Raw genomic sequence first — 278,651 nt, 5'->3', positions numbered from 1 at the left:
GGACATACACAGCCAGGAACTGAGAGACAGACCCTTGCTTGCTGCCTGGCAGCATAGGCTCAGCTAGATTCCTTACTCTTAACTGTTCAGGGCCCAGCTTAGGGAATGGTGCCACCCACATTTGTAGGGGGCCTTCCCACTTTAATTAACAGTCAAGGCGCTGCCCCCCAGACATGCCCAACATGAACATGATCTAGAAAATTCCTCGTCGCGCTCTCTTCCCAGGTGATAGTGAAGACTAGCATGCTGACCGTACTGTCGTTTGAACTCCTGAGTGTCTGGGGTGGCACCGTGGGTCCTGAGGTCTCTAGCTGGGTTATGAGCTCTGTACCTTCCCTTAGATGGTCCACCGGTTCTATTTTCACGAGTCCTAACCGAGTGCCTAACAAGCAAGGGCAGCTCTGAGAATGCCCTTGTGACCAACGTCTGAGTCCCTGTTCCCACCCTCTGGGGCCTTCAGCAGAGTCAGGCGGGGGAAAAGGACACACACAGGTCAGCTGCGGTTTCCTCTTTGATTCCCACTCGCAAAGCTGTCCCAAGGAATACAAACCTCATGACAGCAACCTGTTACTCTTGAATGGTGTCACATCCCGTGTGAGTGCCCCTGCCCTGTCATTTTATTGCTGGGGAACTTGGGCTTGGTTTATAGCCTTCTCTAAACCCCAGGTTCTTTATCTACATCCTTGTCCCTGTCCTTCCTCCCTCTGTATCGGGGAGACGCCTGGGAGAAATGATCCTGGTGTGCCTTTGAGGTTGTGGGGTGGTGGAGGCCGGTCTTTGTCGGGGGGGGGTGTCCCTGCAGGTAGCTGGGGACAGCGGGTATCTGTTGTTGAGGTGAGCGGTTCTGCCCTGGCCTGGGATTTTCAGGGCTGGCCCTCCCTTACAGTGTGGGGGTCCCTCAGGCAGCTGGGGACAGTGGGGATCCGTTGAGGTGAGCGGTTGTGCCCTGGCCTGGGATTTTCAGGGCTGGCCCTCCCTTACAGTGTGGGGGTCCCTCAGGCAGCTGGGGACAGTGGGGATCCATTGAGGTGAGCGGTTGTGCCCTGGCCTGGGATTTTCAGGGCTGGCCCTTCCTTACAGTGTGGGGGTCCCTGCAGGCAGCTGGGGACAGCGGGGATCTGTTGAGGTGAGCGGTTGTGCCCTGGCCTGGGATTTTCAGGGCTGGCCCTCCCTTACAGTGTCACCCTACCTCAAGAGCCTGTCCATGGTGACTGCCAACAAGTTGCTGCACCTGCTGGAGGCCTTCTCTACCACCTGGTTCCTCTTTTCGGCATCCCAGAACCACCACTTGGTCTTCTTTCTCTTGGAGGTCTTCAACAACATTATCCAGTACCAGTTTGATGGTGAGGCCTGACCTGAGCCCCTGGCTTGGCTTAGGGGAAGTCCTGGTCCAGGGATCTTGCCTGTTAGCTTAACATCTGTCCCAGGGATCCGTCAGTGCGCGCTTACTGAGTGCCTGCAGTGCACCTGGGCACAGGGAGCACAGCAGGGAATCAAAGCATGTGTTCCTCATCCCTCCTAGAGCTTAGAGCTGGGGCATGGAGTCACAGAGGAGGGCCTTAGGCTGACAACCCGACCCCAAAGAGTTCATTTAGCTTTGGGTACCTGGAAAACTCAGAGCGTCAAGAGCCTGCCGGCTGCCACAACAGATGTCTTACTGGGGTCACCGGTGCAAGCCAGACCTTGCCACCCACGTGCTCTGTGACCGTCTCTGAGCCTTGGTCCCCATTTGTGGGATGCTCATAATGATACCGCTGTGAGTCCCTCTCGCAGGGTGCACACCTTTAGTCCCAGCGCTTGGGAGGCAGAGGCAGGGGGACCTCTGAGTTTGAGGCCAGCCTGGGCTACAGAGTGAGTTCCAGGACAGCTAGGGCTACACAGAGAAACCCTGTCTTAAAAAACAAAACCAAGCAAAACTAAACAACCAAAAAGGCCCTTTCTTAGAGATTATTGGGGGGAAATTAGTAACTCAAAAAAAAAAGCACTTGGCACAGCATCTAGCAACTCAAATATTTGCAATATACATATATATATGTGTATATATATGAATATATATATACACATATATACGTATATATACATACATATGTGTATATATATATGTGAATGATGGATGAACGTGAGGTGGGCAGAAAAGCACTGCATGGCAAGGGAATGTCCAAAGGCCCTGGGGTGGGTGCTAAACTGAAAGCAGTATGGTACGACACAGGACTGGAGAGGTAGACGGGGCCATCGAGGGTTCTGGGAAGCCCTCACACCTCCCCCTGATAGCTGTGGGAATGTAGGTAGATGACGGAGGACGGGCACATGCAGCAGCGTCCTCCTGGACTTCTCCGTGATGCTGAGAGGGTGACAGATTTAATTCTGGGTTGATGAGGACACGGTAGGGCTCAGGTTGCCCCCCCCCATGCCAGAATATACCCCCTTAGCGCTGGGCTGCAAGGGGATTTCAAGATATACCAAGATACTGAGAGAACTCGGAGCTTAGCTGTTTCCCACAGCCTAACGTCTGGGCACCCCAACAACCTAATTTATTCCCTCCAAAAAAAAATCTTCCTTCCTCCTCCTCCTCCTCCTCCTCCTTCTTCTTCTTCTTTCTCTTCCTCTTCCTCCTCCTCATCTTCTTCTTTTTCCTCCCTTTTTGGCTCCCTAATACCTAACTCCTTGGTATGTCCTACAGCCTGATTTCTTGACATCCCATAGCCTAACAACAGGCACCCCACAACCTAACTTTTGGGGATCTTCCATATCTACGATGACCACTGACACCCATACAGCCAGGCCTGTCCTGCTCTGGATACCCTGTACCGGTTCTTATCCCTGGGGAAGAGACCCTGCTGTCTCACAGACTGCCCTCTGGTCCTGGAAGCCATCCCAGAGGCAGAGTGGGAAGCAAAGCGAGGCCAGACGTGTTCCTCCCACAGGCAATTCCAACCTGGTCTATGCCATCATTCGTAAGCGTGGCGTCTTCCACCAGCTGGCCAACCTGCCCACGGACCCACCCTCCATCCACAAGGCACTTCAGCGGCGGAGGAAGACGCCGGAGCCCCTGTCCCGTGCTGGTTCCCAGGAGGGCGCTTCCATGGAGGGTTCCCGCCCTGCTGCCCCTGCAGAACCGGGGACCCTTAAGACTAGCCTGGTGGCCACTCCAGGTCTGGATGCTTTTAGTGTGGGAGAGTGTGTGACTTGGCTAGAGATGTCATTGTTAGGGAGTGGGTGTGATCTCTGGGGTGTCATTCCTGTCTAGGAAGCTGAGGAAAAGGAATTCAATAGCCTGTGGGGGTGGCAGTATTGGGTGGGCCTGGAAAGGTAGCTTGACAGGGCTCAGAGCTGAAGGCAGCTGTAGGAGGAAAGGACACACACAACCTCTGGGGCCAGAAGGGGCACTATAGCGTGTTCCTCTCCCCTTCCTGTGTCCCACCCAGGCATTGACAAGCTGACAGAGAAATCTCAGGTCTCAGAGGATGGTACCTTGCGGTCCCTAGAGCCCGAATCCCAGCCAAGCTCAGTAGAAGGCAGCCCGTCTGAGGGGGTAGGTATTGGGGATGCCTGGGGCACAGTTCGGAGCATAACTTCATTGCCTTTTTCTCTGAACTCTGAAGTGTAGGAGTGGGCAAGGCCAGGACATTCTGAAGTTGCTGTATTGGAGCAAGGGAATCAGGGCTGCCATCGCTGAACCAGGGAGAGGGAGCCCTTTACGACCTTCCCTGTTTACTGGTCACAGCAAAGCCCTGTGACCTTCGGGTTCCTCATCCATCAGCCTTATCTGAGTCCGGCCTTTACCCTGCCCTCTCTGTGAGCCCCTGGCCCTAAACCTGTCACTGGGCTGGGCTGGGCCGGGCCAGGCCTTGGGCTCAGGGCAAAGGGTACAGGACTAGACCTATCTCTCAGACGCAGTCAACCTCCCTGTAGCCCTGTAGTGGGGTCAGCGGGGGACACATTGTTGCTCTATGACCGCACCCTGTACTCATTCCTTCCCTGGTCACTTCCATTCCTTCCGGGGAACCAGGAGCCTAGCCAAACATGGAGAGAGCAGCGGCGATTGTCCAACACATCAACTGGTGGTCAGTGGAACCCGACATCAGATTGGGTGAGGGACATAGCCAGGGGATCTGGAAACTGGGGTTTGGGTAGATGGCATGGAGCAGGGTCTGTCCAAGCTCCAGCTCTGGAAAGACTGGGGTGAGAAGACCAAAGACGTTTGGTCTAGAAGCCAGGCTGAGGGACATCCCTTCCAGCTGTCCTTCCTTCCTCCGTCTGACCTTTTAGTAGTTGCCCAGAGGACTGATTCTTTCATCAGTCACCCTTACTAGTTCCTCCCCAAATTGCTTCCGCTCCCTGTGTGTTTCCTGTGAGCCCTACTGATGGCTGTGGACGGGGATAATAACCATCCCTATGATCGCGCCATCCAGCCACTGCGAGGATTAAAGGGGAAGGTCTTCCGGAAGGCAGGAGGCACAGCAGCTGGCCTGTGGGCACTGCTCAGCACGGCCTGGGCTCTTCCCGTTAGCAACAGTTCCCCTTCACAGGCCCTGCTTGAGACAGGCCATTGATCACAGCGTCACACTCCCTGTCCTGGGGAGCCCGTGGCTCTGGGTCAGGGTCAAGCCTGTCTCTTAGCTTTGGGCATGGCTCTCACAGATCCTGTCCTGGAAGTCGAAGTTGCCGCTCCAGACCATCATGCGCCTGCTGCAGGTGCTGGTGCCCCAGGTAGAGAAGATTTGCATTGACAAGTGAGTCTGGAAACTGGGTACCAACCTAGGTGGCCCTGGAGAGGGGCCAGCCCAGGCTTGGGGCAGAGGTGACGGGAGCACACGCCCCAGGGTTCCAGGTTCAGTCTCCAGGAACATTCTAGTGGTCCCACCTTTTTCTCTAGGGGCCTGACAGATGAATCAGAGATCCTGAGGTTCCTGCAACACGGCACCCTAGTGGGGCTTCTGCCTGTACCCCACCCCATCCTCATCCGAAAGTACCAGGCGAACTCAGGCACTGCCATGTGGTTCCGCACCTACATGTGGGGTGTCATCTATTTGAGGTGGGCCTTGCGAGGGGTCGGGAAGTTACACCCTGGGGTGGAGATGGTTGTCTCCTTGAGGAGTACCCACCGGGGGATTTAGCTCTGGGTTCCTCTCATCCACAGTGGGGCCAATGTTGAGGGTGGGCACTCTTCATCCAGACTGGGGGCATCAGGATGGGTGGGGGCCTTGTAGCTACCTAGCTCTTTCTCCAAGGTACCCCCCTTCTAGAAGGTGATAGCCCACTCCCTCTATAGGAACGTGGACCCGCCCATCTGGTACGATACGGACGTGAAGCTGTTTGAGATCCAGCGGGTGTGAGGATGGGGACCTGAGGGAACAGGGCCAGGAGGGCTGGTCCTAGACCCCAGTGCTCCCCAACCTAAAGGACCGTGATCAGGGCGAGGGGCAAGTAGGTTGGTCAGTCCTGGCTGGCAGGTCCCAGGTGCCCATTGTGGCTGGAGACAACAGGGTGAAGAAAGCCTGTCCTCTAGGCTGTTCTCCTAGGAGCCTTTTGCCTCCGGAGATACAAGCCCCACCAGAGCCCTTGCCCACCTTGGCTCCTCCTCCAAGACCTGCCCTTGTGCCGTCTGCTCCTGGAAGCTGCCAGCTCACTGTGCCCTAATAGGTTTTCCCAAAAAAGCCATGTGCTGTCCCTTGGGGCACCTGGTCATGGTGAAGGAAGTCCTGGCTACCTAGCTGGAGACTACTGGTCCAGGCCCACTCCTTGCCAGGGCTCCTGGAGAAAGGGTGGCTGAGCTGCTGGCCGAGGAGGCTGGGGCTGACAGCCTAGAGAGCAAATCTGATGAGTATGTTTTAGGAGTGGGGTGTCGAGGGCCCCCTGTTCCTGTCTTTGGGTCGGCGGATGTTGCCTGACCGGTGGGGCCTGAAGAATGTCAGTGTCCCTGCCCTACCTACTGCCTGGGTGGTGGGGGAAGCAGGACTCCGCCAGCCAGCTCTGGCCTCTGGGTCTCCCTGCCTCCCCTGTGTCATGCACTCTTTGTTCTGCACAATCAGCCACCTTACACAATAAAAATGTCCCTCTCTCTGTGCCTCTCTCTGTGCCTGGGGTTGGGGGAAGTACCTGACTGGGGCTCTTATTTCAGCACAGTTGGGGACTCTGCAGCCCAGAGCCCATCCCCTGAGGTCTCTTGCTCTCTGACTGAGCTGGTCATCTGTCATTGTGGGGAGGAGGACATAGGGCTGCAGGATCTGTCACCCAGTGTTTGGCTATGGCAACCCAGAGTAAAGTTCACACAGGAGAGACCAAAGGCCTGCCTAAGTTCTTTGCATGACCTCAGGTAGTCAGAACAAGTGTTGAGGGGCCTGGAGCCTGGGGCCTGGTTTGACAGTGTATGACTTAATAGTGTGTGGCTTCATGGGAGCAGGGGAGTTTCAGAAAGGGCAGAGCTTTGGCTGCAGGGCCAGGGCCACACGCTTTGGGCCCTGGACATATTTGTTCTGAGCTCAGAGAAATGGGTGGGGTGCTGGTGTTGCCAGCTTGCTCACCTTCTTCCTGGCCACCAGTGGCTCAGGGGACCAGGCCTGGGCACTGGGCAAGCAGAGGCCACAGTGACCATCCATAGTGAGCAAGTTGCAGAAATGTCCTGGAGACTGTTCCAAGACAGTGCAGGCCAAGGGTGGAGGTCGGGGCTCTGCAATCCTAGACTCATCTCTTCCTGCCTCTGTCCGTGGACCAGACGGAGAGTACCTGGTGTCCACCGCTCCTGGCTGAGGAACGGGACTGCCTTGCTTGAGTCCTCTCAAGGACCATTCTGTTGGCCACACCTGGAGTGGCAGGTCTGTCTCCAGGAACAAATGCCGCAGAGGCTGAATGGAATCAATCAAACAAACAGGGTTTATGGAAGCAGGAAAGAGCTGTTGAGCCCTGCCCGGCAGCTAATTAAGGAGCTCGTTAGAAGATGGGGGAGAGGGGCGGGGCCGCTGCCAAGCTCAGAGGGCCGGGTTCTCAGTTCCCAGTAGGAGTTTTGAGCTTCCAGGATGTCCAGGAGCCCCTTCCACAGGACCAATCATCCCCTTTCCAGCCGCTAGATGCCATGATTTCACACTGACCCTCACAGACAGTAACCTTTGCCTGTCACCTGCGTACTCCGTACCACATGGGCTCTTGCGAAGGGCTGTGGTCAGGCTCCACGTCCAAGCCCTACCCTTGGTTTTGAGCTCCAGGTGGTACCTCCCCTCTCAGTCAGGCTGAGGAAAGATCACTTTGGGAACTCCGGGCAGGTGTCCGCACCCCTTCATGTGATGTGTCTGCCCAGAGAGGCCACGCTTCCTCTTCTGCCTTGGTATTCCGGGGCTTCTGCTGTGGCTGATTTGGCTGGGCACTCAGGCCCCCAGGTAGACTTCCACCAGTCCCCCAACAGAATGCATGCGATAGAAGACCCCCAGAGGCAGGCCGAAGTTGACAATGGTGAACCAGGTCCTGTAGCCGTAAAAATCCTTTTCCAGCCCGTTCTCAAACTCAGGGTGTATGCCAAACGCGGGCATCATCCACAGCTGGGGAGAGAGAGGAGGCTGCTGGGTGAGGGAGGGGCTCTCCCAAACCTTAAGATGCTCAGCTCATGTGAGGCTGACCTGGACCCTGCAGTTGGCCCAGCATTCATCCTGGGGTTTTCAGAGCAAGGTCCCCAGCCCTGATGTCTTTCTTACCCCCGACACGGAAAGTCATGGCCATGTTGGTTGGCTTGCTTGAGGCCTGGTTGAGCCCCAGAGGGTTCCTTATACATAGCATTTGGCAGGATCTCTCAGCCAGCAATCTACACTGCCAGGTTGGACTGTTTGTGCCCTAAGCCCCGAGCACAGGTTTTACTACTTCTAGTTACAGCCACCTGCATCCTTCCTGCTCTTCTGTGAGAATTTTACCCGTTTGCCAAAGCCCAGATCAACATCGTCCACTTTCCAGAAACACATGTTGGCTCTTGGGACGCGGGCTTCCGTCACTGAACTTACGACACAGTTTAAAGCTAATTTATCACTTCTTCTTGGCCTAGCCCAGCTGCTTCACATCTGGGGTGTGTTTCAAGCTAAACAACCCTGAGCTGTCCCATATCTGCCAGTTACAGGCGGTGAGAGCCAGGACTGAACAGACAACATACACTCCAGTTGGTCCAAAGGGGAGGGGGACAGACAGCAACACCGCCTGTCATTCGGAGGTGTGTTGATGACTAGAGGAGGTGTGGAGAGAGCGCATGGACCTTTGGGCCGGCTACTCAGCAGCCAGCAGATGCTAAGAGACCAGTGCTGACCTCTGACTCCACTAGGGTCTGCTCTTCCAGCCGAATTTAACATATGACGAGTTCAGTGGTCATTTTCTAACAGGCCCCCTGGCACCTTCCCCATCAAGACTGGAAGCTTCTGGGGGTCAGAGTCGTGCACATTTGTAAAGAGGGCTTTGCTGTGTGCTGAGCACATGAATTCACGCCAGGCAGCTTGCAGGGAGCCGCTGGAGATATTCCTGGCTCTCAGGCAGCATCAAGCGCTGCGCTAGAGACGAGTGACCACCCCCACACGCCAGGAGTTTCTGCCCAGATACTCACCGTGATGTTGCAGAGGATGAGGAAGAGCGAGATTTCCTTGAGCACCCTTCGTTTCCAATTGAGGTGGCTGTAGGAGTGAATGTAGGCCCGTGAGGCTCTCCGTAGATCCTGGCCCAGCTCCCTCAGGGAGCCTCTGCGGGGCAGCTCAGCATCCTGCTTCCCCATCACATCCGCATCCGGGAGCACAGGCTCCCAGAGCGGGCGGCGGTGCAGGCCCTCAATGATGAAGAGGTTCTGAGTGATGTGTTGTAGGATAAGCAGCAGGGAGTAGGCCAGGATGAGCTGGTTGAGCAGCTCGTGTGGCCGGGTGGCCACGATAGCCACGATGGAGAAGTAGGCGATGCCCATCTGGCCCAGGGCGGCGCCCATCAGCAGCACCACATCCAGGCTGCGGGTGGGGTTCTTGAGTGTGTCCAGTTCTCGCTCCTCCAGCCCATGAATGGCTGTGCCTGCCAGGCACGCCAGGCTCATGGTAGGCAGTACGACCACATAGTACGCATAGTAGAGGGTGAAGTACTGGCGGCCTATTTCAGGGCCGCTTGCCTCGATCTGGAAGAGCACAAAGACGCATACACCAGCCACCAGCGCCAAAAGGCCCAGCAGGGGCCCAAAGATGACCCCGTGCAGGCGGAAGGGTGGTCTGTTGGGATGGGCACCTGAGTGGGCTGCCAGGCGGCGGCCCACGTTCTTCCACATGACGAAGAGTACGGCACAGCAGATGAGGCAGTACTCCGTGCTGAATGGGTAGAGCATCAGGTAGCCCTTCCGGAAGACCTCGCACACCGTGGCGTTGAGACACATGCAAGTGTTCGTCTCGTTACCTGAGAGGGGGTAGGGAAGGAGGAGACAGCATCTCAGGCAGGCCCTGCACTGGAAACCCTAGTGCCAACGATCACTGGATTCGGACGGGACCCAGCCAGATGTTTGTTTTACAGATGTGGAAACATCTGAGGCTGGAGCATAGAGATTGGAAATCACAAAATGATCACTGTTTTACAAAGAGATTCGAGACTCCAGGTCCAAACTTTCACAAAGCATTTCAGGCACGCTCTCCCTGACTCCAAGCATCACCTCCACATATCGCTCCGTTGGCAGAGCAAACCCGTCATCTGCATAAGAAACCGGGCTGCCACACCTGAATGCGGTGACCGGCCTCAGCATGACACACTGGGGTAACTAGAAGTCAATGCCCCTGGGTGAATGCACCGTCTCACTGCACTCATGGGTGCCAAAATGCTTGAGCTGAAACCAAGTCAGACTTTGGGCTGCACATCTAGGAAAAGCAGAGGAGAGGGAAGGAGCCAAATGCCACCACTGGGAAGCAACTAGAAAACCTCAAGGTCATTTCAAAAAAGAATCTTTATTTCTTCAGAGATCACGCAGTGGGCTGTCCCTGCAGGATCCAAGTTCGGTTCTCAGCACCCACATCAGGGGCTTACGACCACCATAACTCAGGTTCCTCGGGATCTGAAGCCCTGCTGCCTCTGTGGACACCCACACTCTTGTGCACAGACTCTCACACACAAATAGCCACACGCAACAAATTATTTAAAAAAAAATAGAGTGTTAACCGAAGTGCCAGGTGTGGTGACACACCCCTGCAATTCCAGAGCTTGGGAGACCAAGGCCGAAGGATCTCAAGTTTGAGGCCAGCCTGGGCTACAGAGTTAACCTCTGTTTCAGAAAGTCAAGGATTAGGAATGTGGCTTTGTAGTTGAGCTCTTGCCAGTGTATTTTGAACCCCTATACTGCAAAAACAACAAACAAACAAACAAACAAGAATTTAAACTTGTAATAGTAGCTCACACCTGTAATCCCAGCACTTGGGAAACTGAGGCAGAAGGATCAGGAATTTGGGTTAGCCTTGGCTAACCTACCTCAGAAAAACGTAATCACTATGTCGTATATTTGGTGTGTGTGTGTGTGTGTAGGCTTGATGTTGATTTGTCTTCCTTACTTGCTTCTCCACCTAATGTTCTGAGATAGGGTCTCTCACTGAACCTGGTGTTTTGGCTAAACTGACTGGCCACTGAGCTCCAGAAATTGCCCAATAATAATGAATTGAAACTCTGGGTGTGGCTCAGTGGTAGAGCACTTGCCCTGCCTGAATGAGGCTCTGTTGCAACCTGTAGCCGCAGACATACAAACACACATCCATGACGTCACTGGACCCAAGCTTCCTCTTTGCACTTTTTGTGCAAAGTGCAAACAGAACGTAAGGGAAGGCCACAACATACAGACATGCCATGATTCACGCGCTGGGTGTGTGAATGCGTGAGAGCTGGTGCACACAGGCCATGATGCCGCCTGTGGGTGGGGCGGACACATAGGTGTGGCTGAATCCCACAGACTGCATGCTCCCATGTGGATTTATGGGATGTTGCTTCAAAGGGCGGACTATCCACACTCAGGATTAGCCAGATCGGATGATTTGGAGAGAGCTGTCTATCCACAAGTCTCCTTTCCCTCCTGGTATGTTTAGATATTAAGATTGCATCAGGACAGCATTCCTTTCAGCCCCAAAGAGGAGTTTTAGTCTCTTACAAAGAAAATGCAAATGGCATGGGTGGGCGTGTGCCTGAAGGCTTCTCAGTGATCCACTCAGCCAGGATCAGTAGCTGGTTTGCTGCGGGCAATGTGACTGCAGTGATTAGGACACCAAGTGCCAGGCCCTGATGGAGCATGAAGGGGACCATGGACACAATGAAGTGCGCGCGTGTGTGGTGTGTGTGCGTTGACACAATGAACTGTGTGTGTGTGCATGTGTGTGCGCATGTAAATGTGTGCACATGCACATACAAACCAGAAGACACTCAAGGGGATGTAGTCCCTTAGGAAGTATCTGCTTTTTTTTTTTTTTTTTTGGCAGTATCTCATTAGCTGTCAGTTCTAGAATGCCTGGCCAGTGAGCCCTAGGGGACTAATCTGTCTGCATGGTCTTTTTTTTTTCTTTTTCTTTCTTCTTCTTCTTTTTTTTTTTTTAGATAGGTTCTCACTGTGTAGCCCTAGCTGGCTTGGAACTCACTACGAAGCTCCTGAACTCACAGAGATCTGTCTGCCTCTACCTCCCAAATACTATGGGAACTAAAGGACTGTGCCACAGTGCCTGGCTATGCCTAGATTTTTACACGTGAGCTACCAGGGAATAAACACAGGTCCCTCTACTTGTGTGAGAAACAATTTATAGACTGAGCCATCTCTACAGCCCACACTTCTGTTTAACAATGACCTGGCCTCAGTGTGCTCCCAACTTCATAACTGTGTTGCCTCCCTAGTTGACGTGTGTGTGTATGTGTGTGTGTGTGTGTGTGTGTGTGTGTGTGCATGCACACACATGAATGTGATGGGTGGAACCTCTGGTCCCCTTGTACCTGAGAATTTTTCCATGAGGGCGTCGAGCTCGGCCTCAATCTCACGGTGCATGGAGTCATTGGTCACAGCCAGAACCCACAGCAGCAGGTTCGTGGCCAGGGTCAGCATGAGGCCACACCTGGAGGAAGGGCCACATTCTGCTCACACACGTGGCTTACACAGCCTGGATAGCTCCCAGAGTCCCATCCTCACCGTTCTCTGCTGTTGGGGTGACCGCTCAGTCTCAGAAGCAGATCACAGAGGTGGTAGGATTTTAGGAGCCCTTAGGGGTCACTTGGAATGCAGCCTATGCTAACCCGCAGCTTCAGGTCCCTCCTGTCTCGGGAAGCTGGAGAGTGGTGGAAACAGAGCCCCAGAAGACTCACCTGGGAAGATGTCTCACCTGGTGAGGTTGGTCTGCACCTGAACACAGTCTTTGCAGCGCCTCCACAGTACCCATGTCTGGAAGAGACAGGGGTCTTGAGCACAGGTGCTAGTGACCTCAGTTGTGTGTGTGTGTGTGTGTATGTGTGTGTGGTGTGGTGGTATATAGGGTGAGCACCTCAGTTGTGTGTGTGTGTGTATGTGTGTGGTGTGATGGTACACAGGGTGAGCACCTCAGTTGTGTGTGTGTGTGTATGTGTGTGGTGTGGTGGTATATAGGGTGAGCACCTCAGTTGTGTGTGTGTGTATGTGTGTGGTGTGATGGTACACAGGGTGAGCACCTCAGTTGTGTGTGTGTGTATATGGTGTGGTGGTACATAGGTGAGTACGTCAGCTGTGTGTGTGTGTGTGTGTGTTTGTGTGTGTGTGTGTGTGCAATGGAGGGAAGGCAGCTTCCATAAGGAAGCCTAGGTTGGAATCCTGGCTCTGCCATTTCCTTTTTTTGTGCAGTACTGAGCCAGTGGTAAGCATCCCGGGACTGTGGCTCGCTCGGCTGTGAAAAGGGCCTCCGTCTCCGCTGCTTGGGGAAGGGGAGACACCTACCTCGTGGGGAAAATAAGGGTGATGTAAGCACAGCATAGTAGAGACTCAACAGATGGAGAAGCCGGGGTATCTGGGAGCTGGGTAGAAGAACATGCAGGCACATCTAGACGAAGGTGTTTGTAGGTGTCGACAGGTATGTGTGGAGGCACACACCTGCAGGGGAGTGCTGCGTGGGTGTGGGCGCACAGAGGTGAGCTATGACTGGTGTATGTCTCTACCCTGGAGCATGGAGACGTTGCCTCTGTGGCTGGTTTTAGGTGGAGTGGTCTGTGTCCCTGCAGGTATGGGGGTGTGGGAGACCCGTCACCTGGACACTCATGAAGATGATCTCAATGATCGGAAAGATGAGCTCCACTTCTGACTTGCAGTGAATGTGACTCACATCGTAGCCCATGCGGAACGCATTCAGGCAGATAGTGCAGCTGCCGAAGAGCACCAGGGAGCCTGGCAGGAGAGGATGGGCGGGCAGTGGGCACAGGCAGCTGCTCCCAAACAGGTTCTCCTTCTCCAGCCCTCTCCACCCTCCTAGCACCAAGCGCTTACCCCTCACCCAAATGGGTCCTGCATGAGGGTCACGGTACAGCACTGCGTGGGGTTTCCGTGTGGTGCCCACTACGTAGTAGAGGAGCCATGACAGGGAGAGGACCTTCAGCGCGGCCAGCAGGATCCACACGTCGCCCAGAGTGACAGCCACGTTGTTGAAGATCATGCTACAGATGAATGCCCCACCCAGAAATACCACATTGAGGGCCAGGAGCCCCGAGAAGAGCTGTCCAGCCTTCTGGGCCTGTCGGTCTCTCCTCAACAGCAGGGAGAAATGCCGTGCTAGCCAGGACTTCTGCTTTGGAGGGCATGGGAGCCCTGTGTGATTGGTCGGCATGTCTGCTTGGTCATAGGTAGATGCTGCTTCGGTGGTCTCTGCTTCTGGAGGTGACACGGGTGTGACCTGGGCAGGGGCTGGAGAGAGAGAGAGAGAGAAAGAGAGAGAGAGAGAGAGAGAGAGAAGATCGGCTCACAAGAAGACCTGTGGTGGAGCCCACCCCAGCTCCTAACGTCTGTGCGGTAAGAGCATACTATGAAGCCCTTCTAGCTAGGACACTGGAGCTGCCCCATATCCCTTATGGGACTCAAGGTTGAGACAGACCAAGGTATATATACAGAAGTCCTTCATGCTGCACATGAGTATAAAGATCGAGAGCTGTCTTTCCCTCCCCACCCATGACTGGACCAGCTCACTTCTTTTTTTTTTTTTTAAGATTTTATTTACTTATTATGTATACAACACTCTGCCTCCATGTATGCCTGCATGCCAGAAGAGGGCACCAGATCTCATTACAGATGGTTTTGAGCCACCATGTGGTTGTTGGAAATTGAACTCAGGACCTCTGGAAGAGCAGACAGTGCTCTTAACCACTGAGCCATCTCTCCAGCCCCGCCAGCTCACTTCTTAACTCAATGCTTCGTCTTAAAGTGTGATAATAGCTTCGTCCAGTCACTAAGGGTTACTTGAGTGCTGTCCTTTCGTTGAGTATTTTTTTCAGAGCTGGATTTTTTTCCTCAGCAAAAGTCAATGTGAGCCTGCTTGTTTATAGAGAAATTCCACTCAAGAAATCAAGAGGGCAGGGGCTGGCTCCCTGATGGTGGGGTGTGATTGCCTACAGGGTTGTGTTGAGAAGGGTCCTGAGGTTGAGTTTTGGCTTGGTGGGAAGGAACGCAGTGGTCTGGAATAATACAGTGTAGTATCTGGAGATGCAGGCAAGGACTAGATGCCACCCACTGCGTTCACAATAGAGTTTCTTCTGCAGGAAGGATGAAGGAGCTGGAAGAGAGAGAGTCCCCTCTAGCTCCTAAGAACCTCGGTGCTCATAAATAAATAAGAAAAAAAGTGGTCAGGCAGTGGTGGCGCACGCCTTTAATCCCAGCACTCAGGAGGCAAAGGCAGGTTGATCTCTGTGAGTTTGAGGCCAGCATGGCCTACAGAGCCCCAGGATATCCAGGGATACACGGTGAAACCCTTTCTTAAAATACAAAAACAAAAAAATTATCACTATAACTAAAACGTATCTTTAAACTTAATGAAGGTTTGGAGGCAAAACTGTGATTCGCCAAGCTGCCGTGTGTACGGGATGGGTGAGGATCAATATGCATGTCATGCCCTTGACTTTAACTGCCCCAAATTCTGTCTGTTCTTAGTCTACTCTTGGCTGTCCTGTGAATGTGTTGCATAGCAAGAGGGCACAGCTTGGACCCTACTCTTTCCCTGAAAGTCTCTTGCTATTTCCTTGCTCATCTGAAGTTTTCTCTCAGGCCACCCACTGTCACCACTTGCTAGGGCCCAACCTTGGGCCACCCAATAGCTACAGTGCTGTCCCTTGAGGTCACTTAAGGCCCTGCTCCTCCCCAGTGGAACTGAGTTACAGCTGAGAAGGCATAGTTCTACAGCTTCTGCGTACTTCCCTGTTCCACGTCCTGGACGGCCCTCTGAGAGCTCCTGCCTCCAGGCATCCTGGCCTCAGGGCTCTGAGTTGGTGCCGACCCATCTCCTCCTTTTAATGTTCGTAATTCCAGGGTCCTTCTGGACTCACATGAGCTGGACTTTGTCTTTGCTTTTGTCCAGACCATGCATGCCATCAGATCCCAACCACGTCCGTCCCAGCTCGCACACTGCCTGCCTGCATCTTCCTCTTGTCCATCTCCTTCTCTCCTTCTTGGTTTCTCTCTTGTTAGCTTGCTTTCTTTATAGTCTGGCTCTGAAGCTCAAGCTACCATTTTTCCTGCCTCTGCCTCTCACGTGCTAGGAATAGACATACCTGCACACCCCTGGCTATTTAGATTAACCACTACCTTAGTCTGGAGCCCATCTGTTCTCTCCTGAACTAGCCTTCCTGCTAATGGTGCCTGTCTCCTGCTGAGAGTCCTGCAAAGACAGCCAGTAGCCCTCAGTATAAAGTCCAAGGCTTATGGGGCCTTACTGAGTGAAATGAGATAGTGTGTGCTAATGAAGACTTGGTGTACACAGAGCTCAAGGAAGAGCGGCTGCTGCTGCTGCTGCTGCTGCTTCCTGCTCCTGCCTTCAAGTACCTCCCCAGCCCCCACTGCTCTCCCCATGGGCTGCGGCATCCTGCTATAGTTTCCAGAATGCCGTCTGCTCTTGCTCACCTCCCTATCTTTCCCCATCTTTGTCTATGATCCCCACCTTCTTCCTCTTTGGGGACTCCAGTTGATCCTTCAGGACTCATTCAGGCTGGGTGAGGGCCCCTTCTTGCCACTCCCAGCATCCCTTGCTCATTGCTTTGCCCAGCATGCTCTATCTTCATTAAGGAACTTTGCTCTGTCTGTCCCTCTGTCAAGACCCTCCTAGGAAGCCCTCGCCTCAGTGGCCCTCACCACAGCTCCTCTGGGGCCCTGTTTTCCCACATACACCCTGAGCAATACCGAGGACTGGTAACTTCCAATGTTCTCTGTTGGACAGTGAAGTACTAAACTATGAACCCCTTTCAAGACTTTGTAAACAAGTTTCACTACTCCTCTAGTCCATCCGGTCATCCTTGGGAACAATTCTACCTCCTTCCTGTCAAGCCCCTGGCCACACCCAGGCTCCTCAAATCCATTCAGACCCAAGTAGAGGACTCCATGTTTTCCATGTGGTCTCTTGGCTCCCTCTTCTGGGGGCACTTTTTCTCTTGCCTGTCAACTCCCACCAATGCCGCTCACCCACCTCTTCATGTGGAAGCCTTCCCTCTGCCCAAGCAGACCTGTGGCTACTTTGTTGGGCCACTCCTCTGCTGAGCGTGGGTGTGAGTGTGCACCATTCAGGACTGGTTCCCTCAAGATCTGGGACTCCTCCAGGGCAGAGAAGGGGTCCTGTTCCACTTACCTCTTCAAATCTAGCACAGTCCTAAAAGCCAGCCTGACCACCCTGGACCCCATTGTTTCCTGGGGGGGGGGGGGCGCGGGATTTTAGAGCCAGAGCTGCGGGCAGAGACCCTGCCCCTTAACCCTTTCCATCCTGGGGCAGCAGAGGAGGCGGTCCAGATGCTTATCTTTCTACCTTCCCTACCCAGGTTGAGCAAGGTAAGGCTCCTAGGACACCTCCCTGCTCCTTTTCTGCCAGCTCTGGTGGCTCCACCTCATCGTCCCCACTCCCTACTGATGGAGAGCCCAGACGGCATTTAGCATCTCTGTGATCTTGGCCAAGCTACTTAGTTTCTATAGTCAGTGTCCTTGTTCATCCGTGAAATGAGCCAGCAACTACGGAACAGGAAAGCCCGGTACTCAATAAATCTGGCTCCGCTTGCTTGCATGGCCATCTAGCTCACAGCCTCCCTCTCCAGAGCCTCCTGCATGCTGGGCTGGTGTGGTACCACTGAGCTACATCCCCAGCGCAAAACATTCTTGAATGAATAAGCAAAGGAACGAATACATGATACTCCTCTCAGGAGTTTTGTCCGAATTTAGTAATTCAATTCATGGAGAGACATGATGATGAACCGCGCCTAATAGATGTTTGTGAACTTCCCTACAGATCCCAGAGAGACTGAAAGGTTGGACTTTTCCGCTTAGACTCCAGGCCTTGGAGTGGGGGTGTGTGGAGACCCTGGAGAACAAAGTTTCAGGTGCTCTCCCTTCAAAGGGTTGGAATTTTAAGGTTTCCCCCTGCTCCTATGCCCGTGGTTCAGTGCTCCACCAGCTGTTATCAAAGGGGCAAGAATAGTTCACAGACAGGCAAGGTATTAGGATGAACATCAAGGGGTCCAGGAAAAAAGTTAGAACTAATGCGCTTGGAACCAAGTAGAACTCAGCCATCCTTGGCATGCCTCTAGGCACGACGCCATTCCAAGGGAGGTCCTAGACACCAAACTGGTTTATGGATGGCATTCAGAGGCGAGCGACGAAAGAAGACGAACCGTCGGGGCCACGAAGCCAATAGTGCAGGGCCAGTTCCGTGGGAGGCTGAGGAGCACAGGCACGGAAGCTTCGGGATTTCGTTCCGAGCCAAGCCGGGGAGAGAGAGGTCTAGGCAGCCTCAACACCAACCATCCATCCAGGTTTCAGGATTCTTTCAGGTCCGGGCACCCTCTTTGGGCTGCGAGGACCCTTGAACCCGAAAGTGAAGTAGAGAGGAGAAGATGGGCACAGAGCCAGAGTTGGGGTGCGCGATACAGACGAGACAGTCTCGGGTCTCCCCCCCTCACTCTCCCCGTTCTTTCCAGTCCTTGTAGCTCCCGGCTCATGAACCCCACTTTGGAGCAGTGAATGTGAGGATGGGGTTCCAGGGAAGGTTTAGTCAACTATTCCCGAGCACTCGGGGGTCCCAGCTCGAGCTGGGGAGCCCTACCTGAGGTCTGCGAAGCCATTCTCGCGGGCTCCCCAACGCCTGAATTGCAGCGCGTATCTTCCGTCCAGGTGAGGTCCCAGGAGCCCTGGGACAGATGCCTCGACGCCCTTTCCTCCCCCCACCCCCCCGCGAGACTGCGCAGCCGCCGCTTGGGCTCCAAGGCCCATCGATTTTTCTGTTGACTTTGGGAACCTCATTAATCTCTCGTTAATTACTCCGCCGGGGGCTCGGGCACAAGACGGGCAGCCAATGGTGAGGCGGCTGCGCGGGAGGGCGTGGCAGGAGGCGGGGCGGACGTCGGGGGCAGGGTCTGAGTGGGGGCAGCTCCCAAGGTGTTTTGGGGTGCTTTGTTCTCAGCCTCGCACCGAGAACTTGCTGGCTTCAGGCTGTCCTTGCCTGTGGTGTCTGAGCTACGAATGGGACCCTCTTCTTTCCGGGTCTAAGTCGCCTCTTTTCCACACACTACCTAGCTGACCTAGCTCCAAAGCAGCCTCCTGGGATGATCTTTCTGCGTTACATGAAACCTGAAGTTGGGGTAGAAGAGACCCAAGGCTGAAGATGGGATTAGAAGGCAGCAGGGGAGGCAGTCTTTAGGGTCTTCTCTGGTCCTCCTCTTTTCCTCTCCCTCCCCTCTCCTTCTCACTGCCCCATCACCCCCACCCTCAGCCTCAAAGACCTGTGGACCTCACGGTGATGACAGCCAGGTATTTCCCCTCTGATGTCTCCAGTGCTCTAAGTGTCACTGTTCTCTTCCCCCAAATGCCACCATTCCCAGCCTAATCCAGGTATGGCCCTCCCTTCCTGCTGGCTGTGACATCTCCATTTCAATCTCTCACACACACAACCAAACGGACTGACGCTGGCGAGGTGGCTCAGTGGGTAATGGCTCAGGGGGATCTGGGTTCCAAACCTAGGACCTATAAGGTGGAGGGAGAAAACTGATTCTGCAACTTGTCCTCTGACCTCCACGGATATGCACCGCAGCAGGTGACCACCCACATGCATGCACACGCGCAGAGAAATTAAAATGTAATAAAATAGGAAAACAAATAAGCCCAGTGATACACACTTGTAATCACAGTACTTGGGTGGGGAAGTACGACCATCTGGAGTTAAAGGCCATCCTTAGCTACAGGAGGGAGTTAGAGGCCAGCTGGACTCCATGAGACCCTATCTCAAAAAACAAACAAAAACAAAACAAAACAAAAACCCCCAACGTAACATGATACAAACCCAGCTCTGTCCCTCTAGCTTTCCTGCCTCCACCTCTGTACACAGCTGGAGCAGAGCGGAAGTCTTGTGGCTTTGGAGGGGTTCCTGAAGACCCCAAGCAACTGTACTTACTCTGGGGGTAAAGACTCTCTTAAGCTGGAACCACCTCTTATGTCTATACTAAGAACTCATGCTCCCGGCGTTCCTGAGATGTTTGAAGGAAAAATGTCTGCCGCTTGGGGTTAATGGGTTCAGATGCGTGGGAGCATTGCCTCCTGTAGAGATCCATAGCATAGGAGAGTAACAATGACTGGCAACGATCCATTGCATATTTCACAACAGCAACTAAGGGGACTTTGAATGCTCCCAACACATGCGCTCCACGTTCTCGGTCTGAGGCAACCAATATGCTAGTACGTGGACTGGATCCTGACACATTGTACTCTGAAATGTACACTTACATTTACAATAACTATGTGTCAATTAAAAAAAATGTCAGTAGCCAAGCTGTGGTGGCGCACGCCTTTAATCCCAGCACTTGGGAGGCAGAGGGAGGCGGATCTCTGTGAGTTCGAGGTCAGCTCAGTCTACAAGAGCTAGTTCCAGGACAGCTAGGACTGTCTCAAAAAAAAAAAAGTTAGTAACAACAACAAAAACCTCTACTGCTGGGACTGGATAGATGGCTCAGTGGTTAAGAGCACTGACTGCTTCTTCCACAGGACCCAGGTTCAATTCCCAGCACCCACATGGCAGTTCACAACTGTCTGTAACTCCAGTTCCAGAGGATCTGACACCTTCATACCAATGCACATAAAATAAAGTTAAGTAAATAATATATGTTTAAAAAAAAAACCCTACTGCTCATAAGAAAGAAATCTGAGGGCCGGGGAGACAGCTCAGTCAGCAAAGTGTTTGCCACAGAAGCGAAGACCTGAATTGGCTCTCTGACACCACATAAAACATTGGGTGTAATTGCACACCTATAATAGAAGGGCCGGGAGGAGGGCAGGAGGGTCTCCGGAGCTCAATGGCTAGGCAGTTGTGCTGATTTGGTGAGCTCCCCATGAGAAAGCCTGTCTTCCATGATAGGGGCTGGAGAGATGGCTCAGCGGTTAAGAGCATTGGCTGCTCTTCCAGAAGACCCACACGCTGCACACAACTGTTTGTAGCTCCAGTCCCACAGGATCTGGTAGCACCCAGGCAGGCAAAAACAATGCAAGCACCGTGCAGAACCCCAGAATTCACGGAAATGGTAAATGCCCGGTGGCTGCGGTGGCTTGTTTGCCTTAGAAAGCAGAGCTGGAATCCCCAGGGTTAGTGGGCTACCAAGATTAGCCACAAGAAGTGAACTCTGAATCCGACTGAGGGACCCTTCCTCAAAGAATAGACGAAAGTGGAAAGGTAGGTGATTCCTGACACCAACCTCAGGCCTGCACGTGTCCTCACACACATGTATACACACACACACACACTCATACACACACACACACACACACTCATACACACACACACACATACACCCCCACACACCTGTATGGCACACCTTCACACATGCATGTATACACGTATACCCTCACACACATGTACACACATGGGGTTGGAAGAGTGCAATGTAGAGAGCTCCCTGAGGTTGACCTCTGGCCTCTACACTCACCCACACATGTGTACAGTACACATACACACATACACACAGTCGACAGACTGCTGTTGCCGATAGAAAGGCTCTGGGTCTCTGTATCCGTGAGCCTCAGTTTCCTTTTTGTAAAGCATGGGCATTAGATGAAATCAGTCCTCACTAACTTCCCCCATAGCATCAGAAAGGCGACTACATCCATGGGCCCTCCCCTGGCCCCTCCCAGTCATTCTGTCATCCACTGCTCAGAAAGTCTACCGCTTGGACTCAGCTCAGCTCACCCACGGAAAAGGCGGATTTCTGAAAACCTTGAACCTTTGCAGCTCAGATCTCCAGGTTCCTCTCCAGTGATCACCGCAGGCAAGGCAGCTGAGACAAGAATTGGCGACGGAAGTGCAGGTGCAGGTTTATTGGTTCCTAGCTCCAGACAGTGCACAGGCCACACGGCTGGGATTAGAGAGAGAGCCAGAGACAGTATTTCCAGATCCTGTCTGGTCCTAGGCAATGCTTCAGGGAATTATTTCCCTGCCTCAGTTTCCCTGGGCTCCAGGGTCATGAAGGAGTAGATGGGTGGGCATGTCTCGATTTTGATTTAAAAATTCATCCTGAAAAAATAAACTTTGGTGAAAATTCTAGTCTTGGGCAGACAGGGAGAGAGCGCCAGCCCTCTTCAGCCCCAGAGGTGCTGGGGCTCCTCTGCCCTGTCTCGGTGTGGAGCTGTGTGGAGCCATCAGGACAGCACGTAGACCTCCAGCAGGCTGGAGACAGCATGCATTCGGTAGAAGATGCCAAAAGGCAGGCAGATGTTGACGATGGCCGCCCAGAGGGAGTAACCGTAAAAGTCCACCTCCACGGTATTGCTGAAGTGTGGGCGGGCACCGAAGGCAGGCATGATCCACAGCTGTCGGGGGAGAGGGGCGCATCAGGAGCCTGCTGTGACGTCTCTGGGCTTTGTTGAGCATGGAAGGTTGGGATCCCAGCCTTCTAGCTGGGTGGCCCATCAGGGACTGTCACCCAGGGCTTATCTCCAGCATTGAGGACAGGGTTTGGATGAGGAGCTGAGGAAGTGTGTCTAACTAGACGGGTCCACTCTTAGCTGAGGACGGGCTCGAAGTCACTCCTCCCACCCCTGGCCTTCCTATGCAATGGAAGTTTCAATAGGTGACATAAGCCACTGACAGAAACAGCCAAAGGGGCAGCGGGGAGGAGTGTGCCTGAGGACTGGTGGAATCAATTAAGTCTAAGGTGATGGGGTGTGGGGAGGTTTCAAAACCCAGCCAGGAGGCCACCCCACTCCAACCCTCCACGAATCAATTAAGTCTAAGGTGATGGGGTGTGGGGAGGTTTCAAAACCCGGCCAGGAGGCCACCCCACTCCAACCCTCCACGACTGCTACTTCTGTTTCACACCTCCTCCTTGTCCCTTCCCTGTGTGGGAGAAACCAAAGGCTAGAGTCCTGCTTCACCTCCAAATAGGAACTCAGATCTTCCTTATGGGTGTGGGATATGGAACAAAGAAACAAGTCTTCAAGGCTAGCCTAACCCTTATGCCAATTACTCCATTCTCGGGGGACATCACAGTCTCTCCCAAGTCTGGTTCTGTTCTAGAAAATGACAGATGGGAGGAGGCTGCCAAGAGTGATTAGGATGCTGGGCAGTGGTGGCACACGCCTTTAATCCCAGCATTCGGGAGACAGAGGCAAGGTGGATCTCTGAGTTCGAGGCCAGCCTGGTCTACAGAGTGAGTTCCAAGACAGGCAGGACTGTTACATAGAGAAGCCCTGTTTCAGAAAAAAAAAATTAAAAAGAAAAATAATGAGAAAAAAAAGAAAAAGAAAAAAGTGGTTTGGACTCAGATACTTGAAGCAAGAACAGCCTCTTGAAAGGTAGCGCTCAACCTCAAGGCTAGGCTGAAGGTGGAGGTGGGGCAGAGGCAGATGTGCGGTCAGAGCTTGAAGACTGAGGTTTTTTTTCTTTAAAGCAAAATTGACTGTTGGAAGTCTGCATGGGGGCTCACAGTCCCAGCCTCAGGATCTGACTGCATTAGGATGTTTCTATGTTAGCAATCCTCTGTTGGAGGACATTGTCAAAACGGCTGCTTTTGGACTGAGTCGGATTTCATTAGAGATTTTTTTTTTGGCTTGAGATACACAGTTGTCATTTTGTGTAACTGGGGGACTGGTTAAAGAACTGGCCCTGGAAGCAACAGTTTATGGAACCAGCACACAAGCATGCTCAAGTCCCTTACATAAAATGATACATAAAATAACTTACGTATATCTTCTTGTACACTTCAAATTACTTACTCTGTTCAATATATATATATATATATATATATATATATATGTGTGTGTGTGTGTGTGTATGTGTGTGTGTGTGTGCTATGGAAATAGCTTGTACTTTGTTTTGTTTAGGGCATAATGACAAGGAAAAAATACATTCAATATGATCGGAATTTTTTTCACTAATATTTCCCTTCCAAGAGTTGCCCAAATCCTGGGGCATGGGACCTGCAGACCTAGAGGCTGGCTGTCCCCATAGAGGCATGTTCTGTATCAGCTATTTCCGTGTTGGGGACCGTGTCTACACTGGGGCACGACTATGCTGGTTGCAGCTATGCTAGGAACGTTTCTCTTGGGGGCACCATCTTACTATGAGGGTTTCTGCTTTGGGGTATTTCTTTCCAGAGAACATACTTGTAATAGAAGTCTCTCACTCTTTATAGGTGGCTTTGCCAAGTCACCTGGGAGGGGGCAGCTGTTGTACACACCGCTCTTCCCAGCCGGCCCTCTGCTCCATCCTGCCAACAGACTGCTCACACTTACGCTCTCTGCGACTTCCTGAGGCTGCTCCAATTATTCTGAGAAGCAAGCAGGTCACAAGATCCTGGGAGCAGTCACACCTCCCACCTGGAGGTGAGGGCCTTAGCCCTCCCGCTCTCTCTCTCAGCTCCCTCTCACTTCCACCCAGCCCCCATGCCAGCCTTCCTGGGACCCCTCCCTCAGGTGCCTACGTGACAGAGGGCTGGGACTGCATGCTCCCTGTTTGCCCTGAAATGTTATTTGCCTAAAGGCTGCAGTAGTTCCTCTATGAACCTGCTTCTGTATAAAATTCTAGAATGAGCCTTTGGCAAGACAGAGAAGGTTAAGTGATCAGCAGTCCTCCCCCAGTCTAGGGGCACTCCCACCCCATTTGCCCTCACCTCCCTCAACTACTCACAATGACATTGCAGAGCAGGAGAAACAGAGAGATGTCTTTGAGGCACCGCCGTCGCCAGTGGCACCTGGGAGCTGAGATGATAGCCATCGCTTCCTGAGGACTTTCTGGGTTGGGGCTGACCAGCCTGGGCGTGGGCGGGCAGGAGGGCAAGGTGTGAATGGCATCCAGGTTGGTAAAGGTGATGCCTTGGCAGGACTCCTTGGGGGGCATTTCGCAAGGCTCGGCCCCAGGCGGTCCCCGATGGAGGCTCTCAATGATGAACACATTCTGAAAGGTGTGCTGAGCAATCATAAGCAGAGCGTGTGACAGATTGAGCGCCCCCAGCAGGTCCCGGGGTGAGCCCACTACCACAGCCACGATAGAATAGTACGAGATGGCATACTGGCCCATCGCGGCGCCCATTAGCAGAGCTACATCCAGGGTGCGTGTCGGGTTCTTATGGTGGTCCATGGCCCGGCGATCAAAGCGATAGATGACTGAGCCACTCAGGCTGACCAAAGTCATGAGCCCCAGACAGGCGATATTGAAGCTGTAGTAAGTGACCAGGGCCTGCTGGGTATTGTCTCTCTCGCCGCTCACCTGGACCTCATAGAGGATGAAGACGGCCAGGCCCACAACGAAGAGTAGCAGGCCCAAGATTGGACCCGCAAAAAAGGTCTCCCGGAAGAGGCTGACCCTGGACGGCGTGTGGCCGTGGCCGTGGGTGGAGCCAATCAGCCTTCCCACGTTCTTCCACATGACGTAAAGCATGGTGGAAGCAAAGAGGCTGTACTCGATGTTGAAGGGGTACAGGTAGAAGTAGCCTTGCTGAAAGATCTGGCAGATGGCGGTGCTGCAGGGGCACGGGTCTCCTCCGGCTGTGCTGCCTGCACGTTCTGCTGTGGAGAGAAGGGCACAGGGCTGGGCTCTACCCTCCTCTTCCAGTCTGTGACAAGCGAGGGCATGGGTTCCCTCTGCCAGTTACCACTGCAGCCCAAAGGACTCCGTAGGGTCTGGCTTCTTCATTCCCTCTGTAATTATTTATTGTGCCCGATGCTACAAGACAAATCAGTGCTAAAAATAAAACAATAAAAATCTGGGGCTTGGGCTGGAGAGATGGCTCAGTGGTTAAGAGCATTGACTGCTCTCCCAGAGGACCCGGGTTCGATTCCCAGCACGCAACATTGTCCGTTACTCCAAAATCTGAAACCCTCACAGACATACATGCAAGCAAAACATTATTGCAAATAAAAATCAATAAATTTTAAAAGTCTGGGGCCTGGAGAAGTCTCAGTTTATAAAGTACGAGGAATGCGGGCATAAGAACCTGAGTTTGACTCCACAGTACCCATGTAAAAGGTGTGGCATGGTGGTATGTATGTGCCCAAAATCCTTGTGCTTGGTAGGCAGAGGCAGGGTGTCCCTGAGACTTGTTGGTCAGTCAGTTTAGCTGAAGCTGAGGTCCAGATTTAGTGAGATAACTTGCCTCAAAAAGTGAGGCGGAGGACCAGGCTGATGGCTCAGCAGGTAAGAAGGTGCTTGCTACCAATTACTACCAAGCCTGTGGACCTAAGTGTAATTCCCAGGACCCACATGGTGGAATGAGAGGCCCAACTTCTGAAAGCTGCTTTATGACTTCTGTGCACACACGTGCACACATACACACACGCATGCATACACACACACACACAGAGATTCTATAAATATATAAATACCTGTAAAAAAATTAAAAGAAAAGAAAGAATTGAGGAGCCACTTAACATTGTTCTCTGGCTTGTGCACACACCACACACACACACACACACACACACACACACACACACACACACTCAAACACAAAAAGAAAATGGGGACTGCAAGTCTGTGAACCTCCATTTCTCCAGTCCCTCCTGATTCGCGGGGACCCCTTGTTCCCTGAGTTAGGCAGGCTCTGGACCTCATAAAAGAAAGTGCTTTCCCCAAGGCCAGCCCCCTACAGCTCTCCCTGCATCTGACAGCTCAGAGCTCCAGCTGCTGTGTCCAGACCCCCACCACGATTCCCATCACTGCAGTTTGGGTCACATCGAGAAGGTTTAGAATGGGCTGTCCAGAATGCCTGGGGCCTCGGCTAATGGCTGCACCCCAGCTGGATCTGTGGATGAAGAAGCTGAGGCCCAGTGAGGTCTGAGAATTGTAATGGGCGAGCCAAGGAAAAATGCCTGACTCCCAACACTGTAGCCTCTCCTATGGTGACCTCCTCTCTGGGGCTGTGGTCTCCACCATCGAAATTCCCTGTATACACCAGGTGGTTCTTACCAGTCCTTCTACACTGGGGTCTCTTTGCAGGCCAGGGCTGTGCTTCCAATTTCTAAAGCCTCCCTTGTGCCAGCAGGGGTTGTGGGTATAAGTGGGAGTCTTAGCTATCTAGTTTGGTCTTGGATAGAGGAGAAGCCCAGAGATCTAGAACCAGTGGACTGTGAAGGATGCTCTTTTTCAGGGGAACTCACTGGCTAAAAGCAAAGGTGCATTTGAACACTTCCATTTTAGGCTCTATGACCTTGGGCAACTATTTACCTACCTGTGCTGAGTTTCTGCTTCTATAAGATGGGAACATTAATCATATTTATCTCCAAAGGGAAGTTGTTAGAACACTTCAGGCATTTTGCACCAAGCAAAGCTGCCATATGTTCAAGTGATGTCATCATGAGGTCACCACCCCCATGGGGTGGGGGTTGCCTTTCTTTCCTCCCCAGGCTGGAAGGCTGAACCACACTGTCTCCCTTCCCTTTCTGTAACGTCATCAGTCTCGCCCTCCCTGCTGGAAGCTTGGGCTCCTTCTTGATGGGACGGAGACCCAGAGAGTATGGCCAGGACCCTCAAGGGTGAGGAAACACGTCATACACTCTTGTTCCTTGTTGCCTCCACCCACACACAGGGAGCGTCTGGAGCAGGAGGAGGCTCCGGCTTCTACCTTTACCACCATGCCCTGGCAAAGACATGGTTGACTGACTGTAAATACGCCAAGCACCCATCCAGCGCCTGGCAGCCGCGGGACCAGTGCTTACAGGAAACTTACGGTCAGGGGTGAGGCGGGAGTGGCTGCTGTTGCCGTAAGAGCCGCTGTAGGAGTGGGCCTGGTGCACAGACTCATCCACGACGGCTGCCATCCAGACGGCTAGGTTGGTGGTGAGGGTGAACATGAGCCCACACCTGTTTCAGAGTGATGGACGAGGAGAATAAAAGGCTCGTGAGTCTTGGACTCACTATGGGTCCCTGGCAAAGCAAGGCAGCGTCAGGAGCCCTCCTTAGAGATGGAGTTATGAAACGAGAAGGGCAGATGGACGGACCCCCGTGAACATGGGAATTGAACTTGGAAGCCAGACTCGGCCTGGTGGGATCCCAGATAAGAGAGGGCCAGCAGGTGTCTGAGGCTCAGGCCCCACTAGGGGAAAAGGCACAGTTTAGGCAGTGGAAAGTAAGCGCAAAGAGGAAGGGGTGGCTGACACCCCACCCAAGACTGAGAGGGAAGAGCCGCCCCCAGGACGACAGGCTTCCTCTCTCATGTCAGGTGAGCCCTTGGCCCACAGACATTGAGCTGTGCTTCTTACCGGGTCAGGTCCAGGTGGGTGTGGATGCAGTCTTTAGCAGAGACCCAGAGGAAGTAAGTCTACAGAGAGAGAGAGGGGCCAGGCTCAGTACCATGTACACGGGCTGATCTCCGGAGCCCAGTGCCCACCCACACCTAATATAACATTTCCTCTATCCCAAGAACCCTTAGACTAATCGAGTTTATTTTAGCGTTACAAAAGGAGAAGGAATAATTTCTCTTTCTACTCTATACTTCAGCTTGTTTAAAAAAAAAAATAGTGGCTTTCTGTTCCTTAAAGCTTGGGGAAATGCCAGACATTTTCATCTTGATGAGATTTGAGAGGGGAGCCAGAGTGATAGAGGAGCAAGTGGAGTTTTGGCTACCAAGTGATGTTTTTCTGGGAGCAAGGTCAGGCTCAGACTAGATCTTGCTCAAGGTCTCAGGGTAGAAAAAGTCTCTGGGGTTTTATTGTTGTGATTGAGACAGGTTCTCTGTGCAGCTCTGGTTGACCTTGAACTCCATATGTAGAGTAAGCAGGTCTCAGACTCACAGTTATCTGTCTGCCCCGGCTTCCCAAGGGCTAGTCTTGAACTCATTATACATCAAGAAGTAACTTTGAACTCCTGACTGCCCTGTTGACACCTCTGGCGTCTTGGTTCACATCCCCTGTTGTCTTCTTCCTTTGTGGACTTGAAAGGCCTTGCCCTCATCTGAATGCCACTAAATCCCTGCCACGGGACTTACCTACACGGAGGTGTTTGTGTTTTCATTTTTCCTGAGCATTCTTCAAACTTATGAAATGTAAAAGGCTAAAGCTACAGTAAGTGTCTCAGCCACATGTGTGCAGAACTATGGACATCTGGGTGTCAGGGGGATGCTTCAAGGCGTGGCACCATCCCCCGGTCATCTTGCTAATGCTACAAGGTCCCATGCAAGAGCACTCCTGCCTCAACTCAGTCAGCTCTTTCAAAAGGATCTTTATGCAACACATTAAAACAAAAAAGCTAGCGAGCCAGGTGTGGCACACTCCTGAAATTCCCGATCTTGGGAGGTGGACGCGGGAATTCAAGGCTAGTCTGGGCTGTGTGAAGTGAGTCACAAGAGGACAAAGATAAGAAAGTGATTGGAACTTGTCTGAAAAATCATCATTACGGGATGTCCTGCCTCCTAAACAAACATCAAGCGTGGAGCTATGACCAAGGTCAAACAAGCCGTAGCCATGGTCATGGTCACAGCACAACCCTAGGCAGAGCGTCTGATGTCCTCCGTGGACACCCCAAGGTTCTACCAGACAGGGATGGCTGTCACAACTCACACCTCCTAGGTGTTAATTACTGGCACCATTTAGGTTGAAATAAAGTTGCAGCACCCCTAAGTAGGAACTCACATTTAGACTTCATGAGTCAGTGTTTCCTCGTTTATGGACTCATATGATCCCTACCACAGTCTGACTCGGTTTACCAAATTGCTCAGGGCTAGGGGGTGGTATGTGTGAAACTCAGATCTCCTGAGCTCCTGCCAAGCATCAGGCTCTTCCCCCTATGGGGACATTCCTTCAACCCACCTGGACAATGACAAACACAGCTTGGATGATGGGGTGCAGGATCTTGATGGCCGACTGGCACTCCAAGAAACTGGAGTAGTAACCAGTCTTGAAGACATCCATGACGAGTGTGCAAATCCCAAACAGCACGAGCCCACCTGAGAATCAGGGTTAGCAGGGGAGTAGTGTATCAGGGAGGCAGGAGAGAGGGCTTGTAGGGTGGAGGATAGGTTCTGAAGGTGAGCGGTTAGCTGGGTGTGTGTGTAGGGAATAGGTGGACAATTGGGTGGGAGAATGGATGAGTGGAGAGGTTGGGAGGGTGATGAATGGGTGGATGGATGGACAAGTGGATGGACTGAGAGGTTATTGGGTGGGTGGGTGAGGGCAGGAGCAGGCAGATGGATGGAGGAAGGAATGGAGAGTGTGAGGGACAGAGAAATAGAGCATGGATAGGAACATGGGCAAACTGAAGGACTGGGAGATGAAGAGGTGGGTGGGAGATGAGTGCACAATTGAGGGGGAAGAGGGAGGACATCCTGTGTCCCCTCCATTGCACAGACAAGGGAAAGCCTTGTCGGCTGCTATTGTCTTTTACTTTTTTTGGTCTGCATACAAAGGCTCTGCATGGCCATCCCTGTCCAATCTTTAGACAAGCCAAAGAAGCTTCCTCCACCTCTCCATATCCTCTAGGATCCGTTTCCCTCTCTCCACCCCCTCACTGCGTCCAACCCCAATAAGTTTTCAGCCACATCACCCTTCCCAGGGAACTTTAAGCAAACCTGTCTCCCCAAAGTCACACCCCGAGGTCCTCCAGGAGCCCCACAGACTGCAACCTCCCACCGTGCCCATCCCAGTCTTGTCCTCATATCCCAGGGCACCTCGGAGCCAGATGGGGCCGGCGTGTGCATCCCGGTAGGGTACCGCATCCGGACAGCGCGCAGTGCGGAGGAGGTAGAAGACTATCCACAGCGCGGCCAGCAGCATCATGGTGGTGAGCAGCGCGAACACGTCGGTGTCATACACGGCCACCTTGTTGAAGGCACCACCGCTGATGAGCGTGGAGGCGAGCAGCAGAACGTTGACAGCCAACAGCACCGACAGCAGGCGGCCGCCCTTTTTCCACACCTCACGGGGGCTGGCCTGTGGCCCTGGCAGGCTCTCCTTGGGGTGCTGGGCCAGTTCCTCCGACATGGTGGGGGCGACTGGAGGAGGTTGAAGGGATCACTGCGGGGGTCGAGGGGGAGGGGAAGGACGGGATTCCAGGTCAACCCAGGGGGCTCTCCTTTCCTCCTGGAATGGATTTGGGGACCCTGGAATGTGGGGACTAAGGGTGCTAGACCGAGCCCTGGGGAAGAAGAAGAGAAAAACTGAAGACTGAACCTCTCCCACCTGGACCGGAAATATTGTACTGAAAGAAGCAAGGGCACTAGGCCGGGTCCCGCACAAGATTCTGCTCCCCAAATCCTACGGTACCCTGGCCAGGGGCACGCACCTGGCTGCACTGGTAGCCGACAGCAAGTTGGGGGTCAAGGGGCAGCGAGCGTCTCCTCTCTCCCACGCCGGGCTGGACCAGTGCTTTATACCGGAGAGGGCAGAGTGATTTACAGCCACAAGAGCCCGGTTCCATAAACCTCTCAGTCCCACTCACATGATCCATCTTTTCTCCGAGCTGAATTTAGGGAAGTCAGATAAGGTGAGATTTATATTTACCTGTTAAGATCTCCTCACCCTGTCGCGCTGGCGCGGCCAGGGTTCAGGAGTGTCCCCATTATGCGGTACCTAGAGGGTCCTCCGCCCCCAACACCCACTGTAACCTGGTACTAAGAGATCGCACCCACCCAAAGCCTGCAGAGCGGACTCCCATCCCAGTGCCCGCCTGCACCTAGATGCCGTCGCAGCTCAGGAGTCACCTATATCTTGGATCTTGCTTGCTGTCCCTGGATCAGGACAACAGTTCTCCCTTTCCCCACCTGCCCTCAGAGTGATCCAAGTTCGGTCTTCCTGTATCCCTTACTACTGCTGCCCGGAGATGCTTGTTGGATGCTGCAAAGTCTGGTTCCCACGGGGTTTCCCCAGCCGTCTTGTAATCGTTTAGCTCCCCCTGCTGGAGAGCCGTTGTCCGACCCCGCGCGAGTAGGCTAACTCTGGAGTCACTGCTGCGCCCTGCTCCCGGATTGTCTTGCAGTGAGTGGGTCCTCCTGCTCCTCTAGGCCCTCTGTCCTCCGGATCAGGACTGCCTTTCCATCCCACCCTCAGACACCATTCTCCAGTCCTTGGAGCGTTCCTTTTGACGGGTGAAGAAATCAGGGAGTCCAGCGGCCGGAGCTCTGTCGAGGACATCCTAAATTGTCCTCAATACTGAGCCTCAAGAGCAACGCCAGAGTCGAAGCTTTTGACCCGAGAGAGCTGGACTTCGATTGAATCACCCCTGTGTGCTGAAAAGCAGGGCGTTTAGGACCCAGGGGAAGCTCCTGGGCGGCTCTTGGGCAGTGAGAGATTTCCCCCTCCCTCTCCTGGTGCGCGGCTCAGATGTCCCGGTAGTCTGTAGTCTTCTGTAGTCGTGGCTCTGGCGCCCCGCATCCTCCATCTGCGCCAGCAGGGGCTGGTGGCACAGGCTCCTGCCCAGCCCCTTCCTTTAAACCCATGTTTCAGTCCTAACCTGGCTGCCCTCCCCGTCGGGGGGACATTTCTTGGTGCCCCTTGCACGACCCGTCCACCTCGGGCGCCATGAATGACCAGTATCACCGGGCCGCCAGGGATGGCTACTTGGAGCTCCTCAAGGAGGCCACCCGGAAGGAGCTGAATGCCCCTGACGAGGATGGCATGACCCCCACCCTCTGGGCTGCCTATCATGGCAACCTGGAGTCTCTGCGCCTCATTGTGAGCCGAGGGTGAGTATACTCTGCCCAGCCAGCAGGGAACCGTAAGAACCCCATATCCCAAACCTTATGGCATTTCTTACCCTCTACCCTGAGGTGCCCTCTTCCCTCTTCCCGTATGGATAGCCCCTAAGGTGAGACCGTGCAGCCTGCCATACTTTGAGAGACACACGTGGAAAGGACATCAGCCGAGGCTGATGGCTCTTGTGAACTGTGTGTAGGGCTTAGAGCAGAGGAACTGCGATGTGTGTGTGTGTGTGGGGGGGAGCTGCAGAGTGATTCAAAACTTAAAGACAATTCTGAGTTGGGGCACCTGGATGCAAGAGTTAAGGGAAGGGGGAATCAGAGAGAAGGCTGAGAAGTCTCCAAGGCCCTAGAAGTGGGAGCCAGAAAGGAGAGACCTTCATGCCTACTATCCAAACTAGGAGTCAAAAGGCTGTCCCCACAGTACCAGATGCTCCCACAGGACGAGTCTCATACTGACCTGTGCCTTCTCACCACTCCTCTCCTGAGATTTATGGGCACTGTCCACACTACCAAATGTCACTGGTTCAGCTGTAATTAACTCTCTGTACCCCTCCCCCACAGCAGGACAGCGAAGTGGGAAGCCATATATATGCAAAGAGGGCAGCTGTCCCTCTCCTCCCTCTGGAGCTGTCCTGGGAGGGAGGGTCAGCACAGAGAACCTGGAGGGGTCAGGCAATGTAGGATCCAGGGTCACTGAAGTGAGTCGGGGGAAGGGCATTAAATCACATTACCGGAACTATCCTAACATCAACAGTTTAGTAGGGCTGGCCTCGATACTGGTATGATCTGGGCAGGAGAAGGATGCCCTCAGAGTGTTCAAGTCAATGTCTCAGGTTCTAGGGGTCAAGGGCAGGGGCAGGGATTGTGTTGACCCTGGTACTTGGAGTGCCTGGATATGTGGGGAAAGGTTTCAGTCTCGGCAGCCCCTTGGGTCTAAGCAGCAGGTGGAGACAGCCTGGGATCAGACAGCTTAGGCAGTGAGAGGCCAAGACTCTCCGGGACGGCACACAGAGGTACTATCCCCTCTGCACATCCGTCAGAGAGACTCATGGGAGTCTCACACAGGGGTCTGAAGGGAAAGAAGGCTTGCCATTGGCTCTCCAAAGCCCTCGAGTTCTACCGAAGCAAGGATTTGTGCTTGATGAGGGAGGGTCTGTTGCCGAGCAACGCTTCCCCACAGTAACCTACAGGACTTGGCAAGCAGAGGGGGAAGCTGAAGTGGGGATGGGAGCAGGGCGGGGTAGGGGGGGAGGGGGAGACTGGGAGGTGTTGAGACAAGGGAGTGATTCTTTCCCCAGCTCTGGGCTGGCCTTGTGGCCTCATTAGTGTTGGGCAGGACCCGGGGCTCAGACCAGAGAGAGAGTCAAGATTCCTAGAGAAGGCAGCAGGAGCTGGACTGTGGGCCGGAGTCAGACCCGGAGGGCATTAGAGAGGGCTTCTGGAGGGGGCCAGGCCACCTGCTTCAAAGGGCAACTTGAACAAGGGAGAGCAGCACAGCCAGGTCGCCGGCCCTCTTCCTCTCCAGTCCTGGCTGTCCCCACAGTCCCCTTCTGGCCCAGGCCAAGACCCGACACCTACTCTAACACTGGCGTTGCCAGGCCTGGCCCCGCTCCCTGCAGACATGGCGGTGCCCACTGCATGCCAGCGCGCACTCTCTCATGCTCTTCCAAGTTTAAGCCCGGCACACACCACCCTCTGGTTCTCTTATTCAGTCACCCTGTAACATGTGGCTTCACAAACCACCTCACCCGCTTAGAGACCCAGACTCAGCCCTGGCCCACCACCTCTCTGGACCCGCTCCCCGCAGGGTCCATGAATAATTCACTCCTTTCTTTCAGCGCATCAAATATTTATCCCCTGAGATTCCCAGCCCTCTGTTCTCTAGGGGAAGGCCCGCCCTACCCCGCCTCCTAGGTAGCCCCGCCCCTTTGTGGGTTGGGCCATTCCCCCATACTCCTGCTTTGTGCTCAGTCCCGAAACATCTGTTGGCTCATCTCCTGGGAGTCTAGGTCTCAGCCACATGCGTTTCTTTAGGGCAGTGGTTCTCAACCTTCCTAACGCTGTGACCCTTTAATACAGTTTTTCATATTCTGGTGACCCCTCCCATCATAAACTTCGTTGCTACTTCGTAACTGTAATTTTGCTACTGTTATGAATTGTAATGTAAATATCTGATATGCAGGATATCTAATATGTGACCCTGTTGGGATTGCGACTCACAGATTGGGAACCACCGCTTTAGGGGGTGCTGTGCTGCAGGAAGCTCACAATGTCTTTGGGCTTTCCTTTCTTTTTCTGATTTCCCCCAACCCAGATTCCTTATACCCCCAACCCGAGCCCACAGGCTGGCTTGCTAAAAGGACTCGTCCTTTCTTTCCCCTGCAGGGGTGACCCGGATAAGTGTGACATCTGGGGAAACACACCCTTGCATCTGGCAGCTTCTAATGGCCACCTGCACTGCCTGTCCTTCCTCGTATCCTTCGGGGCCAACATCTGGTGCCTGGACAATGACTACCACACGCCATTGGACATGGCCGCTATGAAAGGCCACATGGAGAGCGTGCGCTATCTGGACTCGATCGCAGCCAAACAGAGCAGCCTCAACCCCAAGCTGGTGGGCAAGCTGAAGGACAAGGCCTTTCGCGAGGCGGAGCGGCGTATCCGCGAGTGCGCCAAGATGCAGCGCAAACACCACGAGCGTATGGAGCGGCGCTACCGGCGAGAGCTGGCCGAACGCTCCGACACGCTCAGCTTCTCCAGCCTCACGTCCAGCACCCTGAGCCGCCGGCTGCAGCACCTGACGCTGGGCAGCCAGCTGCCCTACTCGCAGGCTACGCTGCACGGCACGGCCAAGGGCAAGGCCAAGATCCAGAAGAAGCTGGAGAGGCGCAAGCAGGGGGGCGAGGGCACCTTCAAGGTCTCCGAGGACGGGCGCAAAAGCGTCCGATCGCTCTCGGGCCTGCAGCTGGGCAGCGATGTGATGTTTGTGCGCCAGGGCACTTACGCCAACCCCAAAGAGTGGGGCCGTGCCCCACTCAGGGACATGTTCCTCTCAGATGAGGACAGCGTCTCCCGTGCCACACTGGCTGCCGAGCCTGCGCACTCGGAAGTCAGCACCGATTCAGGCCACGATTCCTTGTTTACTCGCCCCGGCTTGGGTACCATGGTATTTCGAAGGAACTATTTGAGCAGCGGGCTGCACGGGCTGGGCCGCGAGGACGGTGGCTTGGATGGGACAGGGACGCGGGGTCGGCTGCAGAGTTCCCCCAGCCTGGACGATGACAGCCTGGGCAGTGCCAACAGCTTGCAGGACCGCAGTTGCGGGGAGGAGTTGCCCTGGGATGAGCTAGACTTGGGCTTAGATGAGGACCTGGAGCCTGAGACTAGCCCCTTGGAGACCTTCCTGGCTTCCCTGTACTTGGAGGACTTTGCCTCCCTCCTGCGGCAGGAGAAGATTGACCTGGAGGCTCTGATGCTGTGCTCTGACCTCGACCTCCGCAGCATCAGCGTGCCCCTGGGGCCTCGGAAGAAGATTCTGGGGGCCGTGAGGAGGCGCAGGCAGGCTCTGGAGCGTCCCCCGGCGCTGGAGGACACAGAGTTGTGAGTGCCTGTATAGGGGAGAGGATCTACCTCTTCAATAATGGGAGGAGGCTTAGTATCGTATAGCATAAAAGCCAAAGCCAGCAATCAGCTGCAAGAGCTCCATTATCCATTATCACCAGCTCAAAAAAAAAAAAAAAAAAGGAAAGAAAGAAAAGAAAAGAAAACCAACCTGCCAGTTTAATAACCGGAGGCTTTGTTATCATAGTTGACACTCAGTTCTGGGATTACCCAAATGGGGGGAAAAGAGCATTTTAGTGGAATATACTTAGAGTAATCATGGCTAAGATTTTAAGAGCCTTTTAGACAGGGTCTCCTGTGGCCCAAGCTGGCCTTGAACTTGTTGTGTAGCTGAGAATGACCCTGAATTTCTGATCCACCTTCCAAGTGCTGGGGTCTGAACCCAGGACTTCATGCATGCCAGGCAGGCGCTCTCTACTGACTGAACTATATTCCCGGCCCTAAAGCTGAGGTGTTTTGGAACCCTGCCACTTCCCAGGTCCTTAAGTCAACGCTTTTGTCAAATCCTGAGCTCCATTCCCTGAGCGTGTGCCACAATGAGCCAGTGGACGATCGGGGATTAGAGTGTAGCTCACCCCGTGCCTCACGCTGGTTTCCTGCGGAGATGACCGAGCTTGGGCGGGGGTTTGGCTCTGGAGCCTGGGGAACAGCCAACTGCTCTGGGACTGAGGGCGTGGCATCAGCGGCTCACCTCAACTGCCCAAGCCCTCAAAGCAGATGTGTCTCCAAGCCCTGCTCCCAACAGGTCCAACAGCAGCCTTGGAGGCACCTTAGAAAAGTGATTATAGCAGCCCCAACCCTTGCCAGTCCCTCCTGTCCACTATAGCATCCCACAAGCTCGCTGCCTCCGTTTGATATCTGAGGGCTTTTGCCCCCAGTGCTGGGGAAAGGCTGGCTGTGGGAAGGCAGTCTGGCTCACGATTCAGGCAGCGGGGTAGTCAGTGTCCCCGTGAAAGGCCATCAGCCTGCGGAGAGGGGGTGGCTAAGTCTCAGAGTAGCTGGTCTCGGAAGGAAATGAGACCTTTGAAGGTTGTGTTCTGAACCCGGTTCTGTCTGTCTCTTTCTCCACAGATGAAAGGTGCTCCTCCTCGCCTCAGACCAAAATGAATTGCAAGTTGCCACAACCCATGGTGGGGCCCCAGAGGTCCTCACAATTGCCATCCCTGCCGCCCCTTCTCCAGGAGCAAGGGTCACATGGGTCACCTCCCTAGGAACACTGTCCACATTCTGAAGCAGAGGTGTCGCCTGGAGGTACCCAGAGGGACCACAGCATTCCAGAGCGCCACTTCTGAGGGGTGTTGGATCCCCTGAGCCACCCTCATTGAAAAGTCCTGAATTACAAGAGGATTGGTGGTTAGGGACTGATTGGCCCTGGGGATTAGATGACATCAGAGCTGAATTTGAGGTAGAGAGGGGGTGGGGTGTAGCGTGACCTGTCGCAGGTACATCACCTCCCCCACCGACCTTTTCCAGTCCTTCTTGGCAGTGGAAGTGGGGTCCTGTTCTTTTTCAGGCTGGAAACTTTTGCTTCTTACTCACTGTAATGGAAGAGTTTGGGTACCCCCTCTTCATACACCCCAAAAGGGAGGTTTTCCAACCAGACCCTTCAGCCAAATGCCTGGTCTTTCTCTCCCCAGCACACCCCGTCTCCCAGAAGGCCAGTCCCCTCTCTTTCACCCTTAGCTTTGCCCCACTCCACTGTGAAGTTGGATGTTTCCAGGGTCTCCAGAGGACCAGGGGGCCTAGAAGCAAGGTGCATCAGTATTGTGGCCCCCAGGCCTGGAAGTCAAGGCTGTAGAATCGCATCTGCTAACTGCCTCAGAGTCTCCCAGGCCTAGACAGGCAGGGGGCTGGATGCAATCTGTGTCAGGCCCAGTGTGGGAAGGCTCTGTGAGAGAGGAAGATCCTGGATAAGCAAAGAACTTGAGTTCCTGATTGTGCCCAGGCTCCCAGCGCTCTCTCTCTCTCTCTCTCTCTCTCTCTCTCTCTCTCTCTCTCTCTCTCTCGTGTGTGGGGCGATGTGTATATATAGGGTGTATGTATTGTGTGTGTGTGTGTATATATACAATGTACATATAGGGTGTGTGTGTGTGTGGTGTGCATATGTTATGTGTTGTGTGTGTATAGTGTGTATGTGTGGTATGGATATAGGATATGTGTGCTTGTGTGTTGTGGTTGATCAGAGGAAGTTTTCCCTCAGAGTCTGGAGGGGCCTGGGCTGCTCATGAGTCTGCATGGATCACGGAGAAATGAGAACTTACTATGTGTCCAGCCCTGTGATGGTATGGAGGTGAAAACCAGGGCAAAGGCTAGCCCAGAGGTCCTCAGACTCCTTATAGCGCCTCCATCCCAGCAAGGTTATAGATGTGGTTCAGTCCTCAGGAGCCATATGCATGCAGGTTCACATCCAGCCCCCCATGGCCATGCCCCTCCTCCTTGTCAGCAGTGAACCCCTGTCCCAGACTCTAGCTCAGAGAGCAGGGAGCAGGCACAGTCTCTAACACCTCCTTGAGCTCCCTGGGACAGAGGAAAGAACCCCAAAGACCTCTGCATTCTATCTGGAGGTGCACTACCTATGCACGCGCAGTTCTGAGTGTGAAGGAGGTGGCTTCTTTGCCACCATTACCCTGAGTCCACCCCCAGCCTTCTTGCTTTCTGGGCCCAAGCCTGGGGCCACCTCCAAGTGCCGACTCATTTTTCTCAGAGCCCCAGACACTGCTGTTTCTCACCTCTTCTGAGTGTTTACTGCCTCAGCCCCTCCTGGTTCTCCCTGCACTGGGGTTGCCAGATGCTGTGATCCCCACCATTGTACCCCAAACCCTTCCTTCGGGCTCATTATATTTTTGTACAGCACGTCCTACACTGTGGTGGTGCTTGTGTTCTGTTCTGTAGGCACTGGGGAGTGGGTGGGTGAGAGTGGGGTGCGAGGTGGGGTCTATTCATTGGAGGGGTCCTTGAGCACCCCCACCTCTGCACATGTCTGCAGGGATCATTCCCAGCATCCCTGGGCCATTGTCCTCTTATGCTCTGATCCCAAAATCGGTAGCAGCTGAAGGCAGGATGGCACCGTCCCTGCCCACCAGACCCACCAGGGCACTCTCAGAAGTGGGCAAGAAGTCAGTCTCCTGAGGTCCCTGCCTGTCACCTGGGGGGGGGGGGTGTCTCAATTTCCTTACCTATCTCTGCTAAGTCTTTCGGGGTGCCAGATTTAGTACTCTCTTCTCTCAAGTACGTTTTACCAAGTGGGTGGCCAGCATGCTGTCATTTCTTAGCCAAGTCTGAGGTTTCCTTGTTCCATCCCTAATGATGTGCCTGATGTAGGACCGATGAGAAAGGAACATAGGCTATAGATGCTATATATCAACCGTCCAGAGGTCCTAGGCTACCTGTCTCCACTTTACAGATGAGAACACCGTGGCCCTCAGAGGTAAAGAACACAGGTCTTCTTGGTCACACAGTCCTTACACTCAAGCCACCAAGAGGATCAAGAAGACATCCTTCTACCAGTCAGGGTTACACGGCGTGTACAATTGTGACCACTTTTGGCCATCTTAATTATTGCAGCTACCTCTGAAAAGGCACACTGGTCCTTGCCAAGACTGTCCTGGGAAGGACATAGCGGGTAAGAAAGACTGTGGAAGACAAGACAGCGTGGTAGGCGTGTCAATGTCCAGGCAGAGTGGGGAAAGTGGGGGCGTGGATCTCGAGGGGCCAGTGTGGCTCAGGGACGGGATCCTGGGACGGTAGTAGCTGGCAAAGATTCAAGAAGCAAGAGGAACTTCAAGTAAGATAAAGGGAAGAATACAACTGTTTTGTCTTTTTTTTTCCTCTAAAGATTAAATTGATCCATGCCCCATAGACCTACATTGAGCCATAGAGAGTATGTGCTATGATATCTGGGGGCCAGTGAGATGTCTTATTGAATAAAGGGGCTTTGCTGGCAAGGCTGGTGATCTAAGTTTTGTCCCCAGGACCCATGTAGTGGAAGGAGAGAACTCACTCCTGTAAGTTGTCCTCTGAACTGCTATAGTACACACACACACACACACACACACACACACTACATAATACATACATACATACATGCATGCATACATACATGTAATCCAAACAGAATATGCTTGTGATAGGTGAAAGCTGCTCAATACAACATTGGCTTTCTCGACCCGGAAACACACCACATTCTCAGGCTTCTCTGTGTTTTACACGGGGCCTGGGAAACTCCTTGTTCTGTTGTGCATGTAGCCTTTCATTGGAAAACAAGGAAGACCTACAAATTCAGAAAAACTGGGGTCTGGGGGCTGGAGAGATGGCTCAGCAGTGAAGAGCGCTGGCTGCTCTTCCAGAGGTACTGAGCTCAATTCCCAGTAGCCACATGGTGGCTCACAACCATCTGTAATGAGATCTGGTGCCCTCTCCTGGCCTGCAGGCATATATGCATGAGGAACATTGTATACATAATAAATAAATAAAATCGTAAAAAAAAAAAGAAAAGAAAAAAAGAGGCAGGTAGTGGTGGTGCACGCTATTAATCCCAGCACTCGAGAGGAAGGGGCAGGCAGATCTCTGTGAGTACAAGGCCAGCCTGGTCTACAGAGTGAGTTCCAGGACAGGCTCCAAAGCTACACAGTGAAACCCTGTCTCGAAACACACCCACCCCCCCTCAAAAAAAAAAGAAAGAAAAGAAAAACTAGAAAAACTAATGATTCTTAGTTTGAGGCTTAGAATCTGGAGATGTTTCCTGGAAAGCCTACACAAAACACACGTACACACACGCATGTACACGTGCTCTCGCTCTCTCTCTCTCTCTCTCTCTCTCTCTCTCTCTCTCTCACACACACACACACACACACACACACACACACACTCCCATACTCATATTTAATTTTGCTCATAGTTCTAGACAGTTTATATCCAGAATCTGAAGAGACTCAGAGACAGAGACCATGGATTAAAAAGCTTTGAGATGGGGTGGAGGGATGGCTCAGTGGTTAAGATCACTGGCTGCTCTTGCAGAGGATCTGGGTTTGGTACCCAGCATCCACACAGCAGCTCACAGCCATCTCTAATTCCAGTTCCAGGGGATCCAACATCCCCTTCTGGCCTCTGCAGGCACTGTGGTGCACAGATATACATGGAAACAAAACACTCACACACATAAAATAAAAATAATTTTTAGGAAAGCTTTGGGTTAGATGGCTGTAAGGTTAGTGTGTTACAATGAAAGTAGCAATGTAATGGAGGTGGGGGCGGGGCAAAGCCGTGTCAGAAGTGCTCCCTAGTCTGTGATTAGCGCTCTCATTACACAGGGACCCAGAGGGAAGGGGCTGGTCAAATGCCATCAACAGCCACAGGGCAACAGCTCAACTCCGATGCCAGACTCTCAGCCACCTGTCTCCATGTTATGACTGAACACAATACTGTGATTCCCCTGTGCAAGCTTGTATCAACTTCTTTTAAATAATCCAAGTGAGGAGATGGTTGGGCTCAGGGGATAACCAGACCTGCACAGCAGAACCTGTGACTTTGTGTGAGTGGCCGCTCTCTGTTTCCTTATGTATAAAATAGCCATTATAATCATAGTGGTCACCACAGGTTATTAGGATGAGTGTTAAAGCGTTCTCTACACACCTGATATTTAGTACACTCCAGTTACTAATGATCACAGTTATTGCTGGCCTGAGAATGGCCCAGGGGGTGCTATTCATATCTGTGATTCGTGCAGCTACCCAGTAGATGGGCCCTAGACAATCCCAGGGAGCAGCCTTCCCTCCAGGCTTGCTTCTGAGAACAGGGCTCCCTCCTATTCTCAACACCACCCCGACTCCCAACAGAAGGAACACTGGAGGTGTCTCTAGAACACCAGTAAGGGGTGTTGATGACCCAGCCTAGGGAACAGACGGCTGGACCTGCCCCATCCAGTGGGAGAAGGCTAGAGGTCTTCTTGGAGCGTCCAAGGAGCTAAGTAGCTTTTCTGGAGGAGGAATTCCCCCTCATTATGCCAGGACCTGAACTTGAAATTTTATCAGAAGAATCCCCTGGGAGGTGGGTAGATGAGAATAGGCATTAGCTTCAGTTCTTAGTTGAAGACATGGAATTTCATGGAAGCGATGATATATAAATATATTTTTCTGGAATATATGAACTATTACATATATGTTCGATATATATGAAATATGATATGATATATATAATATGAAAAAGTATATATATTCTTTTTCTGTGAGAGGGTCTCAATGTACTGCTGGCTGTCCTGGTGTTTGCTATATAGACCAGGCTGGCCTTGAACTCACAGAGACCTGCCTGCCTCTGTCCCCCAAGTACTGGTATTATAGGTTTGTGCCACCTCACCTGTTTTTTTTTTTTACCAATTGTTGAAATTTATAAAGTATCCCGAACATATGCTAAGTACTGTATGCCTATTTAATTCTAACAATAAAGCCTCAGCCCTCAGGCTGGAGAGATAGCTCAGGGGTTAAGAGCACTTCCAGAGGGCGGCTCTTCTAGAGGACTCAGGTTGGGTTCCTAGCACCCACATGGCCACTCACAACCCTTTATAATTTGAGTTCCAGAGGATTCCGTGTCCCCTTTTGGTCTCACTGGGCACTGCACACATGTGGCTCATGCACATAGATGGGGAAAATAAACATTTGTACACATAAAACACAAAAAACCCTGGCCCTTGTTTATGGAGCGAGGAACTACATTGCCATCGTCCCCACTTTACAGATGGGAGGGCAGAGGTTCAAAGTGGGATTTCCTAAATGCTGAACCATGCAGCCGGAGCCCAGGGCGTGCACCATGGTGAGGGATTCCTTTGATTTGAGTCTCCTTGATCTGAGCATCCTTGAGGTCCTGGGCAGGTGCCAGGCTCTGACACAGATGGGGCAAGGGACTCCAGTCACTTTAGCAACTCAGGTGTGTAGTCTAAGCCCGGTGCTCAGTTCTCTGGCAGGCGGGAGGGAGAGAAGGCAAGGCGGGTTGTGGGACCACAGGCAGGATGCTGGGAGTAGGCCTTTGGGGACACAAGAGCATCTCAAGTGTGCTGAGATGAGGGAGGAGGCTGGGGGAAGAATCTTGTCCTGACAGGGAGCCTACCTCTCTCCTTTGTCCCATTTACTTCGGGATACCAGGCCGCTGGTCTTTCTCTTTTCCTCCTCATCCCCAAATGTTTCTCTGTCTCTGTCTTAATGCCTGGCTCAGGCTAGCCTATGACCTCAAATTCATTGTATAACCCAGACTAGCATTGAGCACATCTTTCTGCCTCAGCTTCCTCTCAGGTTTCTGGGATTGCAGCCGGGCACCACCCCGGGCGCTCTTGTTTATCATGCTCTCCAGCTCCCATTCGCTCTGGTTCCCTGTTCTCTTTGCGCTGCCCCAATGTTTCTGGTTGATCAGGAACCACCCAGCCCCTCCTTCAGGCACCGTTTCCTTCCCCCACCCTGACCTCACACCTTGGAAGCTTGTGGGGACTGTCTGAGAGGACCCACTGTGCCCCCAGGATGTCCAGTGTGCAGGGCACTGAAGCTATGCCTGAGATCCATCAGAAACAGTCTGGGAGCTGATTGGTTACGGCACAGATCTGACACTGAATAACCTTGACCTGGTCCAGTCACCGATTTCTCAAAATGGATCTCAAGTTGTCTTCCCGGTGTGAGGTCATTGTGAGGCTCCTTGACACTGTGTGGAACCCAGTCTGGCCTCTTGTCACTAGTGAGAATCCCACCTATTGTGACCCAGCCGCATTAGTAGTGATGCTCACTTGGTCTATTGCTATAGAATGAATGAAAGGGCTCTTGTCATTTTCTTATTTTTTTTTCATATGAGGAAATCTAAGAGCAGAGATAAATGTAAAAGGCATTAAACCCACACCACTGGGAAAAGGAGTTGCTAGAAATCCAACTGAGGCATTGAGGCCCCACAAAACTTAGGCTCTAACTTTTCTCTGGTGACTGGCTTGCCGGGTGGGAGGTTCCCAGTCCTTGAGAGGGAGTGGGCAGTAGGAGAAGAAGCCACTGATGCAGCCCCGCCATCCTTGCACTTATAAAAACAAAGTTGGATGATTGAGAGTTTGAGGCCAGCCTGGGTTACATAAAGAGAGCCTGCTCAGCTGCCACACAAGCCTAGTGACCTGAACGGGGTCCCTGGAGTCCAGGTAAAGAGCAGCAACTCCACAGTTGTCTGGCCTCCTCACATGCTCCACCTCTGTGAGCCGAGGTGCCAGGGTGGCGAGATTTGAACCGCAAGCCCAGGCCTGGAGACATATGGTGGGGAGCATGCTCTCTCTCTCATCCTCGCTTCTCAGCAGCTGCCACCCAACAGACCCTGGAGGGAGCAGCCAGCTCTGGAGAGAGTGAGTCGGAAGCAGTGGGGGTGCTGTCAGGTTTCTATGTAGATAAGGCACGGGTTCGGAGCTGTCCTGGAAGGCTGTGTTTGTGAGATGAGCATGTGTGTGTCTATGATCTTTCTCATTCGTCTGTGCTTTAGTGTCTCCAACTTCCAGAAGGTGCGCTTGCGCATATGCGCGCATGCTCGCATGTGCATTCTCACAAAGCGCCGAATCGCATTACTTTGCTTGGAGTCTATTTTTAGATTCTTCCTCCTGTCTATTATCTATTTTTAGAGGCCCAGTTCCTTCCAACTGGAAGACCCAAATTCCCAGGCACTCCTGGCCCCACCCCTCATCCTGAGTCAGGGCCCCACAAAACTCCTGCCCTAACCTCACTCTGGGTGATGACTGGCTTGTGTGTGGGGAGGTCCCCCGTCATTGGGACGGTATGGACTGTAGGCAGAGAAAGACCAGTGTTCCAGAAGACAGGGGACCAATCAATTTGGGGGGGTACACAAATTACTGGAGTCCTGGAGAGGATTCCCCTGTTTAGGGTATCTAGCCAGGAGGCATAGCCTGTCCCTCGTTAGGATGGTGGGTCCTCTTTTCCAAGGTCTCATGTTCCCACCTGTGAATAGGGATTCCTGTACCCCCCCAATTACAGCCAGTTGTGAGGTTAACAAAGAGTGCTTAGCTCAGTCCTAACTCCTCTTGGGAGTCCGGGAAACAGCCAGACCTGGGCACCCCTGAGTCAACAACAGTAGGAGCTGGCATGTCGAATGGTCCCCAGCCCCCTCCCCCCCAATATGTTCTGTGTGGAATATTCAGTATTCCAGAACAGAACCGGGAGGGGGCATCATTTCCTGAGGCCCCAGCTTTCTCTATGCATACATGTGCACCTGTGTGCATGCGTGCGTGCACACACAGGGAGGCACGGGCAAGGAGAGCGGCCTGGAGGAGTACATAGTGTCTCCTTCTGAAACAGCCAACTAGGATCGGTATGGTCTAAGTTATTTCAACAATTCAATAGCACAACGCCATTATAACCACAGCAGCACGACAAACGTATCTGGATGAGCTCTACCTCAAGCGCATGCCCAGGGTGCACACTGGTGGCATGGTCATCTTACTCCTCTCCAGGAACCCAACTTCATCCCTTCCACCTAACTTCCTGAGGAACCTGAGACCCAGGGAGGGTAAATTGCTTACCTCGGGGGCTGGAGAGATGGCTCAGTGGTTAAGAGCGCTGCCTGCTCTTCCAAAGGTCCTGAATTCAATTCCGAGCAACCACATGGTGGGTCACAACCATCTGTAATGGGGTCTGGTGCCCTCTTATGGCCTGCAGGCATACACACAGACAGAATATTGTATACATAATAAATAAATAAATAAATAAAAATTGCTTACCTTGGGACACATAGCAAGTGCTAACCTTGCTCTAGAGGCTGCGCCCGCACAGCTCACAGCCCTTGACCCCCTCCCAGCCTGCCATCAGGCCCAACACACACTGGTTCACTCATCTGTGCCTCACAGGAGACGGTGGCGCTGCCCTGATGTGAGCGGAGGGAACCGGTGGTCCCTGGAAGATCTCACCAACAGGGAGCCTATGATGCCAGGAGGTCCAGCTCTGGGTTCTGCTTTTTTGTTTTTGTTTTTCAACACAGGGTTTCTCTGTAGCTTTGGAGCTTGTCCTGGAACTAGCTCTTGTAGCCCAGGCTGGCCTTGATGCACAGAGATCCACCTGCCTCTGCTCCCCCCCCCACCCAGTGCTGAGATTAAAGGTGTGCACCATCACCGCCTGGCTCAGCTCTGGGTTCTGAAGGGTCTAACTTGTCTACCTTTGAGGGGCATCCTGGGCTATAGATTCTTTTTCTGTAAGGTGCGGAGAGGCTGGGAGACCTTGGAGCATCAGCAGAATCCCTGCTGGCTCCAGGCCTGCTTTCTTCTCATCCTCCCTCCTCTCCTCTTCCCTGAGCCCTCACTCACCGGTCCTTGTCCCCACAGAGCAGCTGGCAGCCAGGACTGCTGGCTGGAAGCAGAGGGTCTGCTCAAGCCAGGAGCAGGGTCCTTGGAGGTGAGGCTGGTGCAGAGTCCTGTCCCTTTGGAGCTGGGGAAGCTGGGGGACCTTGGGGTGTTCGTCCCACTCTCAACTGGCTAGGATCTGAGCCATGAGCCCCACCACTTCTTTCCCAGCTTGTATAGCCCCACCCTGGTGAATAATGCCAGTTGCCTGGGGAGCTGGGCCTTGCTGGGTCTTTGATGAATTGGGGGAGGTATAAATGGGTGGGGACAAGGGAGGGACAAGGACTCAGCCAAGTAGGCTTAGGCAGTAGGAATAGTTAAATGCTAGCAACAGGTACCATCTCCAGCCCTCCAGGGCTCTACGTCCATCTGACTCTCAGGAGCCACGGCCAGGGCGGGACTCTGGCTCACCCCACCCCAGCCACAACAGTAATTAACCCCATGAACTCAGCACATAAAGATCCAAATCACAGACGGGAGGGGTAATCGATGCCCCAGGAGGGGGAACTCCAGAGGCCCCAAGAGGGGGAACTCCAGAGGCCCCAGGAGGGCATCCCTGGATTTCCAGCTTCACTGTCACTGCCTGGGTGGCACCTCCACTCCACTCGGGGACTTAGACAACATCTCCACTGTCTGATTTTGCTGTCGTTTTGTTTTCGTGTTTTTGTTTTTTCAAGACAGGGGTTCTCTGTGTAGCCCTGGCTGTCCTAGAACTCACTCTGTAGACAAAGCTGGCCTTGAACTCACAGAGATCCACCTGTCTCTGCCTCCCTAGTGCTGGGCTTAAGGGCGTGTGCCGCCATGCTCGGCTGATGTTTTATTCAATCTCCGATCTCCTACTTCATTTTCATGATCATATTTATCCGTGCCCTTCTCTTCTACTCTGTAAACCTCCCACGGACTGAGCACTGTGTGAGGAGCAAGGTCTCCCCTAGACAGGCAGGACTTGCTGTGTGCCTGGTTTCACAGACCCTCCTCTTCCTAGCTTTGCTTGTCTGTTTGGTGCCTCTGTGCAGTTGCTGCAGTGTGAAGACCCTGAAGGCGGAGGGTGTATCAGCTGGGGATGCCTGAGATGTCATGGAGGAAGTCAGGGAACAGTAGGAAGGCCTGGAGTGGGGGTCCTCAGCCTCGGGAGTGAGTCCACGGTGTGGTTGGCCACTGGGAAGAGACAGGACATAGTTTTCTTTCATTCATTTTGAAAGATTTTGTTTTAAAATCTGGGGCGGGGGGCGGGGAGGGTTGTGTAAATATTTGGAGATGAGAAGAGGGTGTTGGAGGAAGCAGGTGGTCACGAGCCTCCTGGTGTGGAGCTGGGAACCAAACTAGAGTCCTCTGCAATAGCAGAACACAAAGCTCTCTAGCCCCTTCCTTCTTCCTTCCTTCCTTCCTTCCTTCCTTCCTTCCTTCCTTCTTCCTCCTCCTCCTCCTTCCTTCCTTCTTCCTCCTCCTCCTCCTTCCTTCTTCCTCCTCCTCCTTCTTCCTTCCTTCTTCCTCCTCCTTCCTTCCTTCCTTCCTCCTCCTCCTTCCTTAGTTCTTCCTCCTCCTTCCTTCCTTCCTTCTTCCTCCTCCTTCTTCCTTCCTTCCTCCTCCTTCCTTCTTCTCCTTCCTTCCTTCTTCCCTCCCTCCCTCCCCTCTTCCCTCCCTCCCTTCCTTCCATCTGTCCTTTCTTCCTCCCTTTCCTTTTCTCTCTCTATTATGGTAAATTATTTTATTCTCATTTATTTATTAGACAGAACCTCACTATGTAGCCTTGGCTGACCTGAATTTGATATATAAACCAAGCTGGTCTTGAACGTACAGACATCTGTCTAACTGCCTTTGCCGCTGTCTCAAAGGGCTGAACTTAGCTTTTCTACCTTGACACAATGAGCTCCAGCTCCACCCATTGTCCTGCGAATGCAGCTTCATTCTTTGTGTGGCTGAAGAAAACTGTGCTGGGTTTCCGCACCCCACTGTCTTTATCCACTCGTCAGCTGGTGGACATCTAAGCTGCTTCAGCATCTCGGCTGGAGTCAACGGTGCAGCATCAACCTGGACAGGCAAGTATCTCTGCCCAAGGCTTCCAGCCCTTTGAGGAAGTACCCAGGAGTGATGTGGCTGGGTCTCAAACTAGTTCTGTTTTCAGCTTTTGGAGATTCTCCACACTGGCTTCCAAAACGGCTACACAGCTGATATGCCCTTCCTCTACCTGGGAACATGAGGCGGGGTGGTGGGGGTGGTGGGGTACAGCTCCGAGTCTACATGTGGCTGTCTGCCGGTGTTCTGACCAGTGGGTCATGGGTGGAAGAAGCTTGTGCCATTTCTAGGTTCAAAGTTCTCCCTTCTGCTGTGTGTCGATTGGAGTGGCCCAGAGTCAAGGCTCTAGTAACTGAAGGGGACTCTCCAAGCCAAACTACCGTTGACATGAGTTCAGCCAGGCCTCATTGTAAAAGATCACCACACCTGGGTTTGTTGAATATTTAGATTCCCCCATGGAAGGATGGGGCAGGAAGAGTCATGGACCCTCAGCGAGTCCACTCACCCTTCCCAGCCGTTAGGACACAACCCCTCAGCGACGGGTTGGAGAGTACAGACTCGGAAAGAGTAGAAGAGGGCTCTATGCACGCAGTTATCGGGCATGCTGCGAACACGCTTTCTAATGCAGCTGCTTAGGGTTGCCCAAACCTTCACCCTTGTACTCCACTTTGTACATAACCCTGATAGAGGCATTGATTTCTCGGGGTAAGCTTGGTGAAATTTACTTTTGATTTGTCATTGGAAGCTTAAAAGCAGGTAGACATTACAATATAGACAATCCCTCGACAAGGGAGAAAATTCCCCCGACAGGGCATAAATACCTGTCACTGCTTAGAGGAGGGCCACTTGACTCCCATCTTACTTGAGGGTAAAAAGAGATTACTTCGTATTGTCTTTAACCACCAAGATGAGGGGGGATGTTTGTTACGACTGTCTGTGTACTCACTGATACAGCCAGACCCATACACACACACACAAATGCTCACACACATGCATGCACACACACACATTCGCATGCATGCACCCACACCCACACACATATGTGCACACACTCACAAGCACACATGCACACACACACTTGCACACATGCACGCGCACACACGCACACACACACACACACACACACACACACACACACACACACACACTTGATTCCTACAGCTGCATCACAGAGGCTCATTTCCAGGTAGTGTGTGATCACTGAGTCCTAAAGCCAGAGGTAGATGGAATGAGGTCTGAGGAGAGCGATATGGAAGGCTACAATTCTTGACTTATAGTAAATATTCAATAAAATGGCACACACCTTTAATCCCAGCACTCAGGAGGCAGAGGCAGGCAGATCTCTGAGTTCAAGGCCATCTTAGTCTACAAAGTGAGTTCCAGGTCAGCCAGGGCTACACAGAGAACCCTGTCTTTAAAAAAAAAAAGTGGAATGAGCATGGGGAGCCACACTGAGCCAAGACTTTCTCAGAGGCCCTGAAAGGGAGAAACAAACGGTCCAGACCACGAGTTCTGTATTCTTACCCAGGAGTGAACTTGGCAAGACTCATCTGGCACTGGATTCAGTCAGTACCTTGAAGGTGTCAAGACTGAAGTTTCTGAGGACCTAAGTCTTTCCCCGGTCTGTGGTTGTCAGTCCTAAGGCAGCTGCATCTGATATGTCTTGTGGGTTTTTTTGCCCAAACTGATTTATCTCTCTGCTGCCCTTGGCCAGTTTCCCCTGCAGAGAGTAAATAAGACACAGTGCTTCTTAATAAACTCACTTGGCAGAAGTCGTCAGCTCTGCTCTTGTCTTTTTTATTTCTCATCTTCATCCCTCAATGCCTGGTCCTCCCACTTGACGCCTCCCAATCAGGACCCTTATTCCTGCGAGTTTGGGGGAAGAGCTGTGTGTACCGATGGTTGAAGTCTCAGAAGCCCAGAAGATGGGTGGATATGAGATAATTACCCTGAGAATAAACACCTAGAGGTGAGAGAGGATAGGCCCTGTCCGTGAGTCAGAGGTCAGTGAGTGGTCATCCTGACGCAAGGAAAACAGTGATCGGTGATGAAGCTAACCACTTAAAGGCCGGGCTGATTGCTACAGCCCAAGGTCCAAAAGACCTTATGTTTGTGAAAAGAGTCTACAGTCAAGGCTGGGGATGTAACTTAGTATAACTTGCCTAGCACGAGGGAGGCCTTGGGTTCAATTCCCAATACTTCAAGAAGAATCAAGAAGAATCTTAAAAAAGAGAAAACAAAGTGAATTGCAGGATCGATGCTAAATAATCCTCTACTATGCTGGGGTCCCTGGGCTTGAGTCTCAACATCACATAAAAGAAAAAGTTAGCTGGGTGGCGGTGGCGTATGCCTTTAATCCCAGCACTTGGGAGGCAGAGGCAGGCAGATCTCTGTGAGTTTGACCAGCCTGGTCTACAAAGTGAGTTCCAGGACAGCCAGAACTGTTACACAGAGAAACCCTGCCTAGAACAAACAAACAAACAAAAAATAAAGTATAGCATACATATAGCCTGCTGGTTTGATTTGTCTCACTGTGTTTTGGTCTTGCCCATTCCTACCCTTAGAACTTGAGTCTGGCTTCTTTCTTTTAACATAGACCTGTGAAGTTCAATCTGTCAGACCATCCATCTATACTGCTGCCTGGACCAGTTTTATTGCTCATGCTCTAGAAATGCATCATGGCTCACATGTCCATTCCCCTGGACATGTAGACTATTTCCAGTTAGCTATGATCAGCCAAGCACAAGACCACGTGGAGAAATGTTTTCATCCCGGTTGGGCAGATACCTGGGAGCTGAGCGGCTGGGTCATACAGTGGGTATATATTTAACCTTCTACAACACTGCCATTGGGTTAGTGGCACATGTTTGTAATTGCAGCACTTGAGAGGCTGACTCAGGAAGATTGTGAGTTCGAGGACAGCCTCAGCTACATGGTGAGACCCTGTTTAGTGACAGACTTACCCAGCAGGGGTAAGGCCCAGGTTTGGATCCTCAGACCAAACCAAACCAAACCAACATGGAAAGCCCTGGCAAACCAAACTGGTTTCTGAAGGGATTGTATCATTACATGCTTTGGTTGGTAGCCCAGTTGCTGTAGATCTTCTCCAGCACTGAGTTTTGTAGTTCATTTTAGGTATGTTTTCTGGGACTTTAATTTGTATTTCCCTAGACTACTGATCTAAAGCCCACTGTCCTGAATCTCCTGGCCATTTGTGTATTTTTGCTGTGGGATGTCTTTCTGTATGTTGTGAATATGTGTTGCTCTCATTTGTTGATAAATAAAGCTGCTTTGGCCGGTGGCAAGGTTGGATAGAGTCAGGCAGGAAATCCGAGCAGAGATAGAGGAGAAGAGAGGCAGAGTCTGGGCGGTGCCAGACAGAGGAAGCAAGACATGTAGAAAATGGGGTGACACCACAGCCACGTGGCAATGCATAGAGTAATAGAAATGGGTTGATTTAAATGTAAGAGCTAGCTAGTAAGAAGCCTGAGCCATTGGCCAAACATTTATAAGTAATATTAAGCCTCTTCGTGGTTATTCAGAAATTTACTGATTGTTCACATCTCCTTGTCTCCGTATATTCCACAGCCTCTGCCTCTGCTATCTACGTGCTCATGATACATTTTGATTTGGGTGTCTTGGAAAATTCGCTAGATTCTCTCCAGCTCTTTCTTGTATAGACAAGCCTCCCTAACACACACACACACACACACACACACACACACACACACACACACACACTTCTCCTCTGGTCTAAAGCCTATGGTGGCTCCTGTCGTCTGCAGGGATAAGCCCCAATGTCTCTGCCTGCTGTTCAAGGTCCCTCCAGTTCCTGCTTCCTGTCTTTCTCTTCTGCCTTCCATAGCTTCTCTCTGCTCTTGCCCCCTCACCTGAGAAAGCAGAATGTCTGGTTCCCTTTCCTGGGTCAAGGCTGCTTAAGCCAAGTCTGCCTGTTTCCAGGGAGCTATTGGCCAGTTCCTCCTTTCATGCTTTCTACCTCTTCTAGTATTCTTTTTCATTTTTTTAAAAATTATGTTTATGAATGTTTTGCATACATGTGATATGAGCATTGTATGTGTGCCTGGTGACCATAGCAACCAGAAGGAGATGTCAGGTCCCCTGGAACTGGAGTCACAGAGGATTGTGAGCTGTCGTGTAACTCTGGTCCTTTGCAAGAGCAGCAAGTGCTCTTAGCTGCTGGGCCATCTCTCCAGCCCTTCCCCCAAGCTCTCCTGACACCTGCTCAGCCCTTTCTACCTTTAGTTTACTATACCATACCAGGGTAACTTGGCTTGGCAGCAAGCTTGGCAATACCAGGAGCTTCCTCCTATGTATGATAAAGGTGGTGGGATCCCCCCCAATTAATTCAACATTGCTACTCCTACAGTTCTAAAACGCGTACATCAACCTCCCTGAAAATTCTAGTCTGGTGGTCGGGACTCCAAGTGGGGAGAGGGAGGGAAAAGGACAACACGTGTTTCTGTCTAAGGTCATCTGTTGACAAAAGAGAACTGGATTTGGGGGGACTTTGGATTTCTAACTCAGCTGTTCAGTAACTGTGGGGTTGGCACAAATCAGTTACTTAATTTCTCTGACTCTTCATTAATTTTTATTTTTTTGGTTTTTCAAGACGGGGTTTCTCTGTAGCTTTTTTTTTTTGGTTTTTCGAGGCAGGGTTTCTATGTGGTTTTGGAGCCTGTCCTGGAACTAGCTATTGTAGACCAGGCTGGTCTCGAACTCACAGAGATCTGCCTGCCTCTGCCTCCCAAGTGCTGGGATTAAAGGTGTGCGCCACCACCGCCCGGCTCTCTGTAGCTTTTTGGAGCCTGTTCTGGAACTATCTCTTGTAGATCAGGCTGGGCTCGAACTCATAGAGATCCACCTGACTCTGCCTTCCAAGTGCTGGGATTAAAGGCGTGCGCCACCACAGCTCTCTCGACCTTTTTTTTTTTTTTTTTGAGACAGAGTTTCTCTGGTTATCCTTGACTATACTAGAACTCATTCTGTAGACCTGGCTGTTCATAGAGATTTGCCTGCCTCTGTCTCCTGAGTGCTAGGATTAAAGGTCTACACCATCACTACCTGGCCCCTTCACATATTTTTTAAAGATTTATTCATGTATACAGTGTTCTGCCTGCATGTGTGCCTACGCACCAGAAGAGGGCACCAGATCTCATTACAGATGGTTGTGAGCCACCACGTGGTTGCTGGCAATTGAACTCAGAACCTCTGGAAGAGCAGCCAGAACCATCTCGCCAAACTTCCCTTCATAAATTTAATGATCAGCCGGGTGGTGGGGGCACATGCCTTTAATCCCAGCACTCAGGAGGCAGTGGCAGGCAGATCTCTGTGAGTTCGATGCCAGCCTGGTCTACAAGAGCTAGTTCCATCCAGGACAGGCTCCAAAGCTACAGAGAAACCCTGTCTCAAAAAAACCAAAAAAAAAAAAATCAGGATTCATTATTACTATTATTATTATTGTTATTTTAAAGTGGATCCAGTGACTTTCTCAGTGCTTAAGAGCACTTGCTCTTGCTGCGGAGGATCTGGGTTCAGTACCCGTCACCCACCTGGTGACTCCCAGCTGTCTATAATTCCAGGGGATCCAGTGCCCTCTTCTGGCCTCCTCAGGTGCCAGACAATCACCTAGTACACACACATACATGTAGGCAAAACACTCATACACATAAAATAAAAACAAATCTTGCAAATAAATAAATAAAGGCTGATGAAACAGCTCAGCAGATAAAGGGCTCACTGGTTGCCAAGCCTGATTGATGGCCTGAGTTTGACCCCCAGAACCAAACTGTTGGAAAGAAAGATCTGAACCACACGGGAGATTGTGGAATACACAAAGCCTCTTGAGTATGTGGAAGTCGAAGGAACAGTTTGGAGGACACTGGCCCAAGAGGAGATCTTGATCTTGATCCACAGATCCCAGTACCTGGGAAACTGGGGCAGGATTTAAGCGTGAGACCGGCGTGGACTGCACCATCTATTTAGAGAAACCTGACTGCAAGTCAGACCACACCTTCAAACACAAAATCGGAAGGACAGAGATGAATCCATGAAGGGCAGTTCCAGGAACAGAATTAAAGCCACGCCTTTCTCTCCCTGACGGTTCCCCTCCTGCCCAAGGGTCTCCTGGGAAAACGCTGCTGTCTCCTGCACACCAGACTCAGTTAGTTTTAAAAAAAAAAAAACGGTCTTAAAAAAAAGGTTTCGATATGAAATTTGGGGGGAGCACCGTGAAGATGAAAAGGGGGAGAGAGGGGAGTCAGGTCACTTCTGTTAAAACCACACACACACACACACACTGCCTATCTGCAAAGTGAGCCCCTGGGTTTTCCGCTTCAGCAACCCAGAAATGCTTATGTTCCAGATACCAAAGGCGAACGTGCACGCTGCGAGGAAGGTCCTGAGGTAGTCCCCGATGGCTCAAGCAGAGAAGGTGCGCGCTGCCAAGCTTTCTAGGGCCCACGTGGTAGAAGATGAGAACGGACTCCCATAAGTCCTCTGAACTCCACATGGACACCGTACACATCTTCACATACAGAATAATAATTAATAAAATAATTTTAAAAATGAGAAATACTTAAGTTTTGAGCCTAAGAACCCAGAACAAACCCAAGACGGAGACTGAGAGGAGAGGAAGAGGAGGTGGATGAACACCTAAGTCTTCTACTTTCCCCCAGTGCTGTTCCCTCTACCACAGGTTGGTCCTTATCTCAGGGTCACACCCTCCCCCCCCCCCCGCGCCTCCCCCCCTCCCTCCTTCCCCGTGCTTGGCTTTGGCTCCTCCCTCTCCAAGCGGTTCTGGTGCAGCAGGCTGGCAAGGAGGCTGCATTTAGGCCCCGCCTAGGTCACGGGTCACAGCTGCCCGTGTTGGCCGAAGGTACCGAGCCTCTCACGGTGACCTCGGGCTGGTGGTGTCCCAACTCAGTGCGTGCGTGACTCCGCGCTCCGCCCCCCGCGCGCTTGTCTTCTCTCCGGAGCACCCGCTCGCACCGCACCTGCGTCTTTGCTTGTCCCCAGCCCCGTGTGTCCAGGGATCCCATGGAGCCCGCGCACGGCGCGTCCCCGGGGGACGGCGCTGCTGAGTTGCTGCTGAGAGAGCTGGAGCGGCAGGTGCAGGATGTGGTGCGGGCGAGCTCCTGGTGGGAGCGCCGTGGTGTGGACTGCGCCATCCTCGCTCTCAGCCTGCTCGCCTTGCCCGCGGGTGAGACAAAGGCACGGGCTGCGGGCTGCGGTTGGGGGTGGCGCACGGCTGAAGGTGGTGCAGTTTGGAAGGGAACGTCAGGACTCTAGGATCCTGGATCCCACTTCAATTCCAAAATCTAGTTGGGGATGTCCATCCACCCCATGTCCCACCGGAGGTGGGAGAAAGTCCGATACTTGAAAGTGGTGGAGGGAAAAGTTGTACAAGGAGTCCGGAATGGATGGGGAAGGAGATGGTGACAGGCGGAGAAGGGAAGAGCATGTTCAGTGGGGGTGGGGGTCGCAGACGGACTGATGGACGGACGGCAGAGATGGGCAGAGTACGACTGAAGAAGCACTCTACACCTCTCGTGGTCTAATTCAGTGACATTCAGTCCCCATCTCTGCTCCGGCTGGGGCTCAGGAGGGTGACCTGGCAGAATGTGGACAGCAGAATATCCTTGCCAAGCCCTTGGGGGATCTTTTGTGTCCCAGATCCTACAGAGAGAGCCAACCCACCCCTCTCAGGCCCAGGAACTTGCCCGCCACAGACCCAGGGCTGGCCCTCTTTGGCTTGGGTTTGCAGATGTCTGTATAAATAGGTCTGGGCCCATATTCAAAAGATGGTCTAAGATCCTGACCCCGGGTCCCTTCTCTTGCAGGGTTCCTGTGCCTACGCTTCCATAATGTCCTGGCTTTCGCCACTGGCATCACAATCTTGGGCATGTGCCATTACACACTCACGGTCAAGGGCAGCCACCTGGCCACTCACGGTGCCCTCACAGAGTCCAAACGCTGGGGCAAGATCTTGATGATTTTCTTTGTGGAGGTGAGCCTGGCAGAGGTGGGGCAGGCAGTTGCTGGGCATCTCTGTGTGTCCATCCACATGGGCAGGCAGCTGCTGCAGTGGGTAGGTGGATCCAAGTGTGCAGTGTGTGCAATACAGCTCCTGTGTGTGTGCCCATGCATTTCTCCAAGCCCGTGAGAGGAAGCTGGCATTAGCGAGTCCTCTGCATCCTACATAGCCCTGTGTCTGCCTATGACAATGAGCTTGGCTTATTTTGTGATAATCTTTATCAGTTGAGAGGCAGAAACATTTCTCACCTCACATTCCCTGTCCCTGGACCCCTTTGGATCTCTCTGTAGCGGCAGGCTTAGGGTGGACAGACGGTCTTCTTCCATCCGGGATGCTTGCAGCTGGCCAGTCTTGCTCCCGGGTGTGTTGGCTCATGGAAACCTCTGGGTGCTGCAATCAGGGCTTATTGTTTGAAGGGCAGGCGGGGGCAGGGGGGGGGCTGTGGTCACAGTATTCCAGCTCTGTAGCCTGCTCTTTCACCTGCTGGTGGCTGAGCTGTCTTGAGAAACTCCTTATTCCTCTAACCTTCCAGAAGAGATCTGCGGTCTCTCTCTTTCCACCCCGCCCTGTTCTGCCTTCTCACCTGTGTGCCTACCAGGAAGGCAAAGGCCTCTGGACAGTTGTTTATCAGACTTCCCCAGAGTCTCTGCCAAACTTGTTCTCTCTTCTACTCCAGGGGGACCCTCACCTAGCCACCTAGGTTCCTTAGGAATAGCTGGGGAAGCTGCTACCAGGAGCAGGCATTACTGGAAAGGACCCATGATTGGGACCAACCAATCCAATGGCTATCTTTTTATAGTCATGTAACTGTTTTTTAAATTTTATACAATTTTTGTTTGATTATATTTGATTGTTTTGTACGTGTATGTGGGTCGCATTGCTATGACACACCAGTGAAGGTCATATGACAACATGCAGGAGTTAGCTCTCAGTGTTCTCTTGCCACCATATAGGTCCTGGGATGCAACTGCCTGTCTATGCGTGCATTGTATGCATACCGTGCCCATGAAACCCAGAAGAGGGCATCAGATTCCCAGAAATTAGAGTTAGAGGTGGTTGTGAGCCATCTAACAAAGGTGCTGGGAACGGAACCCAGGTCCTCTGCAAGAACAACAATTGCTTTCAACTGTTGAGCAATATTTTCTACCCCCTAAATCATGTAACTTTTTATACAACGTTATATTAACACCACAGACAGACAGACACAAACACACGAAATCGTTTCTTACCTGGCAGTCCCTGTTCTCTCCTTTCCCCTCATACCTTCTCACCAACCCAGGCTTCTGAAGGGCTAGGGACACGAGGAACCCACAGGGTGATGATTGCTAGGGTCAATTTTAAGATACTTCCCTCTCCAGAAAGCTCTTGGTCTCCCCAGACTCGGAGGCACAGTTAGAGCCCAAGGTCTGTAATCTACCAGGAGAGGCAGGGAGAAGAGAGGATGATGTCTGTATCCATCTGTATGGACAGAGTCCCAATGCTGAGACTCAGAGTGCAGCTTCTGCTTGGGTTTTCTTTTAAAATTTATTTATTATGTATATAGTGTTCTAGGCACCAGGTCTCATTATAGATGTGTGTGAGCCATCATGTGGTTGCTGGGAATTGAACTCAGGACCTCCGAAACAGCAGTCAGTTCTCTTAACCTCTGAGCCATCTCTCCAGCCCCTGCTTGGGTTTTCTAAAGTGGTGCCCAGTCCTAGGAGGACTGCGGCAACAACCAGGGGGTAGAAAGTGCTGTCAATCAGAGATGAACCAACTGCAAGGGGTTTATTGTGTGCAGGTTACTCTGAGGTATTCTTATCCATTCTCTAGAAGACCGATGCCTGATCAAGTTCGAGAACTTCTGATTTTGACTGTCAGGGGGTTGGGGGAGAGTCCTCCTATGTGCTGAGTGGAGGCAAGGAGCTGAGACACTGCTATTGAAATGTATTCTTAGCTTTCCCTGCTTGGTAGCTCCTTTAGAACCCTGGCAGTGACCTGTGGAACCAGACCACCTTAGGGCTGAGTTCTGTTTATTACACACAGCTCTGTTCCATGTGAACTCCAGTCCAATGGCCTCTTCTTTGCCTCTTTGTTTGACCCAAGCTCTTAGAAGTTCTTCCATCGGTATTTGTAGACCATGACCTTGCAGTCCACTTGAGGTGGGGGAGAAGCTGGCTAATGGTCTCTCTCTCTCTCTCTCTCTCTCTCTCTCTCTCTCTCTCTCTCTCTCTCTCTCTGTGTGTGTGTGTGTGTGTGTGTGTGTGTGTCTGTGTGTGATATTCTGCAGATGATGCCCTTTTGTGGCTGGGAAGGAAAGGCCTGGATTTCCCTCCCCACGTGGTGACACCGTTGGCTATGCTGCAGTGGGCTTTGGTGAGCCTTGAGCAATGCAGAGGTGGCTTTGTCAGTCAGGTCCTCCAAGTCACCTAGGCAGGGAGGGAGGCATCTCCATTTTCCAACCTTAGGGTGTGATTCTGGCTCCTTTCTAGGACTGGTTCCCAAGTCCTAGAAAGTGTGGCTCAGACTCTCCTAGCTGGCCTGTATGTATTTAGTTCTGTGCCTTTTTAAACACATGTAGAGATGCTCAAGATGCCCAGTCCCTACAAGTGACACCAACAGGCTGTGGACACAAGCATAGGATGGGACACTGGATCTGCAGAATCCCATAAATGATGGGTGGACTTGGTAGTCCACCTGTAAGTCCGGTGTCAGCAAGTAGAGACAATGGAATCTCCAGAGCTAGTCTAGCTGTCCTGGCAAGCTCTGGGTTGGACTGAGAGGCACCGCCTCGATGAATAAGGTGACATCAACTTTAGGTTACCACATGCGCACTTACCAATGTGCATATACATCCACATGCACCACACACACACACACACACACATGCACGCGCGCGCGCGAAAAATGGTTTGGGGTTGGGGAAGCGACCTGGTCTTTAATATCAGTGGTGTAGAGGCTGAGAAACCCTGGAAGAATTTTAGAAGGGCTGCCGGTGAGCTGTCTGGAAGCCACTAGATTATTACAGGGGCCCATCGGTGCCAAGAAAGGGGCCAAGAAGGTCCATGTGCCAGGAAGAGGAATTGGTACTTTGCCTTGTAGCCAAAGAGGTTTGCCATGGGATAGAGATTTTAGTCCAGGGGTAGCCAGGCATGGTACCATGTGCCTTTCACCTAGCACTTAGGAGACAGAGGCAGGTGGATATCTGTGAGTTTAAGGCAAGCCTGGGCTACATAGTGAGTTCCAGGCCAGACAGAGCTACATAGTGACATCTTGCCTCAAAAAGAAAGTTTGGGGCTAAGTTTTCCTCCTGGGACGTCATCCTATCCATGCCCTTCTTTAATCCTCCCCTCTTTGTCTCATTTTCTTCTGTTAAACAAACAGGAGCCGGGGCTGTAGCTCAGTTGGTAGAGTACTTGCCTAGCATGCACAGAGCCCCCAGGTTTGATCCTCAGTGTTGCATGGAAGCAGGCCTGGTGGTTCATACCTGTAACCAGCACTAGGCACGCAGAGGCTGGAGTATCAGGAGTTCAAGGTCATCCTCAGTTTATACAGGGAGTTTGAGACAAGCTAGACTAGAGACCTTGTCTAAAACCAAACCAAACAAACACAAACTACTTTGCAGGATTCAAAAAGAAACATGAAATTCCAGCACAACCTAAACTGACCTATGACACAAGCTCACTCTGCTAGTTTCATCTGTGGTAGATGAAGCAGGAAACTGGCCTGAGGCTGTCGGTTGAGAGGCCAGGAGGAAGGCACGAGGGATTGCAGGGCTAGGCTGGGGTGAGGGAAGCAAGGTGCAGGAGGATGTTGGCGGGTGCCATTTAGTGCAAGGAGGGGGGTGGAGGAGTGAGAAGGGTCAAGGGCAAAACAACTGAAAAAAAATGAGCTTCAAATAAGCCACCAGTATTTTTTTTATATATATAAATATACCCAAAACGTGACATGGGTGCTACGTGGGATTTCCCACGCTGCCCAGTTCTGGGAAATGCGAGCGCCTGCGTGTGAGCCCTGGGGATATTAGGAATGGACAGAGGTGTGACAGAGGTGTGACTTAACCACTCTTAGAACAAGAGCAGGACAATGGTGAGGGCCACAGAAGAGCCCTTTGAGCTTTGTCCTGACAGCAGTGGCCTGCCTGGGCCAGAATGAGCCGGATGATGCGGCTCGCTGCCCTTCGCTCCCGTCCCTGGTGTTCCCCTAGGCCTAGCATGGAGCTCAGGTGCCGCAGGACCCAAACAAACAACTGCATGGAAAATAAGAACAAGAGCTCTGAGTGCCCCGGAGCTTAAGCAAAGAGCTGCCGAGAGGAACCCACACCCATTCATACCGCTCCCCACATATTTTGGGTGTTCAGTGAACCCTGTAGAGATAGGGCACCCTTGACTCTTCCTGAAGCACCCGCCACAGATGTTGGTGAGTGATATTAAGAAGCCACACCAATCTTGAGGTTTCTGGAACTTTCTCTGGATCTGATAGAGGAAACGTCTTGGGTAAGACTTGGAAACAATCATTTATAGCTACAGTCTACACACTACAATATACATGCTACAATATACATGCTACAATATATACACTGCAGTCTACACACTGCAGTCTACACACTATAATCTATATACTACAATCTGCACGCTATAATCTACACACTACAATCTACACACTACAATCTACACACTACAATCTACACACTACAATCTACACACTACAATCTGCACGCTATAATCTACACACTACAATCTACACACTACAATCTGCACAATACAATCTACATACTATAATCTACATACTACAACCTACATACTACAATCTACACACTACAATCTACACACTACAGTCTACACACTACAGTCTACACACTACAATATACATGCTACAATATACATGCTACAATATATACACTGCAGTCTACACACTGCAGTCTACACACTATAATCTATATACTACAACCTACGTACTACAATCTACACACTACAATCCACACACTACAATCTACACACTACAATCTACACACTACAGTCTGCACACTACAGTCTGCACACTACAGTCTACACACTACAGTCTACACACTACAGTCTACACACTACAGTCTACACACTACAATCTGCACACTACAATCTGCACACTACAATCTACACACTACAATCTGCACACTACAATCTGCACACTACAATCTACACACTACTATCTACACACTACAATCTACACACTACAATCTGCACACTAAAATCTACACGTTACAATCTACACACTATAATTTACATACTACAACCTACATACTACAATCAACATATTACAATCTATACACTACAACCTGCACACTACAATCTACATGCTACACTCTACACAATACAATCTACACACTACAGTCTACACACTACAGTCTACACACTACAGTCTACACACTACAGTCTACACACTACAGTCTACACACTACAATCTACACACTACAATCTACACACTACAATCTACACACTACAGTCTGCACACTACAGTCTGCACACTACAGTCTACACACTACAGTCTACACACTACAATCTACACACTACAGTCTACACACTACAGTCTACACACTACAGTCTACACACTACAATCTGCACACTACAATCTGCACACTACAATCTACACACTACAATCTGCACACTACAATCTGCACACTACTATCTACACACTACAATCTACACACTACTATCTACACACTACAATCTACACACTACAATCTGCACACTAAAATCTACACGTTACAATCTACACACTATAATTTACATACTACAACCTACATACTACAATCAACATATTACAATCTATACACTACAACCTGCACACTACAATCTACATGCTACACTCTACACAATACAATCTACACACTACAGTCTACACACTACAGTCTACACACTGCAATCTACATACTGCAATCTACACTACAATCTACACATGACAATCTACATGCTACACTCTACATGTTATAATCTACACACTACAATCTACATATTATGATCTACATAGTACAATCAACATATTACAATCCACCCTCCTCTTCTCTCCCCCAAATCGCCCCCTTCTGTCTCTCAGGAGAGAGCATCTAAATGGGACTGAGGTGAAGGGGGCTGGATGGAGCTAGGAGCACTTGGTGCTCTTGCAGAGTTCCGTTCTCAGCACCCACACTGGGCAGCTTACAAGCCTTGCATCTCCAGCTCCAGGGCATCTGATGCCCCACTCAGGCCTCGGTGAGCACTTGCACATAAGTAAGTGTGCTTACACACATGCGGGCACACACATACAAAAAAGGGGACTTAGAAATCTAGTTATGAAATAACCTCAGATAAGTTCTTATTCATAGAGAAGGCAAAATCACCTATTGACTCTGCAAGTGGGTCCCGAGGGCCTGGGCTTGGGACCTGCCGAGAAGCCTCCAGGTACCCGTGGGTACCCATCTCTAGGTGCGCAGTCCTGGTTAGGCTCCAGGCTGGTTCTAGCACTGGCTCTCCAAGAACAGTTAGCTATTCGTCTGCAGGCAGCGGGAGCTGATGCCAAAAGCATTACAACTGTCCATGAGCAGGGAGCTTCACTCAGTAGGCAGCTCTTGATAAAAGAGCCCTGGCCTGGGGCAAGAGCAAGAAACTACTTCTGGGTGCCCCAAAGATGGCTCAGAAAGTCTAAGCAGCCACTATACAGTCCGCGTGACCTGAGCTTGATCCTGGAACCTGCATAAAGGTGGAAAGTGAGAACTGACTCCACAGAGCTGACCTCTGACCTCCCCACTTGCATCATGGCATTTGTATGCCCACACATAACATACACACACACACACACACACACACACACATACATATTAATTAATAAAACAAGCAAAGGGGCTGGAGAGATGGCTCAGAGGTTAAGAGCACTGCCTGCTCTTCCAGGGGTCCTGAGTTCGGTTCCCAGCGACCACATGGTGGCTCACAACCATCTGTAATGGGGTCTGGTCTGCAGGCATACACACAGACAGAATAGTGTATACATAATAAATAAATAAATAAATAAATATTAAAAAAAAAAGAAAAAAAAATAAAACAAGCAAAAGGAATTCGCTTCTTCTACCTGAGACAGTGCCCCAGGGGTATAAAACATACCCTGGCAGGCCAGAGGGTAAGGCAGGCCTGACTTTGAGACCTGGTGCTCAGCGCATGTGCCTGCCTTACAGCAGCTGGTATTGAGAAGCTTCCCCTTCTGGAAACAGGAAAGCATCTTCACTAAAGTCAGCCAAATCTTCTGACCTGGATAAAACCCTTGAAGCCTTCCTTACATCTTCATGCTCACCTGCATATATCTGCATAAGAAACAAACTAGCGCCTCTTTTGCATTCAGAATGATTGGTCTCCTTGCCAGAGTACGTGCTGCGCTTGGTGAGTGACGTTGAAGAATCCCATTACTGACCCATGCCAAAAAGAGTCACTCTAGGGAGACATTGGCTCTGTGCATACTAGTGTCCCCATGCCCCTCCAGCCTGCACTGTGGACGCTTCAGGAAGTGACCTCCATGCACCCTCAAACCACCGCTAGAAACTTTTCTTTGTTCCTCTGAGCTCAGGCTGAAGTAGTGTCACGAAGGTACAGCTGCTTGCCAGGCACACACAAAATAATTGTGGCAGGTTCCAGCTTTACCTCCACCAACAGCCTCTAAGGTTTGAGCAGTCGCCTAGCTGGTGCTAGTGGGAGAGTGGCAATCCAAGGATCCGACCTCCTTGTCTCTAGTAGATGGCAGTGTGTTGCCTGGCTGTCACATGGGGGTCACAGATGCTTGAGAGAGGATGGACAAGTTAGATTAGCTGTGGATGCAGAGGAGGAGGGCTTGGGAGTGATGGGTTCGGGAAGGATGGAAGTGTCCTTGAGGCTCCTTGGGTTCTGCTTCATTCGCTTGTGTCCCATATGGACCCGGTGCCCTTTGGCTCCCCTTCTAGGTATGCACAGCCTTTCCTGCGGAGTTCGGTAAGTTCAACCACGTCAACTTACACCATGGCTACACCAACGTGGTGGGCCTGGGAGACTCGAGCACATGGAAGATGCCGTGCCTCAACCGCTACATCTACATGTTCCTGGCACCTCTTCTCATCCCCATCTTGACTCCGTTGGTAGCTCTTGGTGAGTACTGGAATCGACGCCTCCTGAAGATGGGTCCCAGCCCTCTTTCCTTCCATCCTCGCTTTGTGGACCCTGCTTGTGGAGATAGCTGGGGGCCACGAGTCAAGACTGTCAGAGACGGCCAAGCTGGGTGGAAAGAAGCCCGGACCTGGTCCAGGTCTCGCCTTTACTTACTGGCTGGTGGCTGTGGGCAGGTAACTTGACCTGTCTGCCTCAGGTTCCTCACCTGCTCAAGAATGGTGTGCAAACATAAGGCATGCATGCACAGACTAAGGGAACTTTGTAAGGGCTGGAGAGATGGCTCAGAGGTTAAGAGGGCTTCCTGCTATTCCAGAGGACCAGACTTCAGTTCCTAGCATCTGTGCTGGGCTGCTCACAATCCCCTGTAACTCCAGCTTCAGAGGGGATCAATCAGTACTCTGGCTTCCATGGACACCAGCACTCACGCGCGAGCATGCGCGCGCGCGCGCACACACACACACACAATTATAATATAAAATCTTAGAGTGTGGGGGCCACTTTGTAGATGCTCCATACAAAGCACGCTGCAGGTTTTAATCATTGCTATCATGGGGCAATACCCAGGGGTAGGAGAACAGGGCTATAGAGCAGACCCTGACCTTGGCCAGGGTGAAAGGTCTGGTTCACTGGACACACCCAGAGCAGCCCTCTACCTTAACACTCATGGTCACCAGGGAGCCAGCTCATGATGGCTCCTACTTACATCACCTCTTGTCCCTCTGACAGAGCGTCTGAGGAAGGAAGAGCTGAGGGTGGCACTTCGGACATTGGGCTTCATGTCACTGGGCCTTTATTCTCAGTATTGGCTGTTCCTGAATGTGTCGGGCTTCAAGAGCCCCAGTTCAGCGCTGGCTTGCATGCTGCTTGCCAGATCCCTGCTGGCCCACCCCTATCTCCATGTCAACATCTTCCAGGTAAGCACTCAGCCCTGGATACAGGCAGCGAAGGGGAGCATCTGCAGGGTGTAGCCAAGGTTCAGATAGAGAGAGGTCACTGAAGGACACTTTCCCCAATTCCCGCCCCATCACTGTGGGTCATCACAGGAAGTCTGGGTTTCAGTGACACCTTTGCCTGGTCCTGGAGACACCCTCCCTGCTTTCTTCTCCAGGCCAAACCCTACTCATCATTCAAGGCCATGTTTACACATCCTCTTTTATTGTTCCTCCTGTTCCATTCAATCAGTGCATACAAATGCCTTCTCCGCTAGGCACCACCCTGGGTCTAGGGTGCTCGGAGGAACACAAACAAGTACTCCAGCTGAACTGAGACAAATAGATGGGACACTCTGAGAGGGTGGAGTGCTTAGCCGTGGGTGTGCTGAGTGCCAGGGGCTTGTGCAGAGAGATCGAACAGGTTTTCACCCACAGGGAAGCAGCGAGGTCTCCCTGGAAAAATGATGCCAACTTGAATGCTGAACTCCTGGCTGTCCTTCTGGCTGTCCCTCTCTCTCTCTTTCTCTCCCTCTCTCTCTCTCTCTCACACACACACACACACACCCACAGTCTCCTGCCCTGCCCTTGACCTACCTCATGGCATTGGTTGGGCTCTCACTTTGCTTGACTTGAGCTTTGACACACAGGTAGAAGCCACCAATGTGATGCCTATAGGGTCCCAAGACCAAGCAGTGAGTCACAGACCTTTGAATATCAGGGCTCTGGAAAAAAAACGCATAGGCAAAGCCCTTCATTGTCCAAGTGGGGAGAGGCCCGGATGTGGGAAAGAGTTTATTGCAGAATGGCTTAGCCCTGTAGCTAGGCTAGGGCTTGTCTCTCACACCTGTAGGGTTCCACTGGCCCCTGGATGCTTGGTGAAGATAGACCCAGGGTCGTCTAAGCCCTGCAGGGTGTGACCCATATGTCTATTGTAGCACATTGGATTGCCCATGTTCTCCCTGGACAAGAAGCCCCGGCGAATTCACATGATGAGCCTGGGGGTGCTGAACCTGCCACGGCAGCCGGTACTGGACTGGGCATTCGGCCACTCACTCATCAGCTGCCATGTGGAGCATCACCTCTTCCCTTGGCTCTCTGACCACATGTGCCTGAAGGTAGCCGAAGGCCGGGCAGAGGGGTGGGCGGTGGGAACCTCCAGGGACATCTGAACTCCGAGTCCCCTCATGGGCCTCTTCAAAGGTCCCCCAGGAAGGGCAGCCTGGAGTACAAATGACGTGGGTTTTACATCAGTCACCTGGGTTTCCTAGCAGCAATGTGACTCTGGGCAAGTTCACTGAGCCTCAGTTTCCCTGTCCGTAAGATGGGAGGGAACAGGGTTCATCTTGAGATTTTGAGGATGGCAATTAGATCTGAAATGTTTGACGCAAAGAAGATGTCTAGCAGAGAGATCCGTGTCTACCCCGTGGGCTGAGGAGGGTGGGCATGTAGTCGAGTCTTGTGGGGATGAGGGGGAGAGGCTATTCCTCCCCTCTAGGGTGGGATAGAAGCAAAAGCCCCTCCCTTTCCTGGCGTAGCATGGCTAGGGATGAACAAGGGAGAGCTCCTGAGGTGGGCGCCCTGCTGCCAGCCTGCCACTCAGAGGCCTCTCCCCTTTCGTGACTCTCAGGTGAAGCCCTTGGTGTCCAAGTTTCTTCATGACAAGCAGCTTCCCTACAATGAAGACTCCTACCTGGCGCGCCTCCAGCTCTTCCTCAGCCGCTATGAGGAGTTCATGGTGCATGCTCCCTCCATCACCGAGCTGGTGGGGCTGCAGTGAAGGCTGGGCCCCTCCCCAGCCCAGTCCTGGCCCTCAGCGCTGCTGGCCCTGGTAGGACAGGTGGCCCTGGGCAGACTGGAGCAGAGCAGACTGTGCCTGGTGTCCTGGGGGTCTCCTGCTCTGCTCGCTTTCCTGGGAGCTGAGTGGGCAAAGGACGGAGAGCAATCCAAGGGCTGTGTGTGCATCCTGATCACCTAGGCCTCGGCTGACCCCATGTCAGGATCCCTTTCTCAGCTGCATCTGAGCCAGGGTAGAGCTGAGGGGCTGGTGACAGGGGAGATGGGGTTCTGTGCCCGGGTGGAGGAGGTACAGAGAGAAGGGCCAGCCTCCTCAGCTCAGCCTCCTAAGCTCAGCCCTCCCTTAGTGCCTAGGACTCATACACTTCCCAGGCTGCTGCTTCCTCCTGTTCTTTCTGAGGTTCTAGTCCCCCAGGGCCAACAGGATGAGGTCACTTTGGCAGGCTCGCCCTAGCTCTTCAACCAAAGGAGCCTGAACCGGACCAGACTCAGCAGCTCCAGAACCCACAGTATCAGTGAGATAAAAAGGAGTGTATTTCCAGGGAGGTGCTCCAGAGGGGAGCAGATGCCTCTGGCACGAAATTAGAGAAAGCACCCCCAGTTTTGAGCATGACCTTGGCTATCTCTAGACAAGTCTGCTTTGTTCCATATTTAGAAGGATCCAACCTGGGTGAATTACTGGGAGGCAGCCGAGGATGGGGGAGGTGAACTGGTACCGGGCCAGGAGGGCAGAGGGGGGTGATCAAAGAGGGGCGGGTGGGATGGAACAGGAGAGTTGAGGACAAGGCTAGGCTTGGCTGTGGGAGGGAGGTTTGCAACCTTGGTGGGAGCTACTGTTGCCAGACCTAGGAGGAAGCCAAGCTGGGGGACATCACCGAGAGCCAGCCCGATGGACAACAGATAGAGGCTGGGAACTGCCCCAGCCCGGGATGGAGCAGAGGGTTCACAGAAGGGCCCAGGGGAGACTGGAGGAGGAGTGACGAGGTTAGACCTGCACCAGGAGGCCAGGGCAGTTAGTTCACACCTCAGCCCTACTGACATCTGGCTGGTTCTTGGCAGGCTGTGATTAGCACTGTATACACCCCTGGCTTCTACTAACTAGATGTTGGGAACCCAGACCACGATAATCAAAACTGTCTGCTGATACAGCCAAATGTCTCCTGAATGGCAAAACTGTCCCCGGTTGAGAACATACAGTCATTCTCCTGAGTGTATAACTGCAGTTAAATCATTGGATGGGAGGGTAGACTACCCTTTGATGGGAACCCATGGGACGGGCAGGCAGCTGGGAACACCAGCCTGGCTGAGCCCACCTTTGGGGTCTGAAGTGGCCTGGGCAGATGTAGCTGTCACTGGGATGGACACCATTTTCCTGCTTCCTTCACCTGGCCATCCTCCAGCAGAGACCACAGCTTCTCCCAGGACTCTTTCTTCCAGCTATGGCTCTTGGGCAGCCTCTCCTTTGGGCTCGTTCTGGGCAGGACCTGGTCTGGCAATGATTTCTAGCTGCTGCTGGCCCCTAGGTGCTTCTCTGCCTCCGTATCTGCTCAGAGGTCCTTTCTTACATGCCCTTCACTCTTCCTTTTGATTGTGTGTGTGTGTGTTGAGTGTGTTAGTGTGTGTTTTGAGTGTGTGTGCATTAGTGTATATGTTTTGAGTGTGTAGTGTGTTTTGAGTGTGTGTGTGCGTTAGTGTGTATGTTTTGAGTGTGTAGTGTGTTGTTTTGAGTGTGTGTGTGCGTTAGTGTGTATGTTTTGAGTGTGTGTGTTCCCTGCTGGGAGGCTCACAAACAGCAGTTTTGGCTCCACACCTCTTGGGATGGTGTGGGCTTGGCAGCCACCACCACCTCCTGCTCTGCTCTGTATCTTTGCTGCTCATTTGAAATGCATTATCAGTTCAGGAGGAGGCCTAAGGTCTGAGAGTGTGATTCATCAAACTGCAAATTCTTCCTATGAAAAAATGCAATGTCAGAAAAGGGTCCTGGCGGCATACCGAAAGCTAATAATTAAAACTACCCAAATATATGACTGGTGACTCATTGTCATTGATCTGGGCCTGAACGGGGTACATTCCAGGACAGCAGCTAGAGGCCCTGGTGACAGACCTGACTATTCTATGGGTACAGTAGGAGCAAATCACTTAGTTTCCTCGAAATGTGATTGTCTGTTACTCTAAGGATGTGGGCTGGGGATACAGAACTAAGAAAAAGCATCAGGAACGCACAAAGAACCCGCAGGGCTCGGGAGCGTCCCGTGGTCTCATATAGAGCAGTATATGGGAAGGGACGACACTGGTGACCACGATTATAGCTGATGTCTGCTCACTACGCATAGTCGGTTTCTTTTCTTTTGTCTTTGTTGTTTTGTTTTCTTAAGACAGGGTCTCACTATATAGCCCTGACTGGTCTGGAACTCGCCTTGAACTCACAGCTCCACCTGCCTCTACGTCTGTGGTTTTAAACTTTTCTAATGCTGTGACCCTCATGTTGTGGGGACCCCCCAACCATAAAGTTATTTTCGCTGCCACTTCCTAACTGTGATTTTGCTACTGTTATGAATTATTATGTAAACGTCCGATTGCAGGATGTCTAGTATTCAAACCCTGTGAAAGGGTTGTTCAACTCCCAAAAGTCCTGACCCACAGGTTGAGAACCACTGCTCTACCTTCAGTCCTGGGGTTAAAGGTGTGCTCCACCAGACCAGGCTAGATTTTTTTTTATCTGCATCTAATTTTAATCTTTACAGGTTAGAATAATTCTTTTCTCATGTTAGAAAAGGAGAACAAAAGAAGTCAAGATGAAACCTCTCCATATCATAACTGTTAAATTCAGACTTGGGATTTTAACTCAGTGATTCCAGAATCTATGCTATTGACTTTTCGAGCTTCTGCTTCAGAATGGGAAGCCCTGTAGAGATTCTGGGTGTTTGGGCCTGGATTTCTCTTTCTTCTACAAGCCAGAACAATTGGTGATTTTATCATTAAAATAAATTCTTTAGGGACTGAAGCTGACGCTCAATGGGTAGAGAGCTTGCCTAGCATGCAGTAGACTCTGGAGTCAGCCCCTATCACTGCATAGGCCAGTAATTCCGAGCACAGGTAGAGGCAGGAGGATCAGGAGTTCAAGGTCATCCTCAGCCACACAAGTCAAGGCTAGCTTGGGCTACCTGAGATCCTATCTAAAAGAAGAAAGGAGGGGGGGCTAAAGAGATGGCTCAACAGTTAAAGAGAACTGGCTGCTCTTCCAGAGGTCCTGAGTTCAATTCCCAGAAATCACGAGATGGCTCACAACCACCTATATAGTGGGATCTGATGCCCTCTTCTGGCATAAAGATGTACATGCAATTAGAGCACTCATACATTAAATAAATAAATAAATAACCAGAAAAAAATAACCCTGCAGGAATATCCATTGGATCCTAGGCACTGTGTGATGCTCTGGGAATGAATATGTATATGTGTGTGTATATATATATATTTTTTTCTCAAGACAGGGTTTCTCTGTGTATTCTTGGCTGTCTTGGAACTCATTCTGTAAACCAGGCTGCTGGCCTCAAACATAGAGATCCATTTGCCTCTGCCTCCCAGTGCTGGGATTAAAGGTGTGCGCTCCACCGCCTGGCTAAAAATAATCTTAAAATAGTGTAACAGGCCGGGCGGTGGTGGCGCACGCCTTTAATCCCAGCACTCGGGAGGCAGAGGCAGGCGGATCTCTGTGAGTTCGAGACCAGCCTGGTCTACAAGAGCTAGTTCCAGGACAGGCTCCAAAACCACAGAGAAACCCTGTCTCGAAAACCCCCCCCCAAAAAAAATAGTGTAACAATATGAAATATAAAACAGAGGAAGCTTCTGTTCTAGATTAAGATCCTGCACAAGGCTCCAACAGACCATAATAAAAATCAAAATAGAGTCACTCACAATGAAGTTCACCAAATTGAAATCTAGCCATTTATCTTGCCCAAGAAATCCCGATTACAGTCAGGCCGGACCAGCCAGTTTTTTTAACTAGTACGTTGACATTTCCACTGCTAGTTACCTTTCACAAAAGAAGGAGCATGTTGTTTTGTGAAACCAGGCATCACTCTGCAGCGCAGACTAGCCTCATTGCTGAATTATGAAATAGAAAATTAAGCCAGGAGCAAGGGGTTCAGTAAAAAGAGCAATTGCATAAGTCCCTGGGTTCAATCTTCAACAAAAATACACAAACAAAAGTTAGAGGCTGTGGGGATGACAGAATAGGTTAGTCTTCCAAGAAGGGGCAGAACTTTAGGGAAGTACTGGGCTTATCTGGTTAAAGGTGACGATGGATTCTGCCCTTATTTTAACTATACTTTTGTTGTTGCGGTTGAAACCACGGTCTTGTGTACATTGAGTAGACACTCTACCATCCTTAGCTCCTGTCCTTGTGTAGAAAATATCTGTGGGTCAGCAAGAGGGTAAAGAAGCTTGCCCTGGGACCAGACATGAGTTCAATACCCAAAAACTCATATAGTGGAAGGCGAGAACCAATTCCTAAAAGCTGTCCAATGATGACATACCAGGTGAGCGCTGTGGCACGTGTACACCGGCCCTCATAAATAATGTAATAAAATAGCTAAGTGTAATAAAGACTTCAAAATAGATACTGCTTACGGTTTGGAATCAATCTTCTTTTAAAACATTAATTAGAATGTGCATGAATCCCAGCACTCGGGAGGCAGAGGCAGGCGGATCTATGTGAGTTCGTGGCCAGCCTGGTCTACAAAGCAAGTTCCAGCTCAGCCAGGCCTATTACACAGCGAAATCCTGTTTTTTAAATAAAAAAAAAATGCACGATTTACCCTCATTACTGAGTTTTGGGTGCCCCCTTAAATTCTGCACCCAAGGTACTGTCTCACCCAGATCCCTGTGCTGCTGGACGGGATTGAAGGTTAATATTTTCCCTGGTCTGACACAAACAGGGCCACACCAGTTCAACACCTGACTTAAAAATAAGGGGTTAGAACCAGGATAACAGAGACTTAAGGATTCTGGGCTCCTGATTGGCTGGGACAAAAATCACTCAAGACAGAAGACACCCTATCAAAAGGCAACGGCAGCAGAACATTGCGTCATCAGCGAACGACAAGTTTTACGTAAAGTAAGCTCCTTTCTAATTGGCTCTCTTTTCCAAAAGAAACTGAAACGGCATTGAGGATTCGCTTTCCTTTAAATCCTAGACTTCCGGTATCTGCAGCGACAAGGAAGACTGGGGAGAAATGGGTTAAGTTTTCAAGTTCGGGGGCTCTGGAGGCGTGGCTTCGGGAGCTGGGGGGCGTGGTCCTCTTTGGGGGCGGGGCTCTATCGGAGTTCGAAGTGGAGTCTCGAAGTTGAGCTTACCTAGCGGCTGGAGGCGAGGTTTGGGGCGGGGCCACAGTGATGGGCGGGCCCAGAGGACCGCCCCCGGCGGGTTGTAGACCGGCGCTCAGCATTTGGAGTCCCTGCGAACCTTTCCGCCCGCCGGTTGCCGTTCTCAGCCATGGCTCTGCGCTGCTGGCGCTGGTGGCATTGGTCTGCGTGGCCTGGGGTCCGGTCGCCTCCTTCCAGGAGCATCCCGAGTAGGAGCAGGGCTCTTGGGGCTGCACCAGGGCGAGGGGAGGCCTGTGATCAAGAGTAGGGGTCCGAGGGGCGAAGCTGAAGGTGTTCTTGCGGGAGAAGTGGGAGTGGTGTACAGAGGAGTCTGTGCAGTGAGGTGGGAAGCGTCCTGGATAAAACACGGGTCAATAAAGACGAAAAGGCTAGATCATGAGGTCCGCATGTGTGAGACGAGGTGAATGGGGCGTGACAGGGAAGTGAGGATATGAGCGATAGAGTTCTGCAGAAAAAGAAAGGGTAGGAAAAAGCGAGATAGAGACGTGATGGAGATATGAAGACGTGGACTCATACAGGGAGCCCCACAAGAAAAATGAAGTGCTGTGTAGGACAGATTCCAGGGCCAAGGGGGTCTGGCGTAGGTTAGCGCAGGCTAGCGTGCTCATAGGTGAGGTGTGGGGTTCTGGATAATGACAGCCCCTGGCATTCAGATGAAGTGGTGAAGCTTTGAGGAACAGAAAGAGAAAGATGCAGGTGAGGGGCAAGCTGCGATTGGACAGAATTGGTGTGGTGGTTAGAGCGTGTTGGTTTAACCTTGCTGTCGCCTCCTCTGCCCAGCCCCAGGTTTCTGCCGGCAGTTCTCCACACAGGAGAAGACCCCTCAGATCTGCGTGGTTGGCAGTGGCCCAGCTGGCTTCTACACCGCCCAACACCTGTTAAAGGTAAGCTCTCTCTCCGGGCTCCTTTTTTACCTTTCACTCCTTGCCCCAGTTCTGTGGGTAGGCTACAGCCCTTTGGTTTGCCTGGGATAAGGAAAAACTAAATTTCCAGCTCACCTAAGCTGTGTCCTTTCTACCTGACTCCACCCGTCAATCTGGGGTTCCCATCCTAGGTTCTCAGCTGTGAGAGAAATGTGTTTGCCCCATGGTTGGTGGTTAGTGGCAGTGCTGACTGCTTCACCAAGCAGGGAAGATTTTGTTTTGTTTTCTTTAGTCTTGTGGCGTGGCTTTATCCTTCCCTTATCTTCTTCTGCATTTCTCCATCTCCAGCATTCTACTTCTCAAGGCTATCTCGTCCTAAGCATTTGCTATCCTCACCACAGCCCCAGCTTTCCCCCCACCCCCATGCCCATTTTCTCCCGTTAAAGGCCAAGGTCTCAAAGCTTTCAGTATTAGTCTTGTCAGACAGGGCTCCAAGGTCTGTCAGACCTTCAGCCAAAAGAGGAAGGGGGAGAGGCTGGAGAGAAGACTCCGTGGTTGTCCCACAGAGGATGGGAGTTGGGATCTCAGCACCCACATAGTGGCTCACAACTCCAGCTCCAGGGGATCTGATGTCCTCTTCTGGCCTCTGCTTGCACCTTTATGTATGTGCGTGTGCACACACACAGAACTAAAAATAATAAAAGTATACTTTAAAAAAAGAGTAGGGGATACTAGGATTGCCTGAGCAGAGACAGTGTCTGAGCTTTAGAAGGGTTGTAATATCTACAAGACAGGAGACAGAGCGATTATATTAATACATACAGATACTTGTGAGGTAGTGTGACCCGCTGGCCTGGTTTACCCAGGGCTGACACTAGGAAGGTCTCTTAGAGACCTCTACTGAGAAGTGACCTATACATGACTCTGTAGATGATTACCATGACGCATGCAGGACAGCGTGGCCAGAAGTTGCTCTCTAGAATGTACATGTGAGATGCACTGAAGACCGTGTGTGGGCTTTGGCGAGCTCCCTGATGTGAGGAGTCAGCCTGGAATGCAAGGCCACTGATGGAGGACAGCCTGGGCTCTGGGGTGGAGACTCAGCCACTGATGGAGGACAGCCTGGGCTCTGAGATGGAGACTCAGCCACTGATGGAGGACAGCCTGGGCTCTGAGATGGAGACTCAGCCACTGATGGAGGACAGCCTGGGCTCTGGGATGGAGACTCAGCCACTGATGGAGGACAGCCTGGGCTCTGAGATGGAGACTCAGCCACTGATGGAGGACAGCCTGGGCTCTGGGATGGAGACTCAGCCACTGATGGAGGACAGCCTGGGCTCTGGGGTGGAGACTCAGCCACTGATGGAGGACAGCCTGGGCTCTGAGGTGGAGACTCAGCCACTGATGGAGGACAGCCTGAGCTCTGGAATGGAGACTCATGGGTTTTTAGGGCCGGGGCGGCAGAGAGGGTAGGTGAGAGGTATGGTTGGTATCTGGAAGAGTTTCTTGTAAGGGGCACTGGCTGTGTTAGCTGAGGGTGAGGGAATAAACCTAGAAGGCGGGGTTCCTGGGGTCTTTTCAGTGGGCCAGATCTTGACCTATAGGCGTGTGGATGTATTTTCTTGTGCTCCTTGACCTGACATTCTAGTGTGAGGTGGCTGGTTTGCAAGGTATTTTCAAGCTTAAGCTAGGCGACCCCTAACCTAGTCTGAGCTGCATTTTGTGAAGGATGTGAGCACAGAAGAGCAGGAGTTGCCTCAGGCGTGGGGACTTGTGTGGGCAAAGGCCAGAGGAAGGAAACGTCCCTTTGGCATCATTTCAGAGCCTATTCCAGAAGGTCAGTGGGTGTCTGAGGGGTGACGAGGTGAGAGCTAGGGCTAAGGAGGCAGCTGGACCCCAGGTCACAAGGTTCCTAGAAACTGTGGACTACGGACCAACCACGTTGTAGACTTGGGTGGTTTTCTTTGAGCATTCTCTATATTCCCTGCTGGAGAGGTCTTGTTTAAAGGAGCATTTCTGGGCCCAGCACAGATTTAGTCAAACTCAATGACTAGGACCTTCAGAATCATCAATTTTAAGACCCCCCCCCCAGGGGAGTGGGGGATCCTAGTATCCACAGACACGTAAAACTGGTGAAAGCACCCTGGGGAGGGGTGGGGGATCCTGGCGTCCATAGACGCGGGCACTCTAGAGAGGGGTGGGGGATCCTGGCATCCACAGACGCGGGCACCCTGGGGAGGGGTGGGGGATCCTGGCATCCACAGACGCGGGAAACTGCTTTAGTCAAGCGTCTTAAGCAGAGGTTTTGAGTTTGGTTCCCAGAACCCATGTCAGGTGGCTCAGCCACCACTCCAGAGACTCCAAGCCCATCTTCTGTCCCTTCAGGCACCTGTACTTATATGCTTATACCCCTCCCCCCACATACACCTAATTTATAAAATATATATAAAATATATGTTTATATTTATAAAAATATATTTAAGAAAGGAAAAAGAAGGAGCCCTTCCTTGGGGGTTGAACACAGGGCCTTGTGAATGAGAGATAAGCATTCCCCCAGTGTGTTGCACCCCGGCCCGTTTTCCATTTGGAATAGTCTCCCTGAACGGTAGACTTAAGCAAAACTGTTTGCCCAGGAGCAAGAGAGTGGAGGTAACGATGGGGAACTGATAGGACAAGGTGAAAGGGGAACTCCAGGGGCTGAGATGGAAGTGGACACAGAAGTAGAGGGGAAAGGGTAGGGGACAAACAGTGTATGGTTCTGAGATCTCAGGATGAGGTAAAGAGATGGGTAAGACTGGGGAGGGGAGATAGAGAGGCTGTGACAGAGAAAGCTACAAGATTGGAAATCACAGGAGGCAGTGGGTAAGACGTCTCTAGGACATCCTGAGTGTATGTCCATGAAGAACAGAGGACCCCAGACCAGAAGTGCCCCAGAACCTGTCCTTTTTAGGAAAAGGGACAGAGAAGCAGCAGTTGGCAGGAGGAGAGAGGCTTCATGAAAGATGGCTTTGTGTGTGAGATTAGGGGCTACTGTGAGGTGGGCTGGGGAAGAACCTTGTGCCCTGAAGGAAGACTCCCTTTGTAGCAGGGTGGAGTGGAAGCTGGAGACAGTGAGGTCAGGTTGTGTCAGGGATGCCCAGCAGGCCCAGCAGTTTCAACTTTGCCTTATGGCAATGAGAGAAGCACGTGGAGGTGTTTGAACCAGAAATGACATGTTCCAGGGACAGTCAGAGTTTTAATGATCCCGAATGAGTCCATTGTGTCCTCCCACTGGGGGAACGTGGGTTGAGAGCCCTGACTCACTCAGCCTTGAGTGTGGCCCAGAGGGACAGGACATTCTACTGCACAGAAGTGTGCTGGAGCTTTCCCTGTGACGGCCAGTTAGCTTTGGAGCTGGGCCTAGCTCTGGCTGTTGACTTCATGGCCTGAACTCTTGTGGGTTCAGATTCCATGGAGTTTGAGAGAGCTGTTTTGGGAGGTCACCTCTGGGCTGGCCAAGGATAAAACAGGCAGCTGGGCTAGAAGGCTGGATTTAGGGCGGGTGGTGGAATAGAGGGGAGCAGAATTTGGGCAAAGGATGGCAGGTGTGTAGGCAGGAACTCAACTGCCTTGAGTCCTTTTGAACTGGGTGGGATAGGGCAGGGTGCAGGGCGTGTCACCTCAATTCCCCAACTCTGTCACTGTCCTTCCCCAGGGCCCAACCAGGCCCATGCTGTTGGTGGCAACAGAGCCACACCAAGCTTGTTTGGCCAATTCCAATCTCATACCGTCCCTACACCTTGCAAAGTGCCCTGGGAGGACAGGCTGCACGGGGCAGCTGGAAGCTGAGAGTGTAGGCCCCCTGCCACTCTCTCTGCCCCACATGCCCCAGCTGTGCCCCGACTCTGTGCCTTGCTGATCCCTGTCCCAATGGCATCATCTCAGAAACCAAGCTAAGGCAGGTCTCAAAGATGGCATCTCAGGTCACATGACCAGCATTTCTAGAAGGTGCAGGTCTCCATCTGACCCGAGGATTAAGCCATGATACTCACTTCCGGCTTCTCACATTCTCCATTGGACGTCCTTGAATCTGACCTCAGCTTGTCTCACTGCTTAGGCTCCTCCAGAGCCCTTGTCTGGGCAGAAGGAGAGCCAGCGCCTTCTGTCTGCTTGTGGATGGTGGGAGCCCGTCTCCTCGGCCATCTGAGCTGAGTTTTCTTGCTCTGTGTGGGGAAGGGAGGCCCTGTGGGACCCCAGCCTCACTCTAGAGCCCACCAGTTGTGATTTTTCTCCCAGCACCATACCCGGGCCCATGTTGACATCTATGAGAAGCAGCTCGTGCCCTTTGGCTTGGTGCGCTTTGGTGTGGCACCTGACCACCCTGAAGTCAAGGTGGGTGTCTTTTAGTGTGGGGGGTGGTGTTGGAAAGAGTGAAAATGAGGAGGACCGAGAGGCTCCCTGGAGCAGCAGAATGACCCTTGGCTCCATCCCACGGGTCATGGGGTGGTGGTGGGACATGCCCCAGGAGCTGTCCTGTCTTCTAATGTTCCTCTCGCCATGCCGCCTGGCAGAATGTCATCAACACGTTTACACAGACAGCCCGCTCAGATCGCTGTTCTTTCCGGGGCAATGTGGAGGTGGGCAGGGATGTGTCGGTGCCAGAGCTCCAGGAAGCCTACCATGCGGTGGTGCTGGTGAGTGTCTGTGTGGTGGGGGTGGATGTGAGGGGAGGGGAGGGGCTGATGGGAGATGAGACGGGACTGGAGGCCAGTACTGAGGCCTCCGGCCTGGGTGGGGGCTGCATCTTTCCTCAGAGTTACGGAGCAGAGGACCACCAGACCCTGGACATTCCTGGTGAGGAGCTGCCTGGCGTGGTCTCAGCCCGGGCCTTTGTGGGCTGGTACAATGGTCTTCCTGAGAACCAGGCTGTGAGTTTGGGGAGCGCCCTTGCTGCTTCTGGCTGGTGTCAGAAGCATCCCTGGGGTGTCAGAGTTTGAGGTCAAGGCAGGGAGGAGCTGTGAGCCGTGGATGACTGAGGCAGGTCAGCCGTGGAGACCTGTGGAGTGGGGGAGGGGACGCGGCATAGAGTGGACTGCCTCAGGGGAGGGCAGCCTGAGGGTACAGCTGGGCCTGGCCTAAGGCGTCTGCAGATGAGATAGCCTGACTGGAGCTGGGGACAGGGACACCCCATTAAGACCTTTCTCCTCCAGCTGGCACCGGATCTGAGCTGTGACACAGCTGTGATTCTGGGACAGGGGAATGTGGCTCTGGATGTGGCCCGGATCCTGCTGACCCCACCTCAGCACCTGGAGGTGAGGGGCAGGCAGCGGCTGGAGGGGCGGAGGTGGGAGCACAGGGAGCAAAGGCTGCTCCTGCCGGCGGGGTTCAGGTGTCATCCCTCCACACACCCAGCCTCTCTCCAGGAGCCCAGGCGGATGCCCTCACACTCCAGTGTGCTGCTGGACGTTCCACACACGTTCACCCTGTTTGGAACATCTGGACCCACCTCCTGCTAGTTCACAGCTAACATTCCTCCCTCTTTCCATTCTTGGCTCTCCTATTCCTTCTGTGAAGAGGTCTTCCAGGCTGTCCTATTAGGTGTTTCTTCTGTAATATGGTCTCATCCCTAATCTTGCCGCACTACAGGTTTACATTCTGTGATGAGATTCTATTATCTGTCTCCCCATGAAATGAAAACTCTGTGGGTTTCTGAACTAGCCTGTTTGACTCACACAAACCGCTCTTGCCCCCTTAAGTCCCTTGTCCTGTTCTGGACATGTTATCGATTGTGAGTGGGTAGAAGAATCAGTGGGAATCCTGTTGCATAGAAGCCATTTGCAGAGTTGGCGTCAATGCTCTATGTGGCCACCAGGGGGAGTAGTGGCATAGTTTTTGGGCCTTGACTTTTTCTGGATTGGAAAGGGAACAATACCAACTGGCCAGCGAGTCCCTTTCCCCAAGTCACGCCCCCCCCCCCTTTTTGAGTCAAGGTCTCATTATGTAGCCTTGTCTGGCTTGGAACTACTGTGTGGGTCAGGCTGGCCTTGAACTCACAGAGATCGCTGTGTCTCTGTCTCATGTTCCACGGTGCTTGGCCCTAAAAGCCTCATTTTTGTGCCAGAAAACAGACATCACAGAAGCTGCTATGGGGGTCCTGAGGCAGAGCCGGGTGAAGACTGTGTGGATAGTTGGCCGGCGTGGACCCCTGCAAGTGGCCTTCACCATTAAGGTACTGGGTCCAGCGCAGGAGGCGCCAGGGTCCCAAGAGGAGGCTTCCTTCCACTTCTGTGTGTTGGGGTTACCACACAGCCCTGGGAGGGAGTAGCTGCTTCCCTGGATGAACAGGAGGGTGGGCAGGGCCCCAGGTCTGTTGGTCTTTCCCCACGCTGCTGATAGTCTATCCCACTAGGCCTGAACTCTGGTGGGTTCAGGATTATTCCGAGGTCTGGACCTGACCTCTTCCCTTGCCCCTCCCCCACCCTTAAGGAACTTCGAGAGATGATTCAGTTGCCAGGAACCCGGCCCATTTTGGATTCTTCGGATTTCTTGGGCCTCCAGGAAAAAATTAAGGGTGAGGGGCCAAGTCCAGCCCTCTAGCTCACAGGCTTGGGGAAGGTGACCAGCAGGGACAGCCCTGAAGTGTTCCATGTTGCTGACAGATGTCCCCCGTCCAAGGAGACGGCTGACAGAGCTGCTGCTTCGAACAGCCACAGAGAAGCCAGGGGTGGAAGAAGCTGCCCGTCAGGCACTGGCCTCCCGGGCCTGGGGCCTCCGGTTTTTCCGAAGCCCCCAGCAGGTGCTGCCCACACCAGATGGGCAACGGGTAGCAGGCATCCGCCTGGCAGTCACCAGACTGGAGGTGAGTCTCATGTTACCCAAACTCCCCTTTCTTAGGCTTCCCCCATCCCAACCTGGTGTTACCCACATTCTCAACACAGGGTGTTGGTGAGTCCACTCGGGCGGTGCCCACGGGAGAAGTGGAGGACCTCCCTTGTGGACTGGTGCTGAGCAGCGTTGGGTATAAGAGCCGCCCCATTGACCCCAGTGTGCCCTTTGACCCCAAGCTTGGAGTCATTCCCAACATAGAAGGCCGGGTTGTGAATGTACCAGGTGAGAGAAAATGAGATGACTGGGCATCCAACTGTGATGGAGGCTGGGAGGCTGGGCATCCAACTACAATGGGAGGCTGGGAGGCTGGGCATCCAACTGTGATGGAGGCTGGGAGGCTGGGCATCCAACTGTGATGGAGGCTGGGAGGCTGGGCATCCAACTACAATGGGAGGCTGGGAGGCTGGGCATCCAACTGTGATGGAGGCTGGGAGGCTGGGCATCCAACTACAATGGGAGGCTGGGAGGCTGGGCATCCAACTACAATGGGAGGCTGGGAGGCTGGGCATCCAACTGTGATGGAGGCTGGGCATCCAACTGTGATGGGAGGCTGGGCATCTAACTACAATGGGAGGCTGGGAGGCTGGGCATCCAACTGTGATGGAGGCTGGGCATCCAACTGTGATGGAGGCTGGGAGGCTGGGCATCCAACTGTGATGGGGGCTGGGCATCCAACTGTGATGGAGGCTGGGCATCCAACTGTGATGGAGGCTGGGCATCCAACTGTGATGGAGGCTGGGAGGCTGGGCATCTAACTGTGATGGAGGCTTGGAGTCTGGGCATCCAACTGTGATGGAGGCTGGGCATCTAACTACAATGGGAGGCTGGGAGGCTGGGCATCTAACTACGATGGGGGGCTGGAAGGCTGGTATCCCAAGACCACTCACCCTACAGTGATGGAATGTGTCTTAAGACAGGCCCCATTCCAGAACTTAGCCCTCCCTCCTCCTGCCCTCCAGGGCAAGTTCTCAGACAAGCTGGGACATCATTTAAGAAAAGCTTACTGAGGCCTGCCGTGGGCCAGTGCTGACACTGGCGGGAGATAGCCCCTGTCCTTGGGAGCTTCTCTCTTCTTACCCACGTGCCCAACTTGTTGTTCACTGGTTCAGTAAATATTTCTAAGGGCCTGCTGAATTGTGATGAGCAAGTCTCAGCTCATGTCCTCAGCGAGCCTCTCATCCTCTGGAGACTGCGGAAAGGAGGATGCTTTGGGAAAACAAGAATCTATCGTGGGTCAAACATAATGGTGCACACCTTTAATCCCAGAATTTGGGAGGCAGAGGCAGGTGGATCTTTGAGTTTGAGGCCAGTCTGGTCTACAGAGTGAGTTCCAGGATAGCCAGGGCTACACAGAGAAACCCTGTCTTGAAAAACCACACACACACACACACACACACACACACACACACACACTCACACACACACTCTACCATGGTGAACCAGTGGCTATATTTGGCCCAGTCTGTAGATGAGAGACATGGGGGAATGTTTATGTGTGTGCATGCACACAATGCACGCGCATGAGTGTGTGTGTGTGTAGATTGGAATGCAGAACTGCCAGGCGGTCTCTTGTCCTCAGGCCTCTACTGCAGTGGCTGGGTGAAGAGGGGACCCACAGGTGTTATCACCACGACCATGACGGACAGCTTCCTCACCAGCCAGGTGCTGCTGCAGGACCTGAATGCGGGGCTGCTGCCCTCTGGCCCCAGACCTGGCTATACAGCCATTCAAGCCTTGCTCAGCAATCGAGGTCTGAGTCTTATGTTAAGGTCTGGGAGTGGGGAGGGGTGAGGGCGGCTTATCTCTGAAACTTTACCCCTTGGGAGGAGGGTCTTGAGAAGCCTTCGTTTGTCTTTTTATCTGCCTTAGGGGTCCGGCCAGTCTCTTTCTCAGACTGGGAGAAGCTGGATGCTGAGGAAGTATGTCGAGGCCAGGGCTCTGGGAAGCCGAGGGAGAAGCTGGTGGATCCGAGGGAGATGCTGCAGCTGCTGGGGCGCTGAGTCTGGACCCCAGCCCCTGCCACGAAGAAAAAGAGCCTTGTGCAAGGATGAGGGGCCCGAAGCAGTTGGAGTTAGACTCTCCTCCCAGATACAGTGCCGACTGCCCTGACTTGGAGGCCGAGGTGCAGCCCTTCCAGGGACCGCTGAACTCTGCCTTTTGCAAGCTGATGTTGCCAGTGTGGGTCTAGACCACCGAAGGAACCCCAAGTTAGGGACTGATGGACATACAGGCTGACTCTACTTCCTTCCTGGTGAATTGGAGGGCTCCCAGAATGGGGGCGCAGTGGAAATAAACAGCTGTACCAAAGAGCCTTGGTTGATGACTCCTTTTTTGGGGGGAGGGTGGGAGGGAGTCACTTCCTGGCCTGTTTGTCTGTGGCTGCCAGACTGAACTAAGGAAACAGAACCTTGCTCAAGAGCCTCTCAGGGACCAGGGGCCTTGGCAGTCAGGCCTGGCAATCACTTACCGTCCCCTTCCGGCCTATTCTCTGCTGCTGTAGCCTTCAGTTCACACTTCAGTCACTGGTGACAAGTCTCTTACTTGTCTGTGCTGCTGGCCTCACTGCCCGGTACCCCCAGGACAGAGAAACAGTGGCAGGAGAAAGAAGGGAGGACGAAGGGCCCTGGGCAGCAGCTTGTCCCTGGTATGCTCTGGTCTCTCCCGATTGCTGGCAGGCTTGGCCGGGCCCTCCAGTCTCCACTTGGTCTATGCCTTTCCATTTTCAAGCTTCTCAACAAACCCAGAAGCCTTTCCAAAACCTACCCCAGCCTATGGCACCTTACAGTCTCTTGTGGCAGCAAGATACTGGCCTTAACTTTATAAACTGAAGGAGCCTCGAAATGAACTGGCCCAAGGTCACACAGCTAGGGAACTAAGGGCTCAAACCCAGGGTTTCTGGCAAGCTGGTGTTTCCCCCTCTGTCCCCTGGAGGCTGCCCTTGCCTCTGAGCGTCGGGTCTGGGGACAGGGTCCCTGAGCAGGAGAGAGGAGAGGGGGACAGCTGGGAACACAGGCTGGCAGGGAGGGACCTAGAAGGACCTGGGGGGCGCCCGGTGGCCGGCTGGGGCGGGCCAGGGTGGGGCGGAGGCGACCGGCGACGAGCTCCATCACAGTCTGCTGATGAGCCCCGAGAGCCGGAGGCGCGCCTTTGCGCAGCCCGGGACACAGCCCCGCCGCGGGGGCCGGGCGCGGGGGCGGGCGACATCCAGGCCGCGCCAACCTCACTGGTCCCGCCGCGCCGGGCTCCGGTGCCCGCCGAGCGCACGGCCAACGTGCCAGCTCGCCGGGGCTGCTGACGCCGGACGAGCATCACACGGGAGGCGGCAACGGGCTCTGGGTGTAGGTGCAGAGCCCCTTCCCCGGGTGAGTGGGGCCGGGGGGCTGGCAAATATAGGACGCCAACTTCGCAGGCAACTTAAGGGGCTCTGGCGCCGCGCGGGCAAGGATGGTGGAGACAGAAGCGGGACGCCCGCGACTGTCCGGTCCGGCCAGTTCTGGGAGTCAGGGGCCCCGGGGACCACTACCCTCGAGAGCCAGACCGGTGTTGTGGACTCGGGCGCAGAGGAAGCGAGGAGAGACAGGTTTGGGAGATAGACAGACTAGCCGCGGGCGCGAGGGAAGGACACGGGCGGGAGGAGAGTCCAAGGCGTTTGTTCCTAGGGTCGTGGAGTCTCCTTTCCTTCTCCTGTCGCGGTGGCCGGCCAGGCTGGGGACAGTCCCCGGACGCGGGAATCTGGATTGCCGTGTCCAACTGTTGCGGGTGGAAGCCGCTGAGGCAAGAAACCAGTTAGGGACCAGGACCGAGGCTGGGTACGAGCAGAACGCGGGGAGCTGGAAAGGACACAGCTTGGAGCGCAGGCAGATAGGGGGCTGTGGCAGTTGCCGAGCTGGTTCCTGTTGGGCACCTGCTGCGCGCATCTGCCATCTACAGAACCCCTCACTAGGGTGAGTTCTCCAAGCCCTCTGCTTCCCACTTTCCTCCTGCCCCTTCCCTGGGAGCTCCTAACACTCCACCCTCTGACCTCCGAGATCAGTGGGTTTCTGGGGTTAACAGGATTTGCCCAAATGCTGATCCCCGCGCCCTGATGCCCCCCAGGTACTGAGGGCTCCAAAAGGAGGGTGGGCAGAAAAGGCCACGGGAGAGCCTGTGTCCTGGTGTCCTGGGCCCTGCAAGCACCAGTTGGAGGCTGGAAGTCTCCTGGGGCTTCTACAAGGATCCCCGACGGCTGGGAGGAGAGGCTGGGAGGAGAAACCTTAGTCTCCAGCTTGGAAGGCGATTTGTGCTTGGCCTAGGCGGGCTGGGGGAGAACTGCCAAAGGCCAAGGCACCTAGCAGGCTGCAAATCTCCCAAGGGCGTGTTTGGCGAACCTTCAAAGGTCCTGTTGGGCAAGAGGCAGAAATGCCTGCTGGGGAAGCTGACCCCATTTGCTTACTCCGTGTCCCAGCCCTCCCTTCCCAATGGGACATCTGGTATAGCACCCTCAGTCTTCAGATGGTGGCCTATTCCTGGCCCCATCAACAACCCCCTTCCCCCAGCTACAAGAAAATTTGCGGGGGGGGGGGCACGGCATATTTGAAGATGCGGTTCCCACTGGCTTTTAGGAGCAGGTCCAGTTCCTGCCTCTGAGCTAGTTTCTAAACTTGTTAAGAATAAAACGTAAAAGGAACAGGTCCGTAGGAAACGGAATGTCTGGGGGTTCTCTCTGGAGGGCCATCTGGGCTGGGTCCTGATCCACAGGCCGGCCTGCCAGGCTAACCTGGCCATCCCCTGCCCAAGAGCTTGAGATCCAAGAGCTTGAGTCAGCGGGCTGGGGGCATAGGACTTGGGGCTTAGAGCTAGGGCTGGGTTGGGGGAGAGAGTTCAAGGGGCAGTGGCCAGGTTGGGGGCGAGGAGTGCGTGGTGCTCAATTTGGCCGCCAGGAGGCGTGGCGCGGGTCCCCGCGCCCAGAGTCACCCGCCACTGCCGCCGCAACGCGAGTGTCCTTGAGCGGCGAGTGATGGTGGCCCTTCGGTGCTCGCGCCCCCTCCTCCCGCAGGGGCAGCCAGATGCCACGTTCCCTGTGAATTATTTATCGCCGGCCTAAAAATACCCCGAACTTCACAGCCCCAGAGTAAGATTCCTGCGAGGGGAGGGGGCGGGGCGCCCCCGGGGGCTGAGAAGAATCAGCCGGGAGGGGGCAGTCAGTATTGGAAGAGGCAGAAAGAACTCAGTGTCCCCACTAGTGTGGACAACATAGAGGCTGTCTCTTTCCAGGTGCCTGGGGTGTTCTGGGGCAAAAGCGAAGGAAGGAGACCACAGTAGAAGACGGTCAGATTTGGGAAGGTTCCCCACTGGCAAGAATCAGCAGCCTAGGTGGATGACACTAGCTTTGGGGACCAGAACTTCTGGGCTTTGGGAATGGGGGAGTCGTCAGAATCGTGTGTGTGTGTGTGTGTGTGTGTGTGTGTGTGTGTGTGTGTGTACAGCCTTGTCAAGGACCCTGGGTATGACTGGGGGTTGGTGGAAGCAGAAGAGAAGGGCCCTGAACATGTGGGGGTAACAGAATCTTTCAAGAGGTGCAGAGTGACCTAAAGGACTGGCTATTGCTAACCTCTCCTCTGTCCTTAGGGATCAGGTGTTCAGCAAACACTACTTTAAAGTCCCTTTGAGAGAGAAGCGTCATCAGAAATGTACAAAGGTTTAATAATGGTGGGGGATCTGAGAAGGACCAGCTCAGAGCTCCACACCCTGCACAGAAAGAGCAGCGGAACCCAAACCCTGTCTTTTTCTGGGGGTCCAGAGCTGATGCATTAAGATTAAGGGCAGAAGCCTATAGAAGGGGGTCTTAGGCTGGGCTCTGAAAGACAATGGAATTTTGTTTGGGAGAGATTTCTCTGACCTGAGGAACAGCAGGAAGCAAGGCCTGGGGAGAAAGACAGACCATCATCATCTAGCAGGGTTGAGAATCCAAGTAGGGGAAGACAGTGGGTTTGGGTTAGCTTGTTGGACATTGGGAATTCATTTGTGAGCACCAGAGAGAAGCTGCCCTGCTTGACACCTGTCACAGGAACCAGATGGAAGTTCCAGCAGCTAGGAGGGCAGGAAGCTGATGGGGAGGAGAGGCCGGGGGCCAGTGACATGGAATGGGATGCATCTTGTGAGGAGATGCCCTGTCACGTTGGTTTGTCAGCTCAGAGACCTGCCGGATTCTGGCCTTACAGCTCTTACAGTCGGCCTTCATGTCCCCCACCCCTACTCTGAATCCAGAAGGTTGTTTTCACACTGGTGGAAAGCTGGGACGGAACATCCCCCTTCAGAGTCGGGAGAGCACCTGGGCCCTTCCCCCAGATTCACATTGTTCTGGAGAAAACAAAACAGGAGCCTCAAGTGTGGTTTTAAAATTTCCAGTACCAGCTGGGTGGTGGTGGCTCATCCTTTTAATCCCAGCACTCAGGAGGCAGAGGCAGGTGGATCTCTGTGAGTTCGAGGTCTACAAGAGCGAGTTCCAGGACAGAGAAACCTTGTCTCAGCAAAAAAAACTTTCTAGTAGCATCAATAATAAAAGAGGCAAGTGCTGTGTGTAATGGGCACATGTCTTTCATTTCAGCACTGGGGTTGAAGAGGCAGGCAGAGCTCTGTGAATTCTAGGCCAGCAGGGGCTACATAGTGAAATCCTGCCTCAAAATAAACAAATAAATAGTCAAATAAAAGGGGAAATAAAATAACTGGTGGTGGCGGCAGCAGTGATCCTTGAGCCTATGCGAGCCCCTCGCCCAGCTGGGCTCTGCTCTGCCTGGGCCCTTGGCTGGACTCCTATGTAATTTATCTGACATTTTATTTTGGTTTTCCTCACCCCTTCAAACTGCTCCCTTGGCCAGGCATGAGGGAGCCATGGCCTTGGTGAAGTTACCTGTCTTTTCCTTCATAGTCCTGGTGGGGGAAGGGAGTTAGGTACTGCTTGTGGATTAGGTTCCCCCTCCCCCGCTTTTTTTTCTTTTTAATCAATCTGGAATCTGAAAAGTGTGGATTCTGGCAAATGTCTTGTGCACTTTATCCCACTTACCCCTGATCTGTTACCCCCGTTCTTACCACTTGTTGTCCATGGTCTTTCACCCCCAAGCACCACGTCTACAGACTGAGGACCAGCCCCCTTCCTAGCCTGTGTCTATCTATTCTCAAGCCCCTTTAGGGTGTTGAGAAGAGGAGATGGGGGCATGACCCCTCCTCGGGCATCTGGGACGGGAGGGTCTTGCCCCTGAGGACTTTACGCTTTGCTGTAGGCTCTTTCCCTGACACATTTGTTAAAAATCAAACCTGGATAAAACTACAGGTTAATATGAAAAAAAGAGAAGCAAATGAAAATTTAATAGTATGGTTTATTTATTTAGTTACTTAGTTACTGGTTTTTCAAGACAGCTTCTCTGTGCAGCTCTGTCCTGGAACACACTCCATAGGCCAGGTGGCTCCTAACTCAGATATTCTCCTATCTCTGCCTGCCAAATGCTGGAATTAAAGGTATGCACCACTATGCCTAGCTTCATAAGTATAGTTTAACTCAATATATCCAAAATAGCATTTTAACATGTAGGGAATATAAAAATATAAATGAGGAGACCTGGGAAGCTGGCTCAGTGGATAAAGAATTTTCCATATAAACACGAGAACCACAGTTCACATCCCCAGAGTTCATGTAAACACTGAGTGGACACTGTAGCTTACCTGTAATTCTAGTGTTCTGGGTTCAAAGGAAAGATTCTGCCTTAATGAACACAGTGGGGAGTAAGCCAGGCAGACTTCTGATGCCTCAGGCATCCACATGTGCATGTAGACTCACACACATTTGAACATCACACACATTTGAATATCACACACACACACACACACGAACAAACACATAATAAAGAATATTGTTGAGGCAGCTTGCATACTTCTTCACACCATCTCCAATATCCAGTGTGCCTTAGTGCTGACAGCACACCTCGCTTCAGCGAGAAGCATTTCAAGCTGTGTGTGCCTGGGACTACCGCTTTGCTCAGCACGGGTCAAGAGAGCCCATGACAGGGAGACAGAGATGCAGCTGCTTGTGGCTCCCCACTGGGAGGAACCTAAAAGAACAGGATGGGCGCACAGGCTTTCAAAAGAGCAGGGAGCATATGACCGTGCCCTTTGCTGCCATGCTTCGAAACGATGTGACGTGACTCAGGAGCCCCTCCCACACTCAGTCATGCCTCCGAGCTGCCACTCACAGGCAGGGGGAGATCTCCCGGCTTCTAGTGAATCTGCAGCGTTCCTTCCTCGGCCACCAACCCTCTCTTCTCAGCCTGAACTTCTACCGCCTGGCACTTTAAAGCCCCGACCTGTTAAACTTGATCCTGTTTGCCAATGATAACGCTGTAATTGTTATCAGTATCTAACTCCTAAGGGAGCAAGTGCTGGATCCTTAGCTGAAAGAAGGGATGATGGGAGGGGAGTAGGGGTGCCAGGGTCTGATGGAAAGAGAAGCAAGCTTAGACAGAGGAGATGGGAGGTGCCTATCGCACCCTGCTGGTTTAGCATCTTCTAGAGGGCAGGGACCATGTCTCCTGGATTAGCATCTCACCATGCAGCAACTCGTTCATGAAAGGTGATTTGTGCACATGTGTCCCAAGTCACACTTTGTAACTGAAGTTCATTTTTGTGGTCTCCATCGAAGCTAGAGACAAGACGTTCCCTGCACACTCCCTGGTGACCCTTGCATTTCACTGCCCCATGTCCTTAGAGAGACCTGGAGACTCTGGAGGGAACCCTAGTGGGGGGTCACATAAAAGGGGTGTCACGTAGGAAATCAGACTTGGAACAAAAGCAAGAGAGAGGTTTAGTGGCCTGCAAAGCAGAGAAAAGGTTTGGAAGAAGCCAGGGCTACCTTGTGAGTTCCCTAGCTCCAGCCTCTGTAGCTTTGGAGCCTGTCCTGGAACTGGCTCTTGTAGACCAGACTGGCCTTGAACTCACAGAGATCCGCCTGCCTCTGCCTCCCGAGTGCTGGGATTAAAGGCAGGTGCCACCACTGTCTGGCTCTGGCTCTTGGTCTTGATCCAGAATGAATCTCTGTAGCAGACAGACGTGGGCCCTTAGGTTAGATGTTTAAAAGATCCTACACACCAGCGGCGCGATGTGAAATAGCAGATGTAGGTTGAACCAAGCAAGTTGGCCTTGACCGCCCTGCTTAGGGGGCGTCCTAAGTGAGCTCACAGAGGGGAAGGTGACAATGACATCCAAGCTCTGGAGGAGTGGATCTGCCAGGCAAAGGCAGAGGGCCAGAGGCTGGCTCTGCAGCAAAGCGGAGGAGCCATTGTATTTGTTCTGATGAGGGATAGATGCCAGATTCAGTTCGGCTGTAGCATGGACTGGGCCAGGGCAGTGCTCGAAACTACTTTTGCTTCATCTGACAGAGGCACTGTCGCCAACAGGATAAGATTTGCTGATGGCGGTGACTAGCTGGATCTCTTATTCTGCAAGTTCAGAAAGGCTGAGTGACGTCTCAAAGGCAGCCCAGCTGAGGCCGGAGAGACGGCTCGGTGGCTGCAGAAGACTGTAGTTTTATTCCTAGCACACACACCTGGCCGCTCACAACAACCTGGAACTATAGCTCCGGGGGCTCTGACTCTACCGGCACTCACACACACGTACAGACCCCTACACAAACACATACAGCTTCACAAAAGTTCGTAATAAAGCTTTTCTGTTTGTTTTAAAGCTCACACCGCTGTGAGTGGCGTTCCTGATTTGAGCTCAGCTCTGTCCACCTCCGCTCGGGGCTCTTGAACACTAACGTTCCAGCGTCTTTGCTAGAGTGGAACCCAGGTAACTGGGTTGGGGACTGAGACCCTTCTAGCTATTTATAAATAAGGGTGACAAGCCTTGTCATGGCTTCTGCTTCTCCAAGGTGCCCTGGGGATGCTCAGCTAACCTATCTCTTTCTCTGTGTCTGTCTGTCTGTGTGTGTCTCCCCGTGGCGGGAGGCTCTCTCTTCTCTGTCCTCTGGCCGTGTGTTCTCTGGTCCTTACCTCCTGTCTGTCTATCTGCCTTTCTCTGTGCCTGCCCTGGTTTCTCTACAGGACCCTCCAGTGGACATGGGTGGGGCCCTAGGGCCGGCCCTGCTGCTCACTTCACTCCTTGGTGCCTGGGCAGGGCCTGGCCCAGGACAGAGAGAGCAGGCAGTGACGGTGGCGGTGGTGTTTGGCAGCTCCGGGCCACTGCAGGCCCAGGTCCCTACTCGTCTCACCCCCCAGAACTTCCTGGACCTGCCTCTGGCGATCCAGCCACTCACAGTTGGCGTCAACAACACCAACCCCAGCAGCATCCTTACCCAGATCTGCGGGCTTCTGGGCGCTGCCCGTGTCCACGGCATCGTCTTCGAGGACAACGTGGACACCGAGGCAGTGGCCCAGCTCCTGGACTTCGTCTCCTCCCAGACCCACGTGCCCATCCTCAGCATCAGTGGCGGCTCTGCTGTGGTCCTCAGCCCCAAGGTGCCTGTCTAAATTCTTGTCCCTTCCTTCTTGAGCCCAGGGCTAGGATGGAGCTAGGGTCCAGGGCTGAGTTTGGACTAGGAAGCAGCTTAGGTCTTCAGAAGCTGGGACTGGATGGGACTGAAGATGTCATGGAAGCGTGTGTGTGTGTGTGTGTGTGTGTGTGTGTGTTCCCTCACTCCAGAGTACCAGGGCTCTGAGCTGCTGTCGTATTTGTCTGGATGAGGTGGTCAGACAGCCTTCCAGCTGTGGTGGCCTGGCTACCTACTCTGCTTCTCCACTCATTGGTCAGGTCCTAGGCCCTTTGGACACTGAGAATTCATATGTAGGGTATAGCACGACAGGGCCAGATGACTGTTCCAGGCATGGGAGAGACAGGCACACTTGGTCCCCTGGGGAGAAAGTCCCCAGCACATATACAATTCCAAGTGACAGAGGCATTTTGAAGGACAGACAGACGCCACCAGGGATGGAGTCTTACGGGGCCTGTTTGGATAGGGTGATGGTCAAGTTTCAGCAAGTGATGTCTGCTCTGAGGCCAGAAGCGAAGCGGGAATTGGGAGGGATATAAGGATCTGGCGGGAGCCTTTGCTGACAGAGAGAAGCCTGGAGAAGGAGGTGGGACTCGCCACTCGGGAGGCATTTGGCTTTATTCTAAGTGAGGGTCAGCCAAGGAAGGCAATGTGGGAGAGCACTGGCTTGGTTTGCTTCTCTTTCATTGCTCCTTCATCACAGAGAGGTCTGAGAATATACAGAAAGAGAATAAAGACACATCACCCACTTCCGTCCACCTTGGCCCCCTCCCTCCCCACTTTCCTCCCTGCCCATCGCTTCCTCCACTGTGGTAAACGGACACAAAGTTCCAGACAGCTTCTTATCCCACCCATAAATATTTCAGTGTGTACCTCCAGCAGACGGGAGCTTAAGAAAAGTAAAACCACCATACATTCTCACATCTAAAATAAATAATAAAAGTTCCTCAGCCTCCTCAAATATCCAGCCAGTGGCCACACTTCCCCACCGCCTCATAAATGTCATACATGTTTACCTTTAAGTCTGTTTGCTTGGATCGGAAGCCAAATAAGGTTCACACATGGTGGCTGATGGCTTCAAAGTCTCCACCTTTGCACGGTCTCTCTTTGAGATAGGATGCCACCTGTATCCTGGGCTACAGTTTGGAACTTACTGTGTACATCAGGTTGGTCTTGAACTTGTTGCCCTCCTACCTCCCAAGTGCTGTGGTTACAGGCATGGGCCACCACAGCTTGCTTCTCTTTTAGTTAAAATGTGGCTATTGAAGAAACTGAGTTTGGGGCCTATAGTTCTCCCCTGCCCCACCTTTTTTGTTTTGATTTGTTTTTCGTGACAGGGTTTCTCTATATAACGGCCCTGGCTGTGCTGGAACTCTCTCTGTAGACCAGGCTGGCCTAGAACTCACAGAGATCCGCCTGCCTCTATTTCCCGAGTGCTGGGATTAAAAGCATACGCCACCACCACCAGGCTTATAGTTCCCTTTTTTAAAAGAATAAGATCGGAATAAAGACGAGGAGGCGTCTTGGGAGTAGCTGTAATGGCCCCAAGAAGACCTTAGGAGAACCGGGTCACTGAAGCTGGCAGTGCCTGTGGACTTTGGGGTGTAGAAGTGATGTGAAGGGGTAACTTTGTTGCTCCGGAGACTCTAGGCAGGGTGGTGCTTCCTGTTATCTATCTCTGGGTGGGGCAACAGCTTCCAGGACTTTGTTTCTCAGCTCTCACGGTACTTGGAGAGTTCGCATTGTAATTCCCAGGTTCAGATTAGTCTGGGCAATGCTTCTTAAACTCACAGTCTCAGGTGGAACCGGAAGAGCTTGCTCATAGGCAGATTTCAGGCATCACCCTGAAATTCTGTTGGATGCCGTAGGTGTCGGGGTGCATCCAGGGCTTCTGGGTTTCTAATAAGTTCACTGATGGTGCTGAGGCGTCTGGTTGGTGGTCCAGGAGGGTCAGGTTCGGGGGCGGGAATTTTAGTTCGTAACATTCCCCAGTAAATCCAGTGGGCCACAGGGCTAGAGTTCCCCGGAACACTGAGCCCTCCCCAACCCTGACTCCAGGGTTTCAGGAGCAGGGAAAGGTGGGGGCAGGGGCGCAGGGCGAGGCTCATTCCGCCCCGCCCCCCACTCAGGCCCGCCACACCCCGTCCCCAGGAGCCTGGCTCCGCCTTCCTGCAGCTGGGCGTGTCCCTGGAGCAGCAGCTGCAGGTGCTGTTCAAGGTGCTGGAGGAATACGACTGGAGCGCATTCGCGGTCATCACCAGCCTGCACCCGGGCCACGCGCTCTTCCTCGAGGGCGTGCGCGCCGTTGCCGACGCCAGCTACCTGAGCTGGCGGCTGCTGGACGTGCTCACCCTGGAGCTGGGCCCGGGCGGGCCCCGAGCGCGCACTCAGCGCCTGCTGCGCCAGGTGGACGCTCCCGTGCTGGTGGCCTACTGCTCCCGCGAGGAGGCCGAGGTGCTCTTCGCTGAGGCTGCACAGGCTGGCCTGGTGGGACCCGGCCACGTGTGGCTGGTGCCAAACCTGGCGTTGGGGAGCACCGACTCGCCCCCGGCAGCCTTCCCGGTGGGCCTCATCAGTGTGGTCACTGAGAGCTGGCGCCTGAGCCTGCGCCAGAAGGTCCGCGACGGTGTGGCCATCTTGGCCCTCGGTGCCCACAGTTACCGACGCCAGTACGGCACCCTGCCTGCTCCGGCTGGGGACTGCCGAAGCCACCCCGGACCTGTCAGCCCTGCTAGGCAGGCTTTCTATAGGTAAGTACCTACCCATCATGTGGGGCATTTCAGGGGACTTGAATGGCAGCGAGCTTGGGCTCCCGTTCTCTCTCCCTCTATCTCCATCTCCCACTAGCATATGCTAGGGTCAAGTTACTTTAGGACTCTGGGTCTTAGCATCCTTATCTGAAGAAGCAGTGGGTTTGGAACGGTCCATGGTGTCAACACAGGGAGACTTAAGATAATAAGCACACGCATGAGTGCCCTTTGATGGTGGTAGTATGGGGTGTCCTGGGCACATCCTGACCCCTCTTTGCCTCACCTCCCTAGGCACCTACTGAATGTCACCTGGGAGGGCCGAGACTTCTCCTTCAGCCCTGGTGGGTACCTGGTCCAGCCCACCATGGTTGTGATCGCCCTCAACCGGCACCGCCTCTGGGAGATGGTGAGATGGGGGTGAGCCCAGGGCTCTCTGTTTCCTGTTATTTCCCCCACAGCTGAGCAGAGTCCCCCTGTTCATGGCTCAGCCGAAACTTCCTTCACTAGAAAACCTTTGAGGCCTCCCAGATGCTTTAGGACACCCCTCCCCACCAACCCACAGGCTCCTAGAACACCCTGCTTTCCTTGTACTGCTGAACTTAAGCATTTCGGCTGCATAGTCCTGGCCCTAGAGGGGTGACCTATGTCTGAGCTGGCCAGCTGGACACGTAAATAATTGGAATAAGGAAAGATCCGTGCTTGAGTACAAATGCATGCAAAACAGCACCAGGCACGGGGTGATTATTCATGCCTGTAATCCTAGTACTCAAGGGGCAGAGGCAGGAGGATTGCTTCAAATCCAAGCCCAGCTTGGTCTATGTGATTTACATAGCAAGTTACAGGCCAGCAGGGCTACATGGTGAGAACTTGTTTTGCCCTCTGACAAAACAAAACAAAAACAAACCAAGACGGCGAGTAGAGAGGAAGACAATTTGTTTTGCTTTCAAAGGAAAAAAGTACAAAAGCCATTGCTAAAGTCGGGATGTCTAAGTTGGTCTGTAGAGCACTGAGCAGAGCCCAGTAGGACAGGGTGCTAACCTAGTGTAGACAAAAGGCTGTTAAATGATGCGGCGGATGGTGGGGGGGCTTAAGAACAATGAGGGAATGTTGGACATGAATATGGCTGAAGGCTTTGTGCTGAGGTCATGGGTAAGTGAGCATCGGAAGACAGCCTGAGCTTTAGGAAGGTGTTTTGGGTCAGCAATGATGTGGTGACAACCTTGGAGATCACAGGACCCCGAGGAGGCTTTGGGGAGCCTGCCCTGTGCATATGTTCAGCCCTTGGCCTGTCTGTCTGTCTATCTTCCACTGCCTCTGCCCAAGCCTCCCCAATCTGTCTTCCCTGGGTATTTCTAGGGTTGGTGGCTTTGGCAGATGGTCTGCAGAAGCCCTATCTGGAGAGTAGGGATGGGGAGCAGTACCGCGGGTTCTGGCTGAGGCGGGTTGTCCTCTGCAGGTGGGGCGCTGGGATCACGGAGTCCTGTACATGAAGTACCCAGTATGGCCTCGCTACAGCACATCTCTGCAGCCCGTGGTGGACAGCCGGCACCTGACGGTGGCCACCCTGGAAGAACGTCCCTTTGTCATTGTGGAGAGCCCTGACCCTGGCACAGGTGGCTGTGTACCCAATACTGTGCCCTGCCGTAGACAGAGCAACCACACCTTCAGGTCCGGTGTGAGCTGGGGGCTGCCCACGGGTGGGTCAGCTGCTGTGTGTGTGTCTCATGCTTGGGTAGGGGCGGGGTCCATATGCCAGGCTGGGAGGAACAGCTGGGGCTGAGAGCTGTGCTGGGTTCTGACTTATGGTGGTGGCTGCAGCAGCGGGGATATAACCCCCTACACCAAGCTCTGTTGCAAGGGCTTCTGCATCGACATCCTCAAAAAGCTGGCCAAGGTAGTCAAGTTCTCCTATGACCTGTACCTGGTGACCAACGGCAAGCATGGCAAGAGGGTGCGCGGCGTGTGGAATGGTATGATCGGGGAGGTAGGTTAACCCCAGGTTCAACCATAGGGTCAGCTGGGACCACCCTTCTTGCTGTGAGATTTCACGGTTCCCTTAGCCATGTGGTTGTGCAACTGGGCTGTCAGCTCTGCAGTGAAGTCCTGGGAACTGAGCTCTGAGGACCCAGGGAGGGAGTAGCCGGTTTACACTGTTGGCTGCTGGATGCACTTCCTGGATAAGGACTGGGGAGGATGCTGAAGTCCCTGGGAAACCTCTTCAATCCCCTCCTGACCCCTAGGTATACTACAAGCGGGCAGACATGGCCATTGGCTCACTCACCATCAACGAGGAGCGCTCTGAGATTATCGATTTCTCTGTGCCTTTCGTGGAGACGGGCATCAGCGTGATGGTGGCCAGAAGCAATGGCACTGTCTCCCCTTCGGCTTTCCTGGGTGAGCTTTGGGTGGCCAGTGAAGGCTCTGGCACATGGATCCAGGGGTGGGGGTGGGGTTGAATGGAAAGGTAAAGTTTGGGATGGACCCTCAAAGCCAAGCATGTTACCCTCGAGTGTCTTAGAGGGTGGTGGGAGGCTAGTGAAGGGGAAATGGAAGGAGCGATGCTAATGTCCGTGGGCTCTGAGCCAGGTCAGGGTGAAAAGAACCGGGCAGGCTAATGGAGCCACAGGGAAGGATGCAAAGACGGATTGGCAGGCTGGCTACAGGCTGTGCTATTGGGATAGGCCATGGGCCAAGGATGAAGCATGTGGGGAGTATGAGATAGACGCTAATGGTTTTCTTAATCCATTGGGAACTCTGAATTTGAGGGGTCAGCCCCATTGTGCCAGGCCCCCAGCCAGGTTACAGGGTTATAACAAACAACTAAGTTCCTTCCCTTTTCCAGAGTGCCCAGTGGGAGGTCAGGCAGGCTTGTAGCGTGAGAGCTGTGAGGACAGAGGAGGGGCTGAGAGCTGGCTTCGCTGGTGTGAGATCCCAGCTGGGCGGCTTTAAAAAAGTCACAGAGCTGAAGGTGTTGGCTCACGCCTTTAAATCCAGCATTTGGGAGGCAGAGTCAGGAGGGTGTGTGTGAGTTCCAGGCCAGTCAGGGTGAAACACACACACACACACACACACACACACACACACACACACACAGTCTCTGAGTGTGTGGGTGTCAGAGAAGAGACCCACCCCCACATCCTAGGGTGGCTTTCCCAGCAAAGAAGCAATTGCTCTTATCTTAATCCAGGAGACAAACTCTGAAGGGCTTGGGTTTTAAGTGCCCATGTCAATGGGATGTGGGATAAGACTTGCCCTCAGGGCCTCATATTCCAGGCCTAGAGTTCAAACCCTCCTCAGTAATGGACTCCGCTGGCCTACAGCAGCCCCCTCTTTGCACGCGTTACTGGTTGTTGCTGCCTAGTGCTATTGGAACAGGGTGGGGCCCAGATCTCTGAGCCACTTGCCTTGTCCCCAGAGCCCTACAGCCCTGCCGTGTGGGTGATGATGTTTGTAATGTGTCTCACGGTGGTCGCCATCACCGTCTTCATGTTCGAGTACTTCAGCCCGGTCAGCTACAACCAGAACCTCACCAAGGGCAAGAGTAAGCTACTCCATGGGCCCGGGTGGAGGGGCAGGGTGGAACCTCCAGGGAAGAGGCTCCCACCAGGCTATGAGCCCTTTCAGTGGGTCAGGGAGGTCCCAGCGCTCACCTCTCACCCCCAGAATCTGGAGGACCATCCTTCACCATCGGCAAGTCCGTGTGGTTGCTGTGGGCACTGGTCTTCAACAACTCTGTTCCCATCGAGAACCCCCGGGGCACCACCAGCAAGATCATGGTCCTGGTGTGGGCTTTCTTTGCCGTCATCTTCCTCGCCAGCTACACAGCCAATCTGGCAGCCTTCATGATCCAGGAGCAATACATCGACACTGTGTCGGGCCTGAGTGACAAGAAGGTTCCTGGGCCACAGCCAGGTGGAGGGTGGGGACACACCAAGGGTGGGGATAGACCTTGGATGGGCAGACACAGGACAGTCTGGGGAATTGGAACTAAGGCTGAAGCGGGAAGAATTTGGGGGCCTGAGGAGAAGGAACCATGACTGTTCAGGTCCACAGCCTGAGCGGCCTTGGCTGAGTCTCCCCTGACTCAGGCTTCTGTGTTTCCATTTGTAAAAGACAGGGGAGGCCTGGGCTGTGAAAGTCAGACTTGGGGACTGGGACTCTGCTACCCAGAAGGCTAGATGAAGAGGGTGGGAGTGGCTTGCTTTCTGCCTATAGTTTCAGCGGCCTCAAGATCAATACCCACCCTTCCGTTTTGGCACGGTGCCCAACGGCAGCACGGAGAGGAACATTCGGAGCAACTACCGTGACATGCACACCCACATGGTCAAGTTCAACCAGCGCTCGGTGGAGGACGCTCTTGCAAGCCTGAAGATGGGGTGGGTCCCCAGTCCCGTGCCCTCCTCTGCCTCTAGCTCCGTGTCTAAGCACCCTTGGGTGTCCCTTCCTTAGAGACCTAAGCTGGGGACAGTGGAGCTGGCATGCCTTGTGGGGCTCCTGAGGAGGGAAGAGGGGGTCTTGAGGCAGAGTGGAGAGGAAAATGAAAACAGGTATTTACCATATGGGCCAGAAATACAGGTGAAGGGTGGACCCTAGTTTGAGGTGATTATAAAGTTGCAGGCTCTTGAGGGCACAAGGGGATGAGCAGAGGGACTTATATTCTAGAGCAGAGTGTTCACTGTCCTCTCTGAAGAGCGAGGAAGGGGTCCTTGCAAGGGCACCTCTCTGGTGGTGCCTGTAGGCTCCTGTACTCAGACCCTTGTCTTGGGTTTGGTGCTTCCCATATGTGTCCCTGGCCCTGAGGGCTCAGCCTGTCTCTAGGAAGCTGGACGCCTTCATCTACGATGCTGCTGTCCTCAACTACATGGCGGGCAAGGATGAAGGCTGCAAGCTGGTCACCATTGGATCTGGCAAGGTCTTTGCCACCACTGGCTATGGCATTGCCATGCAGAAAGACTCCCACTGGAAGCGGTCCATAGACCTGGCACTCCTGCAGTTCCTGGGGGACGGTGAGTACCATCGCTTTTAGGGTCCAGGAAGGGAGCAGGGTGGACCACAGAGCCTGTGGTTATCCGCATCTCCATCATCATTTCTGTGTGTGCAGAGTCTCAAGGGGAAGGCTTCTGGGGGTGTGGATGGGGCAGTTGGGGTGCAAGTATATGAGCCCTCAGGAAGGGATGACTTGTAAGAGGGAGCAAGGATCAGAGCTGGGGGTTCCCCAAAGGGCAAGAAAGGCAAGAGAGTTACTTGGTGGGGGTTCTGAGTGACTGAGTTGCCCCAGGCACCTTCTGGTTTTCCTGGATGAGTACTTTTCTTCTCTCATCTTGAGATTACCTGTGGTGTGACCAAATTTCTGCCTACTACCAACCTAGAAGCAGACTAGCCTTGGCAGCAGGGCTCACTAGTTGGAATGGCCAGCCTCGCCTGCTCTAAACCTGAAGAAAGCTCTGAGTTTACAGTTCCAGGCTTAGCAGATAAAATGTTGTCTGAGTTTGGTATGGGGGTGTGGACATCTGTAATTGTAGCACTCAAAGGACCCAGGTAGAGAGATCATGAGTTTGAGGCCAGCCTGGACTATAAATCAAGAGCTTGTCTCAAAATAAAACAAAGCACACTCCATGCCTTGGGGCTGCAGAGATGGCTTAGTGGCTAAGAGTATGCACTGCTCGTGCAGAGAGCCCGAGTCTGGTTCTTAACACCCACATGAGGTGGCTCATAACTGACTGTAATTCCAGCTCCATGGGGACTGGATGCCTCTGGCCTTCATGAGCACCTGCACTCAAATAGTACCCATGCATAGACATAAATATACAATATTAAATTATTAATAAATCTATTGTTTATTACATTTATTATTTTTAATTAGAAATAAATTGACTAAATTTAATTAATACATAATTAAAAATAAATCTCAACAATCCCCCATAATCTTGAACTCAAAATGCTGTCAATACCATAAATTCTGTGTAATAATGAGAGCAAACAAGAGTGCTTGCAGTCACCCAGGGGCTCAGCGCGAGCTTGGCATGTCAGCGGTAGAGAGCATATGGTGAATGAATGAATGGCTGGACGGATGAATGAATGAATGCTAAAATTTAACCAATTGGCAAGCCTTTACTGGCAGGCATGGTGGTGTCAGCCTGCAATCCCAGCACTTGGGAGATGGAGGCAGGAGGATCAGTAGTTCAAGATCTTGCTTGCCTACTATCAAGTTCAGGGCCTGCCTGAGCTACATGAAACCCTGCCTCAAAACAAAACAAAACAACAAAAACAAGACTTTACGGGGCGGATAGGAGCGGGCGGGTAAAGGGCACAGGACTGGCATTGATTCTGCAACTAGCTTCCCTCTACCTTTTCTTCTTGCTTTACTGGCGGCCCCTGTTCCGCCTCTGCTGCACTGGTCCCCACTGTGAAACAAATATGTAGAACCGTCCTCTATCCGGGCGCAGGGAGAGTGTTGGTGGGCTTGTGGCGGTCCTGAGTCTCGTGTGTACCCTCTGCCAGGAGAGACGCAGAAGCTGGAGACCGTGTGGCTCTCGGGGATCTGCCAGAACGAGAAGAATGAGGTGATGAGCAGCAAGCTGGACATCGACAACATGGCGGGCGTCTTCTACATGCTGTTAGTGGCCATGGGGCTGGCCCTGCTGGTCTTTGCCTGGGAGCATCTTGTCTACTGGAAACTTCGCCACTCAGTGCCCAGCTCGCCCCAGCTGGACTTCTTGCTGGCTTTCAGCAGGGTAGGTGCCTGCCTCTTCCTACACAGGTCTCGGTGTTAGAGACAACAACCCAGCTGGCTGCGGACCCATTTACAGATGTCAAACTGAGATCTTGGCAAGAGGCGGGATTGCCAGCAAGGTGGGGCTTTGAGACCTCCGTGCCACTTGCTAGAAAGTGTGGAGAGAACGAATAAACCTGATACTTCATCCATCTGCCAAATAGCACATTGCCTGACACACCCGGAGCACACAGTAGGGGGTGTTTAAAAGATGTTTCTGAGAACATGGTGGGGGTCAGTGGTGGCTGGTCCCTGCGAGGAAGGCTCAGCTCATGGCCTATCTCTCCTCTATTGTAGGGCATCTACAGCTGCTTCAATGGGGTACAGAACCTCCCCAGCCCTGCACGGCCACCCAGCCCGGACCTCACAGCAGGCTCGGCCCAGGCCAGTGTGTTGAAGATGTTGCAGGCGGCTCGAGACATGGTGAACACCGCGGATATGAGCAGCTCCCTGGACCGCGCCACACGCACTATAGAAAACTGGGGCAGCAACCGCCGAGCACCTGCTCCCACCAGCTCGGGCCCACGGTCATCCACCCCGGGTCCTCCGGGACAACGGAGTCCCAGTGGCTGGGGGCCTCCCGGTGGGGGCCACACACCGCTAGTGCGCAGGGCTCCGCAGCCTCCCGGCAGTCCCGCTACGTGCGGGCCGCCTCTGCCTGAAGTGTCCCGAGCACCCTGCAGGCACGCTTGGGATGCGCGGTGGCCCGTGCGGGTCGGGCACCCTGGGCAGCACCTCTCGGCCTCCGAGCGGCGCGCGCTCCCGGAGCGCCCCCTGTTGCCAGCACACTGCCACTACAGCTCCTTCCCCCGAGCTGAGCGATCCGGGCGCCCCTACCTCCCGCTCTTCCCGGAGCCCCCGGAACCCGACGACCTGCCCCTCCTCGGGCCGGAACAGCTGGCTCGGCGGGAGGCTCTGTTGCGTGCGGCCTGGGCCCGGGGCCAGCGTCCTCGCCATGCTTCCCTACCTAGCTCGGTAGCAGAAGCCTTCACTCGATCCAGCCCGCTGCCTGCCAGGTGCATCGGTCACGCCTGTGCCTGTCCCTGTCCCCAGAGCCAGCCATCCTGCAGGCACTTGGTTCAGGCACAATCGATGCGGTTGCCGTCCTACCGGGAGACCTGTGTGGAGAGCGTACCAGCAGGGGTGGCCACCTGGCAGCCCAGACAGCACGTCTGCCTGCACACCCATACCCACCTGCCATTCTGTTGTGGGGCTGTCTGCCGTCATCCTCTACCCTGTGCCAGTCACAGTCCCTGGCTCGTTGGCACCTGGGAGCCTCCATTACACAGAGGCAGGACCCTGGGGCTAGGGTCAGGCTACAGGGACAGTGGGGTGCTGGAGGAGGTCAGTAGGGACGCTTGTGGAACACAAAGTTTTCCGAGGTCCTGCACCTGGAGGCGAATCTCCAGCCTGGAATCGGAAGTGTGAGGTACCCACAGGCCTGGTTCCTGCTGGATTGGATTTCGTGGCTGGGCTTGGCCATGTTTGGTGGGCAGGCAAGTGTGGGCTTCTCTGGCTTCTCCTTTGAAATCCTGGCCACAGGACCCCAGTGAAGGCGATGTCTGCCATGGCCAGCTTGTGATCGTAACCGGCTCAGGTCCTGGTGTGGGCTGGAATCTTGCTCAACACACAACTTTGCAGTCACAGGGAGTAAATGGGTCCCTATCCTGGTGCCAGCCAGTTCCTAGTTGTGAACTGCTGTACCTTTGGGTTGGGGACACAGAAAATGGAACCGGAGAAGGGGGTGGGGGCCATCCCACCCCTTGCTCCAGGAGGCTGGAATTTCTTCTCATTGGAGCATTAAAGCTATGTTTTACAGCCCACTTGGTCCAGGCTGCCTCATTCTACATCCCGGAGGGTGCCCAGTACAGCCTCAGGTGTGTTCTGGGCTGGACATTTGCTTATAGCACACAGACAGCTCCACCTTGGGAAGCCTTAGCTTCAGGGGTGTCCTAGAGCAAGGTAGGAATAGATGAGGCTGGGGGAGGGGGAGGCTCCCGGAAGCATAAGCCATTTGGTATTCAGGGCCAGTTCCACCTATTCTGAGACAATTCTGCTCAGTATGGGGGCTCTGGGGCTGATGGATTGAGTTCATCACTTGGTCTCCCTGCAAAGGGAGGCACTTGCTGGCAGGGAGAGCGGCTGTCTTGACTGGCTAAGGAGACCTCCCTGGGAGCCTGACAGTGTCACAGCGGTAAAGGCCACTGAAGGTCTGTTTGGGGAGTCTGCCAAGCTTGCCTGGGGCCTAGCCCATGGTCTCTGGAAGGTGGGCATAGGTACCATTCTGGGTCAGGCATGGTTCAGCCTCACTGTGTTGAAACTTCAGGTGGGACAATCTGCCCATCTGTCTAGCACCCCAGGTTCCCTCTGGGGTTCTCAGCAGAGGACCTTGCCTTGTCACATAACACTGGTCCTGGGGACCTCTGCAAGGACGGCTTTCGCAGTCTTTCAAATTTCCCCGTCAGGTCAGCAGTTACATCTATTCTCCAGCGACTGTGAAGGGAGCGAGCGTCGGTAACCGCTCCAAACGTGAAAAGCATTACTGGGCCAGGCAGACCCTTTTGTACTGCTATGATGTCAAGCTGGGGTCATGCTGTCCTCGATAGATTAGGTGGGCTGGACACTGGCAGATATTTCTTCCACGTGACAGAGGGAGGCAAAGTTCGGGAGGGGAGTGCTGGGTACAGCACCCCCTGGAGCCCAGTGTCCTCAGCCACAGTTGCTCATGCCGCCTCTTCAGCCTCCAACATCACTGCTTGGCTGGGGGCCACTATAACCGTGCCTTTTTTAGTTTTGTTTTATGGAAAATGGCAAGGTCAGATACATTTCTGTCATGGTCAGAGTCTGACCACCCTGAGAAGGGGTAGTGCCCCTTTATTATGGTTGCAATCACTTACTGCCTTAGGGCTGCTCACAAGGTGAAACCAGGAAGCAGCAACAGGTGGAGATGGTGAGTCTAGGTGAGGACAACGCTGCTGCTCGGGGGAAGGGAGCTTGACATTGGACCCTCCCACCCCCGCTCCCCAGACAGTAGTGGCAGGGCTAATTGACACCCTTCAGTTTCTGGATCTGGGTCCTTGGTTTCCCATCCTCCTGAGTCAGGTTCTGTGCGCACCTGCGGGAGAAGGTCGCGCCTGGTGAGTCTGGGAGGAGGCAGGAGGTCGAGGCTGCTCTGCTTGCTGCCCAAGATCATTAATAACCAAGAGCTGGAAAGATAATTAAGAGTCAAACGTGGAACTGAGCCTGCTGGTGGCTCCAAGGAGGGCTGGCCCAGGTGCCAGCAACCTGGTTCTTTTCTAGGAATGCACAGAGGGGCAAGAGGGTGTAAGGATAGATGTCTCAGCTTCTTGCTCCTGGTGGAAGTGTCCCTGGCTCTCTCGTGCCTCTAAGAGGAGGTAGAGAGCCCGTGGGGGGTGGGGGGAGAACTATGAGATCATAGGAGAGAAAGCGGCTAACACGATGCCCTAACAACCCCCACCTTCAATGCTGTTTTTTCCTTTTGATGCGACATGCAAAAGCAAGGCCCTGCCACTTGTCTCACAGTGGGACATGCTTACAGTCTGACCCAGTTCCCTCCTGTGGCTGCCCTAGCTGCTTCCCTCACTTGTTTTTAGCCAACAGCTCATATGCACATCAGCGAACGTTTTCCAGAGAGCCAGTGCTCAAAAACGGGGTGGGGGTGGGAGAGACATGACATTTCTAGCCACGACCCTCTGGTTTTACTTATCTTGCTCTTTACAAGTGGAGGGCCGCCCTCAAGGTTCCCCACAAACCCTCCTCCATTTGGACTCTGGGTCAGTACCCTGGTTCTGAAGTGTAACTGGCAGCGGCCACAGGACAACCATTTTTGGTAGGAGGTGATAAAGCTAGGCAGTATCTGGTAGACTCAAGAGAGTCCTCTCGGTCCTGGGTGAGCAGTACGGTAGCAGCTGATGAATGACTAAGGAGACAACTGTCAGTGGTAGCAGCTTTATTAAGGACTTTGGTGCTGGGCTAAGTTCAGTCCTTTCATTCCCATGACCTATGACCGGAGGTACCTACAAGAGGGACGGTTACAGATGCTTACTGCTCAGGGGCCACAGGGTCTGAGTTTGGTCCTCACCATGGACCCAACACTGTGCCAGGCATGTAGCATGCCCCCGGGAGGAAGGTTGGCAGGGCTTGCCTGCAGCCTGGCTATTAAAAGCCAGTCTCTCAGCGGCCCCTGGCAATAGTCGGTATGCAGGGCCCAGCTTTCTTCTGCTCCTGGGTCTGGAACCACCAGCTACTTCTCTTTGGGGCCCCAAGGCAAGCACTGCCTGTTGCTGAGGCCGCTCTTGGTCCCATGTGGAGAGGACAGCTGTGTGGCCTTGGGCCTGGCCTGGTGCCCACTGCCACTTTCTGTCCCTTAGCAGTGCCTCCCAGGCTGTCACCTGCCATCTGGCCCAGCTACCGGCCTCAGGTGAGGCGTAGCCAGAGCTCCTGGCACTGTGTTCCAGTGCTCATCTGGGTTTGGTGCTTTGGCGGAGCATGCTCACTCCTCCTTGACCTGGCCTGCCCCTGGGACTGGTCGGGAGCGATGCAGAGATGGCAGTGACGGCTGCTGAGTTGCAGGCTTCCTCCAGGGAGACTCGGATGTGGGGCCAGCCTAGGCTCCTCTGCTGTCCTCCCGGCCACTAACCTCAGGGCCTCTTAGCAAACAGATATCTTGGCCTGGCCTATCACCTTACCCGGGGGATACAAAAAACATTTAATGTGCTTGATGCCTGTGGGGGAACAGGTGACACCCACACCCAGGAATGGTAAGCCCTTCCCATCCTCTTTGTGCCCCGATATTCTCTGCCAGAGGCAGAGGCCTGGTGGGGTAAAGAAGGTGACCTCATGTGACTTCTAGTCGACCAGTCAATAAGTAGGTGGAGATGGAAGAGCAGAGAACCCAGACGGGCAGTGGGGAGGGCTTGGCGTCAGTGGTCGCTGGGTCCCTCCCCCCTCCTCGGCTGGGGCTTCCCTAACTTAACTTGGAGATGGAGGGGAACACTCCACTGCCGTGTGTGGCTCCAGATTGCCACATAAATCAACCTGGGCTTTATGATGCTAATAAATTTTCCACCAAAATTTGGTTTGGAGCCTGGGGGCGGGATGAGGTGTGTGTGTTGCAGGAAGATGATTTAATTTGCTTTGTCCTTAAGCAAGAGGGAGAAAGATGAGTACAGATGTTTTAATTGAGTTCTCCTCAAGCAGCCTGAGCACAGGAGGATGTGCAGTCTCCGCCCGGCCCTGCTTCTGCACCACTCTCCCCACCTGGCCCACCCTGGGGCAGGGTCTCCTAGGAAGATTCTGCAATGGCAGGTGGCTGTAGAGATGTCTGTTTTTCATGTGGGCGGGCAATGATGATGCTTAAGAAACTACTGACGTGGGACCGCGGTGAGAAAGCTGTGGGCAGGCCCATGGCGACCTAGAGAGTCTTAGAGGCAGGGATGCTGGGGCCAGAGGAGCAGGTGCTGCCAGTAGGTCCCCCATTCCTTGCAGGTTCTGCACAGACCCCTGGGGCCTGGGACATCCAACAGCACAGCTGAGCTCAAGCGCTGAATATGGCAGAATGTGGAAGGGAAGGGGGAGCTGGCGCAAGTTCCCTCATGAGGGTGGAGCAAGGCACTAAAATCAAGAGGGAAGGGGCAGTGGTCTGAGACCTTTTAACCCCAGAGGCGGGTCTGTCCAGGCAGGACTAGGCCCAGGGTTGGGGCAAGTCAGGGTCAGGAGGGATCCCTGGTGCCCGAAGCAGAAGGCACATCGAAAATGCAGTTCATTAAATCACTCCTCATTCCAAGGCATTGGGCCTAGTGGGTACATGCGTGACCAGCTAGGAAGCGGCTGGGGACCTGGCCTCCTTCATCTCCTCCAGCTCCATGATAGCCAGCCACCTGGAGCGTCTGGCCACGGCGCACCCATGACCAGGCTCCTAAGGGCACCACCTTAGTGTTGCAATGCAGCATGGGAGCAAGCTGGGCTGCAGAACACAGGCTTGACCTTTTGCAGAGGGGCACTCTGTTCTTTCCCTGCCGTAAGTCCAGGCCAGTTAGCCACTATGGTGTGGGTGGGTGGTGAGGGCAGCCTTGTACTCCAGGAGGTCCCTGGGCTCCGAAGGAGAAGCCGTGGAACAGAGGGTCCCTGAAAGGGTTTTACACCCCATGGAAGGGATGCTTCATCTGTCTGTCACACCAGAGCTGGCACCCACAGCAAAAGCTCTCACAGCTCTTGTCTAGGGACCCTGGTGCCAATTAGCACTTCCTGTCCTTGTCACCAGAACTGGCCAGGCCTCCCACAGGAGGAATACTTAGCAACTTTCAGGACCATCACAAGCAGGTCAGGCTTGGAGAGCCAGGGCCTGGGACTCGCCTTTGAAGAGGCAGCAGCTGCTGGTGGACGGCCGCGGATGCAGGAGGGGTCTGGGGTCTAGTATAAATAGCAGCAGTGCCCGCGCTGTCTCCCCCACAGCCTCCATGGGCAGGAGTGGAGGAACATGTGTGACAGACTGGGTCCATCCAAGAATCTGGGGACAGCCACGTTCCCAGGCAGGTGAGCTGTCCTGCAGGGAGAGGGCTGGGTCAGGAGAAGACACCAGCTGGAGATGTAGAAGGCCTTCTCCAAGAGCCCCAGGCTAGCATGCTCACGGAGACCTGGGTGGCAGCTAAATCCTGATGAGGCAAGGAGGCCGGGACTAGGCTGGCCCTGCCTCCTGTTGTCAGACACGTCCTGCTATCAGAGCTGGGTCTCGTTGAGGACAATGTTGGCTGTGACAAAGAAGAAGCAGAAGAAAGCCCACAGTAGCACAAAGGCCACCCAGAAGGTGTGGCGGAACGGGGACCTATGCTTGTTGACAGTTCCGTAGCCAAAGGACAGCTGGGTGTCCTTGCGGCAGAGGTACACCAGGAAGGCAGGGATGACATACTGGATGCCAGTGCCTGCGTAGGCTCCTGTGATGCCCACCAGGGACTCCAGGTCATGGGTGCAGAAGGCTACCAGAATGGGAGGCACCAGCGTGATGGTGGGAAACACTACACGGTCTACCACCCACGGGTACGTGCCGCCCTCACGGTGAAAGAGTGTCTTCCAGTTGTTGCGCAGGGTCACCGCAATGATAGGGAAGTTGGTGCTGATGGTGAACACGGGGAAGAGGCCCAGAAAGAATCGGACAGCAGTCAGGCCCACAACGTCGCACCTTGCAAAATTGAGGGTGTACATGTCCATGAGACTGTCGCCACGGAAGCAGAAGATGGCCGTGAAGGAGAGAAGTCCGTAGAAGGCCAGGATCAAGGCATAGTCCAGGAACACCAGGCGTGTGATGTGGCGCTTGGAGGAGATGGGGGTGATGAGGGATGGCAGGGAGTGCTGGCACATGAAGGAGTAGACACATACCCCAAACAAGTTCCGGACTCCCGAGAAGTTGGCCAGGGGTGGGTGCCCCTCTCCTTGCCTGTTCCCGATGCGCACCAGGGCCAGCACAATCATGATGGCGAAAGCTGCAAGACAAGGCAGGGGTCAGTCAGAGAGGATGAACCCCCTCACCCCTCAGTCTCTGCTCTGCAGGGCTGTGCCCTTAAGGACTGGCGCCCAGGGCAAGGAACCGCAAAACCCCCCACAGCTGTGCAGGAGCTGCCGAGCTTGTGAGGGTTCTAGGAACCCACGTTCGGTTCTCCCTCCTCTTCCTGGAAGCAGGGGCCTGGGCATGATCCAGAGACAGGAGAAACTGGCCTGACAGCAGGACAGTTCAGCCTGGTAAGGAGCTACCAGCTCCCTCCTCGTCCTTCAAGGACTCTCCCAGGGACTCTGGCAGCTTCCTGTCAGGGGCAGACTTAGCCAGCACTATCCCCTCTCTCTTCCTTGGTTTTAAGGTTCCGTGTCTGTGGAGCCAGGTGTGGGGAGCCCAGGAACGAAAGGCACAGCACATTTGTGGGGAGACGTACTCTTCAGCAGAGGTCCCCGACTTCGTGTGGGTCAGAGGGCAGGAAGGCTGGGAGCCGTGTGTAGGAAGTAGTGAGGGGTGGTCACTCCAAGGAAGAAAGGGCACCAGAGAGCCGTGCGGAGACAGGCGAGTCACAGGACTGGTCCCGAGGGTGGCAGCAAACACCATGTGGCTCAGTTCTGGGCTTGGTGTCACTTAGGGGACAGGAAATTGGCCGAGGAAGGGCGTCTATGACCTTACCTGCTCAGAGCAACCAGGTTAGAGGCAGCTTGGCTTTCCCGGGCAGCCTCTCAGGCCCTCCACCCGTGGACTGCCAACCAGCCTGGCTTCTAGAACCAGAGTCCCTGAAGATATCCAAGCAGAGGACTCACTACAGCACCCCCAATGGCCATGGAGGCCTGGCAAGCATCTTACCAACAAAGATGGTATTTCTAGATCTCTCTGGCTTCTGATATCTACCACTGACATCACCCAGACTTGCCACTGGTGACTACTCAACACACACAGAGACCCCTGTCTCTGTCTCCATTTTGAATTTATATATCCCTGTTGTCTCTATTCAGAACAGGTCTGACACATCCTGTCAGTTGGGGACAAGTCCACAGGGCACACGACACTTCTTTGTAAGTGGTAGGGGCTATAGAAAGGGCTGACACGTCCCGTCTGGGAGCTCCATCAGAGAATCGGGGTCTCTTCCTCAGTATGAACTTGGGGCACCAGTATTATCCCCCTTAGGACACCGGTGCACTCCTTGATTCTTGGGAGAGATTTTTCTGCAGGACCCACAAGAAGCCAGGCCAATGTCTCCTCCCATAACGACACCTGGGAGTGGGCTCAAGTCCTTTATTACTTTTAATCTGAGCTGGCTGACGTGGTAGTGCGGGGGTGGGGGAAGAGAAGCAGGAGGGGAGGAGGGAGCTCAGACGGTGAAAAATGCCAATAAAGAAGATGATTTGTTTCGGCTCACTCAGCCCGCTCGATTCCACCCGCCTCCTGCTCCAGGGCACCACAAATCTTTCCAGCCCTGGCCAGTCAAAGGGAAGCAGCAGTCCAGTTCCTCTCTTAGCCTCGCCCCATGGCCCCAGGAGCCACCCCTGGGGTGTAGGCAGCTCCAGAAAGTATACTGAGGCACAGGGTGGGGGGACTTCACCCTATAGGGGTGGCGCCTCGTGTGCTAGTGAGGGCCCAACCTCAGCAGAGCACAACAATGCTGCTCAGGGGCCTGGTAGCTGGCTATTCCGGAGCTGGGAGCAGGCAGCTGGGCCACTGTTGGGGGGGGGGGGCACTGGATGAGGGCCAAGGGAGTAGCTGCTGTTGCAAAGCAATATTTAAATTGTGTTTTGCCATCACCGTTTGGGATGCCACCTGTGACCTGGCCCTGGTCCAGGCCTTGGCCAGCCAGCATGAATCTGGAAAGGCGCCAGTGGAGAAATCCTGCAGCTGTCTGTTGCGTGACCTTGGCCTTGGGTCTTGCAAGTGGGCAAAGAGGCGGGAGGAGGCTGGCTGTTGAGGTAGATGCCAGCACTTCATGGCTGGGTTCCGCCTCAGGTGCTGGCTCCTCTTTTCTGTCCTCTGGGAGCAGCCGCAAGTCCCTAAGAGCTGTGAACAGGTTCCGGCTGCTTCTTCAGGGTGACCACCTGGACATCTCTGGCTGGGCTCCCCCCACCCCCTTACTGCAGAAAACCTAAGGCTGCTCCAAGCAGCAGGTTCCCAAGCGATGACCCTGACTTTGTAAGTGTGTGTCTACGTGCCTTCCACCTCTCCAGCATCGACTTCTGACCTGGTCTTCCAGGGGCTGCATCCTACGTCAGGCTTTTCTAGAACCTTCAGGATGGCCTATAAAGGTGTGGCTGTGGGTGATATGCCTTCACAACCCCCCCATAACTAGTCTCATCTGTTAATGTTATTCCAGAGACTTCACAACCTCCATAATTAGTCTCATCTGTTAATGTTATTCCAGAGACTAGTGGCCCACCTGGTTCTGTTAAAACCTCTTTATTCAAAATCTCTACTTCCCAGCTGGGTCTGACGGTGTAGGCCAGGAATTCCAGCTACACAGGAGGCTGAGGCAGGAGCTTGCATGGCAAGTTCAAGGCCAGCCTGGGAAAATAAGTGAGGTTCTGTCTGCAGATAAAAGTAAGCGGCTAGAAAAACGGCTCAGCAGCGGTTAGGAGCACCGGCTGCTCTTCCAGAGGATATGAGCTTGGGTCTCAGCACACAGCTGCCTGTAACACCAGTTAGGTGCCCATACGTGCCACACACTTACAGACATTTACATAGAAAGAAAAATTAAAGAGGGCTACAGTTGGAGCTCAGTGATAGACTGCTTGCTTAGTGTGCACAGGGACCTAGGTGTAAGCCCCAGTAAAACACACACACTTTCTCGAAACTAAATCTGTTCTAGAGGGCCATTTTGTGGAATGGTAGCTTCTTTATGTGTGTGTGTGTGTTTCGAGACAGGGTTTCTTTGTGTAGGCCTGGCTGTCCTGGAACTCACTTTGTAGACCAAGTTGGCCTCAAACTCAAAGATCTGCCTGCCTCTGCCTCCCAAATTCTGGGATTAAAGGTGTGTGCCACCACTGCCCAGCGAATGGCAGCTTCTCAATTATCACCCAAAGGGAGCAGGCTTGTTTGTGTTCCCTTTCTCCCTCCCTCAGCTATACTGGGTACTGTCTGCCAAAAGTGGGGACAGCGTAGAAAGGCCACTGGATCAGGCTGGGGAAGAGCCCAGCATCCACATCTAAGAGAGGAGGTCACTCGTGAGGGCTCAGTGAACCAAAGGAGACACACCTTCACACCAGGAGAAGGTACGGACCTCTACACACGTGTGCCCAAAGAATTCTCAGGGGTCACAGGTGGGCACCCTTGTTGGGGCAGAGGCCTGAGGGAGAGCCCTAGCCAAGCCCAAGGGACTCCCCATCACCTCGAGCACACTCACACAGCACTGATCCCTGGGAACAGGAAGGGGAGGGGAAGCGTGTTAATCTGGCTTCCAGGCAGTTAAGTTCAAAAAAATATGTACTAAACTGGACAGACACTGAGAAGGGAAGGAAGTCACAGGCTCCAACCTGCAGAGGTCCCAAGACAACCAGGGTGCAAGACTAAACTAAACCCCACTCTCCTGGGATCAGACTCCTTTGTCCCTGACGCTTCCTGCCTTCCTGGGTACCCAAGGAGCAGAGTTCACGGGCTATCTCCTAGATTGATCGCCCCGTCCCTGGAGAGATGGCTGCTCCAAAAACTCATTAGGTCTGCTAATAAATCAAGGTGAAATAAGATGACGGGCTGTGAGCGACAGACAGTGCAGGAGGCGCGGGGGAGACTGCTGTGCCACCCTGGCTTACGGCCGCTGCTCACTTCTAGCTGCCACAGAGGTACAGACGGACATGGAGGTGAGATGGCGAGGGGTCCCCAAACATCCAAGATGTCCCCATCAGAGACGCCCCAGGTGTGTCTGTCTCTACCCTATCCTGAGCTAAGCTCTGAGAAGCCATATCTGCATGCACCTGTTTTCCACACCGGAAGTCACACTCCACGGGGTGTCGAGAAGCAAGGAGGAGTCAGGGAGAACTCAGAAGGCTGATGAGAGCATCACACCAGGTCACATGGGGACAGTAGGCCTGGGCAGGTCATCTGTACAATGATGGGGGTGGGGGTGAGGGCGCAGGAGACTTTTATTATTTTGAGAAACAACTGTGCAGGTTTTGCATAACCTAAGACTTGGCCTTCACTGTCACTCACTCAACAGTCTCACTGAGTGTCTGTGGAGTGCCGGCACTATTCTGGTCACTCAGGGGTAAGTGCACAGGAGAGACATGGGTCCTGTCCTTGTGAGGTCCAGAGTGTGGGAGCACCACCAGGTTGAGGGTACCAAAGACAATAGAGAACTGGTTAGTGGTCGCCTTAGTGGCAGGGTGAATGATGACGTCCCTGTGCTAAGAACGGTCCAAGTTCAAGGGTAGAAGCCCACTGAGGAGAGGGGAGGAGAGGCAGGTGCCAGGTGCCAGAAGGGAATGTAGGGACCTTCCTGGCTGCTCTGTTCCCCAGGTCTGTGGCTGCTGCGCCTGCTCTTGGTTCGGAGAGGAGAGTTCATTGCAAGGCAATGATGAGGATGAGACGCCAGCTGCCCCTCCGGCTTCCAGACTCCCATCCCTGACTCTGCCTGAAGCCATGCACTGCTTTCAGGCAGACTTCTGACAGCTGATCTAAGTTCGACAAGCTGGCCTCGCCATATTGATTCACCTTGAGGCGCAGCTTGCTTCACAACACCTAACTCTTTGAAGGGAGGGAGGGAGAGGAAGGGAGGGAGGGAGGGAGAGGAAGGGAGGGAGGGAGGGAGAGGAAGGGAGGGAGGGAGGGAGAGGAAGGGAGGGAGGGAGGGAGAGGAAGGGAGGGAGGTACAGAAGGCAAGCCATTATCTGAGGAGCTGAGACAAAAAGAGGTGCTGCTCCTTAGCCCTGAGTGGCCAGCTGGGAGCAATGGTACATTTCCCTTCCCTGTGTGGGGAGGTCAGGGCAAAAGCCACATGGGCACCAGGCCACCCTACAGTACCAGCAGCCTCTGAATGGCTTTCTTCCCTCTTTTCTGCTGTTAAAAGCCAGATAAATCCCTATAGGAGCTGTCTGACCTGATGCTGTCTGTCTGTCTGACCTCAGAGCATTCCCTTGGCAGGCAGAAAGGGCAAGCCACACCCTCCTGGGTACCCGCCAAGGACAGAGGCACGCTGATCTCCGAGAACATCAGAACAGACAAACAGTGTCTCTCCTGAAGGGTCTTGCCAAGCAGGCCCTGCCTTCCTGGGTCTTGCTCAGGGCAGGGAAGGTGAGTAGTGTTTCACATTGACCGGGTGCAGCCACGGATGGAGTTGCCGACCTGTTGGGACCAGATGTGGGGTAAGCAGGAGTCTGACATTAGGGCATCCATAACAGATGTCCTAGGGCAATTGAGAGGACAAAGTAGATGGTTTTGATTTTTCTCCTAAGCACACACTCAGTTCTCTTAGCGAGAGGTTGGAGTTATTAGAGACCAGCTCCATTGTTCAGGTGCCGGAAATGCAGCCTGGGGCCACTGAGGAGCTAGCTTGCACTGGGGGTATGGGGAGGAGAGGGCTCTGACTGCAGGCGGCCTGGCTGGCATCCTGGGTCTCTGAGGCTCGGTCTGGAGCTTCCTGCTGCTCAGTGAGGTGTGAAGCAAGGCGGGACCTTGCCTTCCTTGCAGGATCCTGGCACGAACTGGGCCACCTGCCTAGATACCGCTGATGCCGGGGCACATGGACAGTGCTCTCCCAGTCCCTTTCCTGGGGACACTATGACTGTGAAGGTGGGACATGGAGCCCTTCTTAGTGCCTTTACTCTTTTCCTCTTCCCTGTGAAATGGGAAGATTTATTTTTATTACTTTATTTCTTTTTATTCATGGGGAAGCTCACGGTGCTGAAATGGCGCAGGGGACTTCAGAGCACACCGAAGGCTGCCCGAGTCTCTCCTAGAAGGTGGCAACAAAACCACAGAGCTTAGGTCAGCAAGATGGCTCAGTGGGAAAGAGCTTACAGCCAAGTCTGATGGCCTGAGTTCGACCCTTGGGACTCATGGTGGAGAAAATTAATTTTTTCGTACTGATTACATACTAAAAGATACTTTTATGTGTTTAACAGTAATTTTAAATTGAGTATGTTCTTAAAGGCCCATTTTTATTTTTATTCACACGTATGGTGAGGCCAGAAGAGGTCGTCAGATCCTCAGGTGCTGGAGTTACAGGCAGTTTTGAGCTGCCCAACACTGATGCTGGGAACTGAACTCAGGTCCTCTGGAAGAGCAGAAAGCTCTCTCTCCAGTCTTGAGCATTTCCCCCTGGGGTGGGGGAGGTTCACTGTGGCCAGTGTTCTTTGTGGGTAGCTGTGATGTACTGACTTGTTGGGAATTTGAAAGACCTCTGCCTCCTGCCAGTCCTCAACCATAAAGTTTAAGTAGGAGAAGAGCTGAGTGTCCTAACTCTAACCCTTGCCATGTCCCCTGATTTGCACAGGGGCTCTACAGGTCTGGGCTGGAGGCTGGTACTACCTCTGAAAAGCGATAGTAAGGATGGGGCAGTTCAGATGGGATAGCACTTGTCTGGCCTGTGCAAGATCCAGGTTCAATTGCTAGTATCTTGAATGAGAAAAAAAAAAAGGTAAAAGGCTAAACAGGCTTGAGTCGGTGTGTCCTACAGAGAGAGAACGTACTGACTTGGCCTAGGGGGCTAGGGAAATAACATGGAACCTAAGCCACTAAGCTAGCGGGGCTATCTGGATACAGGAGAAGCTAGAACACATTCCTGCCCTCAGCCTGTCTCCTACAGCAGGACCTACGAGGATAAGAGACATAACGGTGGTGGATGAGAACTGTGTCCATCAAGGCTAGACTACATGCCACTGTCTTTCCTTAACTCCTGAGTGCCCACGAGAGATACGGACACTTGAAACCACGGCTCTCAGACCCAAGGATGATCTAACAAATATCGTCCCAGCATGTCAAGGTCCCAGGCCCATGCATAAGCATTTTCTTTCATGTTCCCTGGAGGGCCCTGCTTCAACCCAGAGCTCTGTTCTGGTCCTAGATAACCGCTCTGGGATGGGCTCAAGCCTGCACTGCCCCGACCCTGTGCTGTTTCCTAAGTCTTGTTCGTGGTTCTGGCTCCAGCTTAGCACATGCAAGGAAGCAGCCCTCCATCGAGGCGGCCATCGTCACTGTGGCTGTCAGAAGGACAGCGCTGTCTTCTCCAAGCAGAGAATCAACACGCCAGAGCTAATGATAATGAATGGCCAGCTCATGCATCAGTGACTGGGCCCGGTGCTCCGGCAGGGAGCTGGGTCTGGTGGAGGACACGGCTACAGCTTTGTCCTTCAGCACCATGCTGCCACCCCCCCCCCCCCAGGACGCAGGGCCATGGGTCTGCTTCTGGTCATGGCGGGCGGGGCAGGAGACTGACAAGGCAACATGGGCCAGAGCTGAAAAAGTTTCCCAGTCCTAAGGCAGGTGCAAGTGACTGGGTGTTTGTTCTTCAACCACTGGGACTAACTGCCTGCAAAGGGGGTGCCGCATTCAGACACAAGAGCCGGGATGCGGGGTCAGTGCTGCCACGAGACACGGCTGCATCTGACAGACGGCTGAGGGGCAGAGCATGGTTTGGTTTTCAAAAAGTCCAACATTTCAAGTTACACTGGGTTCAACCTGAGTGCCACTTAACTGTTGCTCCTGGGGCAGGCTGCTGCACTGCTTTTAAAAACAGACAAGGAGAAGGCAGGGAAGACGGGTCAGTGGGCGAGTGCGAGCCCCAAGAGCTCGATTCCTTAGAACCCGCAGAAAGGTGGAAAGAGAGAAAGGACCTCAACAGGTCCCTACGGCACATGCCCTGCTTCCCGTCTCTTGCTCTCTGCCCCTCCTCCAGACACACACACACACACACACACACACACACACACACACACACACACACACACAACCATTAAGTGGAGGCGCTGGGAGGGGGTGAGCACTGAGGGGACGGAAGCGGCCAGCGTAGCACTGGCACAGGTAGGGACCGACTCAGGGTGGCCACAAGGAAGTAGCCCACTACCACCCCACAGCCTTACTTCCCATGTTGAAGTGTGGTCCTCAACACCAGCACTGTGGGCACGCGTCTCCTCGTGCTCTAAGGAGGAGATTGCTTCACTCTAGGGCTCCAGCTTCCGAGCTGGTCCAGGAGCTTCAGGAGCTGGCCCTGAACACCCAGCACTGGTACCAGCTCATCTGAGGGGCTTTGGAGGTCGGGGGAGAGGGACGAGGAGACAGCTCACACTTGTGCTACAAAGATCTCGGGCACCTCTTCTTGCCCCATCAAGGATAGTTAAAGCTACACAAGGTACATACATGTTCTTCCTCTGTGTGTATATGTCTATGCATGTGTACATGTGTGTTCCTCCTCCGTGTGTATGTTCATGTGTGTTCCTCCTCCGAGTGTGTATGTCCATACCTGTGTACATGTGTGTTCCTCCTCTGTGTGTATATGTTCATGCATGTATCTATGTGTGTTCCTCCTCCGTGTGTATGTTCATGTGTGTTCCTCCTCCGAGTGTATATGTCCATACCTGTGTACATGTGTGTTCCTCCTCCGTGTGTGTATGTTCATGCATGTTCCTCCTCCGAGTGTATATGTCCATACCTGTGTACATGTGTGTTCCTCCTCCGTGTGTGTATGTCCATACATGTTCCTCCTCCGAGTGTATATGTCCATACCTGTGTACATGTGTGTTCCTCCTCTGTGTGTATGTCCATGCATGTTCCTCCTCCGAGTGTATATGTTCATGTGTGTGTATATGTGTGTTCCTCCTCCGAGTGTGTATGTCCATACCTGTGTACATGTGTGTTCCTCCTCCGTGTGTGTATGTCCATGCATGTTCCTCCTCCGAGTGTGTATGTTCATGTGTGTGTATATGTGTGTTCCTCCTCTGTGTGTAAGTTCTCTCTTCACAGATTCTTGGATGCCTGAGTTGTTCTATCCCTCCGGGCTGTCACTCTTCTACCTGAGCAGGGGTCAGAGGTCTCCTGTGTGTTCCCAGGGAGGACAAGACAAGCTTGGGAGGAGTCTGATGTACTTTGGGGTTCCGGATGGGACTTTTCCTGAGACTTTATGGCCTGCCTCTGTTGCCTCTGCCAGTCAACAACTCACTCTCAATACCTTTTCTCCTGAAAGGAAGGAATTCAAGCTAGCCTGGCTCCTTCCAGTGCTGGGCAGGTCCCTGTGCCTTCCAAAAGACCAGACTCTGTTCACTTGCAGAACTAATTCTGTCCCATGGCTACAAGCTTCTCCTGGAAGGGCTTGGAGCAGAGCGCCCCCTCTCCACCTGAGGTAGCGTACAGGGCAGGCACTCAGACTCCAAAGCAGCCAAGTTCCTAGTAGGAAAGCAGGAATTCTAGTCTTATCATCCTTCAATGTCCCCCCCTCTGTGCACACAGGTGCTACCTGGGAAGCAGAGTCCCCATTTTTCATTGCTGAGTTGTCAGGGCAGCTTGGTTAGTGACCATGGGGACAGCAGAGTCAGGAGCCTGGCTGTAAGACAGCTAATCTCCTTTCTGGAGATTGAAACATACAGCTTCGGGTCCTGTCACCCTCCCCGCTGAAGACTGCCTGGCCTTCCTGGCAGAGCGACCAAGGAGGAGAGAGTCGACTGATAAGGACAAGGACAGGCGACAGACACCAGGGCCTGAAGGAGCATGCCTGGTGGAGCTGCTGTGGCTCTGTAGGTGGCAGCTACCCTGTGCAGAGCCCATCCTTATCACCACGGTGGTGCCAGACCCGCCCCTCTGCTGACCACAGGTGCTCCTCCCTTGCCTTGGGAGTGTTCAGGTAGCTGTCCCCCTAGCCTGGGGGTGGGGACGGCAGTTCTGATTGTTGTGGTTGGTGGGAAGAGCTGCATGTGATAGAGGTGCCTGCGGATCAGAGCTGACAGTAAGTGGAGCTGCTTAGATGGGAGACGGGAAGAGAATGGCCGCCTTCTCTTGGTACCCAGCACGGCATTCTGGTTGGTCTTGACTGATACTGGCCGAGGTGCAATTGTCAGCCTGTGGTTCTTCTCTAGGAAAGGCTAATGACCTATCTGCTTCACCTGATGGCCTGTCCACAGAAACCCAAGTTCCTCTCTTCACACTGTTCTTTTCATGTGCAGAGTGAATGCCTGGAAAACTCAGGGAACAATGAAGACCACCAGGGACTTGTTTGGGGTCCCTCTACTTGTAGAGCGGCCACTGGGCAGGACGGTTGGAGCACAGGAAGGCTGGCCACATGAGGTGGGGAATGGAGACGGGAGCTGGGGCACACAACTTTCATTTTCTGATACAAGGCTTTTCCTGGACTTCTGGGGAGCAGCACCTGAGGGCAGCACAGGAATTCAAAAGCCACTTGGCAAAAGTGGGCGACAGATGGCCCAGGCTTACAAGACCCCCGACTGCTGGTGGTGACAGATCAGAGCAGCCCCACTGGGAGACTCTCTGCTGGGGCCACCACAGACCTGGGGACAGTAGAAGCCAGAAAGCCCTCCTGTTCCCAGGTGAAGGTCTCTTCTTGGGGACCCGCAGCCTTGTTTGTCGCGGCTGCCTAGCTGCACCGCCTGCTGGCTTGGCAAACAAACCTGGGGCACTCATAGGGGGTGGGGTGGGAGAGCAGGTTGAGCAACTTCCCCAGGCAGAGCAGCCCTAGCTCCTCTGTGGATGCCTGGCGAGGACTCTGTCTGACCCACTTTGAGGGGAGTGCGGAGCTGGAGAGCTCTGAATACACAAACAGAGGCGGGGGTGGGGGTGGAGGGAGTCCCGTGGGTCCTCGACGCCCCGAGGAGTGCGGTGCTGCCCCAGAGCAGCCTTTATTAGAAGGAATGCGTTTTTAATAACACCGGTGGGGTGCCCCGAGCTGAGCCAGCTGTCTGCGAGCCAACGTGGAGGCATCTGTGTGCAAGCGAGCGGGGAGGGCTGGGTGGGTAATAGGATTGAAGTAATAATGCCATTGCGACCCCTTCTAGCCCAAGAGCTCCCATGGGGCAGCCAGCTGGGCATCCAGGGAGGGAGCCACCAACAGGTCTAAGTCTTGTTGCTTTGGGCTCAGGACGGAAGGCCCTGGTTGCTGCATCTGTGGGAATGAAGGACAGTGCCTTAGCTGACACGTGTCCCTGGGCCACCTGCTGCTGACAGAGGGCTAGGACTAAAGCTAATTCCCTATACCCCAACTACACGGATGAGTCTGCTCATTTCTCTCAGGTGTGTGTGTGGGGGGCAGGGCTGCGGTGCAGGGACCACAGCTGGGTGTGGGGATAGAGGGTAGACAGGCTGCCTGGAGTGTACTGGGAAGCATAGCTCTGTTTGGACATGGCTGAGGCCATGTCCCTGACCTCAAAGCCAGTCCACAGGGGAGGTTCATCCTGAGGCCACAGTCAGCTGACTTGTGGAGATGAGGACGATGTGGCTGTCTGGGTGCCGAGCAGGTGCCAGGCATGATTCTGACAGGCACCTCCTAGTCTGGCTCTCTGTGTCTTCACAGTCCTCAGCGAGGCAAGTCTTTCTTGCCACAGCCCAGAAGAGGGTCCCAGAGGACGGTAGCTTGTTCTGTGCACAGTGGGAGAGGAAGTCGTCGGGCTACATTAAAGGGAGCAAGGCTGGAGGGTGCAGCATCCAGGTGAGGCCCTGTGCTCACACAGCTGTGGACAGTCTGGAGCGGTAGCCTGGGAGAGCCAACTGGAAGAGCACGGGCTGGCAGTGAGGTCTGTGCTGGCCTGGAGGATAATCTCCCTGACTGGGGACAGCAGAGATTCTCCTTGGAATTCATTCCTCTTCAGAGGAATTTACCGTCCAAGTACCCTCAGGCCTGAAGTGTGGGCTCAGCAGTTAAGAGCCTTTATTGCTCTTTGCAGAGGACCTAGGTTCAAATCCCAGCATTCACATTGCAGTTAACTGTCTGTAACTCTAGTTCCAGAGGATCTGATGCCCTTTTCTGACCACCTGGCACCAGGCACTCATGTGGTACACAAATATACACATGCAGGCTAAACACACACACACACACACACACACACACACACACACACACACACACACACAGGCAGTTTGGAAGAAAATGGCCCCCAAAGGGAGTGGCAGTAGTAGAAGGTGTGGTCTTGTTGGAGGAAGTGTGCCACTGTGGGTATGGCTTTGAGGTCTCATTTGCTCAAGCTTCCCTCAGAGTGACAGTTGACATCGTGTTGCCTGCAAGATGTAGCACTCTCAGCTCCAGCACCACCTCTGCCTGTATGCCACCATGCTCCCCCATCCTGATAATGGTCTGAACCTCTGAAACTGTAAGCGAGCCACCCCAGTTAAATGTTTTCTTTATAAGAATTGCTGTGGTCATAGTGTCTCTTCACAGCAATAGAACCCCACCCCCCCCCCCCACACACAGATTGAAGGACCCCGAATCAGCCAGCCTGGCAGGCAAAATGAACCCACACTGGCATCTGTCACCTATATCCTGACATTTTCCCTGGACAGCTGGCTATTTGCAAAGGCCATTTTAAGCCTTCAAATCCCACTGTGGAAACACAAGGCGACTTGCAAAGTATGGGAAGGGCAGAGGAAGAGCCCTCAAAGGAATGAACCTGAGGCTCCTGGGCACAGCTCTTGGGGCCTGCATCGACCCCGGCTTCATTTCAACAGATGGCAGAACAAATTCCTCATCAAGCGCGAGAAACTTTCCGGCTCAGCACATTTATTCACCATTTTCCGGTCCCTTTGGTGCCTATTCTTCCTCCTCGTCTTCTGGAACCCGAGCCAGCTTACTGCCTCCCTGAGCTCCCTACTCAGCTCTTGAAAAGGCAGGGCCCTCATTTGGGGAGAAGGGAGAGAAAGAGTGTGCTGGCAAAGGGTGGGAAGGAGGGAAGTCAAAGGGGGAGGGGGCAGGGTGTGGGGAGGAGGTCTTGGGAGGGACGTGCCACACAGCTGCTTCTCAGAGGCAGAATGACAACTTGGCAAAGGCTCCTGAGGACAAATGGGGCCTCTGAGATCACTGCCCAAAGGGTGTTCTAGAAAAACTGCCTGGGGTGAGCTTGGCTCAGACAGGCACCCTTGCTGCGGCCCAGGGCAGGCTGAGGTCTGTTCCATGAACAGGGCTGTCTGGTGCAGCTTGGGTGCTTCTGGGGGATTCTCCTCTTTAGAGCGAGACCGGCGTTAGGTGGAAGAAAAAGCCTGTTCCTAGCCTAGCCGAGGAGAGAACTGCCCTGGTAGTTCCTCTGCCCCAGCTGGGAACTTAACCCGGCTCACTATGGTTGAGTTTACTTAACAGCAGCTCTCCTTTTCCTGGGCGGCTCTGTCACTAGGAGGCCCAGCTTTTTAAGTCCAAAGGTCTGAGTCTCTCACAGAGAAAAATGACGGCCTTGTGCTCCATCGCCCACAGCACTGCGCCCGGGAGACTCCTGGCATTTCATTATCTCTCGGCTCTAAGGGAAAGAGGGAAAATGGCGGTGCAGACAACGTGTCAAGACAGCAGCGTGGGGCCCAGAGACAAAGAGCCAAGGACCCTCACTAGCTCGCACTGACCAGGCTCGCACTGCTGCTTGGAGGCCAAGGAGTCCCAGGGTAGAACTGGGATTTGTCTGCCCTGTAAGAGGCAAGGTGGCAGTTCCATGGGAACAGAGCCTTTGAGTCAGGCATTTGCTTATGTATTTTCAACTTTCTTTTACTTTGCCTCTTTCCTTTTCTTTCTTTTATTTATTTATATATATATTTTGGAGATAGGGTTTCTCTTTGTAGCCCTGGCTATCCTGGAACTTACTCTGTAGACCAGGCTGACCTCAGAACTCACAGAGATCCACCTGCCTCTGTTTCCTGAGTGCTGGGATTAAAGACGTATGCCACCACCTCCTGGCCTTACTTTGTTTCTTTAAGATTTATTTTTGCAGTTTTGGTGGTGAGCCTTGGCCTTTAATAGCTAGGCTCTTTCTCCAGCCCTGTTTTTTATTAATTTAAATTGTGTGTGTGTCTGCATGTGGGTATATGCACATGCATGCCGGTGCCAGTGGGGGCAGAGGCATCAGATCCCCCTGGAGCTGGAGTTACATACAGGCAGTTGTAAGCCACCCATGGGTGCTGGGAACATGTACGTGCACTTACTCGGGTGAATGTTGTTGGCAGTGTGTGAACAAAGGTCAGAAGACAACCTTTGGGGTCAGTCTTGGTCTTGGACCTTGCTTTACGACAGTCTCTCTTGTTACGGCGGCATACAGCTTCGAGTTTCTGGAGATCCTGTCTCTACCCCACCTTCCTGTAAGACTGGGATCCCAGACCCCTGCACTACTGCGTCCAGCTTCTATGCGGGTTCTGGGGAGCCAAACTCTGGTTATTGGGCATGTATGATGAGTGCTTTTACCTACTGAGCCAGTTGGCTAACACAGCAGGTGTCTGGCCAGATCCAAGGGGAGGGAAGACCGGAAGGAAGCAAAGGCAGGCTGGAGGTAGCCTCCAAGGTCGGGGCTTGCTGGCCTCAGAGCTCTGCTGTAATTCTGACCTGGTCCTGGTGCTTACAAGAAATATTTACTATTAACCAATTCCTTCCCCTTTCACAAATCCTTCCTTCCACTTCCTCTCTTTCTGAGACAGGGTCTCATGTAGCTCAAGCTGGGTTTTCTACGTAGTCAAGGCTGGCCTTGAACTCCTGATCCTCCTGCTGCCTCCTCCTACGTGTGGGGATTATAAATGTGTGCCACTACACTGGGCCCAAGCTTCCCTCTTTAGATGGATACATCCTTCAAAAATATAGAAGTTAACTGTCATTATCAGGGTTGTTGTCCCCTTACGGGCTGACACAGGAATCCATCAAGCTAGTCAGAGCATGTACCCCTCCCCCCACATCCTTCAATGTCATCCCAGCCACAGGAAGAAACGAGAAAGAGTCAGCTTCAGACTGGAGCTTAGAGAGCCCGTCCTGGGCTGAGGACAGGCAAGCACCAGCAGGGCGGGGGCCAGCCTTGTCAACCTGCCCTCAGGGAGGGAAAGGAACTGGATAACAGACACAGGGAGATGCAGACAGAGAACATTCCTCTCCAAACCCTGCCTGCAAAAGACACCCTGGAACTCTCACACACGTCACATAAGCCAAGATAAAGAGAGGGGGACCAGCTCGGATCTGGCCCCTGCTGACCCTGAGTTTTAGGCACCAAGCCCTCTGGGGCTCCTGGATGAGATAGTGCCCCAAGCAGCAGCACCTGCTCTAGCTCAGGCAGGCCAGGCTGTTTGAAAGAATGACCCCACCCCTGCTTCCCACTGTGGAACCAGGACTCCCATGGCTCCTCCCACTGAGCTGGGGGAACCAGGGCTCAAAGGTGCAGCCCTTAACGGAATCATCATCCTGCTGGGGTACGGCATAAAATCAGAGGCAGTCTGCAGCTTTGGTCCTGATGGGAGTTGATCAGGCTCAGGATAGACAGGAGGAAGGAGCCCTGGAAGCTCTGTCAGGGGGTGGGATAGGGACTCCTGGATAAGTCCCAAGTAGCCAAGGCTAGCCTTGAATTAACTCACTTTGTTGTAGCTAAGTGTGACCTTGAACTTCTGATTCTTCCAGAGCTACAGCACAGGCACCTGCTACCATATCTGGTTTGATTTGGTGCCAGGGACCTAGGCAGGGTTTCATGCATACCAGACAAGCATTTACTAAGTTATGTCCCTACCCCAACCCATTTTAGCTTTTATACTGAGAAAGACAGACACATGGCAGCCAGTCAGAGGAGAGGCAACAGCAGCCCCACAGATGATCGTCCTCAACCCTGCTGTACCAGCTGCGGGCTCCTTTGCCAGGGTGGCCGGCTGGTACGGCAGAAGTGAACAGATACCCACTGCTAACCCAGTTTAAGGGGGGAAGATCCCCAACATCTACCTGAGAACAAGAGAGCTGCCACACAGGGGCATCAGTGAGTTAGAAGCCGCTATAGATGATGTGGGTACCTTTCCACACTCTGGTGGTCCAGAGCTCAGAGGCCGAGAGCAGCTACTACCATGGCCCACTGGGTTTTCTGGCTGTGGCACACACACACCACACTCCCGAGAAGGCAGAATGGTGCTGCTCCTGTCCCCTCCAGGGGGCACAGCCCGACCTAGCATGGTCATGTGAAGGAGCTGGACCAGAATTAGCAGCTCAGGTCCCAGCCCAGTCCCATCCATTCAGTGTGACCTGGAAAAAGTCACTCGCATTTTTTTGGTACTAAATTTCCCCAGCAGTAAAAGGCCGGTGGAGCACTTGCCTTCTCCGTGCCCTCTGGAAAGGTCAGAGGACCAGGCAGGCCGATTGGATGGAGCCGCTGCCACATCCCAGCTGGGAGTTTGCCTGGCTTCTCTGCAGAGGCGGAGGGAGGTGTGGGGAGAAGGGAGACAATGGGGAGATTTCTCAGACTCACCGATCCATCTCATCAGAGAGGTCAAGATCTGCAGGTACTTAGTCTTCTGGACGTCGAAGAAGGTGAAAGGTCCAAGGAGGAGGGTGAAGACAGTCTGGGGATGAAAAGAGCAATGAGGCGGTGTGCAGAGGTGACACGAAGCAGGCTGTGGGGACAGCAGCCTGGAGGCCTTGCGAAGGCCCGCAGTACCACAAGGGAATACCAGCACCCCTTGACAGAGCCCTCCTGGGGCCCATCAAGGTCACTGAAGATAAAGACCCAGGACTAGAGGATGGAGAGCCAGAGCCTCACTTCTCTGCTGCTCACATACCCTGTTCTGATGTCACTGCCGCTTCTCGGCAAGGCCCAGGCTTCACCCTGGGACCTCCACCCAAACCATCCTGCTGACTTCTTCGGCAGGCACTGATGAGGAAGCCTCAGACCCAGCAGTGTGCTGCTGAGTGTGGATTAGGGATGAAGTGCCAGTGAGATGCATCGTCCAGAAGGAAGGCCAGACAGACCCTCACCATCACGGGGAAGAGAGGACAGAGGGAACAGGGACACGAGGGCTCTGATTGGCAGGGGCAGCTAAAAGGATAGGGATGTCTTCTCCCAGCAAGAAGGGGAACAGAGGACAAGTCAGGGCTGTTGGGGCCACTTAGGGAAATGTCCTGGATTGACAGGGAAGACCCAGGGGTGGGGTTGGGAAGCTGTTCAGTGGTAGAGAGGTTGCCATGGGCTCAGGCCGAAGCATCACATAAACCAGGTGTGATGATGGCACATACCCATTATCCCAGGCCTGCTACTCCAGCCCTATGAGGGTGGAGCAGAAGGGCTGGGAGGCCAAGGTCATCCTATTTACACACAAGAGCTGGGAGTGGAGAAGTCAGGGGTGGAAGGTGAACTGCCTGTGGTGCTGCCCCCCCGAGTTCTTCTCTTTCCTTTGGAGACCAAGGCAAAAATGAACCCTGCCTTAGGCTACTGATCTGTGGGGTACGTAGACCCCATTATGAAAAGCAATTGGGGTAGATGTAGTGATGTCTCAGAGGGGAGGGAAGTTGGGTTTTCCATGCCAAATTGGCTGCTCAGGAAGCAGAGGGATTAAAAGCTGCTCCTTGGAGTTAAGATGGTACCATTTCCAATCTGCCACTCGGAAGCAGGCGAAACATCAGCCCCTATTAACATTTACACCGTGCCATTTCATCACGCTGATGCTAATGACACTCACCAGAGATGCGCATACGGTGGGGTGGGGCCTGAAGGACCTGGAGAGGCGTCTACCGTGGGGAGCTGGGCTCTGACCCTCTGAGCAGGGTGACGCCATCACAGCTTGCCAAGTGGGGTGGGAGGTGAGACAGTTTCTGTGACAGACAAGAGGGAGCTCCTGGGGGCCGAGAGCCCACTCCACCCCCTCCACAAGGAGGGCAGGAAGTGGGGAAAGCTGTGACCTCTTATCCAAGACCATTATCGCTGTGAGAATGAATGACAGAAGGTTCCAGAACCGCCTAAGAAAGGAGCTAATTAGCTGGGGAGGGTGAAGGCGCTGGCAACCTCCAGGCTGGGAGATTTCTGGAGAGAAGGACTTTCTGCTGGGGCCTCAGAACCAGCCTTGTTTCTATTCAGAAAAAGGGGGCTGGGCGAGAGAAGCATTTGCTTAGGCTGGGTGGACGGCAGGGAAGGGACTCTGTGAAGGTAAATGTAGCCCCGGCAGGAAAGCTGGACCACAGTAAGAGAATGCACATCACCAGGCCCTGCCCCCAGCCCAGCCTGTCTTCATGCAAGGCCACCAGAAAGTCATTTAGGAAAATCCCCACTTCAGGGAAACTTTCCACTGATGAATTTCTCTGTTGAGGCAGAGAGACGGGGCTGACAGGGAGAGGCATAAACACAAAATGTGTCCAAACGCCTTTGGTCTGCTGGGACCTGGGCTCTTGGTATGCCTTGGGTTTAGGCAATTTAGCTCTGACCTGTGATGTTCCCAGCTGCAAACATGGCGTCCAACTGTGAAAGTGGGAAATCTTGGGGTGGCTCACGAGGAAGGTCAGATGTCACATAGAACACGACGCCTGGTTTTTAGAATGTTCTAGTGCACTGAAACAGGGTGGTGGCAGTGTAAGCATTCTAGAGGGCACTACCCAGGGTCACCCTCCAGGGGCCCCTGCACAGAGGCCGATCTATCTTCCTCATCCTCAGCGCACCCTTGAAAAGACTCCAGGACATGAGATACCCATTTCATAAAACTCCATGGTAGACTCCTAGGTGCAGAGGGTCCCTGGGGCCAAGTGAGTGTGACAGAGAGTCAGAACGAGGGCCCACTGCTTAGCGGTCCATATTTAGCCCAGACGCCAGGTCTGCCCTGGCAACTGGACCTGGTGGGAGAGAGCTCTTTTAGGACTGAGCCCCAGCTGTGACCGGATGGCCGGATAGTGGCTGTGCTTCCTTCCAGTGCTCAGCTCCACAGCTGAGCAAATTCAGGGCCCACCAGGTCACAGGCAGCATAGACACCCTGCCACCCTGCAGCCCTCGCACGGGGCGCGAGCTCACACAGCAGAGGGAGCCCAGATGAAGCAGCCGACCCGGAGCTGAGGCTAATTAAGGAACAGGTGTCCATTGCAAATTAGCTCGAGGCAGAATGAAGCGTCTGCAGGCGCGGGCATCCAGAGTGAGAGAGGACGGGCGTGGAAGCGAGAAGAGAGCTGCTGGGGTCAGGCAGGGTAGAGTCCACCACGGAGTGACCCCCAGTCAGGTGAGGTACGCTCTTTCCCTTTTGCAGAGAGACGAGCGAGAAAGCCAAGAGACGGCCTGTCCCCTGGGTCTTCCAGTCTAGCCCACATGACATTAGGAATTCGCTGGCTCCTGAGCTAATTTCCCAACCCCCAAATGCCATTGATCAGCTCTAGCTCAGTCTCTGTTCAAGGACTCCTGTCGCCCCTCTCATCACAGGAAGCAGGGACACCCGTCACGGCAGCCAAGTATGTTTCTTTTAAAAAAGAAATGGGGAAAAAAAAAAGAACCAGCAATGCTTTGATTTCTAATGAAATCTTCAAGCTGGTTTCTGGGAATAAAGTCTGAGACAGACCGGGAGGGGGCAAACAGGGCCACTCAAATCTCTCTTTCTGGGTCAGTGAGTTTTGCTGCATACCAAAGGCCCCACAGCAACCTTGCTGGAGCCGTGATGGACGCGAGGCAGCACATGTTCCCAAGGCACTGCAGGCAGTGCGCAGCCGCTGCTTTTTTAGAATGTTCTGGAGTCTCCTGTTTGTCAGGGCTGTCTGCCTTCCTATGTCCCCTAGGCAGATGACATTCACCTCAGCTGCTCAGGCGGCAAGCGTCCGGCCATCTCCAGTCTTTCTTGACTCAAATATAGATTTCTGCGGTTACCGTAACAGGTCCTCCAAACCACAGATTCTCTCTAAACCCAGGAGTCCCAGGTATGGCTCAGAAAGGTGCCCAAAGGTGCCACATAGCACCCCCGGCAGGACAACACCACACCCAGCCCATGAACCAAACAACAGGACTGCCAGAAGCTGAATTTCTCCAACCGGCGATTGAAATGAGGCTCAATGGCAGAATGAAGACTAGGAAGCTCCTGTCTACACCCAGGCCGCTGTCCCCCAAAACAGACCAGGGACTAGATGACGTGGGGCAGGCGCTGGGGGCTCACACAGGCAGGATGGGCTGTGCGGACTCCCCCCCAGATAACACAGGGTTTTGGAGAAGTCAGGAAGTGCTGAGATTTCAGCTTCTAACTAACTCAGTGGTTCTTAACCTTCCTAATGCTGCGACCCTTTAAGACAGTTCCTCATGCTGCAGTGAACACCCCCCCCATTAAATTATTATTATTATTTTTTTTTTGGTTTTTCGAGACAGGGTTTCTCTGTAGCTTTGGTGCCTGTCCCAGAACTAGCTCTTGTAGACCAGGCTGGCCTCGAACTCCCAGAGATCCGCCTGCCTCTGCCTCTCGAGTGCTGGGATTAAAGGCGTGCGCCACCACCGCCCGGCTATAAAATTATTTTTGTTGCTACTTCCTAACTGTAACTTTGCTACTCTTATGAGTTGTAATGCAAACATCTGTGTTTTCTGGTGGTCTGAAGTGACCCCTGTGAAAGGGTAGTTCAGGTCCACAGGGGTCATGGCCCACAGGCAGAGAGCTGCTATTCTAACTGGAGCCTTCATTCCCGCAGGCTAGAGCAGGGGCCAGGAGGTGGATACTGTGTCATGGACAAGCAGATCTTTAAATCAAGAACGCTGCTGAGGCCGAGCCATGCTCACCCTTGGGCTGACCCCACCACACTCGGCATGCTCTGAAGAAAGGCTCTAATTCCACCCACTCTCGTTTTAGACAGGCGCGCGGTCTGCTGTTCAGAAGGTGGGAATACATGAGTGACAGTCACACCAAGTAGAACAGGGCGATGCCTGCTTTCCCTGTGCCCAAATCTTCCTGGTCAGAGAAACAGAAAAGTGCACATTTGGTGTCAACCATGCATTAACTGTCCAATAAGAGGCTCCAAAAGTTCAGTCCCACTGCCTGACAGGAATCTATCATGGTCTCAACCTCCTTGTTCCCCCCTTTCCCCACTCCACTTCTATCGAAATCACCCTGTAGTGGCCTCCCTGATCAAGGCCACAGGCCTCTTCACATCTGCACCCACATGCAAGGCTTCCCAATCATGTGCAAGGCCCTCAGGGCAGGTAGTGATCGCTGACTGAGGAGACGGAGAGGATGGAGAAGTTCAGGGGCGAAGGAAGAAAGTTGCAGGGTAAGTAATGACATTTCCTGCCACAGCCCGGCTGTTTCTGCAAGCCCAGCTCACTGCATCCACCTCCTCTGCCCTCAGCCCCACCCCGTCAAGCTAATTCCCACCCTCATGCCTCTGCCCTCTGGCCCCACCTCCAACGCTCATTCAAACGCCAGTCTCCTCTGCAGTTACTTCAGGCTTCTCCAGGGCTCGTGACTGAATCACCAGGGCATGGTGGCACCACGTGACTCCAGTCCTGTAGGGAACAGGGCTGCTCCTGCATCCCCAGCAGGGGAGTCAGCACACCGAAGGCAAGGACCACATCCTTGCTTGTTCCGACAGCCAGAGAAGACTTTGCACACAAGACAGGATGAGTATCCGTGGGCTATGTTGCACTTGATGAAGTGCCGGGGAGGAAGGTGTCATCATAGTGATGGGAAAGGCACCCCTCCCTAGCTTTGCTGCTTTGCTTTGTACCCCTTACTACCCTTCCTGTCACAGCCAAGCAGTTATGCAGCCGCACACCTGTTGAAACACGATCACCATGTTGGGGGGGGGAGGGGCGTCTCTTTCCAAAAACAGTTTGGAAGGCTGGGAGGTATGGCTCAATGAAGACCGTCTGCCTAGCACACGCAAGGCCCTTGGCTCCATCCTAGAGCTGAGGAAGGGGCGGGATATGCAGGAAAGGAGAGGAGCCTGGCACTCAGCTCCTGCCATCAGCAGTGCTGCCCAGCCCCCTGCCAAAGGAAGGGAGCCCTCTGCGCTGTAACCACATGGTGACTCTGATGGTCCCCACGAGAGGTGGCTTCTTAGAAGAATCCTAAAGAACTAAAGGCCTTCAAAGGGGTTGGTCTTTTGGAAGCATCTACCTCCTGGTAGGATTCCCAGTCACAACCCAGACATCAGCTCTTCCTGAGCAACAAGCAACGCCCTAACGCCTGCTTCTCATCTTTCCCTTGCCGAGTAGCCATGGAGTGGCCTGCAGCTTTTGATCAGAACTTCAACTCTGGCAATAAGATAGTGGGAAGGACTCAAGGAGGCACATCAGCTGTGAATCCAGCCGGGGGGAGGGGTATCCCTCCTACCTCTGTGGGTGCACATGACAGACAGAGGAAGATGTTCCAGGGCAGTCTGCTCACATGGCATCTTTCACTCCCAGAAGAGGCTTGGGACTGGAAGAGGGTGTGCTCGACCCTGCTGGCCACTATGTGCCCTTACATGGGCACTGATTAACTTCCTCACCAAGTGGGCAGTTCTCCAAGTGCCTATTTATTTACATCCTCTAAAGGTGAGGTTTCTGTTTATGGTACCCACAGAAGAATGGGATGGGGCTTTCAAGGATTCTGGCACTTTCCATCCCACTGATCAGCTTCTGGGGTCTCAACACAAAGGTCAACAAGTTCCAGTCCATGGCTTCCCACCCAGGGCTTCCCCTGTTAACTCAGCGTGGCAGAGAAAGGCACTTCTTAGAAACAGTAGCGTCGGGTGGACCGCTGCATGTCAGGGCTTCGCTAAACACACAGGATCCAGAAGGGCTCAGGGCAGAATTCACAGGCTTGGAGCCCGTCAGCCCCAGAGGAGTGGGTTCAAGTGGTGATGGCCAGATGCCAAATGCACAGCTGAGCTGTCTGGATTGATCCTGGAGGGTATTTCAAATGAGGAAGGGAGGGATGCCAAGCTTGCAGGGCTGTTCCTGTTGAGTGCTAGGGGTTAAAAGCTAATTGGGGTTAATAGCATCTCGGCACGAACCCATCCCTAATTGAACTTGCCACGCGTCCTTGAAGCGTAGTGAAGAAATGCTCAAGGATTCTATTTTTACTTCTCAAGTGGCTGTGAACATTCGGGAGATTTTATTTGCCTACCTGAATCACAACTTCTGGGGCTTCATCTACAACGGGCAGGTGAGCTCCGAGTGGGAGCATGAAGGGGCACTGAGTTCGGATTGCAGGGATCGGGTGGGGAGCGGGTACGAATGTCTTTGTTAAGCCTGCTCTGCTGAGTCACTCAATTTCTCAAAGTACATCATGTGTAGGGCATTTTCCCAATTAGTGATTGACAGGGGAGGGCCAGGCCCATTGGGTGGTGCCATCCCTGGGCTGGTGGTCCTGGGTTCTATGAGAAAGCAGCCTGAGTAAGCCACAGGGAACAAATCAGTAAGTAGCATTCCTCCATGGTCCCTGTATCAGCTCCTGCCTCCAGGTTTCTGCCCTGTTTGAGTTCCTGTCCTGACTTCCCTAAGTGATGGAAGCGTAAGCTGAAACAGCCCCTTCCTCCCCAAGTTGCCTTGGTCATGGTGTTTGATCAAAGCAACAGTGATCCTAACCAGGACAGAAGCTGGCACCAGGATGGTGGATACTGCGGTGACAGACCTGATCACGTCTTTTGTTGGGGGAAGATTATGGAAAACTCTTTGGAACTTTGGGCAAGAAAAGCCACAGAGTGTCTGAAGCCTGGCGAGCTGTTCCGTAGAGACCTGGAGGTAAGAATGTTGAGAAAAATGTGGAAGATGGGGGCCTGGCCTGTGAGGTTTCCGAGGGAAGCAGAGACTCTACCAGGCCTTTTTTGTGAAGAATCTGTGGTGACTGCTCAGCTGGGGCTGAAGAATCAGCTGTGATTAACAAGAGACCAACAGCCTTTAATCCCAGCACTCAGGAGGCAGAGGCAGGCGGATCTCTATGAGTTCAGAGCTAGCCTGATCTACAAAGCAAGTTCCAGGACAGCCAGGGCTACATACAGAGAAACCCTGTCTGGAAAAGCCAAGACAGACAGACAGAGTTTCCTTAGGGTCAGCACACAGAAGCCGTGTTCCAGAGGTGGTCAAGGTTGTATCTTGTGCTGGCAGCTGAACTTGGTAGTGTCAGTCATCCAGGTGGTGCTGGTTTTGAAAGCATGAAGGGTCACGGAGCGCAGCTGAGGTTTGTGCTGTGAGACAGGGCTGGAGTCCCTGAGAAGAGCCCGGAAGAGGTTATTGGCGAAAGCAAGGGATAGCAGGGGTTTGGAGATGCATCATGGGATGACCACCAAGGACAGCACAAGGAGTGAAGTGGGGCCGGCTGGACCCTAGAAGACAAGCTGTGTTTGCTGCAGGAGCAGAGCTGGAGGAGCCCCTCGGAGGAGCCCGAAGATGGTGAGCGAATCCCACACAATTGGGCACTGACTTACATTGTTGGAGGTTAGTTTCACTTTGTTCAGATTATGACTGTGCCCTGGTTCTTCCCTCTTGAAGTAAAAAAGTAATTTTTTTTTGATTTGACAAGAGCCCACAGTTGAGGGAGAGACTTTGAATTTTAAAGAGTCTGAATTTTTAAGAGTTTGATTTTTTTTTTTTTGAGACAGGGTTCACTGAGTAGCAATGGTTGTCCTGGAACTTGTTCTGTAGACCAGGCTGGCCTCAAACTCAGAGATCCACCTACCTCTGCCTCACACGCGGTGAGATTAAAGGAGTTTGCCACCACTGCCTGGCTGAGTGTTTTTTTTTTAAAGATTTATTATTTATGTATATGAGTGCTCTATCTGAATGTGCATCTTTATGTCAGAAGAGGGCATCAGATCCCACTATAGATGGTTGTGAGCCACCATGTGGTTGCTGGGAATTGAACTCAGGACCTCTGGAAGAGCAGCCATCTCTCCAGTTCCAAGTGTTTGAATTTTTAAAGACTGTGGGACTTTTTAAAATTTGGGATGTTTATATTGTAATGTTGATCTTAATCTTGGGGACGAATAATAAAGGAAAGGTTATGGCTCAACGATGATGTGCTTGTGTGTCAAGCTGACAAGCAGTCAGTTGCGCTGGCTGGTTCTATGTCTGCTTGACATAGGCTAGAGTTATCGGAAAGGTGGGAGCCTCAACTGAGAAAATGCTCCATAAGATCTGTCTGTAGGGGCTGATGATGTGTAATGCCACCCCTGGGCTGGTGGTTCTGAGTTCTATACGAAAGCAGGCTGCCAGACTGGACAGTAGTGCAAATGTCTTTAATCCCAGCACTTGGGAGGCAGAAACAGGCAGATTTCTGAGTTTGAGGCCAGCCTGACCTACAGAGTGAATTTCAGGACAGCCAGAGCTATAGGGAGAAACACTGTCTCAGAGAAACCAAAAAGGCAGAAAAGCAGGCTGCCGTGGCCACAGTGCTGCATCGCTGCAACAGTAACCCTGCAATCGACTCTGCAAACATCCCAGGTATGGGCCTACGGCACTGCCAAGACCTGCATGCAAAGGAGGCTCTGTCAGTGCTGTTCATTCTTGGCACTTTGAGAGCAGGTCTTGCTGTGCTCTGTCTGGGTGTAAACGATCTTCTTGCTTTGGCCTCTAGCTGCATGCACTACCCCTTACCACACACTATTTTATTTTTAATTCCCCAAATGAGTTTACTAATGGTTCAAATACTCACGAGAGTTAAGTAATTCTGATCATTTAGGAGAGGGCCATCACCATGCTGAAGATGACCAACAGAGGAACAGATGTTAAACTGGAAGCCGTGTCAACCACAGAATGTGCGCCAAGCCAAGACCAGTGAACTGCTGTCACGGCTCGCTGCCAGAATTCTAGGACAAGCACTGTTATGCTGTGGAGAGGAGGGCTTTTTCACACCAGACTATATGGTTTCAGAAGTGACTTGCCCTCAAACAGATGAACTGTGACCCTTATAAAAATCATCCCAGTGGTAGGCTGACCTAGAGAACGGGGTCTTGTGGGCAGAGAAACCACCTGTGCCGGGACAGGCTGCCGGGTCTCAGCACTAACCCGGGCACAATGGAGATGCCACCAAGCCCTTCCTCACTGATCTTCTAGCTCCCGTGGTACAGACGGAAATGAAGGCAGACGGAGGAGGTTGGGACATCTCTTTAGGGGCAATAATCCACTCCATAGCAGTGACTAGTGTCTTGCCCAACTCCTGGCAGAACACATCGTTTGATGGTGGTTACGTCTCAGTGTCTCTGGTTCTACCCTACCTTCTCCCAGCCAGCACCAAGAGGTACCTGGAGGACGAATGCAGAATGGACCCAGGACAAAAAGATTCAGGTGATGGCAGAAGATGCCCATCCCATCCCAAACAAGCACGTGCCTCTCGAGAGTAGGGGTTGACCCCACAAATCTTGCTCTTGTCACACCCTTGGGCAGAAACCTCCCCCATGGCTGCACTGTTCCGTCCACTCTGCACTGGAGAGTGGGGATGCAAGATGCCTGTGGCTTGCTGGAAGATGCTGACGCTTAAGAAGAGGCAACAATGGACTGAATGTGAAAATTCCAGGAAGAAGAGGAAGCAGCCACTGAGCTGCAGAACGGAGGTGCGGGTGCGGGTGGGCTGGGAGTGGGTAGGCTGGGGAGCTCAAAACCACCCAGCAGTAGTCTAACAACCAGGGCTAGCCATGAGGGTCCTGTGGCTTGGGCTGGTACCTAGAGTAAAGAAGGATGCTGGCAGCCTGAGGTGCCTGGAACAGATCCAGAATGGCCACATGCAGATGCCAGGGCAGCAATCGCTAAGCTGTTGGTGGAAATGCCGTTCTGTTCTGAACCTGGGGAGCCTGAGAAGATGATTCTAGAGGAAACCTAGACACGGGGGCTGCTTTGTCTTAGGAGCTGTTGACTATGAGCCTCAATGAGCAGCTCCTGCATGCAGCCAGCGCTAGCCCTGTAAGCCCAGAGCCTGCCCTCCCGCCAGTCCACAGTGACTGGGAAGGGACGACAGCCTCCTGCACAGAGCTGAGGGTCAGTGCATTCAGGGCAGCTGAGAAGACGGGGTCTCCTGGGCTCTTTCAGACTAGCTCTGAGAAGGGAGGAGGAAGCTAAGGGAAATCCAAGACTACAGGGCACTGCCTCAAGACTCAGTGCACTGGTTCCCAACCTTCCTAATGCTTTGACCCTTTATAACACAGCTCCTCATGTTGTGCTGACCCCTGACCATAAAGCCTTTCTCGTTGCTACTTCATAGCTGTAATTTCTCTACTGTTATAAATTGTAATGTAACTATCTGTGTCTTCTGATGGTCTTAGGTGACCCTGTGAAAGGGTCATTTGACCCCCTCAGAGGCTGTGACCCCCAGGTTGAGCAACGCTGCCTTAGAGCCTAGGGTACACCATTGCCTCTTTGGAGACTTGGACCTATACACAGGCGACTACCAGAGCAACTGAAAAGCAGTTTTGGGGTCATTTTTGTTATTTCCTGAAGACAGTGACTGCAAATCCACTTTTGAGTATTTGTCACACCCCCAGGCCCCTTCTCAAACTTTCTGCCCTCCTTTTATAATTGTGTTTATTATTTTTAATTGTGTGTGGGTATGTGCACAGGTGTGCAAATGCCCATGGAGGTCGGAGGTATCTACTCTCCCTGGATCTGGCTCACAGGTGGTTGTGAGCCACCGGATCTGAGTGCTGGGAACTGAACTCAGATCCTCTGCTAGAGCAGTGTGGATTCTTCTGTGGTTTTTTTTTTTCTCCCTGTTTTCTTTGAGACAGGATTTCCCTGTGTGTAGCCCTGGCTACCCTAGAACTTTGTAGACCAGGCTGACCTCGAACTTGGAGATCCACCTGTGTCTGCCTCCCAAGTGTTGGGATTAAGGCGTGCGTCACTAATGCCCCGCTGCGTTATGGGCTCTTAACTGCTAATACATCTCTCCAGCCCTCTGCTTCCCATCAAAAATTACTTATTTACTATGGTGGCGCATGTGTGCCATGTCACAGGTATAGAGGTCAGAGGAGAAAACCATGGGATTGGTTCTCTCCTTCTACCTTTATGTGGGTTCTGGGGACTAAGCTCAGACTGCAGACTTGCGCAGCAAGTATCTGGGCCTACTGAGCCCCACAGCCCTGCTTCCCTTTTGGAAGACAACTTTAAACAAAATAAACAGAAGGAGGAACCCACATAGTCCGCTTTCTGAGTCACCTTCATTTTGTGGCAGGTCTTTATGACGTCTTGGGATACAAATCAAAAACCACCTTTTCCCCTGACTGAGGAAAAAAGTCACCCTGAGTAGCCTGGGAGGACAGTGAGGCTCCTGCAACACCAGACCGATGGTCTGGAGGTTCAGCGTGCCATCTCCTGCCAAAGGGGCCCACGTCTGCCCAGAACACAAGCCATAGACCCTGTCACGTCCTCAGTCCCTCGGGCCCAGCACTTGGTCCAGGCAATGTCCCCAGTGGCCAGGACGCCTGCCGAGGTGGCTTTGGAGCTGCATTCCGAGGGATGCTGTTGGCAATCAACTCTCCTCGCCTAGAGCCTCCCGGAGCTCTCTGGGGTTTGTGAGACTGGATCATCTAGAGAGGCTTGGCCTTGGGGCAGGGAGAAAGGGCTCTGAGAGCTGGCAGGGGAACCAGCTCTTTGGACTGCCTCCCAGGTAGGACCGCTTTCTAATCCTGGCTTCTGGTTCCACTTCAGAAGACAGGTGTTGAGGGGGATTAAAAGCTTTTTCCAAAATCTCAATTACTTAGCTGTAGCTGGGATTAGAGCTGGGGTTACCTGTATCCAAAGCCTATATCCTGCTTAGTGCACTCAGCTGCCCGGGACTGCGCCTTCCACTCGTCTCTCCCCATCCCCTCCTCAGCCTGGCGCCCCTAGGGCAGGTGAGATGGCCTTAGTCTGGCACAGACATTGTTTCTCTGGCCCTGTCATTTGAGCCCATCCTGCATGCCTGTGTGGTCTTTCTCAGCTGACAAGCCAGATGGCACCCAGCGATGGGCAGAGTTCCAGGAATCTGATGCCAGAGCTACAACCTTTGTGGTTTGGGGGAAAAGATAAATATTGTGGAAAACCCACACAGTCATTCGCATAATGACTATGAGCCATCAGGGTTTATAATGGATGGTTGTCTCCTCACAAGCGAGATGGAGTGAGGTGGGAACCAGCAACACCAGGCCCAGCTGAGAGGTCATGTGGGGCAGGGAGGTGGGATAGTGTGCATGCGTGCATGCCTGCGTGTACACCAATGGGCTGTGTACAGTGGGCTGTGGCAGTGGAGAGCTAAGAACGCTGCCTGGAGGAATAGGCCTGACTGTGGAGGCAGCCCTGCTCTGGTAACTCCCTGTGCGCAGGTCAGGCACAAAGAGGAGCTGGCAGGGGAGCAGGTGTGGTGAGCCGGGGCCTGCAGCTTCCAAGCATGTGGATGGCTTTTAATTGCTCCCCTCCAATGCACCCCCCAAAGGTGCTCTGGCCTGTCCTGGTGGTGAGGACCAGAGGATGCTGTCCCTTGGGGACAAGAGGAGCCCTATGGAGTTGGATTTGTCGGGTTAGGGCAGTGGCTACCCAGCAGTAGTTGGCTCTAAGAAACCAGCAGACCCCAAGAATCCCTGAGCCCATGCAGGATGGGAGGGAAGCCAGAGCACGGCAAGGGCTCAGAATGTGAGCATCCTTTGAAGATGCGGATCAGGTGGGTAGGCAGTGACGGAAGGGAGGCAAGACAGGGAGTGTGCCCAGTGGAAGGCTTCAGGTCCCACCTCACGGAGTGCTTCCAGGGGTTTTAAGGAGCCATCAAATGCACCTACCTAGTTTGTACTTGGAGCCTTGGGTGGGGCTCCTCTCAGTTTTAATTTTTTTCCTTTTGAAACACAGGCTCTCTAGTTAGACGGACCAGGCTGGCCTGGAACTCACAGAGAACCCACCTGCCTCTCTCTGCCTCCCTGCATGCTAGGATTGCAGGTGTGTGCCAAGATGCCTGGCTCAAATGAGGTTACAGCGGGCTTTAATCATTTCTGCTAAGAAGGAGATAGGGAGAACAACAGGGCTATCCACTTGTTCCAGACAGACAGAGGAGGGAAAACTGTTCCAGGCTCAGCAGCCTACTAGAAGGGAGGGCAAGAATATACAACCTATGGAGCTGGAGACACAGCTCAGCAGCACTGACTGCTCTTCCAGAGGACCTGGGTTCAATTCCCAGCACTCATATGGCAGGCAGTTCACAACTGTAACTCCAAGATCTGACACCCTCACACAGACATACATGCAAGCAAAACACCAATGCACATAAAACAAAAATAAATAATAAAAGAAGAATACATAACATACACTTTCCTAGCATAGGCTCTGCAGAAATCCCCATGGCAAGAGAAGGACACATTGGGGGTATGATGGTAAATTTAAATGGTCAACTTCATCCACTCTAGAATTAACCTAAGATTGCAGCGAGGGATTGCCTAGACTAGTTTGGCTTGTGGGCATGTCTGTGGAGGGCTGTCTTCATCACGATGATGTGGAAAGACCTGCCCTACTGTGGGCAGCGCCATTTCCTAGGCAAGGGTTCTGGACTGTGACAGAGAAGAAAGGGAGCCAAACACTGATTGGCACACATGCATCCATCCCCTCTTTGCTCTTGAAGTGACCAGCTACTTCAAGTTCCTGCCTTGACCTCCCTGCAATAAGGGGCTGTAATCTGAAATTATAAGTTGAATAAACCCCTTTCCCCCTAAACTGCTTTTTAAAGTTTTGTTTTGTATTGGTTTTGTTTTTTTGAGGCAGGGTCTCTGTACATAGCCTGGGCTGTCCTGGAACTCACTCTGTAGACCAGGTTGGCTTCACAGACTTCACCTCTCGGATGCTGGGATTAAAGGTGTTTTATCACAGGAAAGAACTACAACTAGGGAGGATGGGTCTGCTGAAGGCTGGCAGGGATGTGGAAGCCATGGAGGAGAGCAGTGCGCCCACGTTCTGTTTCTTCAGGGCCACAGTGACAGGAACACAGCCCAGAACTCCTGGAGCTCTACAGATCTGGGTCCTCACTTTTAACTACAAGCCCCCAGCTCAGACTAGTTGATTCTGGATGTCAGGGCAAAGCAAGCAGGACTGCCACATTACATCACATGAGAAAACTGGCCACGTCCTTGGTCTCCAACCACTGGGGGCTGGGGAACCAGCAGGGGGCTGTGCTGAAGGTGGCCTTGGTCCTGACGGGTCCTGAGAACCAGAAACTCCAAAGGAAGGCAGGCTATGTCAGAGTGATTAGGGCACGGGGATCCTCTGTGCCATCTACCTAGCCCCTAGCTCCCTTGGGGAAAGCCCACACGTGCCAGCTACCTGATTCTGTCAGGATGCACCTGCTCAGGTACAGGGGCTGGTAGGCAATAAAGGCACGTGGCTGCCCAAATCTCCTGGCCGGCTGGAACTCCAGTGCTCTGAGGCTGGGCGCAGGCCCTTGCAGGCCCTTGATCTCCTTGCGCCAGGAACCACAGGAGGCAGGTCCACCACCTGCAGCTGTCTGGTGCTGATGCTGACATCACTCTCCACAGAGGTGTCAGGTGACCACCTGAGAGGCTCTCTGCATCCTCCCTTCCTAGTTATACTCTCCTCTGGGGAAGAGCGATGGAGGAGAGACTGCTCCATGCTGGAGCTGGAGGAGGGATGGAGGGAGTGGGGGAGGGAAGTATGAGAACCCTGCAGAGAGGAACACACAGGCCAAGCTGGACCCACCGCTTTTTCTTTGCTGATCTCTGACCTCAAAACAGACCAGGAACTGAGTAATCCAGGAGGAGGGAAGGACACATTACATCAAGCTGCCTGCTGAATGAGCTCTGTCAAACTAGGTACAAGACATCACGCTAGTAACCACAACTTCCTCCCCAGCTGCTGGTCAGTGGGAGGTGCCCTCCACAGGGAGCTGACAAGCCATGGGATCTGCAGTTCCCAAGCAGCAAGTCTGAAGGGAGCTCAGGGGACCATCTAGTAGGGACGGGAAAAGCATCTGCTGCTCTCAGGTAACACAGCAGCCCCCGTGGGCATGGGAGCACCATTAGTGACCCTAGGCAGAGGAACCTGTGGATGGTCTGGCCAACTTCCTTTTTCTGCAAGCCCCTGACCACACACCCCTTCCATGACAGTACTTGGAAAGTAGGTTGTTAAGAAGACCAGAATGGTCTCTTCTGGGACCGGGGAACCTTGTGCTGGAAAGGTTACCAATGTAAAAAGATGGATTCCTAGGCTTCTCCCATGAGACCTAGGCATCTCCCAGATCAGTTTGACGACCTGACTTAGGGCCTTCTGCAAGCAAGGCAAGTGCTCTCTCTGTTACTGGGCTGTGCTAGCCTGGAATCCCAGTCCACACTGATTAAAAAAAGTGTGTGCGCGCGTGTGTGTGCAGTGCATGGTACACACGTGTGCACCACAGCATGTATGTGAAGGTCAGAGGACAACTCTGGAGTCAGTTCTCCTTTAAACTCAGGTCACCAGACTTTCATGGCAAACACTTTTATCTACTGAGCCATCTTGCATCCCATCCCCCACCCATATTTTTGACCAAGGGCATCTTGGTCAGCAGTCCAGGATCCAGACACTGAGAAGCACCATGGAAGACCTCCTTCCTGGCTCGGGGGAAGGGCAGCTGGGAAGTCATCTTAGAGGGTGGCTCACCTGCTGCTGGAGCTGGGGCAGCACAGCTTCTCCGGGACAGTGGGGGGGGTGTGTGTGGCGGGGGTGGGGGCATGGGGTGTGTGGGGGGTGGGGGGGTGGAGCCACTTGGCTACAAAGTGTCAGCACCTCCCAGCCCTGCCCTCGGTCCCAAGGCTTCTCGGAACCATTTTTTGATCCATGCTGAGAAAGCTATTGCCACAGGCTGACTGAAACACCCTGGGTGGCTTGTGACCACACTCCCACAGTCTCCGCTCAGCGACACCCTAGGCAGCACTTCCCTGAGCCTGAGGCTTATTAAGATGTGTCTCCATCTTCTCGGCTCATCCACAAGACTTCCCGAGCTCGTGCTCATTAATCACACGGCGTCATTAATAGGCACCTAATTGTTTAGCTCTGCAGCGAGTCCTTCACACTTGTGCCTCACACTGCTTTCTGCTGCCTATAAACCCTCTAGGGCTCTGGGGCTCCGGGGCTCCTTCTGCCTTTGCAGGGTCAGCGTGCATTGGAGAATGCACACGCAGTTCTTATGTGCACATCTGGATTGCTTTGGCGCCAGTGTGCAGAGCCAGGGCTGGTACACAGCTACGTGAGGGAGCACGCTCGTTTAGAGTGATGCTTCATTTCATTAGGCAATTATTGCTGCCCCCAGGACCCCTATGCTGAACGCTTTTATGTCAACTTGACACACACTGGAGTCATCTGAGAGGAGGAAATGTCAATTGAGAAAATGTTTCCATAAGATCGGGCTATAGGCAAGTCTGCAGGGCATTTTCTTAACTAGGGAATGATCCATCCCACCATGTATGGTGCCACCGAAGTCATAGCAACCATAACTAAGACAGCCACTATTTAGAAGGGTTCTGCTAATAACATGAATTCCAGAGAGTGAACGGCTCTCAGAGGAACAGTCCTGCCTACCCAAACCCAGCAGGGTCACCAGGTGTCCCACCTGAAGTCAACAATCAGGACATCTCCTTAAAGAATATAAGGTAGGTATCATGGCACACGCTATACCAACACTTGGGAGGCGGAGGCAAGAAGATCGTGTGTCCACAGCTAACCTGGGCTACATAGTGAATTGAAAGCCAGCCTGGACTATAGCACAAGACCCTCTTAAACAACTAAACCAGGTTGGAGAGATGGCTTGGTGGTTAAGAATGTGTACTGGGGGCTGGAGAGATGGCTCAGAGGTTAAGAACATTGCCTGCTCTTCCAAAGGTCCTGAGTTCAATTCCCAGCAACCACATGGTGGCTCACAACCATCCGTAATGGGGTCTGGTGCCCTCTTCTAGCCTTCAGGCATACACACAGACAGAATATTGTGTACACAATAAATAAATAAATATTTAAAAAAAAAAAAAAGAATGTGTACTGTTTTTGTAGAGGATCTGAGCTGGGCTCCCAGCACCCACACCGGGCAGTTTACAACTGCTGTGACTCCAGCTCCAAGGTGTCCTGCACTGCCCTCTGGGATCCACAAACACTGGTCCTCACGTGAGCACACGCCCCCACCCCCAACATACACACATAACTAAAACTAAAACAAGTTAAAACAAACAAGCAAACAAAACACCCCAAACCTAAACCAACCAACCAACCAACCAACCAAAGTAGAAAGTCGTTTTTAGCCCTGTGCTCAGCCATGGGTGCGGAGGGCATACAGAGCAAGGGAGTGGCCTGGACTGCCGAGTTATGGGCACTTGCCCAGTGCCCAGCCCCTGCAGTAATGGCCGGAAACCCCGCACATGTGCCCATGAATGCAGATGCAGAGGTGAGGATTGGCCTGGTGGCTGGGGACGTACGGTACACCGCGTTCTTACCCCGGCCGTGCTGCTCACAAACAAGGAGGGCTCGTGAGTACAGCTTGGGGTCTGAGTGTGCACAGCGTGCACAGACACAGTCCGGAATAAGCACAGGGCAGAAGGTCCTCGGCAGGGATGAACGCACCCCACGGAGACCTACTTGGAAGCTCCCCAACCAAACTGGCGATGGCATGGGCGTGGGTGTATGCCATGGCTCTGGGATGCCTCTCTAGTGCAGGGGTCCCTGTGTGGGGCTGCCCCTGGAACTACTCTGGTGGGCTGCTTATGGAGACCACCCAATCTGGCATCTACCTGCTTCTCCAGCTACCTAAGCCAGGCGTTGAATTTCTGGACCCAGGTACACAAATACCAGTGCCTCTATTCACACAAGAGACGGGTCCTCAAGTTCCACTTTCAAGAGCTCAGTTTCTATAGGACAATACCATAGACACCCCAGGGACTGCGGCACACCTCCAGAGAGGCGGGGACAGCTCTAACAGTTACCCCAGCTGGTTTCAGTTTCCATAGGACAGCACCATAGACACACCGGGGACTGCGGCACACCTCCAGAGAGGCAGGGACAACTGTAACGGTGATCCCGGCTTGTTTTTTTTTTTAAATATGTTTGCATTTTTACATAATGAGAGTATGCTGGGGGCAGGGGCAAGATATCAGTATGCCTGCCTCCACTAGCATTCCTGAACTCGGGAGGAGAGAGAAGAAAGGGCCAGCCGCTAGGTAAGTCCAGCCACTATCTCCCCAGGTGCCCCAGAATGAAGTGGCTCACTTTGGGGACAGGCCGTCTGCAAAGCTGCACTAGTTTCTGGACAAAGGAGCCAGATCTGGGGCATGCGAGGCATGGCATTCTAACAGTGCCGGAGACCTGCGGGGTCTGAGCGGTGGCCCTTTTTACCTTGAGGGGCGGGGTGAGGAAGCAGTTGAGGCAGGAGACCTGCCTGCTGCTTCAGGACCCTGAGTCCCAGAAGTGGGCTCTTCACTGAGGTGGCACAGGGATTATACAATGTCCTCCAAGCTGGTGCATCAGGTACTGGCCATGGGAGCAGCAAGACATGGGGCATGATGGATGGTGGGCTTAATGCCGGCTGACAGAACCCATGTCCCCGAGAGTGCCATTAAAAATAAAAACAACTTTCTCACTGAGCAGGAGGAAGGAGCTCAGGCCCAACACCCAGAGGGCCATGTGGTGGAGGGGGAGAGGGAAGTTGTCATAGTGTGGTTCAGGGAGGTGACACCCTGGTATCCTCAGGAAGGAGGGGGTGGGCTCGTGGCCGTGAACAAACAAGAACAGAAAGGTCTGGAGGCCTGAGTGACCACAGGGGAATGACAGTGTCCTAGCAGGGTCCATGGGATTCCTGGACAGGGGTTGACAAAACAAGCCAGTGCTGGAGCAAGTGACAGGCAGTCTGAATGTCATTTAGAGAGCGGGTGGGGAGAGTACGCTCACACACACACACGCACAGCCACTCCTGTATGAGATGCAAGGATAGCTCTCCAAGAAAGAAAGCCACAGGCCTGTTCCTGTGTTATTGATTTCCTTGTAAAAGAAAGAGACAAGCTAATCCTTCCACGGCTGTCATTCCATCCTGAGCTTGGTCACTGCCAGATGCTGGGCTTCACTCCACATTAGGCCCAGACAGCAGGCACCTGAGTTTCCAGGGAGTAGGGGAAAATTCTCCCTTCCCGAAGTCCCTGACTCCCGGAATAAAGGAGAGGGCTCAGCAAGTGTGTGGATAAATTGGGTCTGGGGGCCACACCCTCCGAGTCGCAGGACTGGATTTGGTCATGATTGCTCTGCTCACACCTGTGGGGCCACCTGGGCTGTGACCAGCATCCTTTCAGGAGGGAGAATAGGGTGGGTGAGCAACAAAACAAACCCAAGTATGCAGGGCCTCCAGAACTGAAGGTGGTGCTGCCTAAAAGCATGCTGGGAGGCAGGAGAGGAGAGGAGATGGGCGTCCCTCATTGTGCCCATGAGACCTGTCTTTATAAAACATCACCTGGTACCCTCAACCCATAAGCACTGCCTGCCTCCCCCGCCCCCGACTTCAGACACCCAGAATCACCCCAACTGGCTCCAGTTTGATGTTGGGGTGAGTCCTAACTTGTGGGTGACAGGATGAAGGATACTCCCCAAAGACACCCCTCACCAGGTTGCTGGATTTTCTGGGCCCTTGGTTTCTAACAGAGACCAACCTTTTGGGATCCTCTGTAGATGGCCTCACCAGAGCTCTTACCCCCTCATCCTAAGTGAGAACCCCTTCCTTTTCCTGTCTCCCCTATTTCCACCCAGTGTCTGTGCTACACACACTATTTTTCTGGCAGCTTTGCGTGGTCTGAGTGTGTGATGGGCTGGGGGGCGCAGCACGGTGACCTGGAGAACAGTCGGGTCCTGTGACATTGCTGCTGCTCCCCAGACTTCCGCTCCTTGTTAATGTCCCTTTCTCACTGGTCCTGAAGGCCTCTAGGCCACCTCCTGCCCCAGAATGGGTAAGGATGAATATTCAAGCGATGGCGGCAGTGACCCACTTATTAGCAGATGCTAGACAGCCTCAGGGCACAATGGCTGATGTTCAAAGCACAGAGCAACTTTGGCAGCGGAAGGGAATGTCCTTGGGAAGATGCTCCCTTCCAACCTTACTTGAGGTGTTAGGAAAAGTCTACTTTGCTCCCTGGGAATGAGTGGCAACAAGAGAGAACACCTCAAAATCAACAGGAGGGTCAGACCAGTGCAGCCGGGTCATGAAGGTCATGCTGTGGGACTGGCAAGCTGGTATCCCCAAGCTATGCAGCATAGCTAGGGCTGCCCTGCAAACAGAGTGCTCTGTCCTGAGTCTGCGAGAGGACCTGAGGATAGCCCACTGAGCCAGGATGTCTGCCTCCATCCGGGGAGCCTGGGGAAGCCACTCTCCGGGAAGACAGCATGAACTTGACGGTGTGATTCGGAGGCCTAAACCAGGCACACAGAAGCCACTGCTAATACGCCATGCCAATGTCAGGTGTGGCGGAGCACTCCACGATCCCAGCACTGGGGAGGTGGAGGCAGGAGGATGATTTGGTAACACGATGAGTTCACAGGCAGCTGAGACTACAAGAGCCCCCAGCTATAAAACAAAACAGTGCCCTGAAGGCCAACGGCAAACAAGCCTCACCATGTTGAGGTGAACTGAACTGCGACAGAGAAGCTCTCAGAGCTTGGCTATGGGGTCTCACCCCTCATGAAGACACAATGCCCTTGCCTGTCTGTGCCTTCAATATTCTAGGAAGAAACATTTGGGTTGGAAAGAGGAACTAGCTGCTGTTTTAAATGTCACAGGCAAAGGGCTGCGGTACAGCATGGGGCAATCAAGTTGAGAAGGCTCAGGAGGAACCCCCTAATGTAACCTGGCAGGGTGACCTGCTTCTCTAGGAAGAGGCTGACAAGCAGCGCGGCTCTGAGCCCCACCTCTTCTTCAAGGATGACTCTAGATGGAGTCCGGGGAAGATGACCTCCACCCAGAGAGGCAGGGGCTCTGCCCGTTGTGAATCGGCTCCATCTCTTCTCCCAGTCAGCCATGCCCCAGAGGTGGATCTCACGACTCCTGCTGAGGGCAAACTGGGGTCACCTTGTCCTATCCCAAGCCCTCCTGCTCAACAGGGCCAGTTTGTGGCTGGGCTTCCCACAGGCTAAGCTCAGCTCTGCCATCTGTGCTCGGGCTCTGTTGGGCTGGTGCCTGTTGATGCCCGTGACCCTGCAGCATCTGCCCACCTGAAGTGGCGGATGCTGCCAGCTTCCAGCTCTTGGGCAGCCTCCACTGACCCGTGATGACCTCTGGGAGGATGGGAGCCAGCTGGAGATCCAGGACAAGAGGCAGAATGGCAGGCTGGAAGTGCCGCAGGAACCAGGAGCTGCAGACCAGAGCCACAGCAGGCCCCAGAGGAGAGGGCCCTAGGGCAGAGCTCCACCACATACACTCCCATCGCTTCCCTGGGCCCTGGCTCCTTGGCACTGTGGCACAGAATCAAAACGGCACGTGTTTCTTTCCTTAGGTGTGTACAATGTATGCGTGCGAGGGTGCACCCACTTGTATGTGAGCATGTGAGAGCCAGCGACATGCTCCTGCATCAGTCATATATCTCCAGTATCAACCCCCACCTTATTTTTTGAGGCAGGGTCTCTTGCCGAACTTGGAGTTCTCCATTTTGGCAAGACCAACTGGCCACGAGCCCTTGGGATCCTTTCGCTTTCCTTCTCATCCAATCCTGACCCTGCACTGGGGTTAGATACGCATGCCTCCGAGCCTGGTTTTCACATGGGCACTAGATATCCTAATTCAGGTGCTCACCTTACCTGTTGAGCCCTCTTCTCAACCTTGCCACTCAGTCTTCCTAGTCCCTGATACATTATGACTCTCGTCCCTCCCAAAACCAGCGCGAGGACAGGTGCCAGCGCAGAGGCAAGACTTCGACTCCTTAGAGTCAGGGCACCTCACACTTTCCCACTTTATCTTTCAGAGGAGCAGGAGAAGGGGGCCAAGGACCTAAAGTCACCTGAAGCAGATCCTGTTAACTCTCATGGGCCCAAATGACAGTCCCTAGGTCGCTGCTGACCTGAGAGTGTGCTCGAAGCAGTGGGTGATGCAGGGGACCCTCAGCACCCCCAGCACCCCGATCCAAGGCTAACTGGAGGATGAAGAAGGAGAAACTGGCTCAGCAGCTGCACTGGGAACCATGGGAAGTGGCTGGGGGGCAGCATGGGCACTGGGAAGGGAGGAGGAATTTCCCATGTCTTAAGGGAAGGGGCTTTGGGAGGCAACATGTAGCCGCTGGCGGAGAAAGCCACCTTCTTATGTCATCAGACACTACCCATAGGCTGGTCTCAGAGGAGTTAATATCCCACCTACTCTCATTCTCTGTGTGCTTCTCAGGGGCTTTCCTGAGCTGGGCTTCCAGAGGACTGTCCGCAAATTAAGCCACAATAGAGAAGCCTGCTTCTTTATCCCACAGAACATACTGTTCCAGAATAGCAATGAAGGCACGGTCATTACGGAGTCCCTCTGAAGATGCAGGCGGGCGGGAGAGGGCGCCATGTGCCTGGGATGATTTATGTGTGGGGTGGGAGGGTTCTTTCAGTCTACTCCTACCTGCTTGCTGACCTGCTAACATTGCGGGTGGACCCTGAAGAGCCACAAAAGCAGACCAGCTGGTGGTGAGAGGCATGCCAGAGCCTTGGGAAGGGATGGACCACTTGAACTTGGATGATTAGAGGTTAAAGGACGTTGGTCCCACCTCTGAGAGCCACAGAGGCTGCTTGCTAGGGTCTATAGTTCTCCTTAGTTGGGAGGGAAAGATGCCCTGAGCGTCTGCCAGAGACTCAAGCCTGAGGAAAGATGCTAACACCTTTGCTATCTTTTTCTCTAGCTCCTTGGGGGAGGGGAACATACAGACAGATACAAGCCCTAGCACTGCTTTTAGGAGGCTGTGTTCTTTCCTGGACCATAGACTTGGGAACCGCAGGTGAAGCTGAAAAGCAACTTCCAAGACGCTGCCCGTTCATCAGCCCTCTGAACTGGGTAGAAGAAGGCAGGCAAGGCGCAGGTTCTGGGGCTCAGGTACAACAGTGCCTACTACCCAGAGGCTCCGGGGGTTGGGGGGTACTAGTCTTCCTCTTCCTACTCTGAAGGCTGGGCCTCTCAGGCTGGAGGGCTGGCAGGCACCAGAACAATTAGCTCCCTGAGTTCTAAGTGCGGCATCTGGGAGACGAAGGCAGGGATTAATGCCTGTCTGCTTTCCTGAGGGGCTCCTTCTGTTCTGTCAGTTACTGGGACTCAGGGAGGGCGGCGTCCATCACGGGGAAGGCTTACAAAGAACACTGAGGGAACAATTTAACACGGCGATAACAAAGCTTCCGAGTAATTCACCCAGCAAATGGCAGTGGCCAGTATTCCCTATGCTCAGTACCTACTGTGCTGCAGGGTGGGGGTATACCGGCAGAGTCTGCACACTGTGGTGGCCTCCCCTGGTGGGGACCCAGTACCTGTCACTCCTCCCTGGAGCACCCAGACACCTTCCTCATTCTCCTCCTGTTCCCTACACCTGAGGAGGAAGTGATTTGGAGGGGCCTTAGTCATGGCACACTGAGATGCTAAGAGGCTAACAAAGCTTTGGCGGGACCTCTCTTGCCTTGGCGCCTAGCTGCCTGATGGGTTCCTGTGCCCACTCCCACAGCTGCAGAGGTGGCCCCAGACACCAGATGATTTAACTTGCTATCAAATACCTGCCGGACTTTCATCGGGAGGATCAAGGATGAAATTCTACCAGCACACAAAATCCTAGCCAGGGCTGCATGCTTCAGGGGGGAAACAGATCATGGAGTGACAGCTACAGAAACACCGACAAGGCACATCTCCGGAACCCTTGCCTGCAGGGTCCTTCAGGAACCTACTTGGCCAGAAAGATGAAACCCATTCAGTAGTCCTTGAGATTAGTAAATCCAGACCCCAGCAATATAGCTGACAGGGTCATGGAGCCCTTAGCTGGGCCAGGGATGACCCAAGTCACGAGGGTACTGGCAGAAAGACCCCACTCTCTCCTTGCCACGGCCAGGACTGAGTGGCATCCAGCACACCTGATCACGCCCAGGGCCAAGAGGAACCAAGCGGGGGCAGAAAGGACTAAGGGACGCTGCACAAGCAGGAGGGAAACACTCCTGAGCCCGTCTCTGAAGCAGGCAGAGACAAATGGCCTCTGGAACCTTGCCGTCCTATTATCTGAAGCCTGTCTGGAGTATTACTCAGCTCCACCCCCACCACGCCACAGCACAAAGCAATCAAGAGTGAGGCAGGCAATTCATCCTCTTCCCTCATCCATGGGAAGACAGGAAGAAGGCTGCGCTGAGCCCAACCTGTCTGGAGAGGCTGTCTGGTAAGATGGACCAGTCTTGTCTATTCTGTTCACGAGACCCAGAACCTGCTTATATGCACCTCGCTGGCCTGGAGTGAGGCCAACACCCAGAAAGTCTCTGGAACACAAGACCTTGCAGGTACCCCTCAAACTGTGCTAGTCCAGAGCATTCTGCTGGCCTGGACCTAGAGGCCCATTCCAAGCCAAATCTGACCCTGAGGCTAAGACCTCACTCTGGAGCCGGAGTGTGGCAGTGTGCACACTCTGTGGGAAGCCCTTCTCTGTAGGAAGGGCTGAGACAGAAAAGGAAGATGGTCCAAACACTTCTGCCACTCACACTGGCCTGGTGTGCCCCAGGTTGGGAGAGGACACTCACCAGATAGATCCGGTAGGCATCCACCCGGCGCAGGGGCCCCCAGCACAGATCAGTGTCGTTGTATTTGGTATCTGTATCCACGCCACAGGAGTCGTTTCCAGACACACTGCTAAAGAGAGCAATAGACAAACCTGGGCTCAGCACAAGCCCCTGCTTGGCTAGGAAGAGACCACGGGCCTGCACTTTTCATAAGCCACCTCTGAGGACAAGCCACGCGTGTTCGTTCATGCAGTACCATGACTTTGAGGCCCAGGAATCCAAGTTACCTTCTTGATGGACAGGAAAGGGGACAGCATGATATAGAACATGCCTTGTGAGGACAGAGGACACAGCTGGCCCCTGATGTGTGGAGAAGGGACTATGGGTCTGCAACAGTGTGGAAAATGAGGGGCTACTCACCAGGTCACCTGCATGAGGGACAAGGGCACAGCTGCAGCGTAGATGGCAAGGTCTCCGTACAGGTAAATAATGATGCAGAAATAGAACAAGTTGACCCCCACTGAAAGTAACAAAGCCACAGGTCAGGGAGCCAGAGACAGACACATTCGCGTTCTTTTCTGACGGCTGAGTCTGCTGCTTCCGCTGCCCTCAGTTCTTCAGGCCATTTGCCTTCTACAGAAGGTAGAAAAAAATGACCCCGAATTTCTGTTTCTTATTCTAGCTGGCTACACTGTGAGGCTGGCAGGAGATGCATCAGTTTGGGACTGGTGCCTGAGAGAGCTCGGCGAGGCCTGGAGATCAGAGAGAGAGAAATCGAATCTACACTGGCAGGGTGAAAGAGCCGGCTCGGGGGGCACTTGCCACCGCACCTGAGGGTCTGAGTTTGATCCTGGAGGGCACATGGTGGAAGGGAAGAGCCAATCTCAGCAGGCTGTCCTGTGCCCTACACACAGCCCCCCCCCCAAACAAAATAAATACATAAAAATGTAAAAAGGGAAATGGATTTGGGTCCAAAGATTCAGGTTGATGCCCTGGAGAAGCTCAGGCACTGGCACCTAAGGCTCATGACCCAGACACCCGGCTCCACCCTTGCATTTAGACTAAGTGTTCAAGTTCCCGATGTCACCAGTCTTAAGCGGCTGGCTTCTCTGAGGACAGGAAGAAAAATGAAGTGACAGTTCTCTTCTAATCCTGGTGGCTCAGGACAGTCCCCAGGTCCCCAGAGGAAAGCCTGAGACACGTCAGTCCTGGGCTATGTGAGGTCACTCTGTTCCTCAGAATCCTGACCAAAATGGCCAGGAAAACACACACACACACACACACACACACACACACACACACACACACAGAACCCATAAGGGCAATAGGCACAGCACCCGTTTTAAACATGACAGGCGTCATATCCTTACCTGACAAGTTAGAATTGCCCCGGACATGGCTTGAGACCCCTGGGGCTGTCTGTCATTCATGACCCCAGACTCTAGGTACATCCCACTCACTCTGCCTTTCCTCTCCAATGCCCGTGGTCCCCGTGAGAAGCCATCACCTCCTCCAAGGCCCTCTCGGGCACCTGCCGAAAGCTACAGTATCGGCTGTTTATGAACTGCCACCAGCCCTCCTTGATCAATAAAATTTCATTACCAGACACAAAGTCGGAGGATCAATGAACTTCCTGAGAGGACATTAATGTCTGGGCCTGGCATTTCTAATTACAAAAAATGAGCGTGGAACCCTGGGGAACCTTTTGTGGAGGGTGCAGCTCTGCCAAAGGTGATGAGAACAACCTGGTCTGCAGCCCACCCCTCACAGAGGACATGTGTCAGTGTCTGAGGAGCTTTGACGGTCACATCCAGGAGGCCAGAAACGCTGCCTCAGCATCTTACAATGCTAGGAACAGGCGCCACCACAAAGGGTGACCAGCCCCACGTCACCCGTGCCAAGCCTGAGAAGTCCTGCGGGAGGAACTGGGGAGGCTCTTCAACAGCTGGGGCTGCTCCCATACACATGTGCTACTTCATACGAGACATGGGCAGACAAGACGAAACAAACCTCTAGTGTGTAGAAACCTTAAAGAAATCAGGGCAGGAGCATGGGGACCTGAGTTCAGATCTCCAGTACCCCAGAAAAAAGCCAGACATGCTCCTATCACCCTAGCGCTGGGGATATGGAGGCAGGGGAGTTGCTAAGCCTGCTGGCCGGTCAGCCTAGATGAACAGGTGACCTCCAGGCTCACAGATTCAGTGTGAGACCCTGTCTAGAATCTAAGGAGGAAAGAGAGGGAGGGAGACACCTGATGTCAGCCTCTGGCCCCTCTACACATGCACACACGTGCACGCACACTCAGATACACATGCACACACACAAATAAAAAGAACAGTCGGGGCAGGCACAGGACATACTGACGAGCAGTGTGCACAGAACATACTGACGAGCAGTGTGCACAGAACATACTGACGAGCAGTGCGCTTGCCCACTAAGTATACTCGCTTTTCAAGCTTGCATCTGGAGATCTCCGAGTGGCTGCCTGGCAGGGGGACGGGACACTCACGTGCTCTCTCTTAGTGGATGGTGAGGGACAGAAACAAAACAAAGGAAAGGCACAGAAGTGGGCTTGAACCAGCCCAGCCGGCTTTGATGAACCGTGGCAATCCCCTAACAGGCTGGCCCAGTCAGTCCACGCCCATCCTGGACCAGTCACCAATCTGCACTTTTGAGGACAAACTCTGTGCTGAGTCCCAAGTCACGAAGATTCCTATTTCTGCAGTTCTCCTCTCTCTCCACAGCCAGACGCAAGACCAGAAGGAACTGGCAAAGATGCCCCACAAAGAGGCTTTGACTAAGGGGCAGAAGTATCTTCTAAGATAGCTTAGAGGCTGCTCCATGCCCTAGGAAGGAGGCCCAGGTTAGGTGTAGGCACTAAATATTAAACTCCAAAAACAGCCCATTTAAAAAAAAAAAAAGATTTACCACAGAGGCAGAAAAGGATTGGCAGATGCAGATTCTGCAGTCAGGTGGATACCTGCGGGTTGCAGCAAATGCGAGCCAGGAACAGGCAGAGCAGGAAGGAGCATGCTGCCTCACTGGGTAAAACTGGTGTGGGCTCCTAGTGCCCTCTGCTGGCTGACAGGGGACAGGGATGTGTAGCAAATCCTATGGCTTCTTTTCTGGAAAGTGACCTAAGACCTGTACTAGTAGGGTGGATAGCCCTTACTCTTCAGGCCAGGGGACAGCAGGGACTCCAGGAAGACAACGGAAGCGGGTCAGGCCTTGCAGGACAGCTCCTCCTGTGTTCTGCTACCCATGTGCCCTACCCTTCAACACGGAAGCCCCACGACCAAGGCCAGGACAGCAAAGGTCGAATGTGCCCCTGTCCCATGCACCATCCCCGAGTGACGGTTACCTTTATTGAAGAACATGGAAGCCATCTGCCCCATTTCCACCCGGTCTGTGATTTCAAAAAGGCTGGCTGATGAGCGTCTCTCTGTGGAGCCAGAACAGACAGGGACGTGGTTGTTCACCAGGAGAGCCCTGAGGGGGGCTGCTTGAACTCTGGGAATTCTCTAGAACAAGTAAGTCTCCAAGCCTCTCCAACTCTTCGAACTTTTTCTCCCTCACTGCTGGGTCCCCAGCGTACCTCTGCTGACCTGTATTTCCCACGCTGTTTTAATCTTCTAATATTTTTTGCTTCAAGAGTTTGAAGTCTTTTTATTTATTTAATTATTTCTGTGTGTGGTGCTGGGGATGAAGCTCAGAGCTCAGGGCACAATGGGGAAGTTTCTACCAACTCACTGCCCCTAGCTCTGAGCTTGAGTGTGTTGGGTGTGTGTGTGAGAGAAAGATGAATCCAGAGAGGCACGTGAATGCAGGCAGACCATATTCCAGCAACAGTAGAAGGGTGGGAAACTGAGGCACACAGCTCAGGTAATTGCCAAATTACACACAGGAGGCAGAGCCAGCAGAGGCCAGGCCCATGTCCAGCATCCCTGGGCCCGTGTTCTGTGTACTGAACCCCACAGCCCTTCTAAACTGACACCTGAGAGGATGCCGGCAGGGAAACTCCCCAGTAGCCTCTCTACAGAGACCAGGGGGAGATGTGGAGTTTGCCCGGCGGCCCAAGACTTACGCACAGACAGGATGGGCCGTTTCTCTGCCCGCTCATAGTTGTCTTGGGTGAGGATGTCACTGTCTGAGGCCGTGGAGGAGTCTTCTTCTTCCTCTTCCTGGGAGACAGGAGAATGGAGAGGAGGGAGGAAGAGACAAGGACACAGGTGAGCGCACAGCGCTAGAAACCCCAGTCCAGAGTGGCCCTTCCTCGGCTCATTCTCTTCAGAAGATGGAGACAAGGTTCACAATGACAGTGAACCCCAGGTGACTGCTGAGACAGCAGCTACTGTGTGTGCCCCTTGGGTTTTATCTACTTAGCTGTGGCCCTGGAGAGAAGCCTGCCGAGACTGCCTTAGAGACACCACCGAGGACGAGGGCAATGCACACACCTTGTGGATCTCCGTCCTCTTCCAGCGGAGCTGGGCGTTGGCTGCAGCCATGGCCTCCATCACAAAGGTGGTTGTCACAAAGCTGAGGAGGAAGCCACATGTTAGTGACACAGAGAAGGTCGCAGGAAATACAATCTGGCCCAAGCAACAAATCCACAGCACTCTCTCCTCTGAGAGCTGTTCCCTACAGAAATCCTGGGATGGTACTCCCTGGCCACAGGGCATGGCTTTGGGCCAGTGAGGTGGCTCAGTGAGCAAGGGTGTTTGCTGCTTGGTCTGAGTGGATCACAGGGGCCCACCTGATGGAAGGAGAAAACCCTTTCCTACAGGAACATGCGCGCTCACACACACTAAATAAACCCTTTCCTACAGGAACATGCACGCTCACACACTCTAAATAAACCCATTCCTACAGGAACATGCACGCTCACAAACACTAAATAAACCCATTCCTACAGGAACATGCGCGCTCACACACACTAAATAAACAGAAAAGAGAAACTAAAGTGTCATTGTGCACACCAAGTGATTCGTTTTTACTTAAGTCATCACCGACATCAGAACCCATCTCCAACACACGGGAGGGAGGCACGAATGGAGCCGGTGGGAGGTGTGCCGACTAGTTTTAGGTCGACTTGACACCAGCTACAGTTGACTGAAGGGAGGAAACCTCAATGAGAAAATGCCTCCGGAAGACCTGGCACAGTGCATTTTCTTTTTAAAAATAATTTATTTTTTATTTTATGTGCATTAGTGTTTTGCCTACATATATGCCTATGTGAGGGTCCCAGATTCCCCCGCAACTGAAGTTACAGACAGTTGTGAGCTGCCATGTGTGTGCTAGGAATTGCAACCGGGTCCTCTGGAGGAGCAGCCAGTGCTCTTAACCTCTGAGCCATCTCCCCAGCCCTCTGTAGGGCATTTAGTTAGTGACTGATGAAGAGGATCCAGCCCACTGAGGGCTGGTTCTGTAAGAAAGCAAGCCATAGGGAGCAAGCCAGCAAGCAGCTCCCCTCCAAGGCCTCTGTTTCAGCGCCTGCTTCCAGGTTCCTGCCCTGCTTGAGGTCCTGCCCTAACGTCCTTCAGTGATGGCCTGTGATGTGGAAGTGTAAGCCAAATGAACCCTTTTGTTCCCAACTTGCTTTGATTATAGTGTTTCATCACAGCAATAGTAACCCCAACTAAGACTGCCAGGGTGGGGGTGACGTGGGCAAAGCAGCACTACTCCCAGAAAGGGCCTGTTGGGGTGAACACTAGTGGTCTTCTGAGGTGGCAGGCTGACTCACAAGGGGGCCTCTTAGACCTTCTGGAAGGATGGCAGGCAACCTTCCCCGCTTGCCAGAACACAGAGCGTGGGCCAGCTTCCTATGGATGGCTGAGGCTGCATCTGACTCTAGAATCAAACCCCTTCCCTCTGACAGCACTTTCATTGCCTAAATAATATGACTCATCTTTAAATAAGCCTGTATTCCTGTTTCTCTAAATGGAGACTGGGAAATGGCACCAGACACAGCCCACAGCCTAGCGGGCAGTGAGAGGGTACTGTGCTCCCCTTCTTAGGCGATACAGGGTGCAGCCTTCATCTGCTGCAACCCTGGGCACAAATCTACTTGGGACACCTGTTTCCCGGTGTTTGAGGCCAGCACAGCCTTGTCCCCACACCCCCCTAATTCTGACATCAGTGAACAGCAAATGCTCAGCCATGCAGTCAGGTGGGAAAGGACTCGCTGAGCTGCTCAGAGCTCAGCCTGCATCATCTCTCCAGCAGAGGATAAAGGATGTGAGGTGGGGCAGCCAAACCTGAAGAAGCCCCCAGAAAGGGCTCTCATTATCTTGCCTAACTGAATCTTCTGCAGACTCCGCATTTCCACGTCTTACTGGAAGCAAACTGAAATCAATCTTAATTAAGGCATAAGAAAGCTTCTTATGGTTGCACAAAGCCAACTCATTGATCACACTCAAATGTAAATGAGCTTAGCGGGGGGGGGGGGCATGGCAGCCCCTATTGGAGGCCTCCAAGAACCACTTCCCTATCAATGGTTCCTGTTCTGAAGGACCTTTAGAGGGGACACAGTGACTAAGGACAAGGACCCTGAGAGCTCTTGGTCACCAGAGCACGAAGTACGCAATTAGCCAACAGTACTATGAGGTTCACCCCAAGGTTCCCCAAAATAAGAGCACAAAGAAACCCCAGACCTCGGGTGTGAGCCCCTCCCAGGACCCTGTTTCATTCTTTCTAGGGTGCCCTTCCCCTCAAACCTCTGATGTGGTGCACCCCTCCCCACACCCTTGGCTATTCAAATCCAGTCTCCCCACCTCCCTAGCCCCCCTCCGGTTATGCTTTATCCTTTTCTCTTATCAATTTGCTCTACAATTTATGGGTGACTTTCCCTACTCCGTCCCCACCCCCAATGTGATCAAGTCTACACGGGCAGAGATCTTGGCTTTATTGAACATTAGGTACCACACTGAGGATGATGTACGAGAACAGCTGTCTCTCAGGGGAGGTGCTCTTTAGAGATGTCTACACATTTCCCTCCCATTTTCTGGAGGGGGGGGCTGTATTTGCTCTGTAGTTGAGGATGACCTATTGATTGTCCTGCAGCTGGGCCCTCCAAGTGCTGGGATTACAGGTGTGCACACCCTGCCTGGCTTTCTTCTGTTTTGAAGATTTATTTCAATCTTTATTTTTATTTATTTATTTATTGCCTGCATGTATGCGTGCATACTGCATTGCCCGTGGAAGTGAGGGCATCGGATCCCCTCAGCTGGAACTGCAGATGGTTGTCAGCCGCTTTGCAGATGCTGGGAACCAAACCCAGGTCCTTAGCCAGAGCAACAAGTGCTCTAAACTGCTGAGCCATCTCTCCAGCCCCCACTTCCAGGTCTTTAGCATGGATTCCCACCTGGAGGACAGGGGTGGACTTGCCCCTGAAGTCCCACTGTGATGGGACTTCTGAGTGAAACTGGAATCCCTAAGAGGAGGCTCTGTCTGCTCGGAGGCACCAGCTGCTGATCCTTCTAACATCTGGTTGACAAAGCAAGTATTCCTGAAACTGATTGCCCCGTATGTGTGTGTACACATATGTGTATGTGTGTGCCTGGTGCTTTTCATTTACCTAGTGAATTATTTTAAGCAAATCCTGAACTGATTCTCCAGGCAGCCTTCAGGTCTGCTAAACTCCTCTTTAATGGTTAGCTGCTGTTTTCTCAGAGAGCAGGACTGATAGTTAAAGAGATAAAGCTCAGAACAGGGAAGCTGAGTCTGCCAGGACTGGCTGGTCAGCACCTCTGAATAGACCAAGGCCTCACTGCTGTCCTTGCTCAAGGCCCGGGTGACCCTTGGATCCATTTTCCTTACTCTGGGCCAACTAGCTTAGGACCTGCTTCCCTACATATACGGGAAACAGCAATCTTCCTACCGCCAAGAGCTCTCCGGTTACTCAGGAGACATTCGGGCTCCCTGGGTGTACCTACTCCAGTTCTGTCCCCAGCCCAAGGACGTGGCAGTTCACCCTCCACCCCCACAGCTCTTACCTCATGAAGCCCAGGAACACCAGCAGGATGAGGCTGACGAGCCATCCAGCGGTGGCAAAGGCCTTGGGCATGGTGAGTGCGCCTGTGCCCACAATAAGGTTAAACATGTACACCAGCCCGACCTGGAACCAACAGGAGCAAAGTTCAGTCAGGGGATTAATTGGCCTAAAGACAGCTTTTGGTGACATTACAACTGTGGAGGCCTTCCAAGATTCACCAAGGAGACGGGAGGGATGGCACCTGAGTCCTAAGGAGCCAGACTCTGTAGCCAGGTGTTGGGAAGCCAAGCACTGGCATGGACGCCCTGAGACTTCCATTCCTGTCAACTTAGGTCTGTTTCCGACCATCCAAAGCAATATCATAGCCATTTGCATTCTGCTCAACCTGGCTGAGGCTTCCTGAAGACAGACACCACAGGGAGGATACTGGCACAGGGCTGGACAAGACCACTGATCTCCAGAAAACATTCCCTCCTCCTCTGCACCAGGCCTTGCCACCACCCACTAGGCAGCAACATCCACACACTGCTGGACTGCATCCTTCTCCTACACCAACTTCAGGATTGTGCTGTTGTTTTGTTTGAGACAAAATCTTGTTATACAGTCCTGTCTGGCCGAGTGCTAAGTAGCCCAGATCAGCCTTAAACTCATGCAATCTTTCTGTCTCAGCCTTTCGAGCCTTGGGATCATAGCTATGTATCACCACAGTTGACTACCAAGTTCAGGATTTAAAACAACAGGGAAACCTTGAATCCTTATTCAAGGACAGAGATGGCTCAGAGGGCAAAGGTGCCTGCTGCCAAGCCTGCTGACCTGAGTTCAATCCCCAGGACCCACCTAGTAGGTGAGAACTGACTCCCGCAAGTTACCCCCTAGCTGCCTCCCATGTGAGTGCGTGCACACGCACACACATACACACTACATCAGTAAATTAAAAATGTACAATACTGACACATGACTCATATGCTACAAAATTTAACTCAAAAGACATCACCAGCCCCTGCTCAGGTTATGTAGGGTGTGCAGCACACCTCTGGCCTTCTGAACTGTAAGACAGTTTTTACAAGTGATTGTGCCTACAGCAAACACATTTTTACCTTGGCTGGGGTCAGCCAGTGTGTACCCAGCTAAAAGAAATTAGTTAGCTCAGTCCGCTCATCCCATTCAACTGTTACTGAGCCTCCAGAGGGTCTGATCCAGTACTTGGAGATGGGGATTCAATGGCCCTAGACGGACACGCCCCTTCACCTGACAATGCTATCTATGGAGACCCAGGGAGAGACAATGAGGATGAGGGGACGAGGACGGTGACAGCCACGCCGCTGTGAGAGAAACAAAATGAAGAGAGGAACCGTGGCTGTTCCGAGGTGTGATGCAAAGCCCTTTAAATAAGTGGTACTCAGCTGGCTCTGGGGACCCCGTCCTTGTAATCCCAGCATTGGGAGCCTAAGGGAGGAGGACATGGGTCTGGCCAGCCTAGGTTTCACAGTGAGCTACCGGAAAAGAAAAAAAGAAAACCACGAGCTGATGAGATGGCTCAGCAGGTTCGAGCGTGTATGAGAAAGGTGGAGTTTGATCCCCTGGACAGACTGGGTAACGGTGGAGAGGACCGACCCCCCAGAGCTGTCTTCCGACCTCCACACATGCACTCTGTCATGTGCACATCCCCCGCGTGTGCCTCCCTCCTTCACAAGGAAATGAAACAGACTACAAAAGGAACAAACAGGTCAAGGGAAGGGACTTCCAAGCACAAAAGTCGACAGCAGGAGAGGTGGAGGGGCTGAGGGGCCTCGAATGTGAGGGTCAAAGGGACACTGAGACAGATGGTGGGGTAAGGACTTTTGAGTATTACTGCCATGGACAGGCAGACAATAGCACGGTGAGGGCTCTGAAGAGAAGAATCAGGGCGTCTGTGGCACAAGTGGGGGTGTCTTAGAGCTTTTACGATGGGGATAACTTCCCAGTGTAGCCTGCAACCAGGCTCTCTGACTGCCATGTGGGGAGGTGTGGCCACCCATACTTCCAGTTTTGATGTAACTCATGCCCTGAGGTCGAGACCCTGGTACTTAGAACTCTGTTAGCTAGGGGTTCACAATGCCCAGATCTGTGCGAGAGGGAGGCCATTGCAGCAGCTGGAACCTAACATCACAGTTTTACAGGGGTTTGTGTGAATGGGAAGTCCACTGCAGGAGCTGCAGTCTGAGCAACAGCTTTAACCTGACATTGCAGTCTTACAAGGGTCTGTGTGAATGGGAAGGCCACTGCAAGAATTGCAGTCTGAGCAACAGCTGGAATCTAACATTGCCATCTTACAGGTGTTTGTGTGAATGGGAAGGCCACTGCAGGAATTGCAGCAGCTGGAACCTAACATCACAGTTTTACAGGGGTTTGTGTGAATGGGAAGGCCACTGCAGGAGCTGCAGTCTGAGCAACAGCTGTAACCTGACATTGCAGTCTTACAAGGGTCTGTGTGAATGGGAAGGCCACTGCAGGAGCTGCAGTCTGAGCAACAGCTGTAACCTGACATTGCAGTCTTACAAGGGTCTGTGTGAATGGGAAGGCCACTGCAAGAATTGCAGTCTGAGCAACAGCTGGAATCTAACATTGCCATCTTACAGGTGTTTGTGTGAATGGGAAGGCCACTTCAGGAATTGCAGCAGCTGGAACCTGACATCGCAGTCTTACAGATGTTTGTGTGAATGGGAAGGCCACTGCAGGGACTGTGGTCTGAGCAGCAGCTGGAATTTAACAGGTGTCTGTTGGGCTTTCTGAAAGCCATACAGTGGCTAAGGTAAGTGAACCAAGCCATGGAGGACACAGGAAGTGTCCTTCCTCATGGAAGTGATGGAGGTGCCATGGTTTGGGGGGTTTTAAGCAGGTGTGATGGGGCAAGACAAGACAGTGCAGCTGAGGATTCTTACTGAGGTGGTTTATCTAGAATCTTATCTCCTTGATGGAGAATCCTGTGGAAAACCACCCAACTCTGTTCTAGGAACCAAAGGTCAGGATGTCCTAACTAACTTATCTTAGCCTTTGTTAAACCTGCCTGTTTGTGCAGAACCTCCTCCAGATAACGGCTTATCTTACAGTCTGTTAAAACTGCTAAGGCTGTGAATACCCCCCTATCACCCCCCAACCCCGCTGAGTGACACATGTGGATGAGGTCCTGGCCTTAAAAACCCCATGTTCTGGACATGGGGCCACACCTAAAATCCCCTACCACTCCCAACACTTGGGTTTGGTCTCAGCTGGCTGGAATAAAAACATTTAATTCGCTATACACCATGTCTGAGTGGTCACTCTGGCGCCCCCTCCCCCCCGTAACAGGGACTAACAACAGCTCCCAGCTGACCCCTAACATCTGGATTCCTAGTCACCCTTTGCTCTCCGCCTACCACTATTACAAGAAGCACTAAGCAGGGGTAAGGACTTCATGGAAACAGTCTGGGTGAGGCTTCTCATGGTGGAACTAAGAAGGCAAAGGGTTTTAAGAAAGTGACACTAGGCAAAAACTTTATGGGAGAATTAAGTAGTCTAAGATGCATTTGTAGAAGCTGAGCTCCTATAATTCCAGCACATACATCTCTGAGTTTGAGGCCAGCCTGGTCTACAGAGCAAATTCCAGGTCAGCCAAGGCTACACAGACATACCCTGTCTTAAAAAACAAAAAAAACAAAAAAGAAACATTTGTATGGTTGGAGAGAAGGCTCAGTGGTTAAGAGCACTGATTGTTCTTCCAGAGGACATGGGTTCGATTCCCAGCACTACATGGTGGCTCACAACCATCTATAAATTCCATTCTGGGGATCTAATACCCTTTTCGGGCTTCTGTAGAAACCACAATCACATGATGAACACATATACATTCAGGAAAAATGCACAAAATTTTTAATTGAAAGAATAAACTAGGAAACAGAAAGACGTTGTCTTGCTTTGTTGCAATTTTTAGGTCCAGAGTAAACACTGTGTCTTCTGGGAGCTCAGAGAGCCATGCAGGGCAAGGCAGGACTTCTTTGCCATGGGTGGGCTTCAGAAGTCTAAAAACTGAAACTTTGAAATTTATGCCCTGGCAATGATAAGACATGCTTGGGCAGCCCATATATGGCGGTTCTGTTGAAGTTGTCCATATTGAGTTTCATGGTCTAAATTGATGAGGACGACTGACCAGGTCTCTTCCTCAAGAGGGCGCCAGATCTCATTACAGATGGCTGTGAGCCACCATGTGGTTGCTGGGAACTGAACTCAGGACCTTTGGAAGAGCGGGTGGTGCTCTTAACTGCTGAGCCATTTCTCTTAGAAGTCTGGTAATATATTAAATCCTCTTTACTTTTGGGAAAGGCACTCAGTGAATGGCAATCATAAGGAGCAGGCAAAAGGAAGCCATTCTCAACTCAGCCACAGGCCAGGGCAAAAGGAGCTTTGTGGGAAGGAAAAAAGAGGTCACATAGCAGTGGGGAAAACAACCTCATTGGAGCTGTGGCAGAGAGTGGAGGAGTAAGACCCTGCTGGGTTCTCTTTGGATAAGTTTACATATGCAGGCTCATTGGACTCCCCTGTGGCTGAACTAGGGGAGGCGCAGCCCCAGCAGCCCCATACCGTCATACGGTGTCTTATCTGCCTCTCTTCCATCCAGAAGACAATGAGACACCCAGCACCATCTTCCGAAGAGCCCCTCTGGTGCCAACCAAAGGAATCAGAAGGCAGCCATGGTGTGTGTGTGTGTGTGTGTGTGTGTGTGTGTGTGTGTGTGTGTGAGAGAGAGAGAGAGAGAGAGAGAGAGAGAGAGAGAGAGAGAGCGAGCGAGCCTGACCAGGATGTAAGACTGTAGGGCTGGGGAAATGGCACAGTCAGTAAAGTGCTTGCCATGCAAACACAGGGACCTGTGCTCAATCCTGAGCACACACATGGAAACCTGGGTGGTATGAGACAATTCTGTATTCTGTCAATTATGTTTTAAATAAATGCTTATTAGCCAGTAGCCAGGCAGGAAGTATAGGTGGGACAACCAGACAGAGTAGAGGCTGGTCAATGAGAATAGGAGAATTCTTGGAAGGAGGAACCCCATTCCTCCCAAGTCCTGTCCCAACCACAGAAGAAGGAAGATGTGATTGCCCCGCTGAAAAAGGTACTGAGCCATGTGGCTAATACAGATAAGAATAATGGGTTAATATAAGTTATGAGAGTTAATAAGAAGCCTGAGCTAATGGACCAATCAGTTTATGATTAATGTAGACCTCTGTGTGATTTCTTTGGGACTTAACGATTGTGGGAACCAGGCAGCACAGGAACCTAGCAGGACAGAAACCTCAGACAATACCTGGGTTTCAGCTGGGCACAGATGAAAAGGCAAGTGGATATCTATGAGTTTGAGACCAGCCTGGTCTAAATAGTGAGTTCCAGGCTAGCCACTACGCAGTAAGACTGTCTCAAAATAACAAATACTCAAACCTAGGATGGTAGCATGTACTTGTCCCAGTAGGGACACAGGAGGAGCCTTGGGCTAGCTGTCCAGCCAGCCTAGCTGAATAGGGAACTATAGGTTAAGAGCCCAGAGTTTGGAGCCCAGCACCCATGTCAGGCGTCTCACAAGCATCACTTCAGGGGATCTAACACCCTCTTCTTGTCTCCATGAGCGCCTGCACTCACTTTCACATACCCCCACACAGACACACACACAACAGGGTTTTAAATGATAAGAATAAGCCTAGAGAGACAGGGCAGAAGGAGAGAGGGGGAAGGAGATGGCATCGGCAGTGGCAGGGGTAATGGTGGTGTGTAACTGGAGAGGTGGCTCCGTGGTCAAGACCACTAGGCTGCTCTTTCTAAAATCCAGGTTCAATTCCCAGCTCCCACGTGGGAGCTAACAACCATCTCTAAGTCTAGCTCCAGGGGATCTCATGTCCTTTTCTGGACTCTGTGGGCACCAGCCGCAGGGTGCACAGACATACATGCAAGCAAAATACCCCCAAACATAAAACTTAAAAACAATAACCAGGGCTGGAGACATGGCTCAGAGGTTAAGAGCGGTGGCTGCCTTTCCAGAGGTCCTGAGTTCAATTCCTAGCAACCACATGGTGGTTCACAATCATCTATAGTGGGATCTGGTGCCCTCTTCTGGCCTGCAGGCAAAACACTGTATACATAAAAAAAAAACCAAAGAACCAATTCTCTCTCTCTCTCTCTCTCTCTCTCTCTCTCTCTCTCTCTCTCTCTCACACACACACACACACACACACACACACACACCACACTGTTATTCTAGGATGGTGGACAAAGAAGCCCTAAGGTAAAGTGGACGAGGTGGTGGGAGGGGGAAGGAGCATGAGCCAGAGGCTGGGTGACGTCAGCCCATGAATTTGCAGTGGTAGTCACGGCATGTACAAGACCTGAGCAAATCCCAGCATGGAGGGGGAAGGAGGGTGTGAAGTCAAGGAACCACTGGCAACTGAAAGCTGCTGAGACAGGAGCATGAGTAGCCCCTGGCAAGTGACCCATGCTCCAATAGGAGGCCACAAGTCCCAGAATATACTGGTAGCACGAGCTGAACTTGATGGATTTTTGTTTTGGTTTTGTTTCAAAAAGGACACAAGCCGGGCGGTGGTGGCGCACGCCTTTAATCCCAGCACTCGGGAGGCAGAGGCAGGCGGATCTCTGTGAGTTCGAGGCCAACCTGGTCTACAACAGCTAGTTCCAGGACAGGCTCCAAAGCTACAGAGAAACCTTGTCTCGAAAAAAGCAAAAACAAAACAAAACAAACAAACAAAAAACCAGACATAGCTCCAGTTCCTGGGGGGGGGGAATGGGGGTTCCCTGATGTTCTCTTCCAGCCTTTGTGGGCACTGCATGCGTGTGATCTATATACACAGCCCAAACATTCACACACATTAAAAGATAAATCTTTAAAAGGAAAATGAAGACCCACAGGTGGCTGCTGTCCTCAAAACCCTGACTACCACCTTCTGGTTAAGCCGTCATCACCCATCTTTCCCCAACATCTCTCTTCACTATTAAAATAAAAAACAAGGGGGCTGGAGATATGGCTCAGTGGTTAAGAGCACTGACTACTCTTCCAGAGGACCCAGGTTCAATTCCCAGCACCCACATGACAGCTCACAACTGTCTGAAGATCCAGTTGCAGGGATCTGACACATTCACACCAATGCACATAAAATAAAAGTTAAATAAACCATAAAAATATTTAAAAATAATAATAAAATAAAATAAAAAAACAAGGAATAAAACAACAACAACAAACCCAGCACTTGTTTATGGCAACCGCAAAGACCCTGGATAAAATAAAACACATATAAAATGCAAGGGAGAGCAGGGCAGTGGTGGCGCACGCCTTTAATCCCAGCACTCGGGAGGCAGAGGCAGGTGGATCTCTGTGAGTTCGAGACCAGCCTGGTCTACAGAGCTAGTTCCAGGACAGGCTCCAAAGCCACGGAGAAACCCTGTCTCGAAAAACTAAAAAAAAAAAAAAAAAAAAAAAATGCAAGGGAGAAAAGGGGCTGGGGGAGCAGCACTCCGCAGGCATGCGAGCCTAACTCTCCAGGCTCCTGCGGACACATGGTAGCATGTGGATGACTACATTATAGGTGGAGGCACAAGAAATGGGGACATAAACTGTTTTCCTCCTAAAACTCAGCCACAGCAATGACTCATTTCCTTGTCTGTCAGTTTGTAGTTATTGTAAGAAGCAGAAACCGTGGCAACTTTTCAGGATCAGGCAGACGTCTTACTGCTGACAGAGGAGACTACCAACGATCACATGACCGCACAAATGGAGGCTCACTGTCCCTTCCATCCCAACATTCGAGAGAGACCTGCCCTGGACAACTGTAGAGGGGAAGGGGGACACTTTGTGGTTGTGTGTGAACAGCAGAGCAGCTGTTGAAGCTGGGAAAGTTCTAGAAGGAAGGCTCCGTGGAGAAGAGCCACTTTTCCTGGTGAGAGCTGGTAAGGCTGAGTCAATCCTGATTATTCACACGATCACCCCCAGCTATGTGTCCAGTGAAGGCCTCATGCCGCAATAACCGCAATCGACTGGCTATTACCCAGAGAAGATAAACTGAGTGTGCGGGGGAGCGAGGGGGCACAGACTCAAGACAGAGAGAAATCAATCCGTCTAATTGTCATAATTGCAGCCTCTACCAAACGGCAATTGGAAGTCTCCGCAGTTCAACTCTTTCGACATCCGAGACTATAAAAGTTGTGCAATTTAAAATCCAGCTAAAGACAAAAGAGGCCGAAGGCTCCTGAGGTGAAACTCCAAGACAACAGCTGTCAGGGACTGCCCTTCTCAACGGCAGACTTGTGGGCAACCTGCAGAGGCCCCGAGACAGACATCATGGGAGACTAATAAGTTAGTTGTGTTTGGCTTGACACTCTATGGGAAGCATCTAAAAAGGGAACTGGGGCTGAAGAAACAGCTCAGCACTTAAGGACACCTGCTGCTCCTGCAGGGGACTTGAGTTCAGTTCCCAGCACCCACACCGGGCAGCTTATAACCACTGCATCTCCATCTCCACGGCATCGGTGCCCTCTTCTGGGTTTTGCAGGCGTGCCCATAGCCACATACAGATGCGTCATTAGAAATAAAACTTTTAAAAATAACAAATAAATAAAAGGGGAAATAAGCCTGATATTTATAGTCTGGGCCAAGACAGCTGGACCCTGACTCCAGCCACGTGAGGTGTCAGTCTCATTTCACCAGGGTCTACTTAAACCAGGGCAGTCACCACAACAGTGGGCTTCTCCCCACCCCCTTTGTTTTGTTTTTAATACATGGTTTCTCTGTGTAGCTGTGGCGTCTGTCTTGGAACTTGCTCTGTAAACCAGGCTGGCCTCCAACTCACAGAGTTCTGCCTGCCTCTGCCTCCCAAGTGCTGGATTAAAGGTGTGTGCCCCCACCACCCAGACTGTGGGTTTCTCTAGAAACCAGGAGCAGAACACATTTACAGAGGAAAACTCACATAAGGAGAATAGAGCTCCCCAGTCTCTGTGATTTCACCCGCCATCTCCAAAGAATGAGGAAGGGTTGGCGGAAGAGGCTGCTTCTGTGCAAGGCCAGCAGCTGCTGCGGCTCCTAAGACGAAAGAGTAGACATTTTAGTTTTCTGATGGACAGAGATGGGAACGGGGGAGACTTGGGGTCTGCCTCTTTCACCTCCAGCCCTCTGATCTCAGACACTTTGGCCTCAGTGTCTGTCATGGGGCAGCCTTGGTGGGACGCAGCTCCCTGGACCGTGCCTTCTAACTTTACCGTTGCTATGCACGGCACTTTTCTATGCCTGGATGCTGTTCACACTCCAGGTGACTGAGGGGCCTCCGAAGACGCCTCACTCGCTGTCAAAGCCCTCCTTTAACCTAAGGGTTCTTATATCCACTTCATTCCAGTATCTGTGAGCTCACTTCTACACAGGACAGCCAGCACAGCTGTCTGCCTCTCGGCCTACAGCAGACAGCCAGGGTTTTCCTAGGTCGCTCCGCCATCCTAACTCCTTGCCCTAGAGCTTCTTTTAAATGTGGCTTCCCGCTCCCTCACCTGTCTTCCGCTCTACCTTAGGTTCCCCACCCTTAAACCTCCCTCCCTTCTCAAGATCCCGGCTCTGAGTCTCTCCCTCTCCTCCCCTCCAAGTGAGACTCCAAAATCCACACCTATCTCCACCGAATCCTACCCTCCCACTCGTCCCAGACCTGCAGCACAGCTAGCTCCGGGCCACAGTGGCCACCGCCTCCAGTTGTTCAGCTGCCACCCGGCGCCAGCTGTCCCGCACTAGGGCCCGCAGCGCGCATGCGCGTGCTCTCCAGCCCACCTTCCAGGAGAGCGCGTCGAGAGGGGTACCCTGTTCTGATTGGACGCCTCGCGGGGGCGTGGCCGGGATTGGGCCCCGCGGCTGCCGTCTGCGTGGCGGAAGTGGAGGGTGCGCGCCCCCGCGCATGCGGAAAGCCTGGCTGTCTGGCAGAGGTGCTGACGCCTGTCGTTGAGGACGCCTTCCTCGGCGGGGGATGGGTGTGAGCTTGGCAATTTGCGGGCTACGGCGGTTAGAGGGTCAATGAACCACTGTCGTGGCACGCAAAGCGCCGAGGCTTGAGAACTTCGAGTGGGGTGTGGGGGACCAGAAATGAGGGAGGGCCAGAGCCGGGTGGCGTGGACGCTGGAAGGAAGGCTGGAAACAGGCTTAAAGAGGGGTTGTCAAGTCGTTTGAGGGTGGACTCCCCGGACTGGGGCACGTCGCGTGTGAATCCTAGTTATTTGGCATTCGGGTTTGATAGATCCAAGTTCTTGGTACTAGAGACCGCAGCCAATGCTTGGCCCCCGAGATGAGAACCGAGAATTGTTGGCCGTTTCGGTTCTTTATCTGGCAAGAGTTTTGGAATCTCTGTTCTTTCAAATATTCGTGGGGGAAAGGCAGGACGCCCCCTTGTTAAAATAGCCCCACCCGTACAGGAAAAGCCTGAGTTTCCACCCTACGTAGAAAAACACTTGGGGCTCTGAAGTCTTTAACTCTCTCACCTGTAGGCAGCTACAATGAGGCTGAATCAGAACACCGTGCTGCTGGGCAAGAAGGTGGTCCTGGTACCCTACACCTCCGAGCATGTGCCTAGGTAACCCAGCTGGGAGCAGTTGTTGCTGCGTGGGGGGGGGCAATGGGAATCGGCCCAGTGAAAGGCCTTCTTCAGTCCTAATCTCGGAGCCGGTTTTGTCCTAGGGAATATTACTTGTGCGGGGGCTGCACAACACTCGGGAGATAGAGGCAGGTGGATCTCTGTGAGATTGAGGCCAGCCTGGGCTACATAGTAAGTTTTCCAGGTCAGCCAGGGCTTCACAGTGACTGTATCTCCAAAGGGGATAAAATTACATCCAGGAAGAATAATGCTGAAGCGGAGAACTCGCTTCCCGTTTCCCCTTTTCACCTCTCAGCTTCCCTTTTGGCCTTTTAATTAGGAATTGCATCATCTAAATGTGTGTAGCAAAGAACAAAGACGTGTCCTCTTCCCTCGTCCTTGGTTACTGATGGCACTTCCATGTGCTTGCTCCAGATGTTGGATGTTGCATGATCTTGATAGCTACTGTTTAAAAGGCCAGAAGTGAGTGGCAGGGACTCCTTGTGGGTGGGGCTCATCAGCGAATGCCTGGTAGATTGAGAACTGACTGTGGAGACGATGCTCCCATCCTTTACTACTAGTTTGGTTTTGGGGAGGTCCCCGGAGGTCTGCCCAACTGTCTTTGCTGAGGCTGGCTTGGCATATCCTTATCCTCAGGAATTGGAGGAATGTTTGGCTTCACACGGCCTGGGTGGGAAGCTGGGCACAGCTTTCCTGGGTGGGAAGGCTGCTCTTCTCTGCTGCTTGAGGAAAGACCTGCCTTTTCTGACTGACCACAGCCTTCTCCTTGAGTCTTCTGTCAGTGCTGTGGGGCCTTCATCCCTGCCTTCCTCTTCATCTCAGAAAGCGTGAACCCATACTGTGTTCATACTCGTACTTTCAGAGCGATTTGGAATTGTGGTGCCGACAGGCCGGCACTGAATCCTCTCCGCAGACAGAACTTGTGTGCTCGTCCTCTTAGAGAGGGTCTCCTGTCACTCATGCTGGCCTCAAGCTCCTGATCCTCTCTCCTCCTCCTCCCAGGTGCTGGGCATCCAGGCCTGTCCCTCCGCACCCAGCGAAATCCATGCTGTTGATCCACCCATCTAAGACCAAGTCTTCCCCCCACTCCCCGCATCCGCAGGTACCACGAGTGGATGAAGTCGGAGGAGCTGCGGCACCTGACAGCCTCGGAGCCGCTGACCCTAGAGCAGGAGTACGCGATGCAGGGCAGCTGGTGCGAAGACGAAGACAGTGAGGAGACCCCCCTCCCCCAGTCTCCCAGGCAGCCTCCACTTTCCTGTCCTTTCTCACCTCTCAGCTACTGCCCCTCTCAGGGTGTCACTAAACTGTGGTAAAAAGTTTGGAGGTTGCTTATGCTCGAACCACTTGAAGTGGCGCCTGTGACTGGCTGTACTGTCCTCTTTCCTGAGCAGGCACTGCACTTGGAGGGATTTAGAGAGAATAAAGCAATTTGATTTCTAGCCGTTAATCTAGGCCCTGCCCTCATGCCCTTTGCCATAGCCTGGTGCAGGTCCTACTCTTTGGGTCCCTGTTCCTTTGAGTACAGATGCCTCTTGGGGAAGGCTGTTTCCCCGCTTCAGATCAAAGGTGGACCTGGGACTCTACAAGGAACCGGCCCCTTTTCTCCTGCTCTTCTCTGGCTTGGGTGGGAACACTCTCCTCACCTCTTTCCTTTGAAGACTGCAGGCCCTAACTGTCGCGTCCACCCTCAGAGTGCACCTTCATTGTGCTGGATGCAGCAAAGTGGCAGGCCCAGCCTCGCCCCCCGGAAGAGAGCTGCATGGTGGGAGATGTGAACCTCTTCCTCACAGACCTAGAAGACCCCACCTTGGGGGAGATTGAGGTCATGATTGCAGGTTTGTCCTACCGGGTCCAGCCAGAACTTCAGAGAGCTTAGTGGGTGCCCAGGGGTAGCTCAGTCAGCTGTGGCCAGCTAGCTCTTGACTGCGGCAGCTTGATCCCTTGTCCCCCACCCAGCATGACAACTTGGGTTCATATTTTCTTCCATATCCCTTGGTATGATTTTAACCTGTGTGTACACACATGCGTCCCAGAGGACAGTCTTGGATTTTGTTTCTCAATGCCATCTTTTTAGGTTTTGTTTGTGTTGTGTGTGTGTGTGCATGTGTGTGTGTGTGCGTGCGTGAGTGTGTGTGTGTTTGAGACAGGGTTTCTCTTCAGCCTGGAACTTGCCAAGTAGGCTGGACTGGTTGGCTGTCCCCAGTACTGGCTTCAAAATGCATGCCACCACACCTGGCTTTTTTACACGGAGTCTGGGAATCAATCTCTGGTCTTCCTTAAAAACACTTTACTATTGCACTGTTTACCCCCCATACCCCGGCCTTCACCCTTGAGTTTCTAGGCTTCAGACTCCATTTGTTCCATGCTTAGGAGGGGATCCTCCAAAAAGAAGCAGATGCTCTGCCGTGCTGTGGAGGAGCCCCTTCTGCTTCTCCCAAGAGCTCCCCGGCGAAGGGGGCAGGGGGTTCAGACTGCTGGGAGCCTCATGCCTTCTTTCATCTGCCTGTACCTTTCTTTTCCGTGGGTAGACCAGTGAGCCCAGTGCCTGTCAGGGATATTGGAGCCTGGTCCCTGGTCCTAGCATGGTGTGCTTTCTCCTAGAGCCCAGCTGCAGAGGCCAGGGCCTTGGCACCGAGGCGTCTCTCCTGATGATGTCCTATGGTAAGACATACAGAGCTGACCACGTGGTAGGCCTCAGCTGAGCCTTCTTCAGGCACGAGGGAGGAGGCAGATGGCAGGCACCTCTACTGCAGGCGGGGACAGGGAGACTGGTGGAGTGGAGGTTTTATTCTACTGTGTGCCCCTCTCTCTCTCTGATAACTCTGGAGGTGTGACGAAGCTAGGTCTCACCAAGTTTGAGGCCAAAATTGGGCAAGAAAATGAGCCTAGCATCCGGATGTTCCAGAAGCTTCATTTTAAGCAGGTAAGCCCATCCAGGAGAGAGGCCTAGGGAGCTAGAGCTGTTGGCGCAGGGACACGGCTGTAACGCTAGGTCTGCTCTCCTGGCTCCTACAGGTGGCCATGAGCAGTGTCTTCCAGGAGGTGACGCTCAGACTGGCAGTGAGCGAGGCAGAGCGGCTGTGGCTTCTGGAGCAGACGAGCCACATGGAGGAGAAGCCCTATAGAGCTGGGTTGGCAGAGCCCACGGCCGCCACCCCGTGTGAGCAGAACTGGAACTGTCCACTCCCAAGGCCAGACAGCTGCATGGGAGACAAATGCCCAGGGTCTCCAGTCTGCTCCAGGCCCTTCTGAGCCTGCCGTGGCCTCCTCTGGCTGGCAGTGGCCAAGAAGACTCCTTCCTACTCCCAACCACGAGCTGACTGTGGTTGCACTGAACAGATAGCTGGCATCCATCAAGGCTGAGGTAGAGGTGGGAGCTGGAGGCTGGAAAGCCAGCCTTTCCCTGGGGCTCTTGTTGAGTAAAACATGCGTTTAGGCAGCTTCCCTCGGCCCTTCATTCATCGTCCTCATGGAGAAGGCTGTCCTCTGAAGGCCAGAGTGACCAAGTAGTGGACTCGATGGTGGAAAGATAGGCTGGCTCCTGCCTGGTGGCCCTGGTTCTGCTTTCAGCTTTTTGGAGTCAGACAGGTCTGAGGGAAGAATGACTTCCGCATGCAGCTCCTTGTATCTGAGGAGCATCCCTGTCAGAGAAGCTTGGGGCCTGCTACAGGTGAGAGAACCTGAGGCTACCCACAGCCCCCTCCTGCAGCGTCGGGCTCTTCCCTTTCCCGTCTTGTTCATTGCCCTTTTTTGGGCAGTTGCACCCAATCTGGCCACTAGGGGGCAGAAGAGGCATAGATTCGGGACGGCCAGGGTACTGGCAAAGTTCTCTAGTGTGCTGGATGGTGTTGTGTTGCGCCCCCACCCCAACCCTTTTACTCCTAACTGTCCCTGTAGCCTGCTGTTATCTGAGGTAGTCATCAAGAAGGGCCAGGCATATTTTCAAAACAGCTCTGACAGGTTAGAAGTGCATTTGTGTGAGAGATGGCTCTGGTTAAAGTTATTGCCAAGACCTCCCAGCCCCTGGTCTTGGCGTCTTACCCCAGATTGCACAGGGAAAAACTGCAATCCAGAATGCCTGAAATTGAAGTGAAATTTGCTATTGGCTCCCTTTGGACTCTGCTCCAGACCTTGGCCAGTGCCCCCCACAGCTTCTCCACCCAACAGGTGAGGTAGGGAGGGTGCTTCCAAGCCTTGTTACACCAGCCGGGGGACCTCCACCTGGGGCCAAAGGGTAGAAGCGTGGGTGGATGAGGGAGGCCAAGCCCAGCTGAACAGGCGATTATAGGTACTGTGATAAGGGCTTTGGATGGTTTCTCTCAAGGCTGGTGGAATCCAGACGTTAATGCCATGAGGGCCAGATAGTGAATGGCCCTTCTCCCAACCCAGAGGGCTCCAGGCCTTCTCTCCTGGAGCTATTATTTTCTTTACTTGTTCCTTTCAGCCCAGCAACCTGGTTCTGAGTGGCCTTTCTGTAAACTAGGTGAGCGGGAAGTAGCTGGGGCCATAGTCCCCTTCATTTTTGAACACCTGACCTAGGACATGGTCCAGTAGGGAGCCTGGGCATTCAGGGCCTCCTGGCAGAAAGGCGGTATATTCCCTTTGCAAAGTCCCTTCCATCCCGAACCTTGCCACACAATGTGTGCTGCAGCTAAGTGGACTAGTTTTCTCCTGTGCTGGATATCTGCTTTCCCATCAGGCCACTGGGCAGATAAGGGGTGTCTGTGGCAGCCTCAGACTGCTGAAAATCCTGCACTCCTTGGGGTGGGGGTGGGGGTAACAGGGAGGAAAGTCATCGTCAAGTCCTGAACCCCTCTCTGTAGTGAGGTTTCACTTGTAGCACCTCCTGGACCGAGGAGCCTCAGGGCCCTCTCAGCTTCCTCTGCCACAATCCCCATAATCACCCCCCCCCCCATTGTCCCTTGTACCAGGGTACACTGGCATGGAGCTAAGCACAGAGCTGGAGGGCCCTGTGGACTCTTGAGTAGCTACAAAGCCACTCCAGGAGTGTCCCACCTCCCAGCCAGAGGCCAGCTCCCTGGGACTCTGGTCTTTGTCCACTCTTAGACCTGAGGGTGTGAGGCGAAGCACCAAAGACGACTCGGAGGCTCAGGTGGTTTAAAGGAACCAGTGAATTTCTGAAGGTGTTTCCTTACAGTGGTGGCACCTGGCTCAGGACAGGCAGAGGCAGCCTGGGTTTCCCCGTGCTGCCCAGGTCTTTCAGAGTGAGAGTAGAAACGAAAGTTTAAGGGTGAAGCCACTGCCATGCTCTGGGTACAAACAACCGGGAAAATCACAAGAATCATGAAAACAAGAACCCCTCTAAATTCTGCAATGCTACACTCTTAAAAAAAAATCAAATGGATCAAAGAAGCCCAAGCCATAGCTCTGAGGACCTCAGGCACCCTGTCCATTATAAGCAATGGCCACTACAGTCAGTCCCCAGTGAGCCCTGGACTTGTCATCACATGTAGTTGAGGGAGAACTTCTTGTCTGGTCCAAAGATCCTTGCTTGGTGTGGGTCCCAGTGATGTCCTAGGCAGACCGGTGAGGGGACACTTGGTAGGATGAAGCCCTCAGGGATAAGTATGGGGACGGGACAGAAACATTCTCCTTCCCTAAAGTGAGAGGGAAGAACAGAATTCCTAAGAAAATCAGATTTGTCAGGAAGGGGTCGGGGTGCTGATGCTGATTTGAATGTTGATTGGTGGGTGACTGGGGAGGAGGGGAGGCTAGGTCAGGTGGGTGGGTGGCTCCACCGTCCAGCACTGGCCAGCGACTGGTCGGGTGCTCAGAGGTTGCTGAACAGTTCATTTTTCTTGCTCCAGTCCATCTGTGGGGCCCGCTTGCTACTGCGCTTCTGGTGGGCCCTCTCTTTGGCCACAGCCAGGGAGATGTTGAAGTCTAAGATGGGGTCGGAGGAGGAGGAGGTAGATGAGGGCTCTGTGGACGCCTGTCTCTTGGGGCTGTCTTGGGAATTTAGCTGTGAAGAGGAGGAGAGAGTCAGTGTCCCTCCCCGAGGGCTCCTCAGTCCTTGGCCTCAGAGAGGTGGAGATCCCTTGGGGCCATGACCAAGGTAGCCAGGTCACTCACAAGAACAAACTGCACCTCCCCACGTGACCTCAAAGGCAGGCTGGTGTGCCAGGAACCAGAGCGGCCTGGAAATGGCATCCCGTAAGGAACTCAGTCACCAGCCCCCATGGGGCCTGCCTACCTCCTCACTGGTATCGCTGGAGGCAGATCTTGCCAGGGCTGGCCTGGGGCTCTCTGAAGCTGCCTCTGCCGGGCCTTCACGGCTGCTCTCCTGGCACAGAGAGGAAAAAGCATAGGTGGGCAGGAGATGAGGAAGGAAACTCCTGGTGAGAAGCTGGAGGCCTCATTAGAGCAGGGTCCTTGCTCAGGCTGGGCCATCCATCCAAATCCCAGATTTATATTACTACATTCCTAAAAGGATTGGGGCAGCCTGGTTCCATCCATCACCTGAGCAGGGGGCAGGGACTGCGGAATCTCTCATCCTCCCCAACACTTTTGAGTACTGACTCACTCTGAATCAGCAACCCAAGAGGGGCTTCTGGGAACACAGGACCACCAAGGTCCTCCTGTTTGGCATGAGGAACGCATATGGTCCCTTAACCTCTGGTAGTCTTCTCCGGGCCTTAACCCCAAAGTAGCCAACCAGGTCTTTAGGAATAAGATGACGGAACATTATAGAACCATCAGAAGGTGGGGATCATGTCTGATTCTTGCCCCCATTAGGTCTCTGTAGAGGAAGCCTTCAAACAGATCTTGCCAACTCCAGGCTCTGTGGTCTGATTCTGAGACAGCCCATGCCAGAGTAGAGGTTTTGGCGGGGTGTGAGCCTGGCACTCAGCCCCTTCCTGGGTCCTTCCATGGCCTCGGCTGGCTCCCAGCCTCCCCCCCCCTCTGCCCGAGGAGGAGGGACTTTGTTCTTCCAGCTCAAACTGGAAGTAGCAGGACCAGAATCCAGACACTGAGGCTCTGTTCTTGGGGGGAAGAATGGCCTCTTCTGTATGGTGGGAGTTAGAGGCGGGGGCTACAGAGGGGCCCAGGCAAGCCTTTTCCGAGTGGCAGCCTCACCCCTGACAGGAGGTGGGGATACTCTGGCGGTCCTATGGCTTAGCACTCAGGAAGACACTGGAACTGGGCCCTGATGTGTCAGCCCGAGCCAGACTCCCAGCCTAGCCCACCACTTGCCCTGTCCCCACAGAGGAGCGGGTAGGGGACCCCTTACCTTCTGTATCTCTCCGTTGGTGAAGGGCTCAGGCAAGGGTCCTAGGTAAGGGAGACAGCAAAGGTTAGTCCAGAACCTCTAGGGGAGGAAGCAGAGAATGCAGAGCCATGCCTTGGCAGCTCACCAGACCCCATACTGCAGGGCAAAGGCTGCAACCCACTGTATGTTTGACATTTTGATGACCCAGTGCCTAGAAAAATTGTTTGACAATTTCAGAAAACAAGACCCCACTACAGTGTGGTACTTTGGTATTTTCAATAAAATGTATTTTCATAATTTGGCAAACTGGGGGGACTTTTGGGGGAGGTGCAGGGGAGGGTCATGCTGGAGTGCTGCTTGATACTGACTGTCCTGTGATGTCCTATAACGAGTCCTTCATGCAGTGCTGGGCAAACACAGCCCTCCATCCACTAACAGTGCTCTCTACCACTGAGCTACCTTTCTGACCCAGGTCAAGATGCCAGGCTTGCTGGAGAGTTAAGATGGTATGGAGTTCAAAGGTAGCCAATCAAAAACAGGTCCCCTGTGGCCAGAGAGATGGCTCAGTGATGGCCTGGTGACCTGAGCCGGATCTCCAAGAACCAGATAGTCAGAGAGAGCTGACTCTCCCTGGCTGTCCTCTAGCCTCCACGTCCACACATCCCAGGTCTGACAGGTTTATGGCCACACCTCAGATTATATAGCCGGACCTGCTGCCTTGGAGGGAGAACAATGCCAAGTACCTGTCACCTGGAGGTGAGGGGACAAGAAGGTTCAAGGACAGTGCCCTGGGCAGGGTCAGGAAAGGCCTGCAGGAGAGAAAGCCAGGCCTGAGGTCACCTCCCATATGGCCTGTGAAGGAGGAAGGCTGTTCCACCTCCATGAAGCAGTCAGGATGGGTGGGGTGTCCCTGTATATTAGTTATGATGCATGTGTGCCTTTGCCCCTGACAGGACTGCTCACTGTGTCGCTCCTCTTGGAGATCTGAGTTATGTGGACCCTGGCCTTCTACTGTAGTCCTGATGCTCAGGGGGCCCCACCCACTGCAAAGTCCAGGGAGGTTTACTTTGCAGCACAGGATACCAGATCACCCTTCTGGAGCCATCTTCCCAGGGAGAAAATCCGGACTAAGGGGTGTGTGTGGGGGGGGGTACTCAGCCCCTCCTGCCTGGTGTGGTGGCCTTACTCACTTTGGCTTGGCTTGAACAGGAGGCGATGCCAGGCTTGGCAGGATGAGAGTGGGGGAGGGGGAAGGAGAGAGCTGGGGCCCAGGGACTGAAGGGGACCCACTACTCTCCAGAGCCAGCAAGCCTGAGTTTCCAAGGCAACTTGACAGAAGAGTGGGGGAGGGGAGCACTGGGCCCCTGTCACTGGACTCTGATCTGCCCAGCAAAGGCTGGAGGCTGTCCCCGGAGTTAACTCTTTCCTCTCAGAGGAATCGCCTGAGAACTTGCTGGACTAGGGAGAGGCTCAGGCCAGGCCTTGGTACTGATCCGAACCTCATCCCCTCCTTCATGACTGTTAACGGCTGTAACCTGCCCCCTTCAGACACTCATGGCCCATCCCTGCTTCTTCTACTCTCCGCCAACCCATGCTGCTGGGTCTCCCTTGCAATCCAAGAAGCCTTAGGCTCTTGGCCACATCCCTGGCTGGGGGTACCCAGCTGTGCACTCACCATCCAGGTGTGCCTGTGATGGGATCACTTTGCACTTCTTGAAGAACTCATCGGTTTCCTTGTCCACCACCAGCAGCTTGGCCTCGTCCCCTCCAGCCTTGATGGCAGATACCACATCCCCATGCTGCTTGCCCTCCATGCAGACACCATTGACCTGTGAGGCAGGGCAGGGACGGGGATGACCCACACAGGTCTCAGTGCTGGGGAGGGCAGGTGGAGGAAGTCCCTCTTGGGAATGCTGATTCCCTCAAGTGCTCAGTCCTGAACCCAGCCAGTCAGTGGTTCTCTGAGAGTCAGCTGGGAAGCAAGACAAATGGGAAGAGCCAAAGAAAATACCCAGAGACTACACAAACACAGCTGGAGCGAGCAAGGGGAGGCCTGGGAGCCTGGGCCGGGCTCCTCTCCGACCTCCCTCTCTGGGCCTTGGTTTTCTCATGTGTAAAGTGAGAAGTCTTGGAAGAGCTGATCTGTGGCTCTAAGGTTCTCACACTGTGATTCTGGGACCAGCCCAAGCATTTAGTTCACGTTTCCTCTCTGCTGAGCACAGCCGAAGAACAGAGTGTCTCAAAGCTGAACTCAGGAGAGGCCATTGGTCCAGCCTCACGCCTGGCTGGAGTGCCCAGGCATCAAGAAGGCCATGCAGGTGGCCTCTGGCATCTACCTGGATTTTGGCAGGTAAATCATGGGCGTAGGGTGTGCATTTGGTGAAGCAGAACCCGAGCGAGGGGAAAAGAAACCAGCCTGCTGGCATGGCACTCCCGCCTACTGCGTAACGTCCTTCTTTCCCATCCTCCGCTCTACCTGAGTAGCTGTCTGCCATCCAGCACCTTTGAGCTGGCCATAAGCCATGGGTTAATCAAACCATAGATGGCATAAGGCTGCCCCAAAGCACCAAAGATTAGGAAGGAAGAGAGCATGGTAAAGGGCATCACCTCCACGATGCGGTCCTGGGCCCGGAGTCCAGAGGCCTCTGCTGGAGAGTCTGGGTCCACTGCTCGGATGAACTGGCCTGGCTTAGACTTGTCACTGTGCAGATTGAAGCCATAGCCATTGGGGCCTTTCTTCATGGTACAGAGCCGAGGCCGGAGCTCACGCTGCGGGGATGTAGGAAGCACTCATGTCATTCCACAGTATCCCAACACTGCCTTCTCCAGCTCCCTGGCTCGAAGGATTTGGGATAATCCAGTGGCAATTGGAGCCCTCAGAGCAGGGCAAGAGAATCTGGCCAGGGCTCAGATGTGAGTAAACACTTAGCACTGTGGCGAACTGAGCGGCTCTGGGGAAAGCCGCTGTCCCTGCCTGGGGCCAGTTTCCCTCTTTGCCATTACGCACAGGCTGTTTTGGAATTATCCTTCCCCACCCAGGGCTCACCTGGCCCTCCGAGGCCTGGCTGGATACTTGAGGCTCCTGTGCAGGCCCCTGGCCCCTGTATCTGTTCTTGGTTGTAGAAGGCAAGGACAGCTGTTTACTGAAAGCTGGCCAACCTGTTTACAGTAAAGATCTGGATCTCTAGTGGGCTCCCTTTTTGACCCCAGTGAGCCAAATGGCCCAGTGAAATGTGACCCTGATAACCTGAAACCCCATAGGTGGCAGGGCAGAGGATCCTGGGGTAGATGGGACCATCCCCAGCTCTAGGTCCTGCCAAGGATATAGGAAACAAAGGGTGTGTGTATGTGTGTGTCTCAATAATTCCCAAGGATTTATATGGGGAGGAGACCATGAAAACCAGGGCAGGGTCAATGTCGTCAGAGACTGTGGCCTGGAAAGCAGGGCCTGTTACTTTTTGGTTTGTTTGTTGTTTGTTTTGGAGACAGAGTTTCTCTGTGTAACTCTGGCTGTCCTGGAACTCACTCTGTAGACCAGGCTGGCCTCAAACTCTGAGATCTGCCTGTCTCTGCCTTCTGAGTGCTGCCATTAAAGGTGTGCGCCACCACCGCCCAGCCTGTTACTTTTAATATTATTTATTGTGTGTGTGTGAGAGAGAGAGAGAGAATATATACACCACAGTCCACATGTGGGGTCAAAGGACAACTTGTGAGAGTTGGTTTGGTTCTCTCCTTTCACCACGGGGGGCGGAGATCAGGTTAGCAGACTTGGTGGGAAATCGCCTTGATGCCCTGATCCATCTCACCAGCCCCCCTTCCCACAGGACACAAGCAGGTGTCTCCTGTGCACCCAGACACTCAGCTGTCAACAGTTTCAACATCTCCCATCTTCTCCGGCAGCTGAGCTCTGAAGCAACAGCCTTGATGCCCACACGACACAGACTGACGGATGGATAGAGTATGGACACAAGCCTGCAGAAACTGGAGGCTTTGTAAGCCCTTCCCAAGCACTACCCTGATCCCAATTCCAAGCCTGGGGCAGCCTTTTGGCCACTGGCAGGCTGACTAGCCCTGGGTTGCCACCCACCGTGTGGGGCAACAAAGGTTCACCTACTAACTTGTGACTTGGGGCGAATCATTTCCATTTCTGAGCCTCGGGGGGTCTTCCTTTATAGAGGGTGTTGATTGCTACCTGCCTCTCCGGGTTACTGCCGAGGCCCAAAGACATAATGACACAGTCTAAAGCAGCACTTTGGAACTCCAAGTCCCTGCACAGACCTGGAGGTTACCATTGTTCCTACTAAGTCCCCACGCATACCAGGCTACACCATTGTTCTTGCTAGTAAGAACAGTCACGTAACTCTGGGATACTGGGTCGGGGAGGGTGGTGGCCAGGTTGCTCTGAAACCCAAATCCTCAGCTGGGGGTACAAAAGGCAAGGGAGGGGACAGGCGGGAAGGACCGAAGCGGGGGTGGGGGGGGAGACTTACAGGCCTCCAGTCCCACCTTATCTGCATTAAGAGCCCATCCCTTCACTTGGTGGAGGCAGCAAGCACCTTAACCCAATGAGTTTGATCTCCAGGACACACAAGATAGAAAGGGAGAAGTGACTCCCCCAGGTCGTCCTATGACCATGGCACACCCACCCCCACACAGCATACATACAAACACACACACAGTAGATTTTAAAGATGGAAAAGAATGCTTGAGCAGGTTTTGTGTTCAGGATGTTGGTGTGCAGAGTCCAGAAGACAGAGGAGGTGATAGTTGGCATTTTCCCTAGTGACCCACCCAGATCCCAGGGACCCCTCACTTCAAACAGCAAAGACAACCCTATGAGCAGCAAAAAGAGGGGACCACAGGAGGCCCCTCCTTCCCTCAGCCTATTCAGCCCCTTACCCCGCCGTGACAGAGTCCCTGCCGCAGCCCCCCAGCATCACGTAGTTCTGGGAGTGAGGATTCTCCTCCTTCCAGCTAATCCCTCCATAAAGCTGCCACGGGCCCTCCCCCCAGGCTGCCTAGGTGAGCTGAACAGGTCTGACAAGTTGCTGCCACCAGGACAGGCTCAGCTTTCGGCTTCAGCCACACACCTCCCGAGGCCCTCAGTTTGTGGAATCTCAGTTTGCCTCTCGTTCCTCCCCACCCTCCCCACAGCGGCCTGGATGTTAGCTGTTTCCGAGACAGGGAAATTGCGACTCAGAGAAGTTAAGCCCACTCAGTCTGACTGGGGACCTGCCTTCCTCCCACCACACTGAGCTGTCCTTAAGCATTGGGTCCAGCACTAAGCAGTCTGGAGTGAAGGCTAGCGAGGGGCAGACGGTGGGGGCTCTTCACACACTAACCAGGTGTCTGGGAGCCGGTGAAACCACAGGCTTCCTTCCGGGAGCTCCATGCCTCTGGCAGCCAGAGCCCCAGCCCGAGCGGAAGGATAAAGCCCGACCTGGGTGACTGGGGCTGAGAGCATGCCTGGGCTGGCACTGTGGCTAGAACCAGGCTGAGGGTTCAGGAGAGGTGGCTCCCTAGTCATGGGCAGGGCTGGGTTAGCTGTCTTTGCTTCCAGTTCCAAGTCCCTGCTTCGGGTTTTCCCTACTCCACCTCAGCATGGGTTACCTCAGCATTCCTTCTAGTGACACGTGTCAGAGTTCAAAGGTCCACTTTGCAACCTTCTGGCAACACGAGGACCCTGCGTAAGGGGAAAGGCAGCCTCTACTCTTATCTCCAGAAAGCCCCCTCCATGTAGTACTCACAGACCTCCCGTGCTAATGGGTCCCTTTCAGAAGTCTCTAGAGCAGTGATTCTCAACCTGTGGGCGTCGAACGACCCTTACTCAGGGGTCATACATTAGATACACTGCATATCAGATATCTGCATTATGATTTATAACAGTAGCAAAATTACAGCTATAAAGTAGCAACAAAAAAAATTGATGGCTGGCGGTCACCGCGACACGAGGAACTGCATTAAAGGGTTTCGGCGTTAGGAAGGTTGAGGACTCCTGGTCTAGGTCTCTTCTTTCACAAGCTGGGGAGAGGAGAGATTTAAACTTTCAGAAAAACTAGTCAGTTCCCTTCCAGTCCCCAGGAGCTGTCACTGCAGCTGCTGAGTCAGCCCATCCGAGCTTGGGTGGAGCTTAGAGGAGTCCCCTGGGGGCAGGCCTCTGGTTCCCAGGCCTAGAGCCAAGTCGAGATGGGGGAGGGGCAAGGTACTAGAGCTTGGACTCCGCGGTTGGGAAAAGAGATCAAAGGGAAAAGCTCGGCACTCTCCTGGGCTTGGTGTGTGTGCCCCTCTACCCTAAGCGGCCTTGTGACTTGTGCCAACTCCAGAAGGATACACAGCACGGGGGGGGGGGGGGGTGGGCACCTCATGGGAACATGGGCCCAGGGCGTACATCCAGCCTCCACATAACACTTCCAAAGTAAAAATGGGGACTGGTCCAGGCAATGGTATCAGAGGGTGGCTAGTGTCAAAGGACCTGAATGGGACTGGACTAACTGAACTTCTCTTTCAGTTTTTCCCAAGAGGGCCCGGAGCGCCGCCTCCAAACCCTCCTCAAGGAGTCTTCTCCCTCCTTCCTTTCTCAGACTGCCCCTTGACCCTCTGCCCCAGGATCCTAACCCCACCCTAAGAAGCCAGGCCAACATCTCCACCCACGCTGTGCAGGCCAGGGAGAGAGGATGGGGGCACGGAATTCAATAGTCTCCACCCACGGGCCACCTGGAAAGCCGAGGAAAGTCGATACCCTAATCCTAGGGCTGTCTCTGGGGAGCAAGCCCAAGGCCGCTCCCTGTTCCCCCTTGAGGGAGGTCTGCTGGGTAGCTGGGGGACAAAAGCCCCTTTGGGCCTGGCCCCTCCCTGGCTGATACCATGGTGATGGGCTCAGGAGAAATGGCCGGGCAGTTTCTACCAATTCCCAAGGACTAGCCAGCTCCAGGCCCCAGTAGTGATGGGCTATGACAGTGGGAAGACGCCCAGGGTGACCAGAGAATACTTTTTAAGACTGTTCTTCACCAGCCCAGCCCAGCTCAGCCCAGGGTTCTTATTTATGGAAATGAGCCTGGTGCCCCGCTGTCCCACACAGGGGAAGTAGCCCCGACAGAGATGAGGGAACAAGAGGGTCAAAGAGGAGACCTTAGTGGGAGGGGCTGGTGACATTTCTGCTTTGTTGTGGGAAGCAGCGAGGGTTTTTGTTTTTTTCCTTCCTCATGGACCTGGGGACATAGGCTTGGAGCTGGCATTGTTCCTCAAGGAAGCTTGAGGGAGGTGGCTTGGTTCTGCCTAGGGTTGCCACGGAAAGGCAGCACGGATGCTATCCTTTAGGCAGGCTGAGAAGTGACCAGGGGCTTGGAACTCTGGGCGACTTCAGCCCCTGTAGGCTAACGGTGTCCTCTGCTCATCCTGATGAGGGCTTGGCTACTACAAAGTCTGATGTCATCTCAAGCACCCTGTAGGACCCCTACCTCTTCATCTCAGATGATGTCATCAAGTTCCCCGGTAGGACCCTTCCTCTTCATCCGTACAAGAACACTTCTGGTCACAATTGCTAGTGTGTGTGTGGTGGTAATAGTGGTCCTTGTAGGAGCCAGGAAGCAGGAGGAATCAAGGGAGCTAAAATGGGCGCTGTTTCACAGACACCAGTACTCCTCAGTGAAGAGGCCCTAAGCCAGGTCCTCGCTTTGACTAGTTGCTCTGACTAGTGCCTCCTCTCAGTGCTGGACAGGGAGCCTTATGGGGAAGCAGAGTTGCTCGGCTCTGTTCTCTTCCAGGCTGGGGAAGCCTGAGACAGAGCCGGCTGGTACCTGGGCTACTGCCTAGCTGGATACCATCCAAGGCTGGCCGCCAGGTGCCTTCCTGCCTGCCTGGCATGCAGTCCACCATCACCAACCCCCACCCTTCTCTCAGAAGCTGCCGATTTATGGGCTGTCCCAAGAGGCTAAGCAAGGACAATCAAGGAGCTCATTGTGAAACAGGGCCTCATTACTGAAGTAACAAATAGCAGTTACCGTTTATTGAATGTATGATATGGACTAGGCACAATGCCGAGGGCTTTATATTTATTTTCTCACGTAAACCCCAATTGTGACTCTTTAAGGGAAATATGCCCACATTTCACAGAGGGGAGAAAGTTGATAATGGGACAGCAGGATTTGAAGTCAGAGCTGGAGGAACACGACAGAGTACAAGTATACCAGGTGTGGGGGATTTCAGATATAATCAGGCATGGTGACTATGACAGGCAGGGAGGTCTCTGTGAGGGGGAGGCCAGCCTGATCTACACAGTGAGTTCTAGCACACACACACCCTTGCAAAAAAATGAGATAATAGTCAAAATGTAATCAAAATACAAAATATTATCATTTCAAGTTTGGATTTGTTTAAAAACTTGAAATAGTTGCTGGATGTGGCAGCGCACGCCTTTAACTCCAGCACTTGGAAGGCAGCGGCAGACGGATCTCCGAGGCCAGTCTGGTCTACATAGTGAGTTCCAGGACAGCCAGGACTACACAACTACACACACAGAGAAATTCTGTCTCAACAAACAAACAAACAAATAAAATGCAAACAACAAAAGAAAGAAAGAGTTTACCGCTTTTTATTTGTGCAAGTTGAAATCCCTAACCTAAAATCTGAAGTGCAAATTGCTCCAAAAATCTGAATCCCCTACTTTCCCAGACAGGGTCTCCTGTAACCCAGGTTGGCCCACGTTGGCCTGGCCTCAAGTTCACTACATATCCAAGAATGACTTCCCAGAAGGCTAGGAATCACAGGTGAGTGCCACCATGCCCAAGTTTAAGTGGCACTGTGGCTAGAACGCGGGGCATCTAGGCAGGCACTCTCCCGACCGAACTAGGTCTCTGCATCTCGGGTTTGTATAAATCTTCCAAAGTTGGCAAACATCCAAAACTCAGAACATTTCTAGTCCCAGGAATGTTAGATAAGGAATATCAACCGGCACCAGGCCCCATGTCCAGCGTACTTCCGCTTGGATACTTCACATGGTCCGTGGCTAGACTCAGCAACCTCACTCTGCCGCTATGTTGCGGGCAGCCCCAGACAGGCTCTACTCCTTGAACTTGCCGTGGGCATTGGGCCTGTGCCCTGACAAGCACATGGGGAGGCTGCCTTTGTCTCTGATCAGATTTAAATCTGGCCGATTTTCTCTACGGGTTGCCATGCTGCCTTTGAAGTCACCTGACTTCAGGGAGTCTATAGCACTTGTCCTTATTTCGGATACAGGACTGAAATATCCTCACGGCTGGAGATGTGAAGAGTGAGCTGTTTTACCTGGAGGGGAGGCTCAGGCCACAGTCAAAGCCAGCCTCCTGGGGTCTCCGCACTGCAGGGAAACTAGCAAGGCAAAGTAGGGGTTGGGATTTTGTTTCCCAGGCTCCATTCTACCCATGAAGGGATAGGAACTACCCCTTCTGGGCTGAGCTACTAGGAAGCATCTCCACTTTTCTGGGGGATAGAATGCCTTAAAGCTCTTGCTCCAACAGGAATGAACCTTAGTTAACCCAACCCCTGCATGAAGCTGGTTCAAGCACCCTCAATTGCCCATCTTACCTGTAGCCTTATGTATGCCAGACAAACTTTCACTGAGCACAAAGAAGCCCGAGTTTACAACACCGTGATGGTTCTGATGTGATTGGTCCAAATTTATCTGGAGAGCCAGGCCCTGAATCATAACTCAACTGTGTGGCCAAAGGGAGGCCCACACAAAATGGGGTCATGGTTGGGTGGCCCAACAGCTCTCTCCATCCCCATAAAAGACCTGCCTGGGAGCCTGGCGGCGCACACCTTTAAGCCCAGCACTCGGGAGGCAGAGGCAGGCGGATCTCTGTGAGTTTGAGGCCAGCCTGGTCTACAAGAGCAGGACAGGCTCCAAAGATAGAGAAACCCTGTCTCCAAAAAGGGCCTGCCTGGGGTGATGGTGATCATGTGCATTAAACACATTTCCTTTCCAAAGGTCCACCCTACCTTCACCTTCGACCTTCAGACCGATTAGTAAACACCAATGATCAGCAGCTATAGCTTATTTTCCCCAGAGAAGAGGCCACAGTTCCAACATACTTTGACATTGCCCCTTGGCCTTCAAACTCCTAGACATTGCCCCACTTTTTCCCAGAGGCTCCATAGGTGGGCAGTTCCTTCCCATCAATCTGGGGTTTCCTGAGAAGGAAGCCCTTTTCTGCTTCTAAGACAATCATTCCAAACAGACTAACTTATTGACGGCCCCAGGCTAAGATGCAGGGCCACACTGGCTAAACTGCAGAGAAAATGACCCCACAGTGGCATGACCTATCCATTTCTTTTTCTTTTTGTGAGACAGGCTTTCACTGTATAGCCCTGGCTGGCCTCAAACTCATAGACTTACCTGCCTCTCCTTCCCTAGTGCTGGGACTAAATGTATGCACCACCACACTGGGCCTTGACCTGTCCACCTCAAAGCCAAACACCCAGCAGTGTCCTTCCAAAGTCTGCCCTTCCGAAGCTCTACCTTGGCCAAATTAAACCTGTCCGTTAACTGCACCCGCCCATCTATCCTGCTTCCCGGGGTACCTACACTGTCTTTGCCTCTACGATCAGGGTCAGGCTAGGAGGAACCTGGCTGAATCTGAGTGTTTTCCCATCCGTGTCTGTCATCTGATTGCTTTTCCTAACAACCCTGTAGGCTGGGGACCGGTATCCCATTCCACTGACTGGAAGTGAAAGCTTGCAGGGACTAAGGCTCCAGAGCCAGGAAGCAGCAGGGCGGAGACTCTCAACACTACTGTGTCTGACCCCAAAGCCTAGACTTTTGGCCTCCCTGTCAAAGGGGAAGCTGCCAGTAGGTAAGAAGGAGTGGGTTGATTCCATCTGGAATTTCATCTCTAGGTGTCCAGGATGCACAAACAAGCCCAGGTGTGCTGGACTGCGATGGACTGGGACAAAGGTCCCTTACAGCTGTTCACTCACTAATTCAAAAACCATTTATTGAACACCTCCCTATAGTAGATATAGAGCCCTGTCGGTGGAATAGCCAACACTGGTTGGAATAGGAATAACCCAAGGCTGTGCCCCGGGGCTTCCTGTGTTTCAGAGGTGGAAACTGTGACCTCGTGAACACAGAGACACAGGATGTATAGCTGGCTTGAGGGGATTCAGATCTTTGGTGTGGCTGGGAAAACGCAGAGCAGTGGGAGAGTGGGTGGCCAATCCTGTAGAGAACCACGGTACTACATAGAACTATTGTTATTGTGAAATATTGATGCAGCTGGGCAGTGGTGGTGCACACCTTTGATCCCAGCACTGGGGAGGTGGATCTCTGTGAGTTCAAGGCCAACCTGTTCTACAGAGCAAGTTCCAGGACAGCCAAGGCTGTTTGTTACGTGGAGCAACTGTCTGGAAAAACCAAAATAAATAAACAAATACATGAATACTGATGCAGAATCTTGTCCTGTAGCCCAGGCTGGCCCTGAGCTAGCAGTCCTCCAGCCTTTGTCCACAGTGTGCTGGGATTACAGGCCTGAGCCACCACACCCAGCTCATCACGTAAACAACAGGGATCTTCGAGGACTCTGACCACTGGGCTTGGCCACAGCTGCACCTGCTCAGGTAGGGAGGAATCAGCGCTATGAACTATTTATTACTTCAAATGCCAACAGTCAACATTTACTGAGCACTTGCTTAGCTGCCAGTATTGAGTGACTTACACACTCTTATGTAATCCTAATAACCCCGTGAGGTCACTGCCGTCATTCCCAACTTACACAATAGGAAACAAAGGCTTAGGGAGATGAAGAAACTGGGCTCCAGGCAGGTCAGCTAGTACAGCTGAGCTGGCTCAGGTCTGCTCAGGCCCTGTTCTGGGCCAAAATTCAAGGATTTAGGCCTTGTCCTGTGTCTGGTAGGAAAAGACCACAGGAAAGCAGGCAAAGGACTGGTGAGGTTGTTCAGACAGTAAAGTTCTTGCTGTACAAGCATGAGGACTTGAGTTCAATCCCCAGATCCCCCCCAATAGTGGGCAGTGAGGTTTAGGTTTATTCCTATTTCTGGGGAGGTGGAGACGGGAGGATCTCTGGGGCTCACAGGCCAGCCAGCTTAGCCAGATTCATAAATTTTGGCCTGGTGTGCCTTTAATCCCAGCACTCAGGAGGCAGAGTTAAGTTCTTTGTGAGTTCAAGGCCAGCCAGTCAACACAGAGTTCTAAGCCCAGCCACGGTGATGTAGTGAGATCCTGTCTCAAAACAAATCAACTAACTATCCCTACAAATCTAAAAGTCCCAGGCTTTAGCGTGAGATGTTGTCTTTGGGAACAAGGTGGGGGCTCAATGAGGTGGAACACACCTGTTACCCCAGCATCTGGGAGGCAGAGGCAAGAGAGCCTCTATGAGTTGAGGTCAACCTGAGATAAGCCAGAATTACATAAATAAAACACTGCTTTTTCGATAAAGAAACCTCTACTTCTTTGGGCCTCAGCAGGCCAGCGGGGATAGCCAATGTTCCAGGCACCTCTCTTCACCTGCCCTGTTTGCTCTTGGCCCACCAAGATGCCACTCAGTCGCTGCCACAGCATCCTCTGGCTGACACCTCTGTCACATGAGAACCGAGGAGGTTAACAGAGCAGTTCCCGCTCTGCAAACAAACCCAGGCTAAAACTAACTGTCAAATCTCAGCTGGGCGCCTTATACATAGAGGGCAGGGATGCCTCAGTGTTTACTGGCATATTTTACTAGATGAGGCACGGGGGAGTGTCAACTGCAAGCTTACCACACCAAGATATGGGAGCTCTATACCAGAGAAGCTTAGCAGAACAAAGCTCAAAGGACCGAATTTTTCAAGGTTTGGGCAATGATGACCTTAACCATCTATCAGGGTACTAGTACCGGCTGCTGTTCTGATAACTACCGAAAAGACGGACCATGTTGCCCAGTGCTCAGAAAGCGACTGCCATGTCCTATAGGTGTCCCCAGGATGGTGCTACTTTGAATCTCCTGGACTGAAGAATTGACACACAGGTAGGTGGTCCTACCACCACCCGGGGACCCTGACTCAGGACAGATCTCCAAGAGGAAGCCCCAGCCCACTGCCGTTTTAGATACAAAACAGTCTGATGTAGAACCTTTCACAGCAGCCTCAACGTGGCCCTCCAGCACCCAGCAACACCACCGAAAGGGCAAGGGGAGGAGCTGAGCGCGACTGGGGGCCGCTGGTTATCTGCTCTGATGCTAAAGTCCAAAGGAAAAAAATAGGGGGTGGACGTAGACGTGAAGGTAATAGTGAATCAGTGGACCTGGGACAAGGTTCAAATTGGGTTTGTGCCTAGGAGCAGAGGTCACCTGTTCCAATTTGCTGCCAGGGGCTCTACGACTGCTTGCCAATGCCAATTGGCACTGGCAGGAAGTGGGAACCTGGTGGCCCTGGCATTCTCAGCACCAAACTCTGGCAGAACAGGGCTTCTGGTGACCTCACTTCCACCAAACCAGTTGGTACTCTCAGACTCCACCTTCAACCTTAAGGCTGAACAGTGCCCTTTCTCTGTTGAGGGAGAATCTTCCTGGCTCCATGGATACCGCTGCCACATGTCCTTGCTACCAGGTAGAGAGCTAGTGCACTGAAGGGATCCTGCTCCCCAGTCTGAGCCCGGAGCCTGGCTTTCCTCCCTCCTGGCTCTCTAGGGATGGAAGCTCAGCACAACAGCTCCTGTTTTGCCAGCTGCCCCTCCAGCAGCTGATCCACAGTGGAGTTGTTTGGGGGAAATACCGAACACGAGCAAACCCAACCGGCCGACTTGCTGTCAGGACACTGGGGTGAGCAGTGACAATACAAGGGCGAGACCACCTGCCCACGTGGACTCTGAGGGACGACGCCTGGCCTTCCGACTGCGCCCTCCCCCAACCATCTTTCTCCTTCTCCTCCTCTTCCAAGGTCCTCCCACCAGGCTCCCAGATACCAGCTAGCGAGCGCTTACTCCTCACATTCCAGAGGACCATAAATCCTCCAGGGTGGCAGAGCCACCACCCCCAAGCCGCCTGTGTGCCTCCTCCCTGTACCCCACCCCCACCCCTCGCTCTGAGACGCTGGGACTTCCTCTCTTTCTTAGAAGTCACTTTAGACTTGAGAAGGATGAAGTCCAATCGGTGCGAGTTAATGAAGCACAAACTAGGGAGCCGAGGAGGTTTGGGTAGGGCTGCAAGGGCCTTCCTAGGGACCTCTTGTTTGTTACTCAGTCTCCAAGCCTATTTTACCTACCATCTACAAGGGGAAAGAGTGACAGAGACAGACAGACAGACACACATACACACAGAAAGAGAGAGAGAGAGAGAGAGAGAGAGAGAGAGAGAGAGAGAAGAAAGAAAGAAAAAAAGAAAGAAAGAAAGAAAGAAAGAAAGAAAGAGTTAAGCTTAGCTGTAGACAAGGGCAGCCCAGGAAAAGGCTCCAGGGAGTCCGGGATGGGGGTCAGAATTCAAGTAATGGGAGCCGAGAAGGGGACTGAATTCTTTTGCGACACCTCCCCAAAGTTCAAGGGAACCGAAAGTGCAGGCGAACACGGACAAGGCTACGGGGTCGCGGGTCGGAGTCCGAAGCCTCAGGAACAGCAATCGCTTCGGGTCAGAGGGCGGAAGCCGTTTCCTCCTCGCTGCTCGAGTTTCAGAAAGTGCTGGACGTCCGGGGCGCCCAAGTTTCTCCGGAATCCCAGTCCCATACACAGCTCAGCCCGCACTTACCCGCTCCAGGTGGCTCTTTTCGGCCTGTTCTCCAGTCTCCTGCGCGACAGTGGCGACCGGCTGCTTGGCTTCTTCGGACTTCTGGGTGCGCAGTAGGTCCTCCCGGATCGAGACGCCCAGCTTCTTGAGATGCTCGTCCGTCGCGGGGTCGACCACCAGCAGGCGCACAGAGTTGAGCGCCGCGCGGATGCGGCTCACCACCTGCTGATGGGTCTCCGTCTCCACATTCTCGCCGTTCACCTCCACCAATCGGTCCCCGGCCAGCAGCCCTGACTTCTCGGCCGGGGAGCCGGGCTCCACCAGTCGGATAAACTGGCCCACCTTGCCCTTCTCCCCGTGCAGGTGGAAGCCGTAACCGTTCGGACCCTTCTCCAGGCAGCAGAGCCGGGGCAGAGGCTCCCCGGCTGCCGCGATCACGCTCATCTTGCCCTGCGAACGCTCAGCGCGGTTCCTGTCGAAGGCCGGGGACGCACGGCCTTTCTTCCCGCTCCGCGGAGCTCGAGTCGGGAGCTGAGCACCTCACTGGGGACAGTGAGCAGGTGTCCCAGGAACCGCGGTAGCGAACGCACAGGAAGGGAGGGAGCCAATCCCCGCCCTGCGCGGTGTCTGAGCGTTCCAGAGCCCGCCCCAGCTCCTAAAGCTGGGGGCGGGGCTGTGCCGTGGGTGTGAATCACCGTGGACCAATCAGAAGCCATTAACTCGAGCTCTTGGGCAGGGTGAACAAATCTGGCCAATCAGAACGGTGGGGGTGTGGCTTGCACTCGGCGCGGCTCCCCGCAGCGGGAGAAGAAAAGAGAGCCCAGGAAGTGGAAGTGTTTGTTACCAAGTGCGGAGTTGGGTCGATGGGGCGGGGCCGGGGCCAGGGCCGGGGCCGGATTCCAGGTACTGAGCCCAGGGGCCTCGCGGGCTGCGCTCTGGTTTCCACGCCGTGGAGGCGGATTTAGAAGAGTCAGTCTCGGGGTAAAGGATCCTCAATGCTTTAACCGCCGTCAACCAAAGCCTGTTGCACAGCTTGGCTCGAAGTGGGGGGAAGGAGGGGAGCAACAGTTGTCGGGGAAACCATCCCACACACCCCCACTCACTCCTCCCCCTCCCCGAGGCCAGTTTAAGAACTGGACGGATGTCTTCTGTAACACAGTAACACTGTAACAGGGTAACTGTAACAAAATAACTCTGGAGCGGGGTTGTTTAAGTAACAGAGTTTCTACTTGTGGAGTCACGCCGCTATCCCAGGACTTGGCGTACAGAGAAGGTTTGGGCTCTGACCCCTTCTAGGAACGTGTAGGGCGGGGCAGATAGACCAAGGATTCGTACAGCCCACCTGGAAGACAGGCCGGCCTGAGGGTAGATCAATAAATAATGAATAAAAGGCTTGGTTTTGGCAGCAGCCTTTGGCTAGGGAGAGGGGGCGGGGCGAGAGACAGCTAGGTAGTCAATCTCAGGAGTCACTCTAGTGGGAATGGAGGCCTGGCTTTTTTCAACAGAGAAAGAAAATGACTTGGACTGTGAGATAAGCGTTCCAGCTCCCTCTGGCCTGCAGAGGCGCTGGTCTGGGGGAGGGCAGTCAGTTAAGGGTGAGGTGAGCCTATGAGGACCCTGAAGAACGAGGCTAGAATGATTTGGGCATTGGGTAACAGTTTCCCACAACATGCCAAGTAACAACCTCTCCCAACATGATCCCTCTTTCCTCTGGGAACAAACAGAAAAAACATTAGGGTATATTTTCCAAAATACTGCAATTTAATTCTGAAAAACACAAATGCCGGAGACCCAGAGCTATGGGACTGGAGTTCCTGTAACCTGCTAAGAGTCCCAGAAGAGACAAGGCAAGCCCAGGCTCCTCCTTGATCTGCCCATGAGAGGTCACAGAGGGCTTCCTTATCAACCCATGTTTAGAGTGCTGACTCTGCTAGGAGGGCAAGATTTCTGCCTTGAAAGCAAATGCAGTAACCTCAGAAATGTGCAGTGTACACTTTATAGGAGTCCCAGTCACTGCCCAGCCTACAGAGCTGCAGGAAAGGTGCCTGTGGGTCATGGATCTGCACACCTCCCACTTCCTAAGGGTAGGGTCAGGCCTTTGGGAGACATATGACTTCAGGCCTATAGGACCTCCTTACTGCCCTTCTCCATACCCAAAGCTTGACCAAACTCCCCCCCCCCACACATAGTACATTGGTTCACCCGGAAGTGGACAGCTTCCCACCCTTTTGCCTGATTTAGTGGAAGTGGAGATAAAACAGTTTTGGCCCTAGTATTGGTCTGAAGCTAAAGGAAAGAGCAGGGAGGAGACAGAGAGCTGGGACTTAAGGAGAAAAATTGGATGGTGGGGTTGTTCAGTTCTGCCTCCCACCCATTCTAGGAGCCAGCGAATTCTTTATCTGGCTCTTACCTCTGCCTTAAATAGCTGTGGTGCTGTCCACCTTGTCACAGGACTGGGAAGGAAGGAAAGCTTTTTCCTGGCTCTGATGAGAGAGATTCCCATGGGATGGTGGGGTGTCCCCTGGGATGTAAGGTCCAGAGGATAAAATGTGATGTTTTCAGGTACCCCGCTGTGCTTGTGTGCTAGAGAAAAAGGGGCATGCTTCCAGAACCAAAAGGAGGGTGAGGAGGGCCAGAGGTAGCTGAGCAGAGGCCAGCCACGTAACTGCTATTCTTCTTACAGCCCCCCCCCCATCTCCACTTTTGTCTTTTCTAAGGCATTGGGCTAGCTCCCAGCACTAAGGCCTTTCCTATTGGGAAAGGCTGTCCCCTGGGGAGCTGGAGGAAGAGAAGTCTCCCTAGCCTCCCTAGTGAGGATGGTAACAGGGTCACAACCAGTTCCTACACCTTAGCAGTACTTCGGTGTCCCCTGGTCCCATGCTGATGTAGTACACCCATGCTAGGAGGGGGCCCAGTCTTTTAGAGCCCAGTCCCAGAAGGCAGAAGGACCACCAAGTCTCTACCTATTTTGGTTTTTTTGGGGGTAGGGTGGCACACTGGTGCCCTTTTTGGTATTAGTTTATATATATTAAGATAAAGTACGAGTATTTTAACCTTCCCATGACGCAGGGAAGCTAGAGAAACGAGGGTGGCAGCTACCTCCCTGGCCAGGGCTGCCCACTGAACCCCCAGCTCTCTCCTAGTTGGCTTGGCAGTTAAAATAACTGCATTCCCAAGGGTCTCTGGGCCTCCTCTTAGTCCCTTAGAGTCTGCTGTTAGAGTCACACAAAGGAGCAGCAGCTGGGGCGCTTCTTCTGCGACTCCACGTAGTCTCGGATCTGGAAGCTGGGCTCATCAGGCTGCCTGCCCGCCCGATATTTCAGTTCCCTAGAACAGGAAGAATCATGTGCTGAGCTGGGAATGTAAAGCCAGGCATTCCCTAACACTCCCCCTCCCCACCCCACTGGCTTCCCAGATTGCATCCCACCCCAACCCAGGCTCCCTCGCCCCGCCCCCTGTCACTGCCTCGCCCTGCTCCCCCCCCCCCATTGCCCCGCTCAGCTCTCACTTGGCAATTGCCAAAAAGGCCAACTCCACATTCATGCCAGTCTTGGCACTGGTCTCCATGAAGGGAACACCATACTCCTGCCGGGGAGAGAGTGTTCTCAGGGCCTGCTATGGCCTCCCTCACCATTCCCCCAACCCCATTGGCAGTCACTTACCCTGGCTAGTGTCTCTCCATCCTCAGAACGGATCACCCTTTCGCTGCTTACATCCGCCTGTCAAGCCCATGTGGGTCAGTCAATCAACTCCGGGAAAGGAAGCCTTGACCCCAGGAAGCCCATCTTTTGCCCCAGGAGCAAGCACTGCCTGCCCTCTTCTGGTAGCCTGAGGGACTGCAGGCAGGTGTGATTGGCCTGGGGCCAGGATTTCTGCTTCTCCGTTGCTCAGGCTGTGTCCCCCACTGCACGCCCTGAGCACTTGGGGGAGGTGTGTGATACTAGCAAAGGGTGTGGTGACCCAGCGTCATCGGGTGACAGCAGCTGAGTTAAACATTTTGTACTTAACCCCTGACCTTTAACCTGTCCATAATGATCTAGCGACGGCTGGCAATTGAGTCACCTGGCAGCTCGCTGGCAGCAGTTGAGGCTGTTGGTGGAAGGGGCTACTAGTGAAACTTTGGGGTGGGACAGGCAGATGTCACGAGACATGTCTGACTCCCGCACTGGAGAGGTCCCCTGCTAGATGGGTTTAGGTGGCTGTGGGCTGGGTGGGGATGGGGCTGAAGCAGCAGCAGGAGAGGAGGGTCAGAGTGCACTGGCTCTGCCGCAGAGCCACTCACCTTGTTGCCTAGCAGCATGATCACCACATCTCTCTGGGCATACTCGTGAATCTCGGTGAGCCAGGCCTGTGGGAGAAGGGAGGCTGAGCCGAGCCAAGGACCAGGGGATTCTTCTCCTAGAGGGCTCTGTTGGGAGTCTCAAACCACAAAAGGGCTCAGTAATCAAAGGCAATGGGATCGGCCAGGTGTGGCAACAGAGGCTTCTCCTTCCTGCGCAGAGGCCGGGGCACAGAGTTGGAGGCCAGCCTGAGCCACGTACCTAGACCCTGCCTCAAAACGAAACAACCCAACAACAGCAACAAACAGGAACTGGGGGTGGGGGTGGAGATGGCTGAGCTCGGCTGGGGATGTTATACAGTAGAGAAATACTTGTCTTTAATATACAAGGCCCTGGGTTTCATTTTCATATTGTCTTTCTGACCAAAAAGTACTGAGCTCGATTAGTGATGTCTGCCCTGAGGATAGGCTTGGAAGTGGCAGTACCATGCAGTTTCTGTCCTTTCATAGCTGTCTGTCTAAGCCCCTCCGTTTGCTTTTCGGTAACCAGCCCTCAAGGTCTAGAAGCACATAAAACCTCTCCAGTGTTATGCACAGAGTCACGCTTGTATTTGCTGGCTGTGGCCTCTGCTCTCCAGTGGTTCTGCTGTGAGGACATAGCCACTCACTCTGTCTTCTTGAGTTGCAGCTTGGCCTGGATGCATGTGGAGTTTTCTGCTTGGGCTTTCCCCTGGGTCCTTGTGGAGAATTGTCCAGGGAGGGTGGAGCTGGGACTGTTCTGAACACTTTGATATAAAACACACTCATGAACCACAGGCAGGGCTATACCGTCAACACAGGGCACATCAGCCTGCTTGGTACCCATGCCTACATGGCAATGAAATGCCCAGTCACCACTGAGTGTTTTTCAAGGATGACAGGTTCTATGCTTTAGCTGTTTTTACAGGATTGAAGCACTCTGGTCCTACAGAGGCCCTATTCTGACTGCTCACAACAGGCAGGGTTGTTGGGGTGGGGGAAGGGCCTTGGGAGGGGAGGACCTACCCTGATGTTGTCAAAAGAAGATTTGTTGGTGATGTCATACAACAGGAGCAAGGCTGGAGGGGGACAGATAGAGGAGATCAGGGCATCAGCAGAAGGGCCGCAGAGTGGGGACAGGACAGAGGATCAAGGCTTACCCTGAGCATCTCGGTAATACGCGTGGGTCACACTGCGGAAGCGTTCCTGTCCTGCCGTGTCCCAGATCTAGGAAGACAGAGAGGTGGGAAGGAGCAGGGCTAGCTGCTGTGGTGTGAGAGGTGTCTGTGTGGGGGTGGAGGTGGGGGGAAGGCTGTTTCTTTCTGTGGGATCCCACAGGGCTCCCGTACATCTAATGACATCAGTGGTGTTTCTGGGTTCTTACACCCTCTACCTTCTCCAGTCCAGAGGTTAGGGTGCTTAGAGCAGTAGAAACTCGGAAAACTGGGGGGGGGGGGGACAACAAGGGAGGCTAAGACTAGTTGAGGGCATTTTGAGTTGCCTTTGATAGGAGAAAGGGTGCCTGGGAACTGCTTTTTCTACAGATATCAAACAAAGAAAAGCAGTTTCCTCTCATGGGCCCCACAGGAAGTTACCCCAGACTGAGGGCAGGGCTGTAGGCCTGTGGTTCAGGTTGAGAAGCAAAGTGCAAGCCCCTCCCCCCTCCTAGGCGCTGCTCTCACCTGAAGCTTCACCCTGGCGCCATCCACTGTCACCACCTTGTTCTGAAAGAGAAAAGGGCAGAGGGTGGGGAGGGGATGTTGGCTGGCCCCCAAGGTCTGTCAACACCCTGTACTGGTCTCGCTCCAGGCCTGTAGGCGGTGTGGTGAGCCTGAGACATCTTCAGTCAGATCACCCAGGTAGAGCAGCTGGGGACAAGATTCCTCCGTTCCTTGTTCTCATAACTCAGTCGAGCAAGGGGAACCTTCAAACCTGCCTAGTTCACTGTGAGCCACCATGGGGTTGCTGGACTCAGGACCTCTGGAAGAGCGCCCAGGTGTTCTTAACCGCTGGCAGAGCCATCTCCCCAGCCGTGCCTAGTTCTTTGTTGAACTCAGCAGGCAGCAAAGGAAGTGTGTGGGAGGATGTGACCCTTCTCCACTTCAGTCCCTGTCTCCCAGAGTTCACCTTTAGAGATGAGGCACCCGTTATACCCTGAGGCCTTCAGAGCCTTGTCCTGCAAGACCGTCTTTCCTCCAGTTACCCATAATCCTTTCAACGTAGCCTCAGCACTCCATCCACTGGGAGAGGCACAAAGCTTCCGCGGGCCTGCCTGCTGGGGTTAGACCCTACCCCTCTGGGATTCATAGGTGTGCAGTACCAGTGGTCCTGCTTGCACACTGGTAGATAGAGACCTTAGAGTCATCAGGGATGCAGGGGGGGGGGGGGGAGACAGCCCTGAGACCTTCATCTTTAAACCCAGCCCTTCATTTTCTTGGTAATTGCTTCTTGAAAACTGACCTTGACAGGGGCCCAACTCAGATGACTATGAGCCAGGGGTTCTCAGGACTTAGACCATGAAATGAGACTACCTTTTCGGGGACGCTATCCAAGAGCAGAGAAGAAGGTGAACAAGACGCCAACCCTACCCAGACTCCTTTGACCTGGCGCCTCTGTGGTCCTGGTGAGAGTACCTCTGGGGCCTCCCAGGCAGTAAGCCCCTGGTGCCCTCAGGAGTCAAAGACAAGGAGAGGGCACCCTTCTTGAACCTGAGCTTGCTGCAGAAGGAGCCTGCAGCCACCTCACCCTGAAGTCTATGCCGACGGTGGCTATGAAGGTTCCGGACAGGAAGGCCCCGTCTTTGAATTGGATCAGGAAACAGGTTTTGCCGACGCCTGAGTCTCCCAGAAGCATCACCTAGGAGATGGGGGCAGAGGCAGTTAATGGCGGCTGGGGAGGAGAAGGGGTCTTCCGGGATTCCAGAGAAGAATGTCCCAGAGAAGGACGTCAGCAGGACAGAGGAGTGTGTGCTTCCAGTGATCCTGCCCCTACTCTTGCCCTGCTTCTCTCCTCCATTCTCCTTGCCTCAGCCTCCCAGCTTCTCCCTCTGAGCCTCTTGTACTAGCCAGGGTTCTCAAAGCCACGCCAAGACCTCCGAACATGCTTCGAGATCCCATTATATTGGTCTATGCCTTGGGCATACATTTGCCCATTGCTGAGCAGTGCAGACATTGCCCTTCTGAGTGTGCACGTAGGTGTACACAGGCAGGTGGGGCTTCTGCACAGGGAAAAGGTCCTCTCCCCCAGGAGCCTAGCAAGACTTGATGGATGGGTAGGGTATGGCGGTGCCTTCATCCCGGCATTTGAGAGGCAGAGGTGGGCAGATATCTGAGTTCTAGGCCAGTGAGTTTGAGGGCTAGCCAAGGCTAAATAGTGAGACCCTGTCTTAAAAAAAAGACTCAATGGGCATAACATTGTCTTTAATTACTATTGTTGGACTTTCCTTTTGGGTCAGACATTAATTTGGAAGTGTCTAATGAGGGCTTATGTTCGCAATAGGCTTGCAAGAATTAGGGAAGGTTGACATTTATTCTGAGATGGGGAGACAGTCACTGTGGGGGGAAAATGTAGGAATGGTGTGTGTGTGTCGGGGGAATCTCTTTAATCTCTTTGCTCAGCCATCTTGGAGAATGGAAGTGTAGACTCAAAGCCGGAATGTTCCCAATTGCCTGGTTAGATTGTCAATAAGGGCAGAATTATTGGGCTCTTTGAACTTGATGGTGGAACCAAAAAGCTTTCCTTCTACAGATACGAGGCTGTGGGGTCTAATAGTTGACTTTGGTGGAAGGATGTGGGGGTGGGCCTGAGCGGAAAGGATTCTTATACTATTAAAAGCTTACTGTGTGCTTTTGGGGAAATTCCTTAATTTTTTTTTCCTTCTGCAGTTTGCCCATCCTAATAGGTGGGACGTGGAAGGCACATTCCTTTGAGGCCTTGCTAGACTTTGTCAATGTCTAGGGTCAACAAAGTTGATGTGAACCACTCAGGACTCAGAGAAGAGTGGCCCTTGCATGGGTACTGCATGCCAGAGACCCAAGAACTCCTAAGGTCCTCCAAGGACCTTTCACACAACTTCAGATTCAGGACTAGGTCAAGCCTTGGCAGAGTGGGGGTTAGCTACTTTGCTGGCCAGGCACTCCGATGGCTCCGGGGGCCCCAACCCCAGAGAGGAGAGGGGGCAAACACTGGTACCTGTTTACTTTACAGATCACAGCTGCCTTGAGCAAACCATGCAGCCAGTCCACCCAGCCAGTCAAATCCACCAAACACAAACAACTGCTCAGCCTTGCCACCTCTTAGGTAAACAGCTCAGCAGGCCCGCCAGGCAAGGAGGTCAGAAGATTCCCCCCCATCAGCCTGGGGGCTGGCCATCAGCAGCTCCCCCTCCCCTGAAGACGCAGGGCCCCATTTCCTGCCACAAGCCCACACAGGACGCCTATCTCAACGGCTCTGGGTGGGTAGGCTGGCAGACTGGCTTCCCCTGAAACCCTGGGGGTGGGGACCTGAGGCTCCTAGTGAGAGTGAGACCTGGGGATGGGGAGGCATCAAGACGCTGAAAGAGGCTTGTGTCCTTCAAGAGCAGGAGACAGCTCCACTTAGCACAACTCTCACTTAGTTCTAACCCACTGCAGAGGAAGAGCGCAAGCTGCCGCCGGGGCTGGCTCAGCATCTCTTTTTAGGGTTCCTTGTACTTGCTTACTCCAAGGACACAGAGGAGCGAGCGAGGTGGGGCAGGCTAGTGTTCATGCTTCTCCCACCAGCTTTTGTACAGGGCATTCGGCATTCCCGCAGAAGGTGCACCCCAGAGAACTGCCTTTAGAGCCATCAGAGGAGGGAGGGTGGGCCACTGTCACTAACTGTTGTGCCTTTCTCAGCTTCTAAGTATTGCCAAGTGGACGTCGTGTGGGCTGGCTACACACAGCTTAGGGGGTAGGGAAGACGCTACCATACTGTTGGGAAGAGGCTGGTCTGGAGGCAGTGGGGAAGGAAAGGGTGGCATTTGCTGCTGAGTGGGGCGGGGAAGAGACAGAAATCTTTAATAAATTAAAAAAATAATAAAAAAAGAAAATGGGTGACAGGTGTCACTCTTTGAGGCTTAGCTCAAAAAGGGCATTAACCTTGAGATGCCTCCGCAGGCATCTGCGTCTTTCAAGGAGTCCCCATTTCCTAGCACTTCCAAAGTGTGACAGAAAAGAACTGGGTGGTTGTCCACAGGGTGAGGAGTCTAAGTCTTTCTGCTCTGTCTTGCCCCACGCCCTCCGAGGTCAGCCTAGATCTCCAGAGACCGAGATGGGCTCAGGGGTTATGCTCTAGACCCAGACCCAGCTGACCCGGGACGATTGAGCTCAATCTAGACACTTCTGGAGAGGGGAGCAGACAGGGAAGGACGGGGTCCTATGGCAAAGGACACCAGAAGGGGTATCCCTCAGGCCCGACCTAGGGGTCCCCAGCACTGGGCGCAACGCCCACCCACCTTGCCCGTGAGATCGTAGTTCGGACTGCAGGGTGGGGAGCGCTCGGGGGCTTCTCCATCCCCGGTGGTAGCAGCTCCGGGCGTGCCAGTCATGTCCCCGGACAGTCAGAGGTGAGCCGGGCTCGCTGCGAGCGACGGAGAGCGCGGAACCGCCCTGGCACTAAGCTCCGCCCACTCCTTCCTCCCCTTCCACCAACCGGTTCGGATCCTGATAGGCTCCTCCCTCCGTCCCGCCACCCCTCGACGACGCCCGCTAGGGTGTCCAGGACTTGCAGAATGCGTGCCCGAGGGACTGGTGGGTCTCCTGAGAGACATTAGCCTAGTTTAGTGCTCTTACAGCAGCGAAAGAGTCCAGGTACAGGACAAGTCCCTAAAGTTACAGCGGCGAGGTTAGGTTGCCATCGAGGCAGCTGACCCGGGAGATCCAGCTAGCTGCGGAAGGTGTGGCGCCTGGTTTTCTACTGCGGCTGTGTAGCATGACCAGCAGGGGGCGCCCGAGCTCCAGCCAGCTGCCGATCCCGAGCTCACTTACCTGCGAGGAGGCTGGGACCGCTCTTGAGCAGTGTTTTGACCTCGAGCTGTTGAGGCTAGCATCTAAGCAGTTCCTTTTTTTTCTTGTTTGTCTTGTTTTGTTTTGTTTTTCGAGGCAGGGTTTCTCTGTGTAACAGCCCCGGGTGTCCTGGAACTCACTCTGTAGACCAAGCTGGCCTTGAACTCACAGATATCCGCCTGCCTCTGCCTCCCGAGTGCTGGAATAGCAGTTCAGTTTTTGCTGATGGACACCAGATCGAGCTCATCTGAGTCTACTTTTGTTCATCGACACGCAAATTTGGAGCGCATTGGCGCTGTGTCATCTGGGGGGAACTCCTGGGTGCACACTGGCACTGTGCCATCTGGGGAGCATCTGGGTGCGCATTGGCACTGTGCCATCATCACCCGGGGAACTCCCGGGTGGTGCTAACACTTCGAGCCCTTTGTGGTGTATCCTCTCTCTCTTCTCCCTGATTTGCTGGGAGAAATGAGTCCCAAGTCCCTAATGCCCCACCGTGGGAACACTCTCAAAGGTGGACTTTTGCAGCCCTCCTTTCCAAGGGGGCAAGGTAGGGCCAACCTTAGTCTCAGGTGAGACCCAACCCTGGCCATCAAGTGGGTGCCACATGAACTTGGGGGTTGTTTGGTGCACTTTCCAGCACAGTCCAGGAGCCCTGCAGCTCCAGATGACACAGGATATGGAGAATCTGGGATTGCCCAGACCAGAGCTCAGGGGCCTGTGGGCCAATCATCCTAATCCCAATGTTGTATACAAGAAAACTGGATGAGGGACTGGGTGAGGAGTATAGGAAGGGGAGTAGACCCCTAAACTTTTCAGGTGAGGAGAGTGAGGGACAAGGTCAAGGCTTGTTTTTGGGGGTGATTATAGACCTGGGCACTGGCTGTGGACATCAGCAGGAACTATTTCATGGAAGCTGATAAAAGAGCCCAGAGTGTGGATGGAGGTGACCTTGTCGAGGTGAGAGTTGGAGAGGGAAACTGGCTTGCCCCTTGCTCACCTTCCCCAGGAAACTAATGTTACGGGTGACATTGTGTCCCCCAGGAGATAAGCTCATGCTCAGGTACTGGTACCCAGAATGTGCCAAGGACGTTAGAGGGTCATACTGGAATAGGAGCCCCGTGCTGGTTAGTATCCATCATCAACTTGGCAGGCCCTAGAATCACTTGGGAGATGGATCTTTGGGCATCCCTGTGAAGGATTTATCTTGATTAGGTCAACTAATCAATGGACGGGAAGACCCAGCCAAGAGGAGGGTGGCCTAAAAGAGAGGAAGCCAGGTGAGTCCAAACACGCACTGCTTTCTGCTGCTTGTCTGTGGCTGCAATGTTACCAGCTGCCTCCTCAAGTCCTGCTGGGCTTCCCCTCCGTGATGGAATATAACCCGACTTCTATATATATATATTTATAAATATAAATTTATATATAATATATAATGTACATCATATATTTCTTTCATATATGTGTGTTTGTTTATATTTAAATATATTTTATTTATTTTATGTATGAGTGCTGTATCTGCATGTAAACCTGCCTGCCAGAAGAGGGCATCAGATCCCATTATAGATGGCTGTGAGCTGCGGTGTGGTTGCAGGGAATTGAACTCAGGACCTCCGGAAGAGCTGCCAATGCTCTTAACTGCTGAGCCATCTCTCCAGCCCTCAGGCTTCCTTTCTTAATAAATGACTCCAGCGAATTTTAACACAGCGACAGGTTAGGCACCGAGACAAGCCCCTAAGTCAATGTGACCGGTGTTATGAGAAAGACTGAGAGCAGATGGGGAGAAGACAGTGGTGAAGACAGAAACGTGAAGAGTGCCCGGGGCTAACAAAAGCTGGGAAGCAGTAGGGAGAATTCTAACATGAGCCTGCTGACACCTTGGTTTGGGACTTCAGTTTGCGTCATTGGCTCCGTATTATTTTGGGAGGAGGTAGAAGCTCCAGGAGTTGGGGCTCAGCTGGAGGAAGTAGGTCATGGGTTACACTCTTTTTAGCAGGGTAGATTTGGCACGGAGCACACCGGGTATCTCAAAAGATGGCAGAGATAAAAGCATTTGTACAGAGAACTGGGGAGAGTGCAGTTCTTTTTCTAGGCAATACTTGTTGGGACCTCTGGATTATGGTCCCTGGGCTGCAGCACACAGGTAGTGAAGTATGCATAAGTCATGCATTGTCCCCGGGATATGTGTTCAAGGGCAGTCCCAAGGAAGTCAGAAGCAGGAAGGGCTGTATAGATGGAGCTGTGTAGAAAAGGGGCTCACTAAAAGGCAGGGGCTCATTAGATGTGGCCTTCAGGAGAGGGAATGATCTAGAACACAACACTCAGGCTTTCCAGCCTCTGCTCTGGTACTGTGTACATGCCCTGGCAGCCTGGGTCTCTCCCATAGCGGTTCACACCTCACGTCACACCACGGCCACTCTCTATTACCCTGACATCCCTCAAATGCACAACTCACATCATCCCTTAACATACAACCTTCCTATCACAAACACACACTGCATGTCACAGACCATGTGACATCATAGCAAAAGCGTACAACGTCTTGCTCGGCTCGCAGACACACCTCACCTCACCCTAGGCAGTTGCATGTCTGTCACCGCAGTTATACCTGGCTTTACACGAAGAACACATAGGACACATCAACGCTCACGTGTCCTCAGACTGACCACGCCCCTCTTGTTGTGTGGTGTTGGCTTGAAAGAAAATGGTCCCCAAAGGGAGTTGTGGGGTCACTTTTTGGAGGTGTGGCCTTGTTGGAGGAAGTGTGTCATTGTGGAGGCGGGTTTTGAGCCACACTCAGTGAGACAGTTCGCTTCCAGCTGCTTTTGGATCAAGGTGTAGATTTCTCCATGTCTGCATGCGTGATGCCATGATCCATGCAATGATGATAATGGACTGAACCTCTGAAGCTGTAAACTGCTTCTTCAATGAAATGTTTTCTTTTATAAGAGTTGCTGTGGTCATGGTGTCTCTTCACAGCAATAGATACCCTAAGATACCTCACATCCTCACCAGATGCCCACATCACCCTCAAGCACCCCAGCTGTGAAACGCACGGACACACTGTATTACCCTCCAATCAGAAGCCCTATTGTGTTACAGGTCACAGCTCACGCACTCACGCAGCCTTCCTGCCAGAGGCTGGGCCAATGACACGGCCACCTTCCTCTGTTTGGAGGAACAGTAGGGTTCCTCCCAGACATGCCTGTGGACCGTAGAGAACCCCAGGGCTGTTGACCACATAGCACAGTGACTTTAGGGTCCAGACGTGAGGGGAGACTAGGGTAGAGACTGGGGTAACAAGGTTGATATTTGGGTTTTGCAAACCGTGGCGCATAGATCACCCTCAGCACAGCTCCCAGGTGGTATAAAATGCAGACTCTGTTTCCCTATCCTGATCCTACCCAAACAGCCTCTGCAGGTTTTTACACACACCAAATGAGTGTTGAGAACTATCAACCTCAGTGGTGTGCTACTTTGACCAGACGACGAAGGCGATTTAACAGGCCATAGTGAGATAATGGGAGATAGAGGAAGGTTGTGGAGATAAAATTCACAACGCTGTTTAGGTAGAACTGGGGAGAATAAAGACAAGATGTCACAAGGAAGATCTGACCTGCAGGGGTGCAAGGGTTGATTGGAAAGTTTAATGTTTTACAGTTTGAATATGAAATATCCTTGTATAAGTTTCTTTTTAGAGAATGCCTGGTCCCCAGCCAGTGGCGTTATTTTGGGAGATGGTAGAGTTTTTAAGAGTTGCGTCCTAGCTGGAGAAAGTAGGTCCCAGGTTTATACTTTAAAGTTATACTTGATCTCTCTCAGATGAGTAGCTCTGATGTTCTGTCTCATTGTGAGCCCAGAATCAACAGAGCCAAGGACCACGAAAAGAAGCTATGGTATTGTGAGCTCAAACAGAACTTTCCTGGAGTTGTTTGTGGCAGCTTTTTACAACTAAAGTGATAAAAAAAAAGATCTAATGCATTAAATTAGTACCAGGAGTGGGGGTCTTTGCTTTTGGAACTGGTTTGCAGGGGGACTTTGGAAGAGTTTGGACATGTGGGATAGAAAAGGTCCCAGAGTGCTATAAACTGACCTCAATAGGTGATTGTGATGGGTACTTTAAAGGCCAAAATGATTATTATAAAAATGTGAACAATAGTGTTCAACAGGTTTCAGATGGGAATGAGGATTTTTTGGGGGGTAGAGTGGGTTGGACTATGAGCCATTCATGTTACAATCATGCTAAGAACTTTTTAACATTTTACCTGGGTCCTCAGACTTAGTAGAGGGCTGAGTTTAAAAGTAGGAGGCGAATTAACCCAGTGGTGGAAGTCTTAAGGCCCTTCAGCATTCAGGCTGTGGCATAGCAATCACCAGCTGCCTGTAGCCAGGTTTATAGTGAGGCTCAAGAGCAAAAAGCTGAAGAAAAAGTCTTAAAAATCCTACAGTTTGGTTATAAAAGCCTGTGCAAAACAGGGGCTAGCAAAGGTAGGGCTCCCAAAGAGACTGGTACCATTTAAAAGAAGTCTAGGGTTTTATATCAGAACACTAGAAAAGACGGAGTATCTGACTAACACCACCGTGGATCCTGTTGATGTCAGCACTGCAGTAAAACCAGCAGCAGGACTCTGCAGCCAGCCCAAGAGGCTTGTGATAGAGAATTTGGGGGATACCAGGATTTGAGAGGTGTCAGCTCTATCCCTGAAAGGTCATAGACCTGGAATTTTCTCAGTGAAGGTAATCCCATTCTGTGTGCCCTTCCCTCCCTTATAACCCTGCATCCAGCCTTCTGAGCAGGGCCAGCAAGAGCTTGGTGGCCCCTTCTGCTTCAGTTTTCATTACCCTGGAATCCAAGCCCAGGCCCAAGGCATTTGCAAATTATTCTATATGCCTAAAAAACCTCTCAGTTGTAACTTGAGATGGCTCAGTGGTTAAAAGCTCTGTCAGCTCTTTCAGAAGACCTGGGTTTGATTCACAGAACCCACTTGGCAGCCCACAGCTGTCCGGGGGATCCTTCTTCTGGTCTCATGGGCACCAGGCATAAAACAGCCATGCACATAAAATAATAATAATAATTAAAAACATCTCACTGAGTGGTAGGTCAGTAAGCAAGGATTTTATAACCAGTGTCTCTAGGGACCAGTATTTGAAGGACACTCAATGTCCTTCAGCGTCCTTGCCTAGCAGGATGTGGGAGAGTAGCTGCTGTGTGAAGATCCTGCTATTTTGGGCAGGGGGCTGGACCAGGAGGGGGTGGACGGTTCCTGGCACTAAACAGAACATTAGTAAGGGGAATAGGTATTGTCACCATCGAGCTGTGGCCAGACTCCATCACACTTCCTCTGTGTGGTTTCTGTCACATGGGGTTCATGTCGGTTCATGTCACATGTGGTTATCCTGCCCGCTGTCACCAGAGGGACTTTCTCTGGATTTGGGTCTCAGCTGTGGAACACGGTTGTGCTTGTTTGTGGTTCAAGGTCCTGCCCTTGACCCAAGTGTCTCCAAACTCGGGCTTCGCTCAAGCTGCCAGTGCTGGCCTCTGCAGAGGTTGTAAAAATTACCCCAAGGTCAGCAGGAGCCGTCTCCCACCCTGGCTCTGCTGCTTGGATTTCTCTGTCTGACTAAATTCTTTCTTCTTGTTCATAGATTTGCCTTAGTTTTCTTTCCAAACTGGTAGCCACGTTCAGAGATGATACCTCTGTGACTTGTTTGGATGCATATCAGAATTTCCAGACCTGGGATAACCTACTCTCTCTGCTCTCCGAGTCAGGTCAAGGAGAGGTGAAAAGATGTGGGTGTGACCGAGAGGGAAGCCTTCCTTCCAGACAGGGGGGTTGTCTAAATAGTCTTGGCCTTAGGGGTTGCACCCCTACTTTGTTCTGCCTTCCCCTTGAGAGTGCTTGGTTGGAGGTGTTTTCAGCTCCGACAGTCGCAGGCTGGGCCGCTCTCCATTCCCGCTCACCGCCTGGGCAGCCACCTGCAGCTGTGTCCAGTTTGAACTCTTGCCTTCCTCCCTCTGACCTTTTGGGGAAGCCCGTTTTGGGGTCTCCTTCCCTCTCTTTTTACCAGTGTAGCATGGTATGTCCTAGTCCCAAATGTGACCTCACAGTCCCCGTGCTTTGGTTTGTCTAGAGGTTTTCTTTTTAAAATACTTCTTTTTATTTATTATATATAGTGTTCTGTCTGCATGTATGCCTACTCGCCAGAAGAGGGCACCAGATCTCGTCACAGATGGTTGTGAGCCACCATGTGGTTGCTGGGAATTGAACTCAGGACCTCTGATAGAGCAGTCAGCGTTCTTAACAGCTGAGCCATCTCTTTAGTCCTGTCTAGAGGTTTTCAAACCCCCACAGTGCCCAAGACATGACACCTTATCTCCCTGTCTCAGATACTAGGGTTTTGGAGACTCAGCAGAATGAGAAAGCCTTCTGGAAGGCCTTTCCAAGAATCCAAGGGGATCAGAGAGTACCTTCAGGCTTAGTCAGGTAAGGGAGGTGAAGGTGTGTGGCAGAGCAGAGCTGCTAGACTGTGGAGAACTGTGGGCGAAGGAGCTGGACCCCAGTTTCTAATTAGGTACTCACCCAATCACCCACACCCCAGTGCTGTGTTCCCAGAGAGACCAAGAGCTAAAAACCAGACTCAGCCCTTGCCTGTTGACTCCCAACCCATATGGCCAAGCAGGTTCACACATTCTATACTGTCATTTGTCATTTCCTGCCCTTCCAGAACCTTTGCAGCCGCTGGGTGGACCTGAGCACATATACCCAGATACCCTGTTTTGCTGGTCTGTAGGCTCAGAGCAAAACGGAGCCTCCACACCACCCAGGGCCAAAGCCCAACCCTAACCGGTCCACATCAACTTGTCTGTATCTCTGGAAATAGTCTGTTTAATGGGATTCTTCTCGCAGTTTCATATAATCACCCACCTCTTTCTGGCTGGCACCCTGACACACATACAGGGGCTCCGGAGCTGGCAGAGCTGGTGAGTACTTACTGTGAACCCGATGCCCACGGTGGCTGAGAAGGACCCAGGGATGAACTTTCCCTGGTCGAACTGAACCAGTAGAGATGTCTTCCCAACGCCACTGTCACCAACCAGGATGGTCTGAAAAGCAGCAACGGAGATGGGGTGAGGGCTCCAGGTGGCTTAGTTGCGACTCCAGGAGGGGATTCTTTCTGAACACACACACATGTGTAGTACACAAACAACAGCACACACACATATAAAAATACAGACACATACATCTAACCAGTACACAGAGATAGGCAGACAGACAGACATATGTAATACACAAACACAAATATAAAATCACACAGACAGGGCTGATGAGATGGCTCAGCAGGCAGAGATGACTGTCATCAAGCCTGATAGCAACCTGAGTTCAATCCCTGATCCCTGCCTAATAGAAGGATAGACAAACTCTAGCAAGATGCCCTTTGACCTCTACACACACACTGTGGCATGTTACCCACCCGCATTTACACACACATACCCACTGTACAGACAGAGGCTCTTAGAACTAGAGGTATACACCCCATGCACACTTCTTGATTTTTTTTTTATTGAAATCACTGAAAAAGGCTCAGTGTGGCCGGGTGGTGGTGATGCACACCTTTAATCCCAGCACTCAGGAGGCTGTGGATCTCTGTGAGTTCAAGGCCAGCCTGGTCTACAGAGCGAGTTCTGGGACAGCCAGGGCTACACAGAGAAACCTTGTCTCGAAAAAAACAAACAAACAAACAAACAAACAAACGGCACAGGGTATAGAGGAAAACTATGCCAAACCAGGTCCATGAATGCCCGAGACAGCCATGAGAACATGCCACATGGGTTCCCTCCCATCCCCAGGCTTCTCTGACATGGTGAGCCTGCTGTTCTGCTTTGAGAGCCATCATTGCTGTGTTTGCACCGGGGTCACATGGCCCATGGACAGTTAGGAAGCAAAGGCAGACTATGGCAGGGACACTGTGTCTGACTTGTTCCTGGGGGACACCAGACTCTGCTAACAGGGACTTTAGCTTGAGGAATGCCCCTGGAATTCTGACCTTTGTCAGAGCCTAACATTTCTCTGGCTTCCCTGGCTCCTACCTCATGGGCCATATAGGTGTTTCCCTCAATAACATTCTTCCACATTTCATTTTGGTGTCTGTTCCTCGGACAGACAACATGATGGATCTCCCACGTGTGCCAGTCCACAAAGCCCCAGGTGTGGAAAGCAAGATCAGGATACTTAGGGGGAGCCTTGGGAATAGTCCACAGCATGCCCTGAAGCAAACCCTTGGAGAGGACAGTGCCCTAGAGAGAGGAAACAGGACAAAGGTCACTCTCCCCTGGGAGGTCAGTCTGAGAGGAAGCGGAGTGAGAACCAAGCCTGGGAACTTGGAGGAAATGTTTCAAAGGGAACCATGAAGCATATGAGAGAAGTACCCAGAAGGTACGAGACTGTGCCCACCCAACTCAAAGGCAGGGATGCGAAGACAAAGGCCTTGGTTTCCAGGTCGACAATAGCCACTTTCTGAAGACAGTCGCTGGAGGTCTTAAGAGAGGCAACCTTCATCTGCATTCATAAAGACAGAGATGCTGTCTGCGCCTCAGGTTCGTGCACCCCAGTCACTTAGGGGCTCTGACTGGCATGGGATGGAATCAGTCTCAGAGGGTGTTGAACATGGCATTGCCTGTGTGATGTTGACTTTGGACCTTTCCTGACGAGGGCTCTTCATCCTCTACCTCCCAAATGAAACTCAGCTGGGCTTTCGTTTCCTCCTGGACTGAAGAGCACCGTTTAATTGCTTGTGAACAGTGGCTTAGTTAATTTGCATCTCGCATTGAACTTCCCCAGGCTCCACGATGTACTTCCTAGAGAGAATCGTCTAGAGGAGCCTGCATGCCCTGGTTCACTTCCTAGAGGACACAGCAGACACAATCCTTTCATCTCGGGCCCCCTTTTCCTTTACAGTGTGAGGAAGCCTGTGGGTCTTGCTTCTTTCACTGTGATACTTTGACCCTTGTGGACTGTAGGACAGGGCCTGCTCTCAGTTGGTCTTTTTTACCATCAAGAACCTACTGATGGGGCTGGAGACGTGGCTCAGTTATTAAGAGCACTTGCTACTCTTGCAGAGGATCCAGTTTGGGTTCCCAGAGCCCTTGTGGCAGTGCATAACCACCCATAACTCTAGTTCCAGAGGACCTGATCTCCATGGGCACCAGCCATGCATGTGCTGTACATATAAACCTGCAGACAGAATACTCATACACACAAACTAAAAGAAATAAACCCTCTAGAAAGAATATATTTACAGTTGTGCTGGGAGATTGTGTGTGTGTGTGTGTGTGTGTTTAAGTGTCTCCTTATATAGCTGTGTCCTAGAACTCATTATATAGACCAGGCTGGCCTTGGGCTTTTAGGAGTTCTCTGGGATTCACATCCTGAGTGCTGGAGTGACAGACATGTGCTGGTCCTTTTGGTTGTCAAGATTTTTTTTTTAAATCTGGGCAATCATAGAGCCCTCTGAGTGGTTCATGACAAGCCTCATTGACTACTTTCCCTTAAAGCCACAACCTCCTTAGACCTGTGTAAGGTTATTACACTTTATTATTTATTTATTTGTGTGTGTGTGTGTGTATGTGTGTGCGCACATGCCTGCACACGCTATGGCACGTATGTGTGGAGGGCACAGAATAATTGACAGGTATCGCTTCCCTTCTTCCTCCAAGTGAATTCCTTCTCTCCTTCCACCATGCTGTTCCCTGGGGTTGAACTCAGGGTGTCAGGCTTGGTGGTAGACACCTTTGTCAGCTGAGTCATCTCTCTGGCCCTTATTGTCCAAAGTTCTTAGCATGATTTCTTTCTTCTAGAAAAATTAATTTTTAAATTTTCTTTAGTTGCTGAAGTTGGACCAGCAAGATGGCTCAGGGGGTAAAGTGCTTGCAACTCTGAGAAACCAAGATGATCCTTGGAAGTCATGAACAGGTGGAAAGAGAGCTGACTCTGTGCTCTGGTAGCCACATGTGTGCCTCAACACACAGACATATCATGCGCACACACATACACACGCACACACACATGCACACACACATCACACACACACACACATACACACACGCACACACACACACACATCATACTCACAATCACATACTACCATTAAGTAATAAAAACAAGTTAATGAGTCCTGGCTGGACCCAAACCTCTTTGTCAACCGTCTGCACTTCCTCCCCCTCTTCTTCCTTCTCTTTGGTCTTGAGAAAGTTTCACTTGTATCTCGGGTGGCTCATGGTTCCTGATCCTGCTGTCTCCACCTCTGTGCTCTGGAGTGGCAGGTGTGCATCACCACGCCTGGCTGGGTTGCTTTTCTAGGTCATTTTATTAATGTCTACCTTTGTGTCTCCACCGTTGTGAGGTAGTTTACAGCAGACCCACCCGTGCCAAAGGTGCTTAAAGGGTCGTGTCTGAGAAAGGGCACAGGACAGAGAGGAAGCGGAGAGGGGGCAAGCCCAGGTCAGATAGCCAGCAGTGCATTCTAGCCTTACATTTAGTTTTACCTTCCTGAGTGTCAAGACAAAATGGGGAACTGCGGGTTTCTGTGGCATATGTGTGACAAAGCCTATTTGACCGGTGACCGTTCTCTCCAGACGTGTGACACTAAGAGTCATCAGTGACAAAATGAGCAGCACTTTTTTTGCGGGCGATGCGAAGCTTTTTTGCTGATGCTGGAGCCCCACAGTAAACTCCAGTGCTGCGGAGGCCTGCCCGAGCCCTTGACCACCACTGAGTGTTGCTCTCCTGTGCACAAACCACTCAGTGGGAATAGTGAGAAACTGGGTGATGGGTGGCCAGCCCTCTTTGCTCCTGAAGTGTCTTTAATCGAGTTCCTTAAGCAGACAAGAAGTTCAGGTGCCAACAAGATCACTTTGTCTGGGGTTGGGGCTGTGGCTCAGTGGCAGAGTGCTTGCCTTTCCCTTTTCTTTGTCATGGGGAGGAATCTTACGCGACTCACACTTGGATGTGGCTGACTTGAAGTCTGATACTTCGGGTGGTCTTCAGCTTTGTAATTAGAAGACTATAAAAGCAAAGCTGGCTTCCTTGGGGAAAAGGAAGTTTTACTTTGAGGCTGTAGCCTATTGGACTAGGTGGGATGGTGCATCCCTCTAATGCCAGCCCTGAAAGACTGGCACAGGAGGATTGCAAGTCAGAGGCCAGACTGGAGCCATACAGCGAATCAGAGTCCAAGTAGGGCTGCAATGTGACCCTGTCAAACAAACAAACAGAAACAAACACACAAACACCTGCAGCCTCAGCTCTCACCCGAGAATGTCCAGGCTTTGAAGGCTTCCACCATTTTGGACTTTGAACTAACCAGACTCTAAAATCATGTAAGCCAGTTTCTTAGAACAAACTCCTGAACGAGGTTTAATCCTTATTGTCAACTTGACTGAACTGAAGCACCCGGCACTCCTAAAGGACATGCATGTCTGGCTGTGCCCGTGAGGGAATTTCCAGAGAGGATGAACTGAGCTTGGAAGACCTACTCCAAATGTAGGCGGCACACCCCCTGGGTTAGAACCCAGATGGAATGGAAGGGAACGTGGAGAAATCCAGGTGGATTCTGGTATTCCTCAGATTCTGCTTCCTGGGTGGCCATGTAGTGATCAGAGTTCCTCTGTTTCACGTTCCCATCCCTCGAGGTTCTGCCCAAGAACGTGGGACCAAGTGGCCATGACCTCAATTCTCCCGAGCCATTAGCCACATAATCCCTTCTTCCCTTAAGTTGTTCAGGCAGTTTGGTCACAATAATGAAGAGCTAGCTAATATACTGTTTGTGCAGTGCTAGAGGAGTCTGGCAGATGTCTTCATGTCCAGTAGCTTGAGAACGCTTGACACCGGCTTGGGTTTAGTGAGTGGACTTCCATAGTGGGAACAACCAGACTTCTGGAGAGCAATTGACAGTATCAAAGTTACCCATGCAAATTCTTTTGGCTCTCCTTGCAGAAGTGTACCAAGGTGTGCGCGATAAAGGGGCTTCAGGAAATGTTCGTTAGAACAAATGACTCAACAAATAGGTACTAAGGAAACAAACTGTAGACCATGCGCAGTAGAAATGTGGGGATGAAGAAGATGGGCCACGGAGGTGGTTCCGTGGGAAAAACCGCTTGCTGTGTGTATTAGTAACTTTTCTATGGCTGTGAGAAAAAGTGACTTATAGGGTTTATTGGGGCTTGTGGTTCCAGAGGATAAGAGGCCATCATGGCAGGATAGAGGTGTGGCTATGACCAATCCTTGTGTCCTCCACAGAGCATCTCGGGGCCAGGAATCCTCTCCATCATGCAAGACAGCGCACAGTGCCTTAGAATGCTGAAGCCAGACATCAGCGTTTCCCTTTCTGGTGCTGCTTCTTTCATAGGTCGATTTTTCTCAAGACAGACAATAGCATGTTAGGTGGTGTGAGCTTTGCATCTGCTGTGGGACAATGATCTTGCACCCTCTAAAGATTTGTCAGTTGCATTGGTTTAATAGAATGCTGATTGGCCAGCAGCCAGGCAGGAAATATAGGTGGGGTGATGTGGGAGTCCGCTCTGTATGCTGTGACTACCATTAATGAATAAAGAAGCTGCTTTGGACCTATAGCAGGGCAGAACTTAGGTAGACGGGGAAAACTAAGCTGAATGCTGGGAGAGAGGAAGCAGAGTGAGGGAGAAGCCATGTAGTACCACCAGAGACAGGCGCTGGATGGAACTTTAGCCGGTAAGCCACTGCCATGTGGCGATGCACAGATTAATGGAGATGGATTAAATTAATATGTAAGAGTTAGACAATAAGAAGCTAGAGTTATTGGGCCAAGCAGTGATCTAATTAATACAGTTTCTGTGTGATTATTTCGGTTCTGGGCAGCCAGGACAAACAAGTGGCCTCCTTCTAACAGTGGGGTGACCAGAAACAGGAGAATTCTGGGAAGAGGAAAGGCTCAGTCTGCAATCGTCACCCAGACACAGAGGAAGCAAGATAAGAATGCCTCACTGATAAAAGATACCAAGCCATGAGGCTAAACAGACAAGAATTATGGGCTAATTTAAGATATAAGAGTTAATAAGGAGCCTGAGCTAATAGGCCAACTAATTTATAATTAATGTAGGTCTCTGTGTGTTTCTTTGACTGAACATCTGCAGAACTGGATGGGACAGAAGCTTCTGTCAACAGACATCAGTTTGCTGGTCTGAGTTCTGGGACAGACCATGCATTTCTGTAGGAAGACATTAGGTGAGTGAGATATAAACCTCAATACTAACAATGATCTCTCCTGGTGACGAGATTAGGGGCAATTAAATTCTTCCTCTATTTCCTAAAATGAGTGTGTTACTTTAGTAAGTAAATGTGCTATTTTAAAGTTTTTATTTTATTTTTAATTACACGTGTATGTGTGCCTGCTTGTGGGTATGTCGCCCCCTATGCTTTGCAGAGGACATTTCCCTCAGCATACCCGAGCAGTGCCCTGGGCAGAGAACTGTTCCATCAACAATGGCCACTGAGCCCATGTTGACTTTGCTTTATGGTCTAGGAACATGTAAAGTAAGTGGCTATCTCTGGCCACATCCTGGAAAGGCTGTGGCTTATCAGCGGCTAGAGTTTTCAGTGTAAACAACCCTCCTACAAGCCTCCTATAGCCTGGCTAGCCTGACCAGGGCTCGAGGACACTGTGAAGCCAAGGTGTCACAGGGTGTGTGTGACACCTACCAAAAGAGACTCCTCTCTAAGGGCTTTCTGGAAAGGGGTGTGTGTGAGAGACCTCAAGGCTGGCCTTTGTTCCCTTCGCATTTGGACGAATGGATACTTGGAAGAGGGTGTGGGAGCGAGGCTTAGGAGTTATGACCAGCAAACTGCTTTCTTTGGGGGTGGGGTAGCCACAGGGTGTTCACTAAACTTCTGGGGAATTGGGTTAACCAGTAGGCTGGAGCAGATCGGCCAGCGTGTTCTCAAAGCAGAACCCCGCCCCCCTCCATGACTCTGGGTTGGTAGATTCCTGTTTATACATCCGAATTACCTGAGGCCTTCTCTTTGCAATTTTGTAGGGGTTCGGGTGCTGCGGACCAAACTCAGGGCCTTGCTTACGCTAGGCAGGAGCTCTGCTACTGAACAATACCCTCTTCCCTTTTTTTAGACACGTGCTGTTACATAGCCCCGGCCAGCCTTCAATTTACTATGTAGCTCGGGTTCTTATCAAACTTTCAGCTCCCCTTTCCCCCATTTCTGTCCCTTGAGTTCTGGACCTACAGCTGTGCCCCAACACCCCTGATGAAGCTGGGTTCTCCATTCCAGTGAACGTTCTAGAATCTCTCTGCTGATACCCTTCAGTCTCTGGTCTTCTGGGCTCGAATCGCGGGATCTGTAGATACAGAGCAGAAGGCCCCCGGTTCTCTTCTCAGAGACGTCGCTCTGGCTCTGGGCAGGGTGGTGTTTCTCAAAACCGACATCTTGCATTACATTTCACTCGCTCTACCTCGTTCCTCTTTTGGTTTTATTCACCAGTGGGAAGTGGCTGAAGGAGGAAGTGCCTGGGAGAGTGAGGGAAATCGGAGTACCCAGGAGACGCAGGAGCGGAGCATGTAGCCTGTGCTCGCAGACAGGCTCCACCAAGGAAGGCAGAGGGGTGTGAGAAGATGCACCTGGCGCTGCTGGTCCTCGTCCTCTCCTGGATCTCAGGTGAGCTCGCAGATTCCTGTGAATACGTCAGCAACTCAGGAAGCGCTTCTCTCGGGATCCAGGGAGCCCAGCATTCACATACAGCGCGGTTGTTGTGGGGGCCTTCGTGGCAGAAACACTGAGCGCTTAAACCCAGTCCCGGGCACAGTTCCAGACCACCGCGGGGTTGACCATATTTAAGGCAGACACCCGGATGGGCCCCCCTGGTCTTGGAAAGACGCAGAGCCCTGGTTGCTCAGGAGAACCCACGAGGGGGCTGGGCTGTCATCTTGTGACCATGCTCCTTCAAGGGAAGGCTGTGGGGAAGAAGTGAGTGTGGGAGTAGGGGCCTGAGGGAAGGAAAGAAGGGATCCGATATACAAAACAGATGGAGGGGTGGTTGACGGTGGCTGGGACAGAAGAAAACAGCAGAAATGGTGGAGGGCCTGAAAAAGGTGAAGAGGAGGCAGGAGACAAGGCCAAGGGAGGGCTGGTAGCAACTCTGTGGTGTATTTCTTGTGTTCTGTAATGGGGGCCAGTCCCTATGTAGCCAAGGCTGGCCCTCTAACTAGTGATCCTCCTGCCTCAGCCTCTGTCTCCAAAAAAAATTTCATTATGATTAATAACAGTAGCAAACAGAATTAGGGTGCAGAAGGGGGTTTTCTTATGTTGGGGTTATAGGCTGCGCCATCACTCTTGGTTTGATGAAGCTCTAAGTGGATGGATACAGTTTTGATTTCAAACAAAGAGAATTTTCTGTTGAACACAGTGACACAGTTCTGGGTGTGGTGGTGCACGCCTTTAATCCCAGCACTCGGGAGGCAGAGGCAGACAGATCTCTGTGAGTTTGAGGCCAGCCTGGTTTACATACCAACTCCAGGCTAGTTAGGGGTGTACCATGAGAGTCCATCTTGTAATAAATCACACAAAATAATGGGTTCATCGTGTCATTTTTTTTCATGTATGTATATCAGGTACTTGGACCACAGTTTTCTCTTGTCTTCTCTTCCATTTCTGCTGATTCCCTCCCCCTTTCTAAACAGCCCCTTCCACTTTCATGTCTATTTAGTTTAAAAAAAAGTCTAGATTTTTGCATATGAGGGGAAACATGTGTTATGTGTCTTTTTGATCTGGCTTATTCTTTTTAACATGCTGATCTCCAGTTAAATGAATTTTCTTGCCGACATAATCGTGTATATATTTATCCATTCACCTGTCAATGGACTTTGGTCCATGGCTTGGTTGTTTGGCTAATGCTGCAGTATAAATAGATTTACAGTTGCTCAACCTGTGGGTTGCGACCCTGCTGACCAACCTCTATCTCCAAAAGTATTCACATTATGATTCATAAGAGTAGCAACATTACAGTTATGAAGTAGCAACAAAGATAATTTTATGGTTGGGAGTTACCACACCATGAGGAACTGTGTTAAAGGGTCCGCAGTCTTAGAAAGGTTGAGAACCACTGCTCTAGTGCACGCAAACCACAGAGGGGGTTTTCTTGTTTTACCGTCTGGTGGTTTCCACTGTGCCATTGGGATGCTCCTCTTGGTTTGAAATAGTGTCAGCAAAAGGCTTTCAATTTTATACCCCTACTGCAGGCATTTCCCAGGACTCTAGAACCTTACAGCTAGCGCATCCTCAGCTTTTGTATTTAGATATTGACATTTCAAATGTGGGGGCTGGAGAGATGGCCCAGCAGTTAAGAAGGCTTGTTTCTTTTTCAGAGGAGCCAGGTTCGAGGCCTAGCACCCGTATTGGGTTTCTCACAACTGCCTGTAACTCCAGCTCCAGGGGATCTGATGCCCTTTTTGGATTCTGTGGGAACTTACAGTCATATGCACATACCCATAAACCCATACTCACACACATATGCACATAAAAAAGAAAGAAATCCAGGCATAGTAAGACCCCGACTTAAAGAGAAAGAAGAAAAGAAAGGAAGAAAGAAAGATTTTAAACAGCTTGATCAAATCTTCCCAGATCTCTGTCTTCCCTGAGCTTTCCTGTCTTAGTGTTTGGCAATTCCATACTTTCTTAGTACTCAGGCCAAACCTGGGGGCATCCGTTTCCAGTGACCTCCTCCCTGACTTTGAATTAAAATCCTAAATCCTTGCAGATGGCTTACTAGGTACTCACCACCTGATTCCTTTCTACATAGCATCCCCGGTTCCCCCCTTTTCTCCCTTGCGGCCTTGCCTGGTTCAGCTCCCTTCCTCACATGGCTTTGAATATACTAGGTTTGCTTGGTCTCAGAGTTTTCTGTCCTGTTTGCTCTGAGTGCCCTTCCCTAGGTCCCAGGCTCCTCACTTCCTCCCTGTCTTCATTTCTCACCATGGTCTTCACTGCGGAAATTAAATAAATTAATTAAAACTGCCATTCCTCTGGGGTCTGGCCCACTCCACTCAGGAGGCACAGACAAAGGGGATGGAGCTCTACATCATCCTCACCTACAGAGTCCAAGACTTGAATATGCGAGACTCTGCCTCAAAAGGAAAGCACACGCAAACAAACCGAGTCGGTCCCCCCCCCCCATCGTCCGTGCCTTCCTCCCACATCTTAGTAGAATGGAAGCTCCCAGAGGGCAGAGACCTTTGTCCCTAAAGCCATAGTGGGTGCGACTTAGGCAAATAGCAAGCAGGAGCTGCAGGAATGAATGTGTCCATTAGAGTAGTTGTTTTCAACATTGCTCTTCCCAACTGTCTGCCTGAACAACTAAGATGATTATCTTTCCTTTAAAGATTTTATTTACTGTGAGGTGTGTGCAGTGTGTGTGTGTGTGTGTGTGTGTGAGAGAGAGAGAGAGAGAGAGAGAGAGAGAGAGAGAGAGAGAGAGAAAGAGAGAGAGAGCCCACATGTGTGCAGATGCCAGAGGAGGCACGAAGAGGGTGTTGGATCCCCTGGAGCTGGAGTTATAGGCCATTGTGAGCTGTCTGGTGTGGGTGCTCAGAACTGAACTTGGGTTCTTTGCAAGAGCAATGCATGCTCTTAGTCTCCAAGTCATCTCTCCAGCTCCCAAGATTCTTACAAATGACTGCAGAGGGTGTATATATAGTTGATGGACGTGTGCAATGGCTCTGGAAAGCAATTTGATGGCTCTTCAGAATGTTAGCTATGGTATAGTCACATGACCAAAATGAGCTGCAAATACACACCAATGTAAAAGCTAAGAATACAAATGGACATGAGGCCGGGCGGTGGTGGCGCACGCCTTTAACCCCAGCACTCAGGAGGCAGAGGCAGGCGGATCTCTGTGAATTCAAGGCCAGCCTGGTCTACAAGAGCTAGTTCCAGGACAGGAACCAAAGCTACAGAGAAACCCTGTCTCAAAAAACCAAAAAAAAAGGACATTATGATAATATTAATAATCCCTAAAAGGTAAGAATGATCTAAACGTCTGACCCATTTTGATTGATGCTTCAATGAACACGGCACACCCACACCATAGAACATTATTCTGTTAAAACCAGACTGAAGTATTAGTGACAGAGGCTACGGTATGGATGGAACTCAAACGCGCAATGCGGCAGGAAGAAGCCAGCTACCACCGTACACTGTGTGATGTGTTTCATATGAAATGTGCAGATAGGTGAGTCCATGGGGCCAGGAAGGGGATGAGGGTTAGCGGCAAGAGGGCTGCGAGGCAGGCACTCGGCGAGGCAGCTGTCAGGGTGTGAGACAGCTCTTCGTGCCGGCAGAAGAAAAGGAAGTTCTCAGGCTGGGGAGATGGCTCAGGGGTTAAGATCACTGACTGCTCTTAGAGAGGATCCAGGTCCAGTTCCAGGGGACCTGACATCCTATGTCACCAATGCACATAAAATACAATTAAATAAATTATTGTAAAAAGAGAAGAAGTTCTGGAGTTAGACAGCAGAGATGGTCATAAAGCTGTGGATATCCTAAGAACCACCGGGCTGGGTGTGTCACTGTGTGTGAACTATGTATCAGTTTTAAAAGCAGAACAAGACAGATCCCTGCTTTAAATGTGCAATAGTCCGACAAACAGTCCAACACCTTCCTCCAGGCTGGGAGGATTGAACCCAGGACCTCACATATGCCAAGCAAGCACTCTAACAACCAAGTTATATACTCAGTCCCCGTGTTCTTGTTTCTTATGAGATAAGGATTCCCTACGTAGTTCAGGCTGGCTTTGAACTTGCTGCATAGTTCACACTGGCTTCTAGAAGTGCTAAGATTACAGGCATGTACTACCATGCCTGGAGCATGGGTCTTTGTTGTTTTTTACATTTATTTGTGTTTATGTGTGTATGGTGGTAGTGTGTGGAGTGTTGTGTGTATGTGTGCATGTGTGTTGGGGGCATTTGTGTGAGTGGTTGTGGATGTGGAGGTCAGAGGACAACTTTCTGGAGTCTGTTCTTCCTTCTACCATGTGGGGCCTAGGGATAAACCCAGGTCATCAGGCTTGGTGGCAAGAGCCTTTACCCACTGAGCCATCTTGCTAAGGTGGGAACACAACATGTATCTTCAGAAGAAACCCCTCTCACTTGTGACACTGCAAGGCAGGAAGGACAGTGTGGAATCAGCATGGGGTGGACACAGGTCAAAGGAGCAGATGGAAAAATCCATCTGGAACTCACAAGTGAGAGGCTGTCTCTAAGAATAAGGCAGAGGGGTTAGAGCTGTTACGAGTACTTGTTCTTGCAGAGGGCTCATTTCCCAGCAGCCACGCAATGACACACACCATCTCTAACTCCAGTTCCATTGGACCTGACACCCTCTCCTGGCCTCTGAAGGTACCAGGCATTCATGCGGTAAACAGACATAAAGGCAGGCAAAACATTCATACATATAAAATAAAAATCAATTAAAAAAGAATAAGGCAGAGAATGATAAAACAAGACACTCATGCTTTCCTCTGCTGTGTGCACATTAACTCAGGCTCGTGCATTAAACATACATATGCCCCCACCTATACACCATAGTGCACATACACGTGCCCCCACCTATACACCATAGTGCACATACACGTGCCCCCACCTATACACCATAGTGCACATACACGTGCCCCCACCTATACACCATAGTGCACATACACGTGCCCCCACCTATACACCATAGTGCACATACATGTGCCCCCACCTATACACCATAGTGCACATACACGTGCCCCCACCTATACACCATAGTGCACATACACGTGCCCCCACCTATACACCATAGTGCACATACACGTGCCCCCACCTATACACCATAGTGCACATACATGTGCCCACACCTATACACCATAGTGCACATACATGTGCCCCCACCTATACACCATAGTGCACATACACGTGCCCCCACCTATACACCATAGTGCACATACACGTGCCCCCACCTATACACCATAGTGCACATACATGTGCCCCCACCTACACACCATAGTGCACATACACGTGCCCCCACCTATACACCATAGTGCACATACACGTGCCCCCACCTATACACCATAGTGCACATACATGTGCCCCCACCTACACACCATAGTGCACATACACGTGCCCCCACCTATACACCATAGTGCACATACACGTGCCCCCACCTATACACCATAGTGCACATACACGTGCCCCCACCTACACACCATAGTGCACATACACGTGCCCCCACCTACACACCATAGTGCACATACACGTGCCCCCACCTATACACCATAGTGCACATACACGTGCCCCCACCTACACACCATAGTGCACATACATGTGCCTTCACCTATACACCATAGTGCACATACACGTGCCCCCACCTATACACCATAGTGCACATACACGTGCCCCCACCTATACACCATAGTGCACATACACGTGCCCCCACCTATACACCATAGTGCACATACATGTGCCCCCACCTACACACCATAGTGCACATACACGTGCCCCCACCTATACACCATAGTGCACATACATGTGCCCCCACCTATACACCATAGTGCACATACACGTGCCCACACCTATACACCATAGTGCACATACATGTGCCCCCACCTACACACCATAGTGCACATACACGTGCCCCCACCTATACACCATAGTGCACATACATGTGCCTTCACCTATACACCATAGTGCACATACACGTGCCCCCACCTATACACCATAGTGCACATACATGTGCCCCCACCTATACACCATAGTGCACATACATGTGCCTTCACCTATACACCATAGTGCACATACACGTGCCCCCACCTACACACCATAGTGCACATACACGTGCCCCCACCTATACACCATAGTGCACATACACGTGCCCCCACCTATACAACATAGTGCACATACACGTGCCCCCACCTATACACCATAGTGCACATACATGTACCTTCACCTACACACCATACGTGCACACGCATATGCATTCATGTTGGGTATAAAGAAGTGAGGTAGAATAAGTGGTTTTTTACTCAATCCCATTATGTAGCCCAGGCTAGCTTTAAATTCATGATCCTCCTGCTTCAGCCTCTGTGTGCATAGCACCACACTAGGTAACACCAAACCTGTCGGTGCCACACCTGGCAGTGCCACATCTGACAGCACCACACCTGGCAACACTACACCTGGCAGCATCATATCTGGTAGCACCACACCTGGCAGCACCACACCTGGTAGCACCACACCTAGCAGTGCCTCACCTGGCAACACCATACCCGGAAACACCACACCTGGCAGTACCACACCTGGCAGTGTCACACCTGGCAGCACCACACTTGGCAGCACCACATCTGGCAACACCATATCTGGAAACACTACACCTGGCAGTACTACATCTGGCCACAGCGCACCTGGCAACAGCACACCTGGCAACATTGTACCTGGCAATACCACACCTGGCAGCACCACACCTGGCAGCACCACACCTGGCAACACCATACCCGGAAACACCACACCTGGCAGTACCACACCTGGCAGTGTCACACCTGGCAGCACCACACTTGGCAGCACCACATCTGGCAACACCATATCTGGAAACACTACACCTGGCAGTACCACATCTGGCCACAGCGCACCTGGCAACAGCACACCTGGCAACATTGTACCTGGCAATACCACACCTGGCAGCACCACACCTGGCAGCACGACACCTAGCAGCGCCACACTTGGCAGTACCACCTGGATGTTGTTTATATATTATATGTTGTTTATATACATGTTTATATATATACATATATGTGTACACACACATATATCTTATATGGTGCAGGGAGGGCCGATGTTCAGATGTTCAGGATGAACCCAGGGTTTTGCCCATACTAGGGTCTCTATGTAGTCCTGGCTCTCCTGGAACTTGCTTTGTAGGCCAAGCTGGCTTTGAATTTAGGGACATCTATCTGCTTGTCTCTGCTAACTGAATGGTGGAATTAAAGTCTTGCTCCACCATGCTTGCCCATTTTTTTTTCTTTTGAGCTGTAATTGTTCAAGATTTTTTCTGGCTCCTCTTGACTCGGCAGGATGTTAAGGGACAGCAGGCAGCCTGTCTTGGAGAAGGGGTGTTCTCTGACCACTATTCAGTTAATCATGCTTTTGGAACTGGCACTGTATGCCCTTGGAGTGGGAGATCAGTGGTCCACGGGTTTGTATTTTCCAGGCTGCTCCACTGCTCAGGATGCAATCACAGGTCCAAGCATGGTAAATGGTCATGAGCAGGGCTCCTTGACTGTGCGGTGCCGTTATGACTCCTCCTGGAAGGATTACAAGAAGTACTGGTGCCAAGGAGCTGATTGGTATACATGTAAGATTCTGGTTAAAACGGATATGGAGCAGTTGGTGAAGAAGGACCGTGTGTCCATCAGGGATGATTGGACAGACTTCATCGTCACAGTGACCATGGAGGAGCTGAGGAAAAGTGATGTCGGCGTTTACTGGTGTGCAATTGAGAGAACTGGATATGATCAAAAATTTAAAGTTAATGTGAACATTGGCCCAGGTAAGAGTGTGTGTACATCTCTTCAGGTGCCCTTTTTTGTCCCTCGGGTCTCACCTAGAGGAATTAGCTGTCACTCATGAGCTGTTGCACTGTGCAGGAGGTCGAGTCCTGAAGTTCCCCACACCCTTGATAGACTGCTTGGGGTTGGGAGAGGGCTTCTTCTAAATACCTCCTGACTCCCAGGCTTCCAGGCACTTCCCTTCCTCGTCTCTGCACAGCTCCATCTTTAGTCTATGGCTAAGAGAGGACAGGGAGGTTGTCCCCAGCTCTGGCTCATAGGCCAAAGATATCTCTTTCTGTAGTTCCTAGAGTTCCAGTTCCTGCCAATGCTTTCCTTGAGTCCCATGGGGAGGTACCGGCTCTCCAAGGAGCTCAGGGTGCCATCACCTGGTGCTGTGCTCACCCCCACTCTATCCATCCTGAGGGAAACTATACCAGGCTAGTTGGAGTGTGGTGATCCAATTTTCCAAGGTCTAGAAAGGCCTTTGCACACAGTTGCTTTTCTGATGTCTGCAGTCTCCCGAGGAGCCCTTTTGTGCCTTTAGCCTAATGGTATTCTTTGTGAGTGCTTCCGGCATGCGGAAACTCATGGTGGTGGGGGGTCAGCTCTGAGGTCTTCGTGCATCGGCTTGGAGAGGTTTCTCTCTTGAGCTCTGCTCTCCACCCTCAGACAGGCTGCTAGCACCAGGTCATAGGGCATTTGTAAGGTGCAGATGGCAGATGAAGGCAGGGCTACCATCTCCAGGACTCCCTGAGGTTCAGTATGGCACAAAGCTTGCATTATCTTGCTGAACCCCGACAATACTCTTGGAAAAGGGTATCCCCATTGTTGAAACTTAACTTGTCCCAAGTGTCTTTCTGACTGTTAGGATTTTCGTTTTATTATCAAAGGATTTTTACTTCTTTTATGTATATAGACAGGTGTTTTGTCTGCATGCATGTGCACCACATGTGTGTCAGGTGTCCGTGGAAGCCAGAGGAGGGCATCAGATACCTTAGAACTGGAGTTACAGATGGTGATGAGCCATCATGTGGGTGCTGGAAACTGAACCTGGGTCTTCTGCAAGAACATCGTGTGCTTTTAACTGCTGAGCCATCTCTCCAGCCCCAACATTAGTTGTTTCCCCACCCCCACAGTATGGCCATGACCTTAGAAGTTTTGAAACTAGGTTATGTTAGCCACTTTTCAAGTTCCCTGTCTGTTTTTGTCCTTGTCTGATAAAGCTGGGGGGAAGGGTTGGCTGAGGCACTGTCATAGCAATTGGGGCATTCATCTGGGTTTTAGCTGCTCCTGTTCTGAGGCTCTCCCTGGCTCCCTCCAGGGTTCCACCGTTCCCCCTGGACTTGTGCCCAGTCCTACCTGCCTCAGGAGCTCTGGGCTCTCTTAGAGGTCAAGAGGATAGTAGCAGTTCAGCTATAGTTGCTTGCCACAGCCCTGCTCCAGAGTCCTCTGGTTGGGATGGCCCACACTCCCTTCCAGGCTCAGAGCAAGAGCAGACTGTGATGGGTGATTGGAATAGCGTTGTAATCTGTCTTATGCCAAGCACCCACTACAGCATTGACCACGCTCCCCACCACCTCCACCACCACCATGTTCACAGAGACCGTTGCTACGAACACCACCATGTTCCCAATGATGACCAGCTACTACTCTGATGGCAGGTAAGCCAGTTTGGATGATGCTTTTCTCTGCGGTCCACTTAGCCCCAAGTCCTCTAATGGTGGAGTTTCTGAAGTCCCGGACTCCATCTGTATAGTTAAGGATGCTGGCCCTCCCAACTTGCCTTCAGCTCCCAGTGAGCCCTCATCCTGGAACAGAGGGTAGTTTATAGGTTTGTTGGTCCATTGTTCGTTCATTTATTCTACTTTAACTGGAGCTAATTTCTTGCTGGTGGGCCTGTGTTGGGTTCTAGGGACATGGAAGTAGTGCTCGGTGGGAGAGAGATATTCATAGGAAGTCTGCAAAAGCAGCATGGCTAGCTGGTGTGTGTGTGTGTGTGTGTGTGTGTGTGTGTGTGTGTGTGTGTGTGGGGAGAGAGAGAGAGAGAGAGAGATGCACAGGGATGGCTTTTGGTCCAACTTCTAGGAGGTCATGGAGAACTTGTGGAGGATTTGATTCCCTAGAGCTATTCAAATGGGTGTTAAGCGGGGTGGAGAGATGGCTTAGTGAAGAGGACCTGGGTTCGATTTCCCAGAATTCACATGCCGGTCACAACCACCTGTGACTCTAGTCCCAGGGAATTCAATACCCTCTTTGGCCTCTGAGGACATGCACACACACACACACACACACACACACACACACACACACACACACACAAATAATAATTGAATTAATGTTAAAATAAGAACCGTGATATTGGTGATGCTGGTAGGTCCTCACTGTCTCTAGACCATGAGGCAGCTTATAAAGGGATTTCTTTCCCCTTCCTTCCCTTTTATTTTCTACCCCCCACCCCTCCACAGGGTCTCCTTCCACCCAGACTGTTCTTGAATACACCCTGGAGCTGAGGTTGACCTTGAACTTCTGGTCCCTCTGCCTCTATGCTGAGTGTTAGTACAGGTGTGGGCCCCCACATCCTACTTAAGCCTGCGGTTCAGTTCAGAGCCTCATGCATGCTAGTCAAGACCTCTTCCCGCTGAACTATATCCTCAGCCCTGCCTAAAGTTACCTTTGGCCCAGCCTGCGATCACTCCATGAAAGGGATGGATAAGTAGGAATTTATCCATTTGGCAGAAGTGGAAACAGACTGGATGGCTTCCTCTGGGAATCTTGATTCCTTTTTTTTTTAAAATATCGTTTAATATGGTTTATTCTTTAGCAACCTGCCCAGACCCTGCAATCAAAGAACTTTCTTGAATCAGAGAGGCCTCCTCTTGTTTCTAGTTTTTGCTCTCTTTGTTCTCATAACTTTGCATTTATTTATTTTTAATTAATCAATTAATGTACCTTATGTATAGGAGGGTTTTGTCTGCATTTTTGTCTGTGTACCGCTGTGTGTGCCTGGTGTCCTCAGAGGCCAGAAGAGGGAGTTGGATCCCCAGGAACTGCAGTTAGAGATGGTGATGAACCACCATGTGGGTGCTGGGAATCAAACCCAGGTCCTAACCACTGAGCCATCTGTCCGGCCTCTTGACTGTGCTTTTGTATCATCCAAGGGCCCCTTGGATTTCAGTCCTTCCCATAAAGCCTCAAGGAAGATCCCCAGTCTTTCTCCCATCAGGAACCCCTTCACTCCTCTCCCCGCTTTGCCCTCTGTTTTGAGACTTTTGCTTGTTTCTGTTTTGCAGTGTTGAGGACTGAACTCGGGGCCTCAGCACCAGCTAGGCAAGAGCTCCATCACAGAGCAACTCCTATGGCTTCCAAATGGCTTTTAATTAGCAGTAACTGACAATTGTCCCCTCCACCGTGTGTGCTTGTGCGCGTGTGCACGTGTGTGGTCCACACAACCTGCAGTGTCGTTCTTCAGGCGCTGTCTTTTTAATTTTAATTTTTGAGTCAGAGTCTCTCATTAGCTGGCACTCACCAAGTGGTCTAGCCTGGCTGACTAGGAAGCTTGGGGTGGGGGTGGGGGTTTCTCCTGTCTCCACTTCCCAGCACCAAAATCGCAGGAGCATATCACCATGTCTGACTTCTTAATGTGGGTTCTAGGGGTTAAACTCAGGACTTCATACTTGTAAATCAACTACTTCGTTGACTAAGCCATCTCCCCAGCCCGCTTTTTCTTATAAGGTATTAGATTAAAGCCCGTCCCCATGACCTTACTTAGAGACCCATCTTTAAATCCAACCAGAGGTACCAAAGGGAGAATCAGTCCCAAGCCTTTCTTCTAGCCTCTGTGGCTGGCAGCAATGATTTTTCTATTTATATGTTTTTTAATATTTATTTATTTATTATGTATACAATATTCTGTGTGTATGCCTGCAGGCCAGATGGTCGTGAGCCACCATGTGGTTGCTGGGAATTGAACTCAGGACCTTTGGAAGAGCAGGCAATGCTCTTAACCTCTGAGCCATCTCTCCAGCCCCCTATTTATATGTTTTTAGAAAAAATTTATTTTTATTTTATGTGCATGAGTACTTGCCTACATGCATGTCTGTATACCCATGGGTATCCCGGGTTTGGAGCCCGCAAGAGGGCTTCCGGTCCCCTGGAACTGGATGGTTTTGAGCTACCATGCGCAGGTACTGGGGATGAAAACTAGGTTCTCTACTAGAACAGCAAGAACTCTTAGTCACTTAGCACCTCTCCAGCCTTAGTTGGCAGCAATGTGGATGTACTTGACTTATAACTGTGTTACTTCAGTTCCTGGCCCTGTCACATGGCTTCTCCCTATATGAGTTCAAATTTCTCTCTCTGTAAGGAGTGCTGGTGTGCACCTGTAATCCCAGCACTTGGGAAGCAGAGGCAGGAAGATCAGGAGTTTAAGGTTGTCCTCATTTCCATATTGAGTTTGAGGTTAACCTGGGCTACCCAAGATTCTGTCTTTAAAAAACAAACCAATGAACCAATGAGAGCCTGCCTAGGATCTGGGACGCCTGACTCAAGCCTCTGGTTGGACAGTTCTGGTGGGGCTTCTAGACACAGGCTTTGAAGGAAATCCAGAATGAGAATCCCCAGACTGGAAACCAGAGTTCTGCAGGCCATAAGGCGTTGGTCCTGCCTCTGCCACCAGGTGGTTGGGATTCAGTTCAGGGGACGAGAGGCACAGGCCTGGGCACATATGTCTCCTGCCTGCTCCTTCTAGTCCTGTCGGTGACAGCGGTGACAGCGGTGACCGCGGAGGCGGTGATGTTCTGAGTCTCAGTGTGCTCCTCCCGGTCGTCTCTGCGGTGCTGTTGCTTCTCCTGCTGGTGACCTCGCTCTTTGCTTGGAGGATGATGAGGAGACAGAAGAAAGGTGAGGTGTCTGGCCCTGAGGCTGGGGCTGGTTGGGTGGTGCGTGCTGATGGCTGGCCTCGCCCTCTGAGAGCTGGCCTGAGGGACGATCCAAGCAGTCTGGGAGAGGCTGTGCCAGAAAGGCCACCACCAGCTAGCAGTCCAAGAGGCTGGAGGTGATCTGGAGCTTGAACTTCCCTGGGAAGATTTGGGGTCAGCTGCCTGTTCTGCACACACTTCCTCCTTTCTGACCTGCCTTCTTCCCTGTTTCCTAGTTTGGGTCAAGGTGGCAGAAGTTGCAGTGACTTTAGGAGGGCAGTCTACTCTAGGGAGATGTGGTTGTGAAGGAGGTGCCAAGCTCACATGGGAGAAGAAAGACACACACACACACCACACACACACAATATCCGTGTATGTGTGCTCTACCCATACATGCATGAGGATGTGTTTCCAGGCATCAGGATCAATGTGATCCCAGCTTCTGCTTATCCCCTGCCCATCAGCCCCTTCTCAGCTCACCTACTCATTCTAGGTGCCCCTGCTTTTCAGGAAGAGCCCCCCCCCCCCCCGAATCACAAGGTCTTTCAGATCAGAAGGTCTGGCCTCAACCAAGCCCTTTCCTGTCTGGCTTCACTTCCACATTTTCAAGAAGTTGTAGAAAGTTTCTCAGAATGCCCAGAGACCTGAGATGTTCCCACCGCCCACCCCCATGCCTTCCCTATCTCACATCTCCCCCACTCCGTCCCCACCCTGAGCCTAGGAGACTTACACTCTCAGAAGACAGACTAGGTTCTTCTGATCGTTTCAAGACAGAATGAGTGCCAGGACTGCACAGTGAGACCCTGCTTCAAAAAACAAACAAACAAACAAGCAAGCAAAAAGACAGGGTCTTACTATGTAGCACAGGCTGTCCTGGAGCTTATTATGTAGACCAGGCTAGCCTTAAACTCACAGAGATCCACCAGCCTCTGCCTCATGGGTGCTGAAATTAAAGGCGTGCACCATCATGCCTAGCTAGACTAGGTTCTTTTAAATAATAAAATAATAATAATTTTAAATTGTCTATGTATGTATGTGTGTGTGTGTACATTTATACACTCACATATGTATACCATAGCACATGTGTGGCAATCAGAGGACAACTTTGGGGGTTGGTTTTCTCCCTCTACTCTATGGGATCTCAGAATTCAACTCAGATTGCCAGGTTCAGTGGCAACCTAGTCATCTTGCCGGCCCCAAGACCCTGGTTCTTATTCATCTCTTCTGCTCCCATATAGGCTGACTGAGACCCAAGTTTGAGTATTTTCTCTATTCCTAGACATCAGGTCATTTGATCCCCAAAACTGTGGGTAATCCTTTGTTTTTCTTTTTGTCTCCAGAGCAAGGGGTGGGATGTAGACAGGGAGAAACGTCACGGGTAGAAAAACATTTATAAAATCCAGCAGTCTCTCTTTTCCCCACTTCCCCCCAAAAGCTGTGTCCACGCCATGCTGACTCAGCTCAGGCATCAAGCTGGGGGCAAAAGGCTCAGCTGTCAGGTACAGCCAAGCATCTGTAAGAGGCCCAGGCACCCCGTGGCTCAGAGCCCGGCTGAAGATGAACTAAAATTCAGTATTAGATGAAGGTGGTGGGAGGGACAGGTGCCCCGGGAGGAAGGACCCACGGTCCAGTTGCTAGCAAGGACAGGCGTGACCTTGAAGTGACCTTGAAGGTGCCGGAATGATGCTGATAACAAGCGAAGTTATGAATGAAACCCAGGATCCTGCAGGGAGAATCTCAGCTCTAGGAGAGTTGGCAAGGCCACTTCATTGGTCCTTTGCACAGTTCTGTGAAGCTGGGGACAGGTTCGTTAAGGTCTCTTTTTCTAATGGTCATCTCATCTTTAAGATGAACAGCATCACAGAGTGTGCCTCCTAAAGGGTCAGAATTTGAAACCAGACCTCCTGTTTCTGAACTAGACCTTGCTTGTGCCCCACCCTGCCCCAACCTGCTCTGCTCTCCCTGCCCCACCCCACTGTTTTTCCTTTGTGCTCAAGAACCTTGCAAGTCACAGCTGGGCAGTGGTGGCGCAGGCCTTTAATCCCAGTACTCGGGAGGCAGAGACGGGCAGTTCGAGTCCAGTCTGGTCTACAAGAGCTAGTTCCAGGACAGGCTCCAAAGTTACAGAGAAACCCTGTCTTGGAAAAAAGAAAAAAAAGAACCTTGCAAGTCTGAAGGATAGGTTTTCTAATTTCAGATTTTTTTCTTCCTTTTAGCTGCTGGACCACACCCAGAGCAGGTAAGCATCCCAGAGTCCAGACATCAGGGAGCGGCAGCTTCTTTCCCTCTTTCCTTATTTTCCACCTCCTGGAAGCCTCTATGTCCAAATGCATCAGATAAGCCACATACAAAAGTATTGACAGACTCCTGGTCCCTACAGGCTGGGGGGGGGGGCATGAGGGACCTAGAAACAGCCAGAATGAAGGAGGCCTGGGTAGATAATGGGGGGGATGGGGAGCATAAGGAGCTAGGAGGGGGTGGGTACAGGAAAGCAGAGAGGCCCATGTCCCTCTTCAAAAGTAGAACCTGTTTCAGCAGGCTGATTCTGCAAATGTGCACATCCTGTGTCCCCAACCCCAGGTATCGCAGTCTCTGGAGGGTGACCTCTGTTATGCAAACCTGTCCCTTCAGCAGCACAGACCCTCCTCTCAGAAAAACGGTTCCTCCATGACCTCCTCTGGCAAGGCCCACCAAGAGGAAGTGGAATATGTCACCATGGTATGTCTTTCACGGGGCCACGGAGATGTGAGGCCGCCACTGCCCCACCCCCTTAGAAAGTGCACTCTGTGCCCATGTGAGGGTGGGGTCTGAGCAGATCTAACAGGTTTCAGAAGGGTTTCCACACCCACCTCTCAACCCTGTAGCCTTGGGCCTGTCTAATGTGGTCCTAACGCTAGACAGGGAAGAGCCACACTGGCCAAGTGACTCAGGATTCTGTAGGAAGTGGATGTCCCGGGGGCAGAGGTGGGACTCTCTTGTGTAGTGACTGAAGGTTATCTGGGGTTCCTGACGGAATGGAAGGAAACTGGGGCCCTGACCTACCTCTTCTGAGAACTTGTCTCATTGGGTGGTCACTGCTCCCCCAAACCCAAGCCTTTCTGACCTTGTGATCCTCTGTATCCTAGGCTCCCTTTCCCAGGGAAGAGATTTCATACGCAGCTCTGTCTCTGGTGGCCTTGGGTCAGGAGCCCATTTACAACAACACTGGCTCCCACGTCACCCGCCTTCCCAGCTCGAGCCTTGAGGAGTCCACACAATATAGCAGCATCAAGAGGCCGTAGCCTGTGGCCATGCCTTGATCTTGGTCCCTGAAGAAGGCCTGGGAGCAGGTCCCAGCACATCTGCCTCCGTACCTGCTTCCTTACCAGGCCTAATGGGTGGCCTGAACTCCGTCCATTCAGCCCTCACGGCCGTTAGCTCTATCTCGAGCTTGGAGCCCAGCCTCGGGACTCCAGGGAATTCAGAGTCTTTCTCCATCTCCTTTTACAGTCAAGGTACTTTGGAAGGTGCAACGGGAGGCTGCTGCAGGGATGCTGTGTAAATCACAACAGTGATAACAATAGTAATAATAGCAATTAACCTCTATTTATTGCTTATCATATGGCCCCCAAAGACATTTTCATCCTAATGCCCATAATCTGTGAATTCTTATACACCGAGAGACAGGTGCATTTTGCTTAAGTTAGGATTTTCAGAGGATTTTATATTATCCAGGTAGGCTCAAACTAAGATCACTAAGGGTTCCTGTAAGGAGGAATAGAGCAAACAAAAGAGAGAAAGAGAGAGAGAGAGAGAGAGAGAGAGAGAGAGAGAGAGAGAGAGAGAGAGAGAGATGCATGGTGGGAACAGAACAGAAGGGATGCAGGAAGAACCAAGAGACAAGGAAGGCAAATATCAAATTGTCTATTGGGTGAGACCTCCAAGAGGAGTTAGGCCTGAGCTGAGTTTGGAATTGCCTTTACTGCTGGTTTTCAGAAATGTAAAATAATAAACTTTGTTGTTTTTATTTATTTGTTTACTATTTATTTATTTATTTATTTAAGATAGGCTCTCTCTACATCGCCCTTGCTGTCCTGGAACTTTATAGACTGTTTTAGTCATTATGTAGACCAGGCTGCCCTCCAACCCATAGAGATCCACCTGTTTCTCCCTCCCCAGTGCTGGGGTTAAAGGCGAGCACCACCACGCCCAACTAAGTTGCCTTGTGTTAAATTAAGCCCCTGGCTGATGGTTCTAAGGGCTACAGGAAGTCGAACGGCAGGTGCCCTTCTCTGTTTCACATACAGTATTGAACTTTTATAACGGTACTTCGGTCGCCATCCCATGCTGCAGGCGAGGAACCCCTCGTGTAGAGAGGTTAAGGGACTTTGTGCCGAGCTTTATGGCTAGTATGCACATGAGATGGATTTCAACCCGGAATGGGCGTCAGGAGTCTTCGGCAGTACCCTCCCCTGTTTGTATATGAAGGGAAGGGTTTGTGTGCGTGTGTGGGCATGTGTGTGCATGTGCATATCCATGCGTGTGTACATACACTACTTAGGACTGAAGAGAGCATTTATAGCCACCAGGCTTGGTGCCTTTGTTCTGGGTCCTAGCGGTGCTCTCCTCAGAAGACATCCTTGCGTTCAGTCTTGCAGCCGACTCCAAGCAACCATCTCATCCCGGCCATTTTCTTTTCCTTCTCTGGCCAAGTTAGTTCTCTTCCCCATAGCCAGAGTAGTTTGTTCAAAGCTCAGAGCTGATGGCTCCCACCTTATGCCCCACGACTCCTTTGTCCGCCTTTGAGGCCCCAGGGAACCCACCGGCCTCTGCTTGCCTCATGAATCCCTTCTCCTTCACTCCGCCATTTTGTTCTATCCAACCCGCTCTAGCCTCTTCTTTCCTTACCGGATGCTACAGTTTGGATCTGAAATGTCTCCCAAGGGCTAGGTGCTAAAGGCTTGTTCCCAGCCTGTGATACTACTGGGAGTCAATGCAACAACCTTCAGGGGCGGGGCTTAGTGGGAGGAAGTGACGTCACTGGGAGGCAACCCTTGAAGGGACCGTGGGAACCCTGGCCTCTCCACTCTTTCTGTTTCCTGGCCCCTATGAAGTGAGCCGCTTTTCTCTACCATATGCGCCCCATCAGGGTGTTCTGTCTGGCCACAGGCACAAGGCAACAGAGCCAGACAGCTGTGGATTAAAACCACGAGTAACTTTACCTTCCTTCTAGGTTATTTTATCATTGCAATGGGAAGCCGACTAATACTGTTCCCTTCTCAGGGCCTGGCACTTGGTGTCTCCTCTTTCCGGAATGTTCCTTCTGAAGATTTTTAAGTAGCTCCCTTTCATCATCACATCCTGATTCCCCCTCCTCCCTTTACGGTCAGCAACCCCTGCTCTTCTCCTCCAGTTCCTCTCTGCCTCATTGCCCTATTTTATTTCTCAATGCTGGGGCCAACTAGGAAAGAACGCCTTGTTTTGGTTTACAGCTTGAGGGGAGATAGCCCACTGGGGCTGGGGAGGCATGGCGTCAGGAGGACGGGGCAGTTGCTCTTATTATACCAATGGTCAAAAAAGCAGGGAGAAGACAGGAAATGAGGCCAGGCTAAGAAACTCATGCCCATGTCCTCTAGCTAAGCCCTACTTCAGAAGCCCCTACCACTGCTGGCCTACTTCCTCCAACTAGGTCTTAACTCCCTTCCCGCCTCAAGGCCCACCCCAAGCTGAGAAGCAAGTACTCAAAGACATGAGCCTAAGAGACACTTCACATTTGAATCCCACACATGGGCTACTTTGAACCATTATTTATTGATCTGTATAGGTTTGTTCTCCCCCCATCTCCAGGAGGCCATATGCTACCTGACATGGTCCTGTCTCATTTCTTCCAGATTCCCTTTTCTTAATTAGTGGCTGGTGTGTGATGGGTTCTTAGATGTTTGTTGATTGACATAATGAATTTCAGATAAACATAGGCGGTTAATACTTGAGAATCCAGGGTGAACTAGAAGCAAGGACATTGATGCTGATTATTTTAGGAAGGAAGCTGCTCAGATCGCCTCGGATTTCAAGGTGTGACTTCCCACCTGCTGTTGAAAATTTGGGGAGGGGTAAGGAGCCATGGAGCCCTGTGATGGAGAAAAGGGCATAACTAGACTTGCGCAGTTTTGGGGGGGACTCAGGGTGAAGGGTCAAGGAGAGGTAGCTGAGGAGGACAGTCTAGCCGCCCAACGGTGCAGAGGCCATCGGGGTATCCTGTGGCTGTGATTGGAGTGTCCTGAGGTTATCTGACTACTGAGAGCTGTGGACACTGGAAGTGGACCTGGGTAAGTGATCTTGGCGACGCTGGTACAGAGAGCCTTCATCCACTGCTCCAAAGAGGGTGTCCTTCGCTCTAAAGAGCTATTCTGATCCATCCTGGGGAAATTGTCCGATCCAAGGAGCATTTTTTAAAATTTTGTTTTATTTTTTAAGATTTATTTATTTATGTATATGAGTGTTCTGTCTGCATGGGTACCTGAATGCCAGAGAGAGCATCAGATCCCATTAGACGGCTGTGAGCCTCCACGTGGTTGCTGGGAAACTGAACTCATGATCTCCGGAAGAGCAGCCAGTGCTCTTAACTGCTGACCTATCTCTCCAGCCCCATTTTGTTCTATTTGTAAAGTTACACTTATTAGTTTATGTGAGTGGGTGGGTGCACGAGTATGGTGGTCAGAGGACGACATGCAGGAATCAGTGTTTTTTCTTTCCACGGTGTGGATTTTGGAGATTGAACTTAGTAGCTTGAATAACAAATACTTCACCTGCTGAAGCATCTTGATTATCCCCAAGCCTGACTTTTTTTTTTTTTGAGACAGGGTTTCTCTGTGAAACAGCCCTGGCTGTACTAGAACTAAATCTGTAGACTAGGCTGGCCTCGAACTCACAGAGATCCGCCTGCCTCTGCCCGCCGAGTGCTGGAATTAAAGGTGTGCACCACCACTTCCCGGCTTATTCAATTTTTTTGAAATTTTATTTATTTTTATTTGATGTGTATGAGTGTTTGAATGTATGTCTATGCAACCCATTTGTCCAGTGATTGTCATCAAAATCCCCAGAGACTGGAGTTACAGATGCTTGTGAGCCCCCATGTGGGTGTTGGGAATTGAACCCAAGTCCTCCGGAAGAGCAACCAGTGCTTTTAACCACCGAGCCATCTCTTTAGCTCCAGACTTGACTATTCTTGAGTTGACCATTTGGAGTGTTTTGACCCAAAATGTTTTGAGATCTGTGGAGCAAGAGGTGCCTACATCCAGGTCTTTAGATGGAACGGTTCAGAGCCAAGCCAAATGAGAGAGAGAGAGTTACAGTTCCATCTCCAAGCCCAGGTCAGGGCACCGCTGTGCCACCTTAGGGCTTTTATCTTGGGGTTTCGTTTGAGCAGCCTGCCCTGAGCAGGGCATATAGACATGTCCCTGCTGCCTAGCAAAGAGCTCATTCTTTTTGGTGTCACACGGTCACAGATCCTCATGAACCACTATGAGACTTCTGAGGCAAATGAGGAACAAGACCAGATGTGGCGATATACTCCTTCAACTCCAGCACTTAGGGGGCCCAGGCAACCCAATCTCTGCGAGTTATAGGCCAGCCTGAACTACACAGTGAGACCTTGTCTCAAAACATAAAATAAAACAAGACTCAAGTCTAGGAATGTAGGGAAGGCTAGACTGTTGCTCATTTTGGCTGGATGGGAGAACCTTACAGCATCCTCTTCTATCTGGACAGTGGCTGTGGGCTGAACATGGGAGCTTCTGGTTGCATGGCTGCCTAAACTTTCTGACATTGCAGCCCATCGCTAATGTCTACAAAGTTCATGCTAGAGAAGTATGTAATGAAGCTACCCTTTCCCCCAAACCACACACACACACACACACGCACACACACACATAGTATTTTTAAGGAATTTTATAGTTTTGTAAGGACTGCTTTCTTTCTTTTCTTTTCTTTTTTAAAGATAGTATGTTCCTGGGGACTATAGAGTTGGCTCCATGATTATGAACATGTACTGACCTTCTAGAGGTTTCAAGCTGGTTCTTGGGACCCTTATCATCTGCAACTCCAGCTACAGGATATCCAACGCCCTTTTCTGTTTCCCTTGGACACTATGCTCATGTGCACATAGTCTCTCTGTCTCTGTCTCTCTCTCTCACACACACACAGTTAAAAATAATATGTTCTTTAAAAATATAGTAAGTTGTCACTATTTTTGTGAATGATTGTATGGAGGGGTCACACATGTGTCACGGCACCAGTGTGAAGGTCGGAAGACAATTTTGTGGCGTCCCTGAAGGTAGTTGACACATACTGGTTCAGACGGTTCCACAGCTGACAGAGCAGCTTCTTGTCTGCGCTACTGATGGAAGCACCTAGATTCTTTGATGGTTGGAGTCAGTGTCTGCCCATTTGATTTGCTGGGGAAGCAGGAGGAGGATGCTGGGGAGGTAGGAGAGTCCAGGAAGGGAAGCGAGCAAGCACGCACTCGAGGCTGGGAAGGGAAATCCTTCACAGACTTCTCAGTGCATGGAGGTGTTGTCTTAGACACATCCCGCGACTCAAGGGCTTCACTCAGGAGTGTATGGGTGGCTGGCTGGTACCGTCATCGCAAGACAGTGAATTTGGGTGCATGCCACTGGGGTCTGAGTGAGGATGGCATTTGCCATCTGTGCACGGGGTCCAGGGAAACACATTGTTCTAGAATGGGCTCCAGGATGCTGTGGTTCTCAGCTCTTGTCAAGTGCCTGCTTATTTATAGCCTCATCCAAAGTGGCCAGGCTCCCCTCCTCTGGCTTCTGAATTATTAATATTTAAAGACTCCACTTGGTGTAAGTTGGGAGGAGGTGGAGAGAAGGCCAGTGGTTATTAATACTTGAACAGAGGACCTGGGGTCCCTTCCCAACACCCACAGGAAGTCTCACAGCAGCGTGTAACTCCAGCCCCAAGGGATTTGGTGCCGTCTTCTGACCTCTGTAGGCTCCTTCATAAGTGTGCATACATATACTCGGGTACACACACAGGCACAGAAAATAAGCAAGTATTTTGACAATTAGGAAGGGTAGGGTTGTTTCCTTTGGGGACTTGTATGCTTCACATTGACTTCAGAACTTCTCTTTTTTAGTCATCTGAGGGGGTTAAAATATAAAATTCAGATAAATGTTGTCTGAATAAATGAAGCTGAGTGTAGCGGCATACACCCTTAATACCAGCACTTGGGAAGCTGAGGCAAGTGTGTCTCAGTGAGTTTGTGGAGAACCTGGTTTACATAGCGAGTTCCAGGCCCATCAGGGCTACATAGAGAAACCTTGTCTCAAATGAACAAGTGAAAAGATAAATGTTGGGTTGAAGCAAGGCCGAAGTCCACTTTGGCTGGACATTGTTTTTGGGTATTTATTTATTTATCTTTGTGTGTGTGCTGGGGATTGGACGCGGGGCCTTGTGTATGGTAGGACGCATTCTACCACTAGGCTTTAATTCCAGGCCCTAGTTTGATACCTTGGAAAATAGCATTTATTTGACACAGGAGGCTTAGAAAGATCAGATGGCTAGAACCCACTAATTTCATGTATCACGAAGGTTTTAGACTCGGAAGGGCAGCTGGAGTGGTCAATCTTTTATTTTCTCAGTCTGTACCTTTTTGTCCAGTGAAATTGGAACTGGTTTTGGTTAAAGACATTGAAAGTTAATTAAACCAGGGAGTCAGAAAACAGACTTTTTCAAACATTTTATTCTGACTCAAAACGTCTAGCTTGTACTAATATGATGATAAATTTTTGAAGATTTGTTTTTATTCATTTTTCAAAATTTCATGTATGTGTCTATGTATGTGCATGTGTGCACATACCTGCAGAGAGTGTTGGGTGTTCTGCAGCTGGAGTTAGAGGAGCTTGTGAGCCACCATGTGGGTGCTGGGAACTGATCCTGGGTCCCCTGCAAGGGCAGCCAGTGCCCCTAACTGCTGACCCATCCCTCCCGCCTTTCTCCTACTCTTTTTGTTTGTTTGTTTGTTCATTTGAGACAGGGTTTCTCTGTGTAGCCCTGGCTGTCCTGGAACTCACTCTGTAGACCAAGCTGGCCTCTAGCTCAGGAGATTTGCCTACCTCTGCCTCCTGAGTGCTGGGATTAAAGACGTGTGCTACTGCCGCCACCGCCTGGTTTCTCTCCTGCGATTTTTAATGTGGAATTAAGGCCCTTTTCCCCCTCACTCAGCTGAGACGGAGGTCCCGTGTTTTTCCTGAGTGACCCCCGAATTCATCGTGTTGTCTTGTAGGTTCTAGCTTCTTTCACACGAAGCAAAATGCTAGCTACTTATGAAGCAGTCTGACCCAAATCTTCACTCTCCTGCTCTCCCTCCTGTTAGTGTGCAGGCCCCTCCCCCTCTGTGCTTGTCGCAGTGACCAAGGCCTGAGCAGAGCACCCTGAGGGAGGGAGCATTTGCTTTAGCTCATGGTTTCGAATCTGGTGAAGGAGAGCAGATGGCATCACAGTGGCCAGGAAGCAGAGGAGACACACAGGAAGGGGCTGCAGTGAGTTACAGCTCTAAGGACATTTCCCCACCCCCGCAGAGACCTACTTCCTCCAGCTGGTCCCCACATCTCCTTTTTACCACCTCCCAGTGATGCCAATATATTTATTACAACTCCATCGAGGATGACTCTGTTACTGAGATCAGAGTCCTGAGAATTCAGCCACTTCCCCTGTGAGCTGGCAACCACATCCCCCATTCATAAGCCTATGAAGACATTTCATATTTAAACCCTAATGAACTCTTAATTTGGTAGCACTGTATTTGTTTATTTAATATACATGTATGAGTACCTGCATGGATATATGAACACCATGTGCCTGTCTGGTGCCCAAGGAGGACAGAAGAGAGCATCAAATCCTTCAAAAATGGGAGCCGCCATGTGGATGCTGGGAATTGAACCTGGGTCCTCTGGACGAGCAGCCAGTGCTCTTAACCAGTGAGCCATCTCTCCAGCCCTGGCATATATGTTTTTTTTAATTACAGATTTTATGTAGATTCTTTCCCAATCATTCAATTTTACTTTTGTGGAAATAACAGTCCTGTTCCATTCACATTCTTATTCCAGTGGTTAACGTCTTTTCAAACATCAATTAAGTGTGTTGCGTGCATGTGTGCATGCATGTGTGTTTGTGGTGTATGTGTAAGTTGGGGACAACCTGTGAGAGTCCGTTCTCTCCTTTTACTGTGTGTGTTCTGGGAATCATTTGAACTCAAGTCCTCAAGCTTGGTGGCAAATGTCTACCCACTGGGCCATCCTCTCTGCCTCCACGTCTTTTCTGTTCATACTTTCCATTTATAGGTATATGGAGGAATTCATTCAATGATATCATTATTGTTCACATGTATGACTGGTGTAGATAAAAGTGGGCCCGTGAGCAGCAGACTTTGGTTAACCAAGTGCCTCTGGGCGACAGCAAAAGCAAGGGACATCTCAGCGAAGAACCCCGCCCCCAACTGTGAGCACGTAGCAAGCCATATGGATCCAGTCCTTCACCAAGAAACTGAAGGGCATTGGTTGAGTTAATAAGTTGGGTAAGAGGGGATTGGTTAAGAAAGTTATTAGCCAGGTAGTGGTGGCACACGCCTTTAATCCCAGCACTCATAAGGCCTCTCCTCACAGGAGGATCTCTGTGAGTTTGAGGCCAGCCTGGTCTACAGAGCAAGTTCTAGGAGAGCCAGGACAATTACACAGAGAGACCCTGTCTTGAAAAACAAAACAAAACAGTAGCAAACATAGAAAGTTGTTATAAAACTGTTATTGCTATGTTTTCATAAAAGAACAAACATTCTAGCACCCCGAGTCTCAAAATAAAGTTATTTCCTAATAACTTGTGTGTGGGTGGATGCTGTGTAATCAGTTTGGTGCTTTCCTTGTAAGTCTGAGGACCCGAGTTTGGTCCCCAGAACCCACTTAGAAAGCCAAATATGGTGACATGCGCTTGCCATCTTTCTGCTGGAGAGGCAGAGACAGACAGACAGACCTCTGAGGCTCACCGCCTAGCCAGCCTTAGCCTACTTGGCAAGTTCCAGGCTAGCGAGAGACCTTGTCTCAAAAGAAAAAGGTAGATGGACTGGGGAGATGAGATGGCCCAGTAGTTAACATGTGTAATCTTGAAGACTGGAGTTTGGATGCCAAGAAACTCATGTTGATACTAGGTGGAGGGGGCTGCTGGCTTCTAATTTCCATCCAGAAGGTGGAGGCAGGGGCTCCCCAGAGCAAGCTAGCTAACAGATAAACCATATTGGTGACTTCTGGGTTTGACTGAGAGGCCCTACCTTAATGAACAAGATGATTGAGAATGATTCTTGGTATCAGATTCGGGTTTCCACCTGCGCCCTCACCCACATCCATACACATGCAAAAACATGGGCACAGCACACAAACATTAAAGATGGGAAACAAAGTCAATGGAGCCTGAGGAATGGCTTCCAACGTTATCCTCTGACCTGCACACAGGTTCCTAAGAAACAACAGCAGTACTTTTATGCTGACATCTGTTTTTGTCCTGTTTGCATGATTTCCCACACGTTCGCTGCTGCTCTGTGAAGGGCTGGGCCTTACGCAATGGATGGGTGATTGGCAGCCATTGATCTGGTCCTCACCATTCCCTGGATGTGGCTCCTCTTCTCCTCTGCATCCCAGCTTGTGTGTGGGCTAGCTTCCCCTTGAGAGCCTCCGACAGAGAGCATCCTTTTGTGTTTGAGTTCTGACTAAGGATGTCACTCATGTGGACCCCATGATCCATTGGTTGTGAAAAGAGCCCTTCAATCAGTCAACTCCTCTTGACTCAGCACATACCCCTTAGCCAACACACAAGGCTCCTTGTGACCTCAACCTCACATGTCCCTCTCTGACTGGGTTTGCAGTTCTTGCTTCGTGGAAGGGTGGCTTGCTTCTTTGTCTTGCTATGGTTTTGTCTATCCAGGGTCTTAGAGCTAAGGTTGGGGAGAGGAGGCTCCTGGAGGTCAGACATGCAGAACAGACAAGGGGAACCCCATGGGGCAGAAACTGCAGAGCAGAGAAAACTCTTCTTCAGTAGGACAGGTCCCCCAAACCAGCCACCTGTAATCCCATCATATCAGCGTCTAGCTTTGTGTATGTCGGTTCTGGGGGGGGGGGTGCGTGTATGTGGAGGTCAGAGGTCCCCCTCAACTTCTCTTCCTCAGGCACATTCCACATTAGTTTTTTCAGAAAAGTCTTTCTCTGGTCTAGAACTTGCCAGTTAGGTGAGGCTGTTTGCTGTGCTGAGATTATAAGCATATGCTGCCACGCCAGGGATTTAACCTTTTTTTTTTTATAATTATAGAGTAAGACACCTGTGTGCCTGCATCTTGCTGAGAATGGGACATGACCAGTACCAATGCTGTCACATGATTCTTTAGTCACATGTTTATCTCCCATGCAGGGACGGGCTTGTATAAGGAGACCTGAGGGTCCCCTCACCAACCCTCCTTGCCTCATAGAACTTAGCAAAGTCACCAGAGGATTCCGCGATGAACTGGCCGGTCTCAGTGGCCCTTCTCATTTTCATAGCATTTGCTGTCCATGAATCCATGCCCCAATGGCTAGTTGTGCTTGAGCATTAGTTCAGACACTGGTTATTGGCTAACCACTCGGCAAAGAGTCCCATCTCCTTCCATTACTGGTGTCCCAAAAAGAATGTTACCTTCTTTTTAGGAAGCTGAGGGTCTGTCCCCCTACTCTGTGTGTGTGCGCGCGCGGGCGTATGTGCATGCATGTACTTGAACTGGAGGGTCAATGTCTTCCTCAATGGCTCTCCATCTATCTTTTTTTTCGAGACAGGGTTTCTCTGTGTTACAATCCTAGATGTCCTGAAACTAGCTCTGCAGACCAGGCTGGCCTTGAACTCACAGAGATCCGCCTGCCTCTGCTGGGATTAAAGGCGTGCGCCACCACTGCCTGGCTCTTCATCTTATTTTTTAAGGCAGAGTCTCTCAATGGTCCAGGATCTCACTGTTTCAGCAAGACTACCTGCACAACAAGCCCCAGGGATCCTCCTGTCTCTGCTTTCCCATTGCTAGGATGGCAGGGGCATATCACCATGCTTGGCTTTTCATGTAGGTGCTGGGGAGCTGAACTCAGGTCCTCATTTGTGTGTGTGTGTGTGTGTGTGTGTGTGTGTGTGTGTGTGTGTGTGTGGCAAGCGCTATACCAGCTGAGCCATCTCTCCAACCCCCTATTCTGAGGAGTTTCTGTGACAGACAAGCAGCAGGTCACAGCTCTGGTATGAGCCAGTGCCCACTGCCTCTGGTCACTGGAAGGAGCTGCAAAGTTTATGTGGTGCGCTCATTCTGAGAGTCCATCCAGCCTCTGCTCACTAAGTCACAGAGCAGAAGGAGGAAGCCCCTAGCGCGTGGGTGCCCTTTCATGGAAGTGTCGCACTGTCTGGATGGTGTCAAGGCAGAGAAGCATTTCATCATCAGATACAGGAAGACATTCGCTCCATGAGAGGGGAGGAAGGTGACAGCAACCCCACCAAATCGCAGAGTTGGTGTCTGGGAAATCTAGGGTCTGGTTTGATTTGCAGTAAAGGTGTGGCTACAGTTCCCCCATTTTTCCTGGGTAATGTGGCCAAAACACCCTGTTGATTCATATAATGGTGGATAGCACAGAACCATGCACACATGTACGCATACACATGCACACACACGCGCACACACACATGTGCATGCACACACGTGGATTTCTTTTTGTATTAGATGTTGAGTATATTTTTATTAAACCTTTCCACAGACATAAAAGTTTCAAATTTTGCCAGGCGGTGGTGGTGCACACCTTTAATCCCAGCACTTGGGACGTAGAGGCAGGTAACTCTTTGGGAGTTTCAAGGTCATCCTGGTCTACAGAGAGAGAGAGTTGTAGGACAGCAAAGGCTACACAAAGAAACTAGGTCTCCAAAAACTAAAAAGTAAGTTTCAATAATTGGCTATTTAATATCTAACTAAAATGTTAAATAGGGAGGTAAATAGAAACATTTAAAAAATATCCCCCCCCAAAAAAGCAAAACAAAAAAATGGGAAAATTATTCCCCCAGAATTCAAGAGGCAGTGATTATAATGGCAATCTAGTTGATTCACTCGATTCTGAGCAAACCTTCCTTCTTCCAATTTGACGTGCTTCAACCATCCAGAAAGTGTGAAATAATACTTATGCAAATTGAAGAGCAGCAAATACAAATCATAAGTCACATTATCGGTGCACCCTTTGTTGTAAAGAACACCTCCCAGCCCCAACTGCCCCCATCTTATGAGAAACAAGGAAGAGTGTGAAGCCACCTTCTTAACCATAACCGTCTCACGGGGAACCTTGGCTTTGGCCTCAATAGCACAATGGTTTTCAGTGTGGTCAGCATGAAGTCTAATTCAGAAGAGCCCTTCAACGTGAGACCCATCCATTTCGCCTTCCTGTGGACGTCCCCAGCAAGCACAAACGCCTGTAATGTGGAGAGCCGTGTCTGGTAAAGTGTAGCTGCATCTCCAGCTTCTCCAGCTTCAACAACAGGCAGAATCAGAAGCCACGAAGGAAGGACTAAACCCAAGTGTGTTCAGACTGAATCCATGATGTCGGGATCTTAGGGCTGAACTTTCCAAAACAATGGTATATGTAAAATTCTATCCAATGTGAAGCATGCCGTCTCTGGAGCTCTGGATGCTGGAGCTAGCTAAGAGGTTACCTGTGACATGGCCTGAACAAAATTGCAATTGCAGGAATCATGGTGTTGTTGGTTTTTTCTATTTATACATATATCCATGCAAATAATGCTACTTAAGGTACAAATTAAACACAGTAAGAGGTAAAAAATAACAAAACAGGACAATTATAACAATACACTAAATAAATTCTCTGGATGAAGGTCCTCTCTCAAAATATCTCATTTCCTCATTTATAGTAGTAAATTCTTTTTTCGAGACAGGGTTTCTCTGTGTAACAGTCCTGACTGTCTTGGAATTCACTTTGTAGACCAAGCTGGCCTGGAACTCACTGAGATCCACCTGCCTCTGCCTCCTGAATGCTGGGATTAAAGGCATGCGCCACCACCACCCAGCTAGTAAGATTTTTTTTAGAGCCTCCCCCACCCCATCCTCTTTAGAATATATTTTAATTGTATTTGTCTGTGTCTGGGGTGGGTATGTGTATGCCGGTGCAAATGTCCATGGAGGCCCGAAAAGAGTGTTCTGTCCCCGGCAGCTGGACTCACAGGCAATAGTGACCTGCTATGGGAACTCCTTCAGCCAATAGCCTTTAAGATACCAGCTCACTTGGGCATGGTCTCTTGTACTATATATGTAGATGTAAAGCTTGTGCACCTCCCCACCCTCTGCAATAGAGCTAGGTGGGAAAACTAAACTGAATGCTGGGAGAAAGAAGGCAGAGTTAGAGAGACACCATGTAGCCGCTGAAGGAGATAGAAGCCTCAGAACCTTACTGGTAAACCACGAGCCTCATGGTAAAATACAAAATAATAGAAATGGGTAAATTTAAGATATAAGAGTTAGCTAGCAATATGCCTAAGTGATTGGCCATAGCAGTGTTTTAATTAATATAGTTTCTGTGTGGTTATTTCGGGTCTGGGCAGCCCTGAACGAACAAGCAGCCTGCTACTATAGTGACCCAACTGCCATGGGTGCTGAGAATCAAACTTGGGTTTTCTGGAACACCCTGATGTGCTCTTGACAGCTGAGCTGTTTCTCCAACTCCATACATTTATTTTCTGGGGACACAGTCTCACTACGTAGTCCTGGTTAACCTGGAATTTTCTTTACAGAGACCAGCAGCAATGATTCTCCTGCCTCTACCTCCTGAGAGCTAGGATTATAGGTGGTGTACTATCATGCCTGGCTCTGAAATACTTTGTTTGAGTCAACAGTGACACAGGCAACCCTTTTCTTTGCTTCTGTTTTCCAAATGGCATACATTATATTGATGATAACAGCTCCTTCTAGTCTAACAGGCCCCACTATTCTCTAATAGCCCTAACGAATCATATGGCTAGTCCGTTGCCATGCCTGAATCAGATAGGGAGACCACTGACTTCTTCCTCAGTCCTGTCACAGCCATTTACCCCATTTAACCTGCGTGAAGCCAGGCCAGGCCACCTGTCCCTTTTAGGCGTCTGCCTTCAACACCACACTTTCTGTTGCCCATGGCCCTATTCTGCAGCTAGCCTGTCCCTTGCCAGGAAACACTCCTATGGCCGCAGCTCTGCCTAGGGGAGAACTGGCCGCTCCTGTGCCATCTGACCCTAAGCAAAAGATGACCACTCCCCATTGACTAGAGGCATATCTTGAGTGGTGTGAGGCCAACAGAGGGGAAAAGCACCCTCGGGAGCAGTCCGGACTCACTGCAGAGGCAGATGCCCACAGGAACCACGATAGCATTGCAGGGTGAAGTAGGAAGTAGCATTTACAGTGGGTTCTTTGGGTAAAAATTATTGAGGCTTTCAAGATGGCCACTGCCGAGCATTAAAATTAGCCCAGGCCCTGTAAAATAGAGGCAGGTCCCTGTGTGTTTGCACGAATGACACACCCATGAAGCCAGTCTTGTTTAGCAGGCCCTCGGCCTTACTTCCCACGCTTCAAGCTGCTCAGGCCCTAAGCCCTCTTGGGTCCCTTCATTGCTGCCGGGGCTACACTTCCTGAGTGCTAATCCTCTGCCTCAAACCGACCTCTTCCTTGGCAGCTGGACCATCTGTTTCCATCAGGGAAACATCTGTTCCAAGCCAGAGGGTAAGGTCCACCTTCTCAGCCCCGTTGCTGAGTCGTTCCATTTATAGGGTCAGACTAGCGCATTCCTAAGACTGAGCGGTCACTAATGACCCAGGTCCTGTTATTCAGTGGTAAATGTTCCCACATGTGGACACCGACAGCCCAGCCTGGGCTGAATGGCAAAGAGTTCATTTCTTTTCCAGTTTCTGCTCATTACAGATTTAAAAACATTGAGACTCAGCCTCACCCAAAATTACCACAGGGGCATCTGTGGCTTTGAAATGGCTCACCCTTGGCTGCTAGCCCATCTCAAAAATCCCTCCTTTCCTATTCTCGTTTCTTCTCCCTCTCTTTGAGGCAAGGTCTCACTATGTAGTGCTGGCTGGTCTGGAGCTCGCTATGTAGATCAGTCTGGCACGGAACTCAGAGATTTGCCTGCTCTGTCTCCCAAGTGCTGGCATTAAAGGCCTAGGCCACCACACCAGCCGCCCCTCTCCCATTCTTGATCATTAGGGCTTCCGTGAAACGCGAGGGTGACGTATAACTCGTGCTTAAGTTATGCTATCTACTGGCCCCAGTGATTGGTTCAGTGATGGGCATGTGACTGTTTCAGCCTCTACAATGACTGCTTCAGGGGAGAGCATGTGGCCATTTCAGTCTCCAGTGAGCCTCAGGTCTCAGTTGAATCTCATTGCTGTGAAGTTAAGAAGATGTAGGGGCTTTTGATAATATTATGACTTTATGAGGAACTACACACCTGTGAATTAAGGCAAGTCATAGCATAGCGTCAAGAGAGGGGGAGGAGCAGGCAGTAGTGGTGCAGGGCTTGAGTTCAAGGTCAGCCTGGTGTCTACAGAGTGAATGCCAGGACAGCCAGGGCTACACAAAGAAACCTTGTCTTGAAAAACAAACAAAAAACAAAGAAAAAGAAAAGAAAAAGGAAGGAAGAGGGAAGGGGAGATTGGGGGAGTTAGAGGAGGAGGGGGAGAGAGGAGGGAGGGGAAGAGGAGAGAAGAAGAGAAGAGGAGGGAGGGGAAGAGGAGAGAGGAAGAGAAGAGGAGAGAGAGAGAGAGAGAGAGAGAGAGAGAGAGAGAGAGAGAGAGAGAGAGCGAGCGCCAAGCTAGCAGCATGAGGCTGATGGATTCTTTTCTTGCTTAAACCAGTCTGAGCTGGTCCCTCATTGGCAAGCAGAAGGGGTCCTGACCTCAAGAGTTCCTCCTGGAGAGCCTGTTTACACCCGCACTGCACCCACTCAGCGGTCTGACTGATGTGGACTGGCTCTGCAAATGGTTGTAGGGCTATTTGAGTGGTATGACCAAGGACGGACAGTCGGCTAAGGGCCAAGGCGGCACAAAAGGCTTAATGCCACCTTACACGTAGTTCTCTTTGTGCCAGTGAGCTGCAGGGGAGGGTGTGGTGATGGAGGATGGTGCTCTGGTCAGCAGCGGACCTGATGGGGTGTCCGAGCCAGGGCATGGGCAGAGCACCTGATAGGGAAGATAGGACAGGCATAGGGCAGGCAGTGCCGGAGACCCGTGGTGGATAAGGGGTGATGCTCGGGATTCCACCTCGTGGTTTCTTGTGAGTCTGTGGTCCTGGACCATGCTGTTTGAAAGAGACCCCATTCAGCGCCTGAAGGAGGGATCCTGGGGTTCACGCGGTCTTGGCTTCCATCGTTCCCAATCTTCTCTCCACAGGTTGAACTGTCGTGAAGAACCAGGGCCCTGGCATCTTTCAGTTTGGCAGGGACTTTCAGCTCAGATATTTGGGGATTCAGGGCAAGGTGCCTGCTTCATTTTAGCATGCTGGACTCTGGCTCAGCAAGCCCAGAGCACAGAACTTCGCTCCAGGAATATCTCGGATGCTTGATGAGATATGAACTGGAAGGGATCCTTGATCTGGGGCACTCAGAGTCATTCTGATCTTCAGGGGTGAGAGCTTATCCTGGATCCATGGGGTTTTCCACTTATGTATTTTTATGTGTGTAGGCACGTATGCACATCACATTGCACCAGTGGACATCCGAGGACAACTTTCAGGACCCTGTTCTCTTTTTCTGCCATGCGTGTCCTGGAACTGAACTCAGGCCATCATACTTGGTGGCAAGCACCTTCACCCAGTGAACCATCTTGCCAGCCCAGACCTATGGTTTTACAGTCTCTGGAATTAGTCATCTAGTCAGGCCCTAGAGCTAGGCAGCTTCAGAGAGCAGCGCACATTTGGCCTTCCGCAAGAATTAAGGTATGAGACTCCTGCCCTTGGCTCTTAAGGACCATCACAGGAACCAGGATCTCGTATCACATGGGCTGAAGCCGCGGGACCTGTGTCACCCCTCTGAGCTATTCTCTGACTTGCCAACTTGCTGGACTCAGCTTCCTGGGGGTGGAAGGTGGCTCTTGATCCTGCAACTTTATTTGTTGAATCGATTTTCAAAATCCCCAACTAGAGTTGACAATACTGGGGGGCATCTGGAGTGACGGTTATGGTGGGTCTAAGGAAAGGCCCCACCAGCTCTTCTTACTCTCTGTCCTGGTTCCTAAGCCCTGGATCCCCAAGGCCTTGACACTGGCACTGGCTGAAAGGGAGGCAGAGCAGTGAGGTGACAGGGTCTGAGTATGACAGATGGAGATTTCTGGAAGGAACCGTTCCTTCCTCCCACTTCCCCTACTCCGGCGACCAGGGCATATCCAGGGCACTCTCCGGCTCTGAGGCAGGTGGTTCCTGAGAGGATGATGGGGGGTGTAGATGTGGGAAAGCCTGGACTGCCTGTCTGATTAAAGTCCCTCTCAGACACAGCTGATGGACGCAGAGGTCGGGTAGGGAGGAAGTCGAAGGGGTCACAGGGACTATAGATTAAAGCCAGCCCTGTATAGGGCAGACAGTGGCTATATCTTATCAGACTGGCAGCTTTATATTCTGAATCCTGCAAGCCCCCTTTCCCTTAGCAAATGATCTCTTGATTATAATAATGGCTTGGCATTACAGGAATATATGGTTTGGCATTACTGGGCCATATAGGAATCATGGTCTCAGTAAAACAAACCTGCCCAGAGAGACAGAGCAAAACTAAGTCTACGGGGGCTCGGTAGTCAGAGAGCTTGCCTAGCAAGTATCAAAACCTGAGTTCGAATCCCCAGACCTACTCATGTGAATCTGGACACAGTAGCTCACATCTGTAATCTCAGTACTCCTGTGGTGGGAATGGAGGTAGAGACAGGAGAATTCCTATGAGCCCTCCTGGGGTAGGCAGTGGGAACAGCAAAGAGATCCTGGCTCAAATGAGGCGGAATGTGAGGGCAGGCACCAGCGGATGTCTTCTGCCCTCCACCCGTGTGCCGTGGCATACCCACACTCCCACGTGGGAGCATGAATACACATCACACACACACACACACTACACACGCAAACACACAAACAGCCAACAACGGACACTATGGACCTGAAAAATACACATTGCGTACCCCAACCCCAAGGCAAATAGGTGATCTTGACAAAGCCCCTGTGCTCCCCTCCAGCTGTACCCCTCTGCACCCACACTCTTGCTTGTATTTAGGCTTAGACATCTTAACATCTGTAAAATGAGATCAAGCAGGGTGATTGTAGATTCCATGAGTTCACAGATATAAACGCTCGGAGCAATCCCCACTCTGTGGAAGGGCCTGCCATGTAAGTGTCTGCCGTAATTATCAGCGTTTCTACAATACCAGCTGTGGCCTTCAGCATGGAACTCTATTTTTCCCCATCTGGTCCCCATTTTCCCAGCTATAATACGGAATTAATGATGACAGCTACCTAAAAGGTTTGTGGTAAGAAAGTGTCACTGCATAGATTAAAAAGATGTGAACTGTAAATTGCTTCACAGATGAGCCATGTGTTTTTAAAAATCATTTTTAATAATAATTATGAGTTCTGCTAGGTCCCTCTTGACTATCGTACAGAAATGATTTGAACACTTCTGAGTTCAAAATTGAACAAACCAGTAAAGGGGGCCCCACGAGGAGGGAGAATACACGGACGGAGTTCTGCCACTGTGCCCCCTTTGCTTCTCTGATACTGACGTGCAGCCCAGCTTCATTCCCTTGCTGAGGTTTTGTAACTTCCGGGTGTGAGCGTGGGGGATCCTTGAGAGCAGCGAGGCCCACTAGTCCCTGCCACCCCTGGGACACTTCTCTGACCCAACAAATCTGCTTGTTTAAAAAACTCCCTGAATTGCCAGGGCGTGGCAAAGTGCAAAATTTAAACAGAGGGGCAAGGAAAAAGAGGAAGAGAAAGGTCTGCTTTTAAACGGCCCACAGGCACACACCTGTTGCCCTGGTTCCTGAGAAGCTGAGGCAGGAGGACAGTGAAGCCCTCCTAGGGCTACCTAGGGAAACCCTGTCTTTAAAACAACAAATATCCCCAGTCCCAAAATAGAACCAGGAAACTTCGAGAACACGCTCGTTATCACGGTCTATAGTTTATGAGAGAGGTGTGTATACAAGTATGTATGTTTACATATTTGCACACGCGTGTGTGTGTGTTTATGTGCGCACATGGTGACCTGGTTTCAGACACCTTAAAAGCACACCAGTTCTATTTGGTGAAGCCCAAATTGCTAAATCACACCCTTATGATCCTACGCAAATCCATCTACTGATAACTGGACATTCACGTAAGAGAGGAGGGCGTGGGGCTGGCTTCAGGAAAGAAGTAGGAGCTATTGTCGGGGAGAGCTCAGCAGCTGGCTGATTTGAATTTACCACGGAAGGCCTCACTGCCTCCAGGAGCGGCTGAGGGCTGGGCAGGTGCTGATGGGTGAGGTCACTTAGAGGCCAAGATTCTAGGTCTGCTGTTTGCTGCTGGCTTGCGGCTCTCTCACTCAGGATAGCCGATCTTCTCTGGTTGGTGGGAGAGAGGACGGCCCTGCGCTGGCCTCTGCTAGGGACCAGAGTCCCCAGGCACTCCACAACTTAACAACAGTGCTATGATCTCTACAGTCACCTGCATCCCTGGAGATTTGTGTCTCTCGCTTGAGGCGGGTGAGGAAAGAGGCGAACAGCACGTTGGGATAAACTTAGCGCCTCTGCAAGGATCTAGCTCAACACTTGCCAGGCCTGGCCCTCACCTCTGCTTGTTTCCATTCAGCTAAAATGGAATTCAGCATGGCCGGAATTTTCCAAAGGCCTCTGACTTTCTCCCCCAGTAGCTTCCATTTAATACGGAATCATCCGCAGGGTCTTTTATGGAAGAAGTCTGAGGTCCACTAGGATCTCAAGAGTGCAGACACACATGCACATATGCCCTGTGCACACAGATACATGGCTAGAGACATGCACAAACACACAGTATGCATCCATATCCACAGCTTTGAAAATGAAGGAAGCCACAGCCTTTTCCACAGGCCAGCTCACAAGAGCAAACATATCCCAAACTGGTGAGTCTCAGCCATTTCTCAAAATACCCTGGGGACTTCAAATGAAAGGGGCTGGATTCTCAAAGGATGAAAGTCAGGGGCATTGGGAAAGCCACTAATGCTGGACCAGGTCACCATCATTTCCTGTTGAAATTATCCCAGGGAGCCAGCCAGCGCCTCTCCCCAGGCCAGCTGCCTGCTCAGGGAAATGGGCAGGGCCAGTTCCTCAGCTCAGGGAGCCCCAGATGGCTCCAAATTGCCAGTGACGTAGCCTGCACTTCCTTATTTACCTAGAGCCATCAGAGTGCACGCACGAGAGAGGAAATAGAGCAAATAAAGATCGGAGAGCCAGCAACTGGCTTTCCTTGGTTTCCTAGCTTATTCTTGAGTCTAGATCGAAAATCTGGCAAGAAGCGGAGCTGTTCCCTCCAGGCAAAAATAATATCTATTCATTCACCCACAGAGCATGCATTTTCCTGTGGATTTGGGTCCTTTGACCACAACATCGTGTCCCATTTACATTGTTTAATTGACAAAGATGGCTTTGAGGGATAAAGAGTTTGTAGAGGAAAGCAGAATACTGGGTACCATCTTCCTCTGGTTTGTTTGTCTCTGCCTAGTCATCTGGGGTGGGAGTGGTTACAGAAAAGAGCAATCCTGCTTTAAGCAACTTTCCCTAGGTTTTATGAGTGACGGCTCAGGGCAGGGGCAAGACTGGTTGGGATTCCGTCTGTCTTAGATGCTGATTTCCATTTGTTCGAGACTCAACTATATAGCCCAGGCTGGTGCTGCCTTAGTGAGTCCCCTGCCTCAGTCTTCTGAGTGCTAGGTTTACAGATGCGCACCATGGCAGCCAGCTTTAGACGTCAACTTTAATCAGAGGCTGTCAAATGAAAGGGGACATTTCAAAGTGATGTCAGAAGTGACCATTTCTAACTGGGTGGTCCCGCTGCAGCTCCTGAGTCTTTTAAGGCACTTGAGACCATGTATACAACCTTAAAGCAAATTGTGTGTGTGTGTGTGTGTGTGCGCGCGCGCGCGTGCGTGTATGGTATGAGTGATGAGTGTGTGTGTGTGCGTGTGTGCCGGGGTCTGATATAGAGTGTCTTCCTCTATCATGTTTTATTGTTGTTGAACCAGGAACACGCTGATTTGGCTAGACTCCACCGCCAGTAAGTCCCAAGGATCCTCCTTGTGGTTGCCTCTTCAGTGCTGAGATTACCGGCACACACGACTGTCTCTGGGTTGTATGTAGATGCTGGGGTTCAAACTCAGGTCCTCACACTTCACGGCAAGCGCTCTAAGTGCTGAGCTGTCTCCCAGCCCCATACCCGTGTCTTATAGGTCCGAAGCCGTTGACGGAGGAAACTATTTTCTCTATGTCCTCCACAGTGCCCCAAAGTGTAGACCCTCACACTTTGGAATACCCGATATATGTTTGATGAATGAGTAGATGCGATGCAGGGATTACTATGGGATGTAATTCTCACAGGTGGAAGTGTGAGAGAGGACAGGGTGTGGCTGAGAGTCCCTGGGCCCCTTCACCATTCGCCCGAGGAGGTACCGCAGCAAACTCAGACGTGGCACCCTTTGCCCTTATTTCTCTGCTAATTTCATTCAACAAAGACCAAGCCTGGAACAGACGAATGAGCAACCATGTCTTCTTGCTCTCCTTGTTTTTCTGACTTGCTGGGAGGAGGCTGGCTTTGGCTTAGTAATTCACTGCTTGACTCTCTTGGGACAAACCGAGCATGAGTAAGCACTCAGTCAAGCTGAAGTCCCTTTGCCCTGCCTTGCTGACATCGGGGCCCAAAGTTCCACCCTTTCTGTGCTTAGAGCTCAAGGTCAGGGCAGGAACTACCGGCTTCCACCTAAGAGTTGCTTCTGGGGCCCTTCCTGACATTGCTGCCCTGGACGGCTCTTGACATCGACCTGGTTGCTATACAGGACCAAAAGTTCTCTGAGAAAAGTCCAGCACCATTGTCCATATGTTTTAAATTATTGAGCTACATCAAATATTCAGATGTGTGAGAACAATAGCAACTCTATTAAAAACCCCAGCATTTGGTGGATGAACTGAGTACCTCCCAGCGGTTCCCGGCACCAGGCTCACAATTGTGTCTCCTAAGAGTGTCTGGTGCGCCTCTGGGCCAGGCCACCACTCACGAGACTGAAGATCAAGTGGAAAGCCCAGTCCTAGAAGTGAACCTTCGTGGGGTTCAGCATGTCTCATGCCGCATCTCTCTGAGGAAAGAGACTTCCCATTAGGAAACCTGGACTGGAGGTTGGCAGAGAAGTCATATTTTCTGCACGGATGGTTCATATGAGCTGTTCCCATGGGATTGTGCTGTGGAGTGGTGTGTGTGTGTGCATGCGCGCGTGTGTGCTTCTGAGTTTTGGAGTGTGAAACTGCTACTTTCTCACAAGCATCATTTTAGGTGGGAACCAAATATGGTACCCACCGAATTTACTTTGAAGCTTAAGATGTGTGTGTGTTTACAGCAACTGCCATTTATCGGATGCTTCTGATATTCCCGAGATTACACCTGTGCCTAGCATTCTGGTGTCCAATACCCCCACTCAAAAAGCAGTAAGCCAGATAGTATTTCATAGCTTAGAGAAAAAGAAAGCTGGGTGGGTGGGAGTAAGGATAAAGAATAGTGATATACATGTATTAAAATGTCACAACAAAACCCACGTGTTTGTATTCTAATTAAAACTAAATAAAAGTAAGAAAGGGAAGATAAGTCAGGCTTACAGATGTTGCTGAAAGTTACATTAGGGACAGAAGGAGCTCAGGCCAGGGTCTCTTCCCATTAAGTCACAGTGTCTCTTGTCTGGCGGGCTTCTAAACCACCCTATGTCACTACCAAACATCAGAGGACACTTCTCTGTGGTTGATCTCTGGGAGGTAAAGAAAGAGAACCATGTTGCGGGAGGGCGGAGCATGGGATGGAGGGATTTCTGGGGAACTTGCGAGGTTCTGTTTCTTCACCTGGAAGCTGGAGCACAGGGGTGCTGCCTCCTTGGCAATCCATCAAGGAGCACACCTGAGATTCAGGATCTTTACTATTTTCTTTTAAAAGGTTCATTTTAAAGACTCCTGATTAAGGGCCAATGGTGAAGAGCACTGTTTGCTCTTCCAGAGGACCCAGGTTTGATTCAAAACCAAACCAAACCATCTAACCAAATTAACAAACAAAAACTTCTAACTGGGCATGGTGTCACGTGCCCAGAATCCCAGCACATGAATCATGAGGTCAAGGTCACCCTCTGCTACAAAGTGAGGTTAGGGTTAGCTTGGGATACATGAGATCTGCATTGAAAACCTAAACAGAATCTGGCACAGTGAGTTTGAGGCCAGCCTGGTCTATATAGTGAGCTCCAGTCAGCTAGGGTTAAATAGTGAGACCCTGTCCCAAAAATAAAAATAAAGCAGGGCTATGGAGATGGATTAGAGGACAAAGGGCTTGCCACACAAATCTGAAGACCCAAGTTTAGATCCTAAACATCTGCATCAAAGGCCAGGTGTGGAGGTCTCTGCATGTAATCTCTGCACAAGGAAGTGAAAATGGGGATCCCAAGGGCTCACCGACCAGCCAGTCTCCCCAAATGCTGAGTTCCTGAATCAGTGAGAGACACTGTCTTAAAAAAATAAAGTGAGACACTATAGAAGACCCTTGACACCACCCTCTGGTCTCCATACACATAGCTCAGGTACTCAAACATATAGGTGCACACCATATACACACACATCAAATCCTAGCCATTAATGCTGTATAGGAAATCTGCCTCTCGCTAATACAGTCTAATGAATCTACTTGGACTCTAGAATAATGCAAGGGTTTTTTTTGTTTTTTTGTTTTTTTTTAGAGGCACTGTTTCTCTGTGTAGCTTTGGAGCCTGTCCTGGAACTCACTCTGTAGACCTGGCTGGCCTTGAACTCAAAGAGATTTGCCTGCCTCTGCCTCCCAAGTGCTGGGATTAAAGGCATGCACCATCACTGCCTGTTTTTTTTGTTTTTTTTAGATATTCCAATGTCAATACCCTGACCTTTTGCAACTCTAAGAGGAGATTGTCAGCACCATTGGAGAGGTTTCCTCACACACACACACACATACACAGACATGCACACACAAACGTGAGCGCACACACACACTAGGTCACTGTATTGAGTTCCATGGAGAGTTCAAAGTGAGCTCCTGTCAATATTGAGAAGACCAGGTATTCACCGTAGTAAGGGGACACTTGTTTTCAGGCAGAGTGGGACCTGTTAGAATAAGATCGCTCTTCCTCTGGTGATCAATAAGCCCAAAGGAAGCGAAGGCTTTTGTGTGTAGATGAGAGAAGCAGGGAAGACGGCATCTAATCAATAATTTGAAAACTCTGACTTCCCTATTTTAAAGCTTTCAAAAATGAATATTTATATCTTTATATCATGGTTTAAAAATAGAGCGACTCTTGGGCTGGAGAGATGTTTCATTGGTTAAGAGAACTGGCTGCTCTTCCAGAGGACCCTGGTCCTGTTTCCAGTGCCCACGTGATGGTTTGTTAATGCTTGTAACTCCAGGTGTCTGGTATCTGACTCCCTCTTCTGGTCTCTGCCAGCACTGCATGCACATGGCACATGGACTTGCATAGGCAAAACACCCGTACACATAAAATAAAAATGAATCAGTCTTTTATAAATTCTAGAGAGACCTGTATAATTATTATGTTTTGCCACTAAGCTGGGTTTGTCACTGGCCTGTTGGTAAGGTTCCTTGTTTCCATATGCTTTACAGAGGACTACATTCACAGTCTCTGAGAACACAGTCCTGGAAGGTTCTAGAACTCCCAGACTTCTCCTTCTCTGGAGGTCTGGAGGAAAAGAGCACCCAGGTTTCTCAAACCTGTGCACCTGCGCCACTCACTAGTGGATTTTCTGTTATTCGGATCAGAAATAGCCAGCAGGGCACAAAACATGCTTCGGAAACTTAGATGCCCTTGTTTGCTCCCCTGGGGTCTTGTTAAAATGCAGAATCATCCAGCAGGTCTGAGATACTACTTTCTAATGGGCTCCCAGGTCACACTCGCATTGCCGGCCCCTGGGACCACAGGTCACACTCTCATTGCCGACCCCTGGGACCACAGGTCACACTCGCATTGCCGGCCCCTGGGACCACAGGTCACACTCACATTGCCGGCCCCTGGGACCACAGGTCACACTCACATTGTTGACCCCTGAGACCACAGGTCACACTCGCGTTGCCGGCCCCTGGGACCACAGGTCACACTCGCATTGCCGGCCCCTAGAACCACACTCTGCTGAGAGGTTCTGCGGGGGTGCAGTGAACACAAGACTCGACTTGGACTCACAATCCTTGGCTTTTAGTTACTTTGCTTCTCTGTACCTTTTTAAAATGGAGGACAAATAGGGTTATTTCAAGACTTGCATCTATAGACCTCTTGGAGGGGGGGGGGGTTCATCACTTTGAGTACAGCAATTTGTCTGCAATTTGAACACCAATCTCACCGTCTCTCTGTCTCCACACACACACACACACACACACACACACACACACACACACACACACACACGGGCTTACTACATAGCCAAGACTGACCTGGAACTTCCTACATAGCCCAAGTTGGCCTTGAACTCACAATTCCGAACTTGCGCCATCTGCCTCCTGCAAGTACTAGGATCACAGGTATTGCACCTACACGCCCAGCTACAGATCACAGCTACGGATATTTCAACCAGGTGAACTACTGCTCCCAGCTTATGTGATGTGGAGCTGGAGATTGACAGAGAAGCTGGGAGAAGAAGTGCAGTCTCCCACAAGGCTTAGGGAAAGCTCAGATGCCTGTGCACAGGCCAAATGGCTGAAGAAAGAGATGGGTGTGTGGGGAGGAGAGGGTTAACTGAACAAGTGAATGCGGCACCCCACAACTGGAGCCTTCGGAGGCGTCCCCTCCCCCAGTGTGCACGTATCTATCTCTCTTTTGAACATCAAACAGGATCACACAGAAAGGCTTTGCCCAGGATTACAGATACTCGCTAGTTTCTTGTTTAAGTCCCAAAGCAAAAGTCAGGGGATCAGAGAGAACTTCCGGCGTTGAGGTGGGCGCCCCGGGGAAGAGTTTTACCTTGTGTAGGACATGCTCGCTGAAGTGAGGGCCAGCTCCGCCCTGGTAGGAGTCGGGTCTCTGCAGATCCATGTCCAGCTAGCTCAGAGCCAACAGCTCCCAGATCTCCCAGGGCTCTGCGTCAGCGCTCCCAGCAGCTCGGCCCGGAGCTCTGCCGGGCGCGGCAGGCTCTGGTCCAAGCACCCCGGGGGGCCCGGCCGCATCCGTGATCAGCACTGGACAGCTCCTAAGGCGACCTAGAGGGTACCGACTAAAAATCGGTTTCCTAGATCCCAAAGGTTCAGAGTTCAGCAGGAGAATCGCCGTGGTGCATCGGGGACCAGAGTTCTGAGGTACTCGCAGCCCGGGATCACCTGTCTTGTGACTCCAAGATGCTGAGAGCGACGCAAGATTTTGAGGCTAGCCGAGGTATATGTGCGCATCGCATTCGGGAGAATCAGCTGCACTGCTGCGTCCTCCCGGCGGTGCGGTCCAGAGCTCAGGGTTCCCCATCCTCAGTGACCCAGCATCTCCCTTAATGGCTCAGCTCAGCTCTCCTCTCCTTCGGTGCTGGCGCCGCTTTTCTTTTGGTCCCTAGACAGTTCCCTTCAGGAGATAAATAACTGGTCCTAGTCAGAGGCTGGTAGGGGCTGATAGAAGAAAGTGGGGGCTGAGGTCTTTAGATAAGCATACAGACCCTTTCAAGAAATACGAAGCCAAAGTTAAGAACAGTTGGCTCAGAAGAGGCGGGATGGTAAGAGTACAGGATCCAGAGTTCTGACTTCAACTTTGAAAGTTGTAACATTGGACTAAGTTGTAACAACTTAATCTTTCCTAAGAGGGCAGGGGGCTTGCGGGAGCTATAGCTTAGTGGTAGTGTTTGCTTAATGTGTGCAAGGTCTAGAGTTCTGATCCCCAGTACTGCAAAATAAATATGTAGAGATTATTTTAATGCCTGCCTTATGGTGTTGTTATGAATTTTTTAAAGACTTATTTTGCTGAGCGTGGTGGCACATGCCTTTAATCCCAGTAGTCAGAAGGCAGGGGTAGAGGTGGGCAGAGTTTTGTGAGTTCAAAGCCAGCCTGGTCTACATAGTGAGTTCCAGGTCAGCCTAGGTTATATGAGATCATGTCTTAAAAACACAATCCTTCTAAAATATTTATTTTATTTTAATTTATATGCACACAGGTGGAGGTGCCCATTGAAGTCAGAAGAGGGTGTTTGATCCCCCAGACTTGCAGGTAGTTGTGAGATGCTGGGTATGGGAATTGAACTCCAGTCCTCTGCAAGAGCAGCAAGCATTCTTAACTGCCGGGCCATCTCTCCAGCCCCGGTTCTGAAGAGTTAGCAAGTTAATTCATGTGCCTGGAACATTGCCTGGAATATACTCATAGCTCAGTAAATGCAGGTAATATACTCTCTAGGTTGGCAGATAAAGAGTATATTACCTGCCTCTAAACACCGTAGGAGTTCCCTGCTAGCGCATTTGATCATGAGTGTTTCATTCCGTCTGAGGATAAACCCCTCCGGCATTCATCTGAGGAAATCGGAATAGATCCTAGGTTGACAAGCACCGTCAAAAGTATTTAAAATATGGTGTCTCTCTCTCCTGCTCTCACTCTTTCTCACGAGATGGTTGCTGAAGCTATTCTAGTCCCTGTGTGAAGGCTACTTCTCCCTCCCTTAGCCTTTCAAGACCTTTTTGTCCTTTGGTGCCTTTTGAAAATGATGCAACTTGATGTAGGGTTGCATTGTTATTCTGGGAGCATGGAGGGTTGGCTTGGTGATTAAGCGTGCAAAGGCTCTTTTGGAGAACTATAGTTTGATTCCCAGCACCGGAGTAGGGAGGTCACAACCTCCTGTGACTCCAGCTCTGGAGGAAACTGATGCCCCCTTCTGACTGCCAGGGGCACTGCACTCATATCCATTCAGACTTACACATAACTAAACATAATAAAATAAACTCCTTTTTACATTTAAAATAGATATTGAAAACATTCTATTTGATATTTAAGATCTGTGGTTTGGTTTCTGTAGCCGCTTTTGGAAAATTCTCAGTAAGCAGGACTCCCCAGATTTCTTCTGTTTTGTTTCCTCTTTATTCTCCCGGCGTTCGAGTCACATGCGTGCTATAGCTTTGGAAATTATCACACAGTTCTTGGTTTTCTATTACTTTTCTTTTCCTCTTTGTGTTTTCATTGCGGGGGTGGGGGAGCAACACCTTACCCATTAGGCAATTGGGGCATCTGTGTTTTCATGTGGAGTTTTCAACTAATCTGTCTCCGGGCTGACTGTTCCCTTCTTCGGGCATGTCCAGTCCACTGCTAAGCCCATTAAGGTCACTGCTGTTATACGTTTAGAAAATACTTTAAAATTTTATGTGTAGCTAGATGGTGGTGGTATACTCAGGAGGCAGAGGCAGAGGGATCTCTGTGAGTTCAAGGCCAGCCTGATCTACAGAGCAAGTTTCAGAATAATCAAGGATATACAGAGAAATCCATCTACAAAAAACAAACAAACAAAAAACCACAAAAACCACAACAACAAATAAAAGTAAATAATGTGTGTGCCTGTATAGGTTTATGTGAATTACATGCATACAGGAGCCCATGAAGGCCAGAAGGTATCAGATTCCCTGGGCTGGATTTTTAGGTGGTTATGAGCCATCATATGGGTGCTAGGAATGGAGCCAGGACATCTGCAAGAGCAGTCAGTGCTCTTAACTATTAAGCCATCTCTCCAGCCCCTCCGTCACACTTAACACTCTTTCAGCTTGGACCACCCACACATTGTTGCTTGCTGCTCACTTTACTAACAGCGACCCTGTGTTCGTTATCAAGCTATCTTAAGTAAATCTAGAAACACTAAAATCCTTCCAGCATTTTTTTCCCCTCTTGACATTGGGCTTCCCTAGTCACTCACCGAGAATGAGCCTATGTCTCGCAGTCCTTCCTGCTATACCCACCATTGTTATAGTAAAGTCTTGCTAGTTCAGCGATGGTGGGGGAGTCCTCTGGTGCAATCAGCCTGTGGGTGTGCGTTGCTGGCTTGTGACAGCCACACTCACTCTGGTCCATGTCCAGTCTCTAGTCTGTGGGTGTGCATGCATTGCTGGCTTGTGGCAGCCACACTCACGCTGGTCCATATCCAGTCTCTAGTCTGTGGGTGTGCATGCATTGCTGGCTTGTGACAGCCACACTCACGCTGGTCCATGTCCAGTCTCCAGTCTGTGGGTGTGCATGCATTGCTGGCTTGTGGCAGCCACACTCATGCCGGTCCATATCCAGTCTCTAGTCTGTGGGTGTGCATGCATTGCTGGCTTGTGACACCACACTCACGCTGGTCCATATCCAGTCTCTAGGGCTTTCTCGACAGCAGCAGGTAAGCTTCCCCACCAGGCTGTGGCTCCTGCTCCATGGGGACAGATCTTAGCTGTAGCTTTTTTAGTTCACTGCCTTCTGCAGATTCCAGGGCAACAGTTTGCCCTGCAAACCCAACTCCCTGATGGGCCAAGATATATTATTGATTTTCAGTTTGGCCAGCTTTTTCTTGATGCTCATCTGGGAATGATGGTTCCTGGCTTTTTCTTGCGGGGGGGGGGACCAAATATTTACAATTTTCAGCCTCTGCTTTTGAGTTTTCTTGGAAACTTTCAAAATTAAAATGATAGTTTTCAAGAACAAGCTATTCTTTATGTCGCTCTATTTGGGTTGGTCTCCTTTTGAGGGTTGAGGCCATTCCAGCACTAAGCACTGCTACCCTCCCATGGATTTATCTTGCTGGCCTTAGGTTTGTTCATTTTATTTGTATTTTTCTTGTTTGATTTGGGTCTTTCTTTTCTCCCTTTTTTTTCCTTTTTAGACAAGGATTTTCTATGTAGCCTAGGCTGGCCTCCAATTCCTGATCCTCCTGCCTCAGTCATTTGAATATTGGGACTATGTGTGTGGCTTCACTATTTTTGTTCATTTCATATCACAAATCCACACCCATTCTCTTTGCCCCTTTCTTCCTCTCTCTGGAACACCCCAACTTGGGGAGGAAAGCATTTATTTCATCTTGCCATTCCATCAGCAGCAGAAGTCAAGGCAGGAGTTTGGGCGCAGGAACCCAAGCAGAGACGATGGAAGAGCAGTGTTTATTAGCTTGCTTCCCTTGGCGTGTTACCTTTCTTATATAGCTCAGGACCACCTGTCCTGGAATGACATCACCCACAGTGGGCTGGGACTTTCAACATCAATCAGCAATAAAGAAAATGCCCCTATACACTTGCCCTAGAGGTCAGTTTGATGGCGAGAACTCCTCAGTTGAGATGCCCTCTTCCTGGGTGTGGCTAAGTGTATTAGTCAGGGTTCTCTAAAAGAACAGAGCTGGTAGAGTGAATATCTGTTTAAAGGGAGTTTATTAGATTGCCTCACAGCCTGTTGCCTGGGTAGCCCAACAATGACTGTTTCCCATCAAAGAGGCTGAGTTTCATTGGTCCCTCAGTCCATGAGGCTGGCCGTCTCAGCAGTCCCAGTCTGGTGCTGAAGGCGTGGAGGATTCTGGGGAGCTGCTGGTCTGCAGTCTGCATTTGAATCCTGAAGATGTTGGTTCTAATAGGAAAGGAACTAGGCAGCAATATGATAGATGGATTTGCCAGCAAGAGTGAGGGTGAGCAGGCAGAAAGAGAAACTTCCTTCTTCCAGGTCCTTTTATCTGGGCAGAAGGTGCTGCCCACATTTAGGGTGGTGTGTCTTGCTTCAAACAAGCTGTTAAGAAAATTCTTCACAGGAGTGTCTTCCAAAGCTTGCGTTTTAGTTGATTCCAGATGCAATCAAGCTGACAAGCGAGATCAAACATCACAGAGGTTTGTGCCAAATGGTTCTTCTCAAAGTTCTTTCCTTTAGTCCTCGACTTTGAAGTGAGTGCTGAGTACTCTGTCTGTCTCAGTCCTCCTGAGTGTGTGCATGTCTGTCTGAGAATCTTTACATACTATAGTGTGTGTGTGTGTGTGTGTGTGTGTGTGTGTGTGTGTGATGTGTGTTCACTGTGGTGCACACATGGAAACTTGAGAGCTGGTTCTCTTTCTGCCATATGGGTTCTAGGGATCAAACTCAAGTTCGATGGCAAGCACCTTGACCCCATGAGTCACCTCGTTGTTCCCCCATTTTTTGCTTTCTTAATGATAGTTCAGATTTCCTTTTTTTTTTTTTAGATTTATTTATTTTGTATAGTGTTATGTCTGCATGTATGCCTGCAAGCCAGAAGAGGGCACCAAATCTCATTACAGATGGTTATGAGCCATCATGTAGCTGCTGGGAATTGAACTCAGGACCTCTGGAAGAGCAGCCAGTGCTCTTAACCACTGAGACATCTCTCCAGCCCCGACAGTTCGCATTTCTTGAGTTTCCAAGGTGTAAGGTGAAACATTAGCACCCCATCCTTCCTTTCATCTCTTCTCCTGCCATTTCCTCCCCAACTTCTATCAATAGACCTAATTATGGAAAATCATTGATTTTAGAATTATTTTATATTTGCAGAGGAATTGCAAAGATGTTACAGAGAGGTTTTAATTCTCCATGCCCCTTGTTCCTCATTCTTAGCACCTTGGGAGGCCTTGCTCACGACATGGCAACAATATTGTTACATTGTAATTCATGTCCACACTTTATTTGGATGTATTTAACTTTTACCTAACATCCTCATGCTGTGCCAGGATTCTATATTTATTCTTAATTTTTTCCAATTTGTTTATTTTATTTTATGTGTATGAATGTTTTGTCTCCATTTGTGGCTGTGCACCACATGTATGCCCGGTGCCCTCAGAGGTCAGAAGAGAGTTCAATCCCCTGGAACTAGAGTTAATGATGACCGTGTGGGTGCTGGGAACTGAACCCCGGACCTCTGCAAGATCAAACAGTCCCCTTCCGGCTGATTTATCACTTCAGCCCTCACATTTATTTTTTTTAAGTGATAGAGTTAGGGTGTTAAAAAGAGTAGAAAACACTCCTGAGGGTAGAAGTAGGCAACTGAGATGCAAAAAGACAGATGTTCAAACAGCCCATTGTATTATTTACTTCAGGGGGTGCTTTTAAAATTTTGATCCTATAGTTTTCTGAAAGCTCATATTTATATATTGAATTCTGTGCCTTTTTTATTCATATGCTGGGTAAACAGGAGACCTTTTCAATTTGAAGATGTCTTTCCCTCAGTGTGAAGATAAAGCATCCCCCATAGGCTCATATGTTTGAATATTTGTTTCCTAGGTAGTACCATTTTGGAAGATTCTGGAACTTTTAAGAGGTGGACCCTTTCTGGATGAAGTAGATCACCAGGAGCACACCATAAGGTTTTTATGGCCCAGCCTTGCTTCCTGCTGCTCTCTGCTTTCTATTCCACCAGAATATGGGGAGTCCTGGCTACACATTTAGCCACAAGTCAACATGCCTTCCCTCTATGGTAGACTATATCCTTTTAAACCATGAGCCCAACAAGCCCTTTCTCCCTGGAGTTGCTTCTTGACAGAGGAGGAACCAAGAGACCCCTCTGTCTAAGAAATTCTTGAGTAAAGATTGCTACCATTTTCTGAGGTTCTCACATGTTGGAAGCTGTGTCTATTGGACCTGCTCCCTTTCTTATCTGTGTCAGTCACTTCTGCAGTGCCCTGACAAAATGTTCTCCACAGCAGCTTGAGGAGGGAAGGTTGCTTGACTCAGTGTTTCAGAGATCGTTGGTCCTTGGCTTAATTGGTCTTGGAGCTGTGGGAAGGCAGAGTATCATGGCGGGAACGTGTGGACTCAGTTTATATATATATATATATATATATATATATATATATATATATATATATATATATATTTGTGTGTGTGTGTGTGTGTGTGTGTGTGTGTGTGTGTGTGTGTGTGTGTGTATAGCAAAGAACAGGGAAGGTGTTGACAGAGGTTTCTGTCCCACCCGGTCCTGCAGTTTGTTCAGCCCCAAAGAAACACACAGAGGTTTACATTAATTATAAACTGATTGGCCTATTAGCTCAGGCTTTCTTATGAATTCTTATATCTTACAGTAACCCATAATTCTTGTCTGTGTTAGTCATGTGGTTTGTTACCTTTTATCAGCAAGGTATTCTCATCTTGCTTCCTCTGCAGACGGAGTCTTTTTCCAGAATTCTCCAGGTCTGGTTCACCCCCCCGCCCCGCCTCTACTTTCTGCCTGGCTACTGGCCAATCAGCATTTTATTAAACCAGTACAACTGACAAAACTTTAGAGGATATAAAGCTATTGTCCCACAGCAGGAAGGAGCTTGGGATCAGCCATGATTTCCAGAATCAGAGATGTGATGATCTACTTCCTCTAGCCAAGCTCTACCCCAGCCTCCACAGACACACAAGCACACAAACGTGTACACATGAATATACCACACACACAGATACACAGATACACATACACACAGAGATACACACACAATCACATAGAGACACATGCACAACCACACACACAGACATACAAACACACACTCACATGCACACAGACACACACACCAAGCTTACAGAATTAGCTGGAATTTGAACCCACCGATAACCAGAATACTCTTTTGATCTTGAAATTTTAAACAGGATCTAATGGAGAGATTATGTGAGGCTGGCAAACTGCTGAGTCCAATGGGCAAGGTTTATGGAAAACTCCCACGATAAACTGCACGAGGCTTTAATAGTGAAGAGACCTGGAGGTGGGAGGTGGGAGGTGGGATGGCTTTCCAGGCTCAAAGTCCCAGCAGTGTCTCTTCCTTCTGGAAGGGCTTGCCCAGGCCCCGTGGCTGAGTTCCAAGAGAGTGAGGCGTGCACTGTAGGGGGCAGCCCTCCTCAGCCTGCCCTCCCTGGGTGGGAATGGAGGTGATGGGTTATGTTGACCCAGAGAAAACAATGGTGCTGACTCCTTCCTGGAAGCTTCAAGAGGCTCATTCTTCATCTCTCCCTCATCCTTAGCCAGACCTGTGCGAGTGCTTGGGTACATAGTCAAAATAGCCACAGTCCCTGCCTTCCACAAGCTGGCATTGTGCTCGGCATGACTGACAGGTACAGCTACTCATACCACGTGACCAGGGCACCTGGGCACATGAAGGAGCTGGTATAGTGTAAGTGCTACAATTCTAATGCTGGACCCAGCAGGCGTGGGTCTCCACCTTGACCCTGACATTTATCGTCTGTGTGACTTGGTCTGCTCTTTCGCGCTGCCGTCACGTGGCTCTTTTACGAGGTTGTGAAAATTAGATGAGGGTGCATAGAAGCACTTAGCCCGTGTCTGGCCCATTGTGTGTGTGCTCCATCTGTGACGCGGAACAACATAGGCTGCACGTGCCAGAAGTCCGGAGGCGGGGCGCACACCTTGCCCTGCCTGGAGCCAGGAGGCGGGTGCGAGCTGGCTCCCAGGGGACATGATCACTTAGCATCTGTCTTCCTCCCAAATGAGCCAGATGTGGCACACATCTATAATCCTGGCACTTAGGGGGTAACGTGGGGGTGATCATGAGTTTAATGTCAGCCTGGGCTGTATAGTGAGAAGCCCTGTCTCAAAGGGGAAAGGGAGGGGGAGGGGAGGGACAGAGGTGGGGGAGGCCACCTAGGTAACTTTCCAGCACACAGGCTGCCACATGGTGGTCCTTTGTCCTCCTTTAGCAGACGCTTTTGGGGAAATGACGGATGAATAATGAATGAACCATGTCAGGCTCTTTTGCCTGTTTAATTGATCTAAATTCATCTCACCCAGTAACCACTTGATATCAGGGTACCATTCCCAGCCTAGAGCTGGCACAGTGAGACTTGGAGACAGTGAGAGCCATCAAGTTCACGCAAATGGTGGACAGAAGGAAGGCGCTCTCCAGACATGCTGACCCCGGGCTGAGCGGCCCCCCACCATCCTGCTATTTTCTTCGTAAAGAATCACAAATCACACCCGGTTCAGACTATGAAAATTGATCCAGAGCTCTTAGCTCCGTGGTTGGAACCCCCCCCCCCCCCCCAGGTACTTTTTCGGCTCTTTGTTCCATTGTTCCCTGCTGCTTGGTTAGGGTCGGGAGACTCAAGAGCTAAGAGGACTCACCCCCTCCAGAGGGGTACAGGAAGCATCTAATGACTCCGTCACAAATCACATGTACTCCAGCACCCTGACCATGAATGCAACCCCACGACTGGGACTCTAGGAGCTCGTGGTCCTTCGAGGATCGTTAGCCTCTCCCAGGGAGAAGCTGGATTTAAGGAGGTTTATCTACAAAGTGTGAAGCGTCCTGTGACTCACTGCTGCCTCCTTGTGGACATTTGTCTTCAGCAGCGACTTCAACATTGAGAAGGGTTTAAACTCACTGTCCCTGACAGATGGGGATTCCTCTGATATTCAGAGCACACTAGACTAACAGATAAAGTCAAAGTTCACTTGCAGCTGTAAGCCTTCCTGCTCCGTTCCTTCACTGTGTGGTGAAGCCTTTCTTCTACGTGAGAAATGTACCCCGAGGAAAGAGCCGGGTACAAGGACGCATTTCCTGAGTACAATCCATTCCTCAGCAAGGCGACTAAAGTTTATGATGGGACTAATTGAGTCCAGGTCTTCAGCTGCTCTTCCCTGCTAGAGCCTTCTAGTTGAAGTTACTAGTGGCTGTGCCTAGTTTAGAGGATCCGAGGATAGGATTTTCAATGTTGGCCATTGACTGCAGGGTATTTAAGCCTCCATGGTTCTATTAAAAAGGGCTTTGGTACCAGCGATTGGAGGTCTGTGTGTCGGTCTGTCTCTGCGTGTGTTTCCTCAACCTCCAGCCCCTTGCCAGAAGCTCGCGAACTGGGTTCTAGCGCATAGAGCGCAGACGGGGGCCGCAGTGTGCGGCAAGTTTACAGTAAAGCTTCATGTCAGAACGTTTAGGGCTGGAGAGGTGACTCAGCAGTTAATAGTGGGTACTCCCCTCACAAAGTCCCAGCTCACAGCGTCTGTAACTCCAGTTCCAGACGGATCTGACGCCTCTGGCATCTTCTGGCACCTGCACTCCTGTGCACATCCCCCAAACATATATACATAATTAAAAATAAAGCACACCTCAAAAACTTCTTGCCACAAAGAATTCCAGGTGGCAGAGTTCATAATTTCACAATGTGTACGGCAAATATCATCACACCACATTGCTCTCTATAAATGTTATAATATTTCTCAATTAAAAATAAATCAGAATCAGAAATACATCTCAGCAGGTGGAACTGTTTGCCAGCAACTCCTGGAAGGGGCTCTGACTTTCACGTGTGCACTGTGGCATGCCACCCCAACTCCCAAATTAAGTAAAAATGTAGTAAGTTTTAAAATAAAAACGTTTTTAGTGAGAGAAGTTATCTGACTTCCCACTTTCTGTGATTTCAAATATGTACCTTGCCTGTTGGGGAGACATTTCTTCATAAGCATCAGCCTTGACTGTGGCATATACAGATAATATCCCCCACCTCAGTCCGCAGCAGATGTCAGAGCAGAACATCTCCTCCAGGGAGGCACCACACTTTTGAGGCCCTTTCTTTATTGACCTCACACGTCACTTGGCTGTGATCCTGTCCCAGCAACCTCTCCCATCCAACCTGCCACCTGCTTAACAGGGATCCGTGGATTTAATTTCAGGCATTTTCCCCAAAGCGACAGAAGGTAGTCCCAGGTCCTCCAGGCAATCTGTCCCCACCCCATGAGGTGTACAATTGTCCTCCAGGCTCTCTGTCCCCACCCCCTGAGGTATACAAATGTCCTCCAGGCTATCTGTCCCCACCCTGAGGTGTACAATTGTCCCCCATGCTCTGTCCCCACTCTGAGGTGGCAGCTGAGCGCGGAGACTGGAGAGGACACGAGCTCCTTCTATCCTAAAGAGTCATTTATTCACTCATTGATTAGTTTTTCCTTAAGATGGAACTCAAGGTGGATGAAAGCAGACTGGACTAATTGAATCCTGACACATTTATCTTTTACCCATAAAGGGTACCCATTCATTCATTCATTCATTCATTCATTCATTCATTCGTCTAGGGATTCCTTTCCTCCAATGCAGTAAGACCATGGAAAGCCTAAGGAGAAAGCCAAGAGCTTGGTGGTAACCTGTTTTTTACCATACGCCCTGTCCATCCTTTGGTCTCCTGGAGTAATGACCACCCTGCTTCCACGTCCACAGCTCCCTTGCTTTCTTTACAGGTTTGTTGCATATGATTGATTCCCTCAAATACCCTTTCCACCCTTCCCCTCATCCTAAAATGCCATTTTTATTTGAGTTTGCTCCCCCCCCCGTTTGTTTTTGTTTTGTGGAAAGGTCTCACTATTTAGCTCTAATGGTTCTGAAACTTTACTATGCAGGCCAGGCTGGGCTCAAACTCCCAGAGATCCACCTGCCTCTGCCTCCCAAGTGCTGGGATTAAAGAAGGTGTGTACTAGCTAACATTTTACCCAACTGAAATGTTCTATTTTTGTTTATGTGATTCTGGGGAGGGCTGCGTGCCTGGTACATGTGAATGCAAGTGCCCTTGAAGTCCAGAAGGGGCGTTTGAGCTCCTGGAGCTGGAGTGACAGGCACTTGTGAACTTTCTGATGAGGATGCACTGGGAACCAAACTGTTTGCCAGAGTAGTAAGTACACACTCTTAATTGCCACTCCCCTTTCTTGTTTAAAACAGGGTCTCAGGCAGCGGCCCAGGCTGGTCTCAACCCCCCACCATTGCAATCCCCCCACCTCAGATTCCCAAGTGCTGGGATAACAGGCACTAGCTACCATGCCTGGCCTCTCTGTTTTTGTTTGTTTCTTTTGTTTTGGTTTTTGACTTGAGATCACTCTGTGGAGTCTTGTGTTCCTGCACATTGGTGCAGTTACTGCCCTGACGGCTGCTTGTTAGCATTGTGTGGAGTGAAGCCGCCACAGGTGTTCACGCATTCTCCCATCCGAGGACACATGGTGGCTCCTGGCTTTGTTTGTTGCCACTGTGAGCTTTCACACACATGCTTCCTATTGTCCATGTGTAAGAGACATCCTCCATTTCTGCAGCTGAGAGCCCATTATTCAAAGCCAGTTGCAAGTGCTGCCACTGTCTGGTAATAATGAGGAACTGCAGGCTGGGGAGAGGGCTCAGCAGATAAGAGCCCTTTCTACTCTTACAGAAGACCCGAGTTTAATTCCTACTGCCTGTCTTGGGCAACTCCCAACCACCTCTAACCCCAGGCTTCCAAACTCACAAGCAGACACTATCTCCTCACCACATACATGTATGCATACAATATTTAAAAACACACTAAATTGGGCCTGGAGAAATGTTTGGTTTATTATGAGTGCTTCTAACTCACGCAGAGGACCTGGGCTCAGTTCCCAGCCTTTTACATCAGGCAGCTCACAACCACATGTAGTCCCATGAGATCTGGTGCCATCTTCTGGCCTGGCAGGCACCTGCACTCCTGGACCACACATAAACTTATGCGGACATATACACATGAATAAAAATTGATAAAAATAAAATAAATCTTTTTTTTTTTTAATGAAAGTGCAGCCATAGCCGTCACCTGTGGGCTGTGAAGAGCGGGGAGCAGAACATGGCGCACATGGTAAGAGCTCAGCTGGGCCACTCTCGTTGTGAGCTGTGAAGAGCGGGGAGCAGAAACATGATGCACATGGTAAGAGCTCAGCTGGGCCACTCTCACTGTGAGCTGTGAAGAGCGGGGAGCAGAACATGGCGCACATGGTAAGAGCTCAGCTGGGCCACTCTCACTGTGAGCTGTGAAGAGCGGGGAACAGAAACATGATGCACATGGTAAGAGCTCAGCTGGGCCACTCTCACTGTGGGCTGTGAAGAGCGGGGAGCAGAAACATGATGCACATGGTAAGAGCTCAGCTGGGCCACTCTCACTGTGGGCTGTGAAGAGCGGGGAGCTGAAACATGATGCACATGGTAAGAGCTCAGCTGGGCCACTCTCATCCGTCCTCGTTACGGACCCCCAGGTGCTCTCACTACCATGCTAGGCCGTACATTGGACCTGCTACTATAATGCTACATTGGTGCTCTTACTAAAACTCGCAACTGGCAGGAATTTGGGGACCAAGGATAGCATGTGAGAGTCACAGATCAAAGCCTCACTGGGGCCTACGCTTGCTGCTGGAAGTCTCTCTGGTCAGTGCTGGGTGGAAATTGTACTGAGCAGTTAGGACTTACGTATGGATTAACTGAGATAAACCAGGGACTGGTGGAATCGCTCAGTGGGTAAAGACACTTGTCTCTAAGACTGATGGATAAATTGAATTTGATCTTTGCGATTGCCAAGGTGGAAGGGGAAAACTGACTCCTGCAAGTTGTCCTCTATATACACATGCATGCCTTGACATGCGTGTTCTCCTCTGGTATACACATGCATGCCTTGACATGCGTGTTCCCACAAGTGCGCATGCACACACACACACAAGAAAATAAATACATAAATTAAGTGTAAAAAGTGAGATAGTCACGGATTTTTCCTAGAGCCCGTCTCAAAATAGATGCTCAAGACATAGACTGTGTGATTAGACACAATCAGGCACCGTGGGAGTTCCTTCTACAGGCTGAGTGGTCACTGGGTGGGGACAAAGAGAGGAGTTAGTTCACATAGCAAATCTGTCTGGTTAGGCAGGCATCTGCTGGCTAGTTTCATGTCAGCCTGACACAGGCTAGAGTCATTTGGGAAGAGGGAACCTTAACTGAAAAAAAGAAAATCACCCTCACCAGATTGAACCTATAGAGTATTTTCTTGATTAATGATTGATGTGGGGGGCACCTGGGTGGGCCAACCCACTGAGGCAGTGCCAGCCCTGGGCCAGTGATCCTGGATGGTCTAAGGAAACTGGCTGAGCAAGCCATGAGGAGCAAGACGGTAAGCAGCACTCCCCCATGGTCTCTGCATCAGTTCCTGCCTCCAGGTTCCTGCCTTGAGTTCCTGCCCTGGCTGCCCTGGATGATGGGCTACAAGCTGTAAGATTAAATAAATCCTTTCTTCCCCCAGTTGCTTTTGGATATGTTTATCACTCATAGAAATTCTAAGAGAGGGTTTAGGCTTCCCCATAGAGACCTCATATGGATCTTTCTGGAAACACAGACTCCCTAGGCTTTATGACTCAGAATCTCTTGGGAATTTGCCTTGCCATAAACCTCTGGGGTTGGGGTGGGGACTTCAGGCATGAGGAAAGATTTAGGTGTTTGTCACTGTCCCTTTCAGTCAGTGTGCCCTGGAGAGCTGATTTGAAAGGGCCTTTTTATGTTCCTAAGACAAATGAGAGAGGATTTCCCTGAAGAAGGAGAGGGGGCTGAGTGGAATTCAGAACAGAATCTAGACTTCTTAGGAGAGATGGAAATGCATGACTTCATGGCCATAGCTTGCATGTTGTCATACATACATGTACAATGAGGCCTAGATGACCTCACAGGAAGAACATCTGCTTACATGGTACATCAGCTACTCTACTCAGGAGTATAACAAAATGCCTAAGAAGAAGCAACACTAAGGAGGAGGAATTTATCACAGCTTTCAGTTCAAGGGCACACAGTCCTTCATGGAGAGGAAGCCATGGCCACGGGAGCATGTGGAGAGGAAGCCATGGCCACAGGAGTGTGTGGAGAGAAAGCCATGGCCACAGGATTGTGTGGAGAGGAAGCCATGGCCACAGGAGCGTGTGGAGAGGAAGCCATGGCCACAGGAGTGTGTGGAGAGGAAGCCATGGCCACAGGATTGTGTGGAGAGGAAGCCATGGCCACAGGAGCATGTGGAGAGGAAGCCATGGCCACAGGAGCTGGAGAGGTGATGTGGGATTCCCCTCTGTATACTGTGAATACCATTGGTTAATGAATAAAGAAAACTGGCTTGGCCTATTGATAGGGTAGAACTTAGGTAGGCGGGGAAAACTAAACTGAATGCTGGGAGAAGGGAGGTGGAGTCAGGGAGAAGCCATGGAGCCCTGCATGAGACAGACACTGGGAACTTTACCCAGTAAGCCACAGCTCTGTGGTGATACACAGATTACTAGAAATGGGTTAAATTAAGATATAAGTGTTAGCCAATAAGAAACTGGAGCTAATGGGCCAAGCAGTGATTTAAATATAGTTTCTGAGTGATTATTTTGGGTCTGAGCTGCCGGGAGGCCGGGAAACAAACAAGCAGCCTCTTACAACAGAGAGAAAGCCATGGTCACAGGAGTTCAGGGCAGCTGCTCAGCTGCTGCTCCAGGCCATAGGCCTCCTGTTTACTGCCATGTTGCCCACCATGCAGGTTGCCTTGGTCAGGGTGTTTTTACCACACCAGAAGTAAAATAACTAACACACTAAGCTTGGGTTTGAGTCCAGCCTTTTCTAGTTGAGGCTTTGGTGGTGTCACTGACTTCTGTGTCCTCATGACCTTGTCTATAGAATAATCACATTGATAGCATCCATCTACCAGGGTTGTCGCAAGGGCAATGAGTGGTGATATCATATGTCCATCCTAGTTGACAGTCATTGTCAACTAGACACAGCCTAGAGTCACACGATAGTGGAGTCTCAACTGAGGAGCTGCCTAGATCGCACTGGCCTCTGGGACTTCCCTGATTGTTCATTATTGCAGATGAGCATTGCCTGCTGTAGGCTGCACATTTTGTGCTCAGGTCCATGGCCGCATAAGAAAGGTAGATAAGTGTACTGGTTGGTTTCGTGTGTCATCCTGACACAAATTAGAGTCATTAGAGAAGGAGCCTCAGTTGAGGAAATGTCTCCATGAGATCCCGCTGTAAGGCATTTTCTCAATTGATGATCAAAGGGGGAGGGCCAAGCTCATTGTGGGTGGTGCCATCCCCTAGGTTCTACAAGAAAGTAGGTTGAGCAAGCCATGAGGAGAAAGCCAATAAGCAGGACCCTCTGTTGCCTCTGCGTCAACTCCCGTCTCAGGGATCCTGCCCTGCTTGAGTTCCTGTCCTGACTTCCTTTGATGATGAACAGTGATGTGGAAGTGTAAGCCAAATAAACCCTTTTTTCCCCAACTTGCTTCTTGGTCCTGGTGTTTTTGTCAGAGCAATAGAAACCCCAACTAAGACAATAAACGTGCGTCCATGAGTGAGTCAGGACCAGTATTCCTCCATGGTTGCTACCTCAGGTCCACCTTGAGCTCCTGCTCTGACCTCACTCAATGACGCACTGTGAGGTGAAATTGTGAGCCGAATGGACTCCTCCCTGCCCTAAGTTTCTTTTGATTGCAGCATTTATCACAGCAACAGAACGAAACTAGGACAATGACTTAATAAAACGGCTCAGAATAGTCTCTGGTACGGAGACATGAAGCGGAGGTGCTAACCATCTCTTTGGTTTTCATTGCCACCACCACCACCACTGTTACCATCACCATTGCTATCGTCATCACCACCATCATCATCGTCACCATTATCCTCAGATCATAAATCCGCTTGTAGGATTCCTCGAATGATTGGTTAAAATGCAATCAGTACTCTGAAATAAAAGTACAGAAGAATGATAGCAAGGGGCTTTTGCTCCCTAATTGTTTCGAGGGAAAACATAAATCTCAGCAAAATAAAACAGGGAAACTGCTGCCACTTTATCCATTATAATTTCACAGTAACAAGTGTGAGCTGGGTGTGTGGTTCCGAATGTAAAGACCACATTTCCCAGCCTCCCTTTCAACGAGGTGTGGTCACATAACTACATTCTAGCCAATGGGAGTTGCTGTGTCTACCCTTAAAAAGAGAGGAGCAAGCCCTCTCTTTAACCTCCACCTGGATGGAATATATACAGGTTGCTAGGAAGCTAGAGCAGCCATCTTGCCTTAAGTTGGAAACCAAACGCTGGAGGGTGCAGTTCATGGGCCAGAAGAAGCCTGAGGGCCAATGGAGATGCTGAACCCTTCACCCTTCACCCTTGAATGTTTGAGGAAAGAAAAACAAATTTATTTATTTATTTATTTATTTATTTATTTATTTATTTATTTATTTATTTTTGTGCTTGGGATCAAATCCTCAGCCTTGCACCTGGCTCTTCCTGTCACACACACTTCCACTGGGGGATGTCCCCCACCACAATTTGTTTTCCCGTGGCAGCGAATGAGCCCAGGGTCTAAAATGCACTAGGCTAGAAGGCTGCCACTGCTCTGCACCCCAGCTAACCTGATAATTCTTCCACCTCATATATGGCATGGTTAAATGATCTTTTAGTACTAAATAATGTAATTGTTCTGTGTATAAAGAGTGAACATTCTCCTAGGTGGCCTAAAAAAGCGAAGAAATGAGGAAGGATGGGTGAAAGCCTTGTGTAGATGATAAAAAGAGAAGAAACACAGGAAAGAGCCAGGCATAGTGATGTGTAACAGGAGGGCCTGCTCGTTTGGGGGTTTCTGTCCTCCCACCAGGTCCCACAGCCAGCAAGCCCCAAAGAAAATCACACAGAGAGTCTACATAAGTTGTAAACTGATTGGCCCATTAGCTTAGGCTTTGTATTAGCTCTTATAACTTATATAGCCCATTATTCTTATCTATGTTAACCACATGGCTTGTTACCTTTTTCAGTGGGGTAGGTCACCTCTTGCTTCTTAGGTGATTGAGACAGAACTGGGAGGAATTGGCTTCCTCCTTCCAAGAATTCTCCTGTTCTCATAGCCCCACCTCTACTTCCTGTCTGGTTGACCTGCCTATACTTCCTGCCTGGCCAATCAGCGTTTATTTAAAACATGATTGACAGAATACAGACAATTCTCCTGCATCAGTGATGCATGCCTGTAATCAAAGCCTTTGGGATGTAGAGGCAGGAGGACCAAGAGTTCAAGGCTAATCTTGATACATAGTGAGTCTGAGACCAACTTGGGCTATAAGAGAGAGACCCTGTCACAATCAAACAACACATATCACATATATGGACTATATTATATATAACGCATATTTTTATTTTTAATTATGTGAACACGTGTGTGTACTTGTGCACCTTCATGTAGTACCCTGTAGGGGTCAGAAGAGGATGTCAGATTTCCTGAAGCTGGAGTGACAGGCAGTTGTGGGCTGCCTGACATCAGTGCTGGGACTTGAACTCAAAACCTCTGCAAGAGCAGTTTGAGCTCTTAACCATTGAGACATCCCTCTAGCCCAAAAACTCCCTACGTTTTTGTTCCAGGTGGCTCTGTTATCTCCATGCAATTTTGACCATGGAAGGAAGAGGGGCTGAGTCCCAAAAGGACAGGAACTATAGAAGAGAGATTGTTCCTGGTGTCTTTTCTTGGCCTACCCTGAGCTCCCCAATCCTGTAATCTCTGGAAGAATTCAGAGAAGATACACAGAGTGCATTACAATATAAAGTGGAGCGCTCTCCAGGGTGTGAGATAACAAAGGACAAAGGGACCAGCATGCCAACCTGTATCTTTAGGTAATTTTTATACTATTTCTTAAGGTCCCTTGCATAGCCTGCTCCCTGAGGGGTGTTTTCCTGACCAGGAATGGACAGGATCATTATGGTGGACTCTTCTGGGAGGGGGCTGTGGTATGTCTTTATCAAAAAGCCTCAGCCATGTAGCGATCTCATGGCCTTCCACATCCCCAGCTAGGACCAGAGATAGGACTCAGATCCCAGCCTTTAGGCCAGTAACCAGACAGTTTTTGGTTTTCCCTCCTGGCTTTACATGCTGCTGGTACCAAGGGAAGAGGTCCATCTTCAATGACCTTCAAGCCTGCTAATATTTAACTAGTTATCTGACAGAACAGGAGACATAGGGGTGGACTGGAGGGATGAAGGGAGAGGAAGGGAAGAAGTAAGGGGAAGGTGCATAGTTATCTAAAAGTTATTGCTTTAAAATGGAAGGTTTTTAAATTCAGAGGCCTTTACACCTGATATTTTAGAAACATGAAAAGTCTTATTTCGTAGGCATGGGAGGAAAAATTAGTGCCCTCTATGGGGAGAAGGTGATAAGGGACAGAGCCTGTGACAGCCAGGTGAATATCAGTAACATAGTCACATCCAGCCATAACGGAGGTGAGGCCACCATGCAGGGGATGTGGCTGAATACAGGACAGTTTAGTTTAAAGACAAGTTTGGCGGATAGGGCTCTGGTCCCATGGATTGCCCATTTCCTGGGGCCGCAGGGCTGGGTCATGGCTAGATTACAGTGCTGCTCTATCAGCGTGACATCGTAGGCAGCCAGGTAATGAGTGGTTGACTGTGAGACACACTAAATAAAGCCGGCCCAGAATAGTCTTCCTGAGTCTCGCACTGTTTCTCTAAGGTACCCCGTCATTTCAGAACCTCATTGCCACCCTGCAGTTTCCGTGTTATATGAGGCACAGGGAAGGGGCGGTTGAGACTCCATGGGGCAGGACAGAGAGTAGCAAACTGCCCCTTGTGGTTGTGTGGAATTGCTGCTTTCTTCACATGAATGCTGGGGCTGGAAAACATAGCTTCCCTCGGAGCTGGTGGGGTCTTGGAGAATGGAAGTGGGTGACTGTGTACAGGAGGGGATCCTAGGTCTGTGGGCATGAGCTCCCTTGGAGCTCTCTTACTGCCTGATTACAGTCCCCTCCACTCTGTGGACCCCAGGAAGATCATAGGACCAGAAAAGGGACCCAGGGAGAAGGCTCAGTGCCTAAAACGCTTGTCGTGCAAATGTGAGGGTTGGAGTTCGAAACCCTACCACCCAGGTAAACCAGGGTGGGCATGACAACCCACTTGTAACCCCAGCAGTGGAGGCAGGTGGCTCCCCAGGGCAAGCTAGCTAACGAGAAGGGCCAAATCAACAAGCTTTGAGTTACGGAGAGACCTTTAATCTCCTTTTCTATTGTAGGGATAAAACACCCTGACCAAAATGACTTAGGGGAGAAAGGTAATATTTTAGCCCACAGCCCCAGGTCTGTCACAGCAGGGAAGTGACAGCAGCAGCTGCTTGAGGGAGCTGGCCATATCACATCCATCAGCAGCAGGAGACCGACGAGTGCATGCCTGCTTGTGCTTGGCTGGAGATAAAGTGGAGAGGTACCAAGGAAGATACCTAGTGTCGACCTCTGGCCTCTGCATGTATGTACTAGAGGTACACATGTATAACATGTGTAACGCATGTGCAAATACCACATGCAAATGCATGACTGGATTGTGGGGAGTGGAAGAACCCTTAGTGAGTGAACGTGTGTTGTTGACATGGGCATGGCCAGGCCAAAGATTCGAATGCACAGACCCATGGGAAATTGGTAAAGTTGTTCCCTCTATGGTCCGGGCTCAAAGTCGGCAAAGCCTTCCTCTGTCCAAGTATGAGTGCTTACAGACGATTGGTCAGTGGGCACAAAACCCAGCAACTGCAGCTTCCTCCTCCTCCCAGATGCTCACAGCAGGAGACTGCTCCCCTAAAGAGACCTCCTGGCAGGACCAGTTAGCCCCTTCCCCTGTTCTGTACATAATAAACACGCTGAGATTCTGGACTCCACAGTAAGAGGTGCCACTCCACCAGAGTGACCACACCTCCACCTGAATGCAGTGTCCCTGTGTGTGCCCGTGTCTGTCCTTTCTTCATTCTCTCCCTCCTAGTCAGGGCTCCGGGACTCACGCTAAGATTGCCGTGGTAGTAGAAGAGCCTGTCCTTGAGCCAGAGCAGTGTGAATCAGACAATAAGAATTAGCCGTTATTAGTAGAAACTGTTTCTTGCCTTTGCTTATTCATACACATGATGAGCATTTGGTGTGGTTTGATTGACTCGTGGGTGGGCTGCATGCCGAGGCCTTAGTGTCATGGTACTGTGGCAGGGGGAGGGAGGCGGAGGGGTGGGTGGAAAGTCCCTTGTCCGTCTTCCTTCACCTCTGCCTACTCACCCTTCCTGCAGTTGCATTTCCCTGGCCTCCACTCCACCCTCCACTGAGATGGCATTTGAATAGATTCTCGATGGTTTCATACCTCGGATGCCAAGGCCTCTTTTGCATATCTCCCTGGCTCTACTCCTACAGGCTTTAGACTTCTTGGCTCCTGTGGTTCTGGATGTCTGGTCTGGTCATGTTCTGATGGCTTCCTCTTTCCTTACACAGTGCCCCATTTCCATTCTTTACATTTTATTTCCCCTCAGAGTTTTGCCTTCTCTCCCCCCTCCTTTTCTTTCCATAGGCTCACTGGCTGGTTTTAGCCATTTTCATGATTTCAACCCTCTCAGCTCTCCCCCAGGCCCCCAATGCTTAGGATCAGCTAAGCATTTTAGTCTCGGGTATCCTCTAGCTTCAGGCTCTCCTGGGGTGATTGTCAAACCAACTTCAGTTCTTCCCACAATTTCACTTTTTTTTGAAATGAGACTCGGGAAGGGAGGACTCTCAGAGACACAGGAATCTGGGCCATGTCAGTGGTTATATTTTTATCCCTTGGAGAAGGCTGTCTGGAGGGAGGAGAACACAGCCACAGGACACAAGCAAGAGAGGCCTGGGAATGGGGAGGGATGGGGGGGGCTGTCTTTAGATTGGTTCCCATTGTCCCCAAGCTTCATCTTTGATGAAGGATGTGTGACACCCAGCATCCTCTCAAGTGTTTGTCCCCATTTCCTTCTGGGTGTTCTAGGTGGGTTTGTAATTATCTCCAAACAAAACAGTCCTGGCCAGGATGGGTTCTAGGGGAACAGAGGTCCAATCCAGACTTCTGTCATAGGTCACTCGACAAGGGTGCTAGGGACTGAGCTGGGGTCCTTATAGGACAGTATGCACTCTTAACCACCAAGCCAGCTCTCC

The 278,651-nt window shown here is 51.7% G+C and overlaps 12 protein-coding genes across 30 annotated transcripts in view; 7 read left to right on the top strand and 5 right to left on the bottom strand.

The window, feature by feature from the left end:
• The window catches only part of Hid1 (HID1 domain containing), a 21,716-nt gene extending 15,655 nt beyond the window's left edge, over positions 1-6,061 (top strand). Inside the window, exons 13-19 of the mRNA XM_075990057.1 lie at positions 1,179-1,343; positions 2,925-3,152; positions 3,426-3,532; positions 4,010-4,090; positions 4,642-4,733; positions 4,877-5,035; positions 5,273-6,061. Of these exons, the coding sequence (XP_075846172.1) occupies positions 1,179-1,343; positions 2,925-3,152; positions 3,426-3,532; positions 4,010-4,090; positions 4,642-4,733; positions 4,877-5,035; positions 5,273-5,336 (896 nt within the window). The 3' untranslated portion in view covers positions 5,337-6,061. The remainder of the gene's footprint in view (positions 1-1,178; positions 1,344-2,924; positions 3,153-3,425; positions 3,533-4,009; positions 4,091-4,641; positions 4,734-4,876; positions 5,036-5,272) is intronic.
• A 1,043-nt stretch (positions 6,062-7,104) lies between these two features.
• On the bottom strand, positions 7,105-18,415 carry Otop3 (otopetrin 3). Its single transcript, XM_075990403.1, has 8 exons — positions 18,249-18,415; positions 17,818-17,885; positions 13,454-13,867; positions 13,218-13,354; positions 12,327-12,385; positions 11,944-12,062; positions 8,573-9,393; positions 7,105-7,532 (listed from the first exon to the last, which is right to left on the bottom strand). The coding sequence occupies exons 1-8, from the start codon at positions 18,413-18,415 to the stop codon at positions 7,362-7,364; spliced, it is 1,956 nt and encodes a 651-aa protein (XP_075846518.1). The 3' UTR covers positions 7,105-7,361.
• A 3,067-nt stretch (positions 18,416-21,482) lies between these two features.
• Positions 21,483-30,619, bottom strand: Otop2 (otopetrin 2). The gene is made up of 6 exons (XM_075942145.1): positions 30,280-30,619; positions 29,423-29,559; positions 27,878-27,936; positions 27,346-27,479; positions 24,312-25,189; positions 21,483-21,994 (listed from the first exon to the last, which is right to left on the bottom strand). The coding sequence occupies exons 1-6, from the start codon at positions 30,590-30,592 to the stop codon at positions 21,824-21,826; spliced, it is 1,692 nt and encodes a 563-aa protein (XP_075798260.1). The 5' UTR covers positions 30,593-30,619; the 3' UTR covers positions 21,483-21,823.
• A 1,300-nt stretch (positions 30,620-31,919) lies between these two features.
• On the top strand, positions 31,920-38,787 carry Ush1g (USH1 protein network component sans). Of its 2 annotated transcripts, XM_075942144.1 has the most exons (3): positions 31,920-32,292; positions 34,693-35,907; positions 37,000-38,787. In XM_075942144.1, exons 1-3 carry the CDS (start codon positions 32,129-32,131, stop codon positions 37,001-37,003), a joined length of 1,383 nt encoding a protein of 460 aa, XP_075798259.1. In that variant the 5' UTR covers positions 31,920-32,128; the 3' UTR covers positions 37,004-38,787. The 2 variants fall into 2 exon arrangements, with proteins under 2 accessions (XP_075798259.1, XP_075798258.1); XM_075942143.1 differs by lacking the exon at positions 37,000-38,787 and having other exon boundaries at positions 32,129-32,292; positions 34,693-35,911.
• Positions 38,788-55,107: 16,320 nt separating this feature from the next.
• On the top strand, positions 55,108-70,553 carry Fads6 (fatty acid desaturase 6). 4 transcript variants are annotated; one of them, XR_012912238.1, is made up of 7 exons: positions 55,108-55,514; positions 56,155-56,321; positions 64,267-64,447; positions 65,195-65,382; positions 66,336-66,515; positions 67,028-68,813; positions 68,860-70,553. XR_012912238.1 is itself a non-coding variant. In XM_075990055.1 (6 exons), exons 1-6 carry the CDS (start codon positions 55,352-55,354, stop codon positions 67,175-67,177), a joined length of 1,029 nt encoding a protein of 342 aa, XP_075846170.1. In that variant the 5' UTR covers positions 55,162-55,351; the 3' UTR covers positions 67,178-70,311. The 4 variants fall into 4 exon arrangements, 1 of the variants encoding a protein (XP_075846170.1); XR_012912239.1 differs by having other exon boundaries at positions 55,162-55,514; positions 67,028-68,805; positions 68,853-70,311; XR_012912237.1 differs by having other exon boundaries at positions 55,162-55,514; positions 67,028-68,904; positions 68,939-70,311.
• Positions 70,554-72,595: 2,042 nt separating this feature from the next.
• Fdxr (ferredoxin reductase) lies at positions 72,596-82,618 on the top strand. The gene is made up of 12 exons (XM_075990054.1): positions 72,596-72,767; positions 73,360-73,463; positions 77,718-77,813; positions 77,993-78,115; positions 78,236-78,349; positions 78,632-78,733; positions 79,543-79,650; positions 79,908-79,992; positions 80,081-80,280; positions 80,360-80,531; positions 81,889-82,059; positions 82,179-82,618. The coding sequence occupies exons 1-12, from the start codon at positions 72,689-72,691 to the stop codon at positions 82,307-82,309; spliced, it is 1,485 nt and encodes a 494-aa protein (XP_075846169.1). The 5' UTR covers positions 72,596-72,688; the 3' UTR covers positions 82,310-82,618.
• An 837-nt stretch (positions 82,619-83,455) lies between these two features.
• On the top strand, positions 83,456-102,171 carry Grin2c (glutamate ionotropic receptor NMDA type subunit 2C). Of its 5 annotated transcripts, none has more exons than XM_075990051.1 (14): positions 83,456-83,671; positions 90,022-90,128; positions 90,383-90,796; positions 92,980-93,578; positions 93,870-93,984; positions 95,035-95,246; positions 95,400-95,562; positions 95,819-95,972; positions 96,994-97,119; positions 97,242-97,471; positions 97,794-97,954; positions 98,397-98,584; positions 100,080-100,312; positions 100,648-102,171. In XM_075990051.1, the coding sequence occupies exons 3-14, from the start codon at positions 90,398-90,400 to the stop codon at positions 101,776-101,778; spliced, it is 3,711 nt and encodes a 1,236-aa protein (XP_075846166.1). In that variant the 5' UTR covers positions 83,456-83,671; positions 90,022-90,128; positions 90,383-90,397; the 3' UTR covers positions 101,779-102,171. The 5 variants fall into 5 exon arrangements, with proteins under 5 accessions (XP_075846166.1, XP_075846163.1, XP_075846167.1 ...); XM_075990048.1 differs by having other exon boundaries at positions 95,397-95,562; XM_075990050.1 differs by lacking the exon at positions 83,456-83,671 and adding an exon at positions 83,696-83,889 and having other exon boundaries at positions 95,397-95,562.
• A 2,132-nt stretch (positions 102,172-104,303) lies between these two features.
• On the bottom strand, positions 104,304-167,104 carry Slc38a12 (solute carrier family 38 member 12). The gene is made up of 10 exons (XM_075990047.1): positions 167,002-167,104; positions 166,279-166,391; positions 157,305-157,426; positions 153,768-153,849; positions 153,398-153,494; positions 152,675-152,755; positions 149,734-149,833; positions 149,335-149,443; positions 124,210-124,303; positions 104,304-107,849 (listed from the first exon to the last, which is right to left on the bottom strand). The coding sequence occupies exons 2-10, from the start codon at positions 166,321-166,323 to the stop codon at positions 107,089-107,091; spliced, it is 1,491 nt and encodes a 496-aa protein (XP_075846162.1). The 5' UTR covers positions 166,324-166,391; positions 167,002-167,104; the 3' UTR covers positions 104,304-107,088.
• A 107-nt stretch (positions 167,105-167,211) lies between these two features.
• On the top strand, positions 167,212-171,381 carry Nat9 (N-acetyltransferase 9). 4 transcript variants are annotated; one of them, XM_075990043.1, is made up of 7 exons: positions 167,212-167,272; positions 167,828-167,913; positions 169,037-169,146; positions 169,629-169,772; positions 170,539-170,598; positions 170,766-170,860; positions 170,953-171,381. In XM_075990043.1, exons 2-7 carry the CDS (start codon positions 167,837-167,839, stop codon positions 171,187-171,189), a joined length of 723 nt encoding a protein of 240 aa, XP_075846158.1. In that variant the 5' UTR covers positions 167,212-167,272; positions 167,828-167,836; the 3' UTR covers positions 171,190-171,381. The 4 variants fall into 4 exon arrangements, with proteins under 4 accessions (XP_075846158.1, XP_075846157.1, XP_075846159.1 ...); XM_075990042.1 differs by having other exon boundaries at positions 167,247-167,319; XM_075990044.1 differs by lacking the exon at positions 167,212-167,272 and adding an exon at positions 167,303-167,356.
• A 1,670-nt stretch (positions 171,382-173,051) lies between these two features.
• Nherf1 (NHERF family PDZ scaffold protein 1) lies at positions 173,052-190,884 on the bottom strand. Its single transcript, XM_075990031.1, has 6 exons — positions 189,874-190,884; positions 177,776-177,937; positions 176,844-176,997; positions 175,190-175,230; positions 174,152-174,241; positions 173,052-173,920 (listed from the first exon to the last, which is right to left on the bottom strand). Exons 1-6 carry the CDS (start codon positions 190,294-190,296, stop codon positions 173,729-173,731), a joined length of 1,062 nt encoding a protein of 353 aa, XP_075846146.1. The 5' UTR covers positions 190,297-190,884; the 3' UTR covers positions 173,052-173,728.
• A 710-nt stretch (positions 190,885-191,594) lies between these two features.
• Positions 191,595-257,565, bottom strand: Rab37 (RAB37, member RAS oncogene family). Of its 5 annotated transcripts, none has more exons than XM_075990041.1 (10): positions 256,979-257,548; positions 207,167-207,277; positions 196,895-197,005; positions 195,832-195,873; positions 195,310-195,376; positions 195,176-195,228; positions 194,135-194,200; positions 193,515-193,571; positions 193,361-193,437; positions 191,595-193,179 (listed from the first exon to the last, which is right to left on the bottom strand). In XM_075990041.1, exons 1-10 carry the CDS (start codon positions 257,048-257,050, stop codon positions 193,074-193,076), a joined length of 762 nt encoding a protein of 253 aa, XP_075846156.1. In that variant the 5' UTR covers positions 257,051-257,548; the 3' UTR covers positions 191,595-193,073. The 5 variants fall into 5 exon arrangements, 4 of the variants coding, with proteins under 4 accessions (XP_075846156.1, XP_075846152.1, XP_075846155.1 ...); XM_075990037.1 differs by lacking the exons at positions 207,167-207,277; positions 256,979-257,548 and adding exons at positions 194,800-194,916; positions 199,623-199,761; XM_075990040.1 differs by lacking the exon at positions 196,895-197,005 and having other exon boundaries at positions 256,979-257,565.
• Positions 208,692-231,694, top strand: Cd300lf (CD300 molecule like family member f). 4 transcript variants are annotated; one of them, XM_075990033.1, is made up of 8 exons: positions 208,692-208,768; positions 214,695-214,868; positions 222,429-222,767; positions 224,312-224,429; positions 227,516-227,667; positions 229,901-229,923; positions 230,265-230,402; positions 230,810-231,694. In XM_075990033.1, the coding sequence occupies exons 2-8, from the start codon at positions 214,826-214,828 to the stop codon at positions 230,963-230,965; spliced, it is 969 nt and encodes a 322-aa protein (XP_075846148.1). In that variant the 5' UTR covers positions 208,692-208,768; positions 214,695-214,825; the 3' UTR covers positions 230,966-231,694. The 4 variants fall into 4 exon arrangements, with proteins under 4 accessions (XP_075846148.1, XP_075846150.1, XP_075846151.1 ...); XM_075990035.1 differs by lacking the exon at positions 208,692-208,768 and having other exon boundaries at positions 214,323-214,868; positions 224,324-224,429; XM_075990036.1 differs by lacking the exon at positions 208,692-208,768 and having other exon boundaries at positions 214,326-214,868; positions 224,369-224,429.
• Positions 257,566-278,651: the final 21,086 nt, after the last annotated feature.

This window comes from Microtus pennsylvanicus, chromosome 11 (genome assembly GCF_037038515.1).
Source record: "Microtus pennsylvanicus isolate mMicPen1 chromosome 11, mMicPen1.hap1, whole genome shotgun sequence".
Classification (NCBI taxonomy): domain Eukaryota; kingdom Metazoa; phylum Chordata; class Mammalia; order Rodentia; family Cricetidae; genus Microtus; species Microtus pennsylvanicus.
The sequence above is the reverse complement of the archived record's forward strand: the minus strand, read 5'-3'. Positions and strand labels throughout refer to the sequence as shown.

Bases quoted from the DNA above. Each gene is read 5' to 3' on its own strand.
- Fads6 (XM_075990055.1), top strand. From the start codon at position 55,352: ATGGAGCCCGCGCACGGCGCGTCCCCGGGGGACGGCGCTGCTGAGTTG. The intron at 64,448-65,194 runs GTGAGTACTGGA...TCCCTCTGACAG, and splicing joins GACTCCGTTGGTAGCTCTTG to AGCGTCTGAGGAAGGAAGAG. The intron at 65,383-66,335 runs GTAAGCACTCAG...TGTCTATTGTAG, and splicing joins TCCATGTCAACATCTTCCAG to CACATTGGATTGCCCATGTT.
- Cd300lf (XM_075990033.1), top strand. From the start codon at position 214,826: ATGCACCTGGCGCTGCTGGTCCTCGTCCTCTCCTGGATCTCAG. The intron at 222,768-224,311 runs GTAAGAGTGTGT...TCTTATGCCAAG, and splicing joins TAATGTGAACATTGGCCCAG to CACCCACTACAGCATTGACC. The intron at 224,430-227,515 runs GTAAGCCAGTTT...TGCTCCTTCTAG, and splicing joins AGCTACTACTCTGATGGCAG to TCCTGTCGGTGACAGCGGTG.
- Otop2 (XM_075942145.1), bottom strand. From the start codon at position 30,592: ATGTCGGAGGAACTGGCCCAGCACCCCAAGGAGAGCCTGCCAGGGCCA. The intron at 27,937-29,422 runs GTGGGTTGAAGG...CTCTCTCTGTAG, and splicing joins CTGTGTTTGTCATTGTCCAG to ACTTACTTCCTCTGGGTCTC. The intron at 27,480-27,877 runs GTAAGAAGCACA...ACTCTGAAACAG, and splicing joins ACCCACCTGGACCTGACCCG to GTGTGGGCTCATGTTCACCC.
- Grin2c (XM_075990048.1), top strand. From the start codon at position 90,398: ATGGGTGGGGCCCTAGGGCCGGCCCTGCTGCTCACTTCACTCCTTGGT. The intron at 93,985-95,034 runs GTGAGATGGGGG...TGTCCTCTGCAG, and splicing joins GGCACCGCCTCTGGGAGATG to GTGGGGCGCTGGGATCACGG. The intron at 97,955-98,396 runs GTGGGTCCCCAG...GCCTGTCTCTAG, and splicing joins CTTGCAAGCCTGAAGATGGG to GAAGCTGGACGCCTTCATCT.
- Nherf1 (XM_075990031.1), bottom strand. From the start codon at position 190,296: ATGAGCGTGATCGCGGCAGCCGGGGAGCCTCTGCCCCGGCTCTGCTGC. The intron at 175,231-176,843 runs GTGAGTGCACAG...TCCCTTACCTAG, and splicing joins ATCACAGGCACACCTGGATG to GACCCTTGCCTGAGCCCTTC. The intron at 174,242-175,189 runs GTAAGGGGTCCC...TCTCTGTGCCAG, and splicing joins CCAACGGAGAGATACAGAAG to GAGAGCAGCCGTGAAGGCCC.
- Otop3 (XM_075990403.1), bottom strand. From the start codon at position 18,415: ATGGGCCTTGGAGCCCAAGCGGCGGCTGCGCAGTCTCGCGGGGGGGTG. The intron at 12,063-12,326 runs GTGAGACATCTT...CCCTTCCTCCAG, and splicing joins GTGCAGACCAACCTCACCAG to GTGTGGCCTCATGCTGACCC. The intron at 7,533-8,572 runs GTGAGTATCTGG...CTCTCTCCCCAG, and splicing joins TCATCCTCTGCAACATCACG to CTGTGGATGATGCCCGCGTT.
- Rab37 (XM_075990037.1), bottom strand. From the start codon at position 199,715: ATGACTGGCACGCCCGGAGCTGCTACCACCGGGGATGGAGAAGCCCCC. The intron at 194,201-194,799 runs GTGAGTGGCTAT...CTTCTCCCACAG, and splicing joins CTGCAACTCAAGAAGACAGA to GCCTGGCTCACCGAGATTCA. The intron at 193,180-193,360 runs GTGAGAGCTGAG...TTCCTGTTCTAG, and splicing joins GCCTTTTTGGCAATTGCCAA to GGAACTGAAATATCGGGCGG.
- Nat9 (XM_075990042.1), top strand. The intron at 169,773-170,538 runs GTTTGTCCTACC...GCTTTCTCCTAG, and splicing joins GATTGAGGTCATGATTGCAG to AGCCCAGCTGCAGAGGCCAG. The intron at 170,861-170,952 runs GTAAGCCCATCC...TGGCTCCTACAG, and splicing joins AGAAGCTTCATTTTAAGCAG to GTGGCCATGAGCAGTGTCTT.
- Fdxr (XM_075990054.1), top strand. From the start codon at position 72,689: ATGGCTCTGCGCTGCTGGCGCTGGTGGCATTGGTCTGCGTGGCCTGGG. The intron at 79,993-80,080 runs GTGAGGGGCCAA...TGTTGCTGACAG, and splicing joins CCTCCAGGAAAAAATTAAGG to ATGTCCCCCGTCCAAGGAGA. The intron at 80,281-80,359 runs GTGAGTCTCATG...TTCTCAACACAG, and splicing joins TGGCAGTCACCAGACTGGAG to GGTGTTGGTGAGTCCACTCG.
- Ush1g (XM_075942144.1), top strand. From the start codon at position 32,129: ATGAATGACCAGTATCACCGGGCCGCCAGGGATGGCTACTTGGAGCTC. The intron at 32,293-34,692 runs GTGAGTATACTC...TTTCCCCTGCAG, and splicing joins CGCCTCATTGTGAGCCGAGG to GGGTGACCCGGATAAGTGTG.
- Slc38a12 (XM_075990047.1), bottom strand. From the start codon at position 166,323: ATGGCGGGTGAAATCACAGAGACTGGGGAGCTCTATTCTCCTTAT. The intron at 153,850-157,304 runs GTAAGAGCTGTG...CTTCCTCCTCAG, and splicing joins GTGTTCCTGGGCTTCATGAG to CTTTGTGACAACCACCTTTG. The intron at 149,834-152,674 runs GTAACCGTCACT...TGTTACTTTCAG, and splicing joins TTCCATGTTCTTCAATAAAG to TGGGGGTCAACTTGTTCTAT.